The sequence below is a fragment of the Hippopotamus amphibius genome, chromosome 1 (genome assembly GCF_030028045.1).
Source record: "Hippopotamus amphibius kiboko isolate mHipAmp2 chromosome 1, mHipAmp2.hap2, whole genome shotgun sequence".
NCBI lineage: Eukaryota > Metazoa > Chordata > Mammalia > Artiodactyla > Hippopotamidae > Hippopotamus > Hippopotamus amphibius.
In genome coordinates, this window is record NC_080186.1 from 73,449,421 (window position 1) to 73,737,778 (window position 288,358).

Sequence of the window (288,358 nt, forward strand, 5' to 3'; positions counted from 1 at the left end):
TAACAGCTACATACAAATGTATGCAACAATCTAGAATGATTTAAAAGCACACTGTTGAACGAAAAAAAGTTGCAGACTATTATATAACAAACTATCCTTGTAAAGCTCAAGCGTTTATCAAATTAAACATGCAGGTATATAAGCTAAATTTTTGAAAGCAAAGGAATAAACCCAAGATACAGGAGAGTGTTACCTCCTGAGGAACGCAAGGGAATAAGTTGGGAAAAGACAGAAAATTTTAACAATACTGGGAAAATCTTAGTTCCAAAATTACTGGTCAGTTCTCATGTGTACGTTGCTTATCTGTTACATCTATTTACGTACCCCAAAACAATAAGTTTCTAAACGACATCCCATGTCCATGGTGAAAGCACAGAGTTCTCGAGCCTTAATTAAAATAACTTCTCCAAAAACTTAAAGAGCCCAATACACCTTTCCGCCTTAGCGCAAACGGAAGACCCGCCTTTGCAAGCCCCAGGCGGATCACAGTCACTTCCGCCCCCTCCTCCCTAGCTCCGCCCATCTGAGCGGAAGTACTTGCCTTTCGGGTCCTCCCGCCTGTAGGGGGCTCTCCGAGGCTTCTAGTGCCACGAAGGCCTCCCGCCTAGGCTGTCCCGGCGGCGCCTGTTAATTTAGCTGAGAGAATTTATTTGCGTTGTAACTCTTTCGGCCAGGAAAAAATCTCATAGGCATCTTATTCTGGACAATAACGTTCAAATTCAATCCCGGCCGAGTGTTTTCACTGACAAATCCTGTCGCAGTGGTGGGAAGGAGCCAGGCAGCGTGGGGACAGCCCCGGAGAGCCAAAAGTCCCCGGCCCGCTTCCTCCTGTGAAGACGTAGCTGCGGGTGGCTGTGGTGGCGGCGTCCAAGATGTCCACCAAGAATTTCCGAGTCAGTGACGGTGACTGGATTTGCCCTGACAAAAAGTGAGTTTATGAAGGGTCCCGAATTGGAGCGGGGTTGATCGGTGGAGGCTTTCTCGAGTCGATTGGGCATTTTATGATTTTACGATTTCTGGTACCACAAGCGGGGTGGAGAGGCGAACTGCCGGTTCCCAGGCGGGAAGGAGGCGTTTAGTCTCTTTACGATGAGGTGTTTCGGTAGCCTTTGTTTTGAGTATGTCTCCAGCGTCTCCTCGATCACAATCTCTGCAAGACAGCCCGTCATTTTCGGGTGCGAGATGGCCGCCCCTTTGCCCCACACCCCACCCCCGCCCAGGTTTCAGCCTTAAGGAAATCTCCGCGGTCCAGGCCAGCTAGGTGTCGGATCTCCCCCACGTGATTTTTCCCTGCAGAACTTGACTCTTGTTGGCGGAAAGCGTTGCTTTCTTGAACTCATTTTTTTGCTTCTCATAGTTCACCTTGTTTTTTTTTTTTTTTTTTTTTAATTCAAACTTTCTCTCCGTAGTGTTTATACTTTTTCCTCCTGGACACTATCCTCTGGTTGGGGAAATTCTCACTTTTTTTTTTTTAACCTTTACCCACAAAAATTGGACTTTTAGCCTCGTTAGAGCCGAAACACAGAGGCCTGTGTTTTTGCCTGCTCAGCCCTGGAGAATGCCTGCTTCAAAGAAGCACGTGTTTTAGTAGCTCTGTTTTAAACCAGTGTGGTTTATTTAGTTGTTAGTACGATTTTATTGATGGGTCCTCAAGTAGGTCTACCAGTTTGGAGATATACGAAAATTATTATGGAATGTAATTGTCAAAAAAATTCAGTGCACAAGTCATGTTCCAATAAAAACCTTTGATTTCTGTGTCTAAGCTAGTCACAGATAGCATGTGGAGCTCATGGTAATAAAGAGTAAAAATTTTGAAGCAAATAAACCTAGCTTTAATTCTAGTCCTATTGCTTATAGACCATGTAACTTTAAGTAGATATTTAACTTTAACTTTTTTAAAAAAGTAGGGTAGAATAGCTCCCTTACAATGATACAGCATAGATTGTGTACAGCAATAAAACGCGGCAAATACTGATTGATAGCTGTGGATAGTAGTTTTAGACTCAAATGTCAAAGGAGGTTAAGTTCTTATTTCCCCAGCATTTGTCTTCAGTTCACATTTAAAGCAGTTTAAATGAAGCATCATGGTTTTTTCTTTTACATAAAAAAGTGATGGCCCTCGATTGCATAAAAATTAAGATGACTTGAAGGGTCTCAAGTCTAACGGTTTTAAATAGAACAGACAACTGACTTTTGTGTTGTTGGTCACTTGTAGAATAATGTGCTTTTGACAGTGTCATTAGTGACAGTATACTCAAATATTGGGTTGGCCAAAAAGTTCTTTGGGGTTTTTTCTGAACCATCTTAAATAGGTTTTTCTAAGTGAGCACATTTCAACTTAGTTACAAATACACGAACAGAGTAACTTCTACAATGTGTAAATCCAGAAAACATTTTCAGAATATATTTTCAATGCTTAGTGGAGTCATAAAGGACATTCTTTAGGGGGGAAAACCACCTAAAAATTAATTGGAGTTCTTCAGTTTAGTATCCATTCCATACTTCACATCTTTATTTCAGCTAGTGTAACACCCAAAAAAAGTAACCAGCTTTTTAAAATTTAAGCTTTACAAGTTATTTGTAGCAGTTAGCATGCTTTTACTGATATGCAGAGGTACTATGAAGACCATGTTGGTGAACCCCATAAGTTTTTTTGTGTTTGTTTGTTAAATTTTAGCATAAAGTGATAATGTTACTTGATGTGTTGAGATTATTGATTGTAGTTTTTCAGCTCGATTTCAGAGGTTTGATGGATATCCCCCCAAAACTCAGTTTTTTTTAAATTATTGAACCTATTTATATTTTTAGCCAGTATAACCTATCTTCCTTTGTTTTTTACCATCCCCACCTCCTAGTTCTAACAAGAGTATTTTATTAAGGTCCATGAAGCCATATCTGACTCACCCATTTTTCCCCCTTGGTTCACCTTAAGATTTTGTATTTATTATAATTCTTAAAAAATTTTTTATATAGTCTTATTTTGTGTACTGAGAATTACTTTAAAGTTTTTTTGAACTCCTTGATGCTTCATCAGTAATTGTTCAAGTAGACTCACGTCTCTTAAGCTTTGTGAGTGGATTTCATTATAATTAATGATGTGTGCTAATATGAGGACACTGATGCACAGAGATCCTAAGTGACTTACCGGATTGCATAATTGGTAAGTGAAAGATTGGAGTTTCTTATCCTTGACTTGTGACTTCAAATCTTGTTTTTTTTTCCACCTAAATTGTGAGGGTTTTTTGTTTTTGTTTTGTTAACATTGACATTAACTCGGAAAGAAATGGTGGTAGAAGTTCTGGACCCAGGTATACAGGGAGGACACATTAAAATGTTGTGTAATAAAACTTTTAAAATTATATAAGTTTAATAGATGTGTGTATAAATATTTTTTACTTTATTTTCAGATGTGGAAATGTAAACTTTGCTAGAAGAACTAGCTGTAATAGATGTGGTCGAGGTAAGCATTTAAGGAAGATTCTTTTAAGACTGTGTATACAGATCATTTATTTCCCCAGATTCATATGCGTTTTCCTATTTTCAGAGAAAACAACTGAGGCTAAGATGATGAAAGCTGGAGGCACTGAAATAGGAAAGACACTCGCAGAAAAGAGCCGAGGCTTGTTTAGCGCTAATGACTGGCAGTGTAAAACGTATGTGTTTCAAATTATCATCCCCACTTTTTCCCATAATAACACGATGGTGAGTCAAAAATTATCTGCCCTCTGACTGTAGAATTTATTTTAATTAACTTTTAGAAAAGGCAAATACATCATTTTTCAACATCATCTCCTTGCTTTTCAATACAGTTTGTCCATCTGTCAACAAGCTTTTGTATTCTGTCATTAAAAAATGTTTAGGCTGAGCTGGGAACCACGAATGCAGTGCTGTCTGCACTTCTTCATCAGAAGTCAATCTTTGTCCTTCTAGGGCTGCTTTCAGGGGACCAGACAGGTGAAAGTCCAATGGAACAGGTCAGGACTACAGGGAGGATGCTTAAACACCTCAAAACAAAGAAAGCTTTTGCAGAGTGTTGACAATGTGGGCAGGAGTGTGTGGACGTGCATTGTCATGTAAGATCACAATGCCCTTGGATAGCAGACATTTGCGTTTAATCTGAAGTTTAAGCTTCAGCTCCTCAATAAGCATCTCTATCCATTGATACACACTTCTTCACGACAAAACACTTTCTCCATACTACGCACAAAGTCTTCAGTAAGTAACGGTACCAGGTACACCTTCAAACCACAAAAAAAGAATCACTGCACACTGTTCTTTGGAGCACATCACAAGTGGGGCATCCATTTTTGCGTGCACAGCAGTTACAAATGAACTGATGTAACAAGTGATGTAACATGTTCACACCTGCACAGCAGTGGCTGGGGAGACTGTAGCCTTGAGTAGAAAGTGCTGATGAGACAATAATTTTTGATTCACCCCCGTATATTTAGCCTCTACTTGTTAATGTTGCCTACTCTTGCTAGTCACATTGACAAGCCAAAGTAACCTTTACATCAAAGATCTGTTGATTGTTATTCAGTCTGTATCTGACATATAAGTATAAAGAACTTTAAAATTCTATTTTTTAATGGTAATATTAGTTGTTACTAAAATGAATTATGTATACCAGTAAACAGATGCTTAAGGTGAGCTAACATTCAAAAAAGAAGGAGAGGTATTTAAAAGCAGTAAAACTTACTTCTTTCTACTATTGAAAAATCTCCAAAACTTTTAGCCTGTATCACTAATGTGAAGTATACCACGAAATTTATTTTGCTTGTTTGCACAGTAATTTTAGAATCATAAGTTGCATGCCATAGATAATTATTCCGAATTAGGTAGGTTTCTTAATATTTATGATTTTCACGTGCTGTATTGATTTTCCCAATAGCCATCTTTTCTATTAAGCAGGTGAATCAAATACATATGAAAGGACTGAATCAGTAGAGGGTCTTACACAAATTTCTGGTCTTATAGATACTAAGTTAGTATTGGGTAATTTTCCAGCAACAGATTAAATTGCTGAATTTGGAATTCAGCGCTTGAACTGATTCCACAAAACAATTTTTTTTAACATTATTTGGAGGGTATAACCTTACTCTTGAGGTGAAGTTGGACACTGGGAAATTAGTAGAACCTTTCATTTAAAGTGGTGTTTTTCCCCTCCTAAAGCAGCAGAATCTCTGTAGATACAATTTGTCATTCATTTCTCATAAAATGACAAAGGCATTCTTCATACTGTATAGCTTTTGTCTCTCTGCTTAAGTAGTTCAGTCTTTTGGGGCCATACTCTCTCTTCAGAAAACGTACATTGGTACATTTTCTTTGTAGCATCCTTAGTAAACATTTCTTTATGGTAGTGAGTTCACTCTACTTTTTATTTTAAAACTCTAAAATGTCTAAAAATTTACTTTTTATCTTAAGTTATAGTCTACTGATTTGATATTTTCCACTTTTAAAGTTGCAGTAATGTGAATTGGGCCAGAAGATCAGAATGTAACATGTGTAATACTCCAAAGTATGCTAAGCTGGAAGAAAGAACAGGTAAGATTTAAACGCTTTCCAACTAAATAATTTTAAAAGAACTAAACATTGAAATTGATAATTATACCACTTCTTAAGAACACAGTAAATGAGGACTGTTTATTCTGCCCTTATATTTTTTTACCTTGATTATTTTCCCTCTCATCCACAAAGTCATCTTTTTGTTTGATAATTTCACAGTTTACAAAGTACAGAACCTGGAAGCCCTATCCTTACAAGTAGTCGACATTAAGATAGTTTTTGAAGCGGTTTATTCCTCTCTTTCCTCTGCTGGTCTAAATGTTTGTTGTTAGTAATGATAGGTTAATACCATTTTTTTATTCATTTGATATCCCAGTATGACCAAAAAAAGAGCATGGAGCACCTTTTAAAGTAATTGTCTAAAGTTTAGGCAGTAATTCTTGAACTTGGCTATACGTTAGAATCATTTGAGAAACTAAAAATCTATATTCCAAAACAGCTCTCAAAAATCTTAGGGGATGGGTCCCAAAAATCCGCAAGTGATTCAGGTGGTGTTTGGTAACCTTTGGCCTAAATAATAACGTATCATTGGCTCTGTGTGTTGTCAGTAGTGGGGTGAAAATATTTGCCAAATAGAATATAGTTTTCCCATTATCATCAATTAGTGAACCACATTATCAGTGTACTTCACATCTGATTTTTTCATTCAGCAACTTGTACAATCAAAGGCTTCATTCTATATATAGTTACCTTGTCAGATCTATACTTAGTAAACTACTTCCCTGTTTTCTTTTCCTCCCTGACTTTAGACAGTTCCCCTGTCTGTACAGATTAAGGCCTTTTAAAGGGTCTCTCTTTTATTTCCTCCCTTATCCCTTTAAGTTTATGTTTTTCCCGTTTTTTTAATCTACCCCCCCACACACACACATGCACCCCTCTGATTGTTTATTCTGTCTGCTCTTTAGTTTTATTTTTGTGGGCGCAGAATGTTGGGGTTCTTCAGGGTCCAATTCCTAAACTGACTCTTTTACTCTATATTTTCTAGGCATTTTCTTCTAAGCCCTAAGTTTAAGTGAGCATTAGCACACCATGATAACTGAATTTATATTTCTAGTTCAGACTTCTTTGACATGTATATTCAGCTGCCTATTCAGCGTCACCATGTAAATGTCAAACTCATATCCAAACTGATTTCATGATTTTCCCCCAGGACCTGGCCCTCTTCTAGTGATCCCTTTCTCGTGATTAGTACCACCCACCATATGCTTGTTACATAAGCCAGAAACTTAGATGTCCTTCTTAATTACTCCTTCATCTCTCCTGTACCCCTCAAAATCTTTCCATCATTACGCTAGGCAGATATACCACTATCTTGTTACTTGGAAAAACAGCCACCTTGTTGGTGTCTGTACATATTCCCCTCCTGCTCAGTTGCAGCCAGGGGTTTTTTGTTCCAAACTAAAAACTCCATTTGTTTTAAACCATTTTGATTGCTTTTAGGGTAAAGTCCAAAATCTTTTAACAGTTTTAAAAATTCCCAAAAGCCTTTTATTTATTCACATCTCTTTGACGTATTTTGTGACTCCTCTAAAAGTTTCACTAATGCAAGAGCTATAGTAACAACTAAAGTTGTCAGAGTTTGATAACCTCACTTTCCTTTTTTCATTACCTTTTTTTCTGTCATTCTGGTGTCTTGACTCTTTCCCATTTCTCTGTATATAAGTAGTTGTCTTTGCTAGTCACTGTTGAGAATGTGACCTAATATGTACTGTTGCGCTTTAGTTTCTCTTTACTATTTGTTCACTTTACTAATTAATCAAAATATAGAATCACAGAATTTTCAAGTTAGTATCTCAGTTCTTCCTTCGAAGTACATGTTGTATTCATTCCCTTTTCTCTCTTCATTTCCATTGTCACAACCCTAATTCAGGCCTGATTTAAATCTGTGTTTGATCCTTTCCTGGTCCTTGCTCACGTTTTTGCATTTTTTGAGACAAATTTTAAGATGTTATTTTTTTTTAACACTTGCTAAAAACCTATAGAGGTTCTTGGTTGCTTGTTTCACCTAAATTGTATTGTAAAGCCTATTTTAAAAATGACAACAACTCATTCTTTAAATGGTACCAGAATTGTGCCATTTTCTATACTCAAATACTAAAGAAATATGTATTGGCCATTGGGCAAGATGCTGGGGATATTTGGGTGAGCAAAACAGACATGTAAAGGCGAAGATTAATGAAGTCTTCTTTGAGAGAGCATTGTTTAAGCTAAGGAGTGAAAGTTAGTAGCAAGTTGAGAGGTCATTCCAAGCAAGAGCAAACAACTTGTGTGAATCAAGCCCTGAGACTTGAAAGAATTTAGCATATTGGATGAATTCCTAGCAGCTCCAGAAAACACTTCAGAAATGGGCAAAGGCCATGTAGATCTCGGTAAGGAGTTTTATTTTATTCTGAATAATGGGAAGTAACTGAAGGATTTTTATCAAGGGAGTGACACATCTAATTTTCTTTAAACATTACTGGTTTATAGAAGAAGAATTAGGCGGTGGGAGTGGCAAGAGTGGAAGCAAGAGGCCGATTTTTACAATATTCCCTGAAAAGCTTCAAACCCAAAATAATGAAGGAAACACACATAGATAAGTCAGTTATTCCTCTGACTCACTTTTTATTCAGTGGAAATGATGCTGAAGTTTTTTTTTTAGGATGGAGCTACTGTGTTTCCCACCTATGGGGAAGAAGTTCATGAGGTGTATCTGGTGTATGGGTTCATAACAGCATACCCTAATAATCTCTTTATTGTTAGCGGATTATTTAGGTTCTTTTTCTATGGCCTGTGTGAGAGAACATGAAAATAGCTTTCTACTGCTATCATACTCGCTTTAAAGTAATTTTACTTACCTATGCAAAACTACCTGTATGAGCTAGAGTTCACTTTCTGAATCTTGGTATAATTGACTCTGTAGCTCCCCATATTCGCCATACCATTTTTTAGCGTCAGATTACTGACTGAACAAAGAACTCTACTAAAAGCCTGTTGTTTTTAAATAGGATTGTTTTCATGTATTTACATTTCCACATATAAATAGTCCAGTTTATCAGGCATTTTTCTGCACTGTTGGCTTAAAAACAATCATTCTTTTGTATTGTATTTTTTTTTTTCTTATGTGAATCATTTTCCATGCAGATCCCGTGAATTTTTTGGTCTTAATTTTTCACCTACTTCGAAGTATTTTGAGGTTTAGGTCTTTACTATGAGTCATCTCTTACAATTTGTTTATCAAACTATTCATACCTTAATCTCAGGACATATTGATATAATATTATATATGTAGAGACAAGAAACTATAATGTTGAATTATAACTTTCTACGGTGTTTATATTCCAAAATTAATGTTGAATATGAGCTGTTTTCTTGAGGTGAGCATACACCTAGTTGTACTTGTTTCTGTTTTTTTATATTTGATATTCTGAAAAACTAGAGCCAAGATTTTACAAAGGAAAAGTTGTTATTGGTATTTAAGACACTTTTCACTTTTATATCATATGCATAGAAACAAAAGGAAATTCTTATGTATTACGATTGGCGTCTATTTCGTCTCTGGAACAAGGTAGGAGGAGGAGGAAAAAACAGATGATATCAAGTATTCCAAGGATAAACACTGATACATTGCAGTTTTCACTGGTACAAACAAAGTTACAGTGAAGAAAAGAAGGATGTTGTATTAATGTGATTTTTTTTTTTTAAGAAAGTTAATTTTATCACATTTTGCTGGGGCACTTACATCCTCTCTACTATTTGTTTGTGGCTCTCTTATGAAATGATGATAGGGTAAGTCATGAGTTTTTTTAATGTCCACAATTGATAGATTTAAAGTCACAAATCTTAAATTTTAAAAAAAATATTTTTTGTTTATAAATTTATTTAACATTTTGCTCATTTATTAAATCCTTAAAACTGGCAATCACTCTCTGTGCTGGTACTGTCCTGAAATATGTGAGGTGGTTAGGTTATGTTGCTCTTAACCACCTCTTTTTTTCAATGGCAGATTTTTTCAGAATTTCTCATATTTTCTACTCCCTCACTTTCTTTTTCCAGTCTCCGTTAAGTGTATGTCAGAGATCTGTCGGTCTAAATTATAGATGTTATTTGTGACAGCAAACAATAATGGTTTGCTGATCCTGATAGCTTTTTAATAGAATATTTTCAGTTGAAAAGTTACTGGCTTCAGAAAACCCGAGTTACTCTTTTTTTTTTTTTTTTTTTTAAGTTTTTAAATTTATTTATTATTTTTTGGGGGTACACCAAGTCTGAGTTACTCTTAACTGTGTATTTAAAACCAATTTGGGGGACTTCCTAGGTGGCACAGTGGTTAAGAATCCGCCTGCCAATTCAGGGGACACTGGTTCGATCCCTGCTCCAGGAAGATCCCACATGCTGTGGAGCAACTAAGCCCGTGCACCACAGCTATTGAGCCTGTGCTTTAGAGCCCGTGACCCACAACTATTGAGCCCATGTACTGCAGCTGCTGAAGCCCACGTGCCTAGAGCCTGTGCTCCGCAACAAGCGAAGCCGTGGCAATGAGGAGCCCGCGCACCACAACAAAGAGTAGCCCCCACTCACCGCAACTAAAGAAAGCCCGTGCTCAGCAACAAAATCCATCGCAGCCAATAAATAAATAAATGAATGAATGAATAAATGAATGAATTTATAAAACCAATTTGGATATCCTTTATTGTGTCATTATATTTGCCTATATAATTAAGAATTTTCCAAGCTCTAGCTATATTTTAGCCAGCAAAATTTCACTGTATCAGAAGATTTCAGACCATTTTCAACCAGTAAACAGTGAAATTTGATTGTTGGTTCTTACTGAACCCATTTCTCCCAGAAGAATTATGATAAACTAGAGAGGAAAGTTCTTTTAAAACTTGGTTATAACAGAAGTTTAAGGAGATGTTTTCCACCTATGTATTCCATGCATTACTGAAGTCATATAGGGTATTTTTAAATTGAAAAGAGCTAGAAGTGTAGCCACAGGACTTTTCTGGCTATAGTATCTAACTTTGAGGCTGTTCTCTATAGTGATTAGGTTTTTTTTGTTTGTTTTGTTTTGTTGTTGTTTTGTTTTTTGTTGTTTTGTTTTTTGTTGTTGTTTTGAGGCCAGTAATTTATTAAAAGGATAGACAAATGTCTTTGCTAAGGTTTTCTTTTTTCTTTTGCTTGTAGGTAATTCTGACGTGTTTTTGTTACTTTGATGAATTGTCATAACAATTTATGCTCTACCTACCCCCCTTTTTAGGATATGGTGGTGGTTTTAATGAAAGAGAAAATGTTGAATATATAGAAAGAGAAGAATCTGATGGTGAATATGATGAGGTAAGCTGTACATTAGTGTTCAGGTTGAATGCAGCTTAGAGAAACATGTTAGAAAATAACTTGCGAAAGGAAAATATTAAATATCTCATTTTTATAAGTACACTTTGAGTCTTTTACAGCAGCTTACCATTTTGTAGAAAATCATAGATTCAAACATATAATATATATGTTTTTTGACATATAAAAGTAATTTCTTTGAAAAAAGTATACTTAATAGTTTCAGCTAACAGAAATATTGTGAAACTTTCTCTAGTTTGGACGTAAAAAGAAAAAGTACAGAGGGAAGGCAGTTGGTCCTGCATCTATTTTAAAGGAAGTTGAAGATAAAGAATCTGAGGGAGAAGAAGAGGATGAGGATGAAGATCTTTCTAAATATAAATTAGATGAGGTAAATTATTTCCTTATATTTTCCCTTTGTCTTATTCGAGCTATGGGATAACATGAATGTTTGACAGCATTTGGCCTGTGGTGAGGATATGTTCTCCAAAGTAATCATTTGTTTTCACAAAGATTTTGAGCTTCTGCTCTGCCAAGCATTATTCTCACTCTGGAGATACAGTAATGACTGAGACACATCCCCCTTCTCTTAATGGAACTTAAGTTCCAGAGAGGGAACGACATAAATGAACAAGATAATTTAGATAGCAATAATGTTATGAAGACACGTGATAGCAGATCATTAGAAGAGCTACTTTCTGGATGGGGGATTTCTGAGGCAGTGAAATTTGAGCTGAGAATTCAGTGATACAATGATATGAAGGAGCCTGCTATAAGAGCTGTGATCAGAGCGCTTTTAAGGCAGCAAGAGCAGTAAATAAAGTTTCCCATAGGGGGAAGCAAGCCAGCACCATCCAAAAAAATCATACGTAGGCTAGTGTGGTTAGAGCAGAGGAGATCATGTAACATGGGGGTCAGCAAGCACATTAGGTCTGGTGATGTTTATTCTTTGGGGCCTGAGTGTAAAATTTTATGGATGAATAGATCCAGATTAAGGATACTTTGGGGACTGAGCATAGGAGGCCCTTGAATGCAGCTAAACAAACCAATGTGAAACAGGTTTTAAAAAGGAAAAAATGAGGTCTGTTTATCTGATCTGTGTTTCAGAGTGATGACTGTCAACATGTTGAGACATTGGAGAGGCAGAATGGATTCCCACAGCTAGGGAGACTACCTAAAAGATTATGGTAGTACACTAGAGAAAAGAATGAAGTTCTGAACTAAGACTAAAGGAGATGGATTCAAGAACTTTTAGGGGAATAAAGCTGAAAATTCTTGACAGCTCATTTGGTAATACATTGTGATGAAAAAGAAAATGAGTATGACTTCTACATTTACTTCTTTAAATGTCTGAGACAGTCATTAAGTCTCTTTAGCGGAGATGAGGAATGTAGTAGTCAGATTTCAGAATTGAGAATGAATTTGCTGAGATGTTAGTGATATATATCCATATGGAGATGTCCAGTACACAGAACTATTCATCATTCCTAGATAGCATGGATATCTAAATGTCTAAATATAATTGACTCTGAATTTTTGTTAGGATGAAGATGAAGATGATGCTGATCTCTCAAAATATAATCTTGATGCCAGTGAAGAAGAAGATAGTAATAAAAAGAAATCTAATAGACGAAGTCGCTCAAAGTCTCGGTCTTCACATTCACGATCTTCATCACGCTCATCCTCCCCCTCCAGTTCAAGGTCTAGGTCCAGGTAAACGGGTACAGGTCAAGGGTAACACCAGTCAAAATGTCAGTATCTAACTTCTTTACTTATAAATTTTGTTTTTCTTGACTAAATAAGCTTTCCTTTTATTTTAAAGTTTTCATTCAATCATCTTTTAAAAGATAATTTTTTTCTATCTTAGTGCCATGAAGTTATTGTCCAGTATTTTCAGAAATATAAAATTTTAATGTGAAACTTCCTGAGTCCACTTTAGCATCATGCCTTTTATTAAAGCAGACTTTAAAAATTCAATTAAATCATTATATATCGTGATATTTAGTTAGATCTAAGGAGATAGTTTACATTTAGAAATTATAAAGTGAAGACATATTTCCATTGATGATTTTAAACACTAGTACAGAAATTTTCTAGGTATCAATTAAATTGTTGCTTACTGCATAGTGTTTTACTTGGTATACATGTCCTGAATAAAGGAGCAAATTCAGCTGTATACTTTTGTCTTAATGTTCATATTTTAGAACTGTCCAGGAATATATTAGAGGATTTAATTTGCATTGTACTTGAATATTATTTTGTTACTGATGTAAATTTTTAATAAAAAGTCCCTCATTGTATAGTCAACAATAAAAATGAAGTTTTGATTGAGAAAAAGCAACACCTTATATAAGCAGTGTTCCCTTGAAGAACTCCTATTTAGTTAAGTGAAACTATGTGCAATGAATTTTAACTGTATTTAAGGATAAAATATTAGATAATTGAGTACTTAATAATTAGGTAATTGTTAATTGAGTACTGTAAAGCCTGAAAGTTTGAAAGAGTAATTATAAGGATAACTTTAAGGTGAAAATTCTGCAGATTATTATTTTCAGGGACAAATTGTATAAATTAAATTAATAAATGAAATTTATTTCATTTTTTGACTTTTTAAATTCAAATGGATCATATCTCCCCCATGTCATTTTCAGTAATATAATTATCTAAAACGGTGACAGGATTGTCAATGTAGTTTCCCTTTAATTCTCTAACCTTTGAGTAAACAGAAAAACATGGGTTAAAAATGTATGCATGTAAACATTTAAGCTTTATACTAGCTAGTAACCAAGGAAATAGAAGGATTTTTAAATATTTGTGAACATAAAAGTATGCAGTGTTAATAAAATGATAATGCTGGGTGTTTTCATCTGTACAATCATGAATGATTTTTTAGAGAAATTTTGTCCAACTTGGAAAGTAGTAGTTGCTTATTTTCAAAAATAATCTATTACTTTAAGCTTTGGCACAAGTATTAATACAGAATAAAAGTTTAAAATAAACCTTAAAATACTGTGTTTTGAAAATACATATCCCAAATAGTATTCCTACTCTATGAAAATGAATTCTAATGCAAATTTTTCTTTCAGTGCTCGTATCACAAAATTTAATTAAATGGTCCTGGAAAAAAAAATCCTTCCATGTTGTTCCAGGTCCCGTTCAAGAAGTTCTTCCAGTTCGCAGTCAAGATCTCGTTCCAGTTCCAGAGAACATTCGAGATCTCGTGGGTCGAAATCAAGGTGAATGAGGTAGCATCTCTCTGTAAAGCAGAGAGAAAAAATATTTAAAGGCTGCAGAAGGCGTTGCTTTTTTTCCTCTTATTTTGCTTCTACTTGTCAATTTTATTTTAGCATTAGAAAATTAATGCACTTGCCTCAGCTTAATTTTCTCACCATGAGATGTTTCCATTGCCAGCAGTGTGCCAAGACATTCCCATGATTGAATTAACGTGGTTATTTTGCATTATGCAAGGTTTGCTATTTTTGTGCTAAAATGTGATGAAGTAGAAAGATGGAGCCAAGTCTTATCACCAAATGTCTATTCATTAAAGTTATTTTGCAGTAGTAGTTAAAATAAACTGAGATATGCAAATAAATAGAAACCATTTACTCTTCAAAAGAAAAAAAAATGCCTCAAAACAGATTTTGTTTTGCATGGCAATTGTTTCAATAGTTATAGAAACAATTTTTTCATTTATATCAGATGAAGTTTCTTGAGGGTTTTATTTTCATTTATCTGTAATGTAACAGAATATTGTACACAGTATGTATTGTATGTAAGAAGTAAAGACACTTCTTAAATTCCACAAATTAAATCTAGAAGTTTGGTTGGTTAGTCTAGGTAGGATATGATCTTAAAGTAAGCATTCTTGTTAACTTCAGGTTGCATTTAGTTAGACCTACAGAGGGAAAAGTAATTTGTAAAGAAGCAAAGAAACTAGCTTTTAGTCTCTTGAAGTTTTTTCTAGTCTTGGTCAAAGTATACTCCCTTTCTTTTTAATTTAATTTGTTGATCTATTAAAGGCAGCTCACACGAATAAGAAAACAACTAAAATTCCACTTGTGTGGAACTGCACTGAAGTGTAGTGATAGCTGTTTTGGTAAAAAAAAAAATAATTGCTTAATAGCTTATTTTAAAGCCAAATCTGAAGCATTAGAAGGCAACTGCAGTTTGAGAACATTAAGGAGAAAAGAATGTTGTACACACTTGTATTAAGCCAATACAAAATAGAGAGCAAGTGAGGTGATGATGATGGTGATGGTGATTATGTATTATCAATGTTTCATTTCTTTTGAGTGCTTCTTAGGTGGAGATACTTAAGTCCTAGTTCCCTTTGGGAAGCACTTTAATTAAGGTTTACAGAACAGCCTTCATATTCTTATCAAACATTTTTTTCATTGCTTATAACTTTCCAAAGAATTCTCCTTTTGGGCTTTCTGATTTTATTTTAAGCCCAAAGGTGAATTTTTTGGGAAGTTTGAGCTAAATTACTTCAACCAAAATATGTAAATGAAGAAAAACATTGTACTTAAACATTTGCACATTTACCTCTACCTGAAACATGTGAATGTCAACACTTCATACTTCATGGATAGTAATCCTTCATAAAAATAAATATTGTTAATATAAAATATCAAGTGTTAAAGTTACTCATTTTATTTTCCTTTGAATACTTAGCGACTTAATAGCTGCTGTTCTTTGTCATTGTCCCCCTATTCCTGCTTTGTCTACAGCAACTTAGCTAATAAGTTGCATAATTCCACAATGAATTGTTATGCTTATTTTCCTCAAGAAGTTGTATGATACATATTTTTCCCCAAATGGAATGATGTAGTTTCTAGACATAAAGTCATGTATATGCCCGCCTGTTACTTTTGCTACTTATGTATAGTTTAAAATGAAAACCTTAAATTTTAAAAAAAGAGTTTAAGATTCTACTTTAATACATTAATCTGGTTTTTAACTGTAAGTAATGAGCACTTATCGTAGAATTTTAAAAAGTGATGAAATTAAAGTAAATTATTTAAATAGAATTGATTTCATGGTTGAACCAGAAGGCTTCTGTTGAGTAAGCAGTAAGTATTCTTTCTTATAAAACTTTTATAGTTATAAATTCTTATTGTTTATTTTTGGAGCTATTAACTAAACCATCTGCCTCATTTCTTCTTTTAATGAAATGTTTGATTTGTTTCTCAATCAATGAAGATCCAGCTCCAGGTCCCACAGGGGCTCTTCTTCCCCACGAAAAAGATCTTACTCAAGTTCATCATCTTCTCCTGAGAGGAACAGAAAGAGAAGTCGTTCTAGATCTTCTTCATCTGGTGATCGCAAAAAAAGACGAACAAGATCACGGTCACCTGAAAGGTTTGGGTTTCTGTAGAAATAAGAGTGGGTGTTCTTAAGTGTGTTTAGTAACTGAACTTAGTAAAGGATTAGATTTTCATTATCTCCTTTGTTCCCACTTCAGATTATTCTTTTCAACTTTGAACTTCAAAAAGCAGATAATTACTTTGTTCATCCTATGTGCTTTGATCAGGTTGTTTAGAAAAGTTGTAGATCAAACCACTCTCTTCCACTATCTGACGATTTTGTTTAAATTTTTATTTTTATGCATAATTATTATAGCCAACTCTCGGTTATTTCTGTCTCTTAAGATTTTAATTCAGAAGCTGTGTGTTGATGTAATTTAGAAGTTGATTTTTATAAGTATTAATTTATGCTATATTAGAAACCGTAGGATTCTAGGGCATCTAATAAGAAAATATAGATCACTGGAAATCTGTCCTAATTTAAATATGTATAAATGCATTTCCACAACAAATTATTGTTCCGTGCCCTTTATAAGGAAATTGTTCTTGTAGCTAATACATTTTTCATCTTTCAATCTGAATCCATTTTTTGCAGAGAAAGACTTTTGCTAGATTACTTTATGTTGACATTTTTAAAAGTTGGAGAGTGTGTCATCTGTCAGCCTTTTCTGCAGCAGGCTAATTATTCAGTTTTATTATTTTTCTCTTGGTTCTCAATGTCTAATTATATAGTCATTTTAATGGCTTCCTTAATAATCTTTGCAAATTTTTATATCCTTTCATCTTGTGAAAGTAAGGATTAGATAAAGTCTGGTTTTTGCTGTGTTCAGTGCTAAGATTACCTCTATTTGTACATAATGATTCGTTTTGCTTCTTCCCATTTTAAAGTTTAGATATTAAAGGTTACACACAACTAGTCTCATTTCTGTGCATTTGTTCCTTTGTAAGAAAATTACTCCATACTTCAGTGAAACTCATTCTGTTGCCTTTTTACCACGTCTGCAAATTTTTATCTTAGCCACATATAATCCCCCCACTTTGTTGTCATCTAAACTTAATGAACATGTTCTCTATTCCATAAGCCAGGTGATTGGTGAAAACACTAAACAACCCTGAGCCCAGGGCCAACCCCTCGGAACACCACTACTTTACCCAGGTTGATATATTGACTTATTCATATTAGCTGCATGAATATAATCCTGTAACTAATTGTACAATCATCTTGTGTGACCTAGATTTCCAAAACATAATGATTTATGGATATATGTTCGCATACACAGTCAGAAGCCTTGCTGTATCTGTTTTACATATAGACTTAACCACACTACGTACAGCGTATCACAGAGAACGATTTAGTCACGATGCCATTACCAAGTTTATGTGCCTTTTGTTGTATTAATCTCTAGTTTTATACAGTTTTGCAAGGCTTTCCTTCATTACCTTAAATAATTGAGAGGTGGCTATATCTTGAGAGATTTTTAAATTATAGGGAATTTTAAATTATATGGTTGCACTGCTACTGGGCTCATATCGAAGGTCTAAGTACTAGTTAATTTGATGTGTATAAGTTTATATCTTAGATTTTAATTATTCCTCTTACCAGTGTAATGAGGTTCAATTTTTCATTTTCTCCAAGTCTTATGAATGAATGCTGATATTCAGCTCCAGCTTACCAGATTACCTGCTTTTTCCATTATGTCTTACAGGCACCACAGGTCACCTTCTGGATCATCCCATTCTGGTTCCCGTTCAAGTTCAAAAAAGAAATAATGTATTAAATTTACATCTTTAAAAAAAAAAAAAGTCCAGTACAATGCATGAAGCATATTTTTTAAGAAGTTGGTGTCTTACTTGGTCAGAAGTGCTAAATCTGCTAGTAGAGGTGCATGCCTTTCATTGCTTTTCAGAACAATACAGCTGTGTTTATTTGTGAAATTAAAAGTAAATAGTATTTTAAGCCATAATGTCCCAAAATAGACGCTTTGTTTATCATTCATTATTTACAACCATTAGCTTCATTTAAAAACCATCTCTGCTATAACAAAGTACTTTGTTTTCTAATTTGAACTCTTGTTTTTCTCATCTCCAAATATGAGCATTACCTAGGCTTATCTGGACTTTGGGCATGGAGGCAAGACTGTGGTAAAGTAGTTGGAAACAATCTATTTATGTTAATCTGGGAAAAGGAGTCAACCTGTTTATGTTAACCTATGTCGAAGTGATTCTTATTAAAAAAAAGTTTAACTAGTTGTAAAACAGTCAACTGGAAACTATTTTGAAATTCCCTATGTTAAGGGTGCCTTAGAATCATTGTCTCTCTTTTATCCAGTTTTACTTTTTGCACCACCAAGCTTAATGCAGAAAAGTTTTGTGAATTGGAGAGGACAAAGGTGTTATTTATTTCTCCCTTTCTGAGAAGAAAGGGGGAAATTTTGAGCAAGAATGCCTAGCAGTTCATCTCTTCTCTGCTAATATGGTTGATGAGAAAAACATCTTATTTTAAAATGTTTAATATTTTTAGAAGCTTTGTGTGATATCCTTTAAAAATCCAGTTATCACACGATAGGGTAGAGAAAGTTAAATCGTAGTTAATGGTAAACAAATCGAAGAACACTTTTGAAGTATATTTGTCTTTGGGTGAAAGACCAACAGAGACATTGTGAATTTAAGTGAACATTTGCTTTGAGATGTTTAAACACACTGCATAAAATTTTCTTCTGAGTAACGAATGCTTATTTCCTCATGACATAAGCAGAAATAATTGTTCCTATTCACTTGAAATTACTTATGGCTTAAAATACTTTCAAGGTTTGTTTTATTTCTCAAAATTAAAATCTGGTCATTTGAGCTCTATTCTGTCTTCTGGTTTTAAAAAAGGTTTCTCTTAACAGTATCTTCAGTGACAATGCAAGGTAAGTATATTAAGGGAAATCAACAATTGTGCTTGGGAACTTTTTCTCATGGGGTCAATACACACATTTTTTGTTTTGGGGGCTGGGTTTTGTTTGTTTTTTCTTAATGTCTACTGCAATGAAAAATTTAAATGTTTTAAGGTACTTAGTAGAAAAACCAAAATTACATTTGTTTTTATTTTGAAATGAGTCATTTTTCTCTTCAACTGATCTAAAGATGAAAGTGAAAGAGCTTATGTAGAAATATTTTGATAATATTTTTACAGTGAACTTCCCCTGCTTTTTTTATGTCTTAATTTTCTTTGCTACATTTACTGTAGGTTGCACAAGAACTTTTACTCTTGTAATTGTGCCTCAGACTTCTTGAAAGTCCACCTTCTAAATTGCCCAGATGATCTTCTAGATTCTACATGTTATTGTTGATTTATTCTTGTGCTTTCTGTATTTAAAACTTTGGCTGTACTAATAAGTAAATGCAAGGTTATAAATTTAGCTAATAGTTTACAGACAATTCAAATGATTATGATTTTATTTGGTTAAACGAAGCTGTACTAGTTCATTTCGTAAGGAAATGATGCTGTAGACAAATGTAAATAAAGCTTGTGAGTCAAGCATCAAGTGGTGTTTGTTAGAAATAAATTAGAATTTTTAAGCTCTGATTTAATGTTCATTTTTAAGCTGTTTACAGTCTGGTTTGTTACTGTTGATTGTGCATCTTAAACTCCCTGTATTCACTCACCTTTTATGTAAGGCCACCTTATTTTTATATATGAATGTTTGGTTTAAAACATTCCAAAGCTGTAGTCACTATAACCTTGGACACTCAATGATTTTTTAAACAGTGAGTACTCAAATTAGTTGAATACTTTATACCAGAACATACCTTATTCCATGTGGCTAATAACAGGCCATACCATGCTTCCATTAAAACTGTCAGTTTATAGCACTCAACAAGTATCCCTTTTAACTGCTAAGTATTCTTAAATTTCCATTTGAAATCCTTTATCTAAATAATATGGAATAGTTGGTATCTGGTAACAGATGTCCAAGTTCAGAGCAAGCGCTAAGCATAAGACAATCTCTGGGCACACTTACCGAGGTAAAACTAATCTTTGACTTTTTTTTCTCCTATCTTGATATTTGGCATCCACAGCTGGTGTTGTAGATGCTGGTAAGAAGGTAGGGAATTTCTCCCTTATGCAGTTTTGACATAACTATTAGATGGGTTTTTTGTTTGTTTTGTTTTTTAATAGAAATGACTTTATAGCTTCCTGAACTGGAAATAGTTTTGTTTCTGGACAGCAGTGGAGAGTTCTAATTTAAAGACAATTTAAGGCATATAATAGTGATTTGCAGGCTAATTCTTCCTGTCACCTTTACATACTATTGTATATCATCCCCTGTTTTACAGCAAGGAAGATTACAGTTTAAGGAAGTTAAAAACTTGCCTAGGGAGCTACAGGAGTGACTTCATGGGGATTCACACGCAAGTCTGATGGCAGATTTCAGTGTTACCTCTAATAATGACCAAATAACATGTTTGAGAAGATAAATGTTAAGCCACAAAGGTCAGATGTTTTTTAATCTGATTTAATAAGAAGAGTTTAATTTCAGTCATTTATAAGTAAGTAGATAGGTAGGCAGATACACTGTTTTGAAATAACTTTAGTTTTACAGAAAAGTTGCAAAGATTGTATGGAGAGTTCCCATATACTCCCACCCAGTTTCCACCATTGTTAGCATATTACCATGTGATTTTGTCAAAACTAAGAAACCAACATTGGTATAGTACTGTTACTTACAATCCAGATTTTATTTGAATTTCAGCATTTTTCCATTACTCTAATCCAGGGTACCAATACACTTGTTTGTCATATTTCTCCAGTCTCCTCTGGTCTAACAGTTTTTCATTCTTTCCTTGCTTTTGATGACTTTGATAATCATGAGGAGTACTGGGTGAGTATCCTTTAGAATGTCCCTCATTCTGAGTTTGTCTGGTTTTTCTTGTGATTAGACTGGGCTTGTGGGTTTTTAGAGAAAATTCCACAGAGGAAAAGTGCCCTTCTCACCACATCATGTCAGAGGTACATGATATTCAAATGACACCACTGGGGATGTTAACCTTCATCACTTGATTAAGGTAGGAATTGCCTGAAATCACCACTGTAGTTCATTTTTTTCGCTTAATTGACTCCATTCTTTGGAAACAAGTTACTAAGTGTAGCCCACCTTCAGAATAGGGATAGGGAGAATTCAACTCTACCTCCTGTGGGGGAAGCCTGTCTACTCATATTTGTAATTCCTCTGTTAGAAAGATTTAGTCTCTCTACATCTGTATGGACTCCTGTGTATTTATACTTCAAGTCATAGTTCAGTGCTGTGTTATTTTATTGCTCAAACTGTTCTAGCTTTGGCCGTTGAGAGACCTTTCAGGTTAGCTCTGTATCCTTTCATACTTCCATTCTCCAATAGAATGGAAGGTAAATGGTGGAGAAAGGAAAGGAAGAATTGTTGGAGAGGGATGTTTATCATCAAGTAGGTGAGGGAATAGAACCTAGGCCTGTGGTGTTGGTGGTAGTGGTGGTGGTGGTGGTACTGATAGCTTTGACCTTAAATAGGAGCCTTGACAGTTAATTATGTTATCAGGAATGATGACCCTAGGTGGCATTAGAGCCAAATTTGTAGTCGCTGAGAGTGACCAGTAAACAGTTTTTTTTGTGTGTGTGGTTTTTTTCCCAGCCACATTGACCCACATGGATGCTTATAGGAGGGTAGAGGGTGTTGTAGCATTGCACACAGATAAAAGATGAATGTGTGATAAGTCATAGTTCCCAAATGTCTGTATTTATCAAAGTAAACGATACTAGCATAAGAAAAATATTTACAATAACTGGTAACTTCCTGAATACATAAATGAATGATTAAAATATATCTGAGAAGAAGAATGATATATAGCATTATTCAAGGGAATAAGAAGACCTGGATTTGAAGCTAAAATATATAATAAAATATTCAATAGATAGGACAACCCCTTTCCCATAATCTCAATCTAGTGGAGGAATGCTCTTATAAAATACCTAATGGTAAAAATAAAGTCTCTGCTGAAGTGGGAAGAAAATTAGTCTTGTCTGACTGAAGAGGCAAACTCAAGGAATTGACTTGAGTGGTCCTGAAGGGCAAATTTATTGATGAATAAGGTGAGCTAATTTGTGAAGCCTCAGGGGTTGGTTATGTTTTTAGGGGATCAAAAAGTACTGCGGTTGTTGGAAACCTTGGGAAAAGAAGGAACCTCGTAATAATGCTGTCAGAAATAAACTGGACCACATTATATACTGCCTGAAAACAGTGAGACCTTAATCTTGCACTCAGAACAAAGAGAGTTTTGTACCTACCCCAGTGAAACATCTGTAAGCTCTTAGTGCCATCATCAGAGGCTGAGCACCTCAAACCCGAATGTAATATGAAGTAAAGTTTGTTTTAATGGTTGTGATCCTAGTGGTAGATTTGGCAATGATACTTTATTCCTATCTACACTCTTCCCCTGGAGTCAGAGAGCCAGATTTGAATTTTCACTTCACGGTACTTGTATGACCTTGGACATCTTTATGCCTTTCACACAAGTATACAGCAAATATTGGCTATTTACTCTCTACCTGTGTCTTCAGATATTTCATATATACTAATACTCAAATGTTTATTTCCTAATTACTCCTTTCTACAGCACCAGATCCATTTCTCTAACTGCCTATGGTGTTTCTCCTTTTAAATATCAAACAATTTCACCATACCTAAATTCTCCCCATGCAGTCTGTCCATCAAAACTAGCAAATTTCACATCAGTAAACGACATTGTCAGTAACTTGGGGATCTGCTTAGATTTCTCTTATGCCTCCCCACTCCAAATAAATCTGATTTACCTAGGATTGTTAGTTCTTAACCCACAAGCTGATACTGCTCCATTACTGCTACCACTGCTTTGGTTTGTGGGCTAATATACTATGGTTTCCTCCTAAATGGTCATTTGTCCTCCAGTCCTGTCTGGCATATAGTAGGTTTTCCACAGTATTTACTAAGTGATATTTTACCAAGCAGTGATCCTTTCATAACTCATACCAGAGTGTCTTGTTAACAAGCAGTTTCTCTTCATGTAATTTCCTTGCTTAAAACTTTCCCATGGGTTTCAGGATTAAACAAATCCTTTGTATCACCTTCCCTTCCCCCAGCCCTGCCAATTCCAGCAAGCTTGGGCACGTAGCCTATGTAGGTAACCACATGAGCCATGCTGAACTACTTGTGACAAATTTTCATCCACATACAACTTTCCTGTGCCCAGAATGCCCTGCACATACCTCATTACCATCCCTTTCTCACTTGGCCTTCATGACTCAATTCAGATTTCTAGGATGCTGTCCCTGGTTCCTGAGTTTCCATAGGAATTAGGTGAATTTCTTGAAAGGACTTACCTAGCATTTCTAGCCCTTTCAGCATTAATAGCAAGCAATCGGTGTGTGACAAGGAAGTCTTGTCATGTTTCTTATGAGGTTTTAATAGTTTTTTTTTTCTCCAACACTACTAATAAATGCTTATTCTTTACTAGAAAATATCTGATTGCAGGAATTTTTTCCTAAAGTTATATCATGACAGCCAGTTACCAAACAGGTCTCAGTTTTTTGTTTTTTGTTTTCTATTAAAGTGTATTTTAATAGGTCTGTTTCTTCACAAGATAAGGTTTGAATTTACTCATCCAGCTGTGCTTCAGTGTAGTATAGAATCTGTAGAAATTGCATGCAAACACTGTTCATCGTCCTCAATGTTCTATTTAAAGTATGCCAACTTACGTTTATTGTACACAGCTTAGATGAGATTGGAAACAAAGCCTCACTGGTATACATTTTGAAATGTTTAGTTTTTTATATCACCAAGGACAGAAGCACTAGAAATTACTCTGGAAATAAGATTTTTGGTCAGCTATTGGTTTATTCCTAACATCTCTGCAAAAAATACTAACCTAAGCAACTTTGCTTATGAATTGGTAAATTGAGTTCCTTTAGAATTTATGACTCTGGTGCATCATTTGCAAAATAAGCAATGAATATAAAAATTAGCCTTAGTGTTCTGGTGTAGGAGCAGGTAATAGAGGTCAAAATGGTTTAGTGTGTATGAAAGTACTGTGTTATAAATTTAGTTAGGTCTTCAGAACAGTAAACATATTACATACTAGTTATAACCATGTTTAATAAGTATGGTTTTAAGGCCTTAAAAGCTTTTAATAGAAGAAAATAGCATAAAATATTGATTGATGACTACACCAGTGAAGTTCATTTTAGTGGCAAAGATGATTTGGACATTTATTATGAGAAAAGTAAATTATGAGTTACTTGCTCATTAGTGAAATGAAAACCTGAAAATCAAAAATGTAAGTTGTTTGGATGAAATAAGTCTGACAAATTAATCTTTAATTATGTTAATCCCCTTAGTGATATTACTATCTCTGTAATCTACCTTTTGACTTCAAACCTGCTGAAAATGTTGCCTTTTCAATGATTAAATACTTCACATCAGAATTCTGAGCAGGGAAGGTAAATGTATTCTTGTAATTTGAATCTGTGGCTATAAGAGCTTAAGAATTTTAATGTGATGCTAGTGACCATGATCAGAGGAAATGAAGTATTTGCACCTTTCGTAAATGGTGTGGTTGGAGTTACAAAATTGCATTGCCCTATATTACACTGTTATTAATACATTAAGTTCATTCTCTACCAGAAATGAAGACCACATAAGTACTTCTCAGGCTACATATTCAGTGCTGCAGTACCTGTAGTACTAAAACCCTGCAATGGAAAAAATGCTGAGAGAATATTGGAACATTTCATTTGTAATAGTCATATTTTAATATTTTCCCCAAATTAATAAGGAAATGAGTTTAAGTCTTTTAAATTAAATCATTGAGTTTAAATGCTTCTCAAAGTATTCCATATCAAGGTCTAAGCATAGACATGAAGAAAATTAAAGCAGAACTATTCATAAACAAATTGTTTAAAGCCTGTGATAATGATGAAAAGGAGCCAGAAAAAAAGATGTTTATACAGAAATGGTCAGGATGACAGCCAACATTGTCAGAGCAGGGCAGACTGGTAGATTGTGCAGTATCTTTAAAAAGTAATGAAAAACATTACCAACCTACTATTTACTCTTTCGAGAATATAAAAATAGATTCTTTGGGCAGAAGAAAACGTATCAGATGGAAATTGGGTCTACACAAAGTAATAGCACAGAAAGTGCTATGTGGCTAAATATAGTTTTTTTCTTACTATTTAACTCTCTTTAAAAGGTAATCGTTTAAAGCAAATATACTGTGAGACTTTTATGTACGAGTAAAATATACAGCAAAAATTGTTCACAGGTCCAGAGGAGAGAAATGGAAGTGAATTGTAAGGTTATACACGAAGTTGTACATATCTTGAAGGTAGTCTGATAAGAGAGATGCTATAAAAGCAATCACTGAACATAGCCAAGAGTTATACATAACACGCTCATAAAAAAGGGAAAAAATGGAATCACAAATACTCAATGCAAAAAGAGGCAGAAAAAGGAAATGTGATGGAAAACAAATAGGCATGTGGGTTTAAACCCAACCACATCAATGATTGCATTAAATACAAATGATCGAACACCCCCAATTATAAAGTACTGATGGTCACACTGGATAAATGAAGCAAGACCTACATGCTTTTACAAGAAACCCACTGTAAAACATAAAGGCACAAATAGGTTAAAAGTAAAAGGGTGGAAAATACTATAATTCTAGTAAAAATTGAGCAAAAAATAGGGATAAAGAATGTCACATCGTAAGTCAATTGATCACAAAAGCATAACAATCTTAAATGTTTACGCATGTACTAGTCTTCAAAGTCTGTGAATCAAAAATTGATAGAACTGCATGGCAAAAATAGGGAAATCCACAGAGATTTCTACACTTCTCAGTAACTGATACAACAAGCAGGAAAATCAGGATATAGAAGTCTTGAAAAACATCAATCAACTTGACCTAATTGATACTTATAAGCACAGTACCCAATGACAGAAAACACATTTTCAAGTACACATGCGACATTTATGGATATAAACTATCTAGAGCACAGATAAGTATATACTGTATGATTCCATTTATGTGAAGCTTAAACAGACATTTAGCTATTGTGATGGAAGTCAAAATATTGATTACCTTGTGGTTATTGATGGGGTTGGGGTACCTAGGTTGCTAGAACTGTATATATATAAATCTGGATGGTGGTTACAACTGTTTTTAAAAATCACTGATCTATACAATTAAGATTTTTGCACTTCATTTATGGATGTTATACCTCAAAATAGTATTCACCAAGAAATATAAATAATAGTGGAATAGAATAAAAAATTACAGAGAATAGACATCTATATAGGAATTTTAAATAACTTTATTTGGGGAATGATTTTAGATAACATAAAAAAACATATACCCTTTTACAGTGTTAATATTTTACATTGCCATAATACATTTGCAGAAACCAAAAAACCAGTATTCACACATTAGTATTAACTCCAGATTTTCTTCGAATTCCACCAGTTTCTCCACTAATGTCCTCTATTCCGGGATCCAGTAGAGGGTGCTACATTGCATATAGTTATGTCCCCACATTTTCTTCTGATTTGTGACATTTTCTCATTCTTGTTTTTCATGACTGTAACAATTTTAAGGAGTACTGGCCAGGTGTCCTGTAGATTGACCCTCATTTGGAGTTTATTTATTAGTTTCTTTTCGTGATTAGACTGTGGTTATGAGTTTTGGAAAGACTACTACAGGAGAGAAGTGCCCTCCACATTATATATCAGGAGGTGCATAATATCAACATGACATTACTGGTGATGTTAATCATCACTTGGTTAAGATAATGTTTGCCCGATTTCTCCATTGTAAAGATATGTTTTCTTATTTTCATATTATATTACTTGTAAGTACAGGCATACCTCGGAGATACTGCAGATTCGACTTCAAACCACCACAATAAAGCGAATATCACAAAGTGAGTCACACGAGTTTTTTTGGTTTGCCAGTGCATATAAAAGTAATGTTTATGCTATACTGTAGTCTATTATAAAGTGTGATTTCCTTATGTCTAAAAAGACAATGTACATACCTTAATTTTAAAATAACTCTATTGCTAGAAAATACTAACCATTCTCTGACAGTGCAGGATTGCCACCAACCTTCAGTCTGTAAAGAATGCAGCATCTGTGAAGCTCAATAAAGCAAAGTACAATAAATGCCTGAAAGTAATGAAGTCAAACGTACCCTCAAGGCAGAAGGGGGACTATGTTTCAATTCCTGGAGGGGGGAGTATCTACATACATTAAGGAGGTTTGCCTCTTCTTTCCCATATATTTACACAATCATTTATATCAGTATGGACTTATGTATATTTATTTTATTTTATATTTGGATTACATTAAATATTATATATTTTGTTGCTCAAATTGTTCCTGTTGGCCATTGGGAATTCTTTCAGGTTGACTTCTGTGTCCCTTTGACATGTCCCCATCCTTTTGTCTTTTGAGCACCTCTTTAATTTTTGGTAATACAAAATGCTCTAGGCTCATCTTGTATTTTCCATGCCACAGCCATAAATCAGCCATTCCTCCAGGGAGCCCTGCTGGTTCTTACTGGAGAGTGATATTTAGAAAGCAAGATCTAGATTCTAGGCTACATAGAAATGTAGTATTTTATAAAATGGTATTTCAATTAAGAGAAGAATTTCATTTAGTTAATAAATGGTGCTAGCTATTCCTATGATAATCCATCAAAAAAAAATTTCCATCTTATTACCATCTGCTAAAAAGTAAAAATTTAAATCTATTTGATTAAAAGGTATTACTAATAAAGTAATATCTTCCAAAATGTAACCTGAGTGTAAAAATTAAGGCAAAACTTTCTTAACTTTTTTAAGCAGTAGTCCTAAAAATTATAAAGGAAAAGATGGACATTTTTCTGAATAAATTTTTTACATATGGTAATAGACATGACACAAAAAGTAAAAAAGGAAATGATAAGGTAGGAAAATGAGAAACAGGTGGTATCTCTATACAAAGAGCTCCTGCAAATTAATAGCATAATGCTAATCCAATGGGAAATGCACAAAGATCAATTAATCGAAGAGAAAGTTAATAGGGATGTGAAAATGGATTTAACTTCACTAGTTAGGGAGATCCAAATTAACAAATATATGTCACTCAGATTGTAAATATTTTAACAGCAATAATATACAGAGCTGGCAAACAGAGAAACAGGCCCATGTATTTTGAGTGGATATATCTTTGTATGAGCATAAAGAAAAATCTGAAGGAATACACCCCAACCTGTTTATATTGGTTACTTTGGGAGTGAAAATAAGGACAGGTGTAGAAGATATCATTAACCTTTAAAAATATAATCTACATGCTATTTAAACTTTCTTTTTTGCTTAGCTTACTTGTTACAATAAAATTTAAAATGATAAAATCAAGGCAACAACAACAGAAAAAAGATTGCAGTAGATTAGGTAAACGATGGTAGTGACCAGAACCAGGATAGTAGCTGTGGAGATGGAGACAAGTGAATGTACATGAGATATATATTGGAATTAGAATGAATATTACTGGATGATGGATTGGAAGACAGAGATAATGGAAAATGAAGACTCAAGGATGGCCATTTAGATTTCTGGCTTGAGTAGGTGGATGGTATTATATACTGCAATGGGGATGCCTCAGGTAGAATCAGGAGTAGGGAAGAAAACTTAAAGTTCCATTTGAACATACTGAGGTGTCAATGAGCTATCCAAATAGGATGACAAATAGTCAATTCGATATATGAGGCTGGAATTCATAGGAGAAGTATAGGCTGCAGACAAATTTGGGACACATCAGTCCTCTTCTAAGGATTTATCATGTAAAAATAAGCCCCACAAATATACACACCAATATATACAACAATGTTACTGTACCACTGGTGCTTACAGCAAAATTTATAAATAACCCAAAAATTCAGAAAACTGTTAGATTATTCTTGGTATTTAAGAAGATTATGAAGAATTTCTATACAGACTGACCAAAAGAGATAATCACATTTTGTTAAATTTTTAAAAACAAGTTGCAGGTATACTTCCAGTAACAATGGGAAGGTAAAGAAATAAGGATTTTTCTCCTGTTTTAATCTAGAAGATTTATAATTTTAAGATTAAATTTGTATGTGTATCTTTATGCCAGTATTACACTGCCCTCCAGATAACACTTATAAAATCTGGTTAAAAAATTTAAATCACCAGCTATTTAAGTTCACTGGAAAGCATTCAAAAGCATACAGAAATGGGAGAAAAGATTAATCTCAAAAAACCAACTGACAGAGGTAAGATTTTCTGGCCTTTTGGACTGAGGTGATGCCCAATCCTCACGACTTTGTCATGGGAAATAGTGGTAGAGAAATTGCAACCTTATTGGCAAGAAGTGCCAGAGATTGGAGTTGAAGGTTGGAAAAATCTACCTTGGGTTCCTGAGATCTTATTTGATCATGAAATCCAGGCAATGAGAACCACAGAAAGAATGACCTGGAACCTCTGCCCAAATCTACATTTGACAGCTAAACTATGCATAAGTGAGAGAATTGCCCTGGAACCTGGTAAGAAAGCAAGCAGGGGCCAGAAAACAATCTAGTCTTTAAAGGCATAACTACTGAAGACTACATCCACAACTTTTATGCTTTTTTAAAATGATGGCTTTCCCCACTGTGTGCATCTTGGGTGGCATAAAGCTGGCAGAACAGCTGGAAATTAGAGAAGACCTCCTATAAGTAAACTACAGAGAGGATGATCCCCATCACTGAACAACTAACAAATTACATAGGTATAGGGTAGATCATAAGAAACCATGCTTAAAGAGCAGTCACAAAAAGCATTAGAACATAGCAGAGATAGCCACAGTTGCCTATCACAGAAGAGAAAATGGCATTTTGAATCCAAGCACATTAACTGCCAAAAGAAGCCCCCCAAATCAATAATCCTCAGAAGAAAAAAAGTGGAACCCACAGTCACCACAGTATATGAACTTTAAAGTCCAGTTTCAATTAAAAATTACTAGGCATGTAAAAAAACAGGAAGTTTAGGAAAAAGGCAGTCAATAGAAAGGGACTCAGGGTGCCCAGATGTTTGATTTAGAAAAGACTTAAAGCATCTCCTTTATTTTGTTGTAGTGCTCATTATATTGATTAATGTTTGAGTGCTACATCTATCTTGGGTTCCTGAGATAAATCTTATTTGATTATGAAAACTACATATTTTTCCCACTTTTTCATGAAAACTGTACATTGTTTTTAAAATTGGGTTTCTTATAAGATCCTACCTCCATGGCAAATCACAAAAGCCACTGAGATTAGCAATCATTCTTCTGTTATTTTGAGTAAAAAAAAAATTGAGTTTTGCACTAAAATATAAACTGCACAAATGTAGAGACTTTTGTGTGTTTCTTTTGCATCCCTAACGACCAGTATAGTGTCTGACATAGAGTAGGTACTCAATATTTATTGAATAAATGACTTAAGAACATGCTGAAATTAGTAGTTGGCCCTATGGAGTAAGAACTGCAGATATTTTGAGGTAATCAAGGGCCTGATTGTGTGAAACTAGTTATTAATTTTTTTATCTATGTTTAAGATTTCTTAATAGAAGTTCAGTAGAAGTAAATAGAATAAATTCATCAACATTAGCTAAATATAGACATATGTTGTGAATTTTTAAATGTAATATACAAGAGGAGATTTAAATTTACAGATGAAAATCACTTATAGGGCATAATATCAGTTAAAAATATATAATGGGTGAATACATGCTTTAAAATCTTAAAAAAAAAAGTTTTTGAATATGTTGTCTTTCAATTATCTGACTCTATAACTTTAATCCTCACTGGTCTATTGATTAAGCAGACACTAAAAGGAAGACAGAATAACCACAGTTACGTATTAATGATTTAGGCCCCTGTGAAAGATATCAGAGGTCCCTGAGCAAAGCATGTATTTGTCGTTTACAAATTGTATAGCATGTTATTAACCTTTTGGTCACTAGAGGGTGCTGCTGTTTCAGATCAACACAGTTCAGACTATCTGACAACAAAAAGTGCCAATCAGAATCCAGCTGCCAGCATTCTCCTGTGTGACATCTCAGATCCCCGAAATTACTTGTTCACAAGGTAAATAGCTACAACTTAGGATAGGATGAAGCAAAACACGGAAAGGAGACAAGTGTTACACAAAAGATCTGAAATGCAACACATTTAAAGCACTGATGTAGAGGTGAGTTAAGAGAGGCTAGCATTATTAGTACGTCCTTATGCTTGTAACCCTTATGAAGTTTAATTTGTATATACTGAAATGGGGGAAACAAAAGTTTCAAAGAGGTCAGGTATCCATAAATAAAAATGAGAATAATTTTTGATATAACTGCAGATCAGCTTTGCTTTCTTTGCTGTGTGAATCATGAAAAGGTCTTAAATTTTAAAATACATGGTTACACTAGAATTTTATTGCTGTAACATTAAATTTTGATATGTACTTTCTTCCCAGTGTTTTGGATAAAGCTTGTATCTAAGAATACTATCAAATATTATTTTACTTTTCAAATGACATTTTAGAAAAACATTTTTCCAAGTATGGGCTTGAGAGTAATTAAAACTAAGACAAAAGTTTGGGGAAGGATTTAAAAAGTAAACCACTTTGCCATTCCTTCCTAGCTATTGTTCTCATTAGAAACATGACATTTTAAAAGAGAAATAAATTTCAAAAATGTAAAAAATTTTTAACAGTAAAACACGAAATGAAATTAGTGATGTGATTAATGCATGTTGTTAAAATAGTTTACATTACATTTTTGCTTTTTCCCCTTTAAAAACTATATAGCTCTATAATGATTTTTTTTTCAGTCTCTCATACAGAATCAAAATAACAGCATAGAAAGAAAGAATTCAAGGGAACATATTCCATTCTTATTTCCTACCACTCATCTACACCCAATAAGGATATCAACTAAGCTCGAAAAGACAAAGAACTGAGCTGACCAGGACTTGCTGTGAAAGTCAAGCTGAAGTCTGAGTAATGGTCTTCATAATGCTATATGATTAGGTCTAATTTCTTAAATATGAGGAACAATTGTTTGTAAATAATTTTTAAAATCTTTTCATTTCCCAGACAAGATAAAGAGGCAGAAAAACCAGGCTTTCCCTAGATTTGAGAACAGCTGGTCTTACCATTGATTTTCACCTGTTGAGAGTGGTTATGGTATCTATGTAAAGAACACTGTGCTTCAAATAAGAAGATGGAGACTGGAGGATTGCTGAAAGACTTGGGCACATTCTTTAACTTCACGGACCCTCAGTTACCTCACCTTAAAAGGGGGAGTAATAATAGCAACAGGATCTTGGAGCATGTCTGAAAAAAAAATGGGAAAATGACAAATATTGGCTTAATAAAAGATGTTTTTTATTAAGCTTAATAAACATATAAAATATTGGCTTAATAAAAGATGTTGCTAGGCTATTATGCCCATTTTCAGTAAATGTGAAGGCCTACATAACATCTAAATGCAGTTTCCAGTCCTAATTACATAAGAATGGGCCGGGGTGGAGAAAAATGGTTGGAGGCTTTGTAAGAACTTGCCTTTTTCCTCCGCCTCAACCCCTCCCCCCTCACTCCAATAGGCAAGCAGCCTTTGATTTTAATATTTCAGTTGCAATGAGATAGTGAAATAAGTGACATAGTAAGTGGTTGTCACCTACCTCTAGCCGCTTTTTTCTTTCTTTTTTCTCTTTCTTTTTCTTTTTTTAATTTTAAGGAAGGGGAAGAATGGGCGGGGTTGGGGGGGAATTTTTTTATTTTTGAATTCGACCTTCTGATTTTATTTTCCTGTACCTATTCCCTTAAATCTCGAGGCACTATTAGCTTTATAGTTTCAGCGCACCCCTGGGGACAGAGCAATTTGGCCTGCTCATGATCACGTTAGAGTCCCGAAGTAGAAAGGGCAAGAAGGTTCAGGTTTATCTATGCAACGGGAGAGTGCTTTGCTTAGATTGCTTAGGGTCAGGTGAGTTACACTTGTCACGGCTACAAAAGAGCTTCAGGAGGAGGATCTGGTCTTTGCACAGGCAGCTATGGACGGAGAAGGAAGTCCGTCTCGGCAACTTGCCTGAGGTGGGGTAGCCCGGGGAGACATTTTAGTCCCCGCCACCCTCGGACGCTCCTCTGGGAGGAGGCGCAGAGCCGGGCAGGGCGGCCTGGCTCGGCGTCCGGTCCGGCCAGGAGTTGGTGCTTTTAGAGAGGTGTCCTCCGGTGACGCTGGGGCGGTTTCCGAGCCCAGGCGGCCAAGGCATTGGTCACGCGGCCCGGAGAGAGGCGCTCCGTTGCTGCTGCATCCTCCTCCCGCCGCACTTTGGCCCACACCCACGGGCGCCCCGCCCCCCCCTCCCCCCCCAGGCTTATAGAACCGACCCCGCACCTCCGCGCGCCTCGGGGCCAGACGCTTCCCGGAGCCGACGGCGCGGCTGCCTGCGAGGCCTGGAAGCCCCGGCGGCACCGCCGCCGAAGTGGCGAAGTGAGGCGGCGGCTGCGCCCCGCATCATGGAGGGCAGCTCAGCCGCGGCCCCAGCCCCAGCCCCGGCCCCGGTCGCCACCGACAGCCGCCGCTTGCCGCGCCCGGTCTGCCGGCTCCCGTCGCTGCTCTCAGGGCGCCGTCCCCTCCTCACCTCGAAGATAATATGAAGGAGGCCCGGGGCCACGCGAGCGCCCCTTTCTGCACGCGCCTCAACCAGTCCTACCCGGGCATCTGGGCGCCCGAGCGCTCCGCCGAGGCGCGGAGCAACCTGACGCGCCCCGCGGGGCCCGGCGAGAACTGCGGCTCGGTGTCTGTAGCCTTCCCGATAACCATGCTGATCACCGGCTTCGTGGGCAACGCGCTGGCCATGCTGCTCGTGTCGCAGAGCTACCGGCGCCGGGAGAGCAAGCGCAAGAAGTCGTTCCTGCTGTGCATCGGCTGGCTGGCGCTCACCGACCTGGTCGGGCAGCTGCTCACCAGCCCGGTGGTCATCGTCCTGTACCTGTCCCACCAGCGCTGGGAGCAGCTCGACCCGTCGGGGAGGCTGTGCACCTTCTTCGGACTGACCATGACCGTCTTTGGGCTCTCCTCGCTCTTCATCGCCAGCGCCATGGCCGTCGAGCGGGCGCTGGCCACCCGGGCGCCGCACTGGTACTCGAGCCACATGAAGACGAGCGTCACCCGCGCCGTGCTGCTCGGCGTGTGGCTGGCGGTGCTCGCCTTCGCCTCGCTGCCGCTGCTGGGCGTGGGTGAGTACACCATCCAGTGGCCCGGGACGTGGTGCTTCATTAGCACCGGGTCCGAGGGCAACGGGACTGGCTCCCCGCACAACTGGGGAAACATGTTCTTCGCTTCCGCCTTTGCCTTCTTGGGGCTCTCAGCGCTGGCCGTCACCTTCGCCTGCAACTTGGCCACCATTAAAGCCCTGGTGTCCCGCTGCCGGGCCAAGGCCTCGGCGTCGCAGTCCAGCGCCCAGTGGGGCCGGATCACCACGGAGACGGCTATCCAGCTCATGGGGATCATGTGCGTGCTGTCGGTCTGCTGGTCGCCGTTGCTGGTAGGTAGTTCCAGAGAATGGGGAGTTGCAGGTGGGCGCGAGCGCGCCGGCGGGCAATGGAGACTTTTGGAAATGTCAGCACCTGCAGGGGTGTGTTTGCAAGCACAGAACTTTGGAGAGGGATCTGCCTGCGCTATCTTGGTCGCGGCTTCAGAGCTGAGCTCCTCACTTACTAATGCTGAGCACCTTCCAAGTGCCAGGCATCGCATTAGGTTCTGGGTGTACACGCATGGAGACCACAGGGCAGCTCACATTCTAATCGGAGAGAGTGAGCGGGTACCCAGCTACCGTTTCAGTGTTTGTACAGAAATAGAGGTGTCTCCCGGGTGCATTGGGAGCAAAATGGCGATGACAGCTGTAGCCCGGTGCTCTGGGTTTTCTCCTTATTTCTAATACCTCTCGCACGTTGAGTCGATTTTCAGCCTGCAGAAGTACTTTATCTGCGACCCACCGCAGGCGGGCACAGCCGTCTTGCGGCCTCTGAGCCACTGCGCGCCTTCCAGGAGCAGCTGCTGCTCAAGTTGCTTGCAGGCTCCCTGCTGAAGGGACGCATGAGAATGAAGAGGCATGCTGCCGCTCCGCCAGCCTCAGCCCTTTCGAATTGTGCTGCACCCTCTAGGAAGTGCTTGTACCCACAGTCAGCCAGTGGGCCTCAAGGCCTGGTAACTCCCTCTGACCAGCCTTTGCTTGTCCTTGTGGCTACCGCTCAGGGCTGATGCCAAGGCCAGCTCTGGGATAGAAGTAGAGGTTTCTGCACTTCTCAGCCCTTCATAGGAGGGAGGGGGGGTGGCCACAGCCCGGGAACAAGTGGTGTTTCCACACGCTCTTAGTCTAACGCCCTCTCTTACATCGTACTTTCCAGGTTTTCCTCTGCCTACTTTTAGCTAGACATTTTGCATAAGTGCTGTTTACTAATTCCTGATGAATGGTTGCTTTTTTAGGCCCTAAGCAGCCTGGCTTAGTAGGAGATGTTCCTAAAAGAGTGATCTGGTCACTGTGACAGGGTTATAACAGATGATAAGTTGGACCTGGAACTTTATTAGACAGTTGTGAGAAACTCCTGAATCCCATAATCCCATGGCACAGTTTTCAGAACCCACCCACATATAATTTTTCTTTCTCCCTTCCTTCCTTCCTTCCTTTCTTTTTTTCTTTTCTTGTCTTTTTTTTTTTTTTTTTTTTTTGCCTGGGTCCAGTGGCATGCAGGATCTTAGTCCCCCCAGCAGGGATGGAACCCGTGCCGCCTGCATTGGGAGCATGGAGTGTTAACCACAGAACCGCCAGGGAAGTCCCGTAGTTTTCTTTTTTTAACTGTGATAAAATACACATAAAAATTGGCCATTTTAACCACTTTTAAATATACAGTTAAATGGTATTAAGTACATTAACATTGTTGTGCACCATGTGTAGTTTTAAGTTCCTTGTATTTTATAACAGAACTGTAGTTCCTTTTCCCCTCTCACCCTCCCTTGCATTTGACAACAAAGGTATTCCAGAATACCTGTGTTTAACTGGTATAGTATATGTAGAGCAGAAGTCTTGGCTCCCAATCGGTTATAGGTGGTGACAAGGAGAGTTACGTTGGGACCTCATAGCCCACAGATGGCTGTAAGGTCTCAATTCTGCATTCCAGGAGTTAGAACTCAGGCTGATGTCATCACCATGGCTTATCAAAGCCAGCACCAATTTTAGACATATTTACTTCTACGGTGTGTAGATGGCTAAATAGAAGGAAAAAAGTTCTAAATAATAAGCACTTTACTAAAGTTGATAATTAACATAACTTTAAAGGCAAACAGAGTATTTGAATTTTTCACAACAGTCATTTGAGTCCCCGTATTTGAGTTTGTCTGTCACACTTTTTATATCTGCACTCTATATATCCAAGAAAAAAGGTAAATCATATGAATAAAATGCTTACTCATACAGTTAACCAGACTTATAGTTGTTGCTTTTTTTAAAATAGAAGAGAAACTATGTAGTGTATTTTTTATTTCAAAACTTTGATTCTAATACGATGAATATGGTGGCCTTAGGAAGACTTTAGATCAGTTCTGAAAATTGCAACCTAGGATGACCAAACTCACTCTCTTAAGAAAGACAGTATTTGGAATTCATCTAATTTAATTTCAACTAATATCTGCATTTAACATTTTTATTGGTTTGCAGCATTTTATCAGATACTTTATTGATTCAGTTCTCATAAAAACATTAAACTTAAAATAAATTCAACAGGTGAATATCAAAGAGAAGAAATATGTGGTTTCCAAAATAGGTTTTTGGAATTTTTAAACTAAAGGAAATTATTCTATCTTCTGTTTTGTGCACCATTGAAATTAAATCTCCAACTGTCTTCAGAAGGATCTAACAGTACAAAGTCGGAATTATTTCAAAGGAAAGAAACTGGCAAAACTGCTTTCTTAATAGCTTAGGGAATTATAAGAATGGAAACACTAGAATTTAGTGAATTGAATTTTCAGTGTATTAATGTTGAAGTGAGAGATTGATTTTTATACTTTTTCCTAACTACAAAATATAGATTCCCTATTAGCTTTTTTTGAATGGGCATTGGCATATCTTATCTTGAAAGACTATCGTGACTATAATAATCTTCAGTTGTCACTGTTGAAAAACTTAGCAGAGAAGAGATAGCATAATAAGAAAACATGCCAACTGCTACAAGTTCCTGCTATGTAAATACTTAAATAGAGGTTTATCTATGGTGCAAACAAAAGCTTTTTTATTTTTTTTCCCAGAAACTTTACAAAATACAACAGAAAACGTGAAATTAAGTGAGAATACAGTGGGAAATGATGTCACCATCAGTACATGAGCTACAATTCTTAGTCGATATTTATGTGAGGCATCAAATTCTGTTGGAATCGGCCAGTTGACTCAGCAATGCAATCTGTTTGACTTATTATTATCATTACATTTTTTAATGAGCTACACTCACCAAATAGTCCAGTTGTTTGACATGATAGCCAAGTTTCCAGAAGCAGGAATAACCTGAGGCTATTGTTCAGAGGAAGCCATGACTACATTTTGTACTTTTGTACACCTGGCACTCCTCAAACATGTAGAACATGGCTAATACTTGTAGCTGTCTTAAAAATAGTAGATATAAAGCTAACTAGCAACATTGTGAAAAGAGAGGTATGAAGAACAGAGTTTCTTGACTACAACTTTGGAACTGGATAAAAGCAGTCTTAGAAACTTTTGCCTTCAATTTTGAAGCAGCAAATTCCCTGCTCAATATCCATAGATGCCGACAGGGATGCTTTGATTCAAGGAGATATTTTGCAATATAGATGTAATTTTTTTTAAATTTAAGGAATCACTGATATATTTTGACAAAGGAAATTTGCCTTAAATATACTACATGTAATAAATAGATGCAATAGATTATTTTACAGAAGTAATGCTGTGGTTTTTTTTTTTTTTTTGGTTTTTTTTTTGTTTGTTTTTATAAATTTATTTTATTTCTGTATTTGCTGTATTTGTTGTGTCTTCGTTGCTGCGCAGGCTTTTTCTGGTTGCAGGAAGGTGGGGGGCTACTCTGTTTTGGTGCGTGGGCTTCTCATTAAGGTGGCTTCTCTTGTTGCGGAGCACAGGCTCTAGGTGCGCAGCCTTCAGTAGTTCTGGCACATGGGCTCAGTAGTTGTGGCTTGCAGGCTCTAGAGCACAGGCTCAATAGTTGTGGCTCACGGGCTTAGTTGCTCCGCAGCATGTGGGATCTTCCCGGCTCAGGGATCGAACCCATGTCCCCTGCATTGGCAGATGGATTCTTAACCACTGTGCCACTAGGGAAGTCCAGTAATGCTGTTTTATAGTTTTAAAAAGTATTATTAAATTGCTAATTTTCTCTGCCTGTTAATTTCTGCCGTGTTCAGCATGTTGCTTCAGGGAAAATGATTAAACATGTGGATCAACATTATAGGGAAGAACTTCTATAATTTGTTTTTATAAGAATTGAGATTATTCAGAATTCTTTATATTTTTTGGAGTTTACTGCAACATATTTTAAGCACTGTGGAAGGGCTATTAAGTAGACTTATTAAAAACTGGTCAAAGCATTATAATCTGTTCAAACAAGTAGAATTCCCACATTTATGAGTGAAACAATTAGAGAACAATATAAGATTGGATGTAATTAATAATGCCTTTGGCTCTGGGGAGAAAGTCCATCTGAATTTGCCAGAGTAGGCTTCCAAAAAGAGGTAGGATGGCATAGATTGACCTCACTGCTGAGAGCATGTCTGTCTGGGAACCCAGCCCATGAATACAGATGGTGCACACTGGAACTGTGGGAGAAATGGTTTGAAAAGATTCCTGTGGCTGGATTGAGGTAGTTAGGATGAACATAGGATGAGCACTGTGTTCCTTTGCCAGTAGGCCACAGAACCTCTATTTTGGGTTTTGAATAGGGGAATGAGTTTTAAAAAGATTGGCAGAGCTATAGTGTGTGGATAGATTTGGACTGGAAAATGGGAAAGTGAGATCAGTTACAACTTGCTTCTGCAGGTGGGTTAGGGCCTAAGGGTAGAGACCGTGGGAAGAAATACGTCAGAGAAGGAAAGAAATTTAAGAGAGAACCAATGCTGTTAGAAATGGTCGATTTAAGGAGTGATTGATTCAGCAAACATTTGTTACACATCTACTATGCCCTTTTCTTTGCGGCGAATATTTTCACATATATTACCTCATTTGACCGCATGCTGTGAGATTGCCACTATTTTCTATATCATTCAGATGAAGAACTCAAGTATAAAGAATATTAGAACCAGACTTCTGATTCAAGATATCCAACTCTGAGTTGTTTTTTTTAATTTTTTGTTGTTGTTTTGATTTGTTTGTTTAGCTTAGATAAAGGCCAGGAATTCTAGTCCTAATAGTAGTACTGAGCAAGTTATATATCCTCTTATCTGTAAAGTGCAAGAGTAGGGCTAATAGTTATCTAAGGTCTTTTTCCATTTGTTATGCTCAGGTTCTCTTATTTGGGAAAATTGTGGTTTAATGATCCAGAATGAGAAATTTGTAAAGGAGACTGCTTGGTCAATTGCTTTTTTTATAAAAATGGGGGTTTCTGAGTGGCTAGGGCTTTTGGACACCATACACAGGGAGATGGCAGATTATCTAAGTGATATATCCAGAAGCAAATATAACTTGAAAATTAATGAGATAAATCAGGGCTTAAAAATGTAGATTTTTTATTTTCAGTTTATCAGAGAGAGCCAAGAATTAAACAAATTCTTAAGCCATCATATTTGATGAAATTCAGATGGTCTAGAGTTGTAGCATAATTGTGACTCATTGGCCTCTCTCTTTTGAAAAAGCTGTAAAGGTCAATAATTCAATTATGAAAGTTTCCATAGGATCAGTTTTCTGGGAATAACACTCAGGAATATGCACTACAGGCATTTGTAACAGACGGATGATGATTGATGATTCCTCTGGGGCAGCTGAGAGGCAGTAGTGAGGGGTACTGGGTGTCATGTTTCAGTTTTCAGCCCTTGCTTGGCAGTGTGGGGAAGCAGGGAGGGATGTCCTCCCTCAAACTCCCCACATACAGGTAGCACTTTTATAATCCCCCAGTGTTCCACGTGCATCTTATTCATGCCTTGCAACTCTTAAGGTCTGCAGCTGTAGCATGTCGCATTCTGAATCCCCGTTCTTCCCTCAATTCCTTATCATAGACGTAAGTAAGAAATTTGTATTTCAACTCCCAGCATGCTTCTCGAGAATTATTAGATGGCCTCTTAAGTCCCCATTTTCCCTAAAATTCCAGTTTTCATAGATTAATGAAGGAGCCAAAGAAGGAACCTCATTTTTCTTGGGGTTCCTCTTATCTTGTCTCCTGAGTATATGTCAACATTTTATAGTAAACATAGTAATTCATTCTTACATAGAAATGACAGTTGGACGGTGTGTGACTTTTTTAATGAGAGGGACACACACACACGCACACAGAAGTAGCACTATGGAATGGTGACTCTGCTCCCTTTACTCAGAACACTTTTGTCTCCATTTTCCCACTTTACTCTTCACCCCTCAGTCATTCAGCGCTTGCTGCCGAGCAGTCACCCATCTTGGATTGGTTAAGATCCCAAGTTAGCAGTCACTTTGTTAGAGGAGCCATACAAGGTATGCCTAATATATGCTTATTAACTGAATATCTGAGCATGTAAATCAGAAGACAGGGTCTGGTCCCAGTGACATGCGTAATTCATTGTGTGACCTTAGACAGTTTACTTGATATCTTTGGGAACTATTTCCTTTCTTTCTTTCTTTCTTTCTTTCTTTCTTTCTTTCTTTCTTTCTTTCTTTCTTTCTTTCTTTCTTTCTTTCCTTTTTGTAAAATAATAAAAACACCAACTAAGCCTATTTCACAGGATTGTAATGAAAACCAAAATAAGTGTATGTGAAAATAATCAGAAATATTTCTTCCATATTAGGAATACTACTATGATGTTTTACTGGATGATAATGTTGACTTCTTGTCTTCAGATAGACCTTCCCCCCAGCAAACTGGAGAAAAGAGACAAGTGATGTTTCACAGCTTGATTAGTTATTAGTTAACTGGTGGGGAAATGTGGTAGAGAATGTAACTTTTCAGAAAAAAATAAAAGAAGAAAAATGGTGCATAAATTTTTATAAGGTATTGTAATTCATCCCTCCTCCCCTCCCGCTGTCACCTTCACTCTTCTGCATTCTCTCAGCTCTGGAATGCTTTCCCCCTCACAGCTGCCGGGTAACCCTCTAAATCTAAAACCTGCTGGATCCCATCTCCCCCCTCCCTTGAACCTGGAGGAGTGCCCACTACCTCATGCTCCGAAGGCTCTGTCTAGCATGTGCCCCTCGTCTTTCCAGTCAGGGACTTGGTGTGCTCAGACTGGTCCTCATGTAAATGAGTCGAATTAATTGTGCATCTAATTGCTGTCCTAGGTCAGATCATTCTGCAGACCTCTTAAGGATAGAGCCTGTACCTCAGTTATCCTCATCTCTTCGCAGGTGATCAGGAATGCTGGGGCAGCACAGAAATCTCCACCACTGACTCACAGCCCAGAACTGAGTTCACACAAGCCTTAAATCAATCCAAAGCATGAGAAACACAGAGTTGTAAACTGCCTCACAGTTAGACCAGGCCCTGACAAGGCATTAATATTATTTGCAATCTGCAATTAGCACCAAGTATAATTTTCCCATCCAGTGGCCCTCCCAGAATTCTCTTGAGCAACATGTATAAGGAGAACATTTCAATGGCTGATCTTGTCACTTATTCAAAATCTACGTATTATTTTACTGGTACTGATTTTTATGAAAGGCATTTGAGGACTGTAAATCTAAAAGTGAAAGATGGTGGCAGAGACAGAAGAGAAGGCTTGATTTTTCACACTAATTCTGTTAGAAAGAAGGAAATTAGATATTAACTTAGGTAAGAGTCATGTAATATAAGTACAGGATAAATTCTACACTAAATAGCATTACTATGTTTAAAAATCTTGGTGATACAAACACAGAAGACAAAGTTGGAGATGGAAGCCTATTTATTTTAAGCAATTATTGATCTAATAAAAATCAAGTATCATTTTAAAAATACACTTTTCACTAGTCCTTTATTTCCTAAAGTAGATTTGATTTTTCTGCCTCTCTTTCTGAATACTCAATGTGTCATTTTTTAAAAAATAAAAATGTATTTATTTATTGGCTGCTTTGGGTCTTTATTGCTGCACACAGTCTTTCTCTAGTTGTGGTGAGCAGGGGCTACTCTTCGCTGCAGTGCACAGGCTTCTCACTGGGGTGGTTTCTCTTGTTGCAGAGCACAGGCTCTAGGTGCATGGGCTTCAGTAGTTGCAGCACGTGGGCTCAGTAGTTGTGGCTTGTGGGCTCTAGAGTGCAAGCTCAGTGGTTGTGGCGCACGGGCTTAGTTGCTCCACAGCATGTGGAATCTTCCTGGACCAGGACTCAAACCCATGTCCCCTACATTGACAGGCGGATTCTTAACCACTGCGCCACCAGGGATGTCCTCAATATGTCATTTTCTATGGTTGAGAATATGCTGCTGTTGGTGTGATTCTTGAAAATATAGAAATAGAAGTATGTTGTTAATGCTGGAAATGCTGAAAGAGAGACTCTAAAAGATACAATGCGTTCTGAAGAATTCACCAGACAGTAAAGTGGAGATTCCTTGTGGTCTTGATGTACGAAATTTCCCTGATAACATCCTGCTACCAACCACCTTGTTTGGGTCAAGTAGAACATGCACGTCCGCATTTCCCCAAAGAGACTAGTGCCTCAGCAGTCAAAGGCACAAACAGCAGTCAGTGATTAAGTGACCTCTGCCTCCATTTCAGAAGACGAACAAGAGAAAGTGATTGAAGAAGCAGGTGAGGGCCATAGAGAGAATAAGGCACTGGAAGGCAAGAGCCCGGGGTTCTCGTCTTGTCTTTTCTACCACAGGATAAAAGTCACTCTATCTTTCTGGTTTTCCCTTTCCTCATGAGTAAGATAAAACAGTTATCACTCTAACCTTCCTTTCGGTTCTGACTTCCTGTGGCTCAAAATAGATAAAATCGTCCCTTTTGGACATACTATATTAGATATGTGGGGGAAAATACCCAAAGACTTCTTAAGAAGAATCATAGATATGTATGCAAATAGACAGAGTCGATCATACATTCTGTTTACGATTATTGTGTAAATATTTATTGAGTGCTTGCTAGTGCCTGCCACTCTGGTGATACAGTGGTGACCAGGGCTGACACGTATGGTTGTAGGTGTTGAGTGGTTACATGACTCTAGGGGACACTCCTCACATCATGTTCTATGTGAATGACAGTCCTTGTGGGGCAGAGTGCCATCTGCGCTGTACTTGGTAGCCCTGAGAGTAAGCCAAACAGACATGCTAGCTTCTTCCAGAAGCTTTCAATCCACTAAGGTAGACGGACAATGAATAAACAATCCTTCCAATAAACAAATGTAGCCACTCTGATGGGTCATTCCCCTGGGTGCTTTCACTGCCATGTGGTGCAGCTGCTGCAAGTTGGCCTTGTCTGGGCTGAAGGGCAGTGCTGGTCCACTGCTGCTATGAGGCCCTGATGGAGCACGTCCCTATCCAGCCTGTAGTGGCTCTGTGCTTGGGCACTGTCATTAGAGAACACATTAATTCACACCCATAACTTCAGCCATGAAACTCAGCAGCAATTCCCTGGAGCACAACCACTGTGCTAGAGTGTAAGGACGCAAAGAGTGGGTGGCCTCAGACCACCTACTGCCTGGAACCAGCCCTCCTTCTTGGGTCCTTAGGCTCTGGTTATGCTCAGATCACCTCCTCACACGTTTGTCTTTCTCTTCCAGTAAATTTTCTTTTACGACTTTCCAGGTCTTTTCCCTCTGCTGAATGTAGCCAAAGTTACTCTGCTCTAAGTTTCTTGGCTTCAGATATTGGGAGAGGAGGTTAGATTTCTCAGCCTCTTTTTTTTCCAGAAAATATGGTGGTCTGCCTCTTCCCAAGTGACCAGCAGTTCATAACAAGGGAGTTGTATGGATTTTCCTTTGTTGTACCACACGTTTCCACTATGTAAACCTACTCATTCTACATTTACCAAAGTAAATGTTTCTTACTTCTGTAACACCTGCTCCAATGTGACTTGCTCTGCCCACCTGAACAGAGGAGATGGGGGCAGCTTCTGGCATCCCCGTACACACATCATTAAAACAACAGGCGTGTTATAAAGGCAAGAAAAATGTGCTTTGGGAAAGTGTCAAAGAGGACCTTCCCTGGATGCATTGGTGGATGTGGGGGTGGTTAAGAAGGACCTCCCTAAGAAAATGTCATTTATGATGAAACTTGAAAGATGTTACTTTGAGGAAGAAAGGGCAGTTTGCGAAGCCATCAGTGTAGGAAGTTGCTGGAAGCATTAGAGGAACTTAAAGTGGGCCAGGTGAGTACATTAAAGTGAGTAAAAGGGACAGTGCCTTTAAGGTGAATCTAGGGAGGTAGGCAGGGCCAAACCATGCAGAACCTTGTAATTTTTGTTTGGGAGTTTATAGATTTTTATCTCAAGTATGAGGGAAAACAACTAGCTTTGAGTAAGGGAGTGATTTGATCTGCTTTGTGTATTAAGAAGATCACTCAGGTTGCCTTATGAATTACAAAAGTGAGGCATCAAAGCTGTTGAGTACTGAGGTCAAATGGAGGTGTAGAGACATTAATAAGGAAAACCTTTTTTTTTCCTTAAGTGTTGCTTTAAAAGAAGGAGGGACATAGCTTGGCATAGAATTGGCAGTGGGAATGGGAGTCTATGCAGAAGCACAGAGGGAAAAATTGAGCCAGGTGTGCTGGGAATGGTAAGCAAATCTGTTTTTGTTGAAGTATGTTTGAGAATGTGAAGAAATCTTATGAGTCAAGTAAGGACTGAGGGATAAGGGAGGGAGGAGTGCGTTGGTAGATTGCCTTGAAGATTAGAAATAGGAATTTGTATTTCATCTTGGGCAAGTTGTGTTGCTTGTCTGTACTTCTGTTCTATATTTGTAAAATAAGAGGGTTGACCTTATAAAATCTCTGGGTTTATAAAGGGCCATTTAGTAAAACAACCCATCTAATGTTTGATCTCTTTCTAGAATATCCTTGGTAAAATGGTCCAAGCTTTGTTTGAATGCCTTTACTTATAGGAAGTTTATTGCTTTTTAAGAGGCACAAAGAATTTTCTTAGAAGCAAGCATTGTGCTAGCCTCTTTCTTTCCTTCTTCCTTCCTTCCTCCCTCCCTTCCTTCCTTCTTTCCTTGCTTCCTTCTTTCCTTCCTTCCTTCTTTCCTTTCTCTCTCTCTCTCTGTCTCTCTCTCTCTCAGGATCAAAGAGAATAATATATATAAAACACTTAAATACCATATCACACTTAATAAACACTTAATAAATGTTAGCTTCATTATTCTACTTCGCACTCATAACAGATACTTCTCTTCAGTTTCCAGAAGTAACCAATATTATGATTTTCCAGAATACTATTTTAGTATTGTTTGTGTGTATGTGACAAAATGGTATCATATTACATATATTATTCTGAAGTTTGCCTTTTTCAGTTAGCAGTGATGTTTTGTGATTTATCCACATTGACACAAATGAATCTAGTATACTCATTTTAAGTGCTTTTAATATAGTATAAAATATAAAAATAAATACTCTATATTGTATTGTATAAAATACCATTGTGTATCATTTCTTTTTTCTTCCTTTTTATTTATTTATTTATTTATTTATTTGAGGGGATCTGGAAACATTTAATGTATTAACAACATTAGGCACACAGTAAATTCTCACCCTCTAATATATTCTTTTGTTATTATTATTAATTTTTTTTCTTTTTACCTTTTGATGCATTTCTCCCACCTCCCACCCCCACTTCTGTTAACTACCAGCCTATTTATTCTCTGTGTCTATGAGCTTGGTTGTTGTTACTTTTTAGATTCCACATATAAGTAAGATCATATGATATTTGTCTCTCTGACATTTCACTTGGCATAATGTCCTCAAGTTCCATGCATTTTGTCACAATTGGCAAGTTTTATTCTTTTTTTATGGCTGATTAACTGAATAGTACTCCATTGTGTGGGGGTGTGCATATATATATACATACACACACACACCTTCTTTATCCATTCATCCATCAAAGGACACTGTTTGTTTCCATATCTTGGCGATTGTAAATAATGCTGCAGTGAACATGGGGGTGCATTTATCTTTCCAAGTTATTGTTTTTGTATTCTTCAGATAAATACCCAGGAGTGGAATTGCTGGATTGTATGGTAGTTCTGTTTTTAATTTTTTGAGGAACTCCATACCATTTTCCATAGTGACTGCACCAATTTACATTCCCACCAACAGTGCACAAGGATCTCCTTTTCTTCGCATCCTCACTAACTTTTTTTTTTTATTTAATTTTTTGGCTGCATTGCGTCTTTGTTGCTGTGCCCGGGCTTTCTCTAGTTGTGGTGAGTGGGGACTACGCTTTGTTGTGGTGTGAGGGCTTCTCATTGCAGTGGCTTCTCTTGTGCCAGAGCACATGCTGTAGACATGCAGGCTCTGTAGTTGTGGCATGGGCTTAGTCACTCCGTGGCATGTGGGAACTTCCTGGCCCAGGGATTGAACCCGTGTCTCCTGCATTGGCAGGTGGATTCTTAACCACTGCACCACCAGGGAAGTCCCCTCACTAACTCCTGTTAATTCTTATCTTTTTGATAATAGCCATTCTAAGAGGTGTGAGGTAATATCTCATTGTGGTTTTGATTTCCATTTTCCTGAAGGTTAGTGATGTTGAACATCTTTTCATGTGCTTGTTAACCATCTATATGTCTTCTTTTGGAGAAATATCATGGGGTCCTTCATTGAGACGCTCAGGCTCTTCATTGTGGTGCACAGGCTTCTCTCTAGTTGCAGCACATGGGCTCTCTAGTTGTGGCACGAGGGCTCTAGAGTGTGCGGGCTTAGTTGACCCTCGGCACGTGGGATCTTAGTTCCCCAACCAGGGATCGAACCTGTGTTTCCCACAATGGAAGGCAGATTCTTAACCATTGGACCACCAGGGAAGTCCCCATTTTTAAATGATTGTTTATTTGCTATTGACTTGTTTGAGTTCTTTTTATATTTAGGATATTAGTTCCTTATCAGGTATATGAATTACACATTTTTTCCCATTCAATAGGTTTCCTTTTCATTTTGTTGATGGTTTCTTTTGTTGTGAAGAGCTTTTTAATTTGATGTAGTCTCATTTGTTTATTTTTGCTTTGAGTGTCAGATTCAAAAAATCATCACCAAGACCTATGTCAAAGAGCTTACCACCTATGTTTTCCTCTAGGATTTTTATAGTTTCAGGTCTTACATTCAGGTTCTGGCTCTTTCTCACAAATAATCTTCTTTATTTCTTACAACAATCCTATGAGGTTCCAATATACAGATAATGAAGAAACTAAAGCTAAAAGAGGTTGAGTGATTCATTTAAGGTAATACTCAATGTAAGTAGTCAAGCTGAGGTTCAATGGCCAAGCTCTTTTCTCCAAGCCATTGTGCCTCCAAGTAGCCCAATTCATCGAGCTGTTCTTCCTATTAGAAATTTTCATTTCTCCTATATTGATTGAATTGAAGTGTTGCTAATTCTAGTCCTTGGTTTATGTAGAACAATACTAATTTTAATTAGAGATATCTTTTATTTTAAAGGTATACAATACTATACTTCTAAATTAGGTATCAAGGAGTTCTACTAAATCTATGTTAATAACAATAAAATAACATGAAATTATCTTGACAATCTCAGAGACAGGAGCCATGGTGTATTAATTCATTTAAGTGACACTTCGTTGACTATCAGTTGTGTGTAAGGCACTGTGCTCCAACCTGACAGAATAATGGTATGGTCCTTGTCCTCAAGGAGTGTGTTATTTACTGAATGATTCCTTGGAGAAACTTGAGGTTGTGACTCAAAACAGCAATGTTATTTTCCATTGTCAATTTTGAATATGGGAAAAAAGCTGGGGACCATTCAGAATTCATTTATCCATTCATGCGACCAGCGATTGTTTATTGAGTACCTACTAAGTGTCAAGCACAGTTCTAGTTGCTGGAAATATGGTAGTGAAACAGGCGGACTATTTTCCTGTTCTCAGGGAACATGCATTCTAGTGGAAAGGGAAAGTCAATCACAAAATTAGATGAAAGTCAGATTGTGATGAATACTGTTAAGAAAATAAAGCAATGTGATGTGATAGAGGGAGCCTGGGAAACTTTTGTAGCTGGGGTCCTCAGAGAAAGGTGCCTCTTAAGTGAGAGGTAACATTTAACCTGAGATCTGAGTGAAAGGAAAGAACCAGGTATGAATGATCTCCAGGAAGAACATTCTAAGCAGAGGGAACAACAAAGGCTGTCACCTCAAGGTGGGCTCAAGGGATAGAAGTCCATTGTGGCTGAAGTGAAATGAACAGGGAGGGAGTAGAGTGCTGTGAATTGAGGTCAGAGGCCATGTTGGGGGCCAGATTGTGTGAGGTCATGCAGAGGAGTTTTGATATGATTTTAAGAGAACATGGGAAGATTTGAAGAAGGGGAGTGATGTTATTGGATTTATGTTTTTAAAAGACTTCTCGAAGCTGTGTGAAGGCTGGATTGCAGAAAGGCCAGAGTAGGAGCAGGGAGACCAGGTAGAAGATGTCGAAGTGGTCTGGGTGAGGGATGATGACAGCTGAGTTTGGAGTAGAGAAGGGGATGTATTCACATAGAGAATTTTGGAGATAAGAGTTTACAGGACATTCTGCAATTTCTCTAATCCTTGTCCTGTGACTTTGACAAGAAATAAGGTCCTCTCTTCCTCTCTGAACCTCTGGTAGTGAGGTGGCTGTCTGTCCACAAATGACTTTCCATCTGGCTCCTTAGGTGGAAGTGACTGCTTACACAGCTAGCAATGGGCAGATTTAGGATTAAGTTCTATCTAATGGGTGCTATTTTTTTTTTTTTTTTCTGAGACATAGATTGGAATAGTCAGAGAGAAAGGGAAATAAGCAAAGTTTGCTTATAAAATACTAGGGTGTTATAAGAATCATCATCCCTGAAGAAGATCCAGACCAAGCTAAAGCCAGCTAGTTTGAGAAAATAAAGGGGGGTGGGGGGTGGGGCATTTCTCTGCTGGGGGTGCCGATACTGAAGGTGGCCTTGTAGAAGGCTCATCTCTCACTTTGACTACTTGCCTGTGTCAGACTCTTTAATTCAGGCTCTGCTTCTAAGAAACCAACCTAAGACATAGCTTTGCAGCTTATTGGCCAGGTTCCACGTACTTTTTTTCAAAGCTTTTGGTTAATAGGTTTATATTTACAGCCTGCATATAGGGGTCTAATTTAGCTTTTATAGCAATACAATATTTCAGTGACTATGTCTTCTTGAAGCACTGTTTCAACAAATTTCTTTTTCTTCCTCCCTCCTTTCCTCCCTCCCTTCCTTCTTTCTTTCCCTTCTTCCTTCCTGCCTTCCTTCTTTCCTTCCTCTCTTTCTTTCCCCTTCCTCTCTTCCTCCCTTCCTCCCTTCCATCCTTCCCTTCCCCACTCCCTCCTTCTTTCTTCCTTATTATTTATTTTTTTTGTAAAAACAAGAAACAGTTATACATGATATAAAGTTTCAGGACCTCACTTCATCTTTAGACTATTGTGAGTTTTGTTAAACTATGATTAAAGATTTAGGCTCAGAAAATTGTGCAGAAGTGAGTTAAAAGTGTAACGTGAGGTTTCCACTAGAACAGAGGTAGCTGTATAAGGTTCTGAAAGCTCACAAATACGCCATCAACACCACAGTGAGGCAACAAGAGAAGAAAAAAGAAGTTCTTGATTTTTCCATAAAGGGTGAATTGCAGTCTGGGTTTGATGTTAATCTGTCAACTTTCTCTATATAAATCAGTGGATGTGCTAACGGCCAACGTGCTGGGTGGCATATTTTTGAATTTATTTAACAGTAATAATTTCCTCCAGAATAGATTAAGGAGTTGCCTGGATCCAGAAGTAAATTTCCTAATTTCTTCACTTTTGTTCTATAAAAGATTTTAGGGAACATCTTGAGTTTTTTTTTCTTTAGCATCTATTTCTTTTTTTTTTTTAGGATTTTTAAAAAAAATTTTTATTGGAGTATGGTTGCTTTACAATGTTGTGTTAGCCTCCACTGCACAATAAAATTAATCAACCATACACATACAGATATCCCCTCCCTTTTGGACTTTCCTCCCCTTTAAGTTACCACAGTGTACCATCTATTTCTAATTAAATGCTGTTGTAGATCAGTGTCAGAAAACACAGGAATATTCTCTGACTGTAGAGCTCTAGTCTTCTCCCTCAACTTGATTCTTGGTCTCAAACAACAGAATCTGACTCGAAGCACAAAGGGCATATGTGAAACGGATATCGGAGGGAAAGCTGGTAGGCCAGGTTTGGAAGACAGGCAGGACACAGGCTATTCTAGATGCTGAGTGTCAGGCCACTGCCAAGATCCTGCTGCAAAACAGTTTGCTGCATGCTTTTTGTGTCTTTGTGTCCTGGGGGCAAACCTGACTGCTTTAGTCTGGGTTTTTTGCCCCCCTGGGTGTATAGAGGGGTTACTAGAAGATGGATCAGACACCTGAAGCAATTTGTCTTTGAAGTAGGAACTGATAGTAAGAGGTAGGTTCTGGAATTTCTCTCCCACCTAGAATATATACAAAAAGTTCTTCAAAATTGGGGTATTAATAATAAAAATGGGTGTTCATTGTTACCATCTAATTCATCCTTAGAAACATTATGACAGTAATGTTGTATCTTTCAAGTCCTGTGTGTGTGTGTGTTCATGTCACTTATTGAGGAGTTGAAGTGGCACTGAGACTGGTGGAGAGGAAGCTGAAGAGATCCCCAAAACAAAGGACATATTTATTGAGTGCCTGCTACATGCAAGTGCTTGAGAATTACTTTATTATCCAATTTAATCTTCACAAGTGTATCAGTTTGGTCTTTTTTTTTTTAATCCCCATCTTTCAGTTGCACATAGTAAAATTTGAACAGTTAAAAAACTCTCCTCAGTTCTACCCCTAGAAATTTGTAGTAGCTAAATTTTTTATGCTATAATAATTTCTTTCACATTGGTTGTCTCTTCTTCATTAGTTTACTAAAATATTTTCAAGTTACTTCATTGAAAATGTCACACAAAATAGAGCAGATTAATTGAGAATAGCCAATAATCAGAGAAACTGGCTGGGTCACATAATCACAGTGATTAAGGGTTTCTTGCAGATTTTTGTTGATTCATTAAATGATTGCCCTTCTTAGGAGCTTGGATTTCTAGAGAACATACTGTCAAAATCCCTGTGGAAGTGACAAGAATTTTTGCTTGTCCTATAACAGACTGTTAAAGGGTTCCATTCAATATGATACCTACAATTTAGGAGGATTTTTTCTGTTAAGGGGCAGCATCAACTTCATCCAGTTCCGTCTGTCTCTTCAGGTTTAGGACATTCACATACAGTGGTAAAGTTTTACTAGGCAAATATTTTTGAGCTAGTACAATTCACAAATATTATTCTTTTTACTGAACTATTTATAAAACAAATAAAACTGTTTATTGCGTTCTCTTTGCTTAGTGGGAAAGTGTTTGACTACAGTCAAAATTAGAAAATTTGTTTTGACAGTTTTAAAACTCCTAGCATGATACATTGCCATTGGGATTCTTGTAAACCTGCTTTCATCTTTTTTTCTTTCTTATAATTATAGAGAAGAAAAAGAGCCCTACTGAACTTCAGTGTGTTCACAGTGACTCTCTAACGTGGAATTCAGGCATGTTTCCATCCAGCACCCTCTCACCCAGATTAAAAGGCTTCAGATTCCTTTATTTAATCCTTAAGGTCTTGGATTTGGCCACATTTACCACTCATTTTCCATTCCTCCCCCAGCATCCCTATCTTCAGTTATTGAAATCAATCTGCAGTTCCTAGAATGACTGGCACAGTTTCACACTTTGAAGTGTGAACTCCGTATTTCAAAACTCTCCAGAAGCTTCTGCTGTTTTAGGGGACAGAGTTTCCCTCATCCTGGAAACTGATTTAAATGCCCAGCTTCTATACCCCGTAATGCATGTGCATACCCTTTTCACTTAATTATGCACAGTTATATTTACAATGGTCATAATATTTATTATGACAATAAGGATGATTGCCCACAGTAGACAAATGCTTGCTTTGCAACAAGCACTGAGTTTAGCATTTCACAGACATAATCGCATTTTCTTCTGCCAACAACACTACAAGGAGATACTGCTATCCCCTTTTTCAGATGAGGAAATTGGTTTTGAGATGTTAAGGAACTTTCCCAAGGTTACAAAGTTAACAAAAAGCAGAGCTGACCTTCAAATCCAAATTTGTCTGACTTTATAGCCTGTGTAATGAACTGCTAAATGAAATGGCCTCCCTCTTGTTAATATCCATTTATTCGTCTGATTCACTGTAAACTGTGAACTGCTAAAGAGCAGAGACCTTGCCATATTTGTCTGTAAATCTTCTTGGCCCATAGCAGCCACTCAATAAATGATTGTGGAATGAATGAAGAAATGAAGTTGCACTAAACTGAAGGGGACAGTAGATTTGGAATCAGAAAATTGAGGTTTAAATTTGGCCATAACCACATATTACATGGTTTTTAATCTTCACATAAATTTTTCAAGGGAAAAGATATGTATCTATTTTATTTTATTTTACTATTTTTTCATTTGCTGGGAAAACAACCCGCTTTAAGTCCCACAGTTGGTAAATGGTATTGAGCAAATCAAACCCAACTGTTTCTTATTCCAAAGCCACCAGTGCAGCTTGTATCTGACGAATAATGGTACTAATTTATACAGTAAACCTGTGAGCATTTTTTAAAAAACATTACACCTTTCCCTTTATTTGTTAACTTTCATTGTTTCCACCTTGTTCTTAGTAATAAAAATTCTTAGAAAGACTGAAAAATACAAGGATGGGAAACACAGCATTGTTTTTGTAAAACAAGAGAGAAATTAATTAGAAGCAGTGGGTAGAAGCACTAGAAAACAGCTGTTCTAATGCCTGGTATCCAAAAAAGAAAAAAACATAAAGGACGTTTGGGAAGGTGCCCTGGGGATAACAATTAAACAATGAGGAATTTTAGCGACAACAGGGAAACAGTAAAACTAACAAAGGAAGGGAAAAACAATGCTTCAAAACATGCTCAAAAGTTTCAGTATATTTATGTTGCCCTCAGTTGTTATTAGAGATGGTATAACATGGTGTCTTCAGAATAAAAAGCATAACTGCAAACCTAGAGTTGGGGCAGCCTTCAGAGCTGATTAATCCAGAAGCTCAGCATTGTCATCAAGGACCAAAGCTTGTCCCTTCTTTTGTGGTCTATGATGTTGGCCTCATCCTATCTATGGCTTCCCCTCAGGTTGCTAGTAGGATGGTTGCTAGTACATGCTTCCTAGTTCATCTCTAGCAAGAGAGAGAAGCTGTGTTTTTCTATGGCTCTTTCCTAAAAATGAAGAAACTTTCCCCCAGACATCCTTAGAGAACTTCCTCTTGGAACTCATTTCCTAGTATGGGGTCATATTGATGCAGGAAAGAGAGTGGGGAGCGAGAGGATGGTCACATCCCAGGTCACGTCTGATCCCCTGGGATGGCTGCCAAGTGTGGTTTCTTGGCTTCGCACAGGAAAGAATTCACCAGCGAGCTATGGTAAAGCAAAAGAAGGTTTATTTAGGGAGATCCACACTCCATAGACAGAGTGTGGGCCATCTTGGAAGGTAAGAGGCACCAGTGTATGGGGTTGTCAGTTTTTATAGGAGTGGGTAATTTCATAGGCCAATGAGTGGGAGGAGTATTCCAACTATCTTGGGGAAGGGGTGGGGATCTACAGGAATTGGGCCACTGCCCACTTTTTGACCTTTATGGTCAGCCTTGAAACTATCATTGTGCCTGTGGTTGTGTCATTTAGCTTGCTGATGTGTTACAATGAGCGTAGCGGCTCAAGGTCTAGTGGAAGTCAACTTGTCCGCGTCTTGGACCTAGTTGGTTCTAATCAGTTTATGTCATGTCCTTGGGCTATGTCATTTTTTTAAAGGTTTTGCCCTGCCCCTTTCCTGTCTCAATATCATCATCCCTGATCCAGATGTTTCTGGTAGCTAGGGATGGGGTTAGCCCTGAAGCACTTAGTCTTCAATGAAAATAGATGTGTTAGTGAGAAGGGGAGATGGGAGAATGGATGTTGAGAAGGCAACCAGTAATGGACACTACAGTGATGACATCTGTGCAGTTTAATTGAGAGAATACAGGTAGAAGGCTATCAAAAAGTATAAAGAACTAGACCTGCACTGTCCAATAGGGTAGCCACTAGCCACTTGGTTATTGGACACTTGAATATGATTAATCCAAATTGAGATATGTGTAAAATACACTTCATATTTTGAAGAACATGTACAAAAAGAATGTAAAATAGCTCATAATTTTTATATTGATTACATGTGGAAGTAATATATTTCAGATATATTTGGTAAATTTAAAATATTAAAATCAATTCTACATGTTTCTTTTTACTTTTTAAAAATGTTACTATAAAACTTAAAAGCATACATGTGGCTCACATTTATGGCTTGAATTATTTTCTTTTGGACAGAGCTGCATTAGACCAGTGATCTTCCAATTGTTTTATCTGGGAAAACTATTTCAATAAGTATCTTCAGAGAAGCAGATACAAAGCTGTTCTGGCTCAATGCAGTGGTGAGCTGGATATTTCCAAGTCCCAATAATATCTGTTCACAAATTTCTGCAAAACTATTCTTGAAAATATTTACATCAAATATAGGTTTTAAAATGAAATCAACAGAAGTCCCTAAGATAATAATAGGAATAATTTTATAATAATTACTCCTATTAATTTTTTAAGATCTCCCCTGGGAAATTCATACTGAAATAAAAATTCCTCTCATGGAACTCACAGGTCAAGGAGAGAGGGAACTAATGGATTCAGGTGTTTGGATCTATTTATCTTCCATAGAAGCCTATAATCCTCATAAGAGTTTGGCATTTGAGTCACAGAAAAAATAGATTTCTTTCTCACATTGGCTTAATTCTGGTTCCTGTCATTTACTTTGCTGTTGGACCAAATGGTGTGAATCCAACTAAATTAGCAGATGAGACAAAAGCAGCCTAATGGGGGAAAACATAGACGATGAACGGGTTATAAGTTTCCCTATTCCTACACTACATATAATGTGAGTTTAATCTTTTTCAAACTTTGCTCAAACCTGAAAAAAAATTGTGTTAACCATAACTTACATGATTTTGTAAAGTCTGATTTCCTGAAAATGGAAAGCAGAATCTTTTCAGAAGAGCATTTTGAAAAATAAAGTTTATCATTTGTAATGTAAATATCACGATACTTGTTGGTGTTCATCTGCCGTCTACATAGTGCCTGAAAGGAAAGAGTGATCGTAAAGATACATTACAAGGCTGCTACATAACCCTTAATGGATGATGGAGTTAAAAAGGGACTTTACTGGGTATGGCAAGTTACCATTCTGTCATGTCTCATAGCCACGTTCTTCCCATTGGAATTCATGTACTAGTTAGGAGGTAACGATAAGTGGACTTTTTATACTTCCTTTTATTATATTTAATATCTGAATATTAATAATACCAAAACAATAACAACTAATACTTACATAGTACTTACTATAAGTCAGGTTACAATATACCGCCATATCTGTTAACATAGCAAGTCTGGAAGGTGAGTGGGTTGCAGGAATCAATGTCTTCAGTGCTGCTACTTGGAAATCCAAAAGGATAGTCACCAGAAATGTTTGGTTGCCACATTCCCCCCTCACAAAAGCCAAGCAGTAAAAGTGGAAGTTAAACCCAGTTAAAACAGTTCTCTTTAAAAAGATTGAGGCATTGGAGGCTGAGCTTCCTTTCACAGTCAGGAAATCATAGAAGGTTCTTAATGTCAAAGAAAAAAATTATGCCACTTCCTAACATTATATTATGTTCAGTAACATTGTAATAACTTTGTATGGAACAGATGGTTAGTTATGTATGCAAATGTAAAATCATTATGTAGTATACCTAAAACGTAATATTGTATGTCAACTATATTTCAATAAAAATAAATAAAAATCAAAGAAGTCTATAGATAATAAAATCTGGAGATGGTGTGGAGATGTGGAACCCTCCTACACTGTTGGTGGGATTGTAAGTTGATACAGCCACTATGGAAAACAGCATGTAGCTTCCTTAAAAAACTAAAAATAGAGTTACCACGTGATCCTGCAATCCCACTGTTGGACATATATCTGGAGAAAACTATAATTGGAAAAAATACATATTATTATTGAACATATTCCTTATGCTGTTACATCCCCATTAGTATTTATCACATAACTGGAGGTTTGTACCTATTAATCCCTTCAACAATTTTGTGCTCCCACCTCCCTCCCTTTTGGCAACCAATTTTTCTCTGTATCTATGAGTCTGTTTTCTATTGTGTTTTACTCTCTATTTCATTTTTTCTGCTCTAATCTTTATTATTTCTTTCCTCCTAAGAACTTTAGGTTTTGTTTGTTCTTCTTTTTCTAATCCTTTATGTGTAAAATTAGATTATTTTAGATTTTGTTTGTTTGTTTCCTGAGATAGACTTGCATCACTATAGACTTCTTTCTTAGAATTACTTTTACTGTGTCCCACAGATTTTGGATTGTTGTGTTTCCATTTTCATTTGTCTCCAGGTATTTAATTTCCTCTTTGATGCTTCAGTCACCCACTGGTTGTTTGGTAGCATTGTTTAGCCTCCATGTGTCTGTGTTTTTTGCAGCTTTTTTCTCTTAGTTGATTTCTAGTCTCATTCTCTTGTGGTCAAAAAAAATGCTTAATATGATTTCAGTTTTCCTAAATTTATTGAGACGTGTCTTTTGGCTAGCATGGGATCTATCCTGGAAAATTTTCCAGATGCACTTGAAAAGAATGTGTAGTCTGTGGCTTTTAGATGGAATGATTTGTATATATCTATTAAGTCCATCTAGTATAATGTGCCATTTAAGGCCAGTGCTTTTTTGTTGATATTCTGTCTGGCTGATCTGTCCATTGATATTAAGTGGGGTGTTAAAATTCCCTGCTATTATTGTGTTACTGTCAGTTTTTCCCTTTATATTTGTTAATATATGCTTTATGTATTTAGGTGCTCCTATGTTGGGTGCATATATATTTTCAAATGTTATATCCATCCCTTTATCATTATATAGTGTCCTTCTATGTCTCTTGTTACAGTCTTTGTTTTAAAGTCTATTTTGTCCCTTATATAAGTATTGCTAACCCACATTTCTTTTTTTTTCCATTTGCATGTGATACCTTTTTCCATCCCTTCACTTTCAGTCTGTGTGTCTTTAGATCTGAAGTGAGTCTCTTACAGGCAGCATATGTATGGGATTTTTTTTTTTTTCAATTCATCCAACCACTGTGTGTCTTTTGATTGGCACGTTTAGTCCATATACATTTAAAGCAATTATTGATAGATATGTACTTGTTAATTGTTTTCTGGTCCTTTTTGTAGGTTTTTTTTTTCCTTCTTTTGCTCTTTTCTGTTATTATTTGATAACTATCTTTAGTGTTATGTTTAAATCCCTTTTTCTTTTTGTGAGTGTATCTATTATAGGTTTTTGGTTTGTGATTGCCATGAGGTTCATGTATACCACTTATGTTATACGTGATTATTTTAAGTTGATAATCTCTTAAGTTAAAACACATTTTAACAACCCTTCACTTTTACTGCCCTCTACCACTTTTAATGTTTTTGACATCATATTTTACATCTTTTTGTTGTGTGTATACCTTAACTACTTATTTTGGATATAGATGATTTTAGTACTTTTGTTTTTTAACCTTCCTACTCGCTTTATAAGTAGCTTATCTACTACCTTTACTGTATATTTGCCTTTACCAATGAGATTTTTTCCTTTTGTAATTTTCATGTTTCTAATTTTGTTTTTTTTTTCTTTTCCACTTAGAGAAGTCCCCTTAACATTTCTTGTAAAACCAATTTAGTGAGTGGTGCTGAACTCTTTTAGGTTTTGCTTGTCTGTAAAACTCTTTATCTCTCCTTCCAATCTGAGTGGTAGCCTTTCAGGATGTAGGGGTTTTTCTTTCATCATTTTGAATATATCTTGCCACTTCCTTCTTGCTTGCAAATTTTCTACCAAAAAGACAGCTGAATCTTATGGGAGTTTCCTTGTACATAACTGGTTGCTTTTCTCTTGTTACTTTCAAGATTCTCTCTTTATCTTAATTTTTGCATTTAAATTATAATGTGTCTTGATGTGGACCTCTTTGGATTCATCTTGTTTAGGACTCTCTGTGCTTCCTGGATCCGAATGTCTGTTTTTTCCCCCAGTTTAGGAATGTTTTTAGCTATTATTTCTTTAAATAAGTTTTCTGTCTTTTTCTCTCTCCTCCTTCTTGGACCTTTATAATATGAGTGTTAGGATGCTTTATGTTATCCCAAAGGTCTCTTAAACTATCTTCATTTTTTAAAATTCTTTTTTTCTTTTTTATGTTCAGCTTGAGTGATTTTCACTACTCTGTCTTCCAGTCCACTGATCTGTTCCTTTGTATCATCTACTCTACTCTTGATGCTTTCTAGTGTATTTTTTGTTTCAGTTATTGTATTCTTCAGCTCTGTTTGGTTCTTCTCTATATTTTCTAACTTTGTTAAAATTCTTACTGTGTTCATCCATTCTTCTGAGTTTGTTAAGCATCTTTATGATCATTATCTTGACTCTTTATTGGGTAGCTTGCTTATCTCCACTTCATTCAGTTTTTTTTCCCCCTCTGAGACTTTTGTCTTGTTCCTTTGCTTGAAACATATTCCTCTGTCTTCTCATTTTGCCTAACTCTCTGTGTTTATTTCTAAGTATTAAGTTGGTTGGTTACATTCCTTGATCTTGGAGAAGTGGCCTTATGTAGGAGATGTCCTATGGGGCCCATCAGCACACTCCCCTCTGCTCACCAGAGCTATATGCTTTAAGAGTACCCTCTATGTGGGCTGTGTAGGCTCTTCTGTTGTGGCAGGGCCCACTACCATGGGTGCACTGGTAGGCAAGGCTGGCTCTGACCCAGGTGGCTGCTAGTCTGCTGGTGGCAGGACCGGGTCCTGGGGTAGCTGGCTGTGCGGGACTGGGGTTGGGGGGATTGGGGCTGGTGACAACTCATTGGTGGGCAGGTAAACTCTTGGCATTAATAGGCAGAGGGAAGATTCCAAAATGGCACCTTCCAACATAAGTTTCCTCATGGTTGAATGAGCTCCCCAAAATGGCTGCTGCCAGAATCTGTGTCCCCAGAGGATGTCTCAGTTGCCTCCTCCCTCTCCAGGAGACTCTCCAAGATCAGCAAGTGGGCCTGACCCAGGCTCCTTTCAAATTCCTGTCTTTGAGCTGGATTTTGGAGAGTGTGAGATTTTGCATGCACTCTTCAAGAGTGGAATCCTTATTTCCTATAGCCCTGTAGCTCTCTCATACACAAGCCCTGCTGGCCTTCAAAGCCAAACATCTGGGTGCTTATCTTCCCAGTGCAGGACCTCTGGGTTGAGGAGCCCTATGTGGGGCCTGGACCCCTCAGTCTTTGGGGACAACCTCTGCAATTGTAATTATCTTCCTGTTTATGGATCACCTACTCAGGGATATGGGTCTTGACTATACTGCATCTCCATCCCTCCTACTTGTCTTGTTGTGGTTCCTTCTTTATATCTTTAGCTGTGGAAAATCTTTTCTGCTAGCCTCAGGTAGTTCTCATAGATAGTATCTCTCTAAAAGTTTGTAACTTTGGTATGCCTATCGGAGGAGGTGAGTTCAGGGTCTTCCTATTCCATCATCTTGCCCACACATCTGTTTTATTTTAAATATTTGCTTCTCCTGTTGATTTTATAGCCCAACTCTTCATCCTCTTCCATGTTACTGCTGTAGCTATGAACATTCTAGTTAAAATCATGAAAGATAAGATGTGTTTAAAGTCTATTAAAGCTGTGCTTACAGTCTAAATTGAAGCTGTCATGTTGGCTAATTATAATAACAGAAAGGAATAAAAAAAGAGACCAGAGTCTTTTTTTTTTTTTGGCACACGGGCTTAGTTGTTCTGCAGCATGTGGGATCTTCCTGGAGCTGGGATTGAACCCGTAACTGCCGCATTGGCAGGCGGATTCTTAACCACTGCACCACCTAGGAAGCCCCAACCAGAGTCTTAAATAGGGATAAATATTAGTGGATTTGTTCATTAGATGAAAACTCTAGAATCTGTTACCCACAAATGGGTAGGATACACCCTACTATTATTATTCATTCACTTGTTAATTCAAAACTACAAAATTTATAAATCTACAATGTAATATATTCTGGGCTAGGCCTGTTCTGAGCTATACCTAAAAGGATAGAAATAAGCCCTACTCTTGTAACAATTTTCATCTACTAGGAGAGGCTGACAATTAAAACAAGCAACAATATAAAATGTGTAGGAGGGATAAAAGTAGTCAAGAACTTTGGGAGTCCATATTATGAATTATCTACTAGGCTTTTTAGCAGGCGAAATACCAGATAAATTGATGTTTCAAATATACACAAAAAATAAGTTGGAATTAGTCAAGTAAAGAAGAGGGAAGTGAGAGTTATAGAACCTAGGGAACCACATTTATAAAAGTCTAGAAGAAAGAAGAACTGGCACTTTTAAAGAATTCAGAGAAGTTCAAAGTAATTGGAATATAGATGTAGGAGTAATGAATGATGAGGTTTTAGGCTAGAAAGCTCTACAGGGGCCAAGTGATAATGAACCTTCAATGTCCATTTTAAAGGGTTTAAACTTTATACTCAGGACAATTAAAAGCTATTGGAAAAACTTTTCAAAGTGGAATAACACCATCAAATTTTCATTTCAGGAGCATCCTTGGAAACAGCATGGTGGGTCCCAGAATGGAGGCTAACAAATCGTGTAACAGACTACTGTGGTAGTTTAGATAAGATTTGATGATGATCTGAATTTAGGGTCAGTGGGAGTGAAAATGAAAGAAATGATAGATTTGAAAAGTATTAGGAAGTTAATTGGAGAATTTGTGATTGATTGGATGTGAGGAATATGACTAATAAGGTGGAATGAGAGAGAAACAGCTAGACAGAGAGAAACAGAGAGAGAGCAAAAAATCAAGACAAACCAAGGATAATTCTTCAGTTACTGTTTTAGGGGACTGGATTTGCTGAGATAGGGAAGATTAGTGGAGAATCAGCTTTGAAGAAGATAATGATTTCAGTTTGAACCTGCTGAATTTGATGTAAGACATCTAGGCAGAGCTGTGCTTTAGGCTCAATCAGTCTGGAGCTCAGAGAAGAGGTACAACCTAGAGCACATAAATGGATTTTGAAGTCATTGGGGTAGAAGACATTGCCCAATGAGTTTATGCATAGAAGCTACCTCCCATTATAGGAGATAGGACTGAAGAATGCTAACATTTTCAGGATGGATAGAGAAACAAGAGCCATAAAGGAGACTGCAAAGGAGCACTCAGAGAGGTGCCAGGAAAATTAGTAAGAAAATCAGAACAAATGATAATTTGAATATTTGAGAATATTTGGGAAATAGCAACCTGAATATCTGGCAACTTGAATCTTAGGGAAGAGAATGTTTCAAGAAAGACTGGTAAGGGGAGGCTGGGATGAATTGAGAGAGTAGCATTGACATATATATATACACTACCATGTGTAAAATAGATAGCTAGTGGATAGCTGCTGTATAACACAGGGAGATCAGGTTGGTGCTTTGTGATGACCTAGATGGGTGGGATGGGGAGGCTGGAAGGGAGGCTCAAGAGGGAGGGGATATATGTATACATATAGCTGATTCACCTTGTTGTACAGCAGAAACTAACACAACATTGTAAAGCAATTATAATCCAATAAAGATGCCGGAAGGAAGGAAGGAAGGAAGGAAGGAAGGAAGAGAAAAAAAGAAAGAAAGAAAGAAAGAGAGAGAGAGAGAAAGAAAGAAAGAAAGAAAGAAAGAAAGAAAGAAAGAAAGAAGGAAGGAAGGAAAGAAGGAAAGAGAGAAAGAGAGAAAGAGAGAAAGAGAAAGAAAGAAAGAAAGGCTGGTAACTGTCCAGTGGATTTCAAAAAGCCCTTCCTGAAGATTTGTGAGCACTGAGGTCAGGCTATAGTAGGTTTAGAAATAAATTTGAAGATATAGAGGATAGACAACTCTCTAGAGAAGTTCAACTGTAATTTCTGGAGCAGTATGAGTAGGGAGGTAAGAATTCCACAGGAGGTTTTATTTTCTCAAGGTGAGAGAAATTTAGATATGTTAAAATGATAATGGGAAAAAGCCAAAAGTTAAAGATAAAAGAAGAAGAAGGTAATTGAGACAATAAGGCCTCTAACATTCATGAAGGATACGATGCAGGACACAGATAAAGGGTTAGTCCTAGCTAGGAGATGGGACATGTCTTCTGTTTGAACAAGAGGAAAGGAGGAGTGGATATCTACAGATGCTGAACTTGGTCCTGAGAAGATGAAATGCCCCTAAACAGCTTTTTTTTTCTCCCTGTGATGTGATTTAGGACAGTACAAAATGTATAAAATAGCCACTGTGGTGAATGAAAGCGAGACACAGAGACAGAGACAGAAAGAGAGACAGAGAGAGACAAAGACAGAGACAGAGAGAGGTGAGCTAACTAAGGAATGAGATAAGGAGATTGGGGACCATGGATTCAAAAAGAGATCCCATTGTGCCCATATTTACCTAGTGCCCATCCCAGATACATGATGTGTCTATTTGGATACTCCTACGAGGTAAAGTTCTCCCACAGCATAGATTTTAAAAAGAGTGTCATTTTGACATGAAACAAAGTTAAATTAGAAGTTATCATATCAAGTTAGAATCACAGTATTAGCCTGAGTTGTATATTTACTAAGGCACAGGCAAGGATTCTTTTGCCTGTCATGGCTGTACTGTCCATGAATCGCAGAGGCCAGTAGTTTACCATTAAACATCACATTCCCTTTAATAAACCAAAGTGAATTTGTCTATTACGTTAAATGTTTTGACCCATTATAGAGTGTCAGACTCAACCCATCATAGAGTATCAGACTGTTTACCTATTAGTTGTTAAATTATTCACGCATTGACTACCTAAGAATTTAACTTAAAATGACCGTGTGATGGTTCTAGGATGGATTGTGACACTAAAATTTTGCCAATAAATTGTGTAATAGGTTATTTTTTATACGTAAGCTTTCAAGTACGCTAATATTAATGATTCTTTTCTAAGTGTGAAAATACATTTGTTGTGGAGAATTTGGAAAACAAAGAAAAACATAGAGAAGAAAATAAAAATCACCCTAATTTCCTTCTCAGAGTTAACTGCTGCTAGTATTTTTCTGTATATACACACAAAGTTGTTTTTTATTGGATTATATTATGTAATAAACATTTGTTTTCACTTTTCACATCCTGAATATTTCTTCACGTTATTAAATTTTCGTCTAAAACATGATTTTAAATGTCAGCTTTGGAAAGCATACTCTATATTATGCACCTTGAAAGATATTCCATAATTTGAACAGTGTCCTTTTGTTGGCCATTTAAGTTTTACATTTTCTTTCATATTGAGGAGAATATCCCTGCACACAAAACTTAGCCTACATCTCTGATTCCTTCCTTAACCATGTAGCTGCTCTTAATTGTCACTAATACTGTGATTCTCTGAGTACAAGATAGTTGTATAGAGCATTTTGGATTTAAATGAAACTATATTTTGGGGAAAAAAAACACCCTATCTTAACTCTAAACACTTTTAAACATTAATGTTTCTTAAACCTTGACAAAGACATATTGTCTAGACTTTCTCTTGACACCTGAGATACAAAAGTTTGAAATATAATAAAGATACCTCTTCTGACATGTGTATTACAAAGCTAATCCATCATCTATAATCCAAGGAATGAATATTTTTATAGAGTAGATTTTGCCTTCCCCCTTTCAGCCAGAATTTGAATACTTATTACTGACATTTTTGACTATTCTAATAGAAAGATAAGTATTTTTCTAGACATAGCATATGTACTGAGCTATACTGAGCCACACAGATTTTATAATTCATACTAATTGAGAGAAGAGAGTAATTCCTAGGTGCCAAAAAATGTGGTGGCATCCTGCAGGCGTCTTTACAATTTTGAGTTCTCCTGTGTAGTGATGTGATAATAAATCTACATTACCAAATATTTTTAAAGTGCAAATTTGAAGGTTTTTTTTTTTAATGACTCTATTAGGTAGAAATTTAAGGAAAGCAGACCTATAGATCATAGGTTCATTTCCTTGCACTATTCCCCTAAGTGTCCCCTGTTCTTTCTTTGAACCTCAAAGCATTCTGTTCAAGAAACCTATGCAATAGTGCAATCGCCTGGGGCTTGGGAAGAGGTATGCAGTGCAGATGGAAGGTGTTAGTTATCCTTATCTCATTTTAATTTTCGCAACTGCACTCCTACATGGAGAAGATGCTCAGTAAACATATATTAATCATGTTTTAGAGAATGGGAGAAATCAAGATTCAAAGTTAGGTAACTGGTTGCCAAACTAGAAGCAGAGCTGAGTCAGATTTATGGCAGGTCTTTAACTCTTGATCAGTGTGTTTGCCTAAGTCTGCAACTTCTAAAATATCTCCTGCTTAAGCTTCATGAATCTTGTCCCTTACACTGTTCACATTCCAACTTTGTAGTTTTCCTCTCTCTCCCATTTCCCAAAAGACACATTTGGGGTTTTCCCGCAGAGGAGTGTTGTCTTTTCTTCCCAGCTTTTACCTTTTGGTTCTTGTCTTTTTCAAATTAAATCCTTATTCATTTTCCAGCTTTGCCTTAGAATTCATCAGAAAAAATTCAGCCATAGAAGTATATGTAAGAGACCATCCAGTCCAGCCCCGTGGTTTACTAGTAAATTTAAAAAAGCACAGAGAGTAAGTGACTTGCCTAAAGTCATAAATGGTGGCAGAGCCAGGGTAGATGATCAGCTTCTTCTGATTCTTAGTCCATTGTTGTTTTGAAACATTTAATAAAATTGCATAATAGTAAAAATGAAATAATACAGTTTCTAGTAACTTTTCTTAATGTGTATGAACTGTTTATTTCCAATGTTTCCAGATTAGATAAGACAGAAGAAGCTTCTGAAGCAAAGTCTAGAATGCTGAGATGATTTGGCAACCTGAGAACAGAGTTGTAGCCAGCCTGGAAAGACTACAATTATTTCTTAAATCTGCAGTGAAGCTTCTTCTCATGAAAGTCCTTCAAATTATGTAATTAAGTGATTCAAAGTGCCCAGACTGGTTTCAGTGTATTATAATGTAGTACATTTACCAAACTATACAGGGAGTTTCCAGTAGAGCAAGTTATTCTCCCATAGTCTGACAACAGATGATTACAGAAAACAAAACATCATAGATAAAAATTGGCTGTGAGGAAAGTTCTCTTACACACTTATATTAGGAATAATCTGGAAATACATAAAAGCCACATGATGGAGCCTAAGGGAAAATAAAAATTTTATTCCCTCCCCACAAATTAATTTTTCTGGGTTTTCTCATTTATCATCTTCAATAGATGTATGTAGCCTATAGCCCAAGGCATTTTTGAGCCAAGAAATAAAGTACTGAAGGTTTTTAAATATGTACTTGTAAATCCTACTGCAGTAACATAAAATCCAAATGCAGACTATTAAAAATAATCCTCTGGGGATTCCCTGGCCGTTCAGTGTTTAAGATTCCATGCTTTCACTGCCAGCCGGGCTTAAATCCCTGGTCAGGGAACTAAGATCTTTCAAGCTGTGTGGTGCGGCCAAAAAAAAAAAAAAAAATCCCTAGTTAGTGCTTTGTATATTTAAAAGGTCATTATCACTGGGGAAGGGACAGATCGGATGAATCTTTTCTTTTTTTTTCCTTTAGAATGGAGAAAAGTAATTGCCCTTGACACTAGGCAGGGGTGGAGAATTTAGGGATTACTGATGTAGTTGTGTTCCTCTCTATCACAGTACAAAAAGAACTCTCTCTTCCTGCTGATAACCAGAGGAGAGGCAAGAGGCCTGGGAGAGTCACGTGGAGCCTGGGGAAGATGCTGGCAGAAGAGCGGCAGCTCTGTTTAACCACAGTTGGTCTCACAGCTCCCTTGACCAGATCGTTACATGAGGCTGTTTGGAAGGAGCAATTGCGCAGCGTATTTGCTAAAAAAATAGCTGTGGTGGCCAAGCATCCTGGTTTTTGTTTGTCCCTTCCCCCTTGTAGAATGGGACTGATAAGAATAATTAATCTGCCAGAAATCTATACATTGATGCCAAAGTTTTTCTTCCAAAGTCTGATCGTCTAAAAAATATTTGCAAAAATTGTAATCACTGTTTAGCTCGTTAAATAGAAGGAAGTCTAATATAGGACACCTAACATCAAGGTGTCCACAAGGCTGCATTCCCTGCTGGAAGCTCTGAAGGGGCATCAGAGACTCGTTTCCTTGCTTTTTTCATGGATGCTAATTTGCATTTATGTTTAAAATTAGACAAGGAATTAGGAGTTCTACTTCCATCCCTGCTGCCATTTAGAAATGGCAATATCATGCTCACTGCCTCTAATTCCAATTATCTTCATCTTGCACATCTCATGAGTTCTGGGAAAAGCTCGGGTGTCTCTTCCCATGTGCCAGCTATTGCTTACAGAGCTTGGTTTCATAATTTCATAATCACTGCATTGTCAATGGGAAATTACAGTGGACTAACCAATGTAAGGCATATGAAACCTGTATTAGCCTAATAAAAATAATTTTAAATTATTAACCTCATAAAAATTAATTTTAAAATAATCAAGGAGGACTGTGTAAAATGACTGAAATCCCATTTTAATAAGTAATTTTGTGAATTTTCCTGATTATAAAAAGTTGGAGAAATTCAATACTTTATTTTGTAAAGGAAAATGAAAATGTAACGAGTTTTAAAATCATTCTAGATGAGGCAGAACACTTCCCGAAAGATGGAGTGGTCAAATATATTTAATTATTGGGTGAGGTGAGGGGCTGAAAGAGTTAGTCAATAGTTCATAAAAAGAAGACAAAAGAATTAATAGGCACATATTTTTCTTAAAAGCAACTGAATTGAAAATATAGTTTTACACCTTTTATTCAAACACGCTAGGTCTAACTGATGTTACTCAAATAACAGGAATGCAAATTTACATGTTGCAAATATAGAAATTGAGATAATTTAGATAGAAGTTAGGATGAAGTTTACTTTTGCTTTATGTTAAAAAAAACATTTCCTAAGAAAGTGAACAAAGTAAGCAAAATTGCAGGATGTTTTATCTGTGAGAGAGTAAATCGTTTTCAAGCTCATACCTCCCCAACCCATTTCAGCATTTGTTGAGAACTCACTCTTTGGGTGTATTAGTTTTCTTTAACAAATTACTACAAACTTGGTGGCTTAAAACAATAAAATTTATCTTACAGTTCTTTAGTTTGGAAACCTGTCATGGGTTTCACTGGGCTAATATCAAAGTATCCACAGGGCTCCATTACTTTCTGGAAGCTCTGAAGAAGAATCAGACTCATTTCCTTGCTTTTTTAAATCAATTTCTAGAGGTCATCTATAATTCCTTAACTCGTGGCTCCCTGCCTTCATCTTCAAAACCAGCAACATTGAGTCTCTCTGACCGTTCTTCTGTGAACCCATCTCCCTCTGATAATAGCTGGCAAGGTTCTCAGGTTTTAAGGATGCATGTCCTTTACATTGAGCCTATCCAGATAATTCAGGATAATCTCCCCATCTCGAGGCCCTTAACATTAATCACATGTGGGAGGTAGTGTTCAGTTCACAAGGTTATGAGCCAGCATCAGAAGATACTAATGTAGCTATATTTATTTTAAATAAATTTGGTGTGTAATAATTCATATTTATTAATTAAGGGAATAATCAACTCCCTTTAAACAAAAGACTTGCCTAAATAGTTTGAAATGTTTTTATGTACATAAAAATTTTTAAATAATTTTATAATTGTTTAGTAGAAATAATTCCATTGCCTTCCACAAATCTATGTATTTTACATAATTTATCTGTAATAACAATATAACTTTATATACATGGTACTATCTGACATTCTGTCCTTTTCACTTATTCATATAAATATTATTACATAAACAGCATGTGTTTTATTAAGCATTACTCCTGATAATAGAGATTTAGGTGTTTGCAGTTTCTTACTAGATTAGGTAATTCTTCATTGAATATTCACTTATTTGTCCAGCTGTTTTTTCCTTTTATTGAATAAATCCCTTGGAAAAAATTTCTTTGAAAGAAATTGCAGAGTCAGAATATACGCCTACCCATTTTTCTCTTCTTATATGTTTATAGAGCCATAATTTTGTTCAGGTATTAGGTGGTAAATTGCTCCAGGACCATGGGGTAAGTCCCAGAGAATGGATTTATCTTATAAGCCAAACCTGGAAATTTCTATCTCCTTTGCCAGTGATTAGTTTAAGATAGACCTGTGACTGAACTCTGTTCAGTAAGACCGAGTTGACATTTTTATAGCTGGTGAGAAGTTGATCAGAGCTGGGATTTAGGATGCCAAATTTGTGTTATACTGACATCTATATGCACCGTCGGAGTGTCTGTTATTACTCTAATTCAGATGAGAGCAGGAGCTGAACTAAGATGAGACTGGAACAAAAGCAAATGGCATTGCAGAGGACGAGGCAAAAGAAGGAGTCAAAGGTGACTCTGATGTGTTGAGCCAGGGTGACTGTGTAAGAAAGAAAGTGCCATTGTTGGGATAGTAGGTTTGTGGGTGTTTAGGATGCTCAGGGATGTTGGGACCCCTTCAATTTGGGATGTGTGACTTGAGGACAGAACATCCAAATAAATGTGAGCCTTAAGAGACACTTTGGGTTCAATAGAAAAGTACCGTGAGCAATAAATGCAAGCCACATATATAATTTTAAAGTTTCTACTAGTGTGATTTTTAAAAAAGTGACAAGAAACAAGTGATGTTAATTTTCATAATATATTTTAACACTATATAAAAATATTATCATTTCATTGTACAGTCCTTACATATCCCAACATCTCAATTTGCTCCAGCCACATTTCAAGTCCTTAATAGCCATGCACGTCTAGAAAGACCAATTTTGGAGGCTGTAACAGTCAGCGCCTTTTTTTTGCTTGTGAGTGTGAACCCATGTTTGGGTTGTTCCTGCTTTTTTTGCTGTTATGAACAGTGCTGTCATGAACTGTCATACACACAACTTCTGGTGCAGGAATTCAGGGCAGTGTACTCTTGGGAGCAGGACCTCTGCAAGGTAGCAGATGAGATAGTGCCTGGTTGTCTTCCAATGTGGCTGCTCCCACTCCCACTCCCACTAGAAGTATATAAAAGAGTCCACGTTGCTCTGCATCCTCACTAACATTTGGAAAAGTTATGTTTCATTTTTGTCAAACTAGTTGGTGTAAATGGTTTCTTACTTTGTCATAATATGCATTTCTCTGATGATTAATGCGCTTGGATATCTTTTCGGATACATATGAACCTTCATTTTTTTCTCTTCTGTGGAAATCACAAATATTTATTCATTCAAATATAAATGTATTTGCATTATGTATGTTATAGATGTCATATATTACATTTCACAAATGTTTATTGAACACGACCTGCTAAATATTAGTCTAGGTACTGGGAATGAACTAGTGGGGAAAAAAAGATATAGTCCCAAATCCTGCCTTCATGGAGTTGACATTCCAGTGTGTGTGCAGTGACCAGGGAGAGACCAAAAAAAAAGTAAAATGTTGTCTGTCATATGTTACTGAATCTGAGTTTAAGTCTGGCTCAGCCATTTTATGTCATTAAACTTTGGTTTCTGCAATTGTAAAAAGATGTCAATAATATTTATCATCTATTGGTGTTTAAATGCATATGAAGAACTTGACACAGCGTCAGGCAAATTGTAAGGATTCAGAAAATGCTAATGACAATAATAATAATAATGTGACTGTTATTTTCCCCTTTCTTACTTTTATTTTTTCTTCAATAATTTTTTTTTCTCAGTTACAACTACTAAAGTTTAAGATTACAATATGTTTTGGTTTTGTTGAAGTGTTGCTTCTCATTTGGATGTCAACCTACTGGTGTTTTCTGCAACAAGACAGATGACTTTGGCTAATTTTGATATCTTTATTTTCCAGCTTCTTAAATCCCAAGGACCAAGAGCCTGAGAACATGTACTTTAAAAAAATCTGCATCATGTTGAATAGGCAAAAATGGGGGAAAATCCAGAGGAATATCTTATATAATTCAGTGCTGTGTTCTATGAGTATAAATGTTGCTTGAATTAATCATTTCAATCCAACAACCAATTTATTGTTAATTTATGTGCAAAGTACTGTGTAGGAGAGATGCATATAACTTTATTAATCTTTGGAATAACAATTTGTCCCTTTTTCTTAGATAATGATGTTGAAAATGATCTTCAATCAGACATCAGTCGAGCACTGCAAGATGTACACAGGAAAGCAGAATGAGTGCAACTTCTTCCTAATAGCTGTCCGCCTGGCTTCACTGAACCAGATCTTGGATCCCTGGGTTTATCTGCTGCTAAGAAAGATCCTTCTTCAGAAGTTTTGCCAGGTAGCAAATGCTGTCACCAGCTGCCCTAATAATGGACAGAAAGTGCAGACTATCTCACTATCCCATGAAATAACACAGACAGAAGCATGAAAGAGAACACTTACTCAACTTGCATGTTCACAGCTTTTAGCAGCAAATAGCCATAAACCTTACTGTGAATTTAGGCATCCTCTGGCATGCCACTGTTTATGCATTGAAGCAGAATCTTTGATACAAGGCTAAATGGTCTCAGAATCATAGATAATCCCGTGTGTGCCAAAAGTTCTGAACACAAACAAAGGAAAATAGATTAATAACATTCTAGTGTGTTGGGGACTCTGCCATTTGCAGCTGAATATGTGGTTATTTATTAGGTGAAAACATTTTTTTATATGTATATAAATGATCTTGGTCTGTGGTGGGGGCAGGATGGGAATAGTTAATATTCTAGTATACTGAGTACATGGGGAATTTTACACACAGATTATTGAAGACAAGGCAGTGATTTGTCTTTGCTCAAAGACCTTGGTCTTCTGCTTTCTCTTTTACACACACTCTCTCTCTCTCTCTCTCTGTGTCACTCTTATTCCCTTTACATTTTTTTAAGAAGGTGAGTTAGGATAACAAAATGTATATGTATCCACAGTTTTCATTGGTACTGATGTTATTTAAATATTGCTCAATATGTAAATTATCTACTAACTTTACAAAGTTTAAGGTTTGGTTGGATTGGTAATTAAGTTTACTCATTATCTGAATAAGAGTCAATTCCATTTATTTCAAAAATGGCAGAATTTGTGACCATCCAAATTGCTAAATATTCTTCCTTTTGATTACATTTTGAATTCCTACGAGCCTAGAGAAGATTCATGAAACTGTGCTTGGGAGTCAGTGAAGTGATTTTTCAAAATGCTATTTAAGGACTGATTTGAGCATGAAATATAGGTACTCTGGCTATTTATCTTCCCTGATTTTCCACCAAAAGTATTCTCTTCAGTATTTTGGATATTTAAATACTAACTCTGATTCTAAGACCAGTAAATATTTTGAGGCTTCCGTAAAGATTTTCCATAGTTTGGCCTACTTATAGGATTAGGAAATTAATAATATTGTCCCCCCCACCCCAGCACTTTCTCTGCCCTCTTCTCAAAGTGGCTCTATCTAAATATTTATTATTAAAATGTTGCTCTCATGGTCTACATGTGTACAAATCTTGATTGCTAAGCTTGATATCTTTTTGGCACAGGTAGGTCACTACATTAAGTTTTGAGAATTACACTTTAAAAAAAGTTTCCCCAACAAACACAACAATCTTTCAGATCAGATCTACATAAAATGTTCTTCCTACTCTTTAGAGCATTCATTCTGCAAACTTATTAACATTTTTATCATGAAGATTTTAATTTGCTTTGTCATTTATTGCTTTCCTAGTTTTAAGACATTTGAGATTTATTTGTACTCCTTTATAGTAACTACATTTGTGTTTGTGTTCAGTAGGCAACTGGGGAAGAATTAATTTTAAGAGGTAAAAAGTATCTATGAGATCAATATGTACACCAGTCTAAGTCAATTGGGAGGAATCAATTTAAATGACATGTCAAATTGAGTGAGAAGGCAAGATCTGCTGGGAGTGCTTATGTAACTCATGATGGTTCCACTAGTCTAGGTTTTGGAAAAAATGATGATAAATAATCTATAGTAAAACCCCCATTATAAAATCTCTCTATGCCATAGAATTGGATTATCCCACAGGTCACCTTATGGAGGATGAAACAAAACTACATGCTTTTTTTTTTCATGAAAAAAGTACACTTAAATAACCTTATAGTGAAGAAGTTTTACATCTTGAGTGGTCCTTAGATCCTAGGTTTAGACATACACATAGTGTAGAATCAAATGGTATGAGCTTGATTGGGTTATTTCTTCCAACACCTACTACAGCACTTGGAATATAGAAAGTGTCCAATGACTATTTGTTCAGTGTATGAATGAATAATTATCTGCCAAAACCAAGTGCACTCGGTGGGGCCCCACCATATCGGGGAAGTGCTTCATGCCATCACAGACCATCAGGCTAAGTGAAAGATCTCTGCTTGTTTAATTACAGAAATACAAATTTATCTTCAAATGTGCAGTATCATATTGCTGCATAACAAAGTGCATTGTTTGTATTGATAATTTAAGAGACTGCCACTCCCAAGTGGTAATTGAGATTACAGTCAAAGAAATATCACTTTTCATCAAACTGCAGAAATGCATAAATACAAAACAGCCTAAAACTCATGCTTAACTACAAAACACATTCCTGCCCACGGATACATGGTAGTTGTGGATGATGGCAGTTTTTGAACAAGCTTGAAAAGGAGGTGGAAAAGGAAGAATTATGTAAACAGCATGTGAGTTTTATTATCTAGGCAGCCATTTGTTAGTACATGGAAAACCTGATAAGAAATATAAGTCCTAAATGATAGCAGCCTGTGGAAGACAGTTGAGATTAGATTTCAGAGATGTTGTTCAGAGGCCTTAGATGTGGCTAGGAAGTAAATATCTAAAGTCACTGCAGAAGAGTATATCGGTTTCCAAGTTTAAGTTTATTGGCCTTTAAGTTCACTTGCATATACTCAGTTTATCCATGCATATATCTGAGCAGGAAAAAATATGTATGCATAAATTTTGACAATTCCAAAACTTCTCAATACTGGTTAAAAAAAAAATAGAGGCCTAGGAAACCAAATAAAAAGAAGTGAGTGAATGCAATGTAGAACTATATGTGAAATCATCTAGCGTAGGTTTTACGAAGCAGTTCTGATTTTCCAAACAGTGAATTTATACCACTGTGTTGTGTCACAGAGGAGAATGATGACACGTCAACCAATGAGAACAGTTTACTTCTCAAATAAAATAGGTATGGTGGATGTCTTTAAAATATTTTAAACTGAAAAAACAAAATGTTATCCCAAGATTTACCAAATTTACCTAATGCTATGTACCAAGTTATTTTAAGTAAGCGTAAGCCTTTAATCATGCCAGATTTAAATGATTGTCAATTTAAAAGTGCACATGTATACTGAACACTTCTTTATTATATAAAAGACCTCTTGACCATGTTATGGAATAAAATTGTGGAAGCTCATGTAAAAGTTAACTATAAAAGACCCTGCGAGCACACTGCCATTGAAAAATAGACAAACTAAAAAATATGACAAAACAGTATTTTAATAAGGTGGGCAATCTGTGGCACTATTCTAATATTAGATTTTTAAGAATTAGGACTTTTATTTATTTAATGCTTTCTATGTTTGTTGGTTTTGACCCCAGATTAGTGATCTACTTTCAGTTTCCATATGTCAGTAATCATACTTCTTTGTATTGGGATTACGTCAGCTACAGAAAATAGAAAAATTTTGTTCTTTGAAATTTTAGGCACATATATTGCCCATTTATTTTCATACTTTAACCCAAAAGCTTCTCTTAAAATATACAGATTACTAGAAGATGCGTGACACAGAGAGACTGCTGAGTATTTATTACTACAAACATATTAAAAGCTTAGTTTGGAATACTTAAAATTTCCAGGATTTACCTCTGTAAAAAGTCTACATCACCAATCACGACAAATCTTCGCAATTGCTTGTTTATTGCTAGCTTTGTGATTGTGTATATTTCAAATCTGCTAAAATTGAGAGCTAAATAAATGAAAAGAATTGTTCAATGAATGAAATTACATCATTTTTTAAATGAAGAGTATTTAATACTGTGGCTAAATCGATAGAGCTGTTTTCTGAGTTGCAATACAATGCTAATAAGAGGTGACATAATGTGTGATGTTTCCTAACGTAGGTTATGATAGAGTCTATATACAGCATTTGAAAATCAATCTAAAACCCACACGCACATTTGTTAAGAAGCTGCTATCAGTTCAGAATTCTAAGACAACTAACAGGTGGTGATTACATACGAAACATGAAACAGAGAATTAGGGAAAATTTAAAAATTTAAAATCCATTATACTGGTATCATTATATAGATAATAATTACAGGTAAAAGTTCATTTCCCTTGGATTACTCTCACCCAAAACATTTCAATTTTATAATGATTGATGTTGTAGTTATTAAGGAAAATCTTTCACATGCCTTCCCTGAATGCCTTTTTTGGATTGAGTCTACCCTGAATAAAACTGAAGAAAGTAAAAAAGAGTAGTACAGGGTGACTTTGTTCTCAAAGTGACAAAGGGAAAACTGCAACTATACGTATCTATGAAAGACTTTAACAAATCTAGAAGCAAGGAATTTTTTTTCCAAAAGAGGTCAACAATTCGTTTTTGAGTCAGATGGAAATATATCTTCAAAACATGCTACTTTACATTTCCTTTCTCCTCTTCCCTGTTCTCTACTTTTTTAAGTGATGAAAAAGCACAGAATTTTTATTTTATATCGTCTCTATTTTATAATTCCTAAAGTGAGGATTCTATTTAAAGGTTTATAATTTATACAAGTTGAGTTGTAAACCATTACATTATAATACCACAAGCCAAGTACATTTTGATTCTCTAGAAATGCAGTTCAATCAGACATTTACCACATTTATTCATATATAAATCACACACTTTATTGAGAATGAAAATTATTTTATTTTCAGAAGTTTGACATCACTCTGTTTCAAATCGTAAACAACTCAGATATCTACTGAAATGCTTATTTCTTCATTTGGAACAAGACTGTTCCAGCAGCCCCCTTGCCTCCAGCCTGTTTATCCATTTTCTCAAGGGGAGAAAGTAACAAATATTTACTATTGGTGAAGCTGGGATTGTTTTTAAAAGAGAGAATGGTTTCACATTTCTACTATGCTAATGTCCTAATATGTGAAACAGATCTGAGTCTGTTTTTTAATGTCTGCTTTGATTAAATAATTTTATTACAGGAGTAAAGATAAGAAGGAAAGAGATTACCATCCGATACAAATTAGCCTTTCAGGCTTTTTGAGCATTTTAGAGATGATAGCACTTCTAAAGTTTTTTAGAACAGCTCTTAAGTTCTTTTACCAATTGCTTTAGAATTAGAAAAATTTGGCTTTTTAATTAAAGTGAATCAGATATCAGCCAAAAGCTAGCCAATAAACAGATTTTAATAGTTATTCAAAAACAGTTTCTTTCTGTGTTTTTCAGTTTCTGTAGAAATCAAAGCTGTAATGTTTAGTAGGAGAAAATGTGTATGACTTACTGATGGACTTAATGTACTTTCAGCTTTTCAAGGGACATTCATATGGAATAGGCACGGAGGGTGGGACAGAGAACAAAGGGAAAGAGAGGAAGGAAAACCTGTATATTTCCAATCTGTCAAATTTCTTCATCCTTTTAGGCGTTTCACAGAAGCAAGGAGAGGAAGGGGCCACATTTATCTTTATACACTTGAACATCAATAGGACAGAGCAAGGAGTGGCCAGTGTTCTTTTCTGTAAGAGCAAACGTTAAATTCACTAAAGTCATCACTGCGTGCCAAACTGTTTTTCTTCCCAATCCTCCTGTGTATATATGAAATATCTTACCTTCTTCCCCTTAACCAGACAATTTTGTACGAATACCATAAAGCTGACCATTTCTTTAAGGAAACAAATTAAACATAGGCACTTATTATTTTGATCTGTTTACAACAAATGAATATATTATTTTCAAAATATATATAAGAATTGAAATCATTGGCACTTAATCAATCATGTAAAGCTCAGTATAGAGTATGTTTCTCCACTTCTCCTACTCAGCCTCCCATCTCTACACAGTTGGTTAAATAGGAAGGTGTACTTTTGTCACCTCTATGTAAAGTTTTGCTGGGAGTTATCTTAAGTGTATTTAAACATATCTTCCAGTATATTTTAAAGGGTAGTCTTCAATATTGTGGAGACAAAGTATAAAAGATACTATGAAAAATACATCAGAATTTTGATGGCATTCAAGTCATAGCTAGTCTGTATATTTAGCAAATGTACATCATGTTGTGTTTGTCAATGGAAAATAAAGTCAAATGTTCTGAAATGTCCCTGTCTTTCTTTCCTGATGCCAACTCATGTCAGGAATGTTTTACTTATAATGACATTGAATATTTTGCTTAAATCCTATTTTATGTGCTTTATCAAAATAACAGCACAATGTAATAGTATCATCCTATCTGTAACATTTAAGTCATTTTGTTTTATATTCCATAATAACATACAGTACAAATTGTCATTGATGTGCTATAAACTTGAGAGGTGCTTTTCAATATGTTACCTACTCATGTTATAATCTCAGATTTTTTGTTTTTAATACAAAAGCACATTTATAAGTTATTCTAAACTTAGTTCTCCCACTTTCTTGTGGATTTGAGAATAATCTACAGGCAGGCAGTGTAAGAAATGCCTTTGCTTGTGGTCAGCCCCTTTAGGAGACTCATACCTGGGTATTGGTGTGAGCTGATTACTGGTAGAGATGAGTGTTGGGCTACCTCACTACCCTAGTCCATGTGCTCATTCAGCTCACTCTACTTCTTCCTCTTTCAGTGAAGGGAGAAGTTCTGTAGAACATAGACTGCAAAGCCAAGCTCATTAAAAGTAACATGCCAAACTTTCTCCCCCTCCTTCCTCCTAAGAAAAGGCATTTAGGGAGAGATCTGCTGTGGACCCCCAACCAGGTTTTTTTTTTTGGCTGTGCTGGGTGGGTCTTCATTATGGTGCGTGGGCTTCTCTAGTTGTGTCGCACAGGCTCAAGAGCACACAGGCTTGCTGCCTTAGTTGCCCCGCAGCACGTGGGATCTTAGTTCCCCCACCAGGGATCAAACCCGCATCCCCTGCATTGGAAGGCGGATTCTTCACCACTGGACCACCAGGGAAGTCCCCGTTCAGACCTTACGATCTCTACAGTCTTTGTCTTGTAGCATTTGAGGTTAACATCATTATGGCTATCTTCTGATAGGTCAAGAATTTCCACTGCAATGCTGGTAAACCTATACGCCATGGAATGACATTGCCAAGTTTCATGTCCTTGGAGCTCAGGAGTCAGGCATCCTTATCTTGAGGGCTGTTGTGCTCACCTAAAACAGTCTTTTGAGTAAACCTATTTTGGAAGTAGGTACTCGGAATCCAAGCCAGTCCTCCAGCCTTGTTCTTTTCTTCAACATATATTGGTTGTGTACCTATTATATGCTAAGCATTTTGGTAGGCCCTAAGACACAGGGATTTAAAAAACAAACAAACCTAGCTTTCAATGAATTTATAATCTAGTAGGGGAATAGGAAATAATTTGAACAGAGCTGGTATTGGGGTAAGCCAATGATACTATGAGAGCATATGGGGGAGGTGATGCTGAAACAGGAAATAGTTTCCTGTAGGAGGTGACATTTGATCTGCATTTTGGAGAAAGGAGTGGCTGTTAACCAGGAAGGTGGAGGCACATTTTAGGATATTTTTTCACTCCACTCCACCCAAAGCAGTACAATCTCCAAGGCATTCAAACTGACTAAATTATAATGGCCCTGTAAAAAGTGTGGGTTTGAATAGTGCATACCTCTGTATTCTCACAGTGTGGGGAAAAGTAACTTGGTCTTAGGGCAGGATTTCTGAACCTTGAAACTATTGACACTTTGGGGCAGATAATTCTTTGTTGTGGGGGGTTGTCCTGTACATTGAAAGCTGTTTAGCAGCGACCTTGGCCTCTACTCACCAGATGCCAGTAACACTGCCCTTGTTGTGACAATTAAAAATGTCCCCAGACATTGCCAAATGCAGCATGGAGGACATACTGGCTCCTAGATGTGAGCCTCTGCTTTGGAGCAAAGGCCACGGCCACCAAGAGGAGGCTGTGTGTGTGAGGGTTTGCAGGACAAGGCCATCTGTGGGATCTTGGTCCCAACAGGCACCATTCTGACATTTCCCAAGGAAGAAGGCACTAGAATGCCAGATTGTGTCTGACTGCACAAAAATGTGGCACTACCACTACAACAATGCCTGGATCCCCATGGGCCCTGAGCCACTTCCCTAATCACATAAACCTATTCACAAACAAAGAGGTACAATTTCTTAGAAAGTATCATCTTTCTATTGATGCCTCCAGTCCCTATTTTGTTCTTGATAAGAGGCCCTAGGGTTATGTCTCTCAAAGGGATATCTAAAGACAGTCCATTTCTCCCAGGACCTTTAAAAATCTGTTATAATTTGTCTTAATTAAGTTCACATTTCCAGGCAAGGTGCATTAGTAAGAGAGAACTAATTTACTGAATTCTGTCTTTAATGGAATTTTTACATGTCTGGTCTGTGTTACAGAGCTGTAAGAGCTTTATTTAATCTGAGACATAATTTTTTTTTTTTATCAAAGAACAGTCAAATTTGGGGCAAATATCTCTTTATCAGCCTGTGCCTTTCTGAGTTCATGCCAGTCTGCAGTAAGTCAGCTATAGAACTATTACCATACATTTTGCTGACAGAGGCCAAGTCATGATCTCTATAACTGACATTTAAACTCTAGTTTGCATGCAATGGAAAGTTGAAAAACTTAAACCCCAAATCTGACCAAAATTAAAATTAAAACAAAGGTACTCAGTCTACTGTAAATTTCTGAGGCAAAGTAAGAAAGATCTATGGATAATCAGTGCTTATGCCTAACATTCTTAACCAATCGTTAAAAAAGAAGGCTTTGAATAGAACATACAAGGTTGTTTGAATTCGATTTTGAAGAGGACATTGGAAGAAAATAATTCTGAAACCATTACCACCCATTGAGACCTTTTAAAATTAGATTTAACTAAAAGTACCCAGTAGAACACTGGTTCTTAAACACTGTGTGGTCAGAGACCCCTCTGATAATCTGGTGGAAGGTTTGGATCCCCTTCTCACAGAAAGAGAATTTTATTTTTAGTGTCAGAGATTGTGCAGTTCTCCTGAAGTCTGTCTACAGATGTCTTGGAAATTTATAGACACAGGTTAAGAATTCTCACTGTGAGAGAATCTTTGTGATTCAAGGAACCTCACAACTTTCCATGTTTGGTTAGAAAGCTAAAATCTAAAACTGGAGCTAAATCAACATAAGTACTTCCCTGTGAATGCCAAAACTCCTTGACATCTCGCTATATGCCCATAATAGTAAATCAACATAATGGGGGGTAGAATTATTAAAAGGAAATGCAATCTTTTTAAAAAATTGCCATCATGTGGGAAAAAAAAACAACACAATCACAACCAGAAGAGGAGCAATATAGGTTATTGGACAAAAACAGGTTAAAAAATGAAAAGATCTTTTTTTAAAAAGAATTATGTTATCCAACGACACATTTTGCCTTACACAGAGTTTGTTTCAATTCTGTCTTGCGTTGATCTAGCAAGAGAGATTTAAAACCAAGCTATTAAAAAATCAATTAAAAAAAAAAACACCCCACCTGAAAAATGCAATCTCTAAAATGGTTAGAATTCAACTTCCAGTTACTTTCTGTTACATAATTCTATGTTATATTACATATATGGATAAATATATATTTACACTTCTGCATATACTACAGTTTTGTGTTGCTATTTAGAATGAAAGCAGCAAGGAGGACCTACTGATTGGAACTTTCCGTAAAATGCAAGGCATATATTTGCAGACCTTCTTACAAATGTAAAATTAATGATGCTTTAAGCCAATGCTTAAAGCTATTAGTGGAATGCAGTATTGATGTTTGTAGTTTGTACTTCTGTAGAGGGAAATGTCTGCAACAATTAATGACATTTATCTTTGCATTTTTCTTGCCTTATTGAGGAAGAAGAAAGTGCCATCTTAGAGCACTGAAATATTTATATTTTGGAAGAAACACTTTGATACCAGAGCATCCTAGATTCTTGATGTGTGTACGTGAATTGGGCAGCTGTACATAGTATGCATGAAATTGCAAGTTGATTTGCATAAGTCAGTGATTTGGAGTCTTCTTAGAAGATCCACGAAAAGCCATTTTTAGTGTAAGAGCAATTGCTCTTTGTTACTTATTTTCAACATTCCTTGACCATTAATTTTTTTTTTTTTTTTTTGCCCAGCCTCTTTGTTTTATGAATTGCAGTGACAGAATTACTTTTTACTTGAAAATTTTTGGAGAAATAATATTCATTTATTGACAGTCTCTGAAGGGGAACCACTGCCTTAAATGTTTTGCAGCCCTAGTTAGTCTCACATGGCTCCTTGCCTTATGACAGATTTTCTCCCACCCTGGGCCATTTTGAATATTCCTGCTACTATCCCTTCAGCAGAATTATTATTGAAACCTGAAATAATTCATTTATTAATTTAATTAATATTTGACCACTACTAAGAGATTGTATGTTTAAAATATTTTAAAGCATTTTTAAAGCAAAGTCCTTTCTCTACAATGTTCTTTAAAGTTTAGTGGGTCATAATGAAAGAGAAAAATTTCCAACTTGGACAAGGAGTCAGAACACTTAAGTCCATTTATTTGATTGGCTATTCAGTGGTTGATTGCCCTTGACAATTTTGTAAACATCTCTGAACTTGAATTTTCTTATCAGCGCAGGATTATTAGGATTAAATAAAACAATGACGATAAAGACACTTTTGAAAGCACTATACAAGTAGCTAATTGTTAACATTATTTTACTACCTTTATTTCATCAATGGAACATTAAAATTAATTATGATTTTTTTCTCATCTCAAACAACTATAGTACAGTCTTGCTAACTTCGTATTGGGCATTCACCAGAACACACAAGTGATATTAGAAGACTAGTTCTGGTCCCACATAGGGTGTGTGTACTTGGGAAAGATACACAGCTTCTTTTAAGTTTAGTTGCCTCATCTGTACCATCAGGGGTTAGTTGATCTATGTGGTGTCTTCTAACAGAAAAAACAATAATTTTCCTTTCTCTCTGGAATGTCATGCAACTTCATCTTGTCAGCTAAACACAGACAAGTTTTTCTCTCTTGAACTTTGAAAAACAGTTCATAGGAAACCTCTAGGAGACATAGACAGAAATGCCTATAAAAGGTTTCTGTTCCTTTTTTTCCCTAAAAGGAATTTTTAGTTTCCCAGCCTCCTTCTCCTATGAGACTGTCCTCTTACCAAATTGGAAGATCATTGAATTCAGGGGCCATGCCTTCCATTTGTTAAGTTTTTCTACCTCCTTTCCTTTTCTTCCTCATCCAAACCACCAAATCCTTTAATATTTGTTGTTAGATGATCTCACTTATTCTTGGGCTTATCAATACACTTGGGTTTGTCAATGTGTGTGTGTGTCTGTGTGTGTCTGTGTATGGGATGTCCATTATATCTCAAATGTGTATTTCTTTTCTTAAATGTTTCATTTTTAATCATAATATTATGTTCATCCCTTTAAAAAGATAAATGATGCTAAATGCTTATTATGACAGCTGAATGGATAAAGAAGACTATGTGTGTGTGTGTGTGTGTGTGTGTGTGTGTGTGCAATACTAGTCAGCCATAAAAAAGAATGAAATTTTGCCATTTTCAGCAACATGGATGGACTTGGAAGGCATTATGCTAAGTGAAATAAATCAGACAGAGAAAAGACAAATACTGTCTGATATCACTTATGCATGGAATCTGAAAAAATACAACAAACTAGTGAATAAAACAAAAGAGAAGCAGACTCACAGATATAGAGAACAAACTAGTACTTACCAGTGGGGGAGTGGGGGTGGGGGAGGACACTATAGGGATAGGGGATAAATGAAAGGGTTATGGGATTACATGAAATCACGTATGTGAAACTTTTGAAAATTGTAAAGCACTGTAGACTCTCTCATTCAATTAAAAAAAAAGCTTATTATGATAAACACACTCTTCATTCTAACCCTACCACCACCATCCTGCTCTCCAAACATCACTACTTTCAGCTTTTTTTCAACATTTCTTCTGACATAAACCATCCTATTTCTAAATAACATATTTATTTTGCTGTATCCTGCTTCATCAACTTGGGACTTTGTAGGTTGATTTTCTATTTTGCTGGATTTAACTCTCTCCTCACACATTGTCCCATTATGGTTCTAACACAGTTTTATTAAATCAGAATTCAGTGTTTGCATTTTTATGACACTGTAAGTATCCTTAACTGCAGAATCAGTAGATCTGTCATCATTTGAACACATTTTTTATTTTCTAGACTTAAGAACTTATCAAGTTAAATTTGCTTAACTTTCTTTGTGCTAATGACTAAATCTTAACAGTTTTCCAAGTGCTCAAACCTACCCAGTAATCTTTACTTCCTTTAGAGCCTAAGATTTTTCAAAGTTTCTCTGCTATTCAGCCTATTGCCTCTTTTTTATTAGGTACAGTTTCCTAGATTCCATGTCTTGATATATTTCTTGAATAATTCACTCATTTGATCACAACTGCTTTAAAATGGGCTTTTTAGTAGAAAAAAAAAAAGGAACCAAACTCCTAGAAAAGAAAAGAAAAGAAAATGGTTTTAAATACACATGAACACTAATAGTGATAATAACAGTAGTGGCAGATATAATTTTATGAGCACCTATATTTTACACGTTATCAAATTCTCATGTCAATGCCACAAGGTAGGTGTTATTATCACCACTTTGCAGATGAGAAGTCTGAAGCTTGGGGAGGGTAAATCCCATGGTCAAGTCCACAGAGTCAATGAGAAATATAGCTGGGATCCTCAGCTGATTTCAGGTTAGAATATAATCGTCATGAATTCCCTTTGCAAAGAATTACTACTATGATTATTTTCTGAAGCATCAAGCTTATCTTGGAGAGATTCTCTAAGGCCCCATGAAAGAAAGGCTTTGACTCTGTTCTAATGCCTGGGCATTTTCTCACATCCAGAAATAATCTTGGGCAGCAGTGGGAAGGTGGTTTTTCCAACAGTACTGATTAGATTCAGCACACAAGATTTTCAGCAAAAATTTAGTCCTTATATCCAATCTGGGCGTGCGCACATTACTGCAAACATTCAGCACTTTCCCTTTTAGATGCAGGGCCACTTCTGCAGGGGAGAGAACATCGCCGCCTGGCAGCAGATGGCTGCACTAAAAGAGGGCACTTCCTCTTGCTGCCCAGGCCTGTGAGTTTTGCTAAAAGCTAAGAGATTATCATGATCTGGGTTACTAAGTGTACATCTCTGTCAGTTCTTTTGTTTTTTGTTTACTTTTTTGATATTCCTTTCACACGTCCTCTCCTGCTTGTAAGGTAACCTAGGATCAGGGTTACTGAGAAGTAACAGATGACAGAGGGACTCCTGGGATAATCTAAAATTTAGGACAGGCGAGAGGGAGAGCAGCCATTTGTTAGCAGGGAAACCATTCTGTTTATCACCTCCTCTTCTTTAATTTTGAAATTTGCTCTAGCTTCTTCCTGCAAAATACAATGCAATTTCAGAGTGGAGCATATTTTACCTTTGAGAAAGAGAAAAGGTGTCCCCAGTTTTTGATTCTTTCGTCCCCTGTTGCTAGCAAGCAAAATCTATTTGGTGTATGTGGCATTTTATTCCTTCACCAGTTTTCTCTTAAACTGGCTGCTCTGTTTTCTTCAGAACTTGTCAGGCTGATTAGAACAGTGCAAAACATTTTGTTCAAGGGAATAAAATCTTGGCATCTCCAAAACTTGAGTTCTATATTATCAAATGTATTCAAATGGCAACCCATCTACAGCAGTTTAACTTGAAAAATTGAAAAAAATTGGTGCATTTTGGAGTTTATCTTTGGTCTAATTTTGCACATTATCTCTACTATTTCAATTGCAATGATAGTCAACAGTTCTCAGGCATCTCAGGGGTCAATTGACATTCATTCAGAATGGGCTCAACCTAATTACATGTAAATCTTTATTAAAAAAATCTTTTTTACTTACCCAGGAGTTAATTAAACCAAATCAAATGAGTCACTGCTTAGGGCAAATGTTTGAGGGATAAATTCCCTTCTGCCTGCCAACTTCTATGTAATATGCATGAGACATGGAGCCTGAAGATCTTCATAATGGTTTGTTGTTAATAAGAATATAACTGTTAAAATAATGTAGTAATTTGCTGACCTCATTTCAAAAAAGTAAGTTTTAATAAGAGAATGAGTTCAGAAAAAAAAATGTGATAACAAGGAATGATTACATTGCTTGAAGTTTCCTAATGGGAAACACCATTCTCCATTTCATTGGATGGAGAATGATACACTCAGACTTAGGGGATCTTTCTCATTTACGCAAGACATCCACTTGGAAGGGAGACAGTGATATCCTTGGAGAAAGGCAAGAGGTAACTAGGATGCCAATTAGATCAGTAGGAACTTCGTTCGGATGAAAAGTTCCATGGTCGGATTACCTTCATGGGTATGAAAGTATGTGTTTTGGAGTCAGACCTGGATCAAACTTTGGGTTCATAGCTATGGAACTTGAAAGTAATTCCTTACACTCGCTAAGATTTTTAAATCCTTATATGAAAAATTGGGATTTTTGCACTTACTTTATAAGGTGTTGTAAAGATTAAATGTGTAAATATTCCAGAAGAGTGGTGGGTATGATGAATATGCAGGGATCATTGTTATTGATGTTGTATGAATAGTGGTAATAGTAGCCACAATAGCAATATTCATTGCTTGAGGAATCCATAAACCAGATTGGGAGTGTGGAAAAAGACATCCCAACCTCTGTACTAATTCCTTAATATTATTTTGGAAGACCCAAATGTATAACGTTGTGTTTGAGAGGATGGGAACTCATATTAGACTAAATCTGGTGGCACATCCTAGTTCTGTTAATTTATTAGTTGGCTGTCCTTAATCAAGATAATTAACCTAAACTTTCTAAACCTCAGTTTCTTTAACTATAAATGAAGATTATAATTTTATCTAAAGTTTAACAGATTGATTGCAAACATTCAATGAAACAATGCATGCAAGTGTTTACCTAGCACCTGGCCCATAATAAGCATTCAATAAATGGTTATTATTATGTTATTATAAATTATCACTAATATTAAAATCAAGCTCAGAAGACTTTAAGTTGGCTCAGTTTCCAACTGAGGCTGAATGTCTTCACAAGCACACAAATTTTATTCAACCTTCTCAAGACTTAGGGTAAAAAAGTAAGTATCTGAGGGAGTTGCCTGGTGGTCCAGTGGTTAAGAGTCCATGCTTTCACTGCCGAGGATCTGCGTTCAATCCCTGATCAGGGAATTGAGATTCCACAAGCTGTGCAGCCACACACACACAAAAAAAGGATGTGGATCAACTCCATAGGAAGTAGAACTGAAAAGAAAAATAAAGAAATTTAATTAAATATTCTTTCTGGCTTAAGTATATTTTTGTGAGAAAAGGAAGTGGTTCCAGTAGCACAGAAGAGGATATTTATTTATTTTCCAGTTTTATTGAGATATAATTGACATAGAGCATTGTATTAGTTTGTTTTATAATATAATGATTTGACATATGTAAATATTGCAAAATGATGACCATAATAAATCTGGTTTACATCCATCACCTCAAATCATTATAATTTTTTTTCTTGTGATGAAAATTTTTAAGATTTACTCTCTCAGCAGCTTTCAAATATAAACACAGTACTGTACAGTTACCATGTTATATATATTACATACCCAGAATTTATTTATCTTATAGCTAGAGATTTGAATCTTCTGACCACCTTCACCTATTTCCCCAACTCCACACCCTCACCTCTAGTGACCACCAGTCTCTTTTCTGTTTTATGAGTTTAGTTTTTTAGATTCTATATATAAGTTGGGTCATACGGTATTAGCCTTTCTCTGACTTTTCTCACTTAGCATAATACTTTCAAGGTCCCTCTGTGTTGTTGCAAATGGCAAGATTTCCTTCTTTATTATGGCTGAGTAATATATGTATTACACATATATTATATATATATATATTATCTGCTTATCTGATGATAGACACTTAGATTGTTTCTATGACTTAGCTATTAAAAATAATGCTGCCATGAACATGGGACTGAAGATATCTCTTCGAGGTGGTGATTTTGTTTCCTTTGGATATATACCCAGAAGTGGAATTGCTGGATCCTATGGTAGTTCTAGCTTTAATTTTTTGAGGAACCCAGAAGAGGTATTTTGAAAAGTCCCTCTAAGAACTTCTGCAAGTGGAACCCAGGAAAAAGTAATAAGGCATATAGGCAGAGAGGTGAGTCTCAGGATAGCAATTCTTGTCAAGTTTGGTCAAATTGGTTAATGCTTTCTCACCACTATCGAATATAGACTATGTAACATGTGCCTGCCTCCTCACTTTTCTAATCTGTGAAAGACCATGGGGACAATGATTCCTAGTTTATACATTATTTTTACATCTAGTTTGTAAATTCTAGAAGAGATACTGTATGCACACTACTTGGTATATACATTTCGGCTTCCATCATCGTCATCATTTCATGTGCAAAATTCTCATAGATTTACCAGGTTCAGGTAGAACAGTAATTCATTTCTGGATAACTTAAGGTCATTTATTTTTCTCTAGTTGTAGAATTTTTGGACTGTGATGCATTTGGTAAAAACACAATAAAAAAGACTTTAAGTTAGTTCAAATTAGGATGAAAATGATCTTTTTCCTTTAAGTACTTGGAATGAAGGCAATAACAACTTGGTCTGTAATGCAACTGTTACTTCTCAGTGATGACTATATCGCCAAGAAAGAAATGAGAACCAGACTATTTGTGTTGGATTTTTGATAGATTTTGATCACTGATTAAATGAATGATTGCTCGATTTATTTAATCATTCATACATCTTTAATGAGACCTTTTTTTTGTGGGTCAAAGTCTTGGGGGACTAAGGTTTATCACCCACAGATTCCAGATTTAAATTCTCTGTTTCTTCAAAGTGAAGTACCAATTTTCATGCATTACACTTAGGTCTTAAATTATGTTTCCCAAAGTGTAAATAGCTTTACTTTTTTTTTTTTTTTTATTCTAATTAAAATATATATTCATGTATAAGATTCAAGCAATGCAGAAGAATGAAGACCAAAGAAAAATTTCCATACTACTTCATCACTCAAAATAAACCATTGTAAATGTTTTTATTACTGTCCTTTCAAATATTTGTCTTTGCAAGTTTCTTCTCAAAACTGGCTGCGTTTAAGAACAGTCGTGAGATTCTCTCAAATGTTTGAAAGAGTGTGACATGAAATAGAGATTTATTCCATATTCCCTGAAGGCTGGACTAAGATTTACAGGAAGAAACTACAGAGAGAAAGATTTTGACCTAATCTAAAGAGAAACCAAATCCATGTGTTGTAAGGTGGAAAGGCCTACTTTAGTAAGTAATGAGTTTCTATTGCTGCAAATCTTCAAGCAAATACCAGGAAACACTAAGGACTTTGCTGTAGAAAGAGGAAATACAAATATCTTCTTTAAGTTTTCTTCCAACTTAGGAGTCTATGATTTTATGCATGAAACCATAATTGTATAATTTATCATGAAATGGCTAAAATATTTGAAATAGGGTGAGAAAGAAATTAGTCTGAATTTAGCTGTTGAGCCTAGTGCTCTGCTTCAAAAACCCCATTCATCTGTGCTTTATAGTCTGCCTTATGTGACACTAACTGAATCGTAGTTAGACCTAATCTCAGAGCCAGCCTTTCAAGGTCTCTGTTTTCACCTTATTAGTTTACAACATTTTTTGAAAAACTCTACTCAAGAAAATAAGAATTTTTTTTTTTTAAAAAGAGAGCAACAGCAATTATTTTCCCATTAAATCGGAATATCTGGTGGCCTTATTATTAATGATATATTACCTAGAGTATCTGATTGTCCTCATTAAATACGAAAAACTGCCAAGATTATGCATTTGGTCAAAGTCAGCTTGTAATCTACTCTGATAATTTTTATTATGTGTAAAACATATATTTTAAAAGCATAAACTGAGCATGAATAATATTCATCAAATTTTTGTATGTTACCAATCCTATTTAATGGTTTTTTATGTTTGTTTCATGACCAAGAAAAAAGAGAAATGTACTTTAAAATATAGAAACAAATGATTCAGTAGGAGTTTAAGGAAGCTTTTAAAATTTGAAACAATTATAAAGAGGAGTTTTGTTTTTTAAATCAACAGAGGAATTATTCTTAAAGAAAGATTTTATTTCATTTTTAGAGGGTGGGAGAGAATAGGTCATGTTTTCCAGTTAAATTAAGCCTAAAGGAAACATATTCCTTATTTATTTAGCATGATCCTTAACAGGGTTAGAAATAGTTCCATCTTTTTTTGAAACAGAATCAGACACTGCCATCCTTGCTGGAAGTGTTGAAATTGCTGGCAGCATTAATTACTTCCTGAAGACATCATTTCCATGTGCCACTGCCACCTGAAAGGTTTATAACATCATCAATGGGAAATCAGTTAGGCAGCCTTATGGAAAGAATTTGGGGTTCAAAGACAGATTTGCAGCCTGGTTCTTGACTTAAAGTCTATGTGACTGGGCAATTTTTTAATCTCTTTCTGCCTCTGTTTACTCTTCTGTAAATTGGAAATAATTTATCTCACAGCATGGTGAAAGGAGATAAGATAATACGTGTACAAATAGAACTCAATCTCTTATAGCCAGTATTAACATTAAATAATACTACTTGCATCTGCAAAAATACATTTATGCTACCTTCAGGAATAATGTTAGTTGTAATTATGATAACAATAAAATAATACTAATAATTAATATTTATAGAATTCTTTTATAATTTCTAAAGCATTTTAGCATATGTAGTTTTACTTAATCAAACTTTTTAGGTAGGTAGAGAAGTACTGTTAATATTATCACCTTATAGGCAAAAACTAAGACTAAGACTAGATGGGTATACACTTCCAGTTATAAAATAAATAAGTCATGGGGAGGTAATGTACAGCATGCTGACTTTAGTTAATAATACTGGAATGTATATTTGAAAGTTGCTAAGAGAGTAAGTCTTAAGAGTTCTCATCACAAGAAAAAAAATTGTACCTATACGTTGTGGTGGTAGATGCTAACTAGCCTTTTTGTGATCATTATTTTACAACATATACAGATATCAAATAATGTCTTACACCTGAAATTAATGTTAATATTGTGATCAATTATATCTAAAAAGAAAAAGCTAGTTGTAGTGTTTGGACTTTGGATTTACGCTTCAGTTCAACCACCACCTCCACACTTGCCTAACGAGTCTCTTGCCCCTTCTAAGCCTCAGTTTTCTTATTGGGATGGTGGAGGTAGTAGCAGTGCCCTCAAAAATCTTTGATATTTTCCCAGTATCCACTGTACAAAGTCTGAATGTTTTCACTTGTTCAGAGCTCTCAGTAAGCTAGTCCCAACCCACATTTCCAGGTTTATTTGGCAGCACAGATTCCCAGCCTTCTGGGAAGCCTTTCCTCAGACACGTTATGCACTTTCACAGTTCTGCTCCTAATGTTTTCTTTGCTTGACTGGTATTCTTCTTAGTGGAAAAAATTCTACTCACTCATTAGTACTCAGCTTAAAAATCAACTATTCTAAAAATTCTTTCGTAGTGCCGGATTTGGAATTACCAACTCCTGCTTTGTGCATCCATAATACCTTACTTACACCTCTGTGATTACTTCTCCCTGCTTGACTTGTATTAGGTCAGTTGTACATGCTTCTAGCTCCCTTACTGGACTGTCAGCTCCTCGAATGAGAGACCACATCTTTTTAATCTTAGTGTCCCAGACCCTTCCATTTCCCTCTTCCCCAGAACCCCACACGTCAAGCCAGTGAAGACTTGAAGTGTAGACAGATAGTAAACATAGAAATATCTTTCAGATCAATTTTAATGACCACAATACAAATAGTACAAATCAAAAATGCAAGGATGTCCAAGGAGGGGTTTAAAAAAAATTAAGGCTTACACAATTTACCACAGTGCTAGATACACAGTATGTTTCGACAAATGTTTGTTAACTACATTAAGGACTGAAATTAGAGATGATAGCGTCCAAACGTTTGGCATACATGTCATTTGGAATGCCCCTTATTCCTTCCCAGTAAAAGGTCCCTTGGTGCCACCATTGGACAAAAAAATTGGAGGGACCGTTAGTCTCAGTGGGTGCAAGACTTCTTACACTCATGATAAGTCTGTAACTAACATGAAGGGAAAGCCTTGCCTGTGTTGATTCGTCTGTCTGTGGCATAACCTTAGCTAGGAAATGGACCTGCTGAGAGGTGTTCGTTCAGGCTGGCAGAGAGAAGAGAAGACAGCTGAGGTTAACAGGATGGTATGAGGACGGTCTAAATAGTCTGAGCTTCGGATCCCACTCCCTTGCTCCTAGCCCTTTCAGCAACATAGCTGTGGAGTCAGAGGCTGAGAAATAGCGAAAGAACACTTCCTTTCCAAGAACGGGGAGCTTTCCAAGAGAAGCAAATTCTGACCAAATTCTCCATTTGACCTACAAGGAAGCTGAACTGGGAGCTATCAGCCCAGCTCCAAAGCTTTAGTTGGAAACACTTTTGACACTTTTCTGCTTCCTCTCAGTACTCATATCACTAGACCCCAGTTTCCCCATCAGTTCTACTTCTCATTCACTCATCTTTTATTCACCCACTCACTTCTCCTGTCTGCCTGTTACTATGGTAAGCCACACAGAATACAGACTGCCCTCAAGGAGCAATGTACGTATGTCACACACCTCAAAGACAAAAACCCAAAAGCACATCGGAGCAGCCTCCATGGGTCATTCTCGAAAAACTCCGCCCTGAGCCCTTCAGACAGGGACGACACATCTTACTTCCATTAATGCTCCTCAACCACACCCAGGCTCATTAAGGTACTGCAGCAAAAGGAGAGTCTCTTGGATGTTCTAGACTAACCATACAAAATGTAGGTTGCTGCTTGAGACTGGCTCACTTGGCAATGCGTAGTGAATTTCTGAGAAAGCAAGGATGGCACTAGGGGTCCTCTCGCTCAGGTACCAGAGGTGTGTTCACCAGTGTCCCACCTGCAGGTAGGCACTTTACAAAGCAAACCAAAATTGAGGGATCTTCCTTGGTCTCTCAAGGATCTTTCCCTTTAAGAAACATCATCTGTTACATCTGTTTTTCGGGAAGAATACATAACAAAGGTAGGACAATGATACTGAAAAGTACATGAATTAAAGACAAATGTGTTCCACTCTGCGGAAAGGAAGGATGAGGTTCTAAAGAGACTACCTGGAGATGGGAAGGAAGGAAGTATATCTAGCTCTAATATCCATGTTCGGTGTTAGAAGAGGGAGAAGTTCAACACTAAGGGGCTAAATATGTACTTTTATTGAAGTAAGAGGGAAAATAAGGTCAGTGGAATTTATTCTCAAGTATCTAAAGGAATTAATCTCAAAGAGTTCTGCTAAGAGTGATGCTGGAGCTATTTATGTTGTGAGTTTTGGACATATTTTGCTATAATATTCAATTCAGCCTCAATGATCATTCATCAAATGCTTCCAACATGCCAGGCACTGTGCTAAGTGCTAAGTACTTTAGAAACTGCGTTTCAAATTCCTGTTTCCCTGAGGGAGATTCACAGCATAGAATGAGGCTTTAAATTAATATTCCTTTATTTGCTTGAGCCCAAAAGGAAATCAAATGAAATGATAAAATGCTTGCTTGCCCTCTTTTCTGATTCTAACTTGGGTTGTTTCCACTTGCGAGCACTGTAGAGAGGAGGGCATATTTGAGATTTTACTGCTAGGTGTGTCTACACAATTGGTTGCACAGAATCCTACAGCTGGAAGAAGCAGAAGAGATCAGGGAGTCAAGAGGATTTCAGTTGGGTTCAACAGAGCGCTATGTACAGGGATGACTCTGTGTGGAGAGGGGCGGGGGGTATAAGGCAGAATTAGGGGCGAGGGGTGATGGGTTGGATTTTGAACAGTATAAGACCAGCTATTAGTATAGCCTGAGCTCAAGATCTCTCTTTTGTCTGTCATGTCTATTAGGCTTCTAACTGGAATTTCATTAAAAAATGCTTCTAAAAAAAAAAAAATCACTGTTTCTTCTACCCTCTACTCCCAATACTTATCAAATATGAGAGTTTTTCCTCACACCAATTTTTCAACACCAGCTGTGTGTCCTGCAATTCAATTATGATGCTAAAGATTTTAAAAAGCTCTCGTAACCCTATAGGACCCATCGTAGGATCTAAAATCCCAGAATTATTATTCCTTTAAGCAAGAACAGTGGAAGGCCCCATCTTAGGAAGTAAATGCATTATCTGGGTAAAATAACGTAGTAAAGCACTGCCACGCTCTAATAGCTCAGAAACAATTATTTCCATTGTCTGTAATTACTTAGGAGAGCCTCACAAGAATGAGACTTAGAAGAGGTTTATGATGAGTTAGGGATAAGATTTCTTTAGAAAACTGAGGAAAGGCGTGAGGGCTGAGAGGGGCCAAGCCTGTAGAGCAGGTACTGGTGAGAGAAAACACATGCCTGAAGCAAATGTGGCCCCTTTCAAAATCCTCTTCTGGGCACACATCAGAGACTGAGACACGGAAAGTATCTCCGTCCAGTTCCCAGAAAGGACTGGGGCCGGATCTCCGTGCGCCCACTCCCTGGTTAAGTTGTCTTTTCCTTTCTGACTCCACATACATCCCCTATTCCCTCACCTTCTGCCTGAGATAATGTATTGAAAGTCACAGTGAAAAAGAAAAGAAACAAAGCAAGTTTATAAGGGAAGACAGAGTTTGGAGAGGGGGCTGGGCAGGGGATGCCCTATCAGTCAGCATTGCTGCGGGTGAGCAGCAGGTGGCTGAGATGACTGGTCAGTTCCTCTTCTCCCATATGGTTCCTTATACTGTCAGCGCTAATGTATGAGGCCAGGACCAGCCCCCAAGTTCATGTCCTTGTAGAGTGTCTCATTTTCCAAGATCATGTTGAAGAGGGCACGTTCTAAGGGTGTGTGTCTGTGTGTATGTGTGTGCGTGAAGGAAAGAGAGAGAGAGGTGGAGCTGAGGTGAGGTGACTTTCACTGGTAATCACATGGCAGTCCTGGGTCACCTAGTTTGAATTGGAAGGGAGCCGATGAAGTGAATCACAATTCAGAAGGTAGTTCTTGACAATCAAACTCAAATAATCTACTTTCTTTTGAGCAAGAAGTTCAATCTCACTTCTACTATCTGTGAGATGGACTTTTAACCTTTGTTATTTTGCTCCATGTAGATCTGAGAGAATCTAGTCTTTTAATTGCTATGAACCTTCTTGCTATGTAAATAATATAGTGGTGTGGGATACTTCAGTTAGTTAGTTAAATACACTGGTTCCATTGGCTGATGATGTGTCTTTGATAGTTCAGAAAGTACTTCAATATTTTGTAGGTCCAGAGTCATTTTTATGACCATTGATAATTGTTCAATGCTGTGAAGTGTTCTGCTATGTGAAATGCCTCAAAGCTTAATTCCAGGTTAAAGGAAATTTGCTGAACAGAGCACTTAGATTTCAATCAGTAAGTGATATATTTTAACTGCGCAGTTTTCTGTAATTAGTTAAGTCTATTTTTATTTTCAATGTCTGTACAAGTGCTTCTTATATGCTGGGCTCAAAAGAAGCAGTTGTTAAGTTAGCCAAACACCCATTCCCAATAACATCCTTTTGGCTTAAATACTTGCATACATGTAGCCTTTCAAAACGCAAACATCATAAAAACAATTTTTTTCTACAGAATCACAAATGTGAGATGGTTAGAGAAGGAAAGTTAATGTGGGAAAAGAGTCACTTTCTAAACATAATTATCCCAGAAAGTTGAAAAGGAAGTGCCTCTCCCAGGGAAACATAAGTGAATACCAGGATGATTTTAGTAACAATGATAACACTTTGACATGTATCTATTTCATGTGATTATCCCAACTTCCCTATGGGGGAAATGGGGCCAGTGTTAACATTATCCCTTTAACATAGATAAAGAAATGGAGATTTATAAAATTTAAATAAGCTTGTCCAGATTTAGAGTGAGTTAGGATTCAAGCCCAGCTTTTATGGTTTCAGTTTCTGAGCTCCTTCCAATGTCACCATCTGTGTTGTAAACCCAGTCTGGGGAAGGAGCACTTGTATTATGCAGTCTTACAATGTAATGCCACCTTTCTTCTTTGAAAATGCAGAAACACTGTATGTGCACATTTTGGGAAAATTACCTGCAAATAATCTGAAGTCATCTTGAACTTCTGGGCATGACCTATGTTAGAGCTAAAAAATCAGTCTCCTCAGTCAAATCCTGAAGGCTTAAGGATTGCACGTTTTAGGTAATGGATTCTTTTTAGTCTAAACATGATGAAAACACTATTAATTTCCTTTTATTAATATGGCTTCTCTCTGCACTACTTCAGGTTTTCTCTTGACAACTGCCCAGAATTTATATTGGCCAATGGGATGGCTTTATCAGTATGTTAGGTTTTGATGGGCTGCAAAAAAAAAAACAAAAAATCTAAAAGAACAATGGCTAAAAAAACCATAGTAGAGTATTTCTCTCCTACTTATACAAACTCTGTATGTAGTCTGTCCAGGGATGATCTGGCCATTTCCTCATCATCAGCGATTGATGCTATTTTTAGCTGTCATTCTTAGTGTATTGACTCGTGGCCCAATATGGTTGCTTGAGCTCTGGCCACTAACCTTCGTTCCCCTTCCCCACTTTCAAGTAATTGGCCAGAGTTTAGTCACATGGCCACACCTAACTGGGACAGAGTTGGAAATGCAGCCTTTAAATTGTTTCTCAGCTAATAATGAGGATTCTATTATAAAGAAGAGGAGAGTGGATATTAGGAAGCAACTGGCAATTTCTACCACAGTCAAAGAATGGTTCCTTATTTTATATACATTTTTAATTATTTTTAAATTTTATATTTATTGAAACATATTTGACATACAACAAGGTACAAATTTGAGGTACATGTTAACTTGCTCCATTTATATATCATGATTTGAGTACCATTACAGCAATAGTTAGCACCTCCATCACATTACATAATTATCTTTTTTTTTAGTCATTGTAATAACTAAGTTGTAGTCTCCTAGCAAGTTTGATGATTATAATACAATATTGTTGTCTATAGTCACACTGCTGTGTATTAGACCTCTAGAGCTTATTTACTACCTGTTGCATCCTTAAACAACATCTCTCCCATTCCCCCCACCATGCCCTGGTAAACTACCATTTTACTCTCCGTTTCTATGAGTTTGTCTGTTTTAGATTTCACATATGAGTGATATCATAGCATGTATTTCTCCATCTGACATCTTACTTAGCACAATGTCCTCAGGGTCCATCCGTGTTGTCACAAATGGCAGGATGTCTTTCTTTCCCATGGCTGTATTACATGACTTCTAAGTGTCTTTTGTGTATATTGGTTATTTTATGTCAAAGAATCTATCAAGTGCCTGCCTGAGGATCATAGTTATTATATCATTCTTCTCTATATTATACTATATTTTTATTATTACTAAGAACAAGAGAAGCTGAATACTAAATAATTTGCTATATTATTTTGCATTCACAGTTAAGCAACTGGCTTTTAAACTACCTTTATATAAGATCCAGATTCCAATTGGCCAAATTGTGACTAATGGGATATTAGCCATTTTTCTTTGCTCTCATCACTCAGAGAAATGGGAATGTGTTGAGAATTTAGACTTATCATAACCATTACATATGTATGACTTACACCACGTAATGAATACTATTTAACTATATACAGCTTATAACATTTTTATTGGAGTCAAGATTTTCTTTCAATGCCTCTCACAGTGTCTCACGCACAGACAATATGTAATCAATGAGTGCTGAATTGAATTAACCTTCACTACTCTGTGGAATTTATGTACCTGATGGATAAAAGACCCTTGATAGCTTCTGCTAGGAGCCAATCATTAGTCTCACGACAATGCTACTCTGGCGCTGCTTTAATTTGATTGTATTGGATGGTTGTGGTTGTTGCTATGCATAGAAGGGACCACAGGGGATTAGGTAACTTCCTAAGTATGCAAGTGTTTTACCTCAGGCAGTGACCACATCTGCAGCTTCAGGGACTAGGAAAACCTCCAGAATACCCATATGCATAGAGATCAAGTAAATCAGCTCTGAACTGGACAATCAGGATTCATTTATCACCAAATCCATTAGTCAGTGCAATTACCATATTTATGATAGTTTTTAATCTTATTTAATCCTCCGCAGCTATCAATTTGGTAGTATACGATAAGAATGCATTTGATTATTTTCTTTTTATCTGAGCCATATGTCCTGTGATTTACCTTTTAAAAACTGGACATAAAATGGCAAATAAGACCCTCCTCTGACTGTCTCTGATTACGAGTTATACAACAGAACAAACTTAGAACTATTATTAGATTTCATTTGTCTTTAGATGTATACTCCTGACTCGTTTAGAATTAGGATGAGCTTCTTTTATTAGCCATCTTGGGCCCTGCTTCAGGTTCCTTCTTGATCTCCCTTATAATGCATTAAACTGGAAAACAAAGACTCGTAGTCACAGATTTAAAAGGGGGGTCACTGTATTTATTTAGTGCTATTGACATTTGTTTGGCTCTTGGAGTCTCTACTTTTGCTCAAGGCTAGGGTGATAATTGTATGGTCTACAACTGAGGTATTTTTTAAATGTCTTTAAAAATCTTCTATATAGAAGAAAATGTCCTCACAAGTCTATATTCTCTGCTGACTGGGGCAGGGGCTGGGAGGTGGGACAGTAGAGGATGGGTTCTTAAACTTACAGTTGAAGGTTTGCTGTCCATCTGTTTTCTCAGTTTGCATTAACTCAGTCTCTTTGAGGGACGTGTTCTTTCTTCACGGTTTCTCCCAGCTCCTTCTTCCCTTAGCCGACATGGCGTCTGTGTGAAGGAGAAAGCTTATATTCCCTCACGGTAATGGGGGCAGATAGAGGCAACTTGTCCACAGAGAGGTCCTGATTCTGTCTGCTGGGTCATCCCTACCCTCCCTAGAGTTGATTTTGGTCTCCCTGGCTGCTGGGTAGCTGCTGGCATCCCCCTTGATTCAGGGCTGGTGAAGCCTATGAACTGTTTCCAAGCGCATTTGAGCCTTGTGGTCCTACTTTGCTGACTTGGCCCCATTGTTGTCTCACTGGCACAGCAGACCCTCAAGGCTCTGCCACTTCCTTCCTCAGGAAACTGCCTTGGGCTGTCCAACTCCTGGGAACTGCTGTCTCCGCCAGAGTGTCACTCTGGTCCTAAACATAGCAGCTCCATGGCAGCCCATCTGGGGTTTAGCTTTCCTCTCTGTTTCATGAACCCCAGGGAGACTCTGGGGGGCCTTCTCTACCATGTGAGGGCTGGGGGCACTCAGAGAATCATCACAGCCTCTCTCTGACATTCCCCTTCTCCAGAAGTGTCCATACATGTGTGCCAAGACATGCTTGAGGCCGTGTCCTCAAAGACTTGTAACCATCCCTTCTTTCTATTTGCAGTTTCTATTCTTTCATCACTCTCCCCCTTCTGGGGTTTGATGCTGAGGCAGTTGTGGTGGAGAAGTAAAAATATCTCTCCTGCTTCTCTTCCTGTATCATCCCCTCCTGCTAGCACTAGAAGGGCTTATATCTTCCTCCATGCCATTTCCTCCTTCTTAAATTGGTCCCATTTGCCTAGGGCTATGATGATGGAAGGGTTTCCATGGATGTGGGGAGGAGATGAGAAACAATACTTTTACTAATCCAAAAAATAATTAGGAGATATTTAAAGCTTTAAAGAATATTGTTGTTTCAACAAAATACCTTCCTTATTTTTCTGAACTGCACGACTTCATTTTATCCCATCTTTGAAAAAATGTTTAAAAAATATTTTCCCTTTATTTTTTTTTTTATTTTTTTTATTATTTTATTTTATTTTTTTGGGGGTACACCAGGTTCAATCAACTGTTTTTATACATATATCCCCATATTCCCTCCCTTCCTTGACGCCCCCCACCTCGAGTCCCCCCCACCCTCCCTGCCCCAGTCCTCTAAGGCATCTTCCATCCTCGAGTTGGACTCCCTTTGTTATACAACAACTTCCCACTGACTATTTTACAGTTGGTAGTATATATATGTCTGTGCTACTCTCTCGCTTCTTCTCAGTTTCCCCTTCACCCCACGCCCCCTCCCATACCTCGAGTTCTCCAGTCCATTCTCTGTATCTGCTTCCTTGTTCTTGTCATTGAGTTCATCAGTACCATTTTTAGATTCCGTATATGTGAGTTAGCATACAATATTTGTCCTTCTCTTTCTGACTTACTTCACTATGTATGACAGATTGTAGTTCTATCCACCTCATTACATATAGCTCCATCTCATCCCTTTTTATAGCTGAGTAATATTCCATTGTATATATATGCCACATCTTCTGTATCCATTCATTTGTTGATGGGCATTTAGGTTGCTTCCATGTCCTGGCTATTGTAAAGAGTGCTGCAATAAACATTATGGTACAAGTTTCTTTTGGGATTATGGTTTTCTTTGGGTATATGCCCAGTATTGGGATTACTGGATCATATGGTAGTTCTATTTGTAGTTTTTTAAGGAACCTCCAAATTGTTTTCCATAGTGGCTGTACCAACTTACAGTCCCACCAACAGTGCAGGAGAGTTCCCTTTTCTCCACACCCTCTCCAACATTTGTGGTTTCCAGACTTTGTGATGATGGCCATTCTGATTGGTGTGAGGTGATACCTCGTTGTGGCTTTGACTTGCATTTCTCTGATGATGAGTGATGTGGAGCATCTTTTCATGTGTTTGTTGGCCATCTGTATGTCTTCTTTGGAGAAATGTCTATTTAGGTCTTCTGCCCATTTGTGGATTGGGTTATTTGCTTTTTTGGTATGAAGCTGCATGAGCTGCTTGTATATTCTGGAGGTTAATCCTTTGTCCGTTGTTTCATAGGCAATTACTTTTTCCCATTCTGAGGGTTGCCTTTTAGTCTTGTTTATGGTTTCTTTTGCTGTGCAAAAGCTTTTAAGTTTCATGAGGTCCCATTCGTTTATTCTTGATTTTATTTCCATGATTCTAGGAGGTGGGTCCAAAAGGATCTTGCTTTGATGGATGTCATAGAGTGTTCTGCCTATGTTTTCCTCTAGGAGTTTTATAGTGTCTGGCCTTACATGTAGGTCTTTAATCCATTTGGAGTTTATTTTTGTGTATGGTGTTAGGAAGTGTTCTAATTTCATTCTTTTACATGTTGCTGTCCAATTTTCCCAGCACCACTTATTGAAGAGGCTGTCTTTTTTCCATTGTATACTCGTGCCTCCTTTGTCAAAGATAAGGTGCCCATATGTGTTTGGGCTTACTTCTGAGTTCTCTATTCTATTCCATTGATCTTCCTTTCTATTTTTGTGCCAGTACCATACTGTCTTGATCACTATGGCCTTGTAGTATAGTTTGAAGTCAGGAAGCCTGATTCCACCAACTCCATTTTTCCTTCTCAAGATTGCTTTGGCTATTCGGGGTCTTTTGCGTTTCCATACAAATCGTAAGATTTCTTGCTCTAGTTCTGTGAAAAATGCCATTGGTAATTTGATCGGGATTGCATTAAATCTGTAAATTGCTTTGGGTAGTACAGTCATTTTCACAATGTTGATTCTTCCAATCCAGGAGCATGGTATGTCCCTCCATCTGTTTGTGTCGTCTTTGATTTCTTTCATCAATGTCTTAAAGTTTTCTGCATACAGATCTTTTGCCTCCTTAGGCAGGTTTATTCCTAGGTATTTTATTCTTTTTGTTGCAATGGTGAATGGGAGAGTTTCCTTAATTTCTCTTTCTGCTCTTCCGTTGTTAGTGTATAGGAATGCAAGAGATTTCTGTGCATTAATTTTGTATCCTGCTACTTTACTAAACTCATCAATGAGTGCTAGCAGTTTTCTGGTAGAGTCTTTAGGGTTTTCTATATATAATATCATGTCATCTGCAAAGAGTGACAATTTTACTTCTTCTTTTCCAATTTGGATTCCTTTAATTTCTTTTTCTTCTCTGATTGCTGTGGCTAACACTTCCAAAACTATGTTGAATAACAGTGGTGAGAGTGGACACCCTTGTCTTGTTCCTGTTCTTAGAGGGAATTCTTCCAGTTTTTCTCCATTGAGAACAATGTTGGCTTTTGGTTTGTCATATATGGCTTTTATGATGTTGAGGTAATTTCCTTCTATGCCCATTTTCTGGAGAGCTTTTATCATAAATGGATGTTGAACTTTGTCAAAAGCTTTTTCTGCATCTATTGAAATGATCATATGGTTTTTATCCTTCAATTTGTTGATATGATGTATCACGTTGATTGATTTGCGTATATTGAAGAATCCTTGCATCCCAGGGATAAACCCCACTTGATCGTGGTGTATGATTTTTTTAATGTGCTGTTGCAGTCTGTTAGCTAGTATTTTGTTGAGGATTTTTGCATCTATATTCATCAGTGATATTGGTCTGTAGTTTTCTTTTTTTGTGACATCTTTGCCTGGTTTTGGTATCAGGGTGATGGTAGCCTCGTAGAATGAGTTTGGGAGTGCTCCGCCTTCTGCAATATTTTGGAAGAGTTTGAGAAGGATAGGTGTTAACTCTTCTCGAAATGTTTAATAGAATTCGCCTGTGAATCCATCTGGTCCTGGGCTTTTGTGTGTTGGGAGATTTTTAATCACTGCCTCAATTTCCGTACTTGTGATTGGTCTGTTCATGGTTTCTATTTCTTCCTGGTTCAGTCTTGGAAGATTGTATTTTTCTAAGAATGTATCCATTTCTTCCAGGTTATCCAATTGATTGGCATATAGTTGCTTGTAGTAGTCTCTCATGATCTTTTGTATTTCTGAGGTGTCCGTTGTGACTTCTCCTTTTTCATTTCTAATTCTGTTGATTTGCATCTTCTCCCTTTTTTTCTTGATGAGTCTGGCTAATGGTTTATCAATTTTGTTAATCTTCTCAAAGAACCAGCTTTTAGTTTTCTTTATTTTTCTTATGGTTTCTTTCCTTTCTTTTTCATTTATTTCTGCTCTGATCTTTATGATTTCTTTCCTTCTGCTCACTTTGGGGTTTCTTTGTTCTTCTTTCTCTAGTTGTTTTAGGTGTAAGGTTAGGTTGTTTATTCGATCATTTTCTTGTTTCTTAAGGTAGGACTGTATTGCTATAAACTTCCCTCTTAGAACTGCTCTTGCTGCGTCCCATAGGTTTTGGGTTGTTGTGTTTTCGTTGTCATTTGTTTCTAGATATTTTTTGATTTCCTCTTTGATTTCTGTAGTGATTCCTTGGTTGTTTAAGAGTGAATTGTTTAGCCTCCATGTGTTTGTCTTTTTTGCAGTTTTTTTCCTGTAATTGATATCTAGTCTCATGGCGTTGTGGTCTGAGAAGATGCTTGATATGATTTCAATTTTCTTGAATTTGCTGAGGTTTGATTTGTGACCCAAGATGTGATCTATCCTGGAAAATGTTCCGTGTGCACTTGAGAAGAAAGTGTAGTCTGTCGTTTTTGGATGGAATGTCCTATAAATATCAATTAAGTCGAGATGGTCTAATGTGTCATTTAAAGCTTGTGTGTCTTTATTTATTTTCTGTTTGGATGATCTGTCCATTGATGTAAGTGGGGTGTTCAAGTCTCCCACTATAATTGTGTTACTGTCGATGTCCCCTTTTATAGCTGTTAGCATTTGCCTTATGTATTGAGGTGCTCCTATATTGGGGGCATAGATATTTACCATTGTGATATGTTCTTCTTGGATGGATCCCTTGATCATTATGTAGTGCCCTTCCTTGTCTCTTTTAATAGTCTTTACTTTCAAGTCTAGTTTGTCTGATATGAGTATTGCTACTCCAGCTTTCTTTTGACTTCCATTTGCATGGAATATCTTTTTCCATCCCTTCACTTTCAGTCTATATGTATCCCTTGGTCTGAAGTGGGTTTCTTGTAGGCAGCATATAGAAGGGTCTTGTTTTTGTATCCATTCAGCCAGTCTGTGTCTTTTGGTTGGAGCATTTAATCCATTTACATTTAAAGTGATTATTGACATGTGTGTTCCTATTACCATTTTCTGAATTGTTTTGGGTTTGTTTTTGTAGGTGTTTTCCTTTTCTTGTGTTTCCTACTTAGAGAAGTTCCTTTAGCACTTGTTGTAAGGCTGGTTTGGTGGTGCTGAATTCTCTTAACTTTTGCTTGTCTGGAAAGCTTTGGATTTCTCCCTCAAATCTGAATGAGATTCTTGCTGGGTAGAGTATTCTTGGCTGTAGGTTTCTCTCTTTCAGGACTTTCAGTATATCCTGCCATTCCCTTCTGGCCTGCAGAGTTTCTGTAGAAAGGTCAGCTGTTATCCTGATGGGTTTTCCCTTATATGTTATTTGTTGCTTTTCTCTTGCTGCTTTTAATATTTTTTCTTTGTGTTTAATTGTCGTTAGTTTGATTAATATGTGTCTTGGTGTATTTCTCCTTGGGTTTATTCTGTATGGGACTCTCTGTGCTTCTTGGACTTGGTGAATTATTTCCTTTCCCATGTTGGGGAAGTTTTCCACTATAACCTCTTCAAATATTTTCTCAGACCCTTTCTTGTTTTCTTCTTCTTCTGGGATGCCTATAATTCGAATGTTGGTACGTTTAAGGTTATCACTGAGGTCTCTGAGGCTGTCTTCTAGTCTTTTTATTTTTTTTTCTTTTTCCTGCTCTGTGGCGTTTATTTCTCCCATTCTATCTTCCAACTCACTTATTCGTTCTTCTGCCTCAGTCATTCTGCTGGTTATAGCATCTAGAGTATTTTTAATTTCAGTTATTTTGTTATCCATTGCTGTTTGTTTTTCTGAGTTCTTATGAACTGTTTCTTGTACTTTCTCTATTTTGGTATCGAGATTTTGTATCATTTTTACTATCATTACTCTAAATTCTTTTTCAGGCATTTTGCCTATTTCCTCCTCATTTATTTGGTCTTGTGGGTTTTTTTCCTGCTCCTTTGCCTGCATGGTGTTTCTTTGTTTCCTCATGGTTGTCCAAGCTTTTGGGGTTGCTTGTCCTGGTGATAGAGGTGTTTATAGATGACTGTCCAAGCCTCAGACTAATGTCCAAGTATTGGATTAGATGAATATTCAGTCAGCACAACTGCAAAAACCAAGAGCTCCGAGGTACTGCAGTGGTCCATTAGCGTGAGAGTCACATCGCCCAGTGAAGGGGGACTCTGCAACCGCCACTCTCCATTTGGCAGTAACTCTATTTTCCCTTTAAATTGATGAGTAGGTTGTGAGTTCCTAGACTACCTTTAATTTTCTTAGTAATTTTGAATGGTTGAAATAATTTTGTTATTTTGATCAATATAAATAATGTTATTATTTAAATGAATTAGCAACATAACAGAGCTACAATAGCTAAGCCATACAATACTGTACATCCAGTAACAATAAGTCTTCATTATTCAACCCAACAATTATGGGCATTAATAAGGCCTCTGGCCAGCTCAAGTTCTCCATGACGATAAACCCCTGCAGCCCAGGATTTTTTAGGAACCAGGCTCAGATTAAAGTCTATGTCTGTGTATAGGGCTGCATCCTCCTGGTTGTGAGAGCCAGGAAACTCCAGATGTGGAACAAACCAACCAAATTCAATGTATCCGAGAGCAGCAAGGATGGTGTAGGGACGGGTTAGTCTCCAGTGTACTATCTTGCTGATGCCAATCAATTGTTCTTCCTTTTGCATGGTTTACCTTTACAGACCTGGGGAGCACCTACAAGATAAGGCGGGATGTGAATTTTACCAGGTGTGCTTGGTTATCCCCAGGCTTAAAGAAAACAATCTCCCTTATACGTATATAGTGCATCATAAATCAACCAGCAAACACTAATTAGTGCCACTCTGCGTCATACATCATGCTGGGCTCTTTGGAGTTAGAGAGTATTTATAGCACAGGTCCTGGTTTTAAAGAGCTAGAGTCATTGAAAAGATAATGCACTCATTCATTCATTCAGCAAATATTTATTGAGTTCATCCTTTGTGCCAGGCACTGTGATATGTGGACATAATGCAGAAACAAAATAGATGTGAACCCTGCTTCCATGGAACTTGCAGTCAGGTGATATTGATACTTCTAAGTGACTTTGGTTATGTCCAAATATCCCCAATTCTAGCTAAATGGAAGGAAGAATATTGAAGCCCAGTCACAAATGATGTTCACACAGTGGGAGGCATAGTGTTAGACTGTGCTAATTTATCAAGCAGGTCTGTGTGATTACACACATTGCTGTAAATGTACCTGGTAGAATAATTTCATGGAGGAAACATTCCTCCTGAGTTGGTACCAGAGGCAATTATATGGTTAAGCTAATGAAGCTCAGGCCTCAAAACCTCTCCTTTCACAGACCTTTCCTTAGGTCCTGGGCCTAGTTTTATATTCATTTCATTGAAGAAAGTTGTATATTCTTTGGCTTCTGCCAGCCTGGATCCAGTTCTGTCTTCTATGGTACCCACATATTCATGGAGAAAGTGGGATTTGATCTCCTTTTTTTAAAAAAGATTTATTTTATTATTTATTTATTTATTTAACTTTTGGCTGTGTTGGGTCTTCGTTGCTGCACACGGGCTTTCTCTAGTTGTGGTGAGCAGGGGCTACTCTTCGTTGTGGTGCGTGGGTTTCTCATTGCGGTGGCTTCTCTTGTTGCGGAGCACGAGCACTAGGAGTGCAGGCTTCAGGAGTTGTGGCGCATGGGCTTAGTTGCTCCGCAGCATGTGGGATCTTCCCAGCCCAGAGATCAAACCTGTGTCCCCTGCTTTGTCAGGCAGATTCTTAACCACTGTGCCACAATGGAAGCCCTGATCTAACTCTTAAAAGAAAATTAGGCTGTGCCTATACTCCAAAAGTATGAGAGTCCATTCAGGATGAGGAGAACTATAGGGACAGTGTACAGGGTGAGTTGGAGGGCAGTGAGTTGATTGATGGGCAGTAAGAATTGCTAAAATAGGGATCGGATTACCAACTGATCAACTAAAGTGTCTGCAGTGGCCAATGTTGTTCTTTAGTTTCTTTGGGATGTAAGAAATGGAGTGATACTCAGGTTAGCTCAAACAAGAGGAGGTTTATTATAATGGAATATCATGGCCTGGAGTAGGTAGACTGGAGTTGGAGGGTAGATTAGGATCCAGAGAATCAACCGCTGGAATAAATGAAGTCCTCGCTCTTCCTCCACCATCATTGGACCTAGCCGTTTTCTACCTGTTTGTGTTTCCATTATCAACTGCAATGTCTTTCTCTCTACTGTCAATATAATTTCTTAACTTTACAATTTTTCTTTACTTACAATATCTGCTTCCCCTTGGTGCTGGTCCTACTGCTAACTTCCTTATTTTCTCAACATTTCCAAATTCAGATTCTCAAGAGATGAAATATCTGCCTTGTCAGCTCATTGTTGCTTGAGTGGCAAGGCAGTGTCTTAGGTTTGTATACCTTGTCCAACTGGGTATGCCTGAGATATACAGAATCCTTGTGCAAAATATGGTAGCCTGTGAATGTGGATGCCCTTCAGTGGGGCTGTGTGCAGAGGAACTTCCCTCACAAGGAACCCTAGGTGTAGCTGGTATAATGAATAACATGTTCAATGTAACTGAAATAGTAATCGCTAATACTATTCCTGAGAGCTTAGTCTGTGTCACCATGTCGGGTACTGTTCTAAGCACTTCCTATACATTATCCATTTTTAATCCTACTGATAATATTATGGGGTAGAACTACTACTGTCCCCATTGAACTGAAGAGGAAACTGATGCCCTGCAGATTCAAGTAACTTTATCAAGGTCACACAGTTAATAACTAGTGGAAGTAGGATTCTAGCCAGGTATGATTTAGAATCCACTTTCTTCTAAGCCATATGGCTGAATGTGGGATTTTATGAGGGCTGGGCTATAGCAGAGATTAGTGGCAGAGAAATAACTTAGGGGACTAAAGAAGGTTGCAGTAGGTAGGTAATAAAGGAGGAACTAAGAAAGATGTAGTATGGTTAAGGAAGAAAGAATTTCCCAGATACATTAAAAAAACAAACAAACAAACTAGGACTTCCCTGGTGGCACAGTGGTTAAGAATCCCCCTGCCAATGCAGGGGACATGGGTTCGATCCCTGGGCCAGGAAGATCCCACATGCCACGGAGCAACTAAGCCTGTGCGCCACAACTATTGAGCTTGTGCTCTAGAGCCTGCAAGCCACAGCTACTGAGCCCATGTACTGCAGCTACTGAAGCCCGTGCACCTAGAGCCTGTGCCCTGCAACAAGAGAAGCCACTGCAACGAGAAGCCCGTGCACCACAACAAAGACCCAACGCAGCCAATTTGTTAATTAATTAATTAAAAAAAAAAAAAAACAAGAATCACTTGGTGATAAGTTGGAATTGGAATTTTGAAATAAATATTCAAGTAAAATGCATCATATGTGCCCTCCCAATGAAAAACAGCTAGTTGGAGAAGAAATTTACAATTTCTTAGCAGTGGGAAAATGACTGCTTGGCTCTTTGGAAGTATAGTATCCAAAGATTTTATCAAATGCTATGGAAGAAACTGTTATATTCTTCTTACAGAGAAGTATTATGCAGTCAAAATTTCCCTGCCTCCAGATATTCCTCACAAAAGTCTGGCTAGACTTTTAGGGTATTGAGAAACCTTTGTATTTCATTTATATAAGGTAGGCCAGATTTCTGAAGGGAAAACTTTCCCCCCTTACTTTGTAGCATGAAATAAAGAAAATTTCTGGGATGATTCCAGCTTCTCAGAGTCTCCTGAGGAGCCAGATGTGAGAGCAGACGTGCCAGGCACTGTAACAGGTGCGGCAGAGGGGTGGACAGTATTGCCTGGGAACCAGAGGCTAGAGTAACCATTGCTATCTGCAGAGTCTGGGATGCTCCTCCCAAAAGGGGATTTTAAACATTTAGCCTTCCTGTCTGCGTTAGGTTTTTGACTACCGATTATCAGTTTGTAATCCCCCAAATTGTGTCAAAGTCTTAGACTTCTTTGAGGTGAGTAGCAGTTCTGTCTCCCCAGCTGCTGCCCAGTTGTTTTTTTTACCCAATCTTAGTCCCAAAGTGAAGTGCCCATAAGTGCCCGCTGTACTCGTGCTTTTCTGACTCTTGTACATTCAAGCCTCTGTCTTTGTTCAAGCTTTTCCCCTCCTCTACCAGTTCTTCTTTTCACATTCTATACCTCTTGATGAAACCTCAACCCCCCACACACAAAAAAATCACTTTTATTTTCCCTTTCTCTGAATTCTTAGAGTTTCTACAATCTGTACTACCATGAGGAAACCAATGTGAATTATATTTAAGGTCTATTCTCTTTAGAACACATTTTACTGTTTTAGGAGGAGAAAAAGGCAGTATGCCTTTAAAAGACTACGTTAAAACAGAAGCATTGGCAGTCACATAGCTGAGTTTCAGTGTAATATTTTTGGACTGTAAGGCTGTAAAAACCCCAAAGATGAAGTTCTACTGAGGAGGAGATTGTCAGACATTAGAGCTTTTATCTGGCCCTAGCTGCTCAGAATCTCACGGAGACCATGATGACCATCATTAGAAAAAAGGCTTTGGGCTACCTCTTTCATTTCTCTGAGAAGTGATAGATGAAGGGAAGGAAAGCTTTGAAGAGTAAGAAGACAAAACTGTTTCTTCTTCTTGATAGTGTGGAATAACAGGACCCGGAGTAGAAACGATGCCTCATTCCAAGACGAGCAATTACATGATGACAGAAGATAATGCACCAGTAGCACGCATTTCCTTAGAATGTTGCTGGAGCTTCCATATCTATCTTTAGCCCTTATACATAATAATTAACTGATTTTTTAAAAATCAGAAAGCAATATTTTTACTATATGGTAATGAACTAGGAACAAAAGCCCTAGTTTCTAGTCCTGAATCTAGGTCCAGACTTGAGCAAGTTACTTAGCTTTGTTGAGCTTTCGTTTTTTTCATCTATAAAATGGAAACAATATCTACTCACTTTCAAACACTCTATGTAAAACTCATAGAAATCACTCCTTTAAATGTTAAATAGTAATTAAGCTGCATTGTAGAGGCTCTGGTCTAGTCACTGGGGGTGCGTTAGTGAACAAAACAGATAAAAATCTCTGTCCTTGTGGGGATCACTGACTAGTATAACCAGCTAGGTCAAGTTTTAGTTTTTCACTCTGCTCAGTTATCTGCATCTTTCTTTTTTGATGACACAAGTGTTTGCTGAATAACTGTTATACTCTAGAGGTGTTTGCAAGTGAATCAAATCTATAGACTCATTATTGGGCCTCGTGATGGAACAGAAATAAGGAAGCTGAATTCCACACAGGACTTTGCTGCAAACTAGCTCTGTGGCTATTAAAAATAACATTCTAAAATTGTCTATATTTTTCCTCCTGCAGTAGGTCAAATTTTGCCCCTACTGACTTTTGTGTTTTACTTATTTCTTTGACCAATTAATCCCTTTTTACACATCATGAAAATACAAAATTTAGTTTGACCCACATCAGAATGATTTGTTCATTCCAAATTAATGAAGTTTCATTATACTTGTATAAAAAGGGAGGGATAATCTTGTAAATATCAGATCTTAGTATGTAGCATAGGTGTATCTAGCTCCAGTATTACAATAGCAGAGAAGATAGTAAATACCAAGTTTCCAAGAGACTAGTTTTACTCTCATAGGGATGAAATCCAATTACAGGGGGTTGGAAACAGTGAAGAAGTGCAGAGTGTAGCTAACATGTATTTTGGAGCCAGACTGTCCACATTTGAATCAAAGCTTTGCCACTTACCTGTGTGTGATCTTGGACAAGTTATCGAACCTCTCTGTGCCTCAGTTTCCTCATGTGTCAAGTGGAGATGATAGTGGTGCCAACTTCAGAGAATAAAATGAATGAACAATTATCAAAGGTTTGGAACAGTGTTTGACAAAGGGAAAGAAGTTTATAATTTGAGGCTGACATTTAGGAGGGAGTTGAAGGGAGAGAGAAGCTGGTAGTAAAGGGAACAGGAAATTAGACCACACTTACTGAAAGGGGAAGGGGCAAGCAGTCAAGAACAGGTGCTTGTGTGTGTTTTATTTCCCACGATAAGGGAAGCCTATGAATATTTGAAGGCAATGGAATAGAGCCAGTGAACAGAAAGATGGAAGAGGGAGGGTTAGCTATAGTGGCAGGGTGATCTATCCCAAGGACACAGGTAGTTAGAGGTGTTTGCAGGTAAGTAATCATCAAATAGTTTTCTCTGTGTTCCTCAGGAATTCAGCTAGCCTTTATAATATGCTAGAAGTCTGGCACTGAAATTCCAAAGGCAACAGATCAGACCATACACCTCAGCTGTTCAGGATCAAACAGTGGTTGGGGATAAATTGGTGAGATGATGTGAAGTAAACAGAGGGAACTCTAGCAACATGCTAGGGAGTAGTCTAGCCCTGTGGTGCAGCTGGGTCATTCTGAAAGGAACCTTACAGACAGACTAACACAGTGTTCACCAGACAGAGGCAGGGCAGCTCTGGAACACAGGCATCAGGTATCCTCAGTCAAACCACTAACAGCCAGGGGCCACCCACAAGCCATGGAGGCAGACACAACAACTGGGCTGTGTTCAGGTGTCTGGAGTGACCAGTCATACGTCAATCTTTTTACCACAATTGCCACAGGAAAATAATTCTCTTTCTATTGTCATGGGGCTTAGATTCTCGCTTTAAAGGTCTGCTTTAAGTAAAAACACTTGGGGTTGCATTATTTGTTAGCTCAACTTTAGGAGCAGATACAAAATTAGGAATTTGGGTACCATATGCCTGTCCGATGTCAAGTAGCAGGAGAAGGAACTAAAGAAATGAGGCACTGCAAGGAAATATGTGAAGAGCCGAGTTCTGAAGCATGGTACATTCCCTGTCCCACTCGCTAAACTACTCCTCTGGTGGACCCCGTCTCCCTTATGGATATTCTCCATGATTCACTCCATCATTCACATTAGAAAATTTTGCTTCACCATCACACCTAATTCTGCATCTCACTCTGCCCTTGCATTTCATGCCAATTTTCTCTCTTGTGTGTCTTTTATTTCACTCCTTCTCTCCAGTCTTCGTGTTATTGTTCAGATTCTCACCCTCATTCTTCTTGGCTAGTATATCAATCTGAACTATGTGGAATTCACATTTTTGTTGGGTCAAAAATGGTTGGATATAGGAAACTATATCTGATTTAATAGCCTTCTAACTAACTAATGTTTCTGACTGGAGTCTTTCTTTTCTCTAACACATCCTTCATATTGTTTCTAAGGCAAGACTTGGCAAATCCTAAACATCATTGAAGGTTCCTCATTGCTACGGGATAAAGTTCTAAAGTACCTAAGGTGTACCACTGAGTGGTTCCGACCTATACCTCCAGGTTTCTCTCCTGCCTCTCCTCCTCATGTGACCCTTGATTCAATCCTGTAAACTACTCACTCTTCCAGAGAACTGCCAATGCTCTTTCACACCTAATTACTATGGAGTTTGCTATTCCCTTTCTAAAATGTCTCTCTTTACCTCTGTCCAGAATTCAAAATGAAATTCTCTCTCTCATTCTCTCTCTCTCTCTCTCTCTCCCACACACACACAGATATTCTTTTCTATCTTAACAGGTACCTTTAAAAATACCCTGTAATAAGGCTGAGTAAATAAAGCTGCTTTAACTGAAAATCTTTGGGTTTTCAGATCCAGAGAGAGGCCAGCTTTGCTAGCTGCTTGGGTATTATACATATTTGGCAATTTGAGAAGAACACACAGAGCTATAAGCTTAGCTAAAATAAGAGGAAGAGGACTTATTTTGAGCTGGGAGGTTCTGGGCAGCATAAAGGACCGTATCTTCATGGTGGTAAGAGCTAAGGTGCCTAAGAGAGGCCCCTTAGGGCCTGTACAGGCTACACTCTCAGGAAAGACTCATCCTTTGATGTGGATGAAAGTTAGTGTGTTAAGCAGGTAAAGCGTGAAATGGATTAAATGTACAAGAGTTTGGCATTGCCTGACATAAGTGTTTCTACCTTTTCTCCCTTCCACCCAAGGTAATTCCTTTTAAGTACTGCTTCTCCATATAGATTAAGAAGTTTTATTGCTAGCTAAAGGGATTCCAGGAATCAGTAGCAAGAGTGAAGAAGATTATTTTCAACAGGACATCCTGTTGAACAGAGTTTCCCAATCTACACACATGGGCAGCCTCCTCCACTACCAGCTAAACTTAACTTGCCAAATATTTGCTTGGTAACGTGTCCTACCTTGGAGCCCTACCCAGAACCTATCAGATCCCATACACCAGTTCTATACCCATCTCCAGCTTCTGCTTGTTTTGTTGCTAACTGTTCACACCATTACCTTCAGAAGCTCAACCACAGGCAGAGCCAGAATAACCTACAAGTTTTATTCCTCCCCTAAGCAGCAACGACTCATGGGTACGGGAGTAGGAAAGCCCAGACCCCTTGTCTAGAGATGGGGTAAACTCTGAAGTGTACTTTACACTCCAGAGTTTCCCGAAGGTTCAGACTGAGTCTAGAATTACCTAAAATCTCACCACATCATGGCTTTTTCTCCTTCTCTGTCCTACTTACCCACTCCCTTACTGTTTCTCTTGGGGACATCCTTAATAAGTCACTTGCATACAAGTCCTTGGCTCAGGGTCTGCTTCGGGGAATACTCAGCCCAAGACAGTCCTTACTTATTCCTCACTGATTCATTCATTTATACATTCAAAAAAGTGCACGGAGTGTCTAAGTGCTTTCATCCCATTCCGATGAGTTAGAGTGATATACAGTTAGGTGAAATGTAACCATGTAACCATGCATATTCACAAATATTAAATGGGACATACAGAGACTACACATTTCTAGAGCCAAAAGGAACTTAAAATATGAACATATCATCATGCCTGATAAAGTGATTTCTACCTAGTAGTTTCTTAAGTGTGCCAAAAGATTTGGCTAGTTCTTGGCCTCATAATGTTGACCACTGAGGAGAGCCAATCATGTGCTTAGAATTCTGTTTTATTCGCATTTATTGGGCTCCTGCTATGAATCAGAGAGCAAGAAACCAACACACACGTAAGTATGGGGTTGGCCAAAAAGTTCATTCAGATTTGTCTGTAAGATATTACAGAAAAACCCAAATGAATTTTTTGGCCAACCCAGTACAATATAATGAGATAATTACATCTTGAATAATGTATACAAGTCTATGGAAATATGATAGGAGGAATGATACTTTTCCAAGAAAATGAAAGATTGGTCTCGGAGGAAAAGTAGAATTGGTTCTGGACAGAAGTAAAGAGAGACATTTTAAAAAGGGAATAGCAAACTCCATAGTGATTAGGTGTGAAAGAGCATTGGCAGGTCTCTGGAAGAGTGAGTATTTTACAGTAGGAAGAGAAACCTAGTGGTCCTCTAGTGAAAGGACCCAATCTAACCAGATTGTTCTTTAACATATGAAGGGTCTTCTCATACAGGGGCACACAGGGGATTCTGAAAGTCTCAGAGAATAAATAGGAAAACGTGTTTTGTTTTTCTTTCCTACCTCAACTCTGACCACAAAATTTCTATAAAAAGTGCCACAAAATTTCTATAAAAAGTGCCATGAAATTTCTATAAAAAGTACCATGAAATTTTTTCTGTTTGCTCTGAAATAGAATTGGCCAAATTATAATTTTTTTTTGTTGCAAAGAAGACATGTCATTTTATTGTCCTTCAAATAACACAGCCTTCCTAAAATAGAAATCGTCTATTTGCTTAACACAGTCAAGAACTGGAGAACCACATCTGTCTGGACAGCTTATGTAATGTCATGCCACTTGGGATGGGCATGCTATTTAAGATGATCTAAACTACACTTTTGAGAAAAAAAGGACTCTAGGAATCTGATAAAGAAGACTGACTAAGGATACATTTAATTCAATTTCTTTTCGTTCTTTCGTGTAACAATTTCTTATAAGAATTTCATTTCATTCTGCTAGTTCTTGTAAGAGAATGACTAAGAAATGTATAAAAAGGAAATTTTTTCAGGTGTATTTTCTTTTTGTATATTTCAACTTTGTTGAAGTATGTATATTTCAATATTTTATTGCATCAAATGAATTTAAGCTATTATTTGGAGAATGCTGTTGAGGGATAGGCCTCAGGGCAAATTATACAGCATTGTTCATTCAGGCCACAAATACCTATTGACCATCACCTGTGTGCTAGGCACCGTGGTAGCTGCTGGAGACACAGTGATAAGCTAAACCAGGCATGGTTCCTGCTCTCACGAAGCTTGTAGCCTAGAGATAACAACACGTATTAAACAAATAATCACACAAATAACTACTCATTACAAACTACAATGAATTCTTTTTTTTTTTAGAATGGTTATTTTTTAAAAATCTCTTTATTGGAGTATAATTGCTTTACAATGTTGTGCCAGTTTCCGCTGTACAACAAAGTGAATCAGCTGTATTTATACATATATCTGCATATCCCCTCCCTCCCGCGACTCCTTCCCATCGTCCCTATCCCACGCCTCCAAGTCTTCACCAATCATTGCAAACTACAATGAATTCTTGAAGAGAAAATAGCGGGTATCACACAGTGGGCGATCAGCCATAGTCAATAGGGTGTTCTCTGAGGAAGTGATTTTCCGAGTTAAGACCTGAAGGACAAGTAGTGGTCAGCCAGGTGATGAGGGAACAAAAGAGCCCTCTGTGTAAGGGAAGCTTCAAGTGCAAAGGCCCTGTGGTAGGGAGGAGGATGACCCTGTTTCTGATGTTCACAGACAGCTAATGTGGCCTGAGCACATGGTAGCAAAATATTCAAAACAAAGCTGGAGTTGCAGCCAGAGGCTAGATCAAACAGATGATAAGAATGTTGGTCAGTACCCTAAGAGCAACAGGAAGTCACTGAAAACTGGAGAGTGGTAGAATTACCTACAAAGATCATTCGCAGTCAACGAGCTTTTATTTGGCATTTAACAAATGCTATGATAAATGCTCTATGGCTCCCAAAGTCACTTTAGACACGATTTCTGCTCTCAAGTAATGTCTGGTGTGGAAGTGTGGGAGGAAATTGAGTGTGGGCCAGAGTACGGAGGCAGGAATGAGAGAGTCTTGAGGAGATAATAGCTTAAATATCTTTATGTGCTTGGTCATAGCCGATGTGAGATGAAGTATGGAATGTGGTTCTGCTTTTCTTTTAAAATGTTCAGGGAAGTGTCATCTGACGAAAGGAGTCATAATCAATAATTCTGTCCACTGAAACCCTCTGTCTGTTCACAGATCAGGCACAACACAAACAACTATGCATCAAGCTCCACCTCCTTACCCCACCAGTGCTCCTCAACCTTGATGTGGAGTGACCATTTGGAAAGGTGAGATGTAGAAGCTGTCTGGATTTACAGCATAGCCCTCCCCCATCTCTCTGTTCTGACCCCAGTTCACATTGCAAAGGCAGAATATCTCTAAGAATTAAAATGCAAACTAAGCACACACATCTGATTAAGGAGGACTAGATTTCCCCAGAGGAGCAGTTGTTGTTTTTACAACTTCACTTACATTTCCTCCAATTAAGAACTTCCTGAGACTGTTGGCAGGCTGCTCTGGGAACTGACCAGCTCTCATGTAGTAAAAGAACTTGCATGTCACTTTCATAGTAAGAACAGTCTCGAGGAGTATTTAAAAATTTTTTTTTAAATTGAAGTATAGTTGATTTACAATGTCATGTTATTCTTTATATATATATATATATATATATATATATATATATATGTATGTATGTATAAAAGAATCAGTGTGCTGTAGACCTGAAATATATATACATATTTCAGATTCTTTTGTACATGTATGTATTTCAGATTCTTTCCCCTATAGATTATTACAAAATACTGAGTATAGTTCCCTGTGCTATACAGTAGGTCCTTATTGGTTATCTATTTTGTATATAGTAGTGTGTACATGTTAATCCCATCCTTTCAGGAGTATTTTAAAACTAAGTGACCCCTGTTTTAATTAGACACCAGAACTCAGCATGTTCATCATATGTTTAGCGCACTCTTACTTGCCCTTTTGATTATATCTGTTTTGTATAAAACATATATTTCAATGAATTAACATTGCAGAAAGCGGAACATAATGCCAAATGTGATGCATGTTTGGTTAGATTAAATTTCAAGCATTAGTTTCCTCTCTCAGACAATTCCTTTCAATATTCTTGTTATTGACTGTAGGGTTGATTGAACGAATGGTCTTCTGTGTATTATTCTATTGTGTGACCTTTTCTGCTTTAATGAAAGAATATAAAAAGCTTTAATTTATTTTCAATGATAGCACATGACTTTTCAAATAAGTTGAACTCTTCATTTTTAACAGAAAGTCAGCATGTTCATCTCATTTCATTCCCTGGGTATGGCTGGGTACAATAGCTCCTCTTCTCAGTATAAGTTGTTATGACAGATGTGGCCATTCAAGCAGCTCAATTTCTTTGACCATTTGTTCTCCCATGGTTGAGGCAGCTGAGAGATAATCACTTCTGTTCTTCAGGGAAAGATCTAAATGTGTTTTTCAATAAGTACTATGCAACAATGCCCAAAGGATAAGAATAAGCTTGTTGCTTCTGGAACATACCTCAAAAATCACAAGGTCAATAAAGTTTTTACTCAACTCACCTTTATGATCCTACATCCTTCCCCTAGATATCTGCCTGTAATACACATATTCCGGGCACTGTTTTATTATAAACACAGATCGCTTGGAAAACATTATTGGTTGGCTCAAGCTAATCCCATTTTTAATTTTTTAAAGTAAATTTTACCATAGTTTCCCTCATTATATAAATAAGCCAGGCTCTCTATAGAAACTTTGGAAAATAATTAAAATTAGAAAGAAAGGCAACTTACTAAACTTTATTTCCACTACTCAAGAAAAACCCACCCTCATTTTAATATATTTCTCTCTTCATTTTCCCCTGCACTTTCCTTGATTTCATTTTACGTACTTATGATAATATATACTCATTATTGTGTGCTGCTTTGTACTTCATTTAACATAAAATAAGCATTCTTCAGATTATTTACAAATTATTTTAAAGTAACTTTAATATTTATGTAATAGCTTATTAAAAGGATACACTATAGTTTACTTACTCATTATGTGTGTTCAAATTGGCACTGTGATGACGATAATTATATCTATTACTCAAAGACCGAAATACAGAATTTTAAAAAAATATTTGTGATTGTTTTTGCCAAAAGTATACTGTAAGGAATAAATAATATGTAAATTTTTAATATTCTTGAAAGATCCTTATAGTCTGACTATTTTCAGAAAGAATTATTAGAGATTTAAAATTTCTTTAGCAATGTGTGAGAATTTCTACTTTGCTTTACTCTAACCAGCACTGTATTTATGTTAAAAAACACACACCATACTTTGTTGGTTTGATAGGAGAAAAATTATATTTCATGGCTATTTTGATTGGTACTCTACCTTATATGTTTAGAATGTAGTTATATACTGATTAGGGCTTGTTTTTAAGGCAAGATTCTTTGACCATTTGATGTGTATACAATTGATATAGTTTTATAATTTGATTATTCTTCCGGATTACGATCTTGGAAACTAGAAAAATTACTCAGAAGAAAGGCATACACTTAGCATAATTAGATGATCCAGAGGCTTACATAATCCCAAATCCAAAATCTTAAATTGCTTTTATTTACAAAACACAGATGTAATTACTTCAAACAAGAATGTTTTGATGTCTAAGACATTATCTTCCTTACTTACATCTTAGTCTTCACACCATACAAAAAAAAAGTATTCCTATCCATGCTTATTATATCTTTTTCTCTTTATTCTAACAGATAATGAAAGAACGGAGTTGGACTTTTTATTGCAATTCCTGCTTTCCTGAGTTTGTGTATTTTTTCCCACCTGAGGAGGAGAATTTTATATTTTGACTTGGATTGTTTCTTCTTTTTCGTCCTTCTTAAAATTTTAATGTTTTTTTTTCTTGTCAGTAATATCCACTGAGACCAAGTTTATTACTATAATCTGTGCCTTTGAGCATTAAATTGGGTTCTTGGACTGGATTTTGAGTATACATTTAAGAAGTTGGGCAGCATTGGACAGATGGTGACGGGTGAAAAAAATGAGAAAAAGAAAACTCCATCTTTCATTAGTTTTCCCTCAACTTCAAACTCTTATGTGAATCTCAACTGATGTGGATATCTTTATATTTTATGGTAGTTTTGATTTTTACAATATGAGTTTGAAAAATCAGCACAAGTGTTTGCAAGTGGAAAGTCAGCTTATCGAGAGCAAGAATTCAATTAATCGGACATAAACTTCATGGGATAGAAAAGGATGCCAAATGAAAGCAAGAGGGTACCATGACCAAAAACACTTATGTAAAATGTGTGATTAATGTTTTGGAGCTGTTGTGTTCTTCTGGGCTAAGCTGGGAACTTAAAGTCCTTAAGTCTGTATTCTGGTTATGTGTCATTTAGCAACTCAGGAATCAGCTTAATTGTCATTTCTCTGTCTTTGAAGACTGAAAGGTATGATGCAGCTAAGGGTTCTCTTGAAATGTCATAGGAAATAATAATGAGGCTAAGTGATTAACTGTTGAGTTGGAGCGTTAAAAAAACTCCAGGCACAGACTCTGAATCACCACTATCAATTCAGCATTTCTTACAATTTCTTCTTGGGTGGCATACAAAAAACAAAATTAATAAGTGACATAGTTATCAACTATCAGGTTTTGTTACTTTTTTATGAAGTAAAAGGGTCTAGTTTGTCTGAAATAAGAAATTCTGTGGACTTTAAAAAAAATACTTTGAGTCATCTGCTCTCTCTCAGCTAATGTGCCCTTACCTGCTCATAAATTCAACCAGCATTTCTTCATCTTGTCTTTCTTTCCCCCTCCCCTTCCTCCTTCTTTTCCCTCTCTCCATTCACTTAATTCAACACATATTTATTGATTGTCCCTTCTTTAGGCACCTAAGGGCCATGCTGTCACCTACGAAGACATCTTGGAAAGAGATGATAATATGGTATCAGTAGTTTTGCAATAGGAGCCTATACTGTGACTCCATTGTCATTTCTGTCAATGAGATGAAACCAAAATGGTTGCATCATTCCTTTTGGATAGCTGAACCAGTGTGAATTAGCTGTAAACTACAATTATTTTCATTAAATATATATTGAAATTCAAGCATTATGTAACCAGCACGAAACTGATGCTGTACACAATCCCTTTATTCAGGTTTAAATTCAACAAATTTTATTTAGCAAGTAGAATTTTCAGACCATCATAGGAATATCCATGCTCCTGTTACCTCTGTCTGTATCATCCAGCTATGCGGTTATCTAGCTGTCATCTATTTACTATTTTATTTTTACAAAAGAGGATAAGGTTTACAGAGGGCTTGCCCAATGTCACTTAGTTAATGTAAGTAAGAATTCAGATCCAAGTTTAAGTTTTTTGATTCCAGGTTTACTGTTCTCCCTATAGCACAGTGGGATGTAAGACTTGTTACAATGATATTCCGTTTATAAGACAATGTGATCTAGTAAAAAAAGCATAGGTTTTGGAGTCAAACTTGGATTTAAGTATGGCTGTGCCACTCATTAGCTCTGTGAACTTGAGAAAGTTATTAATTTCATTGAGTCTCAATGAATTAATTTGTAAGCTAAAGACAATAATACTTACATGTGGGGTTATTGTGATAAGGTATGTAAAGTGAGTGTAACACAATAGGTACTCAATACATATTAACTGTGATTAATTCTTTATCTAGACTTACCTCTAACTGTATAATATGAGTTCTCAATTCATCTATAAACTGGCTTCCTGACTGTGTGGGATGAAATGTCATGGACAGAATCAACTTCAAATCCCTGGATGCTATTCTTGATTCTAATACCTCATGGTTATTTCTACCCACATAAAACCTACTCATCTCCTGCACGTGCAAATCTCACCTTGTCCTTAGGCCTTGGATAATTTAAGTACAGAAGCCCCTCCTTATCTGCAGTTTTAGCTCCCAGTGGTTAAGCACAGCCTGAAAATATTAAATGGAAAATTCCAGAAGTAAACAGTTCATAAGGGTTAAATTGCGTGCTATTCTAAATAGCGTGATGAAATTGCCTAGGGTTCTGCTTTGTTTTACCTGGGACATGAGTATCCCGTTCATCATTGTCACGAGGTAGCCTACTCAGTTATCAGGTCCACTGTTGAGGTTTTGCAGTGCTTGGGTCCAAGCACTTAATATGTTTTTTACTTCATAATGGCCCAGGGGAATTCCCTGGTGGTCCAGGGGTTAAGATTCTGAGCTTTCACTGCCCAGGGCCTGGGATTCAATCCCTGGTCAGGGAACTAAGATCCCACAAGCTGTGAGACATGCCAATAATAATAATAATAATAATAGCTCCAAAGCCCAAGAGTAGTGATGCTTGGCCATTTGGATATGCCAAAGAGAAGTTGTAAAGTGCTTCCTTTAAATGAAAGTTCTCAACTTAATAAGAAAAGAAAAAAAATCATATGCTGAGGTTGCTAAAATCTATGTAAGAAGAAATCTGTCCTTGAAATTGTGAAGAAGGAAAAAGAAATTTGTGCTAGTTTTGCTGTCACACCTCAAACCTCAAAAGTTACAGCCATGGTGCATGATCAGTGCTGAGTTAAGACAGAAAAGGCATTAAATTTGTACAATAAAATATTTAGAGAGAGAGAGCAAGAGAGACCACATTCACATAACTTTTATAACAATATAGCGTTATAATTGTTCTGTTTTATTATTGGTTATTGTTAATCTCTTTACTAATTCATAAATTAAACTTTAAAACAGGTATATATGTACAGGAAAAAACATAATATGTATAGGGTTCAGTACCATCTGCCGTTTCAGGTACTCACTAGGGTCTTGGAATGTATTCCCCAAGAATAAGGGAGGACTACTGTGTCTGTTATCTTCTTACCTCTCTCCCCAGCTCTGAAGTTATAAAGTGATCATTTTGATGATTACTGTATTGTTCCATAAATATTTTCATTATGTATGTCTTTTTCCCTTGACAAAATTCTATTTCCTAATGGACAGGACACTTTCCTTATATTATCTTCATAGGTCTCATAGCACTAGTGCAGTATTTGACACCAAGAGAAAGGCTTATTTGGTAAACTCTCAACAAAAGTAACATTTATGTACAAGATTAGCTGTTGCAAATTTAAATAAAGTGATAGAAAGCACTTTGTCTCCATGATGTTGTTCACCTTGAGAAATTTCATGTTAAACTTTCCTGATTTAAAAATCCTGCATCCAGGCAGAAATAATCACATGCAGATTAATATGATAATGTTTAGTAAAGCTCTCTATATAAAAATAATGTGATAAAATTGGAAAAATGATTATTTGATAAAGATATTTCTCACACAATTAGGAAGACCTTTGTCCAATTCATTTGAAATCTGATGTAGGGACAATATACGTCAGTATAAAATACTTTTGTTACTTCTATTTTTAACCCACAGAAATGTATACATTGCATGCTAAATTCCCCTAAGAAAATAGCCTCTGTAACATATGTTCTCAGAAGTTCTGAATAATGATTCAGCAACACACTCACTGATTTTTAATAAGTGCCCTCATCTACATTTTCTTTTTTATCCTCAATAAACAAGGGTTCTCATAATTATGTAATTGAGGACAGAACTAAATCTCAAATAAGTAAGTAAATAAAATTCTTAGGAACTCTGCTAAAAGAATGTTACATGTGGAAAATAGTGCTTGATCTGCAACTTACTGCAATTATAGTAACTACTGTAAAGCTCTATGGGATCCATATACCAAAAAGTATGATAGTAATATGCTTCATAAGTGGGCCGTATAGACCTGGTTCCTGACTACACGTAGATCTATGACTTTTGCATTGGAAGAAACAAACTCCTGCCTTCTTCCACCACCATTCTATTACAGAACCTGTGATTTCATTCAGCACCACGACTACCCAGTGTGAAACAAAATAAACAAAAAATCCAGCTGTGCTGCTCCCAAAAGAGGTTGGGACAGGTAATGTGAAGAGGCATACCAAGCCATGCCAAGATCTCAGAACCAGGGCGAGGAAAGGAAACAGGGGATATTGGGGTTAGAAGACTGAGCTTCCATCAGAAGTTATATTTATCTAAATTCTCCCAAGGAAGGAGAAGAAAGTTAAAGTCACTATCTTTTGTATGTGAATGTGTATATATATCTTATAAGGGGACTTTGGTCCATGAAATACATGAAAATGTATTGAATTGATCTACATTTTTAGTGTCTACAAGAATGACTTTTAAAAATTAAATGAATAATGAAAACCAGGTTGTAAGGAAACCATATAAGCTACTTAAGAGAACAAAAGTTTTTTCAACATCTTCAGTAGTTGGAAGCACATTTAAAAGAAGTCTATTGTTAAGATAATTGTAATTATGCAGGCACCTTAAGTATCTGAATAAAATATACCTTGCTTGATATGCTTTTAATTAATTACTATGAATACTTAAATGTGTAATGGCTGTCTTAAAAAATATTTGCACTTATGTTTTTCATTAATCCAGGCTTTTACTGAATATTTTAATTCAAAATATGTCACTTACTCCATGGATTAAAGTGTTTCTCTGTTTTATTCATGTTCTAAGGCTATTTTATTGTCATTATCTGAAATGTTTTTTTATATAAAAATAATTTCTACAGTATGCATTTTAAGAGCTTTTGTAGTTGTTTTCTTTTTTTTTTTTTTTAATACTCAACCATATCGTAAGCCACTTGTGGGCAGGACTTCTGCTTGGACTTCTGCTTTACCTACAGAGGCTTCTTTTGTACTTACAGAGCCTAGCACTGTGCTAAGCACATAGAAATTGCTCAATAAAAACTTGATGGCAAGTCTAAGTGGCCAGACTGCAATCTACATGAGTGATGCCTGAGACACTAGATATGCACAATATGGGGAAAGATGGCCTTTAGTTGACAATTGATTTTACTTTTCCTCTTTGATGTTGTGCTATTGTGGTCAGTCTCTAAATTTGAGTGGTGCCGGGAATCTTCTTTAGACTTCTTGAAGAAAACAACTGCTAATATCTGTTGAACACGGGGTGACTGCTGTTAGAAAAAGAATAAGTGAGATAAATAGAAACCTTGTCTTTTGGTAAGCCAAGTTATTTCTTACCTTGGTATAGGAGCTGAATTTTACTACACTTAGAAGTTAATGAAGGTATTGCTGAAGATATATAGCATGTGGAATAAAATGAACATAATTTGCACATATGAGGGCAGTAGAAAATTTTCCTTTATGACTTTTGAGCAAAGTATAGTGTTTTCTTTTCCAAATTAAGTATACCAGAGCCTTAGGAAATGAATAACAGTCAGTTGATTTCTTAAAGAAAGTTAGTAGTTGCTGATTATGGTTTTTATCGATTTATTTAACTTACAATTGACATCTTAAATCTTTTTAAATGCTTTGGAAATAGACAAGAAGTACTTATGCATCATTACTTAGAGAAAATAATAAAAAATAAAAGTGCAGGTATACATAAAAAACATGAGAAAGTAAGTAATAAGCATGAAAATACTATGACACAGGAAGGGCAGAAGAGATTACATGCTAAAAAACCCACAATACCATTTAAAATACGAGGTTAAACCAAACAGAGACTACCAATAGAAATGCAGGGTTAAAGCAAAGAGATGTGAATTTGTTATAATACTAGACAAAGTATGATATAGTAACATGTGCTCCATAAATACTTGCTAACTGTTGTAGTGGTGGTGGTGGGAGAGGCTCCAGCTTCTGCTGGTAAGAGTAGAAATAGATATTCAAGCAAAATTAAGCAAGTGTCATGCTAAGAGAATTGGAGGGAACAGGGAAAACGTAGTAATATATTTTTAATAAGACTTTGGAAAAAAAGGCTGAGTTAACCTTCTTTCTATATATATAACCTTCCTTTAAGTTCTGTTAGTTCTACCAGTATTTCTTAATTCTCTCTCTCCATCATCACTGCCATGTTTTAAACCTATGCCTCCATCATTTCCCATCTGAATTACCCCAGTAACCCATGTCCTGGTTCTGGTCTTGGGCCCTTTAATCATCCTTCACATCTGCTGTCAGAGTAATATTTTGTTAATCAAATGAAAATCTGTTTATGCTATTTTACTTCACAACATCTTTAATCTTTCCCTATAGCCTTAGGGATAAAGTTAAAACAACTTAACTTAGTCTACAGGGCTTTCTACGATCTAGTCTCTGCTGAGCCTCTGGTCTGCTCTTCCACATCCAGCTTGTTTCCCAGCCATGCCAAACTGCCATCTAACCCTTCCATGCTTTGCTCATAATGTTCCTTCTCTGCTAGATACTCCCTCTGCTCTTCTCTACATGAGTAACGCTAACTCATCTTTTATGAGTTTCAACTCAAATTGATAAGACATCCATCTGTGTTATAATTTGTTGGTGTATTTGACCATCTTCTTTGCTAGCCAAGGCAGGGGTGTGTTTTTTTTCATCCCTGTGTCAGGTGTATGGCATAGAACTTGTATTCAATAACTCCTTGCTGGTGAAGGAAAGAACAGAAAGAAGATGTACAACAATCAGCAATGAGACTTTGAGCAACAGCAATAATGCAAGATAATTCAAGGTCTGAACTATCTTTATATTACTTAAAGCAGGTAATTAGCCACACTTTCTGAATAACTGTCCAATTATTGACTTTCCAATCACAGAACTAGAATCACTTGAAGTTGGCAGAGATTCTGTGGAGGTAACTGACAAAACTGAGAAAGAGTGCCACAACACTACCTCGCTTGACTAGAGTTTAGTTGCAGTCTTAGAAGCTCAAGAAAAAAATAGCAAATTGAAATATTGCTTTCCAACTTGATCCTGAATTTCTTCAAAGGCAGAACACTGCAGTCTTGTAGAGACAGCCAGGCTTTGAAGTTGGACAGTTATGGCCTTGAGTCCTGACTGACACTAGCTAGTTAGGTGACTTTGAAGATTCTATATTTAATCTCAGCTTCAGTTTCCTTGTTTGTAAAAGAGTAACAAACACATTGTAGAGTTTCTGAAAAGATTAGATATGATATGTCTGAGGCCATTATTCTTAAGACAACTATACATCCCCAGAGGTAAAAGATGGTCCAAAGAAAGCCATTTACAGGATGCCTCACTATGGAGTAAGTGGCTGGAATTTGGATCTGAGAGATGAGAATTACGTGTGTACCAAAGCAGCACATGGACATAGTTGGGCCCCAAGCAATTTTACTACAAGCTCTTTGCAAATCTCCAACCACCCTTTAAACAGTTAACTTGAATTACCATCAACAAGCCACTGAACCAATGAGATTTCCTCTGCAGGTGACGGCAAGAATATTACCACCAAGAAAAAAAATGAGAAAGTGGTTTTGAAATAAAACTCCTGGAGTATAACTCGCACTAAGTACTTGTGGAACAAAAGAGGAAACAACCTGAGGCTAAAGCCTCCATTAATATTGGAAGAAGGACATGGTTATGGGATAATTAGGAGCAGAAGAGAAGTATTAGAGTTGCCAGTAAAAGCTACATCCCCCGGGCCTATTTCAGTGTGGGCTCTGGACTGCTTCATGATACCAGGGCCGGTTGGTATTAAGAAAGACTGTCTCCCAGGACATTTGTTCGTGAAGAGGTGTACGTTACTATGGTTGTCCTATAGATCTAGTATCAATAGATTAGGATTACAGAACCCAGTGATTGTGATTCTCTTAACTTCTTATACAACTACTACCATATTGCAAAACTCACCCATTGGTACCAGGTGGGAAAATGACATGCCGAAAAGGAATTCATGGAGATTTGGTGCAGTGTTTCTCAAACTTGCCTAATCATACTAATCACGCAAAGTTTATGAAAATAGAAAATAATCCCTTCCCTGGAGGTTATGAGTCAGAAAGTCTGTCATGGAACCTAAGATTTTGTATTTTTGAAATAAACTTCTCCTAGGTGATTCTTCTTAACAAGCAGATGTGGCAACACTGATGTAGTCCGGAGGTTCTCAAAGTACATCCCTAGACCAGTGCATTAGCATCACCTGGAAATTTATTAGAAATGCAAATTATTTGGCCCCATCTGACCTCCTGAATCAGAAACCCCGGAGGCGGGAGCCCAGCAATCTGTGCTTTAGAAGTCTCTGGGTGATTTTCCTACATGCTGAAGTTTGAGAACTCCATATGTCAAATTGTGGCCCAGAGAGCTGGAAGTTGGGAGTGTAGCTGCAATTTAGGAAACTCACCTGATCCAGATTCTCCTAGGACTAGGAAAGTCATGACTTCAATCCAGGTGCTGAATGCTGCTTTTCCCTTGACATCAGTCCTCCTTTTCTATTTTCTAAAGAGTAGTTTGATTTTGTGGATTCCTTTTGGTTTCCCAAATGATTAGTGTCGTGCTCCTCTCTCTCTCCTGATCACAAATATTTTTTTTTTTTTGAAATTTTTTTTTTATAAACTTATTTATTTATTTATTTATTTTTGGCTGCATTGGGTCTTCGTTGCTGCACACAAGCTTTCTCTAGTTGTGGCAAGTGGAGGCTACTCTTCGTTGCAGTGCTCAGGCTTCTTATTGTGGTGGCTTCTTTGTTGAGGAGCACCGGTTCTAGGCTCGTGGGCTTCAGTAGTTGTGGCACATGGGCTCAGTAGTTGTGGCTCGCAGCATGTGGGATCTTCCTGGACCAGGGCTCGAACCTGTGTCCCCTGCATTGGCAGGCGGATTCTTAACCACTGTGCCACCAGGGAAATCCCCACAAATATTCTTGTTATTTACTTTCCTACTTGAAATCCTCCTGCTTAGCTCCCCCTTAAAAACATCGGCTGAATGCCCAGTTGGTCCTGACTATTTATGATTGAGGCTCACACTTCTATCAAAATGTTTTTCAATGTTAGTATGTACCCAGCCAGTTGCTACGATATGTTTTTAAAGGAAGGTGTAAGCAGATAACAAACTGTCTTGCTCTCTCTTCCAAGTCTCATCTTTTTTCACCTTTTGGAAGGCCAAGGCAATGCTGAAAGATATTGTCCTTTTTAAAAAAAAAAAAAAAAAAAGTCAGTCATTTTGAAGGCTAACTAGGAACACTGCTAATGTGCAAATATGCTTATTTAATGCAAAGGAACAGATATAAAAAGGGAATCACTAATCAGCCAAGGAGGCTATTTGCTGCCACAGCAGTGAAGAAGGTGTGTTAGTTTGCTAGTGCTGCCGTAACAAAGTACCACATACTGGGTGGCTTTAACAGCAGAATTTACTTCTCGCAGTTCTAGAGGCTGGAAGCCCAAAATCAAGGAGTTAGCAGGGTTGGTTCCCTCCACGGACTGTGAGGGAGATTCTACCCCATGCTAATCTCCTAGTTTCTGGTGGTTTGCTGGCAAGCTTTGGCATCCCTTGGCTTGTAGACTCATCACCCCATATAGTGTTCTCCTGTGTGTCTCATGTCCAAACTTCTCTTTTTCTGTAAGAAAGTCATATTGGATTAGGGGCATGTTCTACTCCAGCAGGACCTCATCTTAACTAATTGCATCTGCAATGACCGTATTTTTCAAATAAGGTCACATTGTGAAGTACTAGGGTTTAGGACTTTGACATATGGATTTGATTGGGGCAGGGGAGCAATTCAACCATAACAGATTGGTTGGTTGATTTAGAGAGGAAGCCAAATCTAAACTCCAAGATCACAAGACCTAAATGATGTTGCTTTGGGGATTTAATGGGTCAGGAATTGAATAAAAATCTCAATGATGCATGCCAGCCCTGGCTCCAATTAGGAAAGACAATTCAAAAGTGATCATATGTCTGACACTGAAATATCTGGAAGTTTTTCCCATAAATAAATAAACAAACAAACAGTAAAAACCTCATTTAAAACAAGTGGTGGGAAAGATATTTGTGTTTGTAACAGGTTTTAAATGATCAAATTAGACTAAAGTCAAATTGCTCTATTTACGTTGGGAAGAGTGGGAGGTTGTAAGAATTCCTGCACTTGTGTTATCAACTCAGATAGATTTCACTGCTTTGAACAGTCACATTTTTACTCTAGTAATTTCCAAATCAGAGCAATATACTCATCTAGAGGTTGAAGTTTGAAGGGAAATCAGATGCTACTCATTTAAAGAGGATAATTAAGGATTTACAAAGTCATTTGAACAAGTGGGCATTCAAACAGGTATACAATGCTATTACTGAGCCCAGAGGGTAACGGTGGTCCAGCTACTGCCTTCTTGAGTCAGCTTGCTTATTTGGGGATTTTAATTTACGATTTCATGCTTGTACACAAATAAACCTTCAAAAGAGCATCACAAGCATTTGTACCTCTGTTTTATCTGCTAATTGAAGTCTCTTCTTGGGTTGAGGGTCAACTGCCTGTCCTAGTCTCTTTGATGTCAAGGTCTGACTGTTGACACCAGGTCATGTGAGTGCTCTGGAGGCCTCTAAAAGCTATTCATGATCACATGGAACATTGTTCAATGTTAATCTAATCCTAATTTATAAGCTGTGCCAGTAAAATTCCATTGGCTGTACTTTTTCATCTCATCACTGTATTTATGTACGCCCCTATTATTTTTAAAAAAAGAAAAATAGTGGTTGAAAAGACATGTACTTATGTTTCTAGGAAGTGATGCAATTGTTTTTGGAAGAATAATGAAACTTTCAGCATATTTCTAAAGTTCTTTTTCTATCAACACTTCTTGCTGTGTTTTCACAGTCACAGTGGGAGATTTTGCCAACACCCAGCTGTTACTAATCTGGTACACAGCTGAACAAATCATTTTCTTGAAATGGTTCCCCATAAAACCAAATTGTAAACGCCTATAATTACCTAGGCTATCTGTCTATATACTAACGATTGCCGGAATAGAGGGACCACATTGCTATGATCCATTTGAGAACACTCACCACGTACTTAACAATTTCACATTTCAGACTCTGAAACCGTATGGGAAACTAAGCCTTCTTCATGGTGAAGATAACTGCCCAAACCCGTAGAGGTTCTCCACTTAGGTGAAGATGGAAATAGCTATCTGAGGTGCTATAAACAGCCAAATTTCAGCTAAGACCAGTCCTATACTGGGTACTGGGAAATTCCTCTGCCTCAGGTTTACATTAGGTATCTGGTCAGTTGTCTGAAATAAAAATGTATAATTGTGTATAGTGATGAATTAGCAGCCCTGAAATATATTCCTGTAACAATTTTATCCATTAACAAATGACAAAATCTAACAGGGCTAAAAGTCTTTCAAATAGGAGGTTCTGCTTTGGGAACAAATGACCAGTTTCTAGTAATATTATCAGAAGTGTTATAAAAAGGTTTTATATCTCTTAGGCCTCTACTGGGGAAAGAGGCCAAGGGCAGGATAACTCCAGGGCCTTCCAATCTCTACTGATAAAACAATATTGCATCATTCAGAGAAGGAAAAGTATCTCCACCCAATTTTTGAATTGCTTTTCTTAATAGGGATTTTTCTTTCATTCACTCCCTCCTTCCTTTCTCTCCTTCCTCCCTTCCTCCCTTCTTTCCTCCCTCCCTTCTTTCCCTCCTTCCTTCTGATGCTTATTAAGTTAATAAAATCTTGACTGTGTGTTACTTGGGAATAGGAATCAGAGAACAATGTGAATCTATATGATGCAAAGAGAAGATAAAGTAACATTTTCTAAAATTTACAATATACAAATGCTTTCTATTCACTATCTCATATAATACTCACTACCATCCTATAAGAATGTTAATGTAAACTTCCATTTTAAAGATGAAAAACTTGAGACCCGTCTCTAAATTAGGACTTAATTACCTTGCTTTTCCAACGTCTATAATTTTAGATGATAGAACTAGTGTTCAAACCCAGGTTTGCCTGGCTATGAATCTTGTATTTTCATTGCATCTTTCAAGATCTTTCCAGTGTTTAAAATTGATTGAGACATTGTAAAAAAATTATACTCCAACAAAGATCTGAGGAAAAAAAATGATTGAGAGAGATAGAATGTTAGAAATTATATTAGCCAGAAGAAAACAATTACAGTTTCTTAAAGAAATGATGGGACTTAAAAATCTTTCATCTTTCCTCATTTCCTTCTCTTTTCATTCATGTAGGAAGAGTTGAAAATTCTCTGAAACCATGGGTATCATTCTTAGCTAAAACACATTGCTATACAGGATCTCACTTTAATTTTATTTTCAAGAGCATGTTTATAGTTTTTTATTAGCCCTCATATGTCTTCTTTCTTTCAGTTATTTTATAAATGTAGAAAGCGTAATTTCACATTCCCAACTATATGACTGAAAAGAAGTATTTTCATTTTATGATAGCATGTGCTCTTAACGTTGAGACATTATCACCTGCAGGGACAGAAAAAAAAAAAACCTGTGATAGTGAAAAGGAGAAAGTGTATTAGACTTGAAATCAGAGGTACTGGTTTTGGATATATACTCCTCCACTTCCTATCTATGTGAATTTGGTAAATGACTTAAAAGCTTTACACTTTAGTTCTATCATCTCCAGTGAAGCTTAACATGGAGATAGCATGCAAAGGCACTGTAAATTTTCAAGTCATGCAAACACACAGCACTAGTACAGCCAGTCCCCAGTGGTGAGCCCATGGAAGACCCTGCCAAACTATCATGGTACTTTCCCCAGCAGATTCTAGACAGCCTCATAAACGGAAGCCTTATCAAAGTCTTCTTTAAAGACTACACAGGAGACCTACCTGACTTAGCGGATCTAACAAGCTTGGGGGGATCCTCTTTGCCATCCTGGGTTTGGGTGAAAGCTATCCCACTGCCCTTCACCTGAATACCATGAGATGAATACCATGTTGGAGTTTTAGTCCATTAACTCAAGTTATTTCCTGTTAGTTAAAATGCAGCTATTTTAATGAATGATTTAATGAGTGATACATACTTTCCTGGGAGCAGTTTGTAACAGAGGAGTTGGAAGAGGGCAAAGAAAGCATCAGGGTACACAGAGGGAGAGAAAGGCATGCTCGTGACTAGGAAGAAGCTTGCAGGGGGAGAAGAAAGGAGAAGTGAGGGGATATATGGCAATTCCCCGCATTTCTGCCGTCTCTATTCCTGTCCTGCCCGCATGGATATATCCTTCCAGACGTTAGTCTATTTACCATTACTCCTCACAAAAATAGCTATTTTCATTGAACATCATCTATGGTTTCACATTCTGCTAGGCACTTGACATTAAATTGTCATAGCACAACTATGCTATTATCTCACTTTTATAGCTGAGAAAAAGAAGGCTCAGAGAGTGAGTAAGGTACAGAGACTGGATTAAAACCAGGTCCATTTCAACCCAAACCTCCTCATCTTCTGCCAACTATACTATCTGTCATGCTTCTCTAATTTGGAAATTTGTATTTTCCTTCACGTCAAGAATGTGAAGGAACATATAGCAGTCAAAGAGATGAGGTTATGTAGCAGCAGCAATAACAACCATAAACCTCTAAATTTTAGTGTCTTAAAACAGCAAAGATCTTTTGCTCTCATACAACATGTCTGTTGAGGGTTGGGTGGGGAGACTTAGTGCAGGTCATCCTCATCAGAGACTCGGGCTAACACAGGCTTCACTAGACCCTGCGGTGGGAGGAGGGAGGAATTGTGCAGCGGCTCCTACTTCCAGAGCAAGGAGTACGCTGTGTCCACCCAAGAGGGTGAGGAAGTAGAAGCCTATCATGCACAGAGAAAAAGAAGAAATGGAAGTACTGGTGAGCAGAATCTCAACAGTAAAGATAGAATACAAAAGAAAACAGAACAAAACAAAACAGCAGCACTGCAGAAGTACTTAGTTTATAAAGAGTAAGGTCCTTCCCAGCTTAGCTTTTGTATCCAGGCCTGCTTGTTTCAAGCCTTATACACATGTTGACTTACTTGGTGAGGTGGGAGATTATCAGCAACCAGTCATTTTAAATATGGGCAGAGATAGGCATATTTTTAGCAAAGTTGAGAAAACAGGTTGGTCACTCAAATTACCCAGTTTAGACTTATGGTAAGAACAGCATATGGTTCAGAATTGCTACAGATTGATGCTTTAGTCAATGAAAAATTTTCCACATGTATGGGTATAACTCAGCACATCTCTGGAAGAAATGCAAGAGTATTTTGGCATTTTATGCAGAAAAAAATACATTGGAGTGCTTGTAGAATGTGGTGCCCCTTTCAGATGAAAGGAAGTTATGGATTTGCACACTGAAAAATCTGTAAACTGTCCAGGCTATTAAAGCATATTCTAATTCAAAGTCATCTGACTGGCAAACACTTCTACTTTTAGGGCTCTATAAAACCTACATTGACCTTGAATTAATAAAGCAAAGACATGTGATGCAGTGGAAACAGCTTTCAAGAAGGCAGGATTCATAACCTGAAGTTACTGGAAGAGTTTAGTTAAATTCCTATTCTTTTAGGCTATTTATCATTTGTTATGTGGGGGATATTAATAAATAAAGGTGGCAAGTACCGCAAAATATATCTCTACCTCCAAAATATATCTTGATACTGTCCACTTCTCTTCATCTTTAATACTTCTAATCCAGGAGAAACCCAACTCTCAGCTAGATCACCACCAGTAGCCTCCGAATGATTTTTCCATTTCTGCTTGTGCCTCCAGCTCAGTAGACATAGGAATCTTTCTTATCCCAGGGCCTGCGCACATGTTACCTCACTCTTTTTGCTGTTTCCTATCTGGACAGCACTGCTTCTTCCTTTGATTAACAATTAAACCCTTTCTTAAAACAGTTTTTCTCAATCTTCCTATCTGTTGTTTCCTCTTATTTTTTGTTACTACTGCTCATTTGTTTCCTTCACGGTGTGCCAATCCTAATTTGTATTTGTTTTTGTTTATTCACTTCTTTGTTTTCTGTACTAGAATGTGAGTTTCACAAGGGCAGAGACTGGCTTGTTCAGCCTTGTCTCTTCCCAGCACAGTGCCTGACACACTGCAGGTGTCAAAGAAATATATGTGTGATGAAATATGGGGCTGTTGTGAAGAATAGATGAGATAATTAAGTGCATTCTTAAGTACCTAGGTGGTCCTCCATGACTGTTGGTATTCCTTCCCTTTTCTTTACCAGTGCTGCCCAATCAATCTTCATGTTTACATTTCCTATACATTTCCTTTACCTATATATTTCCCTGCTGAAGGTATACCGGCATGTCTCCCCATCACCTACAAATGTCCTAAAACTCTAACTAAATGCAAATAATACTGAAGTACAGGGAACAGAGGAGGTCACTCTTGGCTTTGATATATTTGTCTTTAAATACATCTGTGTTTTTGTGAATTATGCACTGACGCTCTTACATGACCTTTTCTGCACCAAATTTGGAGATTTACAATCAGCTGGCAAACATTTATTTCTTACTATCTCTTCCTATAGGTGATACAGTATCTCTAAGTTTGTCCTGACCAGTGGTATTGCAAAACTAGTTGAATATTTGACTGCCATTTTCTCTTATTTAAAAATGAGTGGAAATGAAAATATAAATATACATAAACTAGTGACTAAAAAGTCAGGGTAAGAATACAGTTAAGACAAGGTGAAAATGATTAAGCATGTAATAGATGGTTAAGATTTAGAATTTATTGGACATATTGAAATTAAAATACTGCATTTACAAAGGAAAAGAATAAGTTGAAAGAATAACATGAAATGCTAGAATTTATTGTCAGATATTATGTCTGAAAGGTGAGGCATAATTTATGAAATTTACATCAGTTTAGCTCTCTGTGGAACAGAATCTCACTCTAAAACACATTTCTTTCTTGTTTGGCTTTATTATATGTTTTTAGTCTGATTTTGTCTGAAAGTAGTGGTTTGCTAATGGAGCATGCTCCTTTTTCTCCCTGAAAGACGGACCAGTCCACTCCCTCAGTTTACTTATGAGGAACGTATGACTCAGTAAAGTGAAGGAACTAGTCCCACAGGCCCATCGCAATTCTTCTTGCTCAGTTGCCTACATTATTTTAGAGTAGAGGTCTGCAGGCAGAGAGACCAGTGTCTATTTAAAAGAAACAAACTCCTCATAGTTCTGGACTAATATTCACTGAATAAATGGTGTCGATTTGGGAGTGGGAAATATTTAGCAGTGGACAGCCAACATCTTGATGCACAAGAATAAAGACCCTCAAGGTGTCTTCTACTTTGTTTTCTTCATGGTTAATCACTTCATAGGCAATAGGATGTTTACTTCAGTCTGTTTCTCCTTTAAGATCAATAAAGGTCAACTTGTGGGGACCACACCTTGTGTTTCTAAAACAGCTCTGCTTCAATGAATCAGGTCTAGAAGAATGTTTCTGACTTTCCTACAAGCCCGTGCTCCTTAACTTTTGCCAGATTCTGCTGGAATCTGCTTCTTGACCATGGCACATTCACTCTTCAGATTTGGCATGTCCTGCAGTCATTGAAATTGGCCATGTCCTTAATATTGCTCTGGAGTTGCAGAATTGATTTTGGAATGATGCCCATATTTCCTAGCATTTAATACCCCAACAAGCCTATCTATTTTTCCTTCATTGAAATTACCATCCTCATTGCACCTGCCTCATTCCAAGTTCTCCAAGGATTTGTGAACAGAAAATCTATAAACTGCTAGAATTTATTATCAGGTATTATGTCTAAAAGGTACAGAAAGCTGTATCGAACGGAGCTGCTCTGGAGTACCCAGAGCCTCACTTATCTGTGCCACGTGTGTCTCTTAACATATGACAACTTGACCAAAATGTGAGCAGCCTTGACTGGAATACATCAACGACCACACAACTCTTTAGCAAGCTAAACCTCAGTACAAATGTCCTTGACATTTTTCTCTTTTCAGTTGATGCATATCACTGCTGTCCAAACTCTTTCACAAGGCTTACAAAGTCCATCATGACCTTTCCCATTTGTCCAACTTCACCATCCCTCTTTCTCTTGAAGTGTACTCTTCTGAACTGCTTTGCATTTCCCGACTCCAATTTCAAACATGCCATTCTTTTGTTTGGAACGTTCTTCCCTTAGCATTCAGTGTCTCAAGTGTACTCTGGTGTTGTGGGACACCTGAAAAGGAGGTCCTCAATCTCTCTGGACAATTAGAGGTGTTGGGTTAACTTGATGTTACTTGACTATTCATATCATTCAACATCAGAAAGCGATTTAGGACTTAGGGAGAATGTGGAACTGTATTTCGCACATAGAAAATGATGAAATACTAAACTTCTTAACTCTTAGGGACTTAAACGGTTCCACATGTTTTGTACAGAAACAAACCTTTTGTATCTTTACCTGTAGGCATGTCCATGCATGCACATTTGTGTGTATGGGTGTGTGCATGTGTGACCCCCTCCCCATCACTAAAAACTTTTCTCTCAAACCCTTTACCTCACACATGAAGAAACATGTGGAGCTCTGTGGGTAAGGTATAAATTATATCTGAATCTATTCTAATATTTGAATCTAAGAACGTATTCTAACACTGGCAGAGCCTTTTGAGAGACATGCCGTAATTTATCCTCTTTTTTTTCTTTATGATAGCCATAGAGAAAGGAAACATTTCAGTAGGAGAACCACCCACAGCAAGAGTAGAATTGTCAGGAGTAGCTCCACTTTCATCTAGGCTCTGGTCCTTCCTTTAATTCATACCTGACCTCTGTCTGGTTAGCAGCATTTAAAGAAGAGGTTGAATTGTATCAAAAAATACAAAGAGCTGCAATACCTCCATTGAAGATACTTTCTGGTATCAAAATATATTAGTACTAATTATGTGTATTAAACCTGAGCTGGCACTTCACCCACACTGCTTCTTCAATGGCTTTCCCGGTCTCCCTGTCTCTTTGAGGGACAGAGACTGAGGACAAAGTCTCTGCAGGAAATGTCTTTACTTTGTGACAAACATATGAGACATTTTTACTCAAGACTTGGGAATTGAACTTGATGTGCGTGTTTCAGATCGGTAAGAACATGGAGAGAAAATTTAGATTTAGTAACATAACTGTAGTTGCATTATCATCCTGAAAATGCAGCAACTATAACAAAGATTTCACAAATCCCATTCAATAAATCCCAGTTTGACCAAGATCAGAACATTCACCTTAATTTTCAGGCACTTGAACCAAGAACTCATAATCTTGATTAAGCCAAGAATGTGGATCGACTTGAAAAATTATTTACAATTCAAATTGTATGCTGCTGATTATTTTTCTTGCTCAGTTCATGCAAGGCCCATTTCAGAAAAGCACACTTATCTGTTTCTATGTAATTAAAAAATATCTTGTTCAAGAAACGAAGTATGTAAAAGAATATCAGACACACTTGCTAAACTAATTACATATGGAACTATGCCAGTCTCTAGTCTTCGTGATTAGATTGCCTCTCCACTTCTTTAAATATCACAAAAATTAAATTAGTATGCAGCTATTTTCAGATTAATGGCAACATGTAAAGCTCAACAGTTCATGTTCAGTTTTGCAGGTAGTGTTGGTTTTGTATATTAGCAGCTACTTGGTCCCCCAAGCAGTGAGGTGTGATCAGCTCTTTCTCAGGCCCTACAGAAAAACTCTACTGTTCTATTACACTCACTACGTCTTTAGCCTGGATGAAACCCGTGATTGTGTTCTCTGGTACTTAGGTTATATTTTGATTACTATGGACACAAAAAAAATATTTTGTTTCTTAGGATTCCCAAGCACAAACAATCATGCATCCTATCAAAACAAGACAAACCGTAGCATATAAAAATATAAATTTTTAGAACATTTATGCACAGATAAATAAACAAAAGTATATGGAGTATAACTGTTTCTAAATGATATCACGCTGGTTATTTGAGTTGCAAGTACTCAACACTGATGAAGCCATGTGTGATCGCATCAGCTTTGGTCAATCCAGCAATGCAAACTGAAGCTCTATGATCCCAGTCTACAGCAGAGTGAGAACCTGAGTTTGTGTGTTGTCTGATGCAAAAGTTAACTCACATTATTTCTCTAGACATATGGAGCTCCTCTTTATTCTTGGAAGTTGAGAGAAAGTAACTTTGTTGAGCATCTACTTTAGCCTAAACACAATGCTAGATGTATTCACGTATGATATCATGTTAAATTCTAACAAGCACGCTAAAGTAAAAATTCGTATTCCTATTTTACCAATGAGGTAACTAAGTCACTCAGTACATAACTGACTTCCCAAGAACATGCTGCTGAGGCTAAGCTTTAAACCCAGGTCTGGGTCCCTCGAGTTTATTCCTGTTCTACTTTACCATGCTACTTCAGGTCACCAAAAACCTTTTTATGTAGTTATACCTGGAACGAGATAAACCTACCCAAGGACATGTAGGAGAAATCAACAAGGGAAAGTAAAGTGTAACAGGACGTGAAACTTAAGAACTGTGACCACGCACACATGATTCCTGGAATAAAACCAGTCAGGACCCCAGCCAAATGAGCTGGGGGTCATCTGGGCCACAGTCGCATTGGAAACAGGAATGTCAAACAGGAGAAAAAAAGCAGAAGTTCAGGTGTGCAGACTGTGCCATCAGGGTGGACTGCTAGAGAAAGCTCACGAACACTCAGGGCCGACCAGACACACAGGCTTTACAGCAGCAGACGAGTTTCAGAAGCCACAGACTGCCTGTGCATCTGCCTGCTGTTGTATGACGTTCTGTGTGGATTAGCTCAGTTAAGCCTCACCAGAGCTGGGAAGGAGCAAAATTAATTGCCACGGTTCAGCCTGGCCAGTTGCGTAGTGGTAAAGAGCATGGACGCTGGAACCAAACTGCCTGGGACTGATTTCTGGCTCTTACTGGCTCTGTACTCTCTAGCTGGGGAAATGCACTTTTTCTGTCACCTAGTTGCTGCCTTTGAAAACTAGGAGTGATCATGGTGCGCACCTTTTTGGGTTAACAGCCTAAAAAGCCTCAAATAGTGTCAGGGTCAGTGTAATTGCTAGACAAGTGTTTGGAAAATAAAGGAGGGGACTGAGTAACTTGCATAAATTCATAAATGTAATTTGTGGCGGAGCTGAGACTCGAGTCCAGATGGCATGAGCCCAGAGCCCAGGTCACAGCCCATGGTGTACAGAGGATGGGTTCTGATGGGTAGCGTCAGACAGTGGTGTCGGATTATGCAAACGTGGGACCTCAGCACTCCAACTGTGAGGGTTCCAGGGAGAGCAGATGCCAGCACCATCCTGAGATTACTTCTTATTGCTCTCTCATCCCATATTGGTTACCATCTCCATGGAAAGCATGACATATCTGAAAGTCATTTCAGAATCTCCTTTACCTAAGACCCTTTCCAGCATCGGCTGTACACTTGAAATCTTTAACTTTGCCTTACTGAATCCATCCCATCTAAATTTGACAACATTTAGTACTCTCTACCTTCTGAAGAATCAATAATGGTAGACTCTGCACCGAGGTTTCAGGGCAAAATAGAAAGAATCCTATTGAGTCTGTGTACACCAGTAATCCCTTCTCCACGATAAGAAACATGCCTGACAGCTAACCTCATGCAATGAGATTTTCAAAGGGCTATTACGTGGTTCTTTTCATGCTCTCCTATGAATCAGGTATTTTAAAAGATAAACATAACTTTTTCTATGAGGAAAGAATTGCTGCTTTGTGAATATTTTCTTTTTAATTTGACATGAAGCAAATAATAGCAATACATAGCTAGATTTCTACAGTCTTAGCACTACATGAGAATGTAAACTTTTGGTAAAAAAAATCATTTGCACCTACGCCACATCAAGTCAGATTAGGTTGTGTAATATCTGTTGCCTCATGACTCTGAGTCCTCGGACAGCATCCTAATTTAGTCTGCTGGAGTCCCTTTCTCTAGGTTTCATGTGCATAGACACACATCTGGTAGGCAGAGACACAATCTGAATTTGAGAGCAGGCATTTTGTAGTAAAGGCCATGTCCCACAGTTCTAAGTGAGAGCAAAATCTCTCATGTGTCACTTTTCACAAAACTGCAAAGCTGTAAGGACAACATTAAGTGAAGGGTCTGTAGCAGGGTGTTGGGCTGCATTTTCTTGGACCATATTTTGTGTTTCATTGTTATCAGTTTCTCTGAGTTAGAAGGGGCCATGTTAATCTGTTTTTCAGTTCAGAAAATATAAGAATTATACAGAGATGCAATAGATAAGAGAAGGGAAATTAAGCAAAGACTTCAAAGTCAGGAACCCTGGGTTTTAATATAATCTCAGCAACTAGGTAATTACCTGACTATAGTCAAGTTATTTAAACTCTCTGAGCTTTGGGTTCTTCAACTGTAATAGTTCCTCAAAGAGTTAATGAAAAGGTAAGTTAGCTAAAATAAAACACCAAGTATATAGTCAGTACTTTAAAAAAGAAAAAGTTCCAGTTAATATTCCTGTGCTATCTTCATTGCTGTGGAGATTTTAATATTAATTGATATGTCATGTACAGTGTTAGTCCCTTACATACCTTATCCATAATTTGTATGACAACCATAGCCAGAAACCATGGTTAGATAGATGTTTCTCATTACATTGTGTTAAATGGGTTGGAGAAGAAAGGGTCTAGAAACATGGGAATCCATCATGAGGCTATCTCACTTCTTCAGAAGAGGAGTTCTCATTAAGATGGTGGTAGTGAGATAGAGAAGGAAAAACTGCTTAGGATTTGGCATTTGGAGGACAGATGTAACTGATTGGCTATGATGGCAAGGAACAGTAAGCACTTAAATAATAACCCTTTTCATTTAGTCCCCCTGACTAAAATCCACTCATGATAAAGCACTGATTTGGCAAAATATTCTAATGAAGAGGTAAATCTGTAAAAAACATATCCGCTAGGCAGCATTTGACTTCTTCACTCAGTACCAGCAGACATTCCTTGAGCATCTATTATTTCAGGTTCAGCACTAGGCATTAGGTAGGTATACATAATAAAACTTTACCAACTGAAAGATGTACAGAGAAATGATATCGATGCTTACCTGGGCTTTTTGGTTGTAAATAACAACAACCAAAAAAATCCCACCTCAAACTGGCTTTCAAAAAGGACTTTTATTGATGAAATAACTGAAGAGTCTAGGGCTTTAGAAACAGATGTATCTTGGTACTCAAATGATGTATGAAGAATCTGGATTTTTATGTCTTTTGTCCAGCATTATTCTGCATTGGCTTCATTCTCAGAAAAGTTCTATTTTCATGATGGCAAGCTGACCACCAGCAGCTCCAGGCTGTCATCTGACTAGTTAAGCAATCTCAGTGGGGAAAAAATATTTCAACTTCTCACAACTTCTCAATAGTTCCAGCAAATATTGCTGATGGAGATATTAGCCTAATGTGAACCATATTTCCCTTCTTGGACTACTTACTATGGCCTGGGGTTGGCCATAATGAACCTCATGAACTAGAATAAAGGAAAATGGCTCCAAAAAGGATGATCAAAGTGTTATTACCAGAATCAAAGGAGAAAGAATTGAGTGATCAAAAATTACAGATGTCAACTATACTATCCAATTGACTTATGCAAATAGCAGAAATTAATTCAAACTAACTTAAATTAAAATGGAATTTGATATAAGAATCTCATGAAATCCAAGAACAGGGAGTGCAAAGGAACCTTACAAGGAACTGAAATGAGGAAATGAAAATCAATTGGCATTATTGCTGCTTCTCTCTCTCTCATCTTTGTAGCTATGTGAAGTCTTCTCTGCAAACCTTCTATATTTTGGATATGTCTTGTCAGATGTCTCTGTTTCTCAAGACACAAGACTGTCCCACAGTTCTGGAGTTTACATTTTGATTTCAGCCACTCAAAAGAGACCAAGATTACCTTCTCTCACTCTCAATTCAAAATTTAGGAGATAGCGTCTTATTAGTCAAACATGGATCTAGTGACCATTTTGTTTCAACCAAGTGTGGGATGCAGATTATGTTAAACCCACTGCTGCATAAGGCGGTAGTTCTTGGAAAAAGGAGGCTGTTATAATGTGGATAAAACACCAAAAATAGTCCACGTACAACAACCTCACCAACTTTACTGAGAGAAGATCTTGTCCTTGCTATAAAACCCTATCATTATCTTCTGGACCTTAGTAAATATGTGAAGGTACAGAAACTGCATCTTTAACAGATGCCCATACAACAATATAAAAAATTCAAGGCAGAGCCTCTAATAATGAAATCCAATATCAAAATTAATACTTTATGTTTAGCACCCTGGTCAGATATGTAAGGAGGCTAGACAGCAAGGGGAAACTCAAACCACTTTCTTGCTTACATCTTAGCAAGTTGTGGACAAGAAATTCATTCTAGAGAACATTTATTCATTTCTTACAAAATTTCGAATTGTTAGGGTTTAATGAAGCAGATGAATAAGACAGAATTATTTGCTTCACAGACTAGTTAGGGAGACGGACAAGTAAAATGATGATTGGAAAATAGCTATGATATGTGTTAAAATGGCGTATCCTCAGAACACTGCTGGATTGCAGAGGAGCAAACCTCCTGTCTCAAGGAGTGTATCAGTTTGCTAGGTCTGCCATAACAAAATACCACAGACTGGGTGACTTAACAGAAATTTATTTTCCCATAGTTCTCAAGGCCAGAAGTCTAAGACCAAGGTGTTGGCAAGTTTGGCTTCTTCTGCGGCCTCTCTCCTTGGCTTGCAGATGGCCACATTCTGGTTTTACCCTCACATGGTCTTTTCTCTGTGTGAGTGCAACCCTGGTGCCCAGATTTTTCCTCTTGCTCTAAGGACACTAGTCAGATTGGATTAAGGCCCACCCTAAAGACCTCATTTATCCTTAATCACTCCTTTAAAGTCCCTATCTCCAAATACAGTCACATTCTGAGGTACTGGGGAGTAGGGCTTCAACGTATGAATTTGGAGGAGAAAGGGACACAGTTCAGTCCATAATAAAGAGAAAGAGAACTTTTCCAGAAGAGTGATAGCTGACTCAGCCTTACAGGATAAGGCAGGAGAGGGTCTAACCTTGCAGGAACAAAGGCATAAAATCAAGAGTAAGCATGACTTATCTATGGAATTTTAAGTAGTTTGGTATGGCCGAAGTGTAGGATATGTATGACAGGTTGGAAATTGGTAAAAGATGAAATTGGAGAGGTAATTGGAGATTGAACTGTGAAAGGTGTTGTATTGGGGTGGACTAAACTGTGGTGACAAATAGGCTTCAAAATGTAATAGCTCAAATACAAGTTTTTTTTTCTCCCTCAAGTACCAGTCCAGGGTGAGTGTTACCTATTCACCAGAGCGCTCGTCTGCACAGTGATTCAGGGACCAGATTCCTTTCACGTTAGGGCTCTTATCCCTGTGATCAGGTTTGGGTTGCTAAGTCCAGCACTTTCTCTTTAAGGTCTCAACCAGCAAGTGGCACGCTTCACTCCTGCTGTCGTGCCTTTGGTGAGAACTAGTCATATGATCTCCCCTGGTTGCTGGGTGATGGAGGTTATAATATCATAAGAGGGCTGGATAAGCCTTTCATAAGCCTTTCATGGATGTAATTCTATCATGGAAAACATTTTGTACATAGGCGCTGTCTCCATCAGTCTCGTTAAGTCATACAAAGGAATTTGGCTTTTATACTGAGGAAGAGAGCATAATAACTCTGGGGATTTCTAAGCAAGAATGACATGATTAAATTTTAATTTTAAAATATAATGCTGGTAGCACCATAAACAAAGAATTTGTGGGACAGTATTAGAAGCAAAGATATAACCTGGTGATTCTGGCAGGTGGTTCTGAATTAAGGTAGTGCTGGTCGGTGAAGAGAAGATGAAATAGATTCCAGTGATATTTCGGAAATACACTCATCATGACTGACATTTCTTGTGAGGAGAGAGGAAGAGGAAAATTCTAGGCGTCTCGTGATTTCTGGCTTGGGTGAATGATGAGATTTTGGTAACATTAAATGAGGGGAAAAATGCTGAGGGAAAGTCTCAGTTTGAAATGTACTAAGTTTGAGACTTCTGTGGGCTTATCCAAATGGCAGTATCCAGTGACTTGTTGTACATATTAATTACATTTCAGGAGATAATATGAAGCCTAAAAATAGATTTTATAATTGTTACAATAATGGTGAGAGCTAGTTGAAATCACATGTGGGTGAGGTCATCCATATTAATCATAGATTTATGTAATGACAGAAGAATGTTGATTTCCAATTTCCATTTTAAACCAAAAAAAAGTTTTAGGTAAAAAGGGAGAATTTAAATAATGCCAAATTATGAAAGCTATAATTGGCATTTAAATAATGCCAAATTATGATTAGCTATTTCATAAATAATGACAAAAAGAAAACTAAAAATTCTCACCCAAAATCAGAGAGTTAAATACTTTAAGAAGATAATTATCATGAAACAGAAAACCATTTCAAGGAAGAGAATGTTTTCTGAACTTGACAAACCTTTATGCCTGAGTATTGCCATAATATATGTAAAGTCAATGAAATACACATTTAATTCTTAACCCTATGCTTTTGCAAGTATCGGTCAAGTATATTCGTTAAACAAGAGGTGGCCAATTTTATTCTGCCATCCATCTTCCTGGCAAATAACCAGCCCCTTTGTGGAAACCCTGAGCCACTTATATTTATATTTGCATTAAACTGCTCATTTAAGGATGAATCCAGTGTAATTACTACTAGATTTAAGATAATTATGTCAGCACTGAGTTAGTGAATCAAAGACTCCAGTGAAAGATCCTATTAGGTGATTAAAAAAAATGCCAAATAAACAACAAAATAATATACAGATGTTAGAAAATGTTTAAAATTTCTTTAGGTGATGCTACTAAATTCAGGAAATAAAAATGTAAAATGTTTTAAAAATATGACACCACATGGAATACTTCCCCAAGTACTGATATTTCCTTTCAGTTAGGAAGTTAAGGTAAATCTTATGAATCATCATTATAATTTTAATAAGCGTCATTTACAAAGTATATTTGACTTAATTGTACTGAAAAACTCTACAGTGATTTGACTTTTTCGTTGTCTAACCTAGTGCTCAGGATCAAGTGTGATGTTTGGGCTCTGACTCATATTTGATTTCTTAGCTTTTCATCCTCTTCTGAGTTCCAATTTCTATTTTTATTACTATTTCACAAAGTATTTTAAAGAAGTCTTTTGTTAAAATGCACTACGATCCTCCCCCCTTCTTTTTTAAAAGAAGGATATAAATAGTATTTTTAAATAGATATCTGTAATCCAGACTGCAGTCTCTTAGCTATTTGGGTTTGCCTCCAAAGTGTCATCTTATATTTCAAAGTTAAAGGTTGAATAAGCATTAACTCTTACCCAATTTGATGAGTATGAACTTATAGAACAAACTTCCTATTCTTTGGACTAAGGTAAAAGTGAAATGAATTTGAAAGCAAAACAAGCCAATTGATTTAAATAATGCATAAGTATAATAAACTATGATTAATTTTTATGTCTTTAAAAGTAACCTGCGTTTTCATGTTTTATATTTAATTAACCATGTAAAATGATAAAGATGCATCGTGGATTTCTTTAATGGGCAGAGACAGTCTGAAGCTATCTAAATACATTTTTGGGAGGGTGACCAACTTCAAATTAGATTAAAGATACCTAAAAGGCAGTCTCAGGTATGTCTACACTTGCAGGGTGCTCTTCACCTAAATTTTCCTTTTGATGTACCCCAGAGACTGACTCCTTTTGCACTCTTTGTGGATTGTGTGGCTTAAATCCACATCCACATGCGAATGGCTTCGGTCTCTCTCCTGTTCAGACCTCCCACCTATATATTCAATGGCTGCTGGACATCACATTCAACTTAACCCCACTCAAAAGCTGCTTCCCAAAGCCTGCTCCTTCCCCAAGGTCCCTGTTCCCTGGTCACCAACCCTAGAATCAACCTGGATGATCTCTTGTCCCTCCTATTGTTATATCCACATATGTGCTAATTCTGTCTCTTTAATGCCTTGAATCTGTCCGTTTGTGTCTTTCCCCATTGCAGCTAAATTAGTTCAAGCTGCCTGTATTTTAGAACTTACTCTAATGCTTTCTTGTTGCCCCTTTCCTAACCTCAGTTCCCCCCACTAAAATCTATTCACTGTGCAGCCAAAGGATCTCTCTTCCACATCAGTTCTCCATGCTGCAGCCAGAGAGAGATTTCTAAAGCATGAGTATAACCTTGGCATTTTGCTGATTAGAAGTTTTAAGCATTTCTCATTTCTCCCAGAATAAATTCCAAACTTATTATCACCACATATATGGTCCTTAATAATTGGGGCCCTTTATACTTCTATTCTTCGTTTAGTGCCTTAATTTTACCAGGCCCTTCTACAGCATCTTGGACTTGGTTGAAGGTTTTCCTCACCTCCCACCCCCACCCCCACAACCCGATTGCTTTATCTCATACTATTTTTCAAGACTTAGCTTTGATTTTACTTCCCTGGTGAATTTTTTTCTGACCAACCAAGGTTGGATTTTATGTTCTTCTTGTGTATTTCTTCAGCACCCTGTTGTCACTCCAGCATTCCACTCATCATATCAAATTTCAATAACCAGTTAATTTCTCTCTCTTTCTTCATGGACTGAAAGCTTCTTGAAGTCCTCCTTGATGGCAGAGACTATTCTTTTTTTTAATCCATGTCTCCTTGGTGTCTAGCACAGGCCCTGAAATAAACTAGGCACTCAGTTAATATTGGTTGATTAAATAAATGGATACCAATTAGATCCTCCTTACATAGATGTCACAGGTTTTTAAATTTGATTATTATCTGCAAACATTATCTTATCTCAGAAAGGACTCTTTTATCAGTTTGTGATTAGTACTTAAAATTTTGAGATAATAGGGCTATTTAGTAAAAATAAATAATATATAGATAAACAAGAAACAAATATATATACTTCTGGCAGGAGGTGTGGAAATACACACATATCTCTGGAAGGAGCTGAGGAAACTGGTTTAATTCTTAAAACCATTTGTTTAAGATTGATATGAAAGGGCTTCCCTGGCGGCACAGTGGTTAAGAATTCACCTACCAATGCAGGGGACATGGGTTAGATCCCTGGCCCAGGAAGATCCCATATGCCACAGAGCAAAGAAGCCCATGTGCCTCAACTACTGAGCCTGTGCTTTAGAGCCCATGAGCCACAACTATTGAGCCCACGTGCCACAACTACTGAAGCCTGTGCACCTAGAGCCCATGCTCTGCAACAAGAGAAACCATTGCAATGAGAAGCCCTCACACTGCAACTAAGAGTAACCCCCACTCTCCACAACTAGAGAAAGCCCGCGTGCAGCAATGAAGACCCGATGCAGCCAATAAATAAATAAAAATAAATAAATATTTTTAAAAAGTCTTGTTAAAAAAAAGATTAATATGAAAGAATAAATACCTGGATTCCTTAAAAACTCAGTTTCTTCCAATCCCACTTTCTTCCAATTCCAGTTATCAGCTTTAAATAAATCAGGAGTAAGTGGACTTTAAATAGAAACAATAACTGAAACATACTAAGATGGTGATCAATACACTTAGTTTTTTACTTTGTAGCAAATAGTGTGACTTTAGAAAATTGCTGGAAGGAGGAAGCAACTAGAGAATCTGATATCTAGGAAGTTTGAGAAAACAGAAGAAAAAGGAAAGACTTTCTCTGGTTCTTCTCTGTGCCAGCATCTGGAAAAACAACAGCAGTGTTCTCCTAAGTACCAAAAGTAGAAAAAAATGTGCAATGATGCATAGAAGCCAGCTCTCACATCATAACAGTTGTCGGGGTTTTCTTCAGATTTTCAACGTGCATTTAGAAGTGTCTGGAAGTAAAGCAGGGCCTGTGGTTTGCTATATTCTGATGACCTAGTCTGAGCTTGCCTGAAATGTAATGGCACGAATCACACTGTCCTAAACCCATAAGCAATAAAGGACTCGGGGTATGGCCATTACACATAGAGCATTTATTAGCTATGCTGTATTGCTTTAAAAATCTGTTATGCTGAGAGAAGATACATGTTGCATTACAAGCACTAACTTAAATTGTTGGAATCTGGTACCTTACAATATAGTTCACACCAAATAAGTGCTGTTCTTTCAACATGCAGTTTATAGTATGTTAACTATATCTCAATAAAAGTTCTTAAAAAATATATATATAAAAGAATAATATGCATCTATAACAAAGTTTGATATAAGTGGATATTACAAAATTGGAATCATTACTATATATAATTTGTACCATGTGTTTTTGACATTAATATTTTGTCATAAACATCTACCTATGCTATTAAAAAAATAGTTTATTGAGAAATGTTACGTGGTAGACCAAAAATACAGAGTTAGGGACTTCCCTGGTGGCGCAGTGGTTAAGAATCTGCCTGCCAGGGGCTTCCTAGGTGGCGCAGTGGTTGAGAATCCGCCTACCAATGCAGGGGACACGGGTTCGATCCCTGCTCCAGGAAGATCCCATATGCCACAGAGCAACTAAGCCCGTGTGTCACAACTATTGAGCCTGCACTTTAAAGCCTGTGAGCCACAACTGTTGAGCCCATGTGCTGCAATTACTGAAGCCCACAGGCCTAGAGCCCATGCTCCACAAGAGAAGCCACAGCAATGAGGAGCCCGTGCATCACAACAAAGAGTAGCCCCCACTCACCGCAACTAAAAAGAAAGCCCATGCACAGCAGAAAAGACCCAACACAGCCAATAAAATACATTAATTAATTAATTAATTAATTAAAAAAAAAAGAATCTGCTTGCCAGTTCAGGGGACACGGGTTCAATCCCTGGTCTGGGAAGATCCCACATGCTGCAGAGCAACTAAGCCCATGAGGCACAACTACTGAGCCGCGCTCTAGGGCCCACCTGCCACAACAAGAGAAGCCCACGCACCACAATGGAGAGTACCCACTTGCCACAAGCAGAGAAAGCCTGTAAGGAGCAATGAGGACCCAGTGCAGCCAAAAAATAAAAATAAATAAATTTTTTTTTAAAAATACAGAGTTATAGGCATCTTTGGTGGCACCAAATAAAAACTATATCAGCTTACGTCAAGTCCTGTCCTGAATTTCCAATGGTCACAAGTGATTTTTATCTGCTGTCTTTCCTCACCCCAAACTCACCATGTTTATGTTCATAGCATTCCTATCTTACACTGAGACCAACTGCAGTCTCTAATCCTAATTTTCTTATGTTTTTAAATGGCATCCATCTTGTTTTGGGCCAAAGGAGCTCTCCCAAATGTGCGAAATGGGGAAAAATATGTCTTGGGCAGGAACTTCTCCCCCTTTTGAGTATTTGTGTTGCTACTGCTCCTTCCACTATGACTGAAACATTGCTTTCAGCCAGCTGTCCATTTCCTCCTTTCCTAGATTTTAATTGATAAAGTATTTATTCTCCCAGAGGACTGATGAGAGAAAACTAAGCATAAAGTAGATAAACCTGGGAGGTAGGGGTCTTTCCTGACACTTTTAAATAATGCAGGTCTTGCCACAAACAAGCATGTCTTTCCAGTGAAGAACACTTAAAAAGAATCTAAACAACCTCTGTTCTCTTTTGTTACTTCAACAAAAGAGCTCCAACTTCCTTAAATCTTGTTTTAGTTATGTTGCTATCCAAATGGAAGAACCTATAAAGGTGCTTCTGTTTTGCAGGCTGTTAAGGTAAACATTTCTGTCAGATCCTCAATCTGATTTTACCTTCACAGTCAATTTTTCTTCCAGACTTTAGATGTCTTGAATTCTAGTATTACATTACAAAATAAAATTCCTAGTGTAGGAATACCCTCTAGGATTTGTACCCTATATTTGTTAGTTTCTGATTAAGTAATGAATCAATAAGTGAAGTCATTACTGAATGAAACATTGCTGTGCCAGTTCTCTAGATTCCACTCTTCTCACTTCGACCTGTACACCTTTGCCTGTGCCCTTATTCTTGCACCTGGCATGCACACTTTCTTCTTCTGCATCAGAGATTGCTGTGTGCACTAGAATCACCTGGAAGGCATGTCAAAAAAAGATTGCTTGTCTTCACCCCAGAGTTTGAAGGTGGGACCCAAGAATTTGCATTTTGAACAAGTTCCCCAGAGATGTGAATGATGCTGGTCTGGGACCACAATTTGAGAAAGCTTACCTAGAGCTCAGGTAACTTCTGAGACAACTTTGTACCTCACATTACTTTGGGGGACAATGCCCTTTCATATGGCTTGAATCTGTATTGATCTCCAGTACTCATAAGTCCTTTTTTCCAGTTTTTGATGCTTTTAGAAACTTATCACACATGATTCCGTTATACAAAAACTTGATGCTTTCACATCCTAACCCCAACCATGCTGAACTTCTCACTTCTCCTTGAAAAGACCATGAATCATTGTGACTTCATGTTATTTCCTTTTCCTAGCTTACCTTTAATTCTTTTCAACTTGGTAAACTCTAAGACCTAGTTCTAGTGTCCCCCCTTTTGTAAAGTCTTCTTTGAATTTCTTGGTAATTACCACTTGCACCCCATCTCTTTCCTCTCCTAGATCACTGAACTTAATGACCATTGAAAGTAACTATATATGTTTATTCTGAACTCCTAAGAGACTGGAAGCAGATCATGTCATCTGCTTTATATTGTTATCCCTAGTACCAAGCACAATGCTTCACTAAAGGCATTTTTGAAAAAGTATCAATTTTTGGTAAAATATGGTGTTATGTAAAAGCAAACACAAGCAACAAAGTCCAACCAAGACAAAAACAAAAAAGGATTGTATTATAGATAGAACTTTCACACTGAGTTGTCATGCCCAGTACTGAAAAATCAGTTAGCAATCTAGGTGGACCCTCTTATTAAGGCAAAATTCCAAATTCCATTAATAATTTAGGCTAAAGACATGGGAACATCCCGAGTGCTCATCAACAGATAATTGGTTTAAGATGCGGTACATATATACAATGGAATATTACTCAGCCATAAAAATGAATGAAATATTGCCATTTGCAGCAACATGGATGGACCTAGAGATTATCATACTAAGTCAGACAAAGACAAATGTTATATGATATCACTTATATGTGGAATCTAAAAAATAAAACAAATGAATCTATATACAAAATAGAAACAAACTCACAGACAGAAAACAACCTTGTGATTACCAAAGGAGAAAGGGAGGGGGAGAGGGATAAATTAGAAGTATGGGATTCACAGATACAAACTACTATACATAAAATAGATAAGGATTTACTGTATAACAGGAAACTATATTCAATATCTTACAATAGCCTATAATGGAAAATAATCTGAAAAGATATATATATATAATGGAATCACTTTTCTGTACATCCGAAACTAACACAATATTGTAAATCAACTGTATGTCAGTAAAAAAATAATAATTTAGATTAAAAGCATGTCAAATAACAAAATGATATATTTACTTTTGTTTCTGTTTATAAGAACTGAGCAGAAAGACTAGGTAAAAAGAAATGAGAAATATCTCCTCTTAGTCTAAATTTAACTACCTAGATGAAAATTAGAGGACGAAGTAAGGAAATATTTAGAATTGCTGGTATATTATAACTGCGCGCAAAAAAAAAACCAAAGCATCTCTAGTATCCACAGTGAGAGATATTTGAAATTAGCTCCCCTGACCTCTTATTAACCATTTCTGCCTTTAATGTTCTTCCTCCCAAAGATTCGACTCTTTTCCTCAAATCTCTTGGATGCTTTCTTACATGTGACTTCAGGATTGAACCATCTTGATGGGCTTACTTTGGATATAGACTTATCCCCTTATTTTTGGTTTAAAATATAAACCACCTGTAACCTCAATGATATTTTGTACAAGATGGTTATGTTTAGATCTGATGATCAAAATGTACCTAAGAGCCAAGAAGAGAAGAGAAGGCTTAGAGCTGCTGTGTAAGAGGAGGTCAGTTTGAGAATGGAATCATTCTGACCTCTGACATTATGGCTTGTAATAATCTTGACCTACTGTTTCTTGTAGAAGTTTTGTTTCTGTTGTTATAGCTGCTTCTGTGAGGAAAGGAGATCTGGAGAGTGTTTTAGAAGGCATGCATGTCACAATTCAAGTGATAAATCATCTTATGTAACTATCACATTTATATCTTCACATTGATGTAGGCAAATTCCCTGGAATTTGTAATATTGCGTGTGTTACCCTTATTCACGCATCAGTGGAGACATCTAATTTTCCTTACAGTCAATTCATGAGCGTTTTTGTAGTTCACTATTTTTAAAGCTTGCTGGTGACGGGCAGGCCATTTTGCTGATATGAGAACCAAGCAGGAAGAGACTGAGTTTCCCAAACACAAATAGAGTTAAGGTGAAGCTAAAAAGTTAAAGGATGTAGAAGGTTAAAAGAAGTTCAGCTTTGGCAAATTAAATTTACTCAGCAGAAGTAGTTGAATTCCTGAAGTGGAACCATTCATTTTGAGATAAGTTTTATATTTATGGTACAACATCTTCACAATGATGTATATTACTCTTGTGTATGCTCAGAGACACATGACTGTGAAAGAAAAAAAAAGGGATAGAGCTTAATAGGTCAATTTATTGGTTAATTTTGGTAAAAGTCTCAGCTGAATTTGTTGGTTGAGATCATTTTGCCTTGTGGATAGGTTTGTGTGTGGTTCAATGTGTCCCCCTTTCCAGATAATTACAAATTATATTTTCTAATTTTTATCTGTCCTTCTGATGAACTAGGCTAATAAAATTCGGTTCTTAAGTCACAGAGACAAGTATGAGTCATTTACTAGGCATAATAAGACCCTGAAAGAGAACCAATAAAGATTTTTTTCCACCCTGATTTTCAATCAGAATTGAATTATATCCTGTGATAAAGCAGTATAGCTACATAATATTGGGTAAATTTATAAACATTTCTGAGCCTCAGTTTTCTCCTCTGTTGTAAGGCAGTAATGCTACTTGGTCCGTAGGATTGTCAAGAGAATTACATGAGAATATATGTGAAGGATGGCATGTCAAAATTTTTAATAAATTGAGCTTTCACTATCATTGTAAGAGCAATAAAATCTTAAAGATTTTGTTCTCAGTAACTAGAGCCATTCTCTTCTTCCATGTAGTTATTGATTTCAGTGTTTAGAGCATCCTTTAACTTCTCAGTCAACTACCAGGAAAGAGACTGTCTCAAGACTGCTTGCAGTGTGGTCACCATTTGGGGAGATATGGCAGTGAATCAAAAAGTTAATGCTTCTCTAACTTCTGAGCTAAAAAACCACCATTATCCCTTCCAAAGTCATTACTTCCAGCGACACTTAAGCACTGGAAGAAAAAGAGGACAGTGAATTTATCTATTAAAACTGGATGATTGTAACTGTTCTCACTCCCAGTGTTTGCTCAAGGACCAGATCGTTGCCCACAGATGAACCAACTAAAGGATCTTTGCTTCTCCACTCACCATTCTCTACTTTCACATTCCCAGCACCTGTTTATTTGGCACTTGCTATGTGCTGCGTCCAGGCAAATAAAAATGAGTCTGAGATCATCTTTGCCCTGCAAAAAAACCAAAACGCATTGCATTGTTTAATAATGTATATCTGGGGAAAAAAACTACAAATATATAAATTTTTATCAGCAAACATTAAGGAGAACCTTTTTTCAAATACAGTACTACGTGGGGAAAAAAGATAATTGGAGATGGCATGATGACAGGATAGATGTAATTAAAATCCAGGAAAGTTAGTGATAGCAGCCACAGGCAAAGAGTTAATAAACTGTGATGAGAACTCAGAGAAGACAGAATTTATTCCTATCTAAGATGAATCTGCAAGGCTTCGCAGTTCCTTCGAAACTGATGTGGGTCTTGAGACATGAGAATAAATTTATTCTCTCATCTATCAAGCATTTATCAAACAATTCAGTTTATTTATCAAACCATTTCTAAGCGTCAGACACTACGGCAAGTATCTGAGATACAGAGAAGCTACAGCTCTGCCCTTCAGTAGCTAACGGTCTAGTCATGGAAGAGACAGACATGTAAAAGATAAACTATAGTAGATTTATAATATTAAAATATAATTAATATACTGTCATACTGATATGATATAATATAATATAATATAATATAATATAATATAATATATAATATAAATATATAATATGTAATTACTGAAGGAGTTCTTGATTCTAGCTTGGGTCTACAATCGGGTGTGTCTGTCTGCTTGTCTGTGTGTGTGTGTGGGTGTGTGTGTATTTGTGTATGGAAGGGGAATCAGGAAAGTCTTTCTAGAGAAGATATTTGAGCTACGTCTTGAAGAAGAGAACTTCAGAAAGCTGCCTGGGGTGGGGTTGGGGGTTGGAGACACAGGAGCATTCCAAGTGGAGGAGGAAGGAAACAATTTTCTTAGGAAACTGCCAAAAAGGGAGTGTCAGGTGTACCGTGTAAGGAGATGGGGAGTGAGAGCTGGGAGTGGGAATGAGGGTGTGAATTATGACTGAGACATGGCGAGAAGAAGCTAAAGCTCAGGTAAGGGCCAGATCACGAAGAGCTTTGTACTAAGCCACAGGGAGTCGCTGAGGTGGCTGCCGGGAGGCTGAGCCTGCCAGGGAGGAGGCTGGTCAACCCCATGCATCTAGTTCATCTCTGCCCCCCCTCATACCACTCCCAGCCAGCTAAGTTGAAATAAGTTGAAATGTATATTCAATTTCAGGAGCCATGAAACAGAAACCTATTGGTATTGTGAAGAACTTTGGGAACATGAAATGATACTTAATTTGGAATTATAAGCTTCATCTTTGGATACAGATGTAATTTAGGTCTGAAAATCAAGAGACATAAAACAGTCCTGTACAAGTGGACACATTTTTTAAACTGATAAGATTTGTTTTTGTTTTTTGAGTAATAGTTCAGGAGTGGTTTCCTCCACCTTGAATTGCTTAGAATCTTTACTCCCTTTGTTCTTGGAACATTCACATATTAGCCCCTATTTCATTTACTCATTCAGTTCACTAATCTCCCCTGCTGGTGGAAGTATTACTACAAATACTTTTTATCCTTCTTTTTCTACTGGAGTTTTTGAAGATCAAGTAAAGCACTAGAGACAAAACTGCAAGTTGAAAGTATTGTTTATTTCTCCCTCTAGTTACCAGTAACCTGAGCAGCAGAGATAAGAGCCCTTCCTTGTGAACTTCTGGGAATTTAGTGAAGGATTATCTTTCTACCTGTTTCCCAGTTCACCACTCTGATATAAACACCACTCAGAGAAACCTGGTTTAGGGTGAAAGCAATGTCATTTTGTACAGAGTGATGTGTGTCACAAAGTATTTGATTAACTAGGGTGGCCAAAGACATAGTTATTTACTTAGTCAATATTTTACTAGGTTTTTCAGTTATTACCCATTTTATTTTTAATTACTTTTTTCCTATTCTCCATCTGATATTATGTAAAACATCTACATATCTGATTAAAGATTAAATCATAGTTTTCAGAAACCTATACCTGGCCTCATTCTGAAAAAAACATGTTGTTTGCAATAAGAAAGAAAATCTTCAGAAAAACATGCTTTTCAAAAAAACCCACACTGAGACATGACAGCAGGTTGGTATAAGAACTACACAGCTTTTATAGTCTGAAGATAAATGGGGAAAATGCCTCTGAGGGTGGATTTCATGAAAAGTATGAAATCAAAGCACAACTGTGTCCATTAGCCCTTATTGCTACTTTATTTAATAACTTTGGCTTAATCATTAAAAATGTCAAAGCAGTCATATGTTTTCTACAACAGAACAGAACATTATATACAAGGCCAATTTACAAAGCTCCAGTCTGCAGCTTTCCTGAGGAATGGAGCTCTGAAAAATGTGTATTCTAGGGACTTTCTCAGTTCAAAGCAATAGCAGGAATTTTGCTTAAATCACATCTTAGAATTGAACTCCCTAGTTTCTAGGTTGTCACTGTGTGTGCTTAAAAAATGCAGTATCTGTAAATTCCTAGGATGAAACAACAGGCCAATGAAGTAATCTGAATTTCTAAGCTTTTCTACTGAGTAGCTGTTTTTCATCATAATTAATATTAGTTCATCCTAATACTGGCAAGACAAACAATACGGAAGCATAAAGATAAATATTACAGTTTCTCCTGCTTCCCATTCCTTCCTTCCTTAGACCTGCAAGTATCTTGTATATGTTCTTCCATATCTTTTAAAACACATCCTATACATTAGGAAGCAAAGTTAGATATTTTTAACATGGCCAACATCATCTATAATTTGGAATTTCTGTATGATGCAGTGGGTTTCAATCATTTTTTATAGCAAATATTTCTTTTTTTCCAAATTAAATCTTTCATGAAAATTATGGGACTTCCATGCTTAAAGCTTGAGCTCAGCTTAAATGCCACTTCCTCTGGGAAGTCATTTTTATCCTATGAACTAGATTCATAATAAATTCTTGAGGGATTTTTTGGGGGGGTTAATGTAGGTTCCTTGAGGCAGAGTGAGTTAACTATCATTCTATTATCAACAGTCTTGTGACATAATAGGGACTATTTGTGGTCACTATTATGTAATATATATAGATAAAGATATAAATATAGATGAATGAGTTTCTTCACTATCAACAGAAAATACTCTTAAGCATATAACAGCAGAACCTTATATAGTGCCTCAGGGATATAAAGTTGCCCAGTATTTGTGGAATGAGGAATAATATTCCTCTAAACATTTCAAGTAGCTATAGTATCCTCTGTTGTGCAATATGAAAACCATTAGCTTAGTGGATAGGGTTCCTGCAAAAGAGTAAGATATTTGGTTTACAGGTTTGAATTTTGCATGGCTTCTCTGTGTTTCAGTAACAATTTCTATTTCACTTGACTTACCTGAAGGCACTTGACATCACTGGCCACTTGGCTTTCCCATTCTTTCCTGGTTCTCCTCTGTGCCCCAAAAATTTCTCCTCAGTGTCTTTCATGGGGGACAATCTCTGGGAATCCAGTATAGCTCTCTTCACCTTTTTATTTGACATATTCTTTTTACATGACCTTATCTACTTTTGTGGTCTTAGTTACTGGTGTGTTGGTAGCCTCTGGATCCTTATTTCCAAAGCCCACCTTTCTCCTGAGTTCCAGAAAGTATTTCTAACTGCTGCCAGACAGCCTCATTTTTATGTTATTTAGATGTTTCAAAGTCTTGGGTATATAATGCTATCCATTCTGTCATCATTCTCCATAATCATGTGGGGGTTTTTTTGGTTTTTTGTTTTGTTTTGTTTTTTTTACTGTATTTTTTATCTTGGTTTATGACATTGGTTGTTGAATCTAGGAACCTGATTCATTTTAAATGATAGTCATATCCTTTACATATCACCAATTCTTGTTAGTTCTACCTGTTAATTAGCTCTCATACCAGCCCCATATAATTTGTTCCCAAAGCCATTGTGTTGAGCCAGGACCTCAAGATCTCTCACATGAATTGCCTGTCCTCTACAATGCTGATGAAATATCTTTTTAAAGAGAATCAGGGGACTTCCCTGGCAGTCCAGTGGTTGGGACACCGCACTTCCAATGCAGGGGACATGGATTCTATCCTTGGTTGGGGAACTAAGATCTCACCTGCTGCACAGTGCAGTGAAAAAAAAAAGAAAAAAAAAAGAATAAATACACATTAAAAATAAATAAATAAATAAATTCCATCAGTTTTAAAAAAAGGCTTTAAAAAAATCAAGAATATGGACATTTCATTCCTCTTGAAATTTCATTCATACTTGAAAAATGTCAGTGACTTCCATTGCCTAATTTAGTAGTCTCTGTGTAAACCCAGGGGATACATTTAGGTTCAGGAAGAAAACATTGGGACTTCTCTTTATATTCAAGTTTTTTCTCAGGCAATATTTGATACTCACTAAAGAATGTGACATATTTACAAGTTACAGAGCATAATAATAAAGTGAAAGCCTGTGAGCTCGTTACTAATCTACATCCCAGAACATTGCCAGAACTGCCTCCTCTACCCTAGCTTTCACCTCTCCTCTCCTCCTGTTTCCACTGACCCATCCTCACCCAGGTCGAATTTTATTTTTTATAATTTCCTTACTTCTTTGTATGTTTATGACATATGTATTTATTTAGAGGTAGTATATTTAGTGTGTTTTGGCCTTGAAGTTTCAGAAAGTGGAATCATACTGTATTTGGTCTTTGTAACTTGCTTCTAAACTCATTATTATTGTTTAAAGATTCATTCATGAGAATATAGTTTATAAATTTTTACTGAGGAAGAGGATTCCATTATGAAAATACGTTAAAAGTTATTGATTCATTCCCCTATTGATGGATATTTGGATCCTTTCCAAGTTTAGCTAATATGGACAAGTCTACCATGGGTAGAGTTGTATTTTCTCTGGGTGCACACGCAAAACTTTCAGGGATACACTTGGCAGTGGAATTGTTGTATTATAGGATGGGCAAATGTCTAAAACATAATATATTAGCAGTTATACAGGCATATAATTTATTTTTAAGTGTATTAAAGATATGTTAAGAGTGAGTGCCCAAAACATTTTTTGTGTTTCTGAAAAGGAGCATGTGATAAAAAATGCTTGGAGACCACTGGTTTATAGAATACAATAAAACTCCCAGACCTAGCTCCAAATTCCCTCTTTCATTTTTATTTTTCCAAAATAAGCCTCTTATGCTCTTGCTGCTATAAGCTTCCATTGCATGTATCACCATAATAGTACTTATCAGGTTGAGTAGTTGTTTATTTCAGTCTCCTCACCTAGACTTAAGAGTCAAGGGCAGAATTCTAGTCTCACTCATTTTTGTATCTCTAGTACCTGGCAGTGGTAGCATGTAGTAAGCAAAAAGCTAAATATTTATTGAATGAATAAACTAAGGTAAAATGGTAGGAATACCATTTTATATACCTGAGAAATGAAGTATCACAAGAAAATCCTATATACTCTGGGGATAAAGCATCATATAAATTTAAGGTATTAGTGTTTTTTGATAGTATTTGATCTATGGTGTTCTACAGTCTGAATATCAAACTGTGTGTTTTAGTTTAGAATTTATCAAGAAAGCCAACACTCTATTTGCTCTTTATCTTCACCTTAGATGTACTAGCACCATAGCAGAGCAATGGAAAATTCTCTTTAGTCTCTAACTTATGTTCTCTTTATCAATATTCCTAGAGGAAGAAGGTTATATTAGAACAGAAAGATAACTGAGTTAGGAATCAGACAGACCAAGATTTATCTCAGTTCTGTATTTGTGATTTCGCACAAACCACTCAATTTCTTTGACAGTCTGTATAATAATTTAAAAGAGCTAATGCTGATTAGCATGTGTCAGGCAGAGTGATGTGTGCTTTACATGAATTATCTCATTTAATAATAAGCATAAATGTTACCCCATTTTAAAGAAGGCGTAAACGAGGATCAGAGAGATCACACAACTTGTTCAAGGTCCTAAGACACAAGTCACAACTCACTTATCATCTAAAATCTGTTTTGTTTGTTTGTTGTTTATATATGATAATGCTGTTCTACTTTGCCCTGATTTCTTTCCAGAAGTTTTAAAAAAATCAACTGAGATAATCTATGTGAGAAAGTTTTATAGTTTTTAACACTTTTTCCATTCACTAAATATTTATTTAGTACTTAGCACATACGCTGTTCTGTACATACACACACACACACGCACACACACGCAAAGAAGATTAATTATATAGTCAACAACTGGAAGGTCTTGAAATCTTACAGAGGAGATACAAAAATCTATAAATGACTAACACAGTTGTGACTACTTTTTACCTGGGGTGAAGATCAGGGAAAACCTCACAAAGGAGACGCCATTGAAGTCTAATATGTTAAAAGATGACTGAGTTTTCCAGGTAGATACTATGTTAAAGGACATACAAAGAAGGGAAGGGCAAGACCAAAGACAAAGGAGGTAAAACATATACTATCTGGGAAATAATGTTAGTCGTCATGGCAGAAATACAAGATGTGGGGCAGCATGTAGCAGGAGATAAAGCCAGAAAGAAGGGTAAAATGGAGCTGGAATATAAAGGATTTAGGGTCTGAATTATTGTATTGAGCTAATGGGTATCATAGAAACATTTAACTAGGCAAATACTATGATGTTGACAATAAGAATATCAATAATAATAATAATTTTTATAACAATAATAATAGATACTATTTACTGAATACTTAATATGTGCCAATAACTACATTAAAACATGGCTGATTAACTTAATCTTCACAGTTACCCTATGAGGCAGGTACTGTTTTTTACTCCATACACTACACTCTTAACCTCATTCCCATACTGTCACAGTAGTGGTGACTCCACAATGTCAGCACAGTAAGAAATGAGGTGACACAACCTTACTAACAGGGATGAGGGGCTAAGAGATCAGCTGGGTTTGTTTGTTGCTTCATTTGTTTTGTTTTCTGAATTTGCATTTAGGTAGCAAACACGTTATTACTTCTTAATTTATTTGGGATGGCTTGAAAGGACTCTGGTAGAGACAAGGAGGTGACAACCTTTCTTTCCAAAGCTTTCTCAAGGTGTCAGCACTGGGGAGACTTTTGGAAGAAGAGGGTAAATTTACAGGGCATTGTTACCAATTGTTAGTATCTGCTGCAGTTCAGCAAAGCTCATGGAGGAGACCAAAGGCATTGAAGTGGTAATGATAAAATGGTTGACCATAACACGGCAAGCTTTCAAGCATGGAGAAGCTAATTTATATATGTGCCCTCGTGTCTTGAGCTCACTACTGACTACAGCTTTGCATGAGAGCAGAAGCAGGATGCAGTTAGTCGTGCCATTCTCACACGCACGAGGAGTCAGCAGGTAGTTTTAACTCCTGACATTTTACTACCATGCCAAAGCAAACTACACCTTATGGGCAAATCAACTCTTGTGTCAGGTAAAAAAAATATTCTGCCAGTGAGAAACTATGCATTACATATGCATTACAGGGATGCTGGGTGTGAGTTGGTTCTGTTGGAATTTCTAGCCTCACAGCCCCTTTTCTTTCTCCATACTTGGAAACAAGATGCACTGGGTCCTGCATTTAATGAATGTCCTTTCTAAAAGACATGGGGTATTCATCAGAGACCCAGAAACTACCTCCAGGGACATCCTTCTATGTCCAAATATTTACTTGGCTGGGGAAGAATCTAGAAATTTGGACAATCATGTTCAAGTTATTAAAAACTAGACAGATTCCATTGCTTGGCCTGTACAGATACTGGTTGTCAGTAAGATACGAGATAGAATAAATGATGACCCAAATTTGTTAGCAAGGAAACGATGCTCTGGGGGTAGGCAGCGTACTGAGTGCCTATATAGACACATACTCATGACATCGCCTCCTTTGTACACTCAGAGATGCTCCCATGTTTTTCTGGGTATATTCCTATCTCTGCTAAGAGACTGTAAGCTCCTCAAGGGCAAAGACGTTCTATTTTATTAATTGCTGGTACTTAGAATAGTACTTAGGACATAATAGATTCTTAGTAAATCTCTTTCACTCATTATTCAAAAAATATTGGGCATTTTTCATGTTTATTTACAATTTAAATAATTAAGCAAATGAGTATATGAATAAAAAGCAAATGAAGGACTTTAACAATCATAGCAATGTATATAACTGAAGTTTACCAGCTTGGTGAATACTCTTATCTATAGCCAGTTTATTTGTAAGTTGTCAGGATCCTTGATTTTTCTTTTAGTGCTTCTTGTCCTTTGACACCTAACCACATTTAATGGTCGGTAATAAAATACAGCCAACATTTATGCTTATCTGTACTTTCTAGTTTTTTTATAAGTATGCATTGTTTGTGTAATTAAAAATTAAATGACAAATACATCCCTCTTTGCCCCACCCCCCCAAAAAAAATACAGCCAACAGCTGCCAAATTCAGTATTCTTACCTCAGAAGGGAGAACAGAAGCTAACATTTACTTCGTTTCTAGGATGTGCTATGTTCTTTCATAAGTTATTTCATTTAATTCTTAAAATAGCTATCTGAAATGGTGACATTATCCTTATTTTATATCTATGAAGAAACTAAATTCATACTTCTTTTCAGGCACAGAAGCAGCATTTTTTTTTCTTTTCCTATATAATTATTTGTTCATAAACGTCTTCCCCTCTTGACTAGGGTTGTTGAAAAAAGCTTTCATAACCAAGAACAATCTCAATCCTTGACTTTGTATCTATATCTAAAATTCCCATATTGCTCATATTTTGGGCTATGGACATCACTTCTATATGTCCACATGCGAACATAATATGAGGGAGAAATAAAGTAAACCATAATTTTTCATTAACACCTTGGTTCAATTTGGTTTCTACAAGACTTCTTCTAGCATGCAGACCCTAAGAAAGTGAAAGCAGGGTCAAAATTATTTTGAAGCCCTGCCCAGTAACAGTGAGACTCTGAAATGGAGTCCTGAGCAGCTAAATTACAGAAGGGGTAGGAATCTGCCAGTCCCCCATTTTCTTCAGCCCATTGAGAAGACTGTCACTCAAAACATAAAATTAACAAAAAGGCTGGAAAGGCGTGGGTGACGAGCTTGGTTTGGAGTAGAAAATGGATCCTCAGCCTCTAAAATTTCTCAAGAGACTCTTAGTCTGTTTCCTGAACATTCACTTTGCATTGTCACTCATGTTCTTTCGAAAAACTCATGATAGTTTCTACAAACAACAAAGAAATAGAAACAATTGTCCGGATTAATCAGGCCCCCAACTCTCAGCCTCAGAATTTGCCACAATTGATAAAGCCCCTGTAGAGGGCAAGGAGGTTACCGTGAGCCAGCCCTGCCCCAGCAAGACCTACAGCCCCTTCCTCTTTTGTGAAGATACTTATCGCCTTAGGCTGGTGGGATGTAAAAGTTTTGGTGAGATGTTTAATGATGACTTTGTGCCTGTGATCAGTGGGAGTTCACCCTAATCCCCTACGACTCTTTCTCTTAAAAAAGACTTGGACACTATAGATGGAACATTCCCTAGCTTCTAACTTTTTTCCTCTCTACTGCACAAAGTATAAAATAGTATTTCCAATAAATGCAGATACAGCAGGAAATAGCCATAGCCTACGTTCATCTTCTTTTATACCCCAGATATAGTAAAACTTGAAATGAAAAATAAAGAGATTTTTCTTCAGTTGAAACAGAAATTAAGAATGCCTATTTAACAGCCTGAATTTTAGTCCCTGTGAATGACATGGTGGCTGAATGATTTGCTGCCTTAATTGAAATGATATCTAGCCATTTAAATATGTACAAACAGACGTATTTAGAACTTGAAATCTAAATGCATTCTAGCTGGGTAAATATACTCTGGAAGATATGTTTTCCACTCTCTGTGTTTACTGACCAGCTGTGTTCCCAGATTTCTCAGCTCCTCTCAGGTTACTGGAAGTAAAAGGTATTTCCATGATGGGTTCTGAGAATCAGAAAAATATCAAGGAAGGGACTCGATCATATGATCCAAAGGACCATCATCTCAATTTACTGACTAGTGAAATTTCCTTTTAAGAAAGGGAAGAACTGACTGGAGAAATTACTCCTTTTTCGCCATTTCGGAATCCAGGATCTCTTTGGTTTGGGTTAGTTCCCTGCAGACTTGAGGGCAGAGTTGAGGCTCTGGTTCAAATTACCAGAGAAATAAATTTCTATGGCCCTAGCAGGAGTCAGGGATGGGAGGAAGGATGTGGAACCTCGGCTTCACAGATGGCCTGCTTGAACAGAACGCAATGTCATTCCAAATGAGCCCAGGGCACAGTCCCTGGGCTCTGTGCTGTTTGTGATTCTACTTTTTACTGAAAACCAGAGCTTCTGTTTGTACCTCTTAATGAGTGTCTAAGAAACTATGCCTATTTCCTCAAAATGGATATTTTAGGCTTAAATGTAATTGCAAATCATTTTAATTCTTTGCTTCTTTTTGTGTGGGTGTTTGTATCCCATGTATCTGATATGGAGGGAAGTCTTCCTATATATTAGCTCTCATTTGCTTCAGGAACTTCAATATGAAATGTATCACAAATTGGAAGCCTAGTTGTTCATGTTCAAAACCCAACCATATGCAGTGGTTAAGAATCCGCCTGCCGATGTAGGGAATACAGGCTTGAGCCCTGGTCTGGGAAGATCCCACAAGTCTCAGAGCTACTAAGCCCGTGTGCTGCAACTACTGAGCCTGCACTCTAGAGCCTGTGGCCCACATGCCACAACTACTGAAGCCCACACACCTAGAGCCCGTGCTCCGCCACAAGAGAAGCCACCGCAATAAGCCCATGCACCACAACAAAGAGTAGCCCTCACTCTCCACAACTAGAGAAAGCCCACGCAGCAACAAAGACCCAACGCAGCCAACAACAACAACAACAACAAAAAAGCCCAGCCATAGAATCAGCATGCTAGTGCCGTCAGAAGCCATAGGATCCTGTTCTTGATGAGGAGAGAGAGGCCCAGAGTTTTGAAGGGACTTGTGCAAACTATACCAAGAGTTTAAGTATGACCAGCTCTGGGGGGAAGGCTTCTGAGCCCTAGTTCCTATGACTCAGATACAGAATGATCATTGCTTAATCTAAATACGCGAGATGCTCTAGAGAAAAGGTAAATTTTTGTTTGTGAATAAAGTGAACTGCTTCCAAATTTGAATTTGGCAGAAATTGGCAAGATGAACAATTATAGTAGAAGCTCTTAAAAACTGCTACCACATTTGAGGTTGCAATAACTCTTAAGTTTGTTCTGACTTTTAGAGATAGTTAACAAGCTGGTAGAAGATAATCAGGCTCTCCAAACTATCTAAATGGATACAATTTGACCCCACATTTTGTGTTTTCAACCAGTTCACTAGATTTGTATCCTCATCACTTCCTTCTCAGTTATTTTATAAGAATAATCATCTCTTTAAAGATTTTATAATTCTTAACCAGATACTTCCTTTCCAAACTCTCCATTCATTCATTTGCTCATTAACTCTTTTATTCAAAATGCACATAGAAATTCTCGCATGCCAGGACACAAAGATGTATAAGACAGTTTCCCTTCTCAGAGTTCATAGCCCAGAGAGGGGAACACAGATTGTAACAGACAATGACAATTCAAAAATCTGAGATTGAAGTTCTCATACCCATGGCAGTCGTACGCACAGTTCTGTGATTTTCTCTAGCAAGGTAGATTACAATGTGATTTTATGTAAATGCTTCTTACACTAAGCTTGTGGGGTAGGCAGAATAAATAGAGGTCCCAGAGAGGTTAAAATGTTATCAATAAATCTCAGAGACCATATCTGTCTTGTTTCCACTGCGACTTGTGCACAAGTTCCTGGCATACACCGGGAGCTCAATAAATATTTTTTGACTGAAAGACTGAATATAGCTAGTTAATGTGAAACTAAGCTTTAAACTCAGGTGTCCAAATCTTGAGAGCAGTGTTTATTCTGTTGGATCCATATTCAGTGTCAGCTGTGACCATTCCCTCTCTTTGCTCGTCAGAGCAATGGCTCTCATCTACCATGAGTCTCATCTACTTGAGATAAAGCATTGCAGTTAATTAATGCTTCTGAAGCTACTGCCAATATATTAACAAACTTCACAATGGTCTCAGCTGAGGCAGAAGATGACTGGTTCTCTAGGTAGTGCACCTCAGTTGAGTAGCTTATTTTTATCCGAGGGCCCATCAGATCACATCAGAGAGGTAATCAAACCGCTCCCTTGCAGAATGCTAGCCTTGGGAATCTTGTGGCAAGTTTATGAGAATAGCACAGAGCCAGAGATGTGACATTTTCTAGTGACAAATAATTTTGTTTCTGAAATGCCCATATTATTGATCATTAAATGATGGACATTATAAAACTAGTGGTTATGATGATGTCAATGGTGACAGTAGTGAAGTTAATAATAAAAAGAGAAGGGGCTACCATTTATTTAGACCCAACTACGTTCCAGCAACGTGCCAAATGATTTATACATGTTGTCTCAAACAAATCCGAACAATTCCATGACATAGATAATATCATCAATTCCAATTTGCAGGTAATGGAGACACAATGGCTTTCATTAAATCCAAATATTTGATAAGTACAATTCATTCTTAAAAGGATGTGCTGCTCTCTCTCTCTTTTACTTACAGCCACATTCATCTGTTTCTCGTCCCACACACACATAATGTTAGATAAAATACAAGTGTATCACCTGTAACAAAGGGCAAACCAGCAGTTGGTTAAACAAAATATTGAAAACCATAGAATACTTCCCAATTCGTTCTATGAAGCTGGCATTATTCTGACACCAAAACCAGAAAACATTACAGGGAAACAAACTATAGCCCAATATCTCTCAGGAACACAGACACAAATATTATTTTACAAGTGTTAGTCAATCTAATCCAATGACATAAAAAACCATAACACATCATGACTAAGTGCAGTTGTCCTAGAAAAACCAGGTGGCATAACACTCAAAGATCAATATAATTCATATCAAAGTACTAAGGAAGAATAACCATTTGATTATCTCAATTCATGCAGAAAAAGCATTTGAAAAATATGTAACATTCAATCCTGATTAAATTTCTCAGCAAACCAGAGGTTAAAGGAAACTTCCTTAATCTGATAAATAACATCAATGGAATTCTGTAGCTTAATATCATACTTAGTATCTAAAAACTGAAAGCTTTCCTCCCAAGATAGAGAATGAGACAAAGACGTGTCTTCTGTATTTCACATTAGAGACCCAGCCAGGGAAATAAGGCGAGAATAAGAAACAAGAGGAATATGGATCAGAAATAAATAAATAAAACTTTATTCATAGATTACTTCAATGTCTATGTAGAAAATCCTAAAGAATTTTTAATAAGCTATTGAAACTAATCAGCGAGTTTAGCAAGGCTATGGGATACAATGTTAAATTTTGAAAATAAATAACATTTCTGTATACTAGTGATGCACAATCAAAAATGGAAATTAAAAGACAACTTACAATATCATAAAAAATATGAAATAGGGATAAGGTTAATAAAATATGCACAAAATTGGTACACTGAAAATTGTAAAACATTGTTGAGAGAAATCTTAAAAGACCTAAATAAATAGAGCGATATATTGCATTCACAGAACAGAAGACTCAATATTGTTAAGAAAGCAATCCTTTCCAAATTTACCTATAGATTCAAGGCAATTCTAATCAAAATTTCAGCAGGTAGTTTCTATAAAATGATAAACTGATCACAAAATTTGTAAGAAAATGCCAAGAATAGCCAGAACACTTCCCTGGTGGGGCAGTGGTTAAGAATCCTCCTGCCAATGCAGGGGACACAGGTTCCATCCCTGGTCCAGGAAGATCCCACATGCTGCAGAACAACTGAGCCTGGGCTCTAGAGCCCGAGAGCCGCAACTACTGAGCCCATGTGTCACAACTGTTGAAGCTGGTGCACCCAGAACCTGGGCTCTGCAACCAGAGAAGCCACCGCAATGAGAAGCCTGTGCACTGAAGTGAAGAGGAGTCCCTGCTCACCACAGCTAGAGAAGCCCACAAGCAGTAATGAAGACCCAATGCAGCCAATAAATAAGTAAATAAATAAATATTTTTAAAAAAACTTTGAAAAAGAAGCAAAGTTGGAGGATTTATTCTGCCTGATTTCAAAACTTATTATAAACTACAGTAATCAGAGTATGACACTGACATAAAGATAAACATAGATCAATGGAACGGAATAAGAATTCCGAAATAGTCCTACACATGTATAATCAATTGATTTTTTTGTTTTCTACAAAGGTGCCAAAGCAATTCAGTGGTGAACATAATCTTTACAACAATGATGCTGGAACAATTAAATACCCATATGCAAAACAAAATAAAACAAAAATGAATGAAAACTCTCCGCTTTTACCTCATACCATTTACAAAAATTAACTCAAAATGGGTCATAGACTTAAGCATTTAAGAATTAAAATTATAAAAAAAAGAATTAAAACTATAAAACTCTAGAAGAAAACATAGCATAACATCTTGGTCACCTTGGGTTTGGCAAGATTTAAAAAAAAAAAATAGGACCCAAAATGTACATGGTATTAAATTTTAAAGATTCTTAAATTGCACCGTATTGCAGTTAAAATCTTTCATTTTTCCAAAGATTCTGATAAATAAAAAGGTAAGTCACAGCAGGGGAGAGAAGATGTAAATATATATCTGACAAAGTATTTGGGCCTATAATATACAAAAAAAACTCTTACAAGTCAATAAGAAGACTAACATTCTAATAAACAATGGGCAAAAATTTTGAAAAAACACTTCACCTAAGAAGTTCTATGAATGGAAAATAAGCACCTGAAAAGATACACAATGTCATTAGTCATTAGGGAAATGAAAATTAACTACACACCCACTAGTTCGTTCGGCTGAAATAAAGATTGATCATACCATATGTTCCTGAGGATGTGAAGCAACTAGAACTCTCTCTTTCACTATTGATGGAAATGGAAATTAGGACAACTACTTTGGAAAACAGTTTGACAGTGTCTTAAAATGTTAAACATAACACATACCATATGACCAGCTATTCTACTTCTAATTATTTACCCAAGAGAAATACAAGCATGTCTTGTACACAATATTCATAGCAGCTTTGTTTGTAATAGCCCAAAACTAAACTGGAAACAACTCACAAGTCTAATGGATAAGCAAATTGTGGCATATACATATAACAGAATACTACTAATGAAACAAACTATCGATATATGCACAAACATGGATAAGGTCAAAATTATTATAAATGAAACAGCCGGGCAAAATGTGCATACTCCATAATAATATTTGTACAAAATTCTAGAAAATGCAATCTGCAACGACAGAAAGCAGGTTGCTGGTTGATTGGGGATGGTGGTAGTCACGGAGGGATGTGTTACAAAAGGGCACAAGGAAATTTCGTGAGGGAATGTGTTCTGTTTCCTGATTGCATGGTTTCGTGGTTGTATACATATGCCCCTAGTTATAAAATTGTATACATAAATATGTGCAATTTGGTTTTTGTTGATTATACCTTAATGTGACTATAAAAATAAAAACAAAAAGATAAAATAGAAGTCTTCTCTCTCACGTTTCAGATTGAGTGTAACAATTGCATGGCTGATATGGTCGCTCTATGTTATCTGGGCTTTAGCTTCCTGCAGTCTTTTTGCTCTGAAATTCTCTACATGAAGCTTTCATCTTGTGGTTTAACACAGCTGTTGCAGCTCATTCCATTATATTCATATGATAGCCAGTGGGAAAGAAGGGAAAGAAGTGGAAGACAAATCCTTTCTTTTAAGGGCATAAACTGGACTTTGAAAGCAAGTCTGCCAACATCCCATTGAACTGTGCTACACAATCACAACTTACCAAGGGAGGCCAGGAGATCTAGTCTTTAAACTGTGCTATCACATAGATAGCTAAAACTCAGTTACCATTACTTAAGAGGTAAGAGTTAGAAATCTCTACTCCCCACCCCCAAAGAAATATAAGCATCTTATGTGCAATTTCACTTGAACCAATGCAATAAATAGGCTATTGATTATGTTACAGTTTGTAAAGGTCACAGACCAGAAATTTTCACTTTTTCTAAGGTGGAAAGAGCTAGGTACCACATTGAGGAAGAAAGCAATGGTCTCCTGGATTCTATAATCAGAGTTCAAAGCTGTGTTGGATGTTGAGAAGATGTGACAATTGTCTATGATTTTGTAGCATCTTGTAATTATGTTATCTTTCAAAGTCACCAAAACTTCAAATCTTTGATCTAGGGCCAGCCAGGTCCACCAATATTTCTTTGAGTCTGAACAATGTGTTTAGATCTCAATAAAACGTTAGAGCAATGTTTGATGTTATCATCATCTATTTTCTGAGAAATTATTTTTCCCATCATGATTATGGATATTTAGGATTATGAAAGTACTAAGAAATTTTATAGCTCTGCTACAAAAAGTAGGGGTCTCTTTTTCTTCCTGAAGATTCATTAATAGAAGATGAAGGCAATTTGCTGAAAGTGAATAATAACTATAAACATTATTCATCTGGGGCGCTTTTATTCATTGCGTAATCAAAAACAAACAACATTTTTATTTCCATTTAAGCTATAATACTATTTCCCCTCTGAGTTTCACAGAGTTTTATTTAATCTAACCTCATTATAAGCTTTGGATACGATGGTTTTAAAAACTCCATTATACAGGATTCTGTCTCCCTCTTTTCCTTCCTCTTTACAGTGTGGTCTGCCATTCTACATTTTTTATCTTCCTCCAGTTTATTTTTTCTTCTCCTTTCATAGAACTCACACTTTCCAAATACTCTGAATTCAAAGCTTAATACTAACCACTTTAAGAGAGAGAAGATTAGAATGAAGAGAAGATATACCTATAACTGTCACATGGATACTACCAGATTTCCAGAACTTAGGGAGAAAATATTCTTTTAAGATAACCCTTTCCCTTGGTCCCATGAGAGTATTTGATGTTATCAAAGCACGTGCTCTAATTTTTGGTTGGGAAAACAAGAATTGTCACTGTAATTATGGAGAAGAAAATTTATGGTGAATATCACAGCGTGAAAGCCAGAAAACAGATACTTATATAAGAGTATAGTGAGTCAGTAAAAATTAGATACGTGTCTCTAATCTAGCTTGTTTGATTTTCTCTCTATAGTTCTACCAGTCTGATATTTCATTCAGGTTAAGCACATTTGAGTTTCAATCTAGAATGATAAATTTTACCCCTTTGACATCCTTGTTTTGGTGGCTTTTGTGATAGCTAATTAGGATCCTACTGACAGTACACTGCTCATGACATTTTTAAAAACCAGTGCTTGTTTGATTTGTTTCTTCTGTAAATGTCACCTCTTTGTGGGCATTCTCAGTAGAAGGGAAGGTTGAAGTATTTTTTTAAACAAAAAATTAGGTCTGATGGTTCTAATGGTACTAATGATCATTGCATTTTCCTGGGCAAAATGAATGTTCTGATTTTTTAAGTTATTCACTTAAAGTCACAGTCAAACACTTCCTGCCATCATCCAGCATCCTGGGTGTAACTGGTTGCACAGGTGGACATGGCACATGTACTGGGGATGAGCTGACAGATTCCACAGCTGTGACCCTGTCAAACAGCCATGTGGCTTTAGGTAGAACGCAAGCGTCACTTAGGGTTTGGCAGCAGAAAAGGCAAATGAGTTCATTTTGAGCATGGGGATATTCTTTTGCACTAAAACTGCAGACCTTCAGTTTCCTGAGAAGTGCTTTCCTTTTACTGTTTTTAGTTCCTTGCAATTTCGATAACGTTGTGATCATGCTGAAATTGTTATTTATTAGTGCTTATTGACAATAATAATAGGTAACAATTATTGAGTGCCTGCTAAAGTGCCAGGCAATATACTAATTGCTTTGGTGGAATATCTCAAGTGATCCTCACATTAATTCTGTGAAACTTGTACTGCTGTAATCTGTGTTTACAGATAGGGACATTGAGACCACAGTTGGTTAAATGGTGACATGCACAGTTCAGTTCAGTCCTCTGATTTTTTTTTTAATATTTATTTAGGCTATGCTGGGTCTTTAGTTGCGGCATGTGGGATCTTTTTCAGTTGCGGCATGCAGACTCTTAGTTGTGGCATGCATGCAGGATCTAGTTCCCTGACCAAGAATTGAACCTGGGCCTCCTGTATTGGAGCACAGAGTCTCACCCACTGGACCACCAAGGAAATCCCAGTCCTCTGATTCCTAATGGATACATTTCCTCATCAACCTCCTTGCAATAAGGGAGAATGAAGAAACTCATGCCTCCTATAGGCACCCTCCATTAACTTGAAATATATTCCTTTTCCTTCCTTGTAATACCCAATACGGCACACTTCAAAGATATTTTTTAAAACCTACGATAAAAACATCTTTATCAAGTAGCTATTGATAGGCCCGAATATTTTATTTCACTTGTGAGTTAATGTATCCACAGACCATCTGATCTCAACCTCTTCCCAGCTTCATTTCCTGCCAACTCCACACATCAAGCTGTGTGCAATTACCCCACCTCCTGTGAGCTCTCATACTTCTGGACTTTCAAATATGCTTCTGCCAGGAGTGACCTTCTTCTGCATTTAACCATCCATTAGAATCTTTTGTGGGGCCTTCTGAGACTCCTCCAGGCAGAATGAATTACTCCTTCCTCTGTGACCCCACGTCAATTCATATAAATCTTGATTATATAATATTTTCAGTATAGCTTTTGAAAGAGTAATACATACTTATGTTAAATAATTAAAACAGTAGAAAATGGTTTACAGTGTAAAGTATGCCTTCCTCTCATGCTTGACATGCAAGCCTCTCCTAAGGCAGCAACCATTCCCATGATAGTTACACACAGAAACTTATATGAACACATAGCTCTGGGTTGTGCAAGACTGGAAGCCTAAGAAGCTCAGTGTTCTGAATCTTGCTTTCTTCACTTGACAATATCTTAGACTTCTTTCTATATTAGTATATAACCCGTATTATTTTTAATAGCTCTGAATACTTTAATACAGCATACCGTACTTTACTTACCCATCCTTTTATGATGGGCATTTGAACTGTTTCTAGCTCTTACAAACAATGCTGCCATAAGTAACCTTGCTTGTATATTTTTAAAGAAACCAACAGGATACAAGAATGGGACTTGAAGTCAGATTTCCTTAGTCTGAACCCTGGCTCCGTACTAATAGCTCTTACAGTTTTAATCAAGTTATTTAACCTCTGTACGCTCCAATTTCCTCTTATGTAAAATGGAGATTTAATAGTAATTTCATAGGATTTTTCTGAGGATTAAATGAATTATTACACAGAAAGAGCTTTAATGTCTAGTATATAGTAAGCACTTGATGATGTTTACTGCTATTAATATAAAGATCATGTGTCTTTGGGCACTTGTGTGAGTATGTCTTTAGGACAAATTCCTGGGATTGGAATTCTTGGGTACAAACATTTATAATTTTTATAGCTACCCATCTTAATTGGGTTCCTTTAGAAGCAGTCTCTAAAACAAGGATCTAAATACAAATATTGATAGTTTATCTTCATGGTGAAGGAAAATCCAGGAGGCTTGGGAAAGTGAAACAGGAAGAAAAGGTAACTAATAAAGGGTATACTATCAAGCTAATCACCACTTTGGGTACCTGGAGCTCAGTCCTGCTGAGGAAACTCAGAACCAGTATTGACACAAGCCTCAGAGTTATCCTGAGGGAGCTGGGTTCTTGGTACACTATGCCTTTTCCTGTTGGGTCAGTCATTGTCTGAAGGCCATTGTATGATCTGGGGAGCAGTGTCATCAAAAGTAGAGTGGTGGGAAGGCTTTGCCTTGGTTCTGGCAAAAATGAGATTGTCTAGAGATAATCTTAAAAGGGTAACAAAGTGACTGATTTTTATCATCATGATGTGCTGAGAATTGTCTCTAACCTTAGCTATAAATTACTCCTCCCCTCAGGGGCACTGCCCACCTTGCTTCCCTGTATTCCACTGCCTGGGAAATATTAATTCCCCAACACTTCTGGCCTATTTCTCTGGCCAATAAAACCCAATAAAGTGCAGCATCCACTGCAGCTGAACCTGCCCCACTCTGAACACCTACATATGTTCATGACCATCTGTATTGCTTGAAGTTTTGCGCATAGTAGTGATAATTTTTCCTCACTACTGTCTTTCATGACCACCCAGAGTAGAACTGTGTTGCATAAGCAGTCTATTTTCAGCTCACATGATATACTGAGCCAAGCTCCCTGCGAATCACACCTGGGTTTTATTGTCCTCTGGCAGCTGAGTATAGGAACTCTCTGTGAAGTCATAGGTGTGACCTGAGGGAGAGACATTCATTTAACAAGTTAAGTAATATGGCTGGGCGGCCAGCTCCTGTGATTTAGTTGTTCCTCTGGACATGCTCGTGCCTGATCATAAACATACTCACTGTATGATGGGTTACTGCTGTGCCTACCTGACCTAACGACTCGGAAAATCTGACAATCGCCGGCTCCAGTCTGTCACCTGATGTCCCATGATCAGGTCCAGTTTCGGCTAGGTCCAGTAGCAAGCCAGGAGCTATTTGCTGAATGTTAAACAGTTCTTTTAAAGACTTCTGGCTTTCATATTGTATCCTGATTGATAGCTGAGCCGCTCATTTTTTTCTCTCAGCATACCTACGACACTAACAGCAGTCAGCCAACTTCACTATCCTTAAAATTCCCATTATCCCCTTATCTCTTATAGTCTAGAAATATTGCACAAGCCAGTGCACACCCTTCATCCCATATCCCAACCTATTTCAGCAGGCAATAATGGCATTTGGAAATCAGGCCAGCAAACGCTGAAACAGGGGTATGGGGATATAGGCAGGGAACCAACAGCTCCCACTACAGTGTTATTAAATTATCTTCCAGAGAAGAATTTCACTTCACATTTCCACTAACAAAATGCAAGATGGCTGTTTTTATGCATCCTTACCATCTCAATATATCACCAAATATTATCAAATATAAAAACCTAACCTGATAAGCTTTTTAAAATAGTACTTCATTTTATGTGCATTTCTTTATTATGAAGTTACGTCTGTTTTCACACATATGAAAACCACTGATATGTCTTTCATTTAAAAAAAAAATCCACTGGCAATCCCTTTTTACATGCTTTACAATTTTTCCTATCTGGTTGTTGGTCTTTTTTTATAATGATTTGTCAAAATTCTCTCCATACTAAGAAAATTAGCCTTTTGCCAAATGACTGATAAATTCTTTTCCATTTTTATGTTTGTCTTTTTAGTTGTTTATAATATTTTTTGTTTTCCTGAAAAAACTTTGATATAGCTATGTGTTTTAATCTTTTCTTTAATGCTTCTAACTTCTTGCTTATAAAGATCTCTCTATCACTAAAATTATAAAAACAACCTTCCTCTCTTTCTCTGCTTATTTTAATTGTTGTATTTTAATTATTTATGTTCTAATCTCCCTTGCTAGACTTTAACAACCTGAAAAGCACATTTCCAGGACATAGAAAACATTAAATTAATGATGGTTTCCTCTCTTCCTTCCTTTCTATCTTACATGTTTTTCTCTCCTCAATACCTATTAAGGTACCTGGTAAGTGCTCAATCAATTCTTTTTTATTGAAATATAGTTGACTATGTTAGTTTCAGGTGTACTACATAATGATTTGACATTTGGATACATTACGAAATGACCACCATGATAAGTCTAGTAACCATCTATCACCATAGAAAGTTATTAAAATATAACTAATCATATTTCTTATGCTGTGTATTACATCCCCGTGACTTATTTATTATAGAACTGGAGGCTTATACCTCTTAACCCCCTTCAATATTTCACCCACATTCCCATCCCCTCCCTTCTGGCAACCACCTCTTTGTTCACTGTATCTATGATTCTGTTTTCATTTTGTTTTGTTTGTTTGTTTTGTTTTTTAGATTCCATATATAAGTGAGATCATATAGCATTTGTCTTTATCTGACTTCTTTCACTTAGCATAACACTCTCTAGATCCATCTATATTGTCACAAATGGAAAAATTATTGATTCATTTTTTATGACTAAAATATTTCAATGTATATATACATCACATCTTATTTATCCATTTGTTTATCATTGAATAGTTGGGTTGCTTCCATATCTTTGCTATTGTAAATAATGCTGCAATGAACATTGGAGTGCATGTATCTTTTCAAATTTATGTTTTTGGTTTATGCAGGTAAATATAATACATAGAAGTGAAATTGCTGCATCACATGGCAGTACTATGGTTAATTTTTTGAGGAACCTCCATACTGTTTTCCATAGTGGCTGCACCAATTAACAATCTCACCAACAGTGTTTGAAAGTTCCCTTTTCTCCATATCCCTGCCAACACATTTATTTTTTTTCAGCCATTCTGACAGGTGTGAGGTGGTATTTCATTGTGGTTTTGATTTGCATTTCCCGTGATGTTGAGCATTTTTTTTTTTTATGTGTCTGCTGGCCATCTATATGTCTTCCTTGAAAAAATGTCTATTCAGGTCCTCTGCACATTTTTAAAATCAAGTTGTTTGGTTTTTTGGTATTGAGTTGTATGAGTTCTTTAGTTTATTTGGGATGTTAACCCCAATATCGTTTGCAAATATCTTCTCCCAATCAGCAGGCAGCCTTTTTATTTTGTTGATAGTTTCCTCCTCTATGCAAATACTTTTGAGGTTTATATAGTCCCATTTGTTTATTTTTGTTTCCTTGACTGATGAGGTGGATCCAAAAAATACTGATAAGACCAAAGTCAAAGAGAGCGCTGCCTGTGTTTTCTTCTAGGAGTTTATTGGTTTCAGGTCTTACATTTAAGACTTTAATCCATTTTGAGTTTATTTTTGTGCGTATGAGAAAGTAGTCCAGCTTGATTCTTTTGCATGTAGTAGTCCAGTATTTCAACACCATTTATTGAAGAGAATTTTTTTTCTTCATTGTGTATTCTTGCTTTCTTTGTCATAGATTAATTAACCATAAAGGTGTAGGTTTAATTGTGGTCTCTCTATTCTGTTCCATAGATCCATGTGTCTGGTTTTGTGCCAGTACCGTATTGTTTTGATTACTATACTTTGTAGAATAGTTTGAAATCAAGAAGCATGATACGTCCAGCTTTGTTCTTTCTCAGGTTTGCTTTGGCTATTCAGAATCTTTTGTACTTCCACACAAATTTTAGAATTATTTGTTCTAGTTCTGTGAAAAATATCATGACATTTTGATAGGGATTGCATTGACTCTGTAGATTACCTTGGGAAGTATGGTCATTTTAACAATATTAATTCTTCCAATCCAGGAACAAGGTATATCTTTCCATTTGTTTGTATCATCTTCAGTTTCTTTCATTGATGTCTTATAATTTTCTGAGTACAAGTCTTTTACCTCCTTGGTTAAATTTATTCCTAGGTACTTTACTCTTTTTGATATGATTGTAAATGGGGTTGTTTTTCTTAATTTCTCTTTCTAATAGCTTATTATAAGTGTATAGAAACACAACAGATTTTTGTACATTAATTTGGTATTCTGCAACTTTACTGCATTCACTTATTAGTTCTAATAGTTTTTGGTAGCATCTTTAGGATTTTCTATATATAATATCATGTCATCTGTAAATAGTAACAGTTTAAATTCTTCCTTTTGGCTTCCTTTTATTTGTTTTCCTTTTCTGACTGTTGTGGCTAGGATGTCTAATACTATATTAAGTAAAAGTGGCAGGAGTGGGCATCCTTGTCTTGTTCCTGATCTTAGAGGAAATGCTGGTAGCTTTTCACCATTGAGAATAATGTTGAATATGAGTTTGTCATATATGAATTTTCCTATGTTGCCACATGTTTCCCTTATACTCACTTTGTTGAGAGGTTTTATTTTATCAAAAATGGATGTTGATATATACACTACCAACTGTAAAATAGATAGATAGCTAGTGGGAAGTTGCTGTATAACAAAGGGAGATCAACCTGATGATGGGTGATGCCTTAGAGGGCCAGGACAGGGAGGGTGGGAAGGAGTCACGGGAGGGAGGGGATATGGGGATATATGTATAAATACAGCTGATTCACTTTGGTGTACCTTAAAAAAATAAAATAAAATAAATTCTATGTATAAAATAGATAAACAATAAGGTCCTACTGTATAGTACAGGGAACTCTACTCAATATCCTAAAATAAACCATAATGGAAAAGAAAAAAAAAATGGATGTTGAATTTTGTCAAAAGTTTTTTCTGCATCTATTGAGATGATCATATGATTTTTATTCTTTAACTTGTTCTTGTGGTGTATTGCATTGTCAATCAATTCTTGCTTACTCCAAGAATAAACAAATGACATACTTTTCTATATTTTTTGATAAATTTTATCTTTGAGAACAGTTTTAGATTCACAGAAAAATTGTGAAGATAGTACTGTTTCTATATACCTCATACTCATTTTCCCCTGTTATTAATATCTTCACATTAGTGTGTACTTGGGCCCTGCTCACCCAATTACAATGTGGAGATGGGGGGGAGGGGTTTCCATACCCATAAGCAATTCTCCAAAACCATCTAGTTGTCCTATAACTCAACCCAATTTTGACACTGCCTACCCAGATACAACATACAATTCTACAGGTAAAACACTCCCACAAGACCACCCTCCACTTCAGATGCCCATCACAAGCCCAGGTTGTTATTTGTGCTTCTGACCTACCGGCTATAAATTAGAGATTCTCATGACCCCATCTTTCGGTTTGATTAACTTGCTAGAGTGACTTACAGAACTCGGGAAACCCATTTACTCACTAGATTACCAGTTTATTACAAAGGATATTAAAGAATATCGATCAACAGCCAGATGCAGAGATACATAGTGTGAGGTCTCAAACAAAGGAACTTCTGTCTTCATGGAGATTGGGGCCCAGCATGTGGAAGCATTCTGGTTTCCAGCCTGGAAGCTCTCTGAACCCTCTCCTTTTGGGTTTTTATGAAGGCATCATTACATAGACATGGTAGATTAAACCGTTGGCCATGGGTGATTGATTCAACCTCCAGCCCCTATTCCCTCCTCAGAAGTCAGGGGATGTGACTAAAAGTTCCACTCCAGGATTTTGGTTGGTTTCCCAAAATCACCTCGTTAACATAAACCCAGCGGTGGTTGAAAGAGGTTTGTTATAAATAATAAGATACCCATTTCATCTTTTTGGCTTTGAAGTATTTTCAGGAAATGAGGACAAGAGACTAAATATTATAACAAAAGTTGCTCCCATTGCTCTTATGGCTCAGAAAATTCCAAGGGTTTGGGGAGCCAAGAACTGTGGATGAAGATCAAATATATATGAAAAATATATTTTGGTCAACAGAATGATCAAATATATGTATATATATATACACATACATATTTCTTATAAATCACAATATTGCCATATGGCTCATTTGTTGCAATTCATGAACTGATATTGATATATGATATCCATCCAGGATATCACATTATATTTAGCTATTGTGCATCCTTTTAAGGTCCTTTTGGCTGTGACAGCTTCTCAGATGTTCCTGGTCAGGCATTTCATAGAATGTCCCTGTATTGGGAATCGCCTGATATTTTTCTCATGCTTAGACTGGGATTATGGGTTTCTGGGAGAAGAATCACAGATGTAAAACACCATTTTCATCACATCATATCAAGAGCACATAGTATCAACATGATTTATCACTGTTGATGTTGACCTTGATCAGCTGGCTTGTGTTTGTCAAACTTCTCCACTGTAAAGTTACTCTTTGTGGTGGTTAATTTTTTGTGTCAATTTGACTGGGCTAAAGGATGCCCAGACAGCTGGTAAACGTTATTTGTGGTGTGTCTGTGAAGGTGTTTCCAGAAGGGATCATCATTTGAATCAGTAGACTGAGTAAAGATCCACCCTTACCAATGTGGGTGGATAGCATCCAATATGTTGAAAGCCCAGATAGAACAAAAAGGCAGAGGAAGTGTGAATTTACTCTTTCTCTTCTTGAGCTGGGACATTCACCTTCTTTTGACCTCGGGCATCACAGCTTCTGGTTATCAAGACTTTGGACTCCAAGATTTATACCAGCAGCCCCTTGATTCTCAGGCTTCTGCCCTCAGACTGGGAATTATACCATTGGCTCTCCTGGTTCTTAGGCGTCCAGCCTTGAATTGATTATACCACTGGCTTTCCTGATTCACCAGTTTGCACTGCAGACGGCAGATCATGGGACTTCCCAACCTCCATAGCCACGTGAGCCAATTCATATAATAAATCTCTTTCTCTCTCCCTATGTGTGTGTGTGTGTGTGTGTGTGTGTGTATGAAAATACATACAGTATTTGGAATTATTCTGCATGACAGATTTGTCTGTCCTCTCCCATTATTTATTTATTCAATAATTTATTCATATCAGCATGGACTCACAGATATATATTTTATACTCTGGATTATAATCCAATATGACTTTATCTTGCTGCTCAAAATGTTTCTTCCTTGGCCATTGGGAGCTCTTTCAGTTGGCTTCTGTGTTCCTTTAACCTAGCTCCATGATAGTGTGTTTTGTTTTGTTTTTTACACTTCTTTACTTTCTAGCACTCCAAGATTTTCTAGGCTTATCTTGTATATTTTCTGCCCTAGTCCTAGAATCAGCCATTTCTGGGGAGGCCTTGTTCCCTTTATTGGAGAACAGTGTTCGAAACCAAGATCTGGGCTCTCAGTGTACCTATCATTCCTGGGGTTGGACTTGGTAAGCCAACACAATATGGTTTATTCAACAAACAACTTTCTAATGTAATTCACAGTATGTTGACCTGTGCTTGGATTATGAGTCTAGAACAACAGAAATAACCTATGACAATCAATATTTCTTGATTTTTACATAAATTCACATACTCTCTTGTAGCTACAATTACAAATTAAAAACATAATCCTAAAGTTGTCACAGTATGTCCAATTATGTACATGGTGTAGAGCTTTATAAGGGTGTGCAGAAACTGTACGTTTCTAAGAGAAAAGAAGCACCTTTCTGAGATTCAGCTGCTCTAGTCCTTTCAGACCAGAGAATGAAGACACAAATGTCCGTTTGGACGCTAAAATGCCTTGCAGTGTGGAGAAGCTTCTCTATAACTAAAATAACAACAAAAGCTATGACTATCACCCCATCTTGTGACCAATTTTTGAAAAACCCTACGACTGGTAAGCAGAATGACATTTGGCCATTATAAGTGACCTAACATTCAATAACCATGAATGTCCTTGACGATAAAAGTGCTGTCTTGTGACTCTAATTTAATCTGATTTGTTAAGCAGGGGAAACATTTGGCCCTTTCCTAGGGCATTGGCTAATGAGGAAACACTTGGTTTCTCTGTTAATGTGAACTATGATAACCCTTGGGAACCTATTTGTTTCATAAGAAACCCGTCTGTGTGCTGTTTGCACTTATTGATGTGCAGACATAACACTAATTTTTGGAAATATCTGTCATGTGCTCAATGTGACCCCCTCCTTCCCTTCATTTTTTGTTTTCCATTGACTTTATTGATGTAAAAGGGAAGGGGGAAGTCAAACAATGCTGAACAGACTGTACACATTAAAGGCATTTGTACATACATTTAATTCAATTCTTACAACAGCACTAAGAGCTAAGTATTATTATACCTATTTTAAAGTTGAAGAAACAGAGATTTGGAGAGGTTAAGTAACTTGCTCAAGATCACACAATTTAAAAAGTAGCAAGTTATAAAGTAATCATATAAAATTTAACAACCTGGGGACTTCCTAGGTGGCACAGTGGTTAAGAATCCGCCTGCCAATACAGGGGACACAGGTTCGATCCCTGCTCCAGGAAGATCCCACATGCCGTGGAGCAACTAAGCCCGTGTGCCACAACTATTGAACCTGCGCTTTAGAGCCCGTGAGCCACAACTATTGAGCCCATGTGCTGCTACTACTGAAGCCCACATGCCTAGAGCCCATGCTCCACAACAAGAGAAGCCACGGCAATGAGGAGCCCGCGCACCACAAAGAAGAGTAGCCCCCACTCACCGCAACTAAAAGAAAGCCCACACACAGCAAAAAAGACAGAACAGGGCCAATAAAATAAATAAATTAATAAGTAAATAAATTTAAAAAAAAAATTTAACAACCTGGCCCTAGAACTCACTTTTTCCTGCTCTAGCAGGGGTTCTCAAAGCTGGCAGCATGTGTGAGAATAATTTAAGGTGATTTTTAAATGTAATGATGTTGGAGGCCTACTCTAAGAGATTCTGATTTAATAATTCTGTGAAAGAATTTAGACACCAGTAAGTCTTAAAATTTCCCCAGGAGATATAAATGGGCAATCTGGTCTGAACCACAGCACTATTCTGTTTTCACATTCATAACTATATCTAACATTTATGCAGTGTCCTTACAGTTTTCAAAGTTTTTTTTTAAATGCATAATTCATTTAATCATTAAACCAAACCAGTTAGGAATTCTCACACCCATTTTGTAGAATAGGAAACAAAAAACTCAAAAAATTTTTAAATCTTAATGTTATAATCAGTAGCTGAAATCCAATAAAATTTGAAGAGGGCCACCCTGGTGATTTTATCCTTATTTAGAATCTCTTAATCTTGCTCCCTTTTGGATCCCTTCCTTTCTTTCCTGCATGCTACAGTCTGTTCCCCAGCCCAGGACTGTAAGAGCTAGTTGGATGCCATCTGAAGCTCTCAGGTCTGTGTGCGTGGGAGGGAGTGGTGGCCATGAAGACAGTGATTCATTACCGAAGGAGCACAGGTTAGTAGTACAAACAGAGTCAGGGGTAGAAGTTTGACACCTTAAGAAAATGATTTTATTTCTTTGAAGCTCATGCTTAGCAATAAAATGGGGAAAATAATACTACCACCTTACTGTTTCATCATGAAAATAAGACAAGATAATGTATGTAATAGGCATTTGTAAATTGAAAGGCATTATTCTTATTCTAGTTATTACTATTTCATTTGTAATGATTAGTTTTGAAGTGTTGTATTAGTGATCCAGGGCTACTATAACAAATTATCCCAATTTTGGTGACTTAAAACTACAGAAAATTATTCTCTCTCAGTTCTGGAGACTAGAAGTCTGAAATTAAGGTGTCAGGCAGGGCAAACCCCCTCTGAAGGCTCTAGGAACGAATCCTCTTCCAGCTGCTGGTGGCTGTTGGTGATGCTTGGTGTTCTCTGGCTTGTAGCCACATTACTCCCATCTCTGCCTCTGTCTTCTCGTCACCTTCTCCTCTGTGTCTGTCTCAAATATTCTCCCTTTCCCTTGCAAGGATACTTGTCACTGGATTTAGGACCCACACTGATATTCCAGGATCATCTTCTCATCCCCAAATTCTTAATGATATCTGCAAATAACCTATTCTCAAATAAGGTAACATTCATAGGTTTCAGGAATTAGGACATGAACATATCTTGCGGGGGGGGGTGGGGGGGGGAGAGGGAACCATTCAAATCACTTATAGAGCGTATACGTACTTCTCTTTCCTTAAACTCATATGCCATTCTCTGCTTCATGAACTGCTCCTTACCAATAAATATATTCCAAATTCTTTTTACAGTATATTAAGTCCACAAGTCAGCCCTGCCTCATTCCCCAAATAACTACACAGAACTTTCTGCCATTTCCCAAATATCTTCGCACTTTGCTATGTCTGTGCCTTTACATGTGCCATTTCTGTTGCGTACCTTCCCTTTCTTTCTGGACCTTATCACTATTTCTCATTCCCTTTCGTGACGTCTTTACTGATCGTCAAAAAAGAAGCTCCTGCTTCTCTTTCCAAAGCTGCTGGATTCTTGGCTTACTACTCTTGATGCTAGCACATCCTGCAGGCTGATCTTTACTGTTGTAGTTGAGCACTTATTGGCTTTTCCACTAGACTGAGCTTCGGTTTTATTATGTCCTCAGGATACAGATGGTGTCTCATTCATCTTTGTACTGCCCCCTGCATAAAGCCCAGAACCAGGCACCTGGCAGGTTCTCCACAGAGCTTGGTGACCACAGGGAATGACTGACAGCACTTCCGCCAGGTTGCTCCAGTCCACTACCATGTGGAGCAGCTGCAATAAGGACCCTAGAGTCTCATTCTCTTTTCAGTGGTGCAAATTCTACTGACAAATTTGTCTTATTCTCTTTATTTGGACATTTAAAAATTATTATTATTATTATCTAGAAAAGTTGACTCATGGGCCTCTTTACTTCTTCTTTTCACTTGGTAGTTTATTTTTGGTAATTAACTTCTATCCATTCCAAGGTTTTCTTCTAGGAAAGTATTTCTCTTTGATAGAAAGTCTATAGCTTTACTATTAGTGATGACCGATATTTCTTACATCACCTGACTTTAGTAAACCCTTTGCACGAGGGAGGAGAATGCACATACAGAGACTGTGTGAGTCTCCCTTCTCTCCTCAGATATTAACTCTGTGCTTTGATTTAGGTTTTGTCTTTTTGAAATTCAACATATTTGTTTTTCTGTTTATCTTCCCTCATCCCTTTAGTGGCTAAATCCCTTTTCAGTCTTACATTCAAAATCCAAAATTAAGCTTGGGAAAAAGCAAACAGAAGGTTGAATGTTGCCCCATTTCCTGAATATTGTCAATGCAGTATGTTGCGGGTGCATCCTTGCTTTTATGATTTCTTAACTATTTTTTTTAAGTGAACACTTCTCAGATCCTCCTAGATGGAATAGCCATACTCACATAAGTATTGGACTATAAATTCTTTGAAGATGAAACTGTCTGTGGCCCATAACTATAATCTACATGCCAGCACAGTGTCTGGCACATAAGAGGTAGTAAAAAAAAAGTTTGATAAGTCAATGATTGCAAATGCCTCTCTTGGGAGCTGGCAAAACATCAGTAGACAATGGATGCTTCTGATTTCTCCTTCTGGCTATAATACCTACTCCATTTTGTGATGGTATTTAATTGAAGTAATCTGTCCTTTTTTCCACAAAACACCTGGAGCAGCCCAAGCAAACTCTTGGTTGAAACCACTGCATTTGACAATTCTTGCTCTGCATGACATGCCTCCACATGACAGCAATGCTGAAGATCATGCATCTTTTTAAGCTCTCCCAGTCCTGCTCCAGGAATTTAAAGTCCGCTTAGGTCTACGGAGACTGAGTAACAAAACAGAAGGCTACCTACTGCGCTGTAAAAGCAGTCTTCTCCAAAAGTCCACATCTGCCAGTGTCCCAAGTTTCAGCTCTAGCATGTAAGCCTCTAAGCCCAGGTATTGCCCAAGAGATTATAGGGCCTTTTCTCTCAGTTTTGTTTCTAACTCTTTTCCTAGGGGCTTGGGCATAAGTCTCATCACATATGTCAGTGCTTCTCCCAAGAGGAGTCCCTTCGAGTTTCACTAAGTATTAATCCCTGGTATATACCTTTACAATGTGTCTAAGCTCTCCTACTTGTTTCCTCCCATTGGTTTAACATATATACTTGCAATAGAAAGTCAAATATCAACACAATCAAGTTCAGACCATCACTACTTTGTCACTTGGACGTGGAGTTTATCCAGGATAAATTGGCTCATGTGTGATGATCACCTCCCAGGACAAGCTGGACATTCTTCATAGAGTGCACGAAGTTCCATAAAGCAGCGATCCCCTGCAGAAGGCTGTACTTTCATCTCTCACTCCTCCTCTACTGCCTTAGAATTGAAATACAGAGCTGAAAGGCAATTCCCATGTTAGCACATGCACCAAACCGGATGCATCACATTTCATGGCTCACTTCCGACAGGAAACAGGATCTTAAAAGAAATGCTTAACACATTGCGTTCACAGTCTCTTTCCTCCCTCAATTCATCACTCGTCTACAATTACAATACAAGATTGTCAACAAAAAAGATATGGGAGCATATTCAAGCAGTCTCTGGTGGTTCAATCTATATTTCCCATCACTCAGAACTGTTGGCCAGTTAGTCATTGATTCCTACACAATAAATGAGGCTGACACGCAGTATGAGAATACAAAGGAGCCATCCTTTAAGGTCCAACCATGTTGTATATACAGCAGAGAATGTCGCTTTTCCCTCTCCACTACAGCAACTTGTCTGCCCACAGAGAAGGAAATATTTACTATCCGTGATAGGAGCTTAGGGTTTGGCAGTGATCCAGCAGAGGAATAGGGACAGAAGTATGTAAGAACAGAAATAAAATTAAAGTTTACCTTAAACGGGCTTTGAATCTAAAAAACACGCTAGAGAAAATTGGCAGCTTTAGGGTTTTGGTTTTTTTTTTGCAACCCACGGCTGCACCTCCGCGAGTAAGGCTGCAGCCACTGAGACGTGAGTGAGGTCCTCAAAGTTCTTACTACTCAAAGATCACTTTGGATGTACTCAAAATTCCTAACCATCACAGTCACAGCATCTAGAAAGTCTGTTGAAATATTAAAGAGTCTAATATCAAATCACCGAGAGACATGGTACACTTACACCCCCAAAACAACTGGTGGGAACTTTATGTATTTTCTCTCCTACCTTATTTTTTCAACTTGTCTTCTCTTTTCTAATCTTTTCATCTTCATCCCTTAGTTCAGGTTTTTAGCACTTTTTTACAGCGGTGATTGCAATAACCCTGTAAAATGCTTTCTGTTTCTGTTGCCGTCTAACTTATCTTTCACACTAGTGCTAGTATAAACCCAGATCTGGCCCTGTTAGTTTCCTGCTTAAAGTTCTTGAAAAGTTCCTCATTGCCTGCAGGGTAAAATCCAGGCAGGAGCATAAAACCTTTCATAATCTGGCCCGTGCTTATCTCTTCTCACCCCTCAACCTCTCAGAATTTGCAGTTGCTCCAAGCACAGTTGCTCCAGGCCTCTGTGTCTTTTCCCATGGGATTATTTTTTAGCCTGGGAGACTCTTCTCCTGAGACTCAGCCTGGGTGCCATTTCCTTTAGGAAGCCTTCTCCTACCCTTGGAGTGAGGTCTATGCACTTTGTGTTACCATAGCATCTGGTTCCCTCCCTTATCACAGCTAATCGTGTTGCATCCCAACTGTAAGTATAATTGTCTGTATCCTCCACTAAACAGTAAACATGTGAAAGCAAAGACTGTATCCCCAGCATCTGGAAGCATGTGCTAGATACAGAGCAGGTGTTTAATAAATATTCCTTAAATGAATCCACATGTTCTTACTAGGCTAAATTCTTCCTTGGGAATTTTCACATATTTCATGTCTTAACTTTTCCAGTAACAAACTTAACCCTGTCCTTTTACACAAGAGTCGTTCAATTCTTGGAGCATTCTTCAAGTGTCAAGCTGATGTACAGGTGAACATTATTACATCAAAAATTCAAGGAGAGAGTGCACTGAGATGGAAAGTGGGAAATAGTTAAGAGACAGAAAAAAAAAGGGAGATCTTAAGAATTTACTACTCTGTTGTCATAACAACATAGTTCTCTCCTTATTTGAAATCCTAGAGGGAAAAAAGAAACATGAGATGGTATTATTGTATAGTGTTAACTCTATAATATATTCACTATTCTATGTGCTTTCATGCATTAACTCATTCTATCCTCAAAAACACTCAAGGAGATCAATACTATCACTATCGTCATTTGACAGATGAGGAAACAGAAGCACAGAGAAATAATTTAAGGCACATAGCTAGCAAATGGCACAGTGATGATTATAAACCTAGGCAATCTGAAACCAAGACACTATGCTCATAACCACTACACTATGTTCTTTTTTTTTTTAGCTCTTTATTGGAATATAATTGCTTTACACTCTTGTACCAGTTTTTGCTGTACACCAAAGTGAATCAGCTGTATTTATACATATATCCCCTCCCTCCCGCGACTCCCTCCCACCCTCCTTGTCCTGGCCACTATGTTCTTTTTACATGATGCAGTTCATATGTACAGGGGAAAATATTTGAACGAGCTATAGAAGTTGCACAGACTCTGATAGCAGATTAATAGTCAGGGAAGTCTTCACTAATGAGGTGAGGAATGACCAAGTCTTGGAAGAGAAGGAATTGAGCAAGGGGCAGGAAGTGTAAAAGTATTTTATGAAGAGCGAATGGTATCTGTAAAAGTGAGGAGGATGTGGAGAAGACTCTACCATCTTGATATGGAACCAACCATATTTATGGCTATATGTCCACTGAAAGGAAGAGGAGAGAAATAGGAAGACCAAGCTGGGCAGCAGTGTGGGTTGCCTGAGTCTACACTCAGTAGGGTTGACCTAGGTTGCCCAGAAGGGCTATGGGGGGAGTCTGCTTTGATAAGACCAGAGTAGCCCTCACATGAGTAAGGCTCGCCACAAGCCTCACCTAGGCACTTCCCAGAGCTTGGGAAGCTTGGGAGACACTAAATATGTACTATTAGGATAAGAAATATTCATAGACAGCATTTTCCCACTGCCCCCTTTTTATATCAATGAGGACATGGGGGTCCAAATAGATTAAATGACATAACCAAAGCTGTACAGCTTCTTAGCAGCAGGGTTAAGACTAGAAACTAGGAGATACAGTATATTTATTTGAAGAGCTGATGATCTTGCAGGAAAATAAAAATCAGAAACAGAAACACACTGATATTAAACAAAGTTACACAATTAAAAATCTAAGTGTTGAAGGATCTACTGAGTGAAGATGGGAACCAGGAAGTCTGAACATCTTCCTAGACCAAGTTAGTTTTTAAGCAGGTTTTGGTGAGGTGATGGACTTTGGCTGGAGGCAAAGAGGGACTGGGAGAAATGAGTTTCTGAATGGGGTAATGTCTTATGATACTATGGTGTATACACACCAGTTTAGTGGATTTTATGGGCAGGCAGCTTGATATGAAGGAGAGAGCAGAGACATGGGGGTCATACAGGTTAAGGAGGTAGGTTCATCAACTATGGGAACATGGACAAGTTCAATTATTTGAGTCCAAGGGTTGTCATCTATAAAATGAGCGTAGAGGTTCTTGACACATAGTAATTATTAAATTTATAGAGTCATTTTGTGATAATCGAATACACAGGGATTTATGACCCTGGGTCTCCTCTTTTTTTTTTTTTTTTTAACTATTCATTGAATAAATGCATGAATAAAAAAATGGGAATTTTTTTTTCAAGCCCATCTAAGGAATGGAAACATGGAACTCACCAGTGGATTCAAGCATGATCTGCTAAAAGATACCTCATTGTCTCTAATCTCCTCTTGTGCACCTTGCCTAGGAGGAGAAAAGAAAGGAGGAAGCGTTTCCAAGACCCATGAGGGATGAGAACTGTGTGATGAACCAAACAGAAAAAGGAAGAGGTGTTCCTCAGACTTTGGGCACCTATCCTTAATCTTCTGAGAAACACCAGTCCATGGATGGAAGAATGTTTGATCCTTATATTCTATACCAGGAGCGCCTAGAGTTTTACTTCTACTCCAACTACAGGGAAGGAAATCTAGAATCAATGTTTAGAATTTCAAGCCATGCAGTGAGCAATTTTCTCATATTTGCCTCTGAAACACCTTGATGTCACTCCTGTTTATACTCTATCATTTTAAAGAGCATCTGGAAGCCTCCAATCCTAGATGGACCCTGATAACTGATTGGAAAACTTGGAAAAGAGATTTCACAGTATAAAATATCATAAAATCTCAGGGTGGGACAGGACCTAAATTTGTCTAGTTTAAGTGCCCTAAGACTTGGGGCTTTTAAGACCTAGTAAAATTTCAAATAGCAAAACAAAATAGAAACAAAAATAAGGAATTGACATAAAGTGGCTGTGTTAGTTTGCTAGGGCTGCCATAACAAATTACCACAAACTAGGGGGCTTAAAGAACAGCGATTTATTGTTTCACAGTTCTGGAAGCTGAAAGTCTGAGATCAAGATATCAGCACATTTGGCTCCTTATGAGGCCCGTGGGACAGAATCTCTTCCATGTCTCTTTCTTAGCTTCTGGTGGTTTGATGGCAGTCTGTAACATTCATTGGCTTATAGATGGCATTGTTAGTGTCTTCACCTCATTTTCCCCTTGTATGTCTCTGTCTCTGTGTCTGAATTTCCCCCTTTTATAAGGTCACAGTCTTTTTGGATAAACACCAATATCCCTCCCAACACCTTCATTTTAATTCAATCATCTGCAAAGCCTCTATTTCCAAATTAGATCCCATTCACAGGTGTTGGGAATTAGGACTTCAACATCTTTTTGGGGGACTAAATTCAACTGGTAACAATGACCAGCTCATAACTTGGTTAAGTAAGGACATTCAGAAAAAACCCTGCAGTCTACCATCTTCATTATTTCAAAAAGAAGATAATTTAACACCAAAAATTTTAGGAGTGTTATCACCTCACTGCAAAGGGCTGTCTTTCCCAGAAAGAGCAGCTGCAACCTTACATCAACCAGCAAGAGTGCACGGACCGCGTGGCTCCTACTTTCTAACCGTTCTCTGGGTTGATTTCCACAGGTCAGCAGGGATCTGTGGAAAGGGTTTCTTTGGTGCATTTGGTCTAGTACAACTGCCTGACGGCTATTGAAATCCACTCTGCAACCACCTTAGTTTGAGCTTTGAAACGATAGTTCTCACACGCAGATGAAACAGACTATCATAGTTCATGATAACACTCCAAAAAAATCTAATTTTCTTCCCTGAGTTGAGCAATTATGGAACACATTTTTTGAAAGAAATAATGAGTTTGCCTTCAACAAGAGTAGAAAATAACCAAATAGGTTTCATATCAAACAACCAGAAGGAGACTGTAACATGTCATGCTATTCAAGGTCACATAAGAAACTGGGAATTGCATGGAGTTTTCTGGCAGACTTGCAGGATCAAAATGCCATTTGATGTTTAATTGATGGAGTTAAACTGATGATTATCACAAAACTACATAAGAAATAAAATTTATCAGGCCCTTCAAAAGGTTACTTTCCATTCTAACCAGAAGCAAAAGGTGCTTCTTGGCATTTGTAATTTCATTTTAGAATAGGGCAAAAGATGTGCATCGGTTTTACTGTTACAAGTGAATTGAAATTTTCATTTGAAGAATAAAATTGCTGGATTGGAAGAAAATGTTAAATAGGATTTGGAGAATGTAGAAGATATGATTAAAATATCAGGGAAGCTACCAATAAATGAACTTTCTCTGTTGCTTTTATTCTCAGCACCAAATGCACTTTTGACTGGAACATTTGGAGAATGTCACCTTGGCAGTAGTTTTCAAAGGAAGTTTTCCTGACTTACAAGTTGTATAATAAAATCATATTCATTCACGGAAAAGTCCTGACTCTTCAGGGAAGAGTTCTTAGTCATGTAAAAGGCATTTCACACTCCTTCATGAACACTGACATAGGAACTCAGGGAGCTGGATTCTAATTAAAATAATGGTTTCTCTCTATGATCTTGTCACATAACTGGATATGCCAGATGTTGGCGAGGTGAGGTTGCTTCATCAGGAAATTACAGTATTACAGGGAAATGTGTATGCTTAGCAGAGCAACCAAGACCCTCCACTACAATTTCCAGCACATTCCCAGACCCTCCACTACAGTTGCCAGGTATTCCTGTCCCAATGTCTTTTTCCATGCCACCGTCCCACAGCTGAAGCAAGAGACAGTGGCTGTGGGACGGGACATCAGCCTCTTCGAGATTTAAATCACAGCACTGCCACTTACTCAGCAGCACGACTTTAGAAACGTCTTCACTGCTCTGAGCCTCAGCCTCCTCTATACTACAGGGATACCAGTGTCTAGTTCACGGGGATTATTCTAGAATTAAATTTGGTAACATAAGTATAAGGTGCCTGGCACAAAAAAGAGTACTTACGCTCAAACTACGTGAAGGAGACGAGGATTTGGGAAGCTGTGGATTTGAAGCTAATAAACTAGATCCCAATTTGAACTGTTTTGTTTGTTCTTAGTTTAATTCCAGTTCTTACGCAGTAGTTGTCAAGCATAAAAAGGGGACCTTGTTTCTGCTTTCCAGGAGGCAATCACCTAACCGCAGAAAGCACATAGATGAAATATTATTTAATATATACTGAAGATCTGCTGTGGGTATGGCATTAAGTTATCTGAATTTTCTTGCTTCAGTGGCGGTTGTAATTAATGGTGGAGGAAGACAGAAGGCAGGCTTATGTTCATCCTTGGAGGGCCGGGTATAATTTGTGTGAGTACACCGACAGTATAGGCATACTTTCTCTTTAGCAGTCTTTCTCTCTGCACTTCTCATGAGATGAATGGTACTCGGCGCCAGCCTTGTTAAACAGATGTCAGCGGGTGACAGCCACCACTTACTAAGCCCCCACTCTGTGCCAGGCATTGTGCAGAGCCTGTGAATACACTATCTTGTTTAAACCTCAGAACAAACCTGTGAGGCAGGGCTATTATCAGCATTTTACGAGTGAGGAAACACAGGCTCAGAGCGATTCACTGATATGCCTCAACTCTACAGCTAATAAGTGACAGGACTGGGGTTGAAATGCAGGTCTGTCTGTTTCCAGTCTTTTTTCCCCTGAAACTCCAGGTTCTACTATCTCAGCTCTATGTACTTCACACTAGAGGTCATACAGCAAATATGTATGACCAAAGTACTTATTTGTAGGTTGATTATAAAGAAATAAATTGCTGGCTTAGAGGAAGCCCTTTCAAATGGACTCAGGCCTATTTTGGATTTGCTTTTCCCGGTTAAGTGAGATTTCATAGCAAAGATTTTGTTGATTCACTGCATTTCCACTTTTAAATGCAACTTCAAATGTCTTTGTCTAAGAGTCACAGAAAGTGGCTTTTTTACCTGATCCTGCATATCATTTAAAACATTTGATAAGCATTGCTAGGACCTTTTGAGATCTCCCCTGATGATCTTACAGTGGCATAATTTTGCAATTTTCCCTTCCTTAGGCTATGAGCAAGGTTGCAAGAAAGACCATGCTGTTTTTATGATTGTTGTTGTTAGAGAAAAAGAATGTTACGCAAGTGTGCAAACTCTAAAACAAGCGAAGAGGATCAAGAATACAGTTCCGGCCCTGGAGTGTATCTGAACTAAAACCACAGATGGATGTAACATGACACTGACTTGCTTTCCTCGCCATCATTTGACGTCACCATATTTTAAAACTGAAGGGGCTTTTTGCTTTTTGCTTTCTTAAGATTCACTTTTATCAGTTAGTAAGTAGAGAGAAAGAGAGAATCTCTGCAAAGGGAAGCAAGGAGTGAGGGAGGGAGCAGTACTAGAAATTTTAAGCCTTTAAAATTCAGTGAAATGTTTATCAATATTAACTGTCAGTCTGAGGTCGACATCTCCAGTCATGGGTGAGTGTGTTTATAGCAAATGGGAATGCATATAAAAATCAAATAGAAATAATTTTGGATTATTGTCCCTTCATTCTTTCATTAAACAATCATTAACTGAGTGCCTGTGTGATGAATCATAGTCCCTGCCTGCTAGAAACTCACAATCTAGGGTCAGAAATAGACAAAGATGGAGTGGGGTAAATGGGGTACGACAGTGGCATTGCCGGTTGTATGTGAATTCCACAGTTTCACTTATTCCAACCTGGTAGGAAGTGTGTCGGGGAAGCCCCTCCTGGATAAGATAAAGGGGAATTCTGCAAGATGAGTAGAAGTCACTGTGGCAAAGAAGCAGGTTTCAGTGAGGATAGCTTGCAAATGTGTTTCAAGAAAGTAAGATGGCTTAAGTGTGAACTTTATGTCTAAGAAGAATGAAAGATTATTACTAGGAACATGATAAAACCATTTTCTCTTGTAGTAACATGGAGATTAGGTCAGGGAAGGCTATGTGTGAGAAGGAGAGCTGGTTGTTACAATAAGGAAAAATATTTGTCTGGGAGGATGGATATTTAAGTGATGAAATCAGTAAAATGGCATAAGTGACTGGGAAACAATTAGATGGACCCTGGCAGCTAGCAGATGAGAGTGCCATTTACCAAGATACCATGTAGAAGAGGGAGTTTGAAAGGGATGGCACTCAAGGTGGCCTGTAGCATGAATTAATGGGCCCATATTTGCGTTACAGTTGTTTTTATGTCTACTTCTTTTATCCTCAACTCTTTTGTAGAGGTTAGAAACATGATTTGGGGGATCATTTCAAATCTCAAATCTACCACTTACTGGCTTTCCGATTTTAAGAAGATCACTTACCCTCTTTAAGCCTCAGTGTTCTCATTGGTAAAATGATGATAAGAATACTTACACCACAGGGTTGTCATAAGTAAGGGTTAAAAGAGAAAATGCACACAGAGCACCTTTGAGTGTTGAAGAATAATAATGCCAGTTATGATGAATACTCTTGCTGTTGCCCATTGAATGTTCACTGGATGCAGGGTCTACATTTGTTTCCTTCGACTTTGTGCCCCCAAGGACCTTCTCTAGTGGTCTGTATGTAATTATCCATTAGGAGGTAATTGTTGAATTGAGCTGAATTGAAATGGTGGAACATGGAAGCACCAAATGAAGTTTCTGAAAGAGATGGAGAAGGATACATGCATGTTTAATGTGCAACAACTTCAGGTAAATTAGTCCCACAGCAAAGGTCAAGAGTGACATTTGTTAGTGAAGGACAGGAAAAGAGCAAGGTATTAATGAAGTGAAATGGAAGGTGGCTTCTAACAGCAAAGAAAGCAAACTGACCCAAAAGAAGGGGACTCAGAAGGAGTCCTCACAGACTCATGGGACTTTCAAGAGGAGTTAGTGATCTAACGTTTTTCCTCCTTAGCTCAAGATTCTACCAAGATATCACATCAGATATCATCTAACATATTACTTTAAGAAGAAAACCATAGGGCATAAACCTTATAAAAAGAATTATATACTAGCATAGAATAGAAACCTGTTCTGAACACTGATATATTGTTCAGTTGGCATCATGATTCTTGTTTTATTTTTATTTTAGTAATTCAATTTTTCTCTGAATGTGACCCATGTTAATCTTTATATATAAATTAAACAAATTAAAATACCTGCTTTTGCATCTTCAAACTAAACTTGTCCAGCAGAGAAATAAAATAATTATATTTTATTAACAGAACATAAAGTATAAACCAACAAAATGGAACACAACCTTAAATGGAAATGCTCTTGGAGCACTGGATTTAGATTTTGGGGGGTTAAGATACATGTTGCAAAGGAGTGATTTAGTGTAGATCTAGCTATAATAGGTCAGCAGCATGTAAATCTAAGCCAAGGTGGCACGAAAAAGGGGGAAAACTTCTTTAACACCACACAAATTCAGCAGCTTTCAAGAACTTTATCTTCTAACAAACCTCCCAAACTCTTGCAGTGCATGACCACCCACTCTAACCTAGGGCAGCTGCAAATTGTATGCACACTGTCCACAGCACAACGGTGCCAGGCAGAAGAGAAGGAAGGAAGGGATCCCTAAGGAAGAAGGATCTTTTCTTCCTTTGCACAAATGCATGGAAATAACAGCCCTGCTATATCTCATGCTATGCATTATCTTTCCATTAAAAAAAAAAAAATCCCCAAATACACAAATCAAGGCCTAGTTCTCACTATAGAATAGTACACATCTCTTTCCCAGCCTCTCAGATGAATTTGAAAACCTGGGAGGATGGCTGGAAAATGAGGATGAATGTAGGTACATTTGGCATTTTCTGAGCTTCCCTACCCTTCTCTGTGGTTCTCTCTAGCATCTATTATTTATCCTTTTAAACAGTGGATTTTTAGAGACTTTGCATCTGCCTGAGACTGCAAAAGGCTGTCTCCTTGGTGCCTTTCACGCCTGTCAGATGTCTCCTGCAATACAAACATGCCTGCTGCTTTTTCTGCTCGGTCAGTGGGCTTCTTGGCGCTGTTCTCTGTCTCCCAGAAACTCAGCTTGGAAAAAGGCCAGGGTATGCTTACCAGTGTACGTGGTACAGTTCTGCTGATTTTCAAAGCGTCAACACCCACAGTTTTGCATGCTTTGATTACCACCAAAATGAAAGAGAGACAGAGACAGTGTTGTTGCTTCATTGCTTTCCAACCAGGATTAAACCCCCATGAAACTGTCTATTCCTTATTTTGAGTTCCTCAGAGAGTTCTAAGTAGAATCTTATATCCAAACATAAAGGAAGAAAGAATTTCTCTGCTCTTGTTTACATAATCATCTATAGTTTGTGTTTGGATATGAGTTTTGGCATATTATGAAACCTAGCATAACCACCCAGCTGGAAAATAATAGCTGATGTAAATCAGGCAGCTCACATGTAAAACATATTTTTAAAATATGCTTTTATTTTCTCTAATGCACCATAGAGAAGATATCAAGGATTTGGGAAGTTTAAAACAGAAGGAAATTATTTACAGACTTCATTGGAAAATAAGTGTCAAGAGCAATAAACAAAATCTCTTATAGAGAACCTAGAACTGAACTGAAAGGAAGCCAACTACAGTTACTTCCCCAGCATAAGAAATATTAAGAAGTGTAGATTTAGAAATGCGGGACTCACCTTCCCCCTCGGCTACCCCACCACCAAAGAAAGAAAAAAGATGTTGCTCAACGAGCACAAAATATGTATTTGGGTTAAAAGAATTATAATAATTATGATCCACTACACGCAGAATAATCAGCAAAAGGGCTTGGAGATCAAAGACAACCACAACGTGAAGCTTTAGCCATTAAACATCTCTACCAAGTCATGTGTGAAAAACCAGGAAGGAATATATTTACTAAATTCTCCACTTTTAAATGGCAGTACTCTGTAGAATCCTAATGGTAATGAAGAATAATCTAAAATGTCATTAAAGTTTATGTAAATGCCCTTTCCCTGTTTCAGATGGTCTTCAGCTCTCACTGTTAGCATTTAGAGGGGCTGTTAACACCTTGCTGCAAGCCTTCTCTTTGTGCCCACAGGGGGCATAGCAAGCTATCTTCCCAAGACATTCAGATTTCCCTTTATTTGTCCATAACTATCTTCACCGTTCATCTTCAGGACCCTTATTCTCACACCCCCATGTTCCAGCTCTCCCCTGTGCTCACGTATTCTTCCTCTTCTCCGCATAAGAAGTACTTCAGAACTCTGGACTCTGGGGTTAGACAAAACAGGATCCAAGGGCCAGCTGTGCCATACACCCAGAGTGTGACTGTGGCAAGTCATTTCAGTCACTAACGGATTCATAAATTCAGCAATATTTATGGAGCCTCTAGTGTGTGCCAGGCTTTGTGCTGAGCATGGGGGATAGAGTGAAAAACAGGGCAAAATTCCTGTCCTCATGAAGCCTGTATCCCAGCTGGGGGAGACAGAAAATGTCTGATACACGTCATGAGAAAAAACAAAGCTGGATCAGAATGCAGAGAGGGACGCAGGCGTGGAGAAGAGAAAGGGGTGTGTATTCCACAGGCTGCTCAAGGAAGGCTTTTCTGATAAGACGATGTTTGAACCGAAACCTGAATGAAGGAGGGGGTGAGGCTTGCGGATAACTGGGAGACCGTATGCCAGGCAGTGGGATGAGCAAGGAGCGTTCCTGCTGTATTCGAGGAGCAGCAAAGAGGGGAAAGATTGCTGTCAGGTGGTGGATCCAGGAGACAGGGTTAGGAAATGATGTCACAGGTGAGTGAGGGCAAAATAAGGCAGGATCTTGAAAGCTGTGCTAAGAACCTGTGTTTTAATGCAAGTGAGATGGGAAGCTGTTGGAAAGTTTGTTCAGAGCACGGACATTATCTGATTTGTGTTTTTAAAAGAGCACAAAGAGACTGGATATAAAGCAAAGGCGGAAGCAGAAGGACCGGTTAAAAGATTTCTGCAAAAGTTTCATAGAGAGAGCGATGAGAAGGGCTTTGATTGGCATAGTGGTGGAAGAAGTGATGCATTATGGTAAGATGACTCCAGTGTCCTCTTTGGCAGTTACTCGCCACTGTCATCATGTCCCCGATCAAATGAAGTTGCTGTGACAACGACATGAGGTTCATTAGTGTAAAGTGCTCAGGGCAGTTCTTGGCACAGAAGAAATAGTTAACAAAAAGACAGTGTTATTTATACCATTAGGCTCAGCAGATATGTCACCTCTTTGAAGGCTCCCTCACCACTTACTTCCATCTATCCTCGTTGCCAGCACAATCCTTCTCTTGGTTTGCACTGTATATTGTACACACCATTACAAGAGTATTTATCACAGCAGTTACCCTCATATTTATGCTTTTGCTTTCTTAGCTGAATGTGAGCTTGAGGAAGAGGGTGACTGTGCCTTATTCTTGGGCCCTCAGAGCCTAGGACACCGAAGTTTCTAAGTACAGATTGTTGAATGAATAAATGAATGAGTGATTTTAAATCCTACCTGCTCCATGAAGTTTTTTTACCTACCCTCACCTGTACCTCCACTTATTATTTGGACCAGTCATATCACTTAACTTATGTCACTTAACCTATATTATTTTGTACACAAAATTATTAAATTTTTTTGCATTTATATCTTGATTCCAACCAGATCATAAAGTTTTATTGAACAGGAATTGTATCTTTTATTCTTTGTATGTCTCAGAGTACCATGTATATTCATGGATCAATTATCATTGTATTGTTAAAAGAAAAGCTTTGTAAGTAAGCCACTGATGGACTTAAGAATGACTTGGTAGAAAGTGTATTACATATTTTTGATGTACTGGGTGATGATGTTAGAATTATTATTGGTTCAGAGAAACCAGAGGTTACCCCAGAAGCACAAGCCAGAGAAATTTTAGAATGCTTTTAGAGTCACAGGGAAAACAGAGGGACATTTCAGCACTCAAGACTTTTCATAAAAACTGAGCTTTTTCCCGGTTGTTAAAAGCACCAATAGAAAGAGTCTGACTCTAGAATCACATAGATTTGGGCTCTGGTGTTTTCAGGAAAATGACGTTGAAATAGACAAAATGATGAAAAATATAGAGAATTCAATGGGATGTCATTGTAATATCTAGAAGATTTGTGGTCCAAATATGGTAAGATTATAACAAATAGAGAGGATCCCCTCAAGTTCTTATCTATAGGAATGTAGAAATTTGATGGAGTTTCTGTAGGTAGTAAGACATGTAAACACCTCAGCTGGCAAATTCTATGCAAAATTCTTTCAAGAGATGTAGTGGCTTGAGGGAATGGGGAGCCAGATCTCTGCAAGTGGACAGGAGAATTAGGTATGTATAGCTTGAACTTGAAGGACACAGGTGGTGAGGCCATGCCAGTTGGAGAGTGTATTGGTTTTGTTTTTTAATCACTGCAAACTTAGCAACCTAAAACAACACAAATTTATTAGCTCACCACTCCTGTGGGGGAATCTGGATCTCATCAGACTGAAAGCAAAGTGTCATCCAAGGCTGTGATCTCATCTGAGGCTTGAGCAGCTTTGAGGCTTGGCCTCTTCCAGCCAAGGCCAGCAGGAGGGTGCCCTCACTGCTTCTTGTCCCTTTTAACTCTCACCTGGATAGGTCAGGCCTACTCAGGAAATTTTTTCCCATTTGATTAACTAAATTTCATTACATTTGGAACTTTATTACATCTGGGAAATTCCTTTTGCCATATAATAATCACAGAAGTGATAGCCTATCATATTCACAAATTCCACCCGTACTCAAGGAGAGAGGACTATATAGGTCATGTACATCAGGGGACAGAAATCTTGAAGGTCATCTCAGAAGGTGTCTACCCACCACAGAGAATGATGACAGAGGGAAATGGGGCTTGGTGTGTCCCAACAGCATTGCTGATAAGGGTCCAGTCATGTCCAGTTGGTAATTCTGGTTTTTAAGAAAGCTCAGCACACCAGAAGGCAACCCCAAGTTACTTGTGAAAGTAACAATAAAATTATTGGGGATGATATAATAGTGTCCTTATCTTTTATTAATGGCATAATTTAGTATTATGCATCAGAAATCAAAATGTAAGAATCATTTGTATTTAGGAATATTTGTATTTAGGAATCTGTACTTTTTTTGAATTTTAATTGTTTGTACTATTTACAAAAATTAGGCCTATTAGAGTAACATCAACCTTGCAATTTCAAGTTAAAATGAGTAATTAAGTCATTGCTTTAGACCTATAATTTCAGATTGAAATCTTCTTTGGAACATTTAAGAGAATTTAAAGTTCCCCAGATATATAAATTTAATTTATTAGATTTATAAGAATTATTTAAGTTCTTGAGAAGCCTGTTAAGTCACGTAATTAATGTACTTAAAAAAAGGAAATAAAAATATATTCCATTAATAAATGTGGCTAAATATTCAAGGAATTTAATTCGGTTGTAAAATCTTCCTTCAAAAGAATTATAAAACTTGTTGGATTTATGAATGGATTAATAAAATTTATAAACATACAAGCTTAAGAAAAACAAGGGTTTCAACTGAATTGAATACTAATTTTGCACAAAAATAACCTTCAATAGTTCTTTTCGAGGCATAAAAATTGTTCTCAAAATCATAAAAATACTAATTTGTAACAAGTTTCAACTCTGGTATTTTGTATGACCTTTGTCAAGTCATTTAACTTCTCTTAGCTTCACCTTCTTGTTTGCAGCATGAGGTCATCATAATAACTTGCAGGGTGGCCCTAAGGAGTAAATGAGATATTTTGTGCAAAGTGTTTGACACATTTAGGATCTCAATTATGAGAGCTTAAAGAAGAAAAAAATCCGGTTCTTCTCCTAAACATAAGGGCAGAGGCTTTGTTTGTAGCGCATCCAGGCCACCAATCCTTTAAAGTTCAGTCCTCCATGTACCCTCTTAGATAACAATTAGTTTGTTATCTTTCCAGGCACAAACGATGCTTACAGGATTAATTTTAATGCCGGAGGCAGTACAATTGCTCGTGTCAAACTGCAGAGGAGGCTGACCACGTCCATTAGCTCTTCCCCAGCAAGCAGCTGCAGGGAAGCAGCATCAAACCAATGTCCCACTTCAGTCCTTAAAACTTGAGGCACCGAGGACACAGAGTAAGCAGCAGGCTCCAGGGAATTTATGCAACCAGTGTTTCTGTGCCAATATCTGGGGCCAGATTACTGGAATGGGCTTTAAAGCACCAGGGGAAGGGAGAAGTTAGTATTCCCTCTAGGCTAATAGTTGACTGGTGAAATGTCACTGCATTTGTGTCAGAAGGAGCAGAGAAATGCAATCCTGTCTGGGCAGAGTGCACCCAGAAAACCCAGAGGAGAGCAGACCCAGTCACTCCACATGACTTAGGGTGTATTGTGGGTAATGTGACCAACCGACTTTTCCCAAGTGCTTATATTTGGAAAAGGAAAGTGTGTTTCCAAAGGAAAAAAGTGTGAAATGAATTATTCTGAGCACTTATAAAAATCTTTAAATGTGTCTAACTTCTTGAAAAACTACAAAGATTTTTTATGGTAATTCTGGAGGGGAGCAAACTCAAATATAGAAAAGCGTGTGCGACAGACAGAGACAGAGAGAGACAGACACAGAGATGCAAAGGAGGAATGGAGGACTAGAGAGAGAGACTTAGAGAAAGAAAACAGAGGGACCGATTCCCCAGAGAAGCTGTGAGATAAGACCCAGACACAGCCAAAACAAGCAAGGAGAGGTAATAGTGAAACACAGAGAGGCCTAACACTGAAAACTGAAGGGACACCAAGGAAGGGAAGACTGAAGAAAAGATATTTTGTTGACAAAAACTTCATCAGTCAATCTAAGGAAAAATGGAAAATTTTGTTCAGGCCAAAGTGAGGATTATAATCTAGGCAGAGGCTCTGAGAAAGCTCCGAGAACTGTTCCTCCCATTAGGTGTCAAAGCAGAGAGTCATACAATGTCTTGGAACAGAGGACTACATGTTAAATGACATATTGACAGTTGATACAATCCAGGTGTCCACATACAAAGTGAGGGGTGGGTCATGGGTCATCGTGGCCCTTTACAAGATGAGGCAGGAGGTTATCTCCTCAGGAGTTATCTTGTGATGCTAGGCTCTTTACGGCTGCTCTTTATGGCTGAGCAGGTATTTCTGCCAATGGGCAATGTGGGATGCAGATCCACAGTGCACAGGAGAGGGGAGAGAGGAGGCCAAAGGGCAGAAAAAAATGTTTTATGTTCACATGTTCCTTGACTTGCCTTTATTTCATCAATATATGATTTTTAAAGATCCAAGGAAGCAGCCAGAGGACCAGGGGAGAAAAAGAGAGAAAGAAAGATACCACAGGGCAACATTCAATTAAGTCAATATTTATTGAGTGCCCACAGGGAACGTGGCAACCTCCTGGACTAAAGTGGAAATGAATTTAATTCTCTCCTCTTCTGAAGGGTGGGCAAGTTCAAGTCTGTGGAGCCGCCTGGGGCTAAGGAGTGAGTACGTGCAGATCCATACTGTGCTCTGCTTCCAGCTGGCTGGCCTGCAACTCTCTGCCTCCAGGGCTGGCCGGCAACTCTCTCTTCCCTCAATTCCACGGAAGAAAAACAAACATCTAAAGGGAGACAAAGATGAAAACGTTATATACTTTTTTTTTTTGGTACTTGTAATGTCAGGTCTAAAACGTGTTACTTAGTGTGATACCATTTTTTTAAATTAATTTATTTATTTTATTGGCTGTGTTGGGTCTTTTTTGCTGTGCGTGGGCTTTCTCTAGTTGTGGCGAGTGGGGGCTACTCTTAGTTGGAGTGCGTAGGCTTCTCATTGTGGTGGCTTCTCTTGTTGCGCAGCATGGGCTCTAGGCATGCGGGCTTCAGTAGTTGTGGCGCACGGGCTTAGTTGCTCTGCGGCCTGTGGGATCTTCCCAGACCAGGGATCAAACCTGTGTCCCTGTATTGGCAGGCAGATTCTTAACCACGGCACCACCAGGGAAGTCCCCATATTTCTTAATTAAACATAAAAATTTGAAATCTAGACATTTAAAAATTTTTTTAAATGTTAAAAATTTTTTGAAAGACTGGGTCAGAGACCACTTTCACTAGGCTTCCCTCCAAACACACACAATGTTCTGACATATATGATAATGTGCAATATTTTTAAAACAAATCTCTCTTCATTTCAAAAAATTCAGCCAAGAAATATTTCTTAGGAATGTCAGAGTACACAGACACATATCTGAGCAAAATGTCTCTGAAAGTCCTGCAGAAAGGGAAATGTAGTTTGTTTTATGACTCATGGTGTCCATAAGACTAAAATAAACCAGGAGTTTAGAAGAAATGCAACTACTCCTAGCAGGGGGAGTGTATAAAATAGACTTGCAAAGGAAGGACACAGTCATCAAAACTCATTACACCTCACCAGGGAATCTGCACCCGTGCAAACCAACTCATCTGATATATCTAAAAGAAAGAATATGCAAGGCACAGTAATTTATGGGAATACTAGCTTACCGTTATTCTGCTTACATTTTCCTACCTCACAGTCAGACCTCTGGGATTGTTGCAGAGTGGAAAACAGAAGATGCTTAAAATAAAGGGTTCTTTGTGTAAAAGTGAGAACTTTTGAAGTTGGAGAAACTATGCTACTATTATCTGGAGGATGAAGATAGAGAGAGTAACTTTGAGGAACTCAGGAAGAGGGAGCTATATCTCCCAGACCAAAAAAGGGTTAAAGTCAGGACCCATGCATTGCTCCAGTAGCAAAAACAGGACACGAGGGAAGTGGCAGGTGATGGTGGGGAAGTCCCCTTGATGTGCCAGGAGACTGGCACTCTGGGTACCAGAATTCCAAACTTGCCCAAAGATCCTGTGCCTCAAGTGTGAGATGCAGCATGAGAGTGGCCTGGTTTGAAGGAGCAGATCACAGGGTCTGGAGAAGTGAGAAGCTCAGTGGTACCCAGTGGACCAACAGCCAATGATGCCTGTCACGTGATGTGGTGCTACCTACCACTAACTCTAGGACCTCAGCACAACGCCATGGTATGGTGAGTCCCAATAGTGACTGTGACTGAATTTTCTACCACCCTGGCAAAATAGGCTGAGAGAACAATTTTATAGTTATAAAAATAGATAAATGAGATAGTTTATGTGTACCTGTGTTTGTGGCATGAATGTTATATCTGCCCCACAAACTTTGACATCACATAGAACTAGCGCTGAATGATCCTCGGGCACCTTACTTAGTTTCTCCAAGTCTCTGTTCTCGCCATCTGTAAAAAGGAGGTAAAAGTAGAACTTAATTCATAAGGTACTATAAGTAGTGAGGATTAAGTGGATGTAAAGTGCCTGGAACATATTTCACTAATGGTTGTTACTTTTATCCAGTTTGAAAAATGAATCTGAGAAATGAGACACAAAACTTTTAGCCATTGCACAAACACAACCATTGCAAAGAGGGAAACACCATCAGTTATGCACACTGTTTACCAGATAAAAATAAATTATTTATAGCTCTTCAAGAGATATACCACTATCCTTTGCAGGAAAAGTATGAGAACATGGCCAAGAAAAACACCAACCATCTCCCACAGCACGCAGCTACTCCGATCAACATGTCTAATAAACCTCAAACCCATGGGGAAGAACAATAGAGAAGCAATTCAAAGTACTTAATAAAGTGAAGGCTTTTAATAAGTCAGCTGCCACCCTTATCCTCCTTTTTTCCCTCCCTTCCTCCAACACAACCACATCTGAGGCTAAAGATATTTATAATTCTCTAGTGACTAACTGTAGCAAACTTTTGACAAGCAGGCTGGTAAATTTGATAAAAAATATCTTAATGTGACAGATACACTTCTCAAATGCAATGTGGGAGGGGACAGCATACTTTAATTTTTGATAAGCTAATATAGCACCTTAAAAAATGGAATGACTCCACACAGGCATTTAACAGCAGAGCTAATTTCAGGTCAGATAAGTCTCCAGCTATTAGGTAAGCAGATTCGCATTCACATGAGATTTCTCATCAGAAGTCCTTGCATGATCTTAGGGTCTCCTCACTAGTGCTTTCCTCTATCCTGACCAAATCACTTGGAACTAATCACTGGGCTCAGATTGGTTTCCCAGTGGCTCATGATGGAAAAAAATCATGATTTATCAATTCAAAAAACATTTCTTGAGTCTTTGCTATAAACCCAGTAGCAAGGACATAGAGATGGACAGAGGCTTTGCTATCAGCCCCATCTCAAAGCTGCAGCACAGCCTGCCCCAGCTTCTAACAGGGCCACTTAGTCCTGTCCACCACCTGAGCCACTTGCTGTGGCTCCAGCCACCTCCAAGTATGGCTTGGTATTTTTGCCTTCCTGTGTGGCTACAGGGCAGCTATGACTCGATTTCTGCACTCATGAAAGGAGCCTTCTCCTGAAAAGGCAAACTCAAGCATGTGTTTCCTCCAATGATTCTATTTTGTAGAATAAGGCTTTCACTTCAGCTCTCATTTCAGTTCTTGTTCTAGGAATCTTCATGTTTCTCTAGACCATTCTTAGGAAGAGTCTGCCTAATGCACAGTCTTGTTTCCTTGCAGAAGGAAGTTATTATCCAGAGCATAACCTTTGGGGCTGTGATTCTGTGACCTACAAGACAGACATCCCTACAGACATCTTCTGGGATTTCTAAAGTCTGCTTATCCATTACCTTGTGTTCAGCTCCAGGGAACTGAGCTGCAACAAGGTAAACCACCCAAATCCCAAGGATAGATACTCTGGCAGCTAGTATTAATTGAATGACATCCAGTCATTCATTCGTTAAGTATTTAATAAGTGCATGCTTGTGTCAGACACTATGTCAAAGGCTGAAGCTATGGAGATAGGAGGAAGTAAACCCTATTATCAAGGAGTCTCAAAAGGAAAACAAAGAGGAAGGAAACAATTACACGTGATACAATGGAAATATTAAAAAACACAGTGGGAAAGTGGAGAGAGAGAGAGGCAAAGTTTGGTTGTGAAAGCTAGGGTGGGTATCACAGAGGAGGTGAGATTGGAAAGGAGTTGTAAAAATGAGATGGGAGGATACTGAATGGACAAAATGGCCAATCAGTGAAGTACGATGAGTGGAGGTACATAGAGTCCAGGCAGAGGGAACAGCATATACAAAGGCCTAGGATGTAAAACAGCATGTTCTATCCATGGCACAATAACCTTATATGTTTTGCTTTGGAGTTTGACCCTTATCTTATAGGCCTCAAAACGGCAAATGGAATTCATCTTGAGGGCCTACTGGCTCTTGCCTGTCGTGGTCTTCAGTAGAGTCTATTAGAGATGAGGAAGAGAGGACCGTGACACAAGTGCTGCCTGTTTGCAATATAAGCATAGATAATCTTGAGCCATTGAAGAATTTTGTTAATTTGGAGAATAATATGTCTAAAAGTTTCTTTCTGGGGTTCCCTGGTGGCACAGTGGTTAAGAATCTGCCTGTCAATGCAGGGGACATGGGTTCGAGCCCTGGGCCGGGAAGATCTCACATGCTGCGGAGCAACTAAACCCGTAAGCCACAGCTACTGAGCCCATGCTCCACAGCTACTGAAGCCTGCGTGCTTAGAGCCCATGCTCCGCAACAAGAAAAGCCACCATATTAAGAAGCCCGTGCATTGCAATGAAGAGAAGCCCCCATTTTCCACTACTATAGAAAAACTGAGTGCAGCAACAAAGACCCAGTGCAGCCAATAAATAAATGAATAAATAAAAAATAAAAAATAAAATAAAAGTTTTTTTCTTGGGATTTCCCTGGTCATCCAGTGGTTAAGATTTTGTGCTCCCACTGCAGGGGTCATGGGTTCGATTCCTGGTTGGGGGACTAAGATCCTACTTGCAGCCTAAAAATAAAAAAATAAATAAATACATTTTAAAAAAGTTTAATGTAAACTTTAAAAAAAGTTTCTTTCTTGCCATCCCAGTTGGGAAAGATTCTTTAAGATTTAGCCTGGCCTCATGAGCATATCTTGTGACCATGAGAGGTCCCCTATCTTTCCAGCCAGTTTTCATTACAAGCAAACAGCCCATAGGTTCTGAATTGTGATACTTGCCCTTGAGGAAGAAGTATAAACTGGAGGAGAGGAAAAAGAGAACAAATAAATATGAATAGTGTAATAAATACCATTAAAGGAACATTCTTAAAATATAGAGAAGAAAGAACAGCAAAATCTGCCTGATGGTAGGAAAATTTTTCACAAAGTAGTTAGGAGAGATCCTTGCCTGACGAGTAGGAGTCTGAGAGGTGGGGAAGGGCAAGCACAGATGAAGAAACAGCCTGAGCTAATAGCATGTGATGTGTAAGAGTCAACAGTTTGTTTTGTGAACGGCGAAACAGTTTGGTACTGCCAGGGTGGTGGAGGACCAGGGCCAGTGGCAGATATACAATAACCAGGTGAGTTTGGGCAATTGTGCAGGGCCTTCTATAATGTGCTAAGAAGAGGTGACTGGAATAGAGAGAGCTGTTTCTTAGACACACCTGTGGAGGTAAGGAGAATACATTGTAAGTTAGAGAAACTAGGTAGAAACCCAGTGAGGCATTCAGCGCAAAGAAATCAAGCCAGAAATAAGGGCTAATAAGAGCATCGACCCTCTGTCTTCCTGCCTGGGTGAAATACAGAAGTCCAGGTTTGAGTGCTGGTGCCTTCACAAACAGCCCTGACCCTATGTCTCAGTCTGTGCGAATACCTCCAGCACCTCCAGTCTGATCGAGCTGCCAGTGCCCTCTAGCGGTGGCCCACTTGATGACCAGACGTCACAAACAACCCAATTCCTGGCCTATTTCCCAAGTACCTGCCATGTGCTGGCTTCCGTGATAGCTGCTGGAGCCACAGATCTTTAAGAGATTGATTTTTCACTCAGGCTCACAGTTTAGGATGCGAGACACAGAGATGAACACATCCGAATAATTATGTGTGGTCAGTACAAAAAAGTGTGCAATCAGAAATATGCATAAGACAGAGGTTGAATAGAAAAATGGTAATTAACTTTGGGGTATGGGGATGTTGATGGTGGCCTGATGTCTGGGCTGGCAGTAAAAAAGGCCTTCTGGAAAATGTGCCTGGGCTATGAAAGAAGATTAGGACTTCACAAGGCAAGTAATAGGAGATGAGCTTTCCAGGAAAAGAGATCAACATGGGTTATTCTGGAGAATGGCAAGTAACTTCCTATTCTAGAAGCATTAAGTGAAACAGAATCAGGCAGACTTTGTAGTTACCCTTTCTGAGGCAGTCTAAGTGGTACCAAGTGTTTCCCAAAGTGCTCCATTCAACCAACAGTTATGGAGCATCTTCTATAGGCAATGTGATATGGAATTAAATAACGTTCTAGCCCTCAAGATGCTTAAGTGTTAAGACATGTTCTGACAAAGATGTAAAGGAATACTTTCTATAAAATGCAAGTTATACATAAGTATCAGTTGACAGCAAAGGAAAAGAATTATACACATTGAAAGGGGCAGTCATAGCCTTTCCAAAGTAAGAAACACCTGACTTGAACATAGATGAACAAATGAGTAGGAATTTGCCAAATGACAGTCAGGAGAGGGTGTGCCTCCATTGTTTCTGTGATGTGTGATGTGGGGCTGGCTGAATGTCTTCCTGCCTCTTTAGCCACATTTTACTTTCCTCCTCTGGCTCCTGTTCTTCTTCCCACTCCTACCCATCAATCCCCCAAGGGTCTATGCTCAGCCCTCAGGTCTTTACTTTATTCCCTCTCAGTGACTTCATTCATACCCATGGCCTCCACTTGCAAACCTCAAACATTTTACTTAGTGGAGACCCCATATTACTAAGTACATCACTTTTCACCCAGAAAGTCAACCTGTCCCTAATGAAATCTGCTGCAAAGAGCCCATCATCTTTAATCTCTGAAATCCTCCCCTCCCTTGGTTGGTTGTCCCCACCACCCTTTAGTAGCCTGATTTTCTAAGTCAAGAACCTTGAAAAGACTTTCTCCTTTTCTCTTTCCAAGATCCAGTGCCTCTCCAGGTTCTGCTGCATTTGTAAATCCTTTTCTTTCTATGCCCACTATTGCTCCCTTAAATTGGTCCCTCATAATGTCTTGTCTGGTTAATTACAGTGGCCTCCGAATCTGTCTCTCTGCTTCTAGCTCACCCCCTCGGTCCATTCTGCTTCATGTCTGCTAGGGTGGTATTTCTAATAAGCAAGTCTGATCTCGTATGTTAAGCTGCCCCACCGCCCTCCTTCTCATAATGCTTCTGTGCTCCCTACAACCTTCAGAATAAGGTCTCAGCAAATTAGGGTAGTAGACAAACCTACCCTTCTAATCCTTCCAGCCACACGTGTTGTCCTCTGCTTCCAGGAATTCTCCAGAAAGTCCCAATTGGTATAGATGCCCCTAAACATCACATTGTTTAATACTTTCCCACCTTAAAATGCTGTCACTTACAATGCTTTCCCCAGCACTCCTCCCACATGGCAAATTTTCATCCCTCAGAACTCAGTTCCATGCCACTGTCTCCCCAGTGAGCCTTCTTTGACCCTCCCTTTCAGATAGATAACCAATTTCTTCTCTGGGCTACTTCTGGACTATGTATATATATCTATTAGCATGTCATTTTGTAACCATCTGCTTACCTGTCTGTGTCCCTTGCTCCAGGCTGGATAAAGAGTATAGCAGAGTAATTAAGAAAATGGAACCCAATCCCAGCTCTGCAACTTATCAGAGTGAACTTAGGCAAGTTTTTTTTTTTTTTTAATCTCCCTTTGTCTTAGTTTCTTCATCTACAAAAATGTGGATGATAATAGCACCTGGCTTACGAAGTTGTTGTCAGGTTAATGTATATCAAGTGCTCTGAACAGTGTTATACAAAATTTTGCTATGATTTTTATCCATGAGCATCTTGATGTCAGGAAATTGTCTTATTCACCTCCATTTTTCCAAGGTCCAGCACAGCACTACCTGACACAGGAAGTATTATATGTGGAACAAATATTTGTTGAAAGGATGAACGACAATCTTTGGTTTCTCCCTTTTTCTTCTCCAATACCTAGTAAATCTCTGAGTCCTGCTGGGTTTTCCTTGCCAATATCCTCTGCATTTAGTTTTCTTTGTGTAGTAACTGTCACCGCTCCTTCATTTATTTAACAAAAGGTTACTAATAATCAGCAGTGTACAAGGCACCACTCTAAATGCTGATGATACTGCTTTGATCAAGACAAACTCCCTCCACTATGGACCTTTCATTCTAGCAGATGACAAAGACACTAAATAGTAGCACATCAGTTACCTGATCATAAATATAATATATACAATCAGAGGAATTTAACCTAGTCTTAAAGGTCAGAGAGTTTCCCCAGAGAAGAAATTTCACTGATATGTGAAAGACTAGAAGTAAATAACTAGCATAAGGTGGTAGAAGCTGTGGTGGAGAGCATCTAGGCAGAGGGAACAGCATGTGCAAAGCCCAGGGTCAGGAAGAAATTTAGCACATGCAGATTTTGCATTCCCTGTGACTGAATTATTGCTACAAATGCCACCCAATCTCTTTATAGGATGACGCTCCACAAGGCTCTAGGATTAAACTTTCTGTCATGTTAATTTCCTGTTCAGAAACCTTCCATGGTTCTCTGCTGCTTGCTGAATGACATACTAATTCCTTAGTTGTTTTTCATGACCCAGTGAATGCAGGCTCCAGTAATGGTCTAGTTTTATCTCCCGCAAGTCATCTGCGTCTATATTCAACAATAACTATCATGAACCATTTGGTAATCCCCACACATTCCTTATTTTTTCTGACTTTCCCACATTTACTCAGGTTGTTGTCACCAAAATGCCTTTCTTTATTCCTGTCCACGCTTGCTGTTCTGCAAAATAATATTTACTTGTTCTATGTGCCATGTGCTTTGATATTTTCTATTCTAGTCTATTTTTACTCTATTTCAGTTTTTAAAACAAGCAAGTTGTAACCTACGAAAGTGATTTCACAACCCACTAAGGGATCTTGACTCATAATTGAAAATGTTGCCCCAAATAACCTTAAAGGCGTTTCCAAGATACGTGATTCTTGGCTTTGGTGGATTCTAAGTTTTCTTCAAGCAGTAGAATCCTTTAACTCGGTCCCCTCTTGATTATTGGCATCTGCATTCTCTGAAGATAGAATGGTAAAATTCTGCTTGAACACGTGATCAGTGGGGCAGCTAATCATACAAAGTCAAGTCACCCTGAGGATACGTAGCAATGCATTTTAATTTGTAGGCGATGCCACACTTTGCTGCTTTGATTCTGGCAATGTTCTAATTGTATTGAGCTGTTCCAGATCACATATTGGGCAAAGATGAACATGGGAAAGTACTTATTCCAGCTACAACAGAGGGGAAAAGACCCTCCACTAGCAAATAAATCCATGGCAATCAACTGTAGCTCACATTAGGTAATAAGGGTACCTTTGCAGATAGATTTGCTTTATAATTGCCCAAGGGGAATATTTGAATCTTTTGTAATAACCACTCCACAAAGGATCTGTTTCTCAAAATATTTTTACATCTTGGGTTAAGTTTCTGTGGAACACTTCAGCATTTCTTCCATTTTATAGTTTTGTTTTTTTTTTTTTTTTTTTTTTTTTTTTTGGTATTTTTGGCTGCATTGGGTCTTTGTTGCTCTGCGCAGGCTTTCTCTAGTTGTGGTGAGCAAGAGGCTACTCTTCATTGTGATGCACGGGCTTCTTCTCATTGCGGGGTGGCTTCCCTTGTTGCAGAGCACAGGCTCTAGGCACACAGGCTTCAGTAGTTGCAGCACGTGGGCTCAGTAGTTGTGGCTGGTGGGCTCTAGAGCACAGGCTCAGTTAGCTGTGGTTCATGGGCTTAGTTGTTCCACAGCATGTGGGATCTTCCCGGATCAGGGATCAAACCCGTGCCCCTTGCATTGGCAGGTGGATTCTTAACCACTGTGCCACCAGGGAAATCCCTCTTCCATTTTAGATTTTGCAATGTCAACTCCTGGATCAACTTACCATCTTGTTAATGTTCTTCAAATCTTTATCTCCAGCCCAGATTACATTCTTGTGTTTCATTTTACTGTATCTCCTATGTCACACCATCTCTCCCCTTAAACCACAGAACACCAGCATCAGGCTTGACTCCTCTTTCAACTCACCTGCCGCTAATTCCTCTTGATGTTACATCTTATATGCTTCTCAGATCTGTCTACTTCTCTCCTACCTCCCTGCCTCTACTGATGTTCAAGCCTTCCAAATGGTCCTCTTGCCATCTTTCTTAGTGTATCTCACAAAGTGACCAATCTATCATATATTACTCTCCAGCAGGAAGCCATTCAGTTAACTACTATTCCCTTTAAGAGAGAGTCCAATAGAAAGTAGCTAAAATAGCTTGCAAAGCCCTTCCTGATCTGTCCTCTGCTAAACTCTCCTGCTTCATTTTCTTTCTCTCCTTTCCTTCATATCTTACCCTCCAATCATCAAAAAATATTCTTTATACCTCAAACACTCTATTCCTTGTCTGGAACGCTCTCCTTTCTACTGGAGAATTTTTACTCTTCCTTGAAGCCACCTCTTGGATGTTTCATGGGAATCATTCCTGGAGCCTCCCAAGTCCAGGCTTTGGGCTCCTCCCCTGTTCTCTTTAGTGCCCTGGAGCTCACCATTATGCTGTATTGAAACCATCTCTTCAATTCAATAGTATGAGCACAGGAATTATTCAATATCTTATCTGTACTGCCTAGCATATAATATACAATTAACAGTTTTAGAATGAACAAATAATATCTGATTTGCTCTCTGCCAAATGGTAAGGGGACTCCCTTATGGGAAGGGCACTTAGTGCTCAGATATACTGATGACCTGAGAGATAGGTTTATCCAACACTGGAATGAAGTATTAGGAAACTATTTTGATTGCAGATTTAAGTCATGATCTCCAAACAGCTTATCAGTAATATAACTTACTCTTAAAAGATCTCCAACTGTTTTATGTGTCTTACTTCACCAACCTAGAAGACGGTAATAAGTGTGCTATTTTTTCCTCCTTAAAGTCCCGATATTTCAGATAATCTCTTTTCTTAGACAATTAAATTCTACTTCTTCCCAAACTCTCCCTGACCAATATCTGGATCTTCAGATCAGTGTGGCTTTCACGAGTTTCATTCACTTATTCTCATTCATCTATTTCTAATGAATTAAACACCTACTAAGTGCCAGATACTAGAAATACCAGGTGAATAAGATGTCATTCCCCACCACCACCCCCAATACCCAATCTATTCAGGGTTAAGAGGAAGGAAGAAAATGAACGTAAACTCTTACAATATAGATTCCCTCCAAGCTCATGCAAACTTGAATTTAGCCAAAGAATTCCACAAGGGTATTAAAAATGTTAAGGAACAAGAAAGTTTTTGCTTTATATATGAAAAAACAAAATAAGCTTTAAGAGTGATAAATGGTGTGTGAAAGAACATACAACAAACAGCAGATACCATAAGAGGAAGATTTTTCGCTTATGGAACTGTAAAGATTCTCATTGCATGAGTTCATATTTAGTCAGTGCTATTTGCATTAGTTACCTTTTTACTGAATTCTATTCACAACTGAGAAGCAAGCAGTCTAGCAAAGTCCAGACATTTCTTCAAAGACACACAGGCAAAATACAGCCAAAGTTATGAAAGCGTGTGGTTATTCACAGGTAGTCAACACGTATAGCTTGTGGCAATTATTCAAATGAGCATCTCATCGGTGAGGCTGCTAATGTGATACCAGAGCAGGAGAAATGTATTCTAAAGGATTTTCGACTGGAGCAAGCTTTGAAATGAGCAAGACTTTTTTGCACAGAATGATTTTGCAATTTTCATAAGCCAACGGCTCTTCAAAATGCACCTCTGAGGCTCTTGCATAAATATTTAGAGCCTTGTTGAATTCCTTGCTATTCCTTTAACACACTTTGCTGTATGTATGATACCTGATACCTTTGCTGTCCTTTCTGAGTGGAATAGCCTCCAGCCCCAGATGCTGGTCAAACTCAACTATCATCTCTTCTGTGAAGCATCACAATAGGGTCAACAGAAATCTCTCAGGCTGAATTATTTCCTCTCCACTCTGAGTGCCCACAGCGTTTTGTGATTTGCCTTTCAAATTGCACTTATTGCATCATATTATCCTTATTGGTGGATATATCTCTGTTTCCCACAAGACCCAACACTACTTGATACACATTAAAGCCTCCATATAGACAGATTGAATGTTTGAATCATCTTATTTTTTCTCCACCTCTCTGTGTCCTTACAGTAGTACCAAGTTCACGTTCTCCAGTTTTGGCTAACTTCATGATGTACATTATTAAAATTTCTGATCTGACAATTAAGATCTAAATTATTTATAATTAGTCACAAATCTATCTTGGAAAAAGCAAGGGGTTGTAGTTTTAAGAGATTACATGGTTTGGGGTAATCAATGTACCTGCCATGGCTTCAGTTTCCTCATCTAGAAAATGAGGACATTACTAAATAATCTCTACATTCTCCATCTTCTCTTAGTCTATGAATGAATGTCCTTTCCTGAACTCATGCAAGATTAATTGTCTAGATTAACTGTGTTTTTTTTAATCTTGTTTCCTGTTGCTCTGCTTTATTTTTTCTTTTTTTTAAAGGTTTTTCTAAGTAAATTTATTTATTTAATGTATTATTATTTTTTAAATTTTTGGCTGCATTGGGTCTTCATTGCTGTGCAGGGGCTGCTCTTTGCTGCAGTGCACAGTCTTCTCATTGCAGTGGCTTCTCTTCTAGAGCATGGGCTCTAGGTGCACAGGCTTCAGTAGTTGTGGCACGTGGGCTCAGTAGTTGTGGCCTGTGGGCTCTAGAGCGTAGGCAATTAGTTGTGGCTCATGGGCTTAGTTGCTCAGTGGCATGTGGGATCTTCCTGGACCAGGGCTCAGACTCGTGTCCCCTGCATTGGCAGGAGGATTCTTAACCATTGTGCAACCAGGGAAACGTTCCTGCTTTATTTTTTCTAAAAACACATAATCAAATTGAAGTTCTTTACAGTTTACTGTGATGTCATTAGAGATCTGAAAGTCACAGATACAGGGGTCAATCCCTGACTCTGCCAGTTACAAAACTAATTTGATAATGAAGTGAGCAAAAACCATGTTGCACCAAAAACAAAATAGAAAAAAGAAAAGAAAGAAAATCTGTAATTTATATAAATTCCTAAACTCTCTCACCCCATTTTACCAATTGAAATGTGAACTATAAAGAGATTCAGTGAACTTTCTAGGGTCATAGAGTTCAAAGTTGGCTAGGAAAACATACCAACTGTTCTTGCCCCATTTGTGGGTTTTGATAGCTATCTTCAATCCAAGCATAGTATAGTGAAAATATAAAATTTTGTTTAATAAAGCAATAAAGACAATACATCAGCTGAAACTATCACCAGTAAACTCCGGATTGAACTTGTGTGTTGTGAGCAACCATTTACTTTTACTTATGGCAGCTCTGGTCATGGATTATTTGTGAAAGGCTTTTAATATGGGTGATATAAATTACATAAATGAAACAAAGACTATGAATATGTACATATTTTAGGTTATATTAAAGTCACAGCAAAACAAATACTTCCTGTTAGCTGAAGACTGAAAATAACCTATATGGAAATTTTAGAATTGAATCTATTGGTTTCATAAAGAGATCTTGACTTACCTCTTTTTTTCTTGTTAAATTAGAAAATAGAAAAACTAACACTGTCAACTTTTTAGCAAGGCAATAGAAAGCATAGTCACATTTCACACTACTTGGAGGGATTTTTGTAACTTAGCAAAACTGCCTCATAATACAAAGGTTAAAAAGGACCTTATAATGTTTCAGTTGAGTTTCAGGACCAAAGTCTCCCATTAGACGGTGATGCATTTCTTCATTAAAATTGTAGAGCTGAAAGGCATCTATCTAGAAGAGTTGCTGAACTGCCATCTAAACTAAATAATAACAACAACAAAACAAGTTTTGTGTTCTCCATTTTATTTTTCACTCTTATATTTAGATCAGCAGATGTGAGAAGCAATTTATAAATGCACACACCAATCTACAAGTGGCCTCAAGAAAGAAAGCATTTCTCAAGGAAAAGAAACTCTTAGAATTATTCCAAATCACATAAATTCTCAATATATTTTCATATTTTGACAATAAACATCTATTGTGTCAGTAAGTATGCTGTCACAGAGATATGACTGCACATAAGAAAATGTCCTATATTATCCTTCAACCCCACATGAATCTCAAATCCACTGACTCTATCTCCTTTTCATTGTTCTCCTTCCTCCCCCACCACTGATGTCCTTAACATCCCTTCTTGCCTCACTAAAATTCCCTGGTCAATCCTTATAATCATCTCCTTGCATATAACCTTGATTTCTTTTCCCTGACTAGCTAGCAGAACTGGAGGGGTGGCAAGTTACATGAGTGTATGCATTTGTCAGAAAATCATCAAATTGTACACAATAATTATGCATTTCTTTGCTTGTAATTTACCTTAAAAAAAACTTTAAACAAATATTGAACTCTAGTTAATAGGTTTGCTTTTTGAAATGGTGTGTGTTAGCAATTTTAAAACTTGCTTACACAAATGAGTAAATATGCTGAAAGTAATAGGAGTAGTATCTTAAGGGGGAGTTATAAATATGGAAAGAAGGAATATTAGTATTGGATTAAAATGGAAAGTATTACTATAAACTCATGATTTTTAATATCTAAGTATCTATCTAGATATAGAAATTATATATATATATAGGCATATAGTGTATATGTGCATGTACACATATACATATACTAGATGTGTTCACTGAGATTGTCTAAAAGCTATATCATAGCATTAGCAGTGAGCACACCTAATACCTAGAGCTTGATTTCTATGTACCATTTTGTATTAAAAAGACCTTAGACTTCTTAAAGAAGAAATGATTCCAGGGCTGTATCAGAGGGGAAAATGTAACTATAAAGGATATTATTGGGAAAATTGACAAATTTGAATACGGATGGTGGAATTGGTAATAGTGCTTATCAATATCAATTTTCCTGATTTTATTAATTGCACTGTGGTTATATAAGAGAATGTCCTTGTTTTTAGAAAATATTCACCCAAATATTTAGTGGTAAAGAGTCATGAATCTCTCCAATTTACTGTCAAATAGCTTATAAAAAATTATCTATCTATTTAAAGGGAGAGACAGAGAGAGAAACAGAGAGAAGTGGGAGTGGGGGGTGGGGGGATATGAGAGAGAAAAAGAAGAGAGAGAGAGAGAAAGAGAATGATAAAAGCCAGTGGAAGAAAATATAAACAACTGGTTAATGTGAGTAAAGGCATTCCTTTTACTTTTCTTGTTGCTGTCAGTTTGAAATTATATCAAAGTAAAAGGTTATATAAAAGAACATCCTCATTGGCTTCTTGGGTCAGTCAGTATAGGACTCAATGTTCTTACAAAGTCTCCAGGTCATCACGTGTACTCTCATTACCGTCCTGATGATAGCATCTTCCCTATCTCTCCCTTTTTCAATGCTTTGTCCTCAGATGTCCTTGTTACATGCAGAGAATCCTCGTGTCCTTTAAATCTGTGTAGGATCTCACCTCCTCAATTGTATCACCCTGTTTTCCATTACATCCTCCCCCTCTATTCCCACACTCTTGGTTCCCTTCACTCTGCTTTGTTTTCTCTTTTTGTGGCATGTGTCACTTTCTAACATCTGTATGACTTACTTGTCTTATTGCTGTCTTGTCTTCACTCTCTAGAATGTAAGTTCCACAGGACAGGGGTTTGTCTGCTGCCTTTCCTGACCTATCTTAAGCACCTGGGATAGTATCAAGTCACTCTATAAATATTTGTTGAATGGAAAAATGACTGTTATCAGATTGTCAGATTACCTGCAGGACACATTTACACTTTTGGATATGAGTCTTTAAGAATATTTTTTTCTTTATGGTTCTTAGCTCACTGAGTTGAATGTCTATTAGGTATTAATATTTACGGTCATGTTAAAGCAGTGTAGTTTCTAAATACCTGTTTTTGAAGCATATAAGTAATAATTGGAATAATTTGAGGAGTTTAGAGATATTGCTTAAGGAGTTCAGCTGAGTCTCACAAGAAGGCAGTAAGTTGCTCTGGGCCCCTCTTTCCATTCTCCGCTCCTCAACTTTGAAGGTCTGGAAGTAGGGGACTGACTCAGGCTAATCAAACTCATGAGATACTGGTAAGAAGGCCAAGTTAAAAAATTATAATGAGAAAGAGTTGCCACAGGTATCAGAAAGTTGAATCTTCTGCTCAGCTTATTCTCTCTCTATAAGAAGTTGACATGGAGTCCAACAGATAAATGCAGTTACCTCTTTTTGTTGCATCAGAACAAAAGGAAGAAGTTAGTCAAATTACACTGGCCCATTGCTTATATTTTTCTGTCTAAAGACAGAATGTCTAAGGATAAAGTATTGGAAAATCCACTTCCTTGCTCAGGGCATTTTTCTCACTTTGTGGTTTTGAAATGAAAAGCATTACATTTGGGTTTGGAGAACTTCCCCCTTCTAGGTTTCACATTAATAATCGGTTCACATATTTCTTTCTTTAGTTATGTTAATACATATCTGAGCCACTGTGGGAAGACATTCTGGAACCTTTTTGAAACATTGAAAATGTTTAAGTATGTGGGCCGAGCGATGGGATTCAGAATGTCCTGCTTGAGCAGTGGAGGAGCTGAGGGTGCGGGGCATGGAGACTAATATCACCCTGTTTGGTCCTGAGGGATGGCTGGTTAGCCAAAGACGGGTAAGATTCCTCAGAGGAGGAACAACCTAAGACAGGCACAGCCGCAGAGGGGCCAACAGGGGTGATGCATAGAGCCTTCCTAATATCACCGTGTTTGGCCCTGGAGGATGACTGGTTAGCCAGAGACGGGTAAGATTCCTCAAGGGAGGAACAACCTAAGACAGGCACAGTCACAGAGGGGCCAACACGGGTGGGGCACAGACCCTTAATCCTTCTGAGAGAGGTCTCCTTCCCCCAGGGCTGCTTTGCTCTCCACCCCCAGCTCAAATCAGGACCCAGGAGGCAAACAAAGATCATTGCCCCCAGTCATGTGAGGCCTTTGATTGTTTATGGGATTAACCTGGGAGTGTCAGACCCTTAGACTATGCCGAGAACTCAATAAAAGCAACGTGGGATCAATCAGCAAGGCTCTTGATCCTAGAGGTCTTGAGTCCCCCGGTCCCATCTTTCTCTTCAGTCTGTGTCTGTGTGTTCTTCAAGCTTGCGGCACCCGTCACTCACCTCAAGTCGCCGAGTTGATCCCGGCAAGCCACAATTAAGCCTTATTGCTATTGATTTCCAAAGGAAATCATGTTGTTCTTTGAAAGTTGACTTAGCCACTATGTGCTGAATTTATTATGTTAGCTGTTAGAGTTGGGGTGAGGTGGTTCTTCCACTGTAACTCACGTGCGTATTTACTATAACTGAATGATTTTAAAAGTTTAATAAAGGTTGCTTAATGCTTAATCAAATAAAAAATGTCTGGACAAAGTTAAACTTTATAAAGTTCTAAAATCTAGTTGTCTGGTTACAGACGATGATGAAGTAGATGTACTTCCTTCTACTAAGCACAGGTAAAAGTCTTAGACATTATATATAAAACAAACATAAGAAGACTGTGAAAGGTAGTGAGAAGAAGGAAGACCAGCTATGGACCATGGAACCCAAGAAAGACCATGGTGGCAAGTTTCCTGAGTTGGTTTTTCTGTTGTTGTTGTTAGTTTGTTTGTTTGTTTGTTTTGACTCATATATCCTCATTGGATGCTAGAAGCTATAACCTAGAAAAGCCAGAAGGAATTGACAAAAAAAAAAAAAAAGATCCCTCATAAAAGTCCTTTTTTTCTAGCAAAGGAAAAAGAAAGGGACAGCTTGACAAGACAAAAAATTTTTTAGACAATAACTACCCTACTGCAGAAATACATCATGGCACAAAATGCAGCTCTAGCTCCATCACTGTCAGCAAAAGCTGAGTTGGGAGCCTAGACTTCTACCCTTGCCAGGCTGTAATAAGTCACTGCCAGTATGTTGTAAGAGAAGCCAGATGGGGAGATGGAACTTTCATCCTCACTCAGCAGTAACGAGCTTCCCCCCACAGCATCAGTGGAAGCCACTGAGGGATTCCCATCTGGCAGCAATGAGGCGGTATGAGAGGAAGCTGATCAGGGAACTTTCACTACCAGCCAGCACTAAAACAGCTTCCCTCTTGCAGTGTCAGGGGAGGTCAAAGCCATGTAGAGGTCATGTGGGAAGCAGTGGCACTCCTTCCACTCCCAACCAGGAGGCCTAGCAGGGAGCCTGAAATCCCCCCTCCATTCAGCAGTAATGAGGCAGCCCTGAGGTGTCAAAAGAGACCAGGTGGGGGAACCTGGACTTTATTCCCACCTGGCAGTAGTGAGGAAGTAACCTCCCTCCCCCACTGATACAGTGTTAGGGAGGGCAGCTAAAACAGAAGATTTAGATAAGAGCTAGAGTCTCACAACATAACACCCAAAATGTCCAGGATAGAATAAAAACTATCACACAATATACTAAGAACCAGAAAAGTAACTTGAATGAGAAAAGACATTTAAAAAATGCTAACACTAATATGACCCAGATACTGAAATTATGTGGCAAGGATTTTTAAAGGAGCCATTATAAAAATGTCTCAATGAGCAACTATAAATACACTTGAAACAAATGAAAAAATAGATATTATTTTTCATTTATCAGCTAAGAAAGGGAAAATATAAAGAAGAGCCAAGTAGAAATTTTAAAGCTGAAAAATAAAATAATTGAAACAAAAATCTCAGTGGATATTTCAAAAGCAGAATTGAGAGGACAGAGAAAAAGGAATCAGTGAACTTGAAGATAGGACATTACAAATTATCTAATCTGAAAAACAGAAAGAAAATAGATTGAAAAGAAAAAAAAATAGAATCTCAGGGATCTATAGTACTGCAGCAAAACATCTCAGTCATAGGAGTCCCAGAAAGAGGAGAAAGAGAGTGGGGTTGAAAAGTACTCAAAGAAATTTATCAAATTTGGTATAAAACCAATATGGAAAAAAAAAAAAAAAAAAAGACAAGTCAACAGATTCAAGAAACTGAATAAACCCCAAACAAGAAAAGAAAGCCAGGCCAATACACATCAAAATAAAACTTTAGAAAACTAAAAACAAAGAAAAACAATTTGAAAGCAATAAGAGAGAAATGACACCTTACCTATCAGGAGAAAGACCAGGTTGGATGATAATGGATTTCTCATCATCATGGAGGTCAGAAAGAAATGCCACATTTTTCAAGTACTGAAAGAAAAGAACCATCAACCCCAAATGCTGTATCTGACCTCCACACATAAATTCTGTACCTTATTCTTCAGGAATGTAGAGGAAAAAGATATTTTCAAATGAAAGAAAACTGAATACGTCAACAGCAGAACATAGACTAAAGTAATAGCTAAAAGAATCCTTTCTTTGAATAAGAAAGGATTTATTAAAGAAGAAATTGTAAAACATAAGAAGGAAGAAGGAATGACTATGGGTAAATACAAAAGAGCTTCCTTCTCTTGAGTGTTCTAAATTTTGTTTAAACAGTTGAAGCAAAAAGTACAATATTTCTCTGATGTGAATCTTAATGTTTGTAGAGGAAGTAATTAAGAAAGAAAATTAAAGGACTTAAAGGGAGGAAAGTTTTCTATATTTGATTTCAATATCAGTAAATCTTTGTGGCAATGGAAGAATTCTGTATCTTGATTGCAGGAATCTACACATATAATAAAATAATATAGAACTCTACACAACATTGTACTAATATAAATTTCCTAGTTTTGATGTGTTGTAGTCAATGCAAGATGTAACCATTGGGAGAAAGTGGATGAAGTGAATTTTTCTACTATTGCAACTTTTGTACATCTCTATCTCAAAATTAACAATAAATAATAAGCTTCAAACATTTCTTTAATAGGCCATATTCAGAAATTTCTAATGGTGAAAAAACATAAAAACACACAATAGAGTGGGTGTAAACTATAGAGCAGATTTCCTCAGTAACTGGTTGGGTTTTTTTTTTTTTTTTCCCGGCTTATTTTCTATTTTTATTTTTGAGAGTTATTTATGACCTGTTGATTTGGGGAATGCAACTGCGTTTTGATGTTAATGTTATTATCAATTTCTGCTCTTTTGTGTCTTCAATAATAAAACTGTGTAAAAGCTCATGAGTCATCTTGGCTGGGTCATGACTATAACTGACATCTTTTTAGCATTTCCTAAAGAAAAAATCATGCATTATCTTCAGCTATCAGGGCATAGGAGCAGATACCTTCAAATTCTGCAAGCACTTTTTTCTCTTTCAGCAAAGTGAAAAAAAATGAGCATAGGAGTCTCAGGATCTATTACTGGCACAACTAGATAGTGGCATCTAACTGTGACAGCCAAATATATCCATGATTTATTCCCCATCTGTGTCTAATTTTCTTATCTACAATGAAAATCTATCCTGTTCTTCTGATCTATAATATATATTTTCAGAGTTTCTACAAAGCACAGATCATCCCTTTGGATCTGACGCCATCTTCCCCAAGTAGCCCTATTCGAACTATGTGATCTTCTCTACTGGTCAAAATTGATTAAACTAGTATAAGATTCTCTTTCTTATACTAATTTGAAATTGGGATCCATAGACTCAAATTGGGTAAACTTAAGGTCCAATGTTGTCAATTTTCTATATCTATTACTTTTTTTCAAATATGAAATATTCTAAACATACAAAAACACCCAATTGGGCTTCCCTGGTGGCACAGTGTTTAAGAATCCACCTGCCAATGCAGGGGACACCGGTTCAAGCCCTGGTTCGGGAAGATACCACATGCCGCGAAGCAACTAAGCCTGTGCACCACAACTACTGAGCCTGCACTCTAGAGCCTGCGAGCCACAACTATTGAGCCCATATGCCACAACTACTGAAGCCTGCACGTCTAGAGCCCATGCTGTCCAACAAGAGAAGCCACTGCAAAAAAAAAGCTCGTGCACTGCAATGAAGAGTAGCCCCCACTCTCCACAACCACAGAAAGTCCACATGCAGCAACAAAGGCCCAATGCAGCCAATAAATAAAAAATAAAATAAATAAATTTTAAAAATATTAAAAAAAACCACCTAATTACTCCTTGCCCTGAATGAATGTTACTACTTTGCTATATTTATTTCAATTTTTTCCTAAGAAAGTTACTAAAAATTTGACATAGATATAAAATTAAAGAGACTAGTACAAGAAATACCAATCACAAGATAAAACAATTACCAAAATTTTGTCACATTCACTAAATCTGTTTTTTATTTTTTTAATTGTGGCAAAAACACACAACATAAAATTTACCATCTTAACCATTCTTAAGTGTACAATTTAGTAGTGTTAACTATACTCATATTGTTATGCAACAAATCTCTATAATTCTTTCATCTTGCAAAACTGAAACTCTATGCTCTTTGAAAAACTCATTTCTTCCTTCCCCCAATCCCTGGAAACCACAATTTAACTTTCTGTTTCTGTGAATGTCTCTTATAGATACCACATGTAGGTGGAACCATATAGTATTCCTCTTTTTATGACTGGCTTATTTCATTTAGCATAATGTCCTGAAGTTTCATCCATGTTATAGCATGTGACAGGATTTCCTTCCTGAACAATAGTCCAATGTATGTATTTACCACATTTTCTTTATGTATTCATTGGCTGATGGACATCTGGGTTACTTCCATTTCTTGGCTGTTAATACACATGAGTACTGCTTCAGTGAACATGGGTGTGCAAATATCTCTTTGAAATTCTGTTTTCAGTTCTTTCAAATATATATACAGAAGTGGGACTGCTGGATCATATACTAATTACATTTTTATTTGTTTGAGGATCCTCTATATTGTTTTCCATAGTGGTTGCACTGTTTTACATTCCCATTAACAGTGTAAAAGGCTTCTAATATCTCCACATTCTCACCAACACTTGCTATTTTCTATATTTTTTGTGACTGGCCATCTTAATGGATATGAGGTAATATTTTATTGAAGTTTTGATTTTCATTTTTCTAATGATTAGTTATGCTGAAACATTGTTTCTTGTACTTGTGAGCCATATGTATGTCTTTTTTTGCAGAAAGGTCCATTCAAGTCTTTTACTCATTTTTAAATTTTGTTGTTGTTGATGTCATTGAGTTCTTAGAGTCCTTTACACATTCTGGGTATAACTCCTTATCACATATATGATTTGCAAATATTTTCTCCCATCTGAAGGTTGCCTTTCACTCTGTTGGCTATTTCTTTGATGCACAAACATTTTTAAATTTGATACAGTTTCATTTGTCTAATTTTGCTCCTGTGCTCTTGGTGTCATACCAAGAAAATCACTGCCAAATCCAATGTGGTAAAGATTTTCCCCTATGTTTTTTCCTAGTAGTTTATGGTTTCAGGTCTTTCTGGTCTTTTAGGACTTTAATTCATTTTGAGTTAATTTTTGGTAAATAATGTAAGATAAGGGTCCAAATTAATTCTTTTGCATGTGGATATTCAGTTTTCTCAACACCATTTGTTGAAAAAACTGCTCTTTCTCCCACTGTGTGGTCTTGCAATTTTGTTGAAGATCATTTGACCATATGCACAAGGGTTTGTTTCTAGGTTCTCTATTCTATTCCATTAGCTTAATATACCTGTTTTTATGCCAGTACCACACTGTTTTGATTACTGTGGCTTTGTATAATTGACTTATATTTTAAACACCTTCTCTGTTTTCCTTCTTGATGCATTTTACAGCAAATATCACAGGGCAAAAATTTACCCTTACATGATTCAGTACGGTTCTCTAAAATTTATGGATATTTTCTAACAAAATCACAATATTATTCTCACTCATAATAAAATTGGCAATATTTTTTTGGTATAATCTCATATCTAGTCCAAAGTTAAATGTAAATATTGTCTCTGAAATGTGTCTATTATTTATTTGAATCAAGATCTAAACAAGTTCCCCACTTTAACTTGATTATGTCTCTACTTTCCTTTTCATTCAGAGTTCCTCCCCTCCCCACTTTCCCCTCCAGACATCGACTTGTAGCAATTGGATTAGTTGTCCTATAGAATGTCTTACATTCTGGATTTCTCTGTTTACTTCCTTGTTCTGTCATTTAACTTATAAATGGAAGTTAACTGGTGACTTAATTATATGGTCATTTAATTATAAATTGAAATTAGCTCAAAACTTTTTTTTTTTATAATGCTTGCATGCAACTGTTTAAATTCACTTGCAAATTACAGGCCCTGGGGATGTTCCATTTCACTGGTCCTTCTCAGATCTGCTTCCAGGTTTCTACCCAGAATATGCAATGTTCTCTTTCCTCAGAAGTGGATATTTATTGAAAATTTTTTTGAACCCTGGGTTTGTGGGGTACCTAGGTTGTCCCCATTCATTTCTCACTATTCCTGCCTCCCAACTTTGTTCATGTTCTTGTTCTACTGCTGTATGTGATTTATCATTTGTATTTACAATCTGAAGTTTATGGAAATGTCTTGCCTTCTAGTTTTATTTCAATGCCATAGATGATTTTCTCATTTTCCATCCTAATTGATTTGTTTATTTTTCAGGAGGAATTTTTGGGAGGTTAAAAACCAACCTTGCTGCCAAGATCACATCATTGCGAGTTCTTCAACTTTCTTTTTGTTAAAGAAAGAACATATTACAAAAACACCCCACCTCCCAACCCATTCCATTTCACTTCATCTCCTATATCCTTTCCAAAGGTAACCCCTATCCAGAAGTTGGTGTGTCCTGTTTCCATGCATGTTTTTGTACTTTTACTAGGTGTATATGCATCCATTAAATTTGTATACTATTGTTGTATGAGTTTACAGTATCTATATATATGTTTTCATATTATATGTATGATTTGCTACTTGTTTTCTTTACTCAAAGTTGTATTTCTTGAGATTTATCCATTTTGAAACATGAAGCTCTAAACTGTTCATTTTAACTGCTGTAGAGTATTCTATAGTTTGAAGAAAACATAATTTGTCAGTCCCCTGCCAAGAGAAAATCATTTTGTTTCATTGTAAAAAAAAAAAAAAAAATCATCTGGATACATGTTTACTTGTGCACATTTGCATGAGTTCCTCTAAGAGAAACACCTAGGAGTGGAAGTGCTGGGTCAAAGGGCATGTGCATCTTCTATGTCCACATCTATGAGAATTTCCCTCATGTGTATCCATACCAATGTTAGTGATGTTTTAACTTTTCACATTCTTATAGGTGGGAAATGGTATCTCATTGTTACTTTATTTTACATTTTCCTGATTGAAATGTGAGGTTGAGAATCTTTCCAAGTCTTATTGATACTCTGGTTTTCTTCCATGGTATCTGTCAATAAAATTGACAATTTCTTCTGAGTTATGTGTCAATTTCTTAATGGTTCATGAGGTTTTTAAAATATGTTCTAGGTAATAATGCTTTTTTTGGTATTTATTAAATACAATGGATAATCATGAAGTCTTCTGTGTACCTTCTCTCTCTCTTTCTCTCTATTTCTACCTCTGCTGCTACCTGTACCTCTATCTTTATCTCAATAATCCTTTCTCGCCCTACAGCTCAGACTTTGTCCATGGAAACATATTTGGAAACAAGAAGCATACTTAACTTTTTCTTTTTCCCTGATCTTCATCTCTAACCACCCCTCACCTCCGTGACCATCACTCAAATTTCTTAATAGAATATCCTTTCTTTCTGAAGCATTGACACTCATGCAAACAGATGTTAAGAGTAGAAGTGTTCTGCCTTTATGACAACTTGGTTGTCAGGATAATATTCTGTATATTAATGCCAAATGGGGACCTCCCTGGGTGGCACAGTGGTTAAGAATCAGCCTGCCAATGCAGGGAACACGGATTCCAGCCCTGGTCTGTGAAGATCCCACATGCCACAGAGCAACTAAGCCTGTGTGCCACAACTACTGAGCCCACATGCTGCAACTACTGAAGCCCGCATGCCTAGAACCCATGCTCCACAACAAGAGAAGCCACCACAATGAGAAGCCTTGCACCACAATGAAAAGTGGCCCCCGCTCACAGCAACTAGAGAAAGCCCACATGCAACAACAAAGACCCATTGCAGCCAATAAATAAATAAATAAATTTATTTTAAAAAATGTCAAATGGTGTTTTTTATTTTTCCTCCTTGTCCCTTATGCCTTTCCTATTCCATGTCTTTATCAGGATTTTGCAATTCTGGTGAGTGCAGTAAACAAAATGTTAGGTGTGCGATAAATTCTAATATGGATGATAGGAAAAAGAAATTATAATTATTTTATAAACATAGACCATGCATTGATGTGAGAATTTGATATTATTGCAAATTGAAACAGTTGAGATGATAATGTCAATTTATTGAAATGGGTAGATGTCATAATGAGTTTAGAAAAAAAAGTTTCTAGGACATACCACATCATATCACATCGTCTCCATGCACAAAACTGATGATAATGCATAAGTGCCTCTGGAAGATTCTATAAGTTTGTGAGCAGCAATGTTGTTTTAAATATTGATATCTAGTTAAAATACACAGATCAGAGATTTTCTTTGTTTTGTTTTTCTTTTCTGTCTTTCTCTTTGGCTCTTCTCTTTAGTATAGACTAGAGAAATAAAGGTCCATGTAAATGCTTACAGTTAATTATTTGGATTACAATTTAAACTTTCCCACTATTTTTCATTTTATTTTTAAACATAGGCATCTGTTTGGTTTCATGAATAAAGTCCCCAATTTTGTTTTCTTCTTACTGAAGTTCTTGAAGAAGTAATATTTTAACATTTGAGAATAATAGACCAGAGAGCATAACAGTCAAGTGTAACTGTATTTCCTAATCTAGGACAATTTTCTTTTTACAGGCAAATGCATTAGACAAAGAAGAGTAAAGAGCTTTAATTACAATAATAACTGTGGAGGAAACAACTGTCTTGGGATAACATATCCAGTTCAAGTTTGTATGCAACATAATTTTTTAATCTAAAGCAGAATTATAATCTAAAAACAATATTTAGATTCTTAACGATAAGTCAGATTTGGACAGAAAAATATTAGCATGTAATGTTTATGATTGTCAAAAACGTGGGTGATTTTATTTGAAAAATGACCAACATTCTTCAGAGTTCCAGGCCTCCCAGTTATTTTAATAGAATTATCTTGGAGGAAGCCTCATAAACTCTCTTGTGTTCATCAGTTTATACTTGCACCATGAGGGAATTTGCTTGGGAAGTTGATAGACTCTTATTTGGCTCAAAAAGTGAGTGCCCCTAGATTAGGGTTTTCCTCACTGCACTATGCATAAGGCTAATAATTTTATTTGAAAGAAATTCATTATTATTACTTTTCATTCTGTTTAGCTTATATCACACTCAAAAGAAATTATCTTAGTGGCTTTGTGCTTCATCCGTCCCAAAGTTTTTTTATTTTAATGATAAATGTAATATTTATACTAACTTCAGGTTGTACATTTTAGTACAAATTCTCAGTCTCTGATTTACTAAACAATTGAAACCATCCTCATGAATGTTCAGTATATGAAGGGGCAGGCGAACTTCACGTTCCATAACTTTTTCCAAAAGCTTTTATTTCCAAGTAAATTTGATCTACTTTTATTTGCTATTAATTTAGCACCATGAGCTTAATAGCATTTATTTGACTAGCTAGTTCATAAACTTTTGTATTAAGACCTGTATACACTAGGCAAAAATTTACTTGTGACTCAAGTTTTGAATTTTCTTCCTTACATTAACAAAATTTAGAATTTCTGTTTTTATCTTCAAATATTCTAATAATTTCTCTCTTAAAAGAACAAACAAGCCTGGATTAAAGAGATGATTAAAATTCATAACAGATGTCATTTTGTCTCACCATACTACTCAGAACTATAAAAAGTTGCACTTCACACATATCAATTATCCCTGTGAAAATCCTACGGACTCTCAATGAGGAAGAATAGTGCCTCCTCCAGTATCCCTGAAGGATTATAATCTGTGACATTGCAGTAGACTCAAGGACATACAGCAGTGCCAGGAACAAACTCCTGTGTCAGCCAATAGGCAGGAGGCTGCAGATTGGGGAGGGCCCAGGTTCTGGAAGGTTCTGGGAGCTAGAAGTTATTGAGAAGAAAATAAGATGATCTCTGTTTCCTCCCAACCCATTCAAGACTGCTCAATATGTCCACAAACAGAAAAGAAATTGAAGTCAATATTTATTTAGTTCCTCCTACATGCTAATGTTAACCTAGACCCATATTGCAAAGTTTTAGTGCTTGCCAGCTGTGTGATTTGGGACAAGGGTGTCTCAGTGCTGCAGTTTTCTTATCTTATAAAATAAAGACAATAACATGCATTTTTCAGAGTTTGCTACCATAATTCAATACATTTGTTTCTTATATAGTGCTTAGGATAGTTTTTGGCCCAAAGTAAGCATTTCTTAAATATTTGCTTTTATTATCGTATTATCATTGTTGCTGTCATTAATATAAGGAGTGGCACACCACTATAACATGTTGCAGCAGAACTTTAGCAAAGATTCTGTTGACTTAGCTTCTCTGATCATTTTTTAAATCTTCATCACAATTATGTGCAAGGCCTTAACAACTCAGGTATTTCTCTGGAACAACGCCAGAGGGTTTTACTGTTTTTCCCTGCAGGATAAGTCCTCCTATTAAACCTAATCATGACGCATTAGGAGCCAGAGGTTTTTAAACAGTGCTTTTCAGATGCCCAGGCACTTCAAAGGGGAACTTGATTTGTGGTCATCTTGAAGTGCCAAAATGGGTATGCTTTCCTCCTAAAATGACTTATATCTTCTACCTGGAGGCAGGGTTACTAACGACCTTGACAACTTTAGCCCAGCTGACTGCTCCTGGAATACTCCAGCAGTTCCATACTGGGAAGAGGAGGTAGGTGTTGTCAGATGACTGCTCAGGAATGTGACCTAAAGGGGACCTTAATCGGGACAGAGAGACTGGTCATGTGGCTCTCTTTGGCAGGTTGTTTCACACAGTGACTGCAACTCTTGATGTCTATGAGCCATACCTAGTCACCTTCAACAACTTCTCTTCCCGTAAACAGGGGAGGGAGTGCTGGAAAATAAACAGGTGAGAGGAAACAAGTAGGAGTCACAGTCACTTCTGGCACATCAGCCAATACGACACTATGTGCTAGCCCTGGAGCTGAGTTTTAGTAACCCTTAGATATTTTTGGCTGCTTTGTTTAGAAACTTGAACCTCAAAGCCATAATCCTAGTGAGGTTGGATGGTGTAGCTGAGGGAGTTCAGGATTTGAAGGGATCAAATCTCAGCCCCATTACTTAGTAGTTTTGTAGCCTTGGTCGTATAACCTATCTGTGTGTTATCACCCCAATTTGTAAAATGGTGATTATAATAGCAACCTCAATAGATTAATGTAAAGATGAAATAAAAAAGCATAAGGTACCGGGAAAATACTAGGTGCTTAGTATATATTGGTTTCTTTTTCATTATGTTTTAAGCTAATTGCACCCAATCCTTCCATCCACAGGATTGTGTTGGGGCTTTGAAAACATTCACATATTCACATTGAGGTCAATTCACTCCATCCACACTAACCATCCATGTTACTCAAACACAGCAGACATTCTCCTGCCTTAGGACAACGGGTCTGGCTGTTCCCCCTCCCTGAATGTTTCTTCTCCCAGGTATGCACATAGGCTGACTCTTTTATCTTCCTCAGCTCTGCTCAAATGTCTTCTCATTGTGGCTTACCTCGACCACCTCATTTAAAATTGCCACCTATACATTTTTCTTCACTGCACCCTCGTGACTGTATTACTGATTCTCACTATCAGGATCCTTTCCTTTTTAAAATACATTTATCATTTCTAGCACTCTGTAAAATTTAGTTTTTATTATGTTTATTGTTTAGTCTCTGCCTTCTCCCATTGGAACACATACCCCATAAAGGTGAGAATCTTTATTTAAATCACTGATGTATCCTAACACCTGTTTCCGGGTGTATAGTTAGAGCACAATAAATATTTTTGAATGAAGGCACACAAGCAATTCAGACTCATCAAACTACAGAACTTATTCAGGGATGGGCTGGACCCAGAATTACTATGCTTTTTTTTACCTCCACATTCCAAAAGCCTGGAGTGTAGGAAGTATGAAATGTATAATGGAATGGATGAAACAGTTCAAGTACAATACAACTTCCCAAGAGGTCTGGGAATTATTCATGCTTAGGCAAAATCCATTATGAGTATTCTCTTCTTTCTGAACCTGACAACCAAACATACTGGCTTAGGATTTTTTTCTGTATGTGATATGTCATGCATCCAAAGGTCAAGAAAATGTGGAGAATATTAACTATACCTCCAAAACTGTGATGTAATCATGGTGAATATTTATGCTCACTGGGTGATTTTTTTTAAATTAATTTATTTATTTATGGCTGCTTTGGGTCTTCTTTGCTACATGCAGACTTTCTCTAGTTGCGGTGAGCGGGGGCTACTCTTTGTTGCGGTGCGCAGGCTTCTTATTGTGGTGGCTTTTCTTGTTGTGGAGCATGGGCTCTAGGCATGAGGGCTTCAGTAGTTGTGGCACATGGGCTCAGTAGTTGTGGCGCATGGGCTTAGTTGCTCCACGGCATGTGGGATCTTCCTAGACTAGGGATTGAACCCATGTTCCTTGCACTGGCAGACAGATTCTTAACCACTGTGCCACCAGGGAAGTCCTCACTGGGTCATTTAAAGTTTGAATGTTGACATTTTAATTAACATTAGAATAATGTTCATCATTTTGTAATAAAAAGCAACACAATGAAATTTAGTTGCACCTCATCAGTGGATAGTTCTATATTGTTAACCATGTCATTTTGAGCTTGGTTGAGCAGGACATTGGCATGTGTTCTCATAGAGTGGATCTATTTACCTCATCCAAGGGAAGAGACACAATTGATTAAGCCCCTTCTCAGAATCTATTCTTTGTTCTTAGAACTTTCTGCTCTACATAGTATTAAGAAGGCACCACCTAATAAAACCTTAAGAAAGTGTAGTACCCTCTTAAGATGCAAGAGGTGCCAACATGCGCAGAGAATTTCTATAGCGTCAAATCCAAAATGAAGAATAACTATAGTTGAGTTATTTGGAGGAATGCAAACCATGAGACATAAGATGAAGAGGAATGCATTCTATAAATACAAGAAAAGAAAGTTTACAGAAATCATAGTAAATTTTTGTCAAGAGAGCTATAATTCAGATGTGTTCTATTATCACCTGACCTTTCTCTCCCTCTATTTTTAGCAGTTAAAATGATGGTCATACCCCTAAGATCTCTCTATAATGGATAGTTTACGACAGGGTCTCCAACCTCCGGCCCATGGACCAGCAGCAGTCTGTGGTCTGTTAGGAACCGGGCCACACAGCAGGAGGTGAGCCGTGTGCGCGTGAGCAAGCTTCATCTGCTGTTCCCCATCGCTCACATTACCGCCTGAACTATCCCCCTACTGTGGAAAAACTGTCTTCTGCGAAACTGGTCCCTGGTAACAAAAAGATTGGGGACCGGGCTTCGTAGGTGGTGCAGTGGTTAAGAATGTGCCTGCCAATGCAGGGGACACAGGTTCAATCCCTGCTCCAGGAAGATCCCGCATGCCACAAAGCAACTAAGCCCGTGTGCCACAACTATTAAGCCCATGTGCCGCAGCTACTGAAGCCCACGTGACTAGAGCCCATGCTCCACAACAAGAGAAGCCATGGCAATGAGGAGCCTATGCACAACAACAAAGAGTAGCAGCTGCTGGCCGCAACTAGAGAAAGCCCGTGGGCAGCAATGAAGACCCAACACAGCCAATCAATTAATCAATCAATTTATTTAAAAAAAAACAAAAACAAAAAGGTTGGGCCCTGTTGTTTTAGGACCTATGAATCTGATTTTACACAAATGCCATACTCAGTCAACTGTGCTTAAAGTGTCACCATGGAAAAGTTTTATGTGATGCTAGTATCTGATCTTGCCTCATAACAATGCATTGATCAATTAAGTATGCCTCTGTGTTGTCTCTGGACATTGACTCATTTAAGGATTTCACAAGCTGAACTGAAGAAAGACACCCTAGGGAAGCACTGAAACCGCTTATATTCTATCTCATCACTAACACAGTCATCTGATCACACAGGGTAAAAGAAATATACAATAAGAATTCTGTGAAACAATGTGAGGACAGAGGATTAAATCAAGCATTACAGTAAACAATTTATGCCCTCAAAAATATGTTTTAACATGTGCAACAGCCTTAAGTGCTCAAAACTAAAATGTTGTACTTTAAAGTTAGGGCTCCCACGTGGCAGATAAAACCACCAACTTAGTTATGATTTATTCTAACCTCTTTACATAAGACTGCAACTGGGAACATGAACAAGCAATAAGAAAGTTGACCCAGACTGTAACACTATAGATTGTTCAGCTGAAAACCTTACACAAAAGCATCCAGAGGTCAAGAAGGAGAAATTAAAATGTAAGACCATAAACCCAGTAGTATATTGTTAAAGCATGGATAGCAAAGATGGGTGACCCTATGTAGAGGTTCTATATCAATCAAAAGAGATGAAAATCTATCTGCTTCCAAGACTCTGATGACATGAGTATCACAGAATGAGAAATGTATTAAATAGTTAGTGCTAGCTTTTGAGGACAAACAAGCCAACCCCAGTGATTTTTTTAGAACTTTTATTGAGATATAAATGACATACAATAAACTGCATATATTTAAAGCATACAATTTGATATTTTTTTTTCTTATTAGTAATATATGTATGGCAATCTCAATCTCCCAATTCATTCCCCCCCAATCCCCCCCACTTTCCCCCCTTGGTGTCCATATGTTTGTTCTCTATATCTGTATCTCTATTTCTGCCTTGCAAACCAGTTGATCTGTATCATCTTTCTATATTCCACATATATGCGTTAATATACAATATTTGTTTTTCTCTTTCTGACTCAGTTCATTCTGTATGACAGACTCTAGGTCCATTCATATCTCTACAAATGTCCCAATTTCATTCCTTTTTATGGCTGAGTAATATTCCATTGTATATATGTGCCACATCTTCTTTATCCATTCATCTGTTGATGGACATTTAGGTAGCTTCCATGACCTGGCTATTGTAAATAGTGCTGCATTGGGATGCGTGTGTCTTTCTGACTTATGGTTTTCTCTGTGTGTATGCCCAGTAGTGGGATTCCTGGGTGGAATGGTAATTCGAGTTTTAGTTTTTCAAGGAACCTCCATACTGTTCTCCCTAGTGGCTGTGTATCAATGTATCAATGTTGGTAGGAATGTATCAATTTACATTCCCACCAACAATGCAAGAGGGTTTCCTTTTCTCCACACCCTCTCCAGCATTTATTGTTTGTAGATTTTCTGATGATTCCCATTCTAACTGGTGTGAGGTGATACCTCATTGTAGTTTTGATTTGCATTTCTCTAATAATTAGTGATGTTGAGCAGCTTTTCATGTGCCTCTTGGCCGTCTGTATGTCTTCTTTGGAGAAATGCCTATTTAGGTCTTCTGCCCATTTTTTGATTGGGTTGTTTGTTTTTTTGATATTGAGCTGCATGAACTGTTTATATATTTTGGAGATTAGTCCTTTGTCTATTGATTCATTGGGAAATATTTTCTCCCATTCTGAGGGTTGTCTTTTCATCTTGTTTATAGTTTCCTTTGCAGTGCAGAAGATTTGAAGTTTCATTAGGTCCCACTCATTTATTTTTGTTTATATTTCCATTACTCTTGGGGGTGGATCAAAAAAGATTTTGCTGTTATTTATGTCAAAGAGTGTTCCTCCTATGTCTTCCTCTAGAAGTTTTATAGTGTCTGGCCTTACATTTAGGTCTTTAATCCATTTTGAATTTATTTTTGTGTATGGTGTTAGGGAGTGTTCTAATTTCATTCTTTTACATGTAGCTGTCCATTTTTCCCAGCACCACTTATTGAAGAGGCTGTCTTTTCTCCATTGTATATCCTTGCCTCCTTTGTCATAGATTAGTTCATCATAGTTTTTCTCTGGGCTTTCTTCCTGTTCCATTGATCCATATTTCTGTTTTTGTGCCAGTACCATATTGTCTTGATTATTGTAGTTTTGTAGTATAGTCTGAAGTGAGAGAGTCTGATTCCGCCAGCTCCGTTTTTTCTTTAATTAATTAATTAATTAATTATATTTATTGGCTACATTGGGTCTTCGTTGCTGCACACGGGCTTTCTCTAGTTGCTGTGAGTGGGGGCTACTCTTCATTGTGGTGCACAGACTCCTCATTGTAGTGGCTTCTCTTGTTGTGGAGCATGGGCTCTAGGCGTGTGGGCTTCAATAGTTGCAGCACCTGGGCTCAATAGTTGTGGCTCATGGGCTTAGTTGCTCCATGGCATGTGGAATCATCCCAGAGCAGGGCTTGAACCCATGTCCCCTGCATTGGCAGGTGGATTCTTTACCACTGTGCCACCTAGGAAGTCCCTGTCAGCTCTGTTTTTTCCCCTCAAGATTGCTTTGGCTATTCAGGGTCTTTTGTGTCTCCATACAAATTTTAGGATTTTTTTGTTCTAGTTCTGTGAAAAATGCCATTGGTAATTTGATAGGGATTGCACCGAATCTGTAGATTGCTTTGGGTAGTATAGTCATTTTCACAATGTTGATTCTTCCAATCCAAGAACATGGTATATGTCTCCACCTGTTTGTGTTGTCTTTGATTTCTTTCATTAGTGTCTTATAGTTTTCTGAGTACAGTTCTTTTACCTCCTTAGTTAGGTTTATTCCTAGGTATTTTATTCTTTTTGTTGCAATGGTGAATGGGATTGTTTCCTTCATTTCTCTTTCTGATCTTTCATTGTTAGTGTATAGAAATGCAAGAGATTTCTGCGTGTTAATTTTGTATCCTGCAAATTACCAAACTCATTGATTAGTTCAAATAGTTTTCTGGTGGCACTTTTAGGATTTCTATGTACAGTATCATGTCATCTGCAAACAGTGAGAGTTTTACTTCTTTTCCAATTTGGAGTCCTCTTATTTCTTTTTCTTCTCTGATTGCTGTGGCAAGGACTTCCAAAACTATGTTGAATAGTAGTGGCGAGAGTGGACATCCTTGTCTTATTCCTGATCTTAGAAGGAATGCTTGCAGTTTTTCACCATTGAGAATGATGTGTGCTGTGGCTTTGTTGTATATGGCCCTTATTATGTTGAGGTAGGTTCCCTCTTTGCCCACCTTCTGGAGAGTTCTTATCATAAATGGGTGTTGAATTTCGTCAAAAGCTTTTTATGCATCTACTGAGATGATCATGTGGTTTTTATCCTTCAGTTTGTTCGTATGGTGTATCACATTTATTGATTTGCATGTATTAAAGAATCCTTGCATTCCAGGGATAAACCCCACTTGATCATGGTGTATGATCCTTTTAATGTGTTGCTGGATTCCAACCCCAGTAATTTTACAAAAGATATAAATGGGTTCAGAAAAAGCTCTGAATCCACAATTAGTTAATACCAAAGAATATACCAAAAAAACAGAATATGCCATCTTTGTCATTAAGTTATATAGGTCTTATTAAGTTCATCTAACAATTTGGGCATCACGTGGTGTGATACTGAGTAACTTATGCGTGAATTTTTATTCTATTTTGTCATTGTCTTTGTTTGGAATAATATTAATTATGATGTCATTTTTTATTTAAATCAGAGGATTACTGTTTCCAGGCATCTATTCTTCTGCCTAGACTCAGGTCATTTGTACAAACAGGCTACAAAATGGAGTCCCCAGGGTCTACTCCTGTTCAGTTACCATGATTTCTCCCCTGCAATTAACCACAGAGAGGTGAATACACAGCACTGAGAAAGAAACCAACAAAGGGCCCACCATCAGGTGATTTTAGACATTGAATATTGGCACAGCAACTAAATTCAATAACCTAGATCCAAATTACCAGTCACCTATTCAAATGCATAGCTCTGGTTACACAGTGAAAACTCACAAACTATAAGGCCACAGTCGGGGTTGCTGCAGCCAATTTAGTCAACAACTCACAGACAGTCACAGTGAAGAGTCATCTAGTAGTCAATTCTTGCCCAAAGCCTTAGAGATCATTAATGACTGACCCAGACAAAAACCAAACTTTCCTCCCATATATACAGTACCCTCTCCAGACAATCTTTAATCATGAGAATAGTGTATCTCTGAAAGAGATTTTTTGTACATATTTTTATATGTTTACATATGAATATATAATATGATTTATTTTAAAATATTTGTATATATTTTGTCTGAGTTCTATGGCATATTTAAATAACCCCACATAATGAACCCCGGTTGAAATTTCAAGGATCTTGGTTCACTTTGAAACAGTAAGTTATTTATAAATCTTAAAAGTACTGGGCTGTACTAACATTCTTTTGTTTGTTTATTTAAGAAGAGGGAGGACAAATAGCCCCAAACCTCAAGCTGTTAATGCTGAGGAACTGGGTGATATAAATCAAGGACACAGAAAATTCCAAACACCCACAACTTCAAACAGTAGCAAATTTTGTATGCTAGAGTGGCTGAAAAGCTTAAAAGTAAGTATAAGGCAAGAAAGAGGATAAATAAGAAAAAAAAGCTGAGGAGATAAATTTTTCCTATAAAACTCTGCTAAATTACCCTCTTTTTTATGACAGATCTTGGCTTATTTAGATAAGCCAGGATGGCTAAATTATTCTTTCAAAAAGCTGTTTATGTATTCAGATACTATACTCTACCCTCAAAAAAAAAGCAGTTTGCAGCACTTAGCACTCAGAAAATTAACGACTGAGCAATCCCCTTCAGAGTGCTGCTCACTGAACTTGTTAAGGGATCAAACCTTGTGGTACAAAGCAGCTGAATTACTAATGTTATCCATCTCACACTAGAAGTAAAATAGAATTCCCCTTTTATTGTTGTCATTTTTTAGTGTTTATTCTATGTTACAAAATATTAGGCCTTAAAGTCCCCATCTGATTGCCAGTAGTAGAGACCTCCTGCCAAGTGTATTATACTGTCAAATAGTCGAACAACAAACTTTTATTATGCTAAGTCACTGGAATTTGGAGTAGTTTGCTATACTGTTACTTATGCTGACTTATGCACAAAGGAACATTTCTTTTTTTTTCAAATTGATAGTTTTTTCCATGGGGCAGACATTATATACAATTTTTTACCAATATGCTATTCTCCCTTGCCACTGTACACCTAGAAGATGTGATTATTGGCTTTCTTGAAATTGAGGAAATCTGACCAATAAATTGTGAGTAAAAGTTATGTGGGGCTGAAGTGGTAGAAATCTCATCTGCAATAACCAAAGCTCTCCTTTCCCATGCTGAATGATGAGAGGGCTTGTGTTCTAGATGGTACAACCACAACATAGCAGAGCCCCTATTAGCTTGGATTCCTGAGTAACTGTGGGATTGAGCCCCAAACCAGGAATGCATATATAATTTGAACAGGAAATAAGTTTTTACTGGGGCAAGCCACTGAGATTTTAAGTTTGTTAGTTCAGCACAACCTACCCTATTCTCACTAATATATGACATGCTGGCAATATGTATATGAGGGATATATATGTGTATATATATATACACATACACATGTACATATATGTCTATATCTATATATACATGTATATCTATACATACATGTGTATGTGTATACATACATGTGTATGTGTATACACACACATGCATGGCTGTATGTATATACATACATACATATGCATATAAAAATTTACATATATGTGTATATACACATATAAGAGGTGTATTAGAATATGTGTATGTATATGTGTACGTAGGCACACATACATGCATACAATTACTAAATTGTAGCTTGAGCAACTCTGATGATATAGCAGAGCTTTATTTTAGAGAAAGAGTTATTAATTATGCCTTTAAAAGAAACTGATGTTTAGCAATTAAGTACTTTTTTTATAACACCATGCCAAAAAGTAAACCATATATTCAATGACCTCTGATGGAGGTTCTACAAGGTGCTAATCGCAACACTTGTCCTCTCTGCATTCTACACAGTATGAAAAATAAACACAGGAAATAGGTGGAATTATGGATCTCAAAATATTAGCTTTTTCAAATTTTACAATTTGTATGGAAACACAAAAGACCCTGAATAGCCAAAGCAACCTTGAGAAAGAAAAACGGAGCTGGAGGAATCAGGCTCCCTGACTTCAAACTATACTACAAGTCCACAGTAATCAAGACAGTATGGTACTGCCACAGACACAGAAATACAGACCAATGGAACAGAATAGAGACACCAGAGATAAACCCATGCACATATGGGCACCTTATCTTTGACAAAGGAAGCAAGAATATACAATGGAGAAAAGACAGCCTCTTCAATAAGTGGTGCTGGGAAAACTGGACAGCTACATGTAAAAGAATGAAATTAGAATACTTCATAACACCATACACAAAAATAAACTCAAAATGAATTAAAGAGCTAAATGTATGGCCAGACATCATAAAACTCTTAGAGGAAAACCTAGGCAGAACAATCTATGACACAAATCACAGCAAGATCCTTTTTGACCCACCTCCTACAATAATGGAAAAAAAAAAGTAAACAAATGGGACCTAAGCGCTTTTGCAAAGGGAAATCATAAACAAGACGAAAAGATAATCCTCAGAATGGGAGAAAATATTTGCAAATGAAATAACTGACAAAGAATTAATCTCCAAAATATACAAGCAGCTCATGCAGCTCAATATCAAAAAAACCAAACAATCCAATCAAAAAATGGGCAGAAGATCTAAACAGACATTTCTCCAAAGAAGACATACAGACGGCCAAGAGGCACATGAAAAGCTGCTCAACATCACTAATTATTAGAGAAATTCAAATCAAAACCACAGTGAGGTATCACCTTACACTGGTCAGAATGGCCATCATCAAAAATTCTAAAAACAATAAATGCTGAAGAGGGTGTGGAGAAAAGGGAACCCTTCTACACTGTTGGTGGGAATGTAAACTGATACATCCACTATGGAAAACAGTATGGAGATTCCTTAAAAAACTAAAAATAGAACTACCATATGACCCAAGAATCCCACTACTGGGATATACCCTGAGAAAATCATAATTCAAAAAGATACATGCACCCAAATGTTCATTATTGCAGCACTATTTATAATAGCCAGGACATGGAAGCAACCTAAATGTCCATTGACAAATGAATGGATAAAGAAGATGTGGCACATATACAATGGAACACTACTCAGCCATAAAAAGGAACAAAATTGAGTTGTTCGTAGTGAGGTGGATGGACCTAGAGTCTGTCATACACAGTGAAGTAAGTAAGAAAGAGAAAAACAATTATCGTATGCTAACACATGTATACGGAATCTAGAAAAATGATACTGATGAACCTAATGATAGGGCAGGAATAAAGATGCAGACGTAGAGAATGGACTTGAGGACACGGTGGGGAAGGGGAAGCTGGGACACAGTGAGAGAGTAGCACTGACATGTATACACTACCAAATGTAAAAGAGATAGCTAGTGGGAAGCTGCTGTATAGCACAGGGAGATCAGCTTGGTGCTTTGTGAAGGCCTAGAGGGGTGGTTGTGATGGAGGCTCAAGAGGGAGGGGATATGGGGATATATGTATAAATATAGCTGATTCACTTTTTTGTACAGCAGAAACTAATGCAACATTGTAAAGCAATTATACTCCAATAAAGATGTATAAAAAATAAAATAAATAAAATAAAATGCAACTTAAAACAAAACAAAACAAAATTAGCTTTTTCACTCTACAAAATGATCAAAATGGATCTTCTACTCCATACCACCTAACATGAACTTACTAGTCCATCTACTTGCAGGGAGAGCAGCTGAAGGACGGTGGGCTTCCCCTCGCACACGCAAAAGGCCCTGCTCCACAGAGCTTAGTGTATGGTACAGTTAGCTTCATGAAGCTAAGTGCAATATGATATACTGAATTGGATCGTGGAAGAGGAAAAGGTCATTTGTGGAAAAACTACTGGTATCTGAAAGAAGTCTGGCATTTAGTTGAATTCTAGTACTTATTCAATGTAATGAATAAGTATTAATTTCTTAGTTGTTATATAAAGTAGGAGATGCTGGAATGAAAGGTATATGAGGATTCTCTATCCTGCCCTTGCAAGTCTTCTGTAAATCTAAAATTATTTCAGAATTTAAAAACTTAAAGGAAAAATATATTTCTTCTACAAGCTAGGGGACACAGTAGAAAAGAAATGGTTAATAATTTTGAAACCAAAAAGAGCTAGATTTAAACACCAAGCATGACACTTTCTACCCAGATTCTCTAAAGCACAATATCTACTTAAGTTGCAGTTTACTTATCTGTTAAACTGTGATAATAGATGCAGCCTACATACAAGGTGGTTGTGAGGTTTAAATGACATAAAATATACAAAACCATTCCTGGAATGCAGTAGGGCATCTCTACAAACAGATTCTACATTCTCTGAAAAAAGATGTTTGGTAAAAAGTAGGATAGCTTGAAACTATGACCATCAGGATGGAGAGAGGAATAGGTATCATTGTGACATGTAAAGGCATACAACCAGGAGGTGGCTTTGCTGAAAGGTATGTACTTTCTTCACATTTGTATACATAGTGAATTGTAGTCACAGCTACAGTTCCAGAGTGCCTTTCACTCAGGGTATTTCTACCCTTCTGTCACTGCTCATGGCATCATAGAAAGATTTACAAAATGCACTCTCCTGACAGTGTCAAGACTTACTGGAAGACATGACTCAGCTGATTGTGAATGGTAGCTTCATTTTCTGTCTTTCTTTACTTTCTGTTACATAACCACAGGCAACTCAGACAAAATGAGTTTTCTGGTTGTTCCTTTAGGACTGTCAATAACCCCATTTAAAACAGAACACGTTTAAGAATAAGACAGCTGCAAAATGGTAGTCATCTAGCTGGTTAAATAGAAGGCCTTGAATCCACCCAAATCAATGTACATCAGTGGCTTCTGAGTGCAAATTCCAAGTAACTGGAAAATGTATGCATGACAACTCAGTGACCAGAAACAATTCTAGGAGCACTGATTACAGTGGTGATAGCTTGTAATAAATACAAGTGCTCTTAGAAAAAGGTTTCAAAACCTTGTAAAACCAACTAATGATGTAATGATAATTTGTTTTGTTTAATTACCTGTTATAATGCAATATAATTAAGCCCAGTGGCAGGAGGATAACAGTACCAAGATACGGACAATTAAGTTAATCACAACACATGTAAGATATATTTAGGCACCACATAAATCTTCTGACAGGAAGGATCTAAGCATTTTTCTTACATTTATACAGAATAAAAACTACAAAGTTTCCATATTCTAAGCAATAGGATAAACTGCCAATGACAGTGTTTCTAAAAATTGGATACTAACATTAACTGACCTTTACAAAATTGGATTTAAGAGTTTTAGCATTATTTCCTCTAGTTCAGATGCTTAGAGAAGCCCTGGGAGAGAGAAAAAAAATACTAAAGAGTAAACATAATTATTTCTTTTAAAAATTGATTTGCAGCTCATTATATATTCTGGAAAATAATCATTTGTTGGGTATACAAGGCAACTATCTACTCCCAAGTTTGCAGCTTTTCTTTTACCTTTGTTTATAATATTTTTTGACATGCACATTTTAAAATTTTAATTTCAATACATTTCTCAGTCTGCTTATATGGCTTATGTTTTGGTGTAATATTTAAGAATACCTTAGCTACAATGTTGAAACCACATATTCTTCTAACAAAGACTTATTTTTTCATATTTAAGTCTTTAGTCTCTCTTGAGCTCATTTTTAGGTTTTGAGTAAAATTGGGACCTAATTTTACTTTTCCAAGGAAATTCACTGATCCAACACCATTTTTTGGAATAGATTATCATTTTCTTACTGTTTTGAAACACCATGTTTATCATTTACATATCCTTTATATATTTATATATATATTTACATAGCATTTATATTTAATTTATATAATTAGATGTTGTATTATATTATATTACAAATTTATACTTCTATGTCATTTATATATCTTTTATATATCATCTATGTCATTGATAAGTCCTTATATATTCACATAGGTACGTTCTAATTCTCTTCTTCATTACAAAAGTCTATTCTTTCATTAATACATAACTTTTAATTCCTGTAACTATATAATAAATCTTGATATTTGGTAGCCCAACCATTCTTCAAATGTGTCTTAGCTTTTCGTATTCCTTTGGGCTTCTGTATTAGTTTAGAATTAGACACATTTTCTGAATTTCCTGAAGTTTTCCAATCTTTCCTGAGGGGCTCTTTTGGATGTTAGGATCTTCCTTCAACACTCTGGTAGTTTACAGCTGTGCTTTAGCCTTGATTTCCAACTTATGAAGAACCTCAAGATCAGCCAGAGGGAAAATCAGAATGTTTTCAAGTCTTTCCTGGGGATGCAGAAAACATTGCACGTGTGTTTGGCCTTCTAGATCCCCAGAAATAGTCAAAGCTTTTTAAAGCCCTCTGTGGACTTCTCATTCCCCATATTTTCCTATTAAATATTGTAGCTAACCTTTTGCTCGCCCCAACTAGAACCAATGCCTATGGCAGCTGTGGCAGGCGCTGCTGATTGTTCCAAGGAAGAGGATCTCCTTACTGAGAGAGGCCTGAGCCAGGTCAAACAACAATAAGCTTTCTTAGGGAGCGACCATGCAGGTCATCCAATGAAAATTCTCTGGAGATGGAGCTTTAGGGGAAGTTCCAAAGTCCTTCCATTCCTTCCAGTAGCTGCTAGGCTGCTGGTTTTAACAGCTACCATGTTTCTGAGACTGTCATTTTTCAAAGCTACTGAGAAGCTGAGGAGAGAGGAATGGAAAAGGACAAGTTAAAACATCACAAAGCTTGCTGTTCTTACCAAAAGTCAGGTATTCTTCTTGAAAAAATTCTCCTCATATTGTTACAAGCCTTTGATTTATTAGCAGAGTTTTTAAAAAGTCAACTTTGACCATTTTTGCCAATACTCTTGTTTTCTGGAAGAATGGATTTTCAGAGACCTTAATTCTGTGTTATGGATGTTTGTGTTCCCCCATCCGCATGTTGAAGGCCCAGCCCCTGATGTAATGGTATTAGGAGGCAGGGACTTGGGGAGGTAATTAGGTTTAGATGAGGTTATGAAGGTGGAGCCCCCATCATGGGATTAGTGCCCTCATAAGAGGAGATACTACAAGAAAAGAGACCCACAAGAGAGTCCCCACCAGAACCTGACCATGCTGGCATCTTGATCTTGGACTTCACAGGCTCCAGAAGTATAAACAGATGTCTGTTGTTTAAGCCACCCAGTCTCTGGTATTTTGTTATAACAGCCCAACCTAATTAAGACACTGTCATTCTGAAAGTTCTCTATTTTTCCATATATTTAACAGTCATAATGGCTTCATCTAGGGGGGAGTTTCTTCTCATGCTCATTGCCCATTCTATCATAATATTAGATTTTCTTATTGGACTGGAACTGATTTTTTATATTAAGTTTATGTAAACTGTGCCATATTTTTTGCTGAAATTTTCCAAGTTTACCATTTGCTTATAAGTATTATCATTTTGGTACACACAGATTTTTTTTAAGTCCAATATATCAATACCTACTACTATATTTTTCATCATATTAGGAAGAGTTTGGATTCACTCACATTTTTCTGGTTTTTTAATGATTTCACTTTTTACATCAAACTTTTCCATTCATCTAGAATTAATTTTGGCATATGTTACAGTGGGAAAATCAACTTGATTTTTGTCCCAAAAGATCAATTTTCCCAACAGAATTTATCTAATAATCTATTTCATCTCCTATTGGTTTGTGATACTTCATTTATAACATACTAAATCTCTAAATACAATTCTTATAAATAATAAAAACATCTGGGTTATCCCTTCTGAACTCTGCTCATATTCCCGCTCTAGATCCAACATAACATTACCTTGATATTTTGCTGCTTTTTATATTTTAATATTTGGTTATTAACTTTAAGTTAATATGCAATGTAAAGAGCTAACACCAGATGAAAAATAGTCGTTAGAGTACAGCCTTTCCCTCTTTGCTCCTGTAGTTCTTAAATCCTTATTCAGCTTTCAACAGAGACATTGCCTTCTCTAAGGAGACTTTCCTAAGTCCTTATTTTCCTCCTCCTCAGATGGGTTAGGTGTCTTCCTCTACGCTGATTCTTTATATTCTCATAATGTCCCACGCACATCTTTGTTATGGCATATTTGGGGTACACTGCTTTGTGAGGGTTGAGTTTTCTACTATTTATACCACTGAACTGTGGTAAACTCTTTGTGGGCAGAGACTGTGTTCTGTATATCCTTGATGCCCCAAGTGGTTTCCGGCCACTAAAAAATCAACAAAGCTTCCTTGAAAAGAATGAATACATGGCATCAATTGAACTTTCCCCTGATGTGGACAATAGGGAGAAGGAAATCTGGCAAACAATTAAAGCATCGTTTTCATCCTAGGACTTATTACAAATACTCTATAGTAATTTTAAATACAAACACCTAGATATGATTCAATAATGTCTTGATTTTGAATGTTCTTATTCTGCTTTAAAATGAAATTTGACTATTATCATTGGATATTCAAAAGCTGTGGTTTGTATGTAGTTCTCAGTCATTAGTCGTTAAAATGCCCCCTGCAGTTTTCCCTGCTACCAACTCTATTTGCTTTTTAAGTCAAATCAATTGAAATCAAGTACCTACAGAATATCTGATAATCCCAGAAGGGTCTGAAAGTCTGCACCCTTGTTATTTGCGTTTGAAAAAACTACTTTCAGTTGCATGTACATGGCTTCTGTTGTCACAAGAGAGGTATGACCATTGGACACACATTAACAACCTCAACACACCTTCTAGGACAATGAGTTTTCAATTAGAGATTTCTCAGGAAGCTAAGTTTTAGCGCCCCCTCCGGCCCCCGCTGCCCCCAACTACTTAACAAAAGAAACAGTTGATTTCCTTGGTAACAGCTATAGACTTTTGCATTTTGAATCAGACTTGCATCTCAGCATCAGATGTAACAAGCTTATAAAATAGGCCATACCTTTTTTAAGAATTAAAAAAAATTAAAAATTAAATATCTAGAGGGAATGTTCACATTTGTAGAATAAAAATATTGAAAGTTTTAAAATAGCCTCTGAGAAACCAAAAGTGATAGCAAAGTCTAGCATTCAGCCTATCCAATCTATTGAACTGTGTCAAAATCATTTTGGAATAAGCCAAACTATAAGTAAACATACAAATGCATACACTATAAGAAAGGCAGATAATTGTGATAAAGCAGAAACAGTTGGATATACTGGCATGAATAAGAAGTGCTAGCTGATAGCCTGGAATGGAGCTAGAATATCTATAAAAATTTATCTGTAAACCACACATACAAAGAAGACAGTCATTTAAAGAAGACTCAAATTTGCAAAGCAAATTGAACTTGAGCACTTATGAATTTTTTATTAATCCAGTCTAAGACAACATGTATAATATTGACAAATGATTCTGCAGTCCATGTTAATTTAATGAGCTCATCTTAAAGAAGCCTCATTGATTGCTTAGAGTACTCACATCTTCCTTTAACTTTTTGATCCTCAGCAACATGGCTTTTGCACCATCTATTTATGGTTAGACATGACGTTGCAATATTTCAAACGTCATTCTCCCTCAGAAGCAAATGGAAGTCACTGCAAGCATCAGAACTCCCTACACTCACTAGCTACATGGGAGCTTGGACCAAAGAGGACAGGGCACCACAGCTGAGAAAGCAATTGCTTTGGTGGGAAGATCTGACTATAGGTTATAGCACAGCTCAACAATGAGGAAAAGAATAAAAAATCTGCTTTTGTACTCAATGTAGTCAGGTCTTATGGATTAAAATCTCTATTCTCACTTTCCAAGCAGGATTTCAAAGTTTTGATTTTTGTAAAAAGGAAATGTTATAAATGTTTAATTGTGCTAATGAATAAGGAATGATTATATTCTAGCTAATGCTAAATCACAAAGTTCTCCATCTCATTACTGGTGCCAACATGCGTAAGATAATCACCACTCTACCTTCAGATAGCTCGATTTTTATTGGGCATGAGTAATCTTGCCTCATCCCCCAACTCCCTACAGAAACAGAAATTCCTATTCAAAGGATGGAAGTCTCCCTTTATGAAGAAGTCACTCTTTTTTTTTTTTTTTTTTTTAGGTTCTCATTAGTTATTTATTTTATACAGAGTAGTGTATATATGTCAATCCTAATCTCCCAATTCATCCCATTTCCATTCCCTGTTGGTATCCATATGTTTGTTCTCTATGTCTGTGTCTCTATTTCTGCTTTACAAATAAGTTCATCTGTATCATTTTTTTAGATTGCACATATAAGCAATATTATATAATATTTGTTTTCCTCTTTCTGAGGTGAAGTCACTCTTTAAGAAGTAAGCATTGGTATACCCAGAAGCTTCTTGTCAAAATACAAATACCCCTGAAAACAGAGCATATCAAGGCTTGGAGATCTTTAATGCCAGCGTAAGTTAATTTATTGGTGAGTTTTTTTGCTTCAGGGGACTGGGGAAAGGAGAATTCTGAGGCTTGTGCATGGCCTGGGCAGTTAAGGTTTCACCAAATAACAACTACCTGTCTATGTAGAATGCTGAGATCAGTGCAGAGAGAGTGGGACATGCTGACCAGGTATACTTCGATGGGATAGAAAAGAGAGACTCAAGCCCATAGCTTCTCAAACAGCCCCTGTCTTTCCTGTAGGTCTCTGCACTTGCTACTCCCTTGAAACCTTCCACTCCTCTGTCCCAACTCCATCCCCAGCTCTCTACCTGGCTACTGCCTCTTCAACCTTTCCGTCTTAGCATAAATGCTACTGTTCTGGGGCAAGCCTTTTCTGGCTCCTAAGATTAGGATGCTCTCATGGAATACTGATATTTTCCATTTTTGCATATATCAAATGCTAATTAATTATCTGTCCAATTATATTTTAATGTCATCTTCCCAAATGGACTACAGGCATCATCATGGCAGAGCCATGGTTGTCTCACTTACCATTCTTTCCCAGCCCCTAATATACTATAAACACTTCAAAAATATATGTGGACTGACTGGCTGTTTGGTGCAATGCATATGCATGCAGTACTCTCGGAAGTGGAGCATTACAGCAGCAAGTTCTCATGGCACAAGGGTGATGGATAACCAGGTGGTAGTATAAGCCTGGGAAGGATATGGACGGGGATGAAAGGGAAAATAAAAGCAGAAGGAGACAATCTTTTCAATTTCACAAAGCAAAATACATGGCCTTCTTGAGTTTCACATTAAAAATGTGAACAATGACCCCTACCTGGCAAGGCTGCCCTGGGAAGGTGAGAGGATGCAGTGCAGCGCTTGGCATACAGTAGACAGCCAAAAAGCAACAGCTCTTAATGTTAATCCTGCTGATATTGCCACTACTGTTTCTTAGTTCACCTTCTCTCTCTTCCTAGACTATTATAATAACTTTCCAACAGGTCTTCTTGCCTCCAGTGTCTCCCTTTACACAGCAGCAAGAGGCTGTGCAGGCATAGGAAATGATGGGCAGGGAGTGAAGGGTGGGAGCGGGGGTCAGTACAAAGACTGAGCGAAGCCAGAGTGCCCAGTCAGGGAGCTGAGTCTGAAGAACTCACATGTGCTTCTAAAAAGACGGTCAGAGGAAGAGTGACAATCAACAGAGGCTTGTTTATACACCCAGTGAGGCAAAGGGACTTCGGAGAGACCCAGAGAAGCTCTCATATAACCTGATAAAGGAAGAGGAGGAGTAAAAGCACAGACCACACCCTTCTGCCTCACTCAGTCAGCCCCTCAAGCTAAAGATCTGTCAGCACTGCAGGGAAAGGAAAATATGAGGTTCACATGGGTCTCAGGCTGCAGTTTTATACTGAATGAGACTATGTTTTGGAAACAACCAAAAGGTATAAAATCATCCTAAAATGGTCTTAAGAGGTGGGAAAGGGAGGTTTAATTTAGTGCCACTCCAAGGCAGAGATTCTGAAAAAAACTAAAACCATTTTAGGTTTATGGCCTTTCAAGGTCGGACTGTTCAAGAACCTGGTAAGAGTGATGACGCCGTCACAGATGACATTCAGATCTCTGGCCTGGGAAGCAAGAGTGCTGTTACCTGAGATGGGAACACAGCAGCCCAGGTACAGACACAGAGGTCTGGGTGTGCACTGCCTGAAAACAGGAGTTGAGGCTTTGTCAGAGGATGTGATGACTCAGGGAGAGCAGAATGGAGCGACGCCAAGAGCAGTCAAAGGAAGAAAAGTCAGTGTAAACAACGGAGAAGAATGAGCAAGGAACTGTGTTTCTGAAGGAGGGGAGAAATACACAAAAGGGACAACCGTGGCTCCTGATTCCAATTTCGCTTCCATCACAATTGTGCCCACAGCAGACCAGTTGAGCAAGCTGTGCTGTTTTCATTCCCTCCAGGGAGACACAGGATGTTTTTATTTCTCAAGAAAGTTCTGCAGTGTGTATTACAGGCAGGCAAAGTATACTTAATATTTCTTTTTTTTTTTGGCTTCGAGCTTCAGAAGTGCCTGCTGGTCAGTAAAACAAATGTCTAGCAAAGAAAATACACCATGTATTGCTCCCTGGGTGATTCCTTGGATGTTCCATGATACTTAGGTACATCAAGCACTAAATACAATAATATGCTGCCTCTCATAAACTACCCTGACCCTGGAGTCATAACTTCATAGGCCAGGAAAAATGACCGTGTAAATAAAAAGCATTTCTCAAGAGTTCTAAAACATTTTTTTCTCAATTTGACAACTCCCAAATGTGAGCTGGTAGATGGATTTGGTGCTGTCTTCCAGGCCTCATGCCCCTCTATCCAACTCATAGGGTAGCTCAAACAAAATATGTTCAACATGCATTTATTGTGAATGCAGAGTTGGTTAGAGCTGACCCACTTGCATGAAGATGAGTGTCCAGGTGCCCTCACAGCAAGGGCCCTGCAACGCTGGTCCTGGTGTTGGTGGTAGTAGGTATGTTGTGGTAACCACACTTGCCAGATCGTTCTCTTGTCTGGAAATTGGCTGTGGTGGTCTCCTTTAATTCCTGCCCATCCTAGTTCTCCAGGCTTTCTACGCTTCTCTGAACTATGAATTCCTTTTCTACTTAAGTTAACCAGATCTGAATGTTGCATAAGAACCCAGACTAGTACAACAGTGGTTTGGCTTTATCTCCCTGGCCGTTGCCCTCAGACAGCTAGTTCTACATAGTGCTTTAACACAAAATACGAGACAGAAAGGAACACTATATTGATGGGGAGCTCAGTAAACATCCATGGTATTTGTTTGACCAAAGTCCCTTTTCCTCTGCCTCTGCTGATGTACGGTCTCATTCTGGTTTGCAGATAGGCATGTGGCCTAAACTGCACCAAACACATTTCACCATCACCGCATATCACTGGGATGGAAAGAAAGGGTGGATGTGTGACCCAAGCCTTGTGAATCAGACTTGAGTCTGTGATTGTTTTTTATATCAAAACTGTTGAGAGAGGTGAGAGGCGGATAAGAAAGGGTGGTGGGAAGGGAGTGAAGATGGAGCAGATGCTGTTAATGCTTCACTCACATGCTTACTGATCTCATCACCATCTTCACACACCTGTGTCTCTGTGTTGAAGGGCTGCCCTCAGGATGCTAAATTTGCATGTGCACACATATAGCTGAAAGAGCCTGGGAGTTTACATTTCCCAAGCAGCACCTGTTAATTGGGACAATGCTGAAGGGAGATCAACTCCATCTCCACAGTCCCACTGAGGGATGGAGCCAAAGTTACCTTCTGTGGGTCTTTGCTTGGTCACAACTTTGCACCTTTGCTTAATTTCCCTCCATTCCCTATCTCTAGTCTCCACCCCTGATCATATTTTTCCAGGAACATTTCCTAACAAATCACGTTCAGGATGTGCTTCTGGAAAATTTAATCTAAGATACCTGAAAAGCCAGCATTTCTCTCTTGTTCCTCATGGATAACAGTGCTTGAGATATAAAGTAAACAAGCATGTAGATGGATCAAACCTCTGCTTCCAACCACTCCAGCCCCTCCAACAGATGAACTGATACATGACTCTTGAGGTAAAATTATGTCTGTTTGTTCAGTGCTGTATTGCTGGAGTCTAACAGTACCTGGTTCATAATAAATTTATAATATGTTTAATGAATGAATGAATAAAAAAGGAAAAAGTGAAAGAGAGATACTGAGAGAGGAGAAATTATATCTTTTTAAACATAAGTATAGCTGGAACACTAAGTTCCAATCAGGAAACATCTCCAGGGAGAAATGCCTTGATGAGTAGAAGATGTTCTCACCCCAGCACGTCTCCCTTGGTGTCAGTTCTTTATGCTAGCTAACATAACCATAAAGCATGTGCTCAACAACAAGACAACTCCTGTGATTTAACAACAGGATCCAGAGTCATTTAGCTGTGATACCTGGCTTCTCTCCGGCAATAAGATACTTAAGTTCCCTTGGAAAACAGACAGCTGAGACAAGTATACCCACTGCCGAGAGACCTGGGTCGATCACTTAACCTCTTTATCGTTATGGTAAATTGTGGATTAATGTTCAGGGGCAGCTAGCTGTAAATAATGCTCTTTAAAACAATTTCATTTCCAACCTTGTCTCATTTAATAACCAGACAGATTAAGGAATAAGGAGACGCTGACCTATAGAATGAAGTGCAAGACTGAAAGCCGGAAGTTCATGCACCATGAAAGGAGAAATAGCACTAATCCATGAATGCTGTCTTACCCAAGTGCAGTGAGAAACTTGTTGTCAGTTTACGATCAAGTTTCACCCTGACCAGGATCATTATGCTAGATGTTACATCCTCAGTCTTCAGAAACAGAAAATATATAACCAAGGGACTGCCCCTCTACTATGCAGCTTCCTTGACTGCCCTCACTAATTCATCAAGATATTCTTTTCCATGAGACAGTCACTCTCAGAATGCTCCTCACTGCAATCCTCCAGCAGTCACTACTGTCCAATTAAACTTGCTACCACAGAAGATAAAACTGCTGTGTCACTCTGACTTTTCTGCTCAACTAGTGATAAATAAGTCATTACCTTTTGGGATCTCAAACACTCATCTCCCTACCATTACTGATCTCCATCTGTCAATACTCACAGAACTACTAACCATATGCCAAGCTCTTAGAGCAGATAGGGTGACAGATACAGAAGCAATGAAAATAGCTACTCACCCATGCTGATTTTAAGCAGTATTTACTTCCCAGGGATTACTCTTTGTCCTCTTTTCTGTCACATTATGGATGGTCTCAGGGCTCACAGGTGGGAATAGTGCCTGAAGTGTTGTCTCATGGTCAATTCAATCCAATTCATTTTTACAGAGAGGAGGGCTGGTCATCTGCCCAGGCAAAAGTACCAATAAGCCTTCTTTGTTTACACAGAAGAATGCCAATCACACCACACATTTCATTCATTTTTAAATATCTTGATCCAAGCACGGTTGACAAAGAATATTTGAAAATATGACCTTTTTCCTTAAATTCTTTGCTTTTCATCTCATCATCAATCTTATCAGGGAAAAAATAATTTCCTTTGTCTCCCAAATTCCTTGGTCCTTCATATTTCCTCTCTTATCTCAAAATTCAGCCCAGGGTTTTCTAAAATTCAATCATTTGTATCCTACTTTCAAAACCTTTGCCATCTGTACTCTTATAGATGACAATGGATGGATGGATAGATTAGATAGATAGATAGATAGATAGATAGATAGATAGATAGGAAACATACAGATACATAGTATGGAAAGAAAGATAGATATGTCAGTAGACAGATAGATATAGATATTGATAAGTACACATGTAGGTAGGTAATCTGTTTTGAACTAACCCACTTTTTATAACCTTTTACTTGTCCTAAACAATAATAGCCATGGGCAATTTACGTATTTTTCTGATACACATTAAAAAACCATCAAAATGAGGAGTAAAAAGATGGCGGCGAAGTAGAGGGATGTGGAATGCATCCCTCTCCACAGATGCATTGGGAATGCACCGAAGGACGCAATAATTCCCACAGAGAACCAGCTGAACACCAGCAGACGACCTCCGACACCAGAAAGGACCGCAAGGATCCCAACATGACCGGTAGGGAGGCATCTATGACGGCTCAAAGAGGGTGAAGTGGCGGAGCTGTGGCAGACGGGAGGGAGTGAGAAACACACAGAGGGTCCGCAGCGCAGCTCAGCGTTCCCGGACCGAGACATCGATCCACAGCTGAACGGAGGGTCCAGGAGCGGGAGCGTGGGAACCGGAGAGCTGGTTCAGGGTGAGAAACATTGTTGTCAGTAAGGTGACGGACCGAGAGGACAGGAGGGAGGAGGTCCGCGGTGAGGAGTGCCCGTCCCTGAGGGCTGCCCGGCCATGATGGCGGCTAGAGGCTGCAGGCTCACGGGCGGGGGGGAGGAGCTGCAGGCATAGCCTCTCTCGCTCTTTCAGGCGCCTCTGCAACAGGCAGTGGAGAGACGCCCATGGGCCACCTAAGGCGCTCAGGGATAACAAGCACCCTCAGGCCCTCAGGCGGGGCTAGATTAAAACCCTTGGAACACTGGCAGCAGGGAGGCTGCTGAGAAAAAAACAAACAAACAAAACCCGAGAGAGGCCCAACTCTAAGACTTTCTGTTTACGCCTGAGCCACCGGGTCCCTCTGCAACAGGCACATCCAAGCCCGACTGAAACAACAGTGCGCCACTGCTCACTCACTACCCGGGGAAGAAGCCACTATTGTACCCTCTCCCTCCCCACACACCAACGCTTACAAAGGAACAATAAAGGAACCTCTGCTGGTCACAGAATAATGCAAAAAAGCCCAAGGCGAGGAGAAGGACACTTACAGCTGAGACTCTAAGGAAACATAAATATTAGTATCGATCCTATTGAACTGGTCCATTCTGGGATCAGTTCTGGATTTTTTTATTTTTCTTTCTCTCTCTCTTTTTTTTTTCTTTATTAATTACGATCTTAGCCCTAAGGGATCTACAAGTTTTACAACATAATTTTTTAATGATATATATTTATTCTATTTTTATTTTTTTGCCTTTTTATATACTTCTACATCTAGCTAAGTTTTTGGTAGTATGGACAATATATCTCTCATACTTTCCTTTCATCCCTATCTTTTATACATTTCTATTCCTTTCTTTTTATTTGCATATTTCCAACCACACTATGCGCTTCTGTTCCCCTTTCTTCCAGCCATTTTAAGTTTATTTTATCATAACATACTTAAAAGCAACACTATCGGTCTGCTCAGACTCCTTGCTCTATTCTCCAGATGACGCACCACCTTGGTATTTAATATTAGGTTTTTGTCTTTATCTTAATTCTTAGTACAACTGTCTAATTTCATTCTGAGAATCTCCATTCTGTCTGGTGGTACTCTAGCTCTTTTCTATATTTGATCCTAGCTTACAAAATCTCCCTAGATTAGTGTCTGTATGTGTAAGGTGTTATTTGTTTGTTTGCTTTTGCTTTTGTCTCTGATTTGTTTTGTTTCAGTTGTCAATTTCTTTTGGGTTTCTCTTTGAATATCTGATAGCATACTGGGGTTCCATCAGGTCTTTCCAGAGCCTTATGTCCTAATGGATTCAGTAATTGTGTGTCTTATACATGTATGTGTTTCCTACACTTAGTATTTGCTTAATCCAATACTTGGACATTAGTCTGAGGCTTGGACAGTCTTCTATAAACACCTCTATCGCCAGGACAAGCAACCTCAAAAGTTTGGACAACCATGAGGAAACAAAGAAACACCATGCAGGCAAAGGAGCAGGAAAAAAACCCACAAGACCAAATAAATGAAGAGGAAATAGGAAAAATGCTTGAAAAAGAATTTAGAGTAATGATAGTAAAAATGATACAAAATCTCGATAACAAAATAGAGAAAGTACAAGAAACAGTTCATAAGAACTCAGAAAAACAAACAGCAATGGATAACAAAGTAACTGAAATTAAAAATACTCAAGATGCTATAACCAGCAGAATGACTGAGGCAGAAGAATGAATAAGTGAGTTGGAAGATAGAATGGGGGAAATAAACGCCACAGAGCAGGAAAAAGAAAAAAGAATAAAAAGAATAGAAGACAGTCTCAGAGACCTCAGTGATAACATTAAGCATACCAACATTCGAATTATAGGCATCCCAGAAGAAGAAGAAAACAAGAAAGGGTCTGAGAAAATATTTGAAGAGGTTATAGTGGAAAACTTCCCCAACATGGGAAAGGAAATAATGAACCAAGTCCAAGAAGCACAGAGAGTCCCATACAGAATAAACCCAAGGAGAAATACACCAAGACACATATTAATCAAACTAATGACAATTAAATGCAAAGAAAAAATATTAAAAGCAGCAAGAGAAAAGCAACAAATAACATATAAGGGAAAACCCATAAGGATAACAGCTGACCTTTCTACAGAAACTCTGCAGGCCAGAAGGGAATGGCAGGATATACTGAAAGCCCTGAAAGAGAGAAACCTACAGCCAAGAATACTCTACCAGCAAGAATCTCATTCAGATTTGATGGAGAAATCAAAAGTTTTACAGACAAGCAAAAGTTAAGAGAATTCAGCACCACCAAAACAGCCTTACAACAAGTGCTAAAGGAACTTCTCTAAGCAGGAAACACAAGAGAAGGAAAACACCTACAAATACAAACCCGAAACAATTCAGAAAATGGTAATTGGAACACACATGTCAATAATCACCTTAAATGTAAATGGATTAAATGCTCCAACCAAAAGACATAGACTGGCTGAATGGATACAAAAACAAGACCCTTCTATATGCTGCCTACAAGAAACCCACTTCAGACCAAGGGATACATATAGACTGAAAGTAAAGGGATGGAAAAAGATATTCCATGCAAATGGAAGTCAAAAGAAAGCTGGAGTAGCAATACTCATATCAGACACATTAGACTTGAAAGTAAAGACTATTACAAGAGACAAGGAAGGACACTACATAATGATCAAGGGATCCATTCAAGAAGAACATATCACAATGGTAAATATCTATGCCCCCAACATAGGAGCCCTTCAATACATAAGGCAAATACTAACAGCTATAAAAGGGGAAATTAACAGTAACACAATAGTAGTGGGCGACTTGAACACCCCACTTACATCAATGCACAGATCATTCAAACAGAAAATAAAGACACACAAGCTTTAAATGACACATTAGACCATCTCGACTTCATTGATATTTATAGGACATTCCATCCAAAAACGACAGAATACACTTTCTTCTCAAGTGCACACGGAACATTTTCCAGGATAGATCACATCTTGGGTCACAAAGCAAACCTCAGCAAATTCAAGAAAATCGAAATCATATCAAGCATCTTCTCAGACCACAACGCCATGAGACTAGATATCAATTACAGGAAAAAAACTGCAAAAAATACAAACACATGGAGGCTAAACAATTCACTCTTAAACAACCAAGAAATCACTAAAGAAATCAAAGAGGAAATCAAAAAATATCTAGAAACAAACAACAAAAACACAACAACCCAAAACCTATGGGACACAGCAAAAGAAGTTCTAAGAGGGAAGTTTATAGCAATACAGTCCTACCTTAAGAAACAAGAAAATTATCGAATAAACAACTTAACCTTACAACTAAAACAATTAGAAAAAGAAGAACAAAGAAATCCCAAAGTGAGCAGAAGGAAAGAAATCATAAAGATCAGAGCAGAAATAAATGAAAAAGAAAGGAAGGAAACCATAGCAAAAATAAATAAAACAAAAAGCTGGTTCTTTGAGAAGATTAACAAAATTGATAAACCATTAGCCAGACTCATCAAGAAAAAAAGGGAGAAGATGCAAATCAACAGAATTAGAAATGAAAAAGGAGAAGTAACAACGGACACCTCAGAAATACAAAACATCATGAGAGACTACTACAAGCAACTATATGCCAATCAATTGGATAACCTGGAAGAAATGGATACATTCTTAGAAAAATACAATCTTCCAAGACTGAACCAGGAAGAAATAGAAACCATGAACAGACCAATCACAAGTACAGAAATTGAGTCAGTGATTAAAAATCTCCCAGCACACAAAAGCCCAGGACCAGATGGGTACCGGGTGAATTCTATCAAACATTTAGCGAAGAGCTAACACCTATCCTTCTCAAACTCTTCCAAAATATAGCAGAAGGCGGGACACTCCCAAACTCATTCTACGAGGCTACCATCACCCTGATCCCAAAACCAGGCAAAGATATCACAAAAAAAGAAAATTATAGACCAATATCACTGATGAATATAGATGCAAAAATCCTCAACAAAATACTAGCTAACAGACTGCAACAGCACATTAAAAAAATCATACACCATGATCAAGTGGGGTTTATCCCTGGGATGCAAGGATTCTTCAATATACGCAAATCAATCAACGTGATACATCATATCAACAAATTGAAGGATAAAAACCATATGATCATCTCAATAGATGCAGAAAAAGCTTTTGACAAAGTTCAACATCCATTTATGATAAAAGCTCTCCAGAAAATGGGCATAGAAGGAAATTACCTCAACATAATAAAAGCCATATATGAAAAACCAAAAGCCAACATCTTTCTCAATGGGGAAAAACTGAAAGAATTCCCTCTAAGAACAGGAAAAAAACAAGGGTGTCCACTCTCACCATTATTATTCAACATAGTTTTGGAAGTTTTAGCCACAGCAATCAGAGAAGAAAAAGAAATCAAAGGAATCCAAACTGGAAAAGAAGAAGTAAAATTGGCACTCTTTGCAGATGACATGATATTATATATAGAAAACCCTAAAGACTCTACCAGAAAACTGCTAGCACTCATTGATGAGTTTAGTAAAGTAGCAGGATACAAAATTAATGCACAGAAATCTCTTGCATTCCTATACACTAACAATGGAAGAGCAGCAAGAGAAATTAAGGAAACTCTCCCATTCACCATTGCAACAAAAAGAATCAAATACCTAGGAATAAACCTGCCTAAGGAGGCAAAAGATCTGTATGCAGAAAACTTTAAGACATTGATGAAAGAAATCAAAGATGACACAAACAGATGGAGGGACATACCATGTTCCTGCATTGGAAGAATCAACATCGTGAAAATGTCTGTACTACCCAAAGCAATTTACAGATTCAATGCAATCCCGATCAAATTACCAATGGCATTTTTCACAGAACTAGAGCAAGAAATCTTACGATTTGTATGGAAACGCAAAAGACCCTGAATAGCCAAAGCAATCTTGAGAAGGAAAAATGGAGTTGGTGGAATCAGGCTTCCTGACTTCAAACTCTACTACAAGGCCATAGTGATCAAGACAGTATGGTACTGGCACAAAAATAGAAAGGAAGATCAATGGAATAGAATAGAGAACTCAGAAGTAAGCCCAAACACATATGGGCACCTTATCTTTGACAAAGGAGGCACGAGTATACAATGGAAAAAAGACAGCCTCTTCAATAAGTGGTGCTGGGAAAATTGGACAGCAACATGTCAAAGAATGAAATTAGAACACTTCCTAACACCAGACACAAAAATAAACTCCAAATGGATTAAAGACCTCAATGTAAGGCCAGACACTATAAAATTCCTAGAGGAAAACATAGGCAGAACACTCTATGACATCCATCAAAGCAAGATCCTTTTGGACCCACCTCCTAGAATCATGGAAATAAAATCAAGAATAAACACATGGGACCTCATGAAACTTCAAAGCTTTTGCACAGCAAAAGAAACCATAAACAAGACTAAAAGGCAACCCTCAGAATGGGAAAAAATAATTGCCTATGAAACAACGGACAAAGGATTAACCTCCAAAATATACAAGCAGCTCATACAGCTTCATACCAAAAAAGCAAATAACCCAATCCACAAATGGGCAGAAGACCTAAATAGACATTTCTCCAAAGAAGACATACAGATGGCCAACAAACACATGAAAAGATGCTCAACATCACTCATCATCAGAGAAATGCAAGTCAAAGCCACAATGAGGTATCACCTCACACCAATCAGAATGGCCATCATCACAAAATCTGGAAACAACAAATGTTGGAGAGGGTGTGGAGAAAAGGGAACTCTCCTGCACTGTTGGTGGGACTGTAAGTTGGTACAGCCACTATGGAAAACAATTTGGAGGTTCCTTAAAAACTACAAATAGAACTACCATATGATCCAGTCATCCCACTCCTGGGCATATACCCAAAGAAAACCTTAATCCCAAAAGAAACTTGTACCATCATGTTTATTGCAGCACTATTTACAATAGCCAGGACATGGAAGCAACCTAAATGCCCATCAACAAATGAATGGATGCAGAAGATGTGGCATATATACACAATGGAATATTACTCAGCTATAAAAAGGGATGAGATGGAGCTATATGTAATGAGGTGGATAGAACTACAATCTGTCATACAGAGTGAAGTAAGTCAGAAAGAGAATGACAAATATTGTATGCTAACTCACATATACGGAATCTAAAAATGGTACTGATGAACTCAGTGACAAGAATAAGGATGGAGATACAGAGAATGGACTGGAGAACTCGAGGTATGGGAGGGGGCGGGGGGTGAAGGGGAAACTGAGACGAAGCGAGAGAGTAGCACAGACACATATATACTACTAACTGTAAAATAGATAGCCAGTGGGAAGTTGTTGTATAACAAAGGGAGTTCAACTCGAGGATGGAAGATGCCTTAGAGGACTGGGGTGGGGAGGTGGGGGGGACTCAAGTGAGGGTGGGGGGGGGAGTCAAGGGAGGGAGGGGATACGGGGATATGTGTATAAAAACAGATGATTGAACTTGGTGTACCCCCCCAAAAATAAAAAAATAAAAAAATAAATTTAAAAATAAATAAATAAATAAATAAATATGAGGAGATACAAAAAAAAAAAAAAAACCCATCAAACTATTATGTATAAAATAAACAAGATACAAAGGTATATTTACAGCACAGGGAGTATAGCCAATATTTTATAACTTTAAGTGGAGTATAAATATATTGAATCACTATATTGTACACCTGAAACTAATATAATATTTGCAATCAACTAGTTTGAAAAAATAATGAAAGTAGTTTATATTTCTTGATATTAATATATTTAGTTTGTTGAGTTCTCCATGTTTGAATATTTATCAGGGATTCCTCTCTTTTGATAGTATACTGACATTCATTTATCATAGATGCATAAGTTTGAGGACATATGACAATTTATTTATCTGTTTCTCTATTACAAACCTTCAGGTTATTACTGTATTATTGTCATTAAGATGAAACTTTAATAAGCAACTAGTTCTGCTAAAAATATATATAACCGTTAAAACTGAAAATGATCCAGCACCATTTTAAATGATCTTAACTATGAGTATAACTTTTTGAGAATCAGTGACATGCCAGCGGTTCTCAACACTGGAATATCAGATCACATGAGAAGACTTTTTAAAAAATTCTAATGTCTAGATCTCACCCCTAATGTCAGATCTAGAGTCTCTAGATCTGAATGAGAATACCTGAGAACAATGATATATCTAAAAGAGAAAAAATAATCAAGCACAAGTTTCTCATTTTAATCTGTGAGCTGTATGAAAACCTCAAGAAAGACATTTCAATAAAAAATGTCTAACTTTGGGCTTCTTCCTTTCCATTAGGAATTTATGAACTAGCATTCAATTTCTACTCCAATCAACGGTTCTAACAAAATCCTAATTTTAAAAAGATCAGTTGTAGGGTTTTTTTGCTACAAAATTTAATTTTTCAAAGTTCATTTAAACTGAATGAAAGAAAATCTTTATAGAGAAATATACAGCTCTTAATGTTCCTCCACATGTATGCATTGGACATGGCTATATGTCTTCTAAGAACAAGAACTTTATCTTTCTCACATCTATGCATCCACTTATCTAAAGTTTCAAGCAGTGTCTGGCACATAGCAAACCCTCAAAAAATGGTCATCACATAAATAAATGAATAAGTAAATACACATAGTTCTAATAATAGATAGGATGCAAATTACATCAAAAACATTTTATCATTTCTTCCTCTCTCACTTGAATCTCATCATCTCTACTGTGTTTATTGTGAGGCTTTCTGATACAATTTGAAAGATAAAGATTTAAAAGTTTTCTAATATTTATCCCCTACTAAAAAGTAAAATAATAGTGAGAGATTAAATGCCTCCTTAATAATCTGTGCATGTGTTAGTGTTTGCAGTTTGAGGAGCTACCATCAATTTCAGAAGAGATAATTGCTTCTAACCATTACAGCTGAACTGGCAGCATTTCACTCATATTCAGTGCCCAGTACATAGTAAGTGCTCAATAAATCTGTCACTTGTATTTGAAGAAACATGATGTGAGATATAATCAAAACACTTTTTAGTGGGAAAGTATTTCCCCTGTCACCGGATAAAAGTTCTGGAAGACTCCATCCACGTCTTCTGCAGTCTTTCAGTCTTCCCAGTTGCATGTAAACTCCAAAGGATCCATTTTATTCATCTGTAAAATAAAGGGCTGGTACTACATACTAATACCCCTATTCTTCTTCTAACATCCTCTCTCTCTCTTTTTAAGTTTACAATTCATTAAGTACATTCATAGCTATTAAGTACACACATATCGTTTCTCTATTTCTAACATTCTAATGGTATGATTTAAAATTTTCTGTATCAGATTTGGATATGTCTTTACTTTCTCATTCATAATTTCAAGAAATGGGGTGACATTTTGCATTTTCGTAGAGATCCTGCTATGAGTATAAATATTGATCTCACCCATCTTCTCCAGCAAGGACAGGGTCTGTGCACCCAGTGGGTCTTGACAGAGTTGAAACCACTGACCTACAGCAAATAAGATACAATCTGCCTGATGATTTTAATGTTTTCTTGTCAGGCACTTGCCTCTTTCCTTTGATTTGAGAAGGTTTTAGTTTCCATTTCATTGGCATATGTATTCAATATGATTTCTTCCTCTCCATCAAGCTTTTGCCTACGTGCCTCCAAATCTGAAAATATGGGTAGTACCTTTTATATAACTGATAGATATATATTGGAACCTTCCCTCATGACCATCACAAATTTCTCATATGAAGAGCTGGTGCTCACATTTTCTGAGCTTCATAAGCAAGTGACTACAAAATACTGGCAACTCAAATTATGGTGATTTCTCTAACTGAGGCATCACACACTGCTGCAATTGCACTGTCCCTGCTGGATGTTCTTTTCTTCAGCATTAAACCAGAGCCAATTCCTGCCATATGCCGCAGACAAAGGACAAAACAATGTTAGAATCTCCTCCCCTCCACTTCACATCTGAAGTGCAAACTTTAGATTTTCTTTTTTTTCTTTTTTTAAATCTTTTTTTTTATAAATTTATTTATTTATTTATTTAATTTTATTGGCTGTGTTGGGTCTCGTTGTTGCACACGGGCTTTCTCTAGTTGTGCTGAGTGGGGGCTACTCTTCATTGTGGTGCATGGTCTTCTCATTGTGGTGGCCTCTCATTGCAGAGTGCGGGTTCTAGGCGCATGGGCTTCAGTAGTTGCAGCACATGGGCTCAACAGTTGTGGCTCACAGGCTTAGTTGCTCCATGGCATGTGGTATCTTCCTGGTGCAGGGATCGAACCTGTGTCCCCTGTACTGGCAGCCGGATTCTTACCCACTGCACCACCTAGGAAGTCCTAGATTTTCTTATCTTGAAGAGAAATGTCAGACAGAAGTCTTTTTGGTTCCACATTGCTGCACCAGTAATGACAAATGGAAACTAAAAATTCCATTCCACCTCCTAGTACCAAATGAAAGGAAAACACGGCTTTGGTAAATAACAGCCAAAAAATTGACCCATATCCTGAGGGGACAGGAAGGATAAACATGGCACTGTATTGTTCAGAGCATCACTATTATGGGATGCAGATGTCACTGGCACCCATTCCTCTCAGAGTACGTATTAGACTAGAAATAGGAATGCGTAGGTGGTGACAAATCATCCTCTTGTGAAACCAGCATAAAATCCACTGCCCTTTGTTTCTATTTGGGGGAAAAATAACCAAGAGGTTAATGAGGACCTAAGGACATTAGACCGCATTCTTCTTTTTATACATATTTATTTGTTTATTCCTTATTTTGCATCATAGATGGTTTTTAGGCAGATGTATATCAGCACTGTGCTAGCCTCTGTCAACACGATGTAAGTGAGGCTAAGTGTAGCCAGCAATAAACTGAAATCAAGTTGGGAAATAGCCATCCATACAGATTAGTATAATATAAAACTTTCTGGAGATCATGATCCCTGGATTAAATTTTGCTTTACTTTAATACTAAACAGAAATTTAATTGGCTAGATAATACCACGCCACACTTGTAAAATTTGTTCTTCGCTATATACAGACATACATATGCATCCATACTAACTACTAAATGATGCATGTAAATTAAACTTTGAGGGAAGGAGATAAGAATGGTGTGGAAGTGGGAACAGTGTTATGTCAAGTAGAGGAATGTGCATGAGCAAAGGCTCAGAGAAATAGTTCAGGGTACTGAGCAGACTACCAGCTGTTTTGAGGGGCTAGAATGCAGAAGAAATTAAGTAAGAGGATCATATAATTTATTATCCAAAGTGGGACGCTTGAAAGTGAAAGAGAATGTTAATTAAAATTACATAAAATATTTATATATTGACATAAAATTATTATTATTATTTTTAATGTCAGTGGACCTACAACACAAGTCTTCAATAACTATTTTTGAAAATAAAATTCAAAAATTAAAATAAGATAGTTTATGTTCATTAAAGCAAAAAAGATCTACCATTGATGATCTGAATGTTACAAATATAATATAAGCACAATAATTATTCTTGATACAAATGTTTGAGTTTAACCAGTTGGCAACTTTAAATACTTCTCCCTTTACGCCCGGAGACCCAAAAGTTGAACAACCCGTAGCCATCTTTTTTTTTTTTTAATTAGCAAATACTCTGCATTGTGTCTTTGAAAGGGAGGTGATAGCTAAAAGGTAGGTGATAGTTTAATTATGCCTGGAAAGTCCTGGATGAAGGAAAATGGTTATTATTCACCATCTTTCAGATTCAGCTACATATTCTAAAGAGAACTCTCTTTAATAACATACATGCTGCTTATCATTACTAGAAAAGCCAGAAGTGCCAAGTAGAGTAAACCTATCCCAGCTTATTTGAATGCAACTATTTATAATAATATTTTATTTAATAAAATGAAAAATCCTGGACAAATACTAAACCAGGAAGAGCTGGCTCTCTGACAGCCGTCATAAACCTGAATTGTTCTAGGCAAAGTAGATACAAAAGCCACTGACAATTAAGGGTGTGATAAAATACAAAGCTGGAAAAGGAAGCAAAGGCCAGATCCAGATCCTAGAGGACCTCATACACCACATAAAGAAACTTGGAATTAAGCAAGGGGAAGCCAATGAAAAACTGCAGAGAGAACTGTGTTTAGGTAGAACACTCTGGCTGCTTTTGGAAGATGAATTTTGAGGAAGCAACGCTATTATATTGTTTTTGCAGAGATTGCAAACTGGAAACCCACAAGCTGCAGCCAACCCACATACATATATGTTTTTTGTTTTGTTTTATTTGCTTTCTTAATGCTAACATGCACTGTATTTAATAAACTGAATTTGCAGTCTAAGCAATTAAAAAGCAGGAAAATTCACATACAATTTGGATTGTTGGCTTCTGTTGAAAAACTGGAAGATCTGGGGTCATAATCTTGATTTTCTGGATGACAAGCAACAATTGACAGAAATTGAGTGGCAGTTGCCCTTCGGAGTGTAAGATACTATCCAACTTGACTGCCTGACCTGCTTTCACTAACACACATGAAATGCCTGAACCTGTGGCACGTGTTGAGAACTTCCAGTATACACTACCTTTGACATGAGCAACACGATAAAAATGGTCAGAAGAAAACACGTACCTGAGCCAGGAACGAAATTCTCATCAGATGTCCCAACTTAATGGCACAAAAGTGTGGACTAGACAAGCTTTAGGTATGGGCAAGGGTAAGGCCCATTCATACAGTCACTTCAAATATTATTTTGACCTTGTGACAGCATCACACAATTTAACTCTAACAGTAAAAGACCCAAATGCAGAGCAATCTCTCCCTTAAATTACAAGGTGTACCTTTCCAGAAGGAAAACTCATTTCAATTCTAGTTCATGGGCACCTCCAAGGTAACTAGAGTAGAGTAAATCTGCTCACCTCCTCCTTCCTTTGGCCCAGTACTTCTTTGAGATATGGACCATGTAAGGGTTTCAAAAGGAGTTTCCCAAATGAAGCCATTGGCCTTTACCCACCCCAGCCCTGACAGAAGGAGAATGTCCCATACTGATCATTAACTCCTCTTTTCCAGGGCCCATGTAATTTGTGGCTTCTACTTAATGATTATTTGTTTCATTAAGACTTTTAGCCAAAGGGAAATTATGTCATTATAGAAGGTGGAAGAGTAAAATAAAAAGGGCATATGCTTTATGCCAATTATACTGTATGCTTGTGGTCCTCTTGTGTAAATGTTACAGGCCACAGGAAGAATGCCTCACTGCTTTTCATGTTTATAAGGCCTTTTGTGATCTGCTTACCTCACTACAGACCCTTCTTCGGATCCTTCTGCCCCAAACTCAGTCTCCAGTCATACTTACCTGCTTTCATTTCCCCAAACAGGTCATATTCTCCCTTCCTGAGCTCTGCACATGCTCTCCCCTCAACCTAGAACACTTTCACAACTACCCCTTGCATTTCCTGTGTATCACCTATTGCTATATAACAAATGAAGCAAACTTAGCAGCTTTACACAAGTCACACTTATCATCGCACAGTGTCTATGGAGCAGGAGTCTGGAAACAGCTCAGCTAGGATGTTCTGGCTCAGGGTTTCTCATGAGGTTACAGTCAAGCTGTTGGCCGGGACTGCTGTGCCTTGGGATAGAGAATCCACTTCCCAGATGACTCTAGGCAGCGAATCTCAGTTCCTTGCTAGCTACTGGCAAAGATCTCAGCTCCTTTTCATGTGGGTCGCCTCCACATGACAGCCTGAGTATCCTAACAGCATACCAGCTGACCTCTCCCAAAACAAGTGATCCAAGAGAGAACAAAGCAGAAGACTCGTATCTTTTATGGCCTAACCTTGGAAGTGAAACATCATCACTTTGGTCATATTCTTTTATTAAGAATGAGTCACTAGGTTTGACCTATACTCTAAGGAGGAAAATTAAGCTTTACCTCTTGAAGGAAATGTCAAAGAATTTGTGGGCACATTTTAACACCCCCCCCCCCCCCCTGCACCCCCAGTCTCGCAAAAGCCAAATTTCAGCCTGGATGATTACTTTCTTGGTTAGTTTTTGTAATTTTCTCAAGACTGGGCTGGTATCTCCTCTAGCTCTTAGGAGGTACCTCTCCTAACAGGTACGGCATTTTTGGAACCATTCCCTATTTGCTGGTCTGTCTTTTGCAGTAGAAGGTAAACAACTTGAAGGCAAGGACTACGTCTTGCTCCCAGTTGTTCCTATAAGCCTGGCACAGTGCTTGGCCTTTGGTAGTCATTCAATCAAAATTTTTTGAAGAATGAATCATGATACTCAAAGAGGCACTTTTCCTACCTTTACACATAATAAGCAGGAGAAGAAAGGGGGAAAAATAAGTTTTATCATGCACTTCCTGCTGTGTATTGCACTTTGTATACAACGGTGAGTCAAAAATCATCCACACTCCAGTTACATTAAAACTTCTGTTGGCCGTACTGTCTTATCAGCACTTTCTGTTCCAGACTACTGTCTCCCCAGTCACTGCTGTGGAGGTGTGAACATGTTACATCAGTTCATTTATAACTGCAGTGCAAGCAAAACTGGATGCCCCACTTGTGATTTGCACCAAAGAAGAGCAGCATGCAGTGATTTTTCTTGTGTTCTGAGGGTGTACCTGGTGCCATTACTTATTGAAGACTGTGCACAGTATGGAGAAAGTGTATGGTCACCAAGAAGCGTGTATGAATGGATAGAGAAGTTCAAGGAAGGTCGCACAAGTGTTAGCCGTCAAGGAGTCGGACGCCGGTCCACGTCCACGGCTGATGACAGCGTTGAGCGTGCAAGTGAAATGATTCTGTTTTCTGGGATTCTCAAGGGCCAGTATTGGAACATTATCAGGAAAAAAAGTTCGACAATCAACAGTGCTCATTACAGTGATATGCTTATTGAAGAGTTGAAGCCTAAACTTCGAATTAAATGCAGAGGACTGCTATCCAAGGGTGTTGCGATCTTGCGTGACAATGCACGTTTGCGCACTTCTGCCCACACTGTTGACACTCTGCAAAAACTTTGTTTTGAGGTGTTAAAGTATCCTCCCTATAGTCCTGATCTTGCTGCACTGGAGTTTCACCTGTTTGGTCCCCTGAAAGCAGCCCTATGAGGACAAAGATTCACTTCTGATGAAGAAGTGAAGACAGCGGTACATTCGTGGCTCCCAGCTCAGCTTAAAACATTTTTTAATGAGGGAATGCAAAAGCTTGTCGACAGATGGACAAAGTGTATTGAAAGGCAAGGAGATTATGTGGGGAAATGATATATTTGTCTTTTGTAAAAATTAATTAAAATAAATTCTACAATGGGGATAATTTTTGACATCCTCATATATGATCTCATTTAGTGATAGATGGATTCTTTGGAAGAAGCATAATTATGTGGTGGAAAAGAATGAAGAATTGTAGTTTTAAACTCTCCTGCCTCATTACTACAGGGTCTTGGGCAACTTATTTAGGCTCTTGGAAGTTCAGTTTCCTCTGAAAAAAATTAAAGGATATAATAATAATTGCCTTGCCACCTAATATGGTTTTAGTGAGGATCAAATAAGACAATGTAAATGAAGGTACAAACCATAAAACATCTTACAAATATAATACATAAATATTATTATTTCTCAAATTCCTTAGAGGATGAATAATACTGCCAAACATGAAAAAGATGCTTCCATCTTTGGAAATGTAAGCAAATGTGAAACTCCTATTCCAGTGATAGCCAATATTTTAATTCATTCACTTATTCAGTATTGATGAGTTTCTACCATGTACATATTCAGGGCACAGCCCAGGTGTTCAGATACCCTGTGTCTTCAATGAAGTCCAAGGCTGCTACAGAGTTTTCAAAATATTTTAATACAGAGTTATCACAAATTCACAGGTAATAATTAGCACTTTAAAAATGACAGAGGAAGGTTGCCAAAACAACAGTGCAAACGGTGTACTAGAAGCCTTAGTCATGTCTTGAGTGAGAAGTCTAGCAGCACCTGCTGTTGCTGTGACTGTGGCTCTCCTCTCAGGGCAGAAAGTGTTGTTGCCTGGCATTCAGCAAGTGCTTAATGGTGGCTGAACAGAATTAAATCAATGTCCCTTGTACAAGAATCACTGTTGCTACAGCTAGATGCAATGGCTGAGGTTTCCAATCCAGCTGCCTCATTTTACAAAGAAAACTAGAAACTCAATAGGTTAGGTCCCAAGATCATATAGGCAGGCAATAGCAGAGTTTAGACTCCAGATAAATCTTCTGATTTCCAGTTCTATACTGTTTCACCATGGCGTGCATTACCTGTAGCAAATACTGGACTCTACTTTATAGTCTATTAATAGAAATAGCCTCGCCACCGTCTGTGCATTGTAAAATGATGAAAATAACATTAATTTACCTAATAGCCTTGCACAAAGGACTGCAAGATGATCATGTCAATCAATAAAGCACTTCACAAATTTCACAAATGATTCCAGTTATAGTGATTGTGGCCAATATCTGTGGAAAAAAAGCAGAGGTACACTAAGTTTTTCAGCCACTAGAGTAACATTTGCTACAACAATGAAAACTGTACAGGAAATGAATCCTGAAAAAGGTTAATGTCATACTCTCCTTCTTACTACGACAAGGCTTAGGGTGAGTAAAGTGTCCAAAGCACCACCAGAATGAATTAGCAAAGACTGTGCCTTCATTTTGTTTCTCTTGACTTTCCTGATCCTTATTTTCCTGATCATTAAAGGACATAGTATTCCACTAAAGAATATTGCACAATCAGTAGGCTGTGTGTCAGTTTTCCAACCTACACTATTCTGATGACTCTGAAGGAAGATTATTCACATTCTGCTTTGTTTCCTTGAGGAAGAGGCAATGCTTTGTAGTCTAATCTGGAAATACTTCAATCACTTCCCAATATCTTCTTCCAGCTATACTCTCATTACTTCCCCTGAACTCCTGATCTTGAACTTGCAACCCTTATATAACATGGTAATATTCTTTACGGAAAGGGGTTTAGATCAAATCAGCCGTGGTACTTCTGGCAAATAGTTAGCCAAGCTGGACCCGCATCAGCTCTTCTTCAAGAATTTGGCCCTGAGGTGGAAAATGTCAAATGACAGAAACTTGATTCCGAGGACAGTTACACTGCTGGACTCACCAGTCGACATGAAATGTGATTCATTTTAGGCAGAAAAATACTTACTTGTTCCATTTTCCCAACTCCTTGGAGGAACGCATCTGATCTGTTTGCTTGAGTTGCAAAAGAGCCAATCTTCAATAAGCCTGGCATTTGGGGAAAGAAGCTTAACTTGAAGTGAAGGTAAGGGGATATATCGTGAGGGCTTTGCTACCAGCCATCTCATGCTTTAATGTAAAATCAGCACACAAAGTGGTGACAAAAACAGTGTGGAAGTTAAAACATAACTTTTAACATAAGAACTAGGTTTGAAATCAAGCTTTGCACTTGGCAGTTGCATGAACCAGGGATGAAAGATTAAAACGCATTTATAAAATGGAGGTAAAATACCTACCTGATGGCAGTGTTATGAAGATAAGGGAAATAACAACACTGGATCATTTATCCTGTGGCCACAACATACTAAGTGGTGAATAAATTGTAGCTTTTATTATTACAAATGATAAAACCAAGGACAACTTATTCCTTAAATAGTGTTCCCTGCTCTTTAAGACTTCAAAAGGCTTTGCAGTATGTACTTACTTTCACCCTAAATACGTGATGGATTACTAAACTGATCGAAATTACCTGAGCCTGTTAATGAACTGAGAATGTTTATTCCTGCCTTCAAGTTTGGGCCTCAGATGCAAAGCTATTGTTCAGATGCAAAGCTCTGTACTTCCAGAATATAAGTGGAAGTAAATCTAAGCTCTGTCTCCTTTGTTTTATTTGAGCACTAGAGTGAAAAGCTCTGTACTGGTAAGAGTGGGGCTTTGCAGGGTGCTGGGAATTTCTTCTGAAACAATTCCATTTACAAAATCCTGAGCTACACCACCCCAAAATACTTCACAACAAATCCTCCTCTCCAACCAATACAAATTTCAACATTATGCAAAGAAAAATGCCAACAGAGTTAAAACTCAAGGTAATCTCATTCAATGATATTTTGTTATCCAATTTAATTTGCTTCTCTCCCTTATGAATAAGCCTAATGACATAAGTATAATGCAGAATGAAAAATTACAATAGTACTTTCAGTGTCATGGCAAACAGCCAGTTCCTCCAAATCACAGTTGCCAGATAAAATACAGGATGTCTGGTTAAATGTGAATTTATGATAAACAATGAATATATTTTTTAGTATAAGTATGTTCTAAGTAGGTCCTGGCCTCTGGAGGTGAACTTAGAAAAATCATCAAGGGTACTCTGTCAGATATATATTTGGGACATACAAATTTAACTGTGTGTCCTATATTATTTGTTAAATCTGACAGTCCTATTTCAATTGAACAGAATCATAGTAACCTCTACAGTTATTTGTCATATAATTACTTGATCGCCCTTCAAAAATTCATATTCTGAGACCCATTCAGACATTTTCTAGTAGATTTTTATTTTAAAGGGATGATAAAAATTATAGATTGGAAATTTACTAATGCAATCACTTTTATAAATTGATTTTATATAACTGCCATTTATATCAACAATAACTTCATAAGGAAAAGTATAAAAACGGGGCTTAACTATCCGAAGATAATCATGAAATGAACAGGCCACTGTAGGCTGAGGTTTTACACTTATGACTGGAACCAGCTGGAATTTTTTTTTTTTTTTTAATATTAAGGCCCTTGACCATTTAGACACAAAGAAACTTTCCATTTCAAATCCTGGACAGTTTTCACCAACGATGTCACAGCAAAGAACTGAATATTTTGGACTTGAAATGAAATCAATATCATGTCGTCACAGACTGAAAGGTCAAAATTCACCCATGACATTTCCAGACTCATTCCATCGAGGTTTTAATGCTTCTGTTCTGCTTTCTGGTGGCTGATAAAAGATGAATTCTGGGAAATTCATTCCAAATCCCAGTGAATAGTCATAATGCGGTTTCTAAGGAGAGTCCCTACAGAGAGTTTTATAGAATCTCCCTCTCACAAAGAGGCCTCCTTGTGCATCTGAACCATTCAGTGTGTGAGAGAAGATTTACTAGGATGTAGCAATGAGTCTCAACATGTGACCTTTGTTTGCTGAGGTTTCTCAAGCTTCAGGTGGGTAGTCACCTTGATGACCTCTGACCCCTGAACTTTTCACAGGAGGATTCCAACTCTTGCATTTCCTGTACAGTCCCTGGTGGATTTTGATCCAAAATGAGTAAGACACAATCCTTGACCTCAAAATTGCTGTCGGGTCAGTAGAGCTGCTGTCTCAGGCATCACCATTTCTCCAGCCATGGCTGGTATGCTCTTTACCCACTGCCTTGTGACCCTTAAACTGGGAAAGGACCCCCTAGCCAGCCCTGCGTGGCCTTTCTCAGGAGGAGCGCATCTTCTTATGAGGACCCCCACCCCCAAACAAGCCACTCTTTCTCACAAAACAAATAAAAACAGACACACAAATCAACAAAACAGAATAGAGAACCCAGAAGTAAACCCACACATAAATGGACAATTAATTTACAACAAAGGCGCCAAGAATACACAACAGAGAAAGGACAGTCTCCTCAATAAATGGTGTGGGGAAAATTGGACAGTCACATGTAAAAAAAAATGAAACTAGACCACCATCTTAGAAACTATCAATTGATGTCAGTGGGAAGTTGGTGTATAACAAAGGGAGTCCAGCTCGAGGATGGAAGATGCCTTAGAGGACTGGGGCAGGGAGGGTGGGGGCGACTCGATGGGGGGGGGAGTCAAGGAAGGGAGGGAATACGGGGATATGTGTATAAAAACAGATGATTGAACCTGGTGTACCCCCCCCCAAAAAAAAACAAAAATAAATAAAAATTAAAAAAAATTAAAAAAAAAAAATGAAACTAGACCACCATCTTAGAAACTATCAATTGATGTCGTCAATTATTTGTGTTGTGTCACACAGGAGCATATATTTATTTGCCCTGACACTGTTTACAAAGTGGAGGAACATCCCTAGAGAAAGGTGAGTTCAAACCCAATATGATTAATATTGCAGAGTAGTGAGATTGTCTTTGATAACATGGGGAAGTCAAAACAATCTCTGAAAAAAACTTTCTACAGACTTCTTGAAGCTTCAATGTTTGCTGCAAAGACAAGGAAATCAATCCTGAACTCGATCTTTTAATTTCTTTTCATGATTACTGTTCTCAAAAGGAGAATGTAATTAAAATTAATATTGTATTAGTTTACTTTCCTCGAAATGAACATTGATCAGATTCCATGTGAAGGGTCTGTAACATCTCTTCTATAATTATTTTAAAATATATTAACAGGGATCTGTGTATTGTAGAACAAAGGGTTCTGTTTCTGCAGGACAAGAGATTTGGTACTAGCTCTACCATTTACCAACTACGTGACCTGTGGAAAGTCATTTCTTCTAGTTGACCCTTTGTTTCCTTTGTAAAATGGATACATTACTACCTCACAGGATTGTTTAAGCATCACTCAGTTCATTCATGTTAAAGGCAAAAATTGTAATACACTTATAATAAACTATTATGATTACTACTGAAGTTCTTACAAAATATAATTAACACAAGCAACACAGAAATCAGAATCACTGGGACTCAACACAAATATGTTATAATGCTTATTGTCATTATGGTATGAAATAAACACTAGAGTACTCAAAGGGATAACTAGCTTACATTATAAGAAAAGTTATTTCTTTCATTTTTAGATGACAGCCAAAGAAAGAGGAATGAAAACATGAGACTCACTACTTAACACTAAATTTATTAAATAATTACACCTCTAAATGACCCAAAATGATCAGAAACTGATATGATACACATACTTTTGCCTCCTTTTCAAAAGCAGCTTACTTTTTGCTAATGTATCGATAGAATGTCAAACCAGCCTTACTACTTGTCGTAAGTATTCTCTAGATTTCATTTTTCTCTTCAACAGCTTCTCTGATGTCTCAACATACTATTATAAAGGAAATGCTTCACTGCTACAAATATTAATTTAGCCCTTGTCAAAAGCTGTTAGCTATGAACTCTGACACTTTTTTTTGAACTTCCAAATTTCAGTTTAGACGGAATTTTAAAATTCTATTGCTATAGTATAAATCTACCTTCAACAGCCCAAGTATAGGATTAATTGGGGCTATCCAATAAAGCTTGTGTTGTGCATAGGAAGTAAATAATACTTAAACAGACATATAATGATGTCAGGCTTCACTTTTATTAGCCATCATAGTATGATGAATTTCACAAAACTATAAAACTTGGTCCTTCTTCCAGCTCTGATTGGGCTAAACAATATGCTCACCCTCTATTTCTGATCATGAAACTGACAACATTTATATCCAGACCTATGCCAGAGGATATGAAATTTTCCTGAAGGGGGGAAAAAGCCATCTGCTACCCTGTTAGAAGGGCTGGGCCAGCTGCATGCTCATAATTGTCATCTGTAATTACTAGATGGAAGGGAAATGAGAAATTACCTTTTTGACAAAGGCATGAAACATCAACAGGATCCTGTTTTGTTGGCTCAGAGAGCTACTACTTCAAGGTTAACATTTCTCGGGGCTACCTAGAACAAAAAGGAAAATACAATCAAGGATGCAAAGATATCCTTAAGAAAACAAGCCCAAGTTCTTTTTGACAAACATTTCTTTACCCTCTTCTTCCTCTAAACAGCTAAGATAAATGTTCATTCCACAGTCAACAAACATTTATTGATCAACTTGTAAGTTTCTTTCATTCTTCAAGGTACAGGTAGAAGTGGGTAAGGCTCAGTCCCTACATTCAAGGAACACAATGTCTTTGGAGAAGAAAAATGTATAACTGAGCAATCAGAAAACAATAGCATACTATGGAAAAGGCCTTCTGAATGCTATTGGAGCACAGAAGCTTCAGTGATTTATGTTGCTAGTGTTTCAATAAAGATTTCAGAGGAAGTAACACTTAGCCTGAGTCTTGAAGGTTAAATAAAAGACAAGGAGATGTTATCCTAGAAAAGTAAATTGATGTGCAAAATCAGACTACGAAAAAGTATAATACCTTTAGGAAACAACAAGTAATTACAGTTGACCCTTAAACAACACAGGTTTGAACTGCGCAGATCCACTTATATACTGATTTTTTTTCCATAGTAAATACTACAGTACTATAAAATCCACGGTTAGTTGAATCCGCGGATGTGGATCCATGGATAGGGAGGAACTGGGTGTGTACGGAGGGCCAACTGTAAATTATCCACAGATTTTTGAGTGATGGGAAGGTTGGCCCCCCTAACCCCCTCTTTGTTCAAGGGTCAACTGTAATTACATTTGTCTGGATGATAGTTTTCATAGAAGAGATTATTGACTTTCACCTCTCTGAAGAGACCAGCAAAATAACCTGTTTCATCAAACAAAGACAAGTTTACTGTTTACTGCAGGAAGGGGAGGCCACTTAAGACCCTAACAGAATCTTAGTAGTATCTTGGAAGGGGGAGTTGAAGTGGCATTTGTAAGATTTTGGGGTGTAGTTTAAGGCTTATCTTTTAATAAGGGGATCTGATTAGTACTAAACAAGGTTCATTATGTAATAGCAAAAGATTAATGGATAAAGTAAGGGGGAGACTAAGACAATCTTTTTTTTTTAATGCTTTTCAGTTTTATTGAAAGCCCTTTTGATTTTTACTATGACCACTTCATTTAACAGGAGTCCACTTCCATACTTAATATTCTTTTTAAAAAAGAATAGTCTTCTGATGCTTTGCATTCCTCAGGGAAACTAAAATTTGAGCAGTTTCATCAAGGCTTATATATTCTTTTCTTTTCTCTCTTTTATTTTTGCCAAGGTTTTCTTTTCTTTCTTCTTTTTTTTTTGATATACAATAAATTGCATATACTTAAAGCGTACATATTGATATTTTTTCTTATTAGTAATGTATATATGGCAATCTTATTCTCCCACTTCATCCCACCCCAACCCCTCTCGCTTTCCGCACTTAGTGTCCATATCTTTGCTCTCTACATCTGTGTCTCTATTTCTGCCTTGCAAACTGCTTGATTTGTACCATTTTTCTATAGTCCACATATATGTGTTAATGTACGATATTTGTTTTTCTCTTTCTGACTCACTTCACTCTGTATGACAGTCTCTAGGTCCATCCATGTCTCTAAAAATGTCCCAATTTCATTCCTCTTTATGGCTGGGTAACATTCTATTGTATATATGTACCACATCTTCTTTATCCATTCATCTGTTGATGGACATTTAGGTTGCTTCCATGACCTGGCTATTGTAAATAGTGCTGCAATGAACATTGGGATGCATGTGTCTTTTTGAATTATCGTTTTCTCAGGGTATATGCCCAGTAGTGGGATTACTGGGTCATATGGTAACTCTTTTAGTTTTTCAAGGAACCTCCATGCTGTTCTCCATAGTGGCTGTATCAATTTACATTCCCACCAACAGTGCAAGAGCCTTCCTTTTTCTTGACACCCTCTCCAGCATTTATTGTTTGTAGATTTTCTGATGATGCCCATTCTTACTGGTGTGAGGTGAGACCTCATTGTAGTTTTGATTTGCATTTCTCTAATAATTAGTGATGTTGAGCAGCTTTTCATGTGTCTCTTGGCCATCCATATGTCTTCTTTGGAGAAATGCCTATTTAGGTCTTCTGCCCATTTTTGGATTGGGTTGTTTGTTTTTTTGATATTGAGCTGGATGAACTGTTTATATATTTTGGAGATGAATCCTTTGTCTGTTGGTTCACTTGCAAATATTTTCTCCCATTCTGAGGGTTGTCTTTTCGTCTTGTTTATAGTTCCCTTGGGTGTGCAGAAGCTTTGAAGTTTCATTAGGTCCCACTTATTTATTTTTGTTTTTATTTCCATTACTTTAGAAGGTGGGTCAAAAAAGTTCTTACTGTGATTTATGTCCAAGAGTGTTCTTCCTATGTCTTCCTCTAGGAGTTTTATAGTGTCTGGCCTTACATTTAGGTCTTTAATTCATTTGAGTTTATTTTTGTGTATGGTGTTAGGGAGTGTTCTAATTTCATTCTTTTACATGTAACTGTCCAGTTTTCCCAGCACCACTTATTGAAAGAGACTGTCTTTTCTTCATTGTATAGCCTTGCCTCCTTTGTCATAGATTAGCTGACCATAGTTTATCTCTGGGCTTTCTTCCTGTCCATTGATCTATATTTCTGTGTTTGTGCCAGTACCATATTGTCTTGATTACTATAGCTTTGTAGTATAGTCTGAAGTCAGGGAGTCTGATTCCTCCAGCTCCATTTTTTTCCCTCAAGATTGCTTTGGCCATTCAGGGTCTTTTGTGTTTCCATACAAATTTTAGGATTTCTTGTTCTAGTTCTGTGAAAATTGCCATTGGTAATTTGATAGGGATTGCATTGAATCTGTAGATTGCTTTGTGTAGTACAATCATTTTCAAAATGTTGATTCTTCAATCCAAGAACATGGTATATCTCTCCATCTGTGTGGGTTGTCTTTGATTTCTTTCATTAGTGTCTTATAGTTTTCTGAGTACAGGTCTTTTAGCCCCTTAGTTAGTGAAGAGAGTTTTTGAAGAGTAAACAAACATTTGATGAGCCCAACTGAGTGATCTATTATTCTGAGAAGAGGCTATATACCTAATGAGAATAAAGCTATTGTTCAGGTCAGTAAATTGAAGATGTTGTGAAATAAAACAATATTTATTTTTGACTTCATCTTCTTGGGCAAATATTTCCTGGAATAACAAAGTTAGGTTAATGCAGAAGTTATAAAGTAAAATCCTATTAACGTACAACAGAGTGTGAGTTGCATTGGAGTAAATGGTTTCAATACCAATAAGCAGATGAAGTTTGAAATAGAACTTGGGGTTAGGGTGCAATGAACTGGGAGATTGGGTTTGCCATATATACATTAATATGTATAAAATATATGACTAACAAAAAAATATCAAATTGTACACTTTAAATATATGCAGCTTATTGTATGTCAATTACATCTCAATAAAATTCTTTCTAAAAGGAAAAAAAAAAGAACTTGGGGATCCTTATATGCCATCTTGAAGAATTTGAAATGGGCAAAGAAAGGAGAGGGAGCAGTATAGACTCCATGTTAAAATGCTTTGCAAAAACAGAAAAACTGAATTCTTACAGCAGTCCTGCAAGACAGATATTATTATCTCCATATTCCAGATAATAGTGAGACTTAGAGAAGTTATACTTAAAAAGTAATCCTTGCCCAAAATCTTTTAAAGAATTGGTGGAGCCAGATTTCAAATCCAATTCAAACTGACTTCAAAATCATTTTGCTCTTTCCTTTACATAATGCTGTTTCCAGTAGACTGTAAGGCAGGAATGCAAAATGAAAATATTTCTCTATAGAGACTGACTATTTAAAGTATGGATTCATGGACTACCTGGTTGCTTATTAGAAATGTAGACTGTTCAGGCTTACTCCAGAACTACTGAATCAAAAATCTGCTAACAGGTGATTACTATGCATACAGGCATTTGAGAAGCACTATTTTAGAGGATTCTACAAAGTTCTCGAGTTGCCATCGCCATGACAGTAACTCATGTTGCACAATGGAATTTTCCACAGCCCTCCAGCTTCCATCCCTATCCTTTTTTTCCCTTATATTCTTCAATTGTGATAAGAAACAAAAGTAATAGAAACTTTGTTAGCATAATACCCTATAAAAACTGCTATGGAAGTGCAGCCAACAGAGTGAGAGAAACATTGCCTTTTTTGTATATGTTCCTTAAGACAGAAAAATGTGAGTCTACCCCTAGTTGGACAGAAAGGACCTGGAGCTCATCTCCAGGGCAGAACTGAGACTGTGGATTAAATGATGAGGGAAGGGGTAGAAGGGCAGAAAAGACCAAAAGAAAGATGGGAGGAAGAGGAGAAGGGGGGAAAACAAGGATGGAGACTAGAATTCCAAGACATTACTAGTTACCCACAAAGAGACATTACTATAGACTTTTTGGGAAAACAAATATTTTATCACCTTTATCCATGTATGCCAGCAATCATAAGATTATATAATTTTCTTTTTGATAATCATCTGTATCTGCACTGTAACAAAATCTTCTGTCACTGTCACATGGAGGTCTCATAGAAATGGGACCCAAAAAGTGGCCAAAGCATGGAATATTACTTAGCCATTAAAAAGAATGAAATAATGCCATTTGTAGCAACATGGATGGACCTGGAGATTATCATACTAAGTGAGGTAAGTCAGACAGAGAAAGACATATGATATCGCTTACATGCAGAATCTTAAAAGATGATACAAATGAACCTATTTACAAAACAGACACACGGACTTAGAAAACAAACTTATGGTTACCAAAGGGGAAAGGTGGAGGGGAGGGATAAATTGAGAGTTTGGGACTGACACATACACACTACTATATTTAAAATAGATAACCAACAAGAACCTATTGTATAGCACAGGGAACTCTGCTCAATACACTGTAATAACCTAAATATGAAAAGACTTTAAAAAAGAATAGATACATGTGTGTAAATGAAACACTTTTCTGTACACCTGAAACTAACACAATACTGTTAATCAACTACATTCTGATATAAAATAAAAAATTTTTAAATAAAATAAATAAAATAAGGATAAAAAAGTGGCCAAAGTAGGCAAAGGTTTTCACCCTGTTTTTTTCTGGGCGTCTGAATAATGATAACTGACATTTGTATAGTGTGTGACAGTTTACAAAGGCTTTTCCCACACTGTATTACACTGTTTTTATATCTTACAGTTAAGAAAATGGATATTCAGAAACAATAAGCATCCTTCCCAAACTTTCTGTGCCCAAGAATTAAGTACCATGCCTTCTAACTCCAACCTCCCTGTTCTTTCCACTACTCCAATGCTATTATTCCATCATAGCTAGTCTCTGTTCCCCTTCACCTCTCCTTCCTCCCCTCCCCCCAACTCCTTCTTATAGTTTGGATATTTTTTAAGCTGAAGGAAAACAAAAATGAAGCAGTCATTTCTAACCAACCTGTTACACTAGTTTACCTTTTATTTTCATTGTCTTCTTTATGGGAACAAAATGCCTATCACTTCTCCATCACCAATTTTTGTAAAGATAACATTATTAGTACCTCCTATCACAAATTATAGATACCGTCGTTAGTCCTATTGACACTAAATAAGACTGGTTGACTGTGACTGCAGGTCTCAAAATAAACTAGGTCTTACTTGTTACTTTTTATTATTATCATGTACCAGCATTATCTGTTAAGACTATAAACAGGAGCTAATGTTTGGCATTGAGAGAAAAAAATATTCACGTGCATCTCTCAGAGCACTTTGAAATATACTGCCAACAATAACAAAAAGGTCATTCAAGAAAAAAAAATGTTTTCCTCCTTAGGAAATTTTTTTGATATATAAAGTACTGATTATTTATCCAACTACAGAACTTGAGGCAAACTTACCACTGAAATAGCTATAATAAGAGAATTCATAGAACTAATTTTGGCAATGGTAAAAAACAAAAACAAAAACAAAATATGAGCAATAATCTACATAGAGATTTTAAAGAAAACCCCTGTGGGATTATCATCATCACTCCTCTTTTTAGTACCAATGTGTTGTTGAAGAGAGCAAACATTTGACTTCCTCTATGCTTGTTTTAGTTCAATATAGAAGCATATTTATACAAAAATAAACGCAATAGTTTTACACTGATGCTCAAGCTTACAAACTGTTCTTTACCTGCCTCCTTAAAGTATTTACAAAAAATTGAAACCAATGGTATTGATTCCTAAGCAAGAATAATGTGGATCCCCTTATCTATGTCTTTTTAAAAAATAACCTATCAAAATGAAATGAAAAGGCATTTAGCAATTTTCCAGAATAAATGCTTACACTCAAGCAAGGTTCCAAAAAATATCCTTAAATCCTAGAGAAACGATATGAATGGGATACTTAAGTTGAAGAGATTGCCTTTAAAAATTGTATTTTGTTCATAAAATTGTCATAAATAGTATGACAGAGTGAAGTTATCTACGATTGAAAGAAGAAACTATGTCTTGTTTATTTTTGCACTTACAGAGGAGTACCTGATTTAGATAGGATGTTTAACATATATTAGGCTGAGCTGAATATATACTGATAAATTGAGCTCTATTTTTTCCAACATACCCAGAAGAGCAGAAACAACTAAACATGAAACGTCACTAGTGTGTGCAAGTACACACACACACACACACCCCCGACTGTCTCTTGATTTTCTTGTCCTACACTTGCTAGACAAGAGCTTCCCCAGCCACCGTGTAGCCTGACTCTAATCAAAGTGAAGTCAAGACAGAGGTATTGGCCACACTCTGAGAGTAGTGCCCTTTTTGCTCCTGTCTCCACCCTTTCCTTCGGCCTTGTAGAATTACCCAAGGATTAAACTCATGAGCTTTTTTCTCTTCCGGTAATTTTTAAGATCTTTCTCATTTTCTTTGATGTTCTGCCATTTCACTATGATATCCTTGGATGACTTTTTAAAATCTTATTCCACACTCAGTGAGATGTTTCAATTTGATAGCACAACTATTTCTTCTAGAAAATGTTAAACATTTGCTTAAACAATAGAAAGTTTTGTCTCACAGCTCTAGAGGCTAGAAGTCTGACACCAAGGTGTCAGCAGAGTCAGTTCCTCTGAGCGCAGGGAGGGAGAATCCATCCCATGCCTCACTCTTAGCTTCCAGTGGTTTGCCAGTGAACACTGATGTTCCTTGGCTTGTTCTGCATCACCTCAGTCTCTGTCTTCGTCTTCACACAGCATTCTCCCTGTGTGTTCCTGTGTGCAAACTCCCCCTTCTTAAAAGTATACCAGTCTTATTGGATTAGGAGCCTACCCTAATCCAGTATGATCTCATCTTAATTAATTACATATGCAATGGTCCTATCTCCAAATAAAATAACATTCTGACATAATAGTGGTTAGGACTTCAACACATAAATTTGGGGCAGCGAGGAGAACACAACTCAACCCACAATAAAAACCAACAGTGTGTTCTGTACCATCCTTAGTCTGGTGTCCATGTCTCCAGTCTGTGACTTCTCCAGTCTTCAGAGTACAGAACCTAGATCTCACGCCTGTACCCTCGCCGTCAGGAAGGTTACAGATAAAGTGTCTGAAGTTTACCTCAGGAAGGTGAGATTTAAAGTGTGAGATCCTAATAGAATGCAGAGAGGGTGTTCAAAAAACATGAGGATCTGCAATTCACAGATACACGTCAAAGCTAGGTTTTAATTCTGGCCCTGCTCCTTCTTGATCTTGATCTATTTAATCTCCCTGATATTCAGTTTCCTCATGTTTTAAAATGGGGCTTTGGGTGGGCTAAATGTTAAGGCCTTAGCTGTGCATGGCGTATAAACAGGTGTTCCTTTAATGCTTCAGTCCTCCTATTTCCTTTCACTCCTCTGAACCCTCAAAACTCTTTATTTCTTGTATGGGCTCTACCACATTCTGTCTTGTGTTTATGACTGCTTTTCATATTTCTCCAATTTTATTGTAAGTTTCACGAGCCAGGGATATTGTTCTAGACCAGTGCTTCTCAAATCATTTGTAATGAACAACCATTTATATGTATACACAATCTGTCACAGACCAATATTTTTGTAAAACATAATAAAAAGTTACCATAAATTTAAAAACACAGATATATAAAACATAAGTCCCAATTTTATTATTATATACAACAAACATAAAATTACTCTTTCAAAATGCTTTAAAAACTTCCAAATGCTTACTTTCATTTTCTGTACTTAACCCATTGCAGACCAGTAACCAACAGTTCACTGCTTAGCACTGTGTGGTCTATGGGCCATACTTTGATTGGCACATCCTAGACCCTTGCTCCTCAGGATGAGGCCCCAGCACCAGCAGTTTCGGCCTCTCCTGTGAGCTTGGTGGAAATGCAGAATCACAGGCCTTATCTCAGGTCTATTGAATCAGAACTTGTACACTGAGGTTTGAGAAACTCTCCTGGATCACTGTGACTCCCTTGCATTATTGAGCTCCAAGTTCTCCATAAAACAAGTGCTCAATCTAAAATCTATTAAAAGTGTTTGAGAGTGGAGACTCCCCAAAGAGACTCAATATGTGACTTTTAGTGCATCTGGCAGGGGCTTTTCATTTTATTGGGATCCTGTAACTATTTATTGATTAATAATTAAACAGTTTTTATGGTCCACCCCCACTACCAAAACCATACATTTTTATAGAAATAGATAGCTTCATATTTTTAAAACACAGTCGTATTACCATTTATATTCTTAATGTATGCACGTAGGGGTGTGTGTGTGTATGTGCCTATCAATCTGTGAAGTATGTAAACAAAGAATATAATTCCAACAGTGAACAGTTTGCTGCTTGTGTTTCATTAAGTCAAGAATAAGATTAATAGAGACAGATTTCAAAACTGCAGTATATATTATAGTGAAAGAGGATCACCGTTGAAGTCAGAAATGACTCCATATGAATGCTTGGTCTTTGTCCATTATTTACTTCCTTTCTTTAGTCAAGATTCCCCATTTGTAAAATGGAATTCGTATTCTGATTCTGTAGGATTGATGTAAGGTTAAAATAATTCATATTAGGCACCAGTATGATGTTTCTTATAATGTTAGTACCCAATAAACTTTGTTTTTTTGCAAAGAGAGAAATTAGTCTAAAGTTGGTTTTTTTTTTCTCTTTTTACCTTGTTTGAAACTAGCCTGCATGCTGTATAAGCAGACACTATGAGCACAGCTTCAGTACTACTATTCCTCCTTTTACGACCACCAAGACCAAGGTTCAGATCTGATGGGAAAGGGAACTGGAGGGTTAAAGTTTTTATCATTTTTTTAATGAGGCTGTTGGAAGAACTGAAATGTATACAATGAAATTAGTGACTGTGAAATATATAAAACAACTTCAAAATGGAAAAGAAATTCAATTTGGTAGAGAAATATACAGGAGTTGTTTTTCAAGTACTCAAGTTTAGAATGTTTGTTGCTATGTGTTACAGTTGTAGGTGCTCCACATTTTTTTCTCTGTGGTAAAACTGAATATTCTTTAAAAAACCCTGAATATTCTGACTAATATGAATATGTCACGGGCCCATGGTACCTGTCACAGCACCTTGCTTGCAGAAGATGCTCCATAAATGTTTCTGGAGGAAATTGTAAACTCCTTGCTGTCAGGGACCATGTTTTACCCTCCTTATTCTATGGTCCTCTCGTCAGTTCCATGTGACAGAGCTTCCCACCCAGTGTGCTGCTGTGCCCTGCTGAGCCACAGATGGTTTGCAAGTGTCCGGAAATTTTGACCCCCTAATGCTGCAGGGCAGCCAGGCAGGGCCTGGGAAGCTACAGCAGCCTCTTTTTATTTATTCCACAATCATAGTGTTCTGACATGAAAAAGGTTGGGAGAGGTGGCTCCATCCTATCTTCTTTCCTGACTAGAATCATTGATATAATGCACATTTCTCCCGTGTACCAAAAATCCTTTGAAATGAGACCTAAATTTTTCTCATCGTTGTGTTACCTCCACTTCCTCCCTCCCAGACAACTACAAGGCATTTTTTGATGAATTTGGGTAAATTCTCCTCAATTACTTTTATTATAAACTTGACCTTTTTCTCTAACTAAATGTCATTTCTTCCATTACTTTTTCAGATATATCATACTACAACTTGGTGCCTCCTAGCACGGGTACTATTGAATTATTGCTCACTGTGTAATGTTAAAGTTTTTCCTTGTTCAATTTAATCCTCAAGAGAAAGCCTCAGTTTGGCATTTGTATGACCTTAACATCCTCTCAATCTCATACTATTTTCCTTCTTTAACAGCAGGAATACAGGACCTCAAGTGTTTTAGTAGGCAACAGTCTCTAACTAGAATTGAATAATTTTGTTTTATCTTCATTGTATTTATTTTCATGGTTTCTTTTTTGTAAGCAAAAGATTAGTTTCATTTAAATTATAATAAATCAAGGTACTTTTCAATATATGCTCATTTAAGTAAAAAGATTAGTTAAAAATTTTAGGGCTTCCCTGGTGGCACAGTGGTTAAGAATCCGCCTGCCAATGCAGGGGACATGGGTTCGATCCCTGGTCTGAGAAGATCCCACATACTGCAGAGCAACTAAGCCCAGGTGCCACAACTACTGAGCCTGCAAGCCACAACTATTGAGGCCACATGCCTGGAGCCCATGTTCTGCAACAAAAGAAGGTACTGCAGTGAAGAGTAGCTCCCATTCCCAGAAACTAAAGAAAGCCCGTGTGCATCAACGAAGACCCAATACAGCCAACAAATAAAATAAAATAAATAAATAAATTAAAAAAAAATTTTAAGCTCATGCACAGAGCACACTCGAGTACATCGATGTGGTAAATACATTTAAATTATATGCAAATAACTGAAATGTACAAAGCACCAGTGTAGCAGAAAGGGCACTGGGTTTTCAATCTGAAGACCTGCGACTGGGCAAGAGCTTTGTCAGTTACTCAAGCAAAGTCCTTAAACTTCCTTAAACACAAGTTTTCCCCCTCATCTATTGAATAGGAATTATAGCTACTGCCTGAAACAGCATTTCTTGTGAAGTAAATGAAAATGTCTATGAAAGAACTTAGTAAACTAACAAGAGTTACACAAATGTTAGTTTATTACATATTTTATGAATACATAATTAATATTTCATATTATAATTTATATCACAATGTTCTACAAGAGACACATATCGCAAGATGCACTATATGAGTATATTAAATTTTAAGAATTTGGGCACAACATCAAAAACAACAATGATTTTTAAAGATTTTATAGAATCTTGCAAATCTTGATAACACTGGTATCAGGTTTATTTTCAAGGTTTCTTACTAGCCAAACTAGTTTTAGGGTTAGCTGAATACAACTAACAGAGATAACTGGAAACAAGCTATACACAAAAGTGGGGCTCCAAGAAACTGCAGGCAGTTGAGTAATTCCATGGGCAAAGGGTGAAAGAAAACCAGTAGATGGCAGAATGCAGGCAGTACTCTGAGGAGAGGTGATTAGGGAACTGTGTTCACGGATGGGCTGGCCTGCTTGGAGCCTCAACAATGTAACCATGGGAACCTAACAATGATGTTGGGAAGCAGGAAAGGAGGGGCACCCAGAGACTCTGTGGGGCTGTCACTGGTGAAGAGTCAGGCAATGTGCTCTCAAGCAGCCTGCCAAATCCTGCAGTAGACTGAGGCTTTGTGAAACTTGGAGAACATTTGTCTCCTAATGGTCCCAGTCCACATACTTCAAATAGCAAATAGATAAAAGGGGTAGATTTGGACTTCCTGGGAACCTTTACAAGACAAAGCCATTTGGGCTCCCACAGGCTTGATTTCACAGTGGATGCATGATGGATTTGTGGAGCCTAGAAACCAGAAAGGAGTACATATTTGAATTTCATAACAAACACTCTCTATTAAATGGTTTATAGAACTTGTCAGAGGGGGCTCTAAGTGAACAAAAATCATAGAAAGAAATATTATTATTTCTCACCTCAGCAAATCAGTGGCAACAAAGTTCCCTGGGCTTCCTGAAGCTTATGTGAAAGTTTTAGAACTTATAAATCCAAACATGTTCCAATACATTATGCTACTAAGTAGTCTATTTTTTAAGCTTGAATGATCCATGAATATTATTGTATTATCAATTATACCAGCAGTATCAATAGGACATTCCTCATGCTGGTGGTTCTCAAAGTGTGGTCCAGGGACCCCAGGAAGTCCTCAAGACCCACCTGGGGGATCTGTAATGTCAAAACTATCTTAATAATAACTCTAAAATGTTATGTTCCTTTCTCTCTCATTCTCTCATGAGTGATCAGTGTTGTTTTGCAGGATCAACATGAAGTGCGATGATATAACAAACTGAATGCAGAAGCAGGTATAAGAATCCAGCTATCTTCTATTAAGCCATCCAACAGATTTGTATAAATGTTAAACAGTGCCACTGTCTGGGTAATTTTTTATGGAATATATAGTTATTTTTCGTTAAAAATATGTTATTTATGTGAGCAGCAGTTTACACGTAATCAATTAACATGTAATGGGTTTATTATCATTTTCAAATGAAAATTTTCTCAATTTTAATTTCTAATAAGGAACCCAGAAATAGATATGTAACATGCAAACCACAGATGTGTAACACACATAACACACACTTTGGGGTCCTTATAAAGGGGTCCTGATGCCAAAAATGTTGAGATCTACCAGGCTAAGCTCTTAAGCTGCCAGTCCCTACAGGGCTAATTCTATCTGTGTTTTTGTATTTTCTGGTACTGACTTCAGGAAAGGTAACTCTATTAGCAACTTCAGCTAGGTAGCAGCTGGGTTAACATTTGTGAATATGCAAAATTCCCTGGTGGTCCATTGGTTAGGACTCTGTGCTTCCACTGCAGGGGCCCTGGGTTCTATCCCCGGTTGTGGAGTTAAGTTCCTGCAAGCCACCAGGTGAGGCCAAAAAAAAACCCCCCCAAAACAATAAAATAAAAACCAAAACATTTGTGAATATGAGTGTAACTGCAGAACACCCAGAGAAAAGTCCTTTTCTACCAGCTGCCGATTTTCTCTGCCCGTCCTAAACCCCAGAACCTTCACTGTAACTTATTCTTTGGGACTCACCTGTTAGCTATCAGACTATAGCAACACTTGAGAAGTTTTGGGATCCGGGAGTTTAAAATAATAACCAAAGTTTTGATTAGAAATGGCCGAACCTGTACGGTATGGTATGAAAACTGGAAACAGCTTTCCCTACAATTGCAATAGGCCAAATTACACATGTCACAAATACAAAGATTATGCAGTGGAGTTCTGCCAATGACTGAAATCCTTTCTCACTAGAAACTAGTGAACACTTAGAAGGGAGGATTATGCAGTGGTGAAGAGCTCAGGCCCTAGAGTCAGGCAGAGCTGGATTTGACTGCCATGACCCACACTTGCTAACAGCATGGCCTCAGGAATGTCAGTTCATTTTAATTACTTCTGTAAAGCTCGGTTTCCTCATCTATAAAGTGAGAAATAGTAATAATAGTAAAAAAGAGCTTCACTTCATAGAGTGATTTGCAAATTAAATGAGACACATTCCTGCACATTATTTCATGTAACCCTCATAGCAACTGTAAGACATAGATGCTATCATTTTTCCATTTGACAGTCAGGGAAGCTGACATTTAGAAAAGTCAAATAATTTTCCGGAGATCATACTATTATTAGTGGCAAAGCAGAGATATGCTTTTGACTGCTCCAACTATAAACGGCCATATCACTGTGTTTTCCTAATAGCAAAAGTTAGAAGATTGCAAGCTTCTCTTTCTCTTGTCCACAGTCTTCAGCCCCACAGATAGCTTTGTGTGGAATACACACAAGATAGAGTTACTTTTAACACAGGCAAAGAGAACTTCAGTGGGCTCAGTATAGGAGAGGAAGGGAAGAGGTGTTTTACAATTCCCCAAAATATGGGAACCAATAACCCCTCTTTCGCACAAACATATTCCACACATTACCTTTAATATGTTCTGGAATAGGGTTGAGTCTTTGTGACAGGTACATGTAAATACTGGCTTATAGACTAAGTGATAAATGATAAATGACCTTAAGTAAGAAAAAAAATGATTTCTCCATAAAAAGCTCTCACTGAAACATTCTAGATGAAAGGGCTTGAAGCAGTGCAGGCTCGCTCTTGATACACTGCCAGGTCAACAGGCTGAGGACCGGATGCGCTAGAGCTGGAATTTTCTGGGCCTTAATATTGTAATGGAGATACAGAGTAGCGGTGAGTGTTTCCCTGATTTTGTTATTTAAGAAATAATTCTATTTGGAGCAACGTTGTTCCATTTATATATCTGACAGGTTTAAAAAAATTGATGTCTTTTTTTAAAAAAAGTTTATTGTAAATTCAGGATAATAGACTAGGTGCTACACAGTTAATAGCTTATGAATCTATTTATATTATGTGGCTGTGTATAGCCAGCGACCTTCTCCATTTCTGGACTGGCAATCTAAAATTATAAACAAAATTTTGCTTTTAATCTCTATGGTTCCTGCTTTTCTCTTAGCTGGATAACAGGAATTGCTCACAACTTGAATCATCTGTTTCCAGGAGGTGTCTTCCCCTCCCTCTCTCCCCCAATACTTCAGTTGTAAATGTGACAGCTGCATGAAATAGTGCTGAACCTGACTGGGTCATGCTTTAGACTTGAAGGAAGAGCTCAGAAAAGAATCGTGGACATAACCCATGAGTCAGACTCTTCTTTAGCTCAGTAAACCATAATTCTGATTTTACTCTTCCATTGGGATAGAGATAAGAAATCACATCTGTCCATGAAAAGTTGGTAGTTTATGTTTCCCTTGCTATTACTGCATAGATCGATATTTGGAATTGTCATGTGCCTCTTTCTTATTTGGGCTACTTCTGCTATTTGAATTACACTGAAGTTATTCGTGGGTCATAGGATTCCAGTTGCAATAAGCTGCAACTTCAGTTTTCCATCTTGCATTCTGAGGACAGCATAGTTCAGGGTTGTGGATATGATAGGCTTATGCTCTGTACTTCTACAACACCTTTCATCCAACAGCAGAAAATGACCCTGTATCTCTCTTTGATTTCATCTTTTAGAGGAAAGAGAAATGAGACATCATGGTTTTCCTATGATTAGATTTTAGATTATGACTTCACACTTTCTAGTTCGTTCACACAGAATTTCTCCAGAGAAAAAATAATTATCAAGATGTGTTATTTATGCGTAGGTCAAATATTCTCCCAGGTCAAAACAACAACAACAACAACAAAAGCTCCACGATGTCATAAGTAGAATTCACACGTGAGAAGCTTTTTGATACCCGGGCTATTTGACACAATGAAAAAGTAAACGCCAAATCCTGTAGGATTCCTTTGAATAATCACTCCCATTGCACACAAAACCCCACATAAAAATGAGAACTTCAGCACTCTCATTCCTACAACTTCAACTTGTCCTGACTCATTCCTCTGACACTGTCTTACTCTTGACACCCTGTAGTTTCTAACCTTCCTATTTTCCATTCACACCTCACTTTTCAAAATTGACCCTCAGTACCATCTTCCCAGGCTCAAGCTTGCTGCCCTCCTTGAAGACTATTTTCATTTTTATTCTTCCTCTGGAAATGCTTTCCTTGCCATCTTGAATCAATCTTAATAAATGTGTTTTACTTCAACATTCCATTTATTTCAAAATTAATTTTATTGCAGCCAAAACAGTGGAATTAACTGTACATGATAAATTATTATACACACACACACACACAAGTTATAAGGAATAAAGTTTATTTTGGCAGATAGTGTTAAACAAAACTAAACTTGCATATATTAGTAACATAACTCTACATCCTTAATTTGGTATAAATGTGACACATTCTCTTGCTTTCCTGTGTTCTGCTAAATCACCACAACCTAAACTGCCTTATAAAACTGCGATGCTGAAATTTAACTTTACTCTTTTACTAACATTTATTGATTCTAAACAAAACTCTTCATAGGCTTTTCTGCCCCTGGGTCTATCTCATCGTCATCAGCCAAGTATGCTTCACCACCATCTAATAAATCTGCTCCATCGTCTTCATCATCTGTGGGGAA

At 37.5% G+C, this 288,358-nt stretch overlaps 2 protein-coding genes and 1 non-coding gene across 17 annotated transcripts; 2 read left to right on the forward strand and 1 right to left on the reverse strand.

Moving 5' to 3' along the window:
- Positions 1–814: 814 nt before the first annotated feature.
- On the forward strand, positions 815–18,904 carry ZRANB2 (zinc finger RANBP2-type containing 2). Of its 8 annotated transcripts, XR_009050034.1 has the most exons (12): positions 815–928; positions 3,408–3,460; positions 3,545–3,653; positions 5,462–5,544; positions 9,056–9,112; positions 10,805–10,881; positions 11,135–11,269; positions 12,422–12,591; positions 14,028–14,114; positions 16,081–16,239; positions 17,271–17,340; positions 17,891–18,904. XR_009050034.1 is itself a non-coding variant. In XM_057716228.1 (11 exons), exons 1-11 carry the CDS (start codon positions 873–875, stop codon positions 17,952–17,954), a joined length of 1,050 nt encoding a protein of 349 aa, XP_057572211.1. In that variant the 5' UTR covers positions 815–872; the 3' UTR covers positions 17,955–18,904. The 8 variants fall into 8 exon arrangements, 5 of the variants coding, with proteins under 5 accessions (XP_057572211.1, XP_057572221.1, XP_057572252.1 ...); XR_009050033.1 differs by having other exon boundaries at positions 16,081–17,340; XM_057716228.1 differs by lacking the exon at positions 17,271–17,340.
- A 13,666-nt stretch (positions 18,905–32,570) lies between these two features.
- PTGER3 (prostaglandin E receptor 3) lies at positions 32,571–225,260 on the forward strand. Of its 8 annotated transcripts, XM_057716289.1 has the most exons (4): positions 32,571–34,798; positions 70,835–71,014; positions 115,158–115,249; positions 117,740–122,537. In XM_057716289.1, exons 1-4 carry the CDS (start codon positions 33,905–33,907, stop codon positions 117,741–117,743), a joined length of 1,170 nt encoding a protein of 389 aa, XP_057572272.1. In that variant the 5' UTR covers positions 32,571–33,904; the 3' UTR covers positions 117,744–122,537. The 8 variants fall into 8 exon arrangements, with proteins under 8 accessions (XP_057572272.1, XP_057572288.1, XP_057572279.1 ...); XM_057716305.1 differs by lacking the exons at positions 115,158–115,249; positions 117,740–122,537 and adding an exon at positions 223,745–225,260; XM_057716296.1 differs by lacking the exon at positions 115,158–115,249.
- A 56,166-nt stretch (positions 225,261–281,426) lies between these two features.
- On the reverse strand, positions 281,427–281,553 carry LOC130843333 (small nucleolar RNA SNORA61). The gene has a single exon (XR_009050926.1). It is a non-coding gene; the product is annotated as a small nucleolar RNA SNORA61 (small nucleolar RNA).
- Between the last annotated feature and the right edge of the window lie 6,805 nt (positions 281,554–288,358).

Excerpts from the sequence above, each read along its gene's own strand:
- ZRANB2 (XM_057716228.1), top strand. The coding sequence starts at position 873 with ATGTCCACCAAGAATTTCCGAGTCAGTGACGGTGACTGGATTTGCCCT. Across the intron at positions 929-3,407 it reads TGGATTTGCCCTGACAAAAA|ATGTGGAAATGTAAACTTTG; the intron begins GTGAGTTTATGA and ends CTTTATTTTCAG. Across the intron at positions 16,240-17,890 it reads AGATCACGGTCACCTGAAAG|GCACCACAGGTCACCTTCTG; the intron begins GTTTGGGTTTCT and ends TATGTCTTACAG.
- PTGER3 (XM_057716350.1), top strand. The coding sequence starts at position 33,905 with ATGAAGGAGGCCCGGGGCCACGCGAGCGCCCCTTTCTGCACGCGCCTC. Across the intron at positions 34,799-70,834 it reads TCTGCTGGTCGCCGTTGCTG|ATAATGATGTTGAAAATGAT; the intron begins GTAGGTAGTTCC and ends CCTTTTTCTTAG. Across the intron at positions 71,027-76,362 it reads TTTGCCAGGTAGCAAATGCT|AAGCAAGGAGAGGAAGGGGC; the intron begins GTCACCAGCTGC and ends GGCGTTTCACAG.